Source organism: Anguilla rostrata, chromosome 15, assembly GCF_018555375.3.
Source record: "Anguilla rostrata isolate EN2019 chromosome 15, ASM1855537v3, whole genome shotgun sequence".
NCBI lineage: Eukaryota > Metazoa > Chordata > Actinopteri > Anguilliformes > Anguillidae > Anguilla > Anguilla rostrata.
In genome coordinates, this window is record NC_057947.1 from 22570202 (window position 1) to 22858559 (window position 288358).

At 40.3% G+C, this 288358-nt stretch overlaps 1 long non-coding RNA gene across 4 annotated transcripts; it reads right to left on the reverse strand.

Moving 5' to 3' along the window:
- Window positions 1–19705: 19705 nt before the first annotated feature.
- Window positions 19706–151834, reverse strand: LOC135241161 (uncharacterized). 4 transcript variants are annotated; one of them, XR_010325915.1, is made up of 3 exons: window positions 151623–151834; window positions 125613–125801; window positions 19706–19817 (listed from the first exon to the last, which is right to left on the reverse strand). It is a non-coding gene; the product is annotated as an uncharacterized LOC135241161 (long non-coding RNA). The 4 variants fall into 4 exon arrangements; XR_010325913.1 differs by lacking the exon at window positions 19706–19817 and adding an exon at window positions 70407–70970; XR_010325916.1 differs by lacking the exon at window positions 19706–19817 and adding an exon at window positions 102258–102915.
- Window positions 151835–288358: the final 136524 nt, after the last annotated feature.

Below are 288358 nucleotides of genomic sequence, written 5' to 3' on the forward strand. Positions count from 1 at the left end.
ATGGCATGAAAAAACAATATATGACTCTATGAAATTGTAGTGCAATAACATAAAATTAAATCTATTTTCATTATTTAAGAACTTATAAAAATTATTTACTATTTTAATACATAATTCATCTACTGATATTTTCTGTTACCAAACTAAATTCAAACATATTTTAATATCCATAAATCTTAACCTAATCTATTTTGTATGATATAGCAGTTAAATTACATGATTAAACTGTTAATCTGTGGACATTAACTGTTTTTTTTCACAAACAAAACACTCACTTTCACCCTCACAATTATTATATCTGTCTTGTAATGAAATTATTGTTGATTTCAGATAATTGACAGTTTAATTATGTACTAACATTGTAAGCAGCTTTATTCAAATAAAATTAAGCAGTTATACTTTCACATTGCCATACTACAATTTGATTGCAAAACTATATGCAATAATAGGGCTCATAAACAGATACAAGTTCATGAATCAATCCAATTAACAAGGATGTTTAGCACCATGATCAAAATCAAAGCAAATCCTTTCCATAAAGCTTCACTGTAAATTAAAATAAATGCTGAAGGCCATTCTCGAGCCACATGGACTGAAACATGATAGGGAGTTCACTGATCACCCCCAAATTAGCTTAGCTAGCGGGAAACATGTGAATCAACATTTCACTCAAATAAAACCCAGGTAACTCTTACTGTTACTGAGTTAAATGAACAAAAGGAATACAACTGTTGCAACCCTGGGTCAGTCATATCAGGTACACATCTCATGGGCAGATCAATGTTATTTGAGAATGGGGTAACTCAGTTTATTTGGAGATGGGGTGATGCCGACAGCATCCCCCTGCTATTGAGCTGACCTATCACAAGTCCCATACTTAGCTGATTATTGTTTTAGGCACACTTCCCAACCAAGTAAGCAATAAATCTGGCCTGTTGGCTGAAGGTCATTTGATGAGCTCGTAATCCTTCTAAGCAGCATAGCAACAGACCAGGGGCTCCCTGATGCTGATATATCACATCTCTTGTCATTACTGTGACAGGAGATACTATATATCATATCTATCATATATCATATACACTGCGTTTTAATGTATACCTATTTTGTTTTAATAGTCAGCTAATTTCAGGCCTGAATTGGAGTTTTTTTCCATGAACTTCCCCTTGTAAGACTACAAATACGTAGGCTAGGTATAGGCCTATAATCAATAAGAATGACAACCATTGTCATTAACATTTAATAGCCATTGTCTTTTTTCCATTGTCTTGCTGTTTCTCATTAAAGTGATTGTAAAGTGGCTGAAAATAGTTTAAAAGAAACCATAAAATATTACAGAGGGATATATCCATTACACATCAACTATTGTTATCAAACAGGGATGTCTTATGCATGTGATGCCTGCGTTTTACTTGAAATGGATCGATCAGTAGATATTTGGGTCAGAAGAAGGGCATTTTCCTTATAGGATAATATTGTGTCTGTGTTGTTTTTTGGACATAGGTAGGTTTCTGCACCTGCTGCATAAAACAGCTTCAGTTTATTCTCTTGCTCCATAGATGGATCTGAGTAGGAAGGGTTGTCAACAGATGTTGGAAAAAACAACATCAAATATAAAATATACTGGCAGGCATAAAAGCAAAATAGTTCCCCAAAATATTTTTAAAAAATCACAACATTTTGGATAAGCATAAGCTGTGAATTATTCATGCACGTTATTTCAAGATGGGTCTTTATTTTGTCTGCACATGAACAAAAGTCACCATCTGGATAGGGTTGTATTTTTGTCACACATTTACAATCCCGTTGGATTCTATTTCAAATGGATGGAATTTTTAAGCTTCTCATTATGCATCACGTCTTTTGCACCGATAGGTACACACATTAAATCAAGCACATTCACAACCACAATGACTGCTGGTATTAACAAATGGCCAGTTATCCCAGTCCAGTCAGTTCCATACTCTGTGCGCTGACACGTTCCACCATTTCCCACAATTCCCTTCCATGCAATCACTCGTAATGGTAAACCCTGAATTGCTATAATATTGCCTATGCCCTCCATTAGCATCTAGAAGCTGTTGTACTTGACCGGCCTCAGACGAAGCAAAATAATCATAATTCTGTAGAAGCTAATTGCTCATCCGAAAGGCCGACACGCTCAGCATGCTTCCCTGGCGTGGGAACTCTCCGGTGGGCATGCGGCGCCTGGGTGTCCAGGGTGGAACCCTCTGAGCTGGAAGCAGAGGCGCAGAACGTGCCCGAGCGCCCTGGAACCCGCGCCGCTGTCAGGAGGCATCTGAATGAACATGCCTGGCTCATTTCCAGCTGCCACGCGCCTCCGCGTCACGCGCTCAGAACGAAACGGGCCTGTTTCCTTTACTTACGGCCCATGGCCTACCACCAGCGGAGGAGGGGAGGGGAGGGGAGGGGGAAAGCAGGACGGCTTTAACGTGTGGTGCTTAAAGACTGCATGCATCATTGTCACGGGTGTCACCAGCCGTCTGGTGACAGAGATGGATCCCTCAGATCTGGTGAGGGGATTGTGTGGAGTCCCCACGCACCGCGGGTCGCAATGACACGAGGGCCGTGTTCACACCCGGCAGTTAATAAAGGAACGGATCTCAAAAGCGTGGGCTGCATGTTCTCTCATACAGAGAAAAAAAGGCCACGCGTGAACGAGGAAGTTTGACACTGGTGATGAGATCTTAAAACGTGCCGCCTTTCTTCCTATTCCATCCTGCTTTTTTCATAAGGGAATTTGGGTCGACACCCCTAATGTGAAGATCTGACTGACAGAGGGGATCAAAACGGCGGAGGGACTGGCGCCTGTTCAGCTTGGCTTCTAGGGGGCATCGCCCGCGCCTGTTAGGGGGTTACGTGGGCGAGAGGGCGAATGTGATATTCAGTGGATCGTGAAGTGAGACTCATAGACAGCATATCCCACTTCACTGACTGGAGAACAGAGGCACTTCCCCATCTAATTCCCCTCTCCATCAAAGCATGAAAGGCAGAACATTTCTCTCCTCTTCGCAATGTCACCATGAATAATATATCAAAATGACAATGACACCGTTGAAAAACCTATCCTCAATTTCCCAGCAGAGAGGGTTTCGTTTGCCGTCCGAGCTGGTGGAGATGAAAGACAGGGCTTTTCTTGCACGCCATCCTTATTTAGTCCTATTTAAATAATTCTTGATGAGCATCTTCTCATTGTCAAACAAGTGTGACTTGCAGTCTTTTGAAAAGATTATTTCAAAGTAATGGCTGGCAGCATAAGGCTCTGATGCAGGTGTTTCTACAAGGAGTCCTTGATTTTGACCGAACTCTTCAAAGTTTCAGTTCTTAGCACATTTCTGGGGGACAATCATAATTGAATGGTATTCGGTTCACACCACAGTGAACCATACACCACAGTAGGCTTCATTATATTTTTTAATGATGTGAAGATGTCATCTAGATGGCTGCTCCAAAGCACCGAGGCCACAATTACCCAGTCCAGATTTATAAAGTTAAATTAGTTTAGCTTTGATAAAAAATGACAAGAAATAAACAGCATATTGCCTTTGCCCATTGTAACCTGGGCAACTTCTCTGGTGATGGACCAGTGCTAATTCTTAAAACAGGCTGTGCTTTTCCAGGTGAGTCTTCAATACTTCCAAGGAAAATGCAAAAATTCTCATTAATATTTAAAGGGCTATTCTTTTTTATGTTCGTCCTAACTTAATGAGGTAGAAAGTAAGGGCAATTAAGCAGACTGCTCGGCACTCTGCTGACATATCTTTAATCATGGTGCTGTTTGGGGGGGTAGGGTGGGGGGGGGAGGGTGGGTTCATATCATCATTCTTCACCCAGTGTCCCCAAAACCCTGGGAACACAAAAAAAGATAAAAGGAGGACAACCAGAAGATGGATGTCCTGGGATGTCATCTTTGGGAGAATTCTCCCATCTCCCTGTGCTCTGAGCTAGTTTTCTGTGCTGTTTGTGGCATCGCTGGGAGGGAGGGGGGTTTGGAGGGGCTCTTGGAGGAGCCTCATTTATGAACAAAATGTCATCAGCAAATGGGTTTAGGAAAGAAGATGAGGCTGTCCTGGGACGTCCTCTCCCAAAAGGCTGTTGCACAACCATTCGCTCTCCTCCTGTGGCTTAGGAAGTATGAAAATCAATCAGAGAAAAGTGATGATTCAGGCAGGTTGTGCTTTACTGCCTAAATCTCTGTGCTTTCAGAAGCGTTGTCGCGGTGATGCTTTTTACACCGTCAGCACTGAAGGCAGAGGCCGGAGTGTGAAAAGTGAGTGTGAATCGACGTGTCAGAGACAGATGTGTGAGATGACCTTTGCTCTCTCTTGGCCCCTGGAGGCCACCCCTTCTCAGTAATGATTAACGTAATGGAGGTCAAATCCTTCAAAAAAAAAAAAAAAGAAGAAGAAAAACCTGATGTTTTGAGGATACAAATCAATAGTTTAAAAAAAAAAAAAAAACTTGTTCGCTTTAGTAATCCCTTTTATAAAAGGTCATGAAACTGGACTTCTTTTAAAGTGCATATACCCATGAATGAGCTTTTTGATCTACCCACCGTATTGACCTCTGTGCAATTAACTGTGTTGTTTCTCTTGAGGGTAAATTTGACTTTTTTTAATGAAATTAATTAAATGAATTATAACAGAATCAATGGGCTGCTAGGTGGCACATGTTGTTGAGGTAATTTTTGAGTGCATGAATGGGTCCCACAGTCTATAATCAAATCTGCTTTAGTAGTCATTTAGGGATTATAGGGCTTTAGACAACAATTTTTTGATGATGTCATTTTACATTGAATGTGATGTGTTTCAAGAGTATTAGAAAACTGATATTTGACTTTATTGTAGGAAGTACAATATTGTCTATTACACCGGCATGCAAACTAAATGTGTATGTTTACTTCCTTATCAGCAATCCTCCATTGTAGGGGCAGTCGGTTAGCTAACATTTCCAACATGTAATGCAGATGAGTGCTGATAGGTTCTGCTAGGTAGTAGTCAAATTTGCCACTGCAAAGTGAAAATTAATAGCTCATGCAACAATGTGAATGTACTCACAATGATAACAATTTTTTATAGTATGTATACGTATACATTTCAAGACTCACCTTTGACCTATAGCATTTATCATATGTATATTTCAAGGGTATGGCATGCTTTTAACCTGTTAAGTTTTTGTTTTTGCATTTTCTTCCTTGCATTTAATTCTGAACGATCAAAGCAATACAAAACTACATGGCTCCTGTTCACCTTTGACCTTTGCCCCAGCTTATCTCAAACATGATTTCCTTTGATAAGCCCCACTGAGGCAGTAGCTCATGCATCTCACTAACGAGTAAAAGTGCGAGTCTTTCAGCCTGTTAACACACTGCACACTTCCTGGGACCTGATTCTAGATTACATTTTTCAGATCCAGACCTTGGCTATCCATCACAGTACGGCACACCGTGACAGTGGAAACAGGGCCACTATGGCTGTGACCACCGGCCTGCATGCAGAGGTTTTGGGTCTCTGACTTCCTGTTCTTGCTCCACTGTGTGACCGACTCCACCCGGATGCTCTTCACCCCACTATTCCTGACAGCTAAGGCCATTTCTGACTACTGAGCACCCAGGAGAAAGTAGTCTTTCTCTTGTTTGAGGTAGGAAACACTGGGGTGTAAACTGGAATGGTCAACACTAAGAGTTCTGGAACTTTCAGCTAAAGAAAAAGAATTGCGGTTGTTTTCTGCTCCAGTGTACTAGAAGTGGCAGATCAGAATTCAACACCACTTCCATTACTTGCATAGGATTCATGAAGAAATGGTCAGTTAAAGGAAGTGTGTGTGTGTGTGTGTGTATGTATGTGTGTGTTTATGTATGGGTGAGTGTGTGAGCAAATAGGCACACATTGTGTACAAAGTATCACTTGAAGACTGCTGCTTTCACACCAGATGTTTGCCTCAATTCATGAAATGAAGTGTTCTGACCCTGACAGCTTGAAGAGTGGACACAAGGAGCCAAATGAATAGAGAGAAATGCCTATACAAGCACGAAGAGAAAGGACCCACTGAAGCATCAAACACCAAGAGATAACCAGTCTATGTTCATTCTATACCGTTACCTCACTGTGAATATTGTTAAACTTTCCTGGGTGCATGATTTTAAAAAATGTGTACTATGAATATGGTAGTGCATATAATGCATTTCCTAGAGCAAGGAAGGGGTGAATAAAATAGTGTCATAGACACAAGAAGGTAGCTGTGAATTGCTCCTATCAGTTTAATATTAAATGCAGATCAGGGGGGTATACAATTAAGGAAGCTTAACATACCCAGAGTTTCTTTGAATTAACTGACTTGACAAAACCTAGCAACCGCAATCGAGCTTAACCGGAATCACAGAGGTGGTTGTGAGCTTACTAAGTGAAAAAAGGCTTTGTTAATCCAGCCCTGTGTGCTTTACCATAAAAGGGGCAGTGTCTGCAACAATGAGTCTATAGCAGTACAGCATGGACTGTGCTCCAACAGCATATTTCACTGCTGATGAAAAAAGACTGATATGGACAGATATAATGGACGAACACAAAGAGCATAAAACAATCATAATGGCAGGGAGGAGCACTGGCAAAAAATTTCTAACTATGCAAATTCATTAGTTGATACCTTATTTCATTTATCACTCATAATAACAACTTAATCTACATTTTCACTAATTGTACTACTGTTTATTTCTAATGTGACAACTGCACATTCTCAAGCTCATAAACCTAAACTTGATACTGGCATTTAAAATCTTGCCTGTAATCATACACTGAAGAATAATGGGACTCAGGCCTATCACTGTCTCATAATTAAGGGATAAGTGGTTATGGACACGTACTGTACTCCCTCTGTAGAGAATCTATGAATATATAGTGTACAGAATCCATGGAGAAAGCCAGAGGATTCATTTGATCTCTGCTCTGCAAGATCAAACAGGATCCCCCCCCCCCTCTACAGGATCCTCCAGGAACGTAACAGCTTATGTCCAAGGATTTGATTCGTCAAAGGGAGGTGCGTTTCTATGTTTCAGTCCATTAGCCTTAACATAACTTGCCCTAGACCAGGGGTCTGCATCACAAAGGAGGATTACTGAGTTAGCTGGATAACTGCACTGAGTAAAACCTGGAACCCTCCCAAAACTGAAACATGAACTGAAGTAAAAAGAGCTGCTCTGGGTTTCACTCAGTACAGTTATCCAGCTAACTCACTAATCCAGATTTATGCAGGCACCAGGTTATCTGTGCAGCATAAGTTACCATTGCAATACACCTCGAATAAAATTGAATGAGCTTTGTGATGCAGAAAACCTAGTGTAAGGCTTAAACTAGCTCGCTAACCCGATGATCTCATTTTGGAGTACGCCCCCTGGTCCTAAATCCTTGGCTTTGTTGTTTTCAGCTCTTCACTTCACTTCAGGCTATGAGTACCTAACGCAGGGGTCCCCAGCTCAATATATATATATATATATAGTCAGCTCAATAAAGATCTGAGTAACAACCAAAAATCAACAAACTGTGTGGGTCGCCAGGACCTGTGTTGAGCATCCCTGATTTAAGGATTTGCGTTTGATGAAGAACAGGTTACAATTTTGCCATCCACCAAATTGCAAATTAGAGAATTTTTCATGAACACACCCTAACTAAACATAGGCACATCAAACTATTGTACTTGAATACAGCGGTTTACTCTCTTTAAAATAAAAAAAGGAAACCACTGATATCCACGGCAGATATGCATAAAAAATTTAAATATAGCTGTAGGCTGTACAATAGTTCAAAAGCATTATTTTTTTACTGCATGCTTCCATGTACTCCTTACCAGTCACTGTGATAGCAATCTATCATATAAGGACAGCAATAAATAAATAAAAAATAGGATGAATAGGAACCGACTTCCCTTCATTGTAGAGGGATAAATGGACAACAGAGTAGAGGGTTGTTTTTTATTCTTCCACTCACGGAAAGGAAGACTCCATTGTACTTGTGAGTGCAACTTACTCCTAATGAAAATTGAAAAGCACTTAACCTTGAGAAGAAATCATTTAACAAGCTGTAACCCTGGGAGCTCACAGGCCTGTGTCTGCCTCCACATGAGCGTTTGATCTTGAAAGAGCAACTTATCAGGGGAGCGCAATTGAGCTTGCCAAGCGAGCCACTCCGTCAGAGCTCGAAATTAACGTGTCAACAAAGGCCAGGTTTGAATACAGCTGTTTCAGAGCAGCCGGGCTTAATACGGAATAATAGCAGTGACTGTCATCAAGGATGCCTTCTCAGACATTTCAGCATTCTCTATAGATAACATGGACTGTTCTGCGCAGCACTACTGAAACCCACAATTAACCTCTTTCCAGGAGGGATGATGCTATTTCTAAATTGACAGCTCAACCTGTCGGGTAAATTGCTTCCAGTAATGATATATGTTATTGGTTAGTTTTCTAAAAAATACATTTCACCATTTTCAACAGGCTCGTGGGTTGCTATGTGGAGCCAGCTAAGTGACGAAGCCTTGAGACAACAGAACTGTTTTTACCGCTTTTTACCAGGCAATTTTTATTAGTGGATTGCTCTCTAATTAATTTTAAGACACAATAATGCAATGGCAATATTAAGCTTGCTGCATGGTCCAATTACATGTATTTATTTCCCCTCCCCCAACAATATATTTCTGATATATTACTGTTAGTATAACCCCTGTTAGTATGACTGTGTGGGATACATTATGTAATGCTGTGCAGTTTTTGTTGAACTTTCAGGTGTTAATAGATTAGCTACAAAACCAGAATCTCCCTTCCTTAGAATGCACGTTATTATTCAAACAGCATTCATATCCACATGCAGTCCGTTTGCACTGATACAATCCACTTTCGCTGCAATCATTTAGAATGGATATTGCATGTTAATACAGTATGTTGAGATGCACAGATTTCAATATCTGTGATTGAGTGCAGGGTGGATTAGGGCCCAGGGCCAGACAACAGGAGGGAAAGTGAGGTAAATAATTGATAATGCATTCACAGAGGTTATGAACTGTGCAATGATCATTTGTTAAAATGAATTATTCATCTCTCAGATGATAAGCCAGGACCATAAATGCAAAATGTAATTTGTGCGGTTGCGTATGAGGATTTACCAACAGCGATCATCGCAATGCTTTAATATAAGTCTGGTAATAGGGATCGGAGTTTCAAGGACCAGAGGAATGCATTAATAGTCCACCAGGTTTTGTGATCTGAAGAGCAACCTTTTAAGGAATTAAGGTGAATTGAAATAAAAACGAAAATTTGGAGTGCATTTTTTACTCTCCTTCCTACTTCAAGTTCATACACGGCAATGCCTGTCACTACCGTGCTAACTCCCCTACGTGAAATGGAATGTTCTTATCAGGAAGCCAGAGATCACTCAGCGAGGCAGCGGGTAAATAAGATCACAGAACTTAAATCAATTCAGCTGGCTCTGAAGCTAATGGTCATAATAACAGGGTCTCTCTGGGCGGGGGCGAAGATGGTGAGAAAATCAGTATGAAATCGGAATGAACGAACATGCTTCAACGGTCCCTTACGTTCAGAGGACCATGATTGGTGAGGACCATTAATGTTGTTGTTGTGAATTACCGCTCTCTTCTCCCGCGTGGCAGCGGTGAGAAATTTCACAGCTGTGCTGCTGGCGTTAGAGACGAGCCTGAGGAGTGTTTCCAGCAGTGGCTGGGGGTTGGGGGGTTGGGGGGTTGGGGGGGTGGGGCGGAAGGGGGGGCGGTGGGCATCGCGGTCCTCAGATCTTCAGCTCGGACCGGTTGAGGGCCCTTTCGTATGCTTTGCTCACGTGCGTCCCTCCCAACGACGCTCGCAGATATAATCAGGCTGAGAGGCTCCGCTCCTTCACTGGAGGAGGCCGGGCTGCACCGGTGCCACCCTTGTGCCAATTTAGCCCGTCTCCCCTACCCGGCTGCTCGCTTGGGCGGGCCCCCACAGCGCGCCGAACGGCCACGTATCAGCGCGCTCGAGCGGCCTGCTATCGCCTTCCCTCCCACGAGACGCTCTCTCGACTGCCCCACTTAATAATAATTTCATTAGCAGAAGACTTCACTCAGGGTGACTTTCACTGCTCGTCTTCATGCACTCGGCAGTCGGGGAAAAAAGGACGCTGTGATCTTCTAAAAAGCTTCAATTGTCATCGCGACCTATCTTTGAATTTTCTGTATTCGTCTGTAAAGCACGCCTGAAAAATTTTGTGCAGAGGTCATAAAAGCACCAACACGAACAACAGTGTGTGTGTGTGAGTGTGTGCACATTTCATTCTGCAGCCGACTGCAGCTAGCTCTTTTATTTCAAAATAAATTCTAGGCTGGCTGATATAATTTAATCACTTGTGTGCAGGACCAACTTAAGCTGATAGGAGACCCAGTTGTCTGGTGGGTGTGTGGGTGGAGATCAGCCCATGCCAGCCCTGGCGAGGTGAACTAAAGTGGGTTGGGATGGTGGGAGAGGCTGATATTAACTCAGCTGAAATCCATTCCCAAAACAGCTCACCTGGTGGAGAGAAAAAGATATAAAAAACCAAGTTTTTGGTTTATATTTCTAATAATATTCCAGGGGCAAGAGCAATGGCTTCTCTCTACTTGGTAGTTGACGTCATAGTCAAAAGAGAGAATAAAAAAATTGCTTACAATAATAAAATAAATAAGTTAATGGGAATATTTTTCTGAAAAGTGTTTTTCTTTCATAGTTTGATTGCAGAAACATCCATGGTAGTTGACCTATTAAGCTTTTCACTTAATTATTTTTTTTTGTTTTTAGTGAAAGCAGTGATTCAGCCCTAATTAGGATTATAAATGAATAAATAATGAATAAATGTGGCTATGATTACTGCAAATATGGGAGAGCTTAAGTGTATTCTCAAATAGCAACAGGGTGACAAATTAAAAGATGGATGCTAGCAACTACAGTTCATTTTGATATTTTCTCCAAAGAAATAAAATTATTCTCAAAAATTCCTTTGGACCGTACTGATGAGTTAAACCTTGGAATGGACACAGTGTTTACTGTCCCTAAAGTACATTTCCTCTCGCTTTCTCTTCCTCACTTGCACACTCCTCAGCAATTCATGGCCTCCATCTGGTGGAATGTTCATTTAATAGGAGACAAAGAAATAAAACGGAAATGGCAAATGGGAGTTTCATTAGCAAAGAAGACATTGCTCTAATGTCCAATTTAGCTACATGACTGGTCAACTCGTGGGGAAGAAATCAAACCATTTATTTGTCTCCAGTTACACTACAGGTTAGGGATCACAGGTTGTCTTATTTTTTCTATAGATTAGGACAAGACATGCTCATACTTTAGCTTTCCCTTCCAGGCGTGGATGATCCACCTGTAAATCCATGAGAGGGGTGATCAATGTTTGCTTCAAGAAAGCCATAGTAAAGAATTCAGCGTTAATTGCTTTTTATTGATTATTTAAAAATATGAAATACTTCCCATACTTTTATGGCTGGACTGCAACAGTGGGGCCAGCCCTACAAACGCGAATGTCTGTGACTGAGTGAGTGACTGAGTGAGTGAGTGATGAAGTTACACCATTGGTCGGCCGGATCACGTGTGTTAAGTCCAGCCATATACTAGGTTTTAACCTGGTCTTGTTTTTACTCAGGGTTTTATGTGTGCATAAGGCAAATAATGAGTAAAGCAGTCTCCAGCTATTCTAAGATGACTCCATTGTTTATCTTAATCTCCCACAATCGCTCCATCTCCAAAATAATAAAGGAAAAGCCAAACTGTTTTAAACGGTGGAAAACACCCCTGGAGACACAAGATAACTTTAAGAAAACCACAATTAACCACTTTGAAACCAACTCCAAAAGAAAACAACATGGCTTCCTTTTTAATTAACCTTAAAGGCATACTATGCAGGTTTTCTTTAGCCTTGCTGTGGTCCTGTTCACTCCTCCTTCGTCTGCAAACCAGCCCAGTCACCAACACGTTCCCGACTGAGTCACAGACACGCATGTTCATTAGTAACTACCAGTAAATTTCTCCCATCAATTACTTGGACCGGACATTACATAACAGAAAACAAGTCAACTGCGCGCCACTGTTCATCCCCTTTGGACGAGCTTCAGCTGATGCCACAGTACTGCCGGCTTGTCCTTTTTCTTCAATGTAACAACTCTTAACACATTCAATAACACTTTCAAATCGTGTGAGCAAATTTCACCATAAAATAAACTGCAAATAAACCCACTCTGGTCTGAATACGGGCAGAGGTTACAATGGGTTAACAGGGAGTGAAAACATTTTGAATGATTATTCATATATGACTCAGACGGTTGCTCAGGTAGACACGTCATTAGTCTATCTTCATTCATCATGATTTATGCATTCGTTTAAGTATTAGCAAATGCTTACTTGTGTACCAATATTGTAAAGTGTTAGCAAATATACGCATACAGAAAACAAATTACAAATGTATTCTGCTAATCTTTTTAAGTGGACTGCTTCAACTGATCTATATACAACACAAGATCCCTCTTAGAGATGAGGATGGGTGAAAGGAATATCATTTTGGCAGAACAGTTGGAGAAAATCATTTCATCAGTACAGTTGCAAAATGAGCAGTGAGGTTGGGGGGGGGGGGGTCAGTTTGGTTCCAGCACTCCAGTGGAGCTAGATCTTTTTCAAAAACATTTTTTCTCTTTTCTTTCTTCACCCAGCAGGGGAAAATTGTGATCGTGAAATTTGCTTTCTATACAGCAAGAGCCATTACACTTCCATTTCTAACACAAAGTAAAATGAATGTCATTTCTTGTGGGCATTCTTTTTAGATGATACAGAAGTTTAAAACTTGTTTCAATTTGTCTTCCTTCTTCCTGTGATGAAATTGATATTTTTGCATAAGCATTTTCAAAAATAATTATGTGAATTACAGCATGAATCATCCAACCAAAAGACCAGAGAAGGTTGCATTATTTTATTATGCTATTTTTATTTTCCAACTGATGAAAATTTTCAGATAAATTGTAATCAGGATGATTGGCAGTTTACTGTGATAAACTACAACTAAGCCACTGTATATTTATCAGCCAGCACCACTATAAAAAACACACAATTCAGCCTAAAATACATACACAGATTATATGGTCCCATTTTGCACCCATGTAGGCTCTAGCAGACATTATTTGAACACTGAGAATGTTGCTATGTAGATGCATGTGCATGAAACAGGGCATCTGCATATATATGGGTGCTCACCACATGTTTAAGCCAAAACATTTCCCAAAGCATTATTTGTTGACTTTAAAAACAGCTTTAAAAAAATCCATTTAGGGTCTTAAGATTCTTGAATGATCATGTGATTGCAGTGATTTTTCATTTCACCAATTATGTCAGTTTTATGAGAAAGTAAAATGATAATTTACCTGTACATTATGATTGCTATTACTGAGTCATTAAGGATGGAAATATGTATGAATATGCAAACCCCACCCCTACATCAGAGTGAAAGATGAATAAAGAAGCTTTTAATGAGTTGCATGATTAATAATAACATTAGAATCTATAATAACTTTGTGTCTGTAATCAAATGACAGATAATATTTTCTTTATGCTAGAGTTGGACATGCATAGAATTGACAATCCATATGAAAAAAAAGAATGTTGTTGAAGCTGATTTAGTTTAGTTTAGCAATAATAAGCTGTAACAAGCATTTGTCCTTTCAACAACTGCATACATAAATAAAATCAGATTTGCAATTTGCAAATATGGGAAAGGCTGAAACAAATTACCAAATGGTAACTGCCACCGAAAACAAAATCAACTCCTGGGCTTCAGCTCAATCAAAATTTTTAATTCGACCACAAATCAAAAATTTTGCCTCCTGAAATTACAGCTACTGATAACATCAAGTTTGTAATGGGTGATTAGGGGGCTATTAGCATTTTTGATTGAATCTCTCTCAATCGCCATCCATCATTTAATACAAATTACAAAGCACTGGTGATAATGATAAAAAATCACAGACACAAACACTTGCACAGAATGCATACACACCAGTGTATGCACTTGGATTTAACAAAGAAGCTGACTGTAGCCAAGGTAAGTCCCCTTGAGTAAAGGCTTCTTGCTGAACCAAAAGGACTCTTGCTCTTAATAGCATGTGGATGGGCCGACATGGTTAGCAGCTCAGATGGGAAAAGTGAATCTGCCCAGAATTGCACAGCATAGCATCCTCAAATGTACTGTAACCCAGGTGTTAGCTGAACAAGAAGTCTATTCCACTGGCATGTTTCTAAGGTGTGGGCGACAGGAAATGCACTGAGTGAGACATAGGAATGTGTGGTGATTTAGACTGAAGTACTGTTGTATAATGCCTGCTTCCATTCTCCGAACCTTTATTTAGTATAACTGTTATTTTTCTACAGTGCTACTGCAAACAAGGATGGATTCAGGGGTTCAAAGGACCCTCAAAAGTAAGAGATGGAGTTTCTCCTGCACCCTGAAAATAGCAAAAGTGCCCGTAGAGGATGAAGCGGATAAATCAATGTTAGTTCTTCTTTTCAGCATGCAACGCCACACCAGATATTGCACCGAGAATACTAAAATAGGAAAGAGAAAACGAATAGTAAACACTTAAATTTAGTAAAATTTTGTTTTGGGATTTAGTTATACTCCAGTCATTAAGGACATGTCAGTGACTTATTAGTAACGGTATATATCTTTCCTTCTCAAAACAATTCAGGAAAACTACACTTACAAATACAACTATTCGATACGATTTGATTCAGCTCAGATTCAGAAGTTCAGATGTGATACAATTCAGTATAATTTAACATATTGCCTATGAGGCCAGTAGAAAGTCTTTATTCTAGATCATGAAATCAAAGTCAAAATGTTAATCTTTCAATTAAGTCAATGTTAAAAAGCATTGTTAAAGTCAAAGGTTTTTCAACCATGGATTTAAAATTGTTTGGCACATTGAATGTGTGCTATCTTACCGACATGTTCATGAGACTGGTAAGAAAGATGTTTGTTTTATTTATTTATTTTCTTTTTTTAAGGAGTTCAAGTGACAAGGGTGATGGTCTATTTTCTCCATACAACCATAGTAGTTGCCATCTGCTTTTATGAGATTTTTTTTTTTTTTACCATTATGACTTATAGTAGCTACATTTATACATTCCTGAGAGAAAATGGAGACTTTTTTCCTTTGTGACTAGTTTGTATGAAACCAGTTCAAAGTTATTTTCTTGAGGGATGATTAAAAAATAAGGTGCTGAGGGCAATGGATTTTAATTTGGCTCTACAACATTGTGGTTTTTATCTTCTTTGGCAGACAGATCAGGTCACTTTGACTTGATTCAACCTGGCAGCCCTCATGCTCACTTCGCCTGAAGAAGGACCAAGCAATATTGTTCTGTAGTAGTGTACAAGAAACAGGAAACAATATTACTTTATTAAACTTTTTGTGTTCTGTAGAGCCGCCTGTTGGTTTGGAGTGATTAATTTGGCAGTCCATTTAAATATTGAATATCAACCTTCTGTCCTTTTGAGGACGCTTTTTAATTTAGCCAGTTACATTTTTTTCTCTCACTATTTCTTATCCACATTCATGATCTCTCTAAAGGCACAGTTCAAACTGTGCTGGGACAAAAAAGGTAACAAAAACAAGAACCAGTGCAAACTATTCATGCGCTTCCATGTAATTAATGTTATTTGCATTGCCTAGCTCACTTAGCTAATTAGCTCTAGCCAACACACCAATGCCATTCCCTTATAGATTATATAAGAGGAAAAAACATCACATACAGGGAAAGGGCAGTCATCAACTGTCATTTAAAAATTCTAGCTGATATGTCAAATAATGTAAATACTAGGTTTAATTCAATAATTATATAATTCAGATAGTGGATACAGTTGATGGAATGAAATCCAGAAATAAATAAAACCCTCTTCGCCCTTACCTGACATTGGGCAACGTTTCAGTCCTTACTCTTTGCCAGACCTAAAGCCACAATTTAGACAAACTGAGAAGTATTCACCAAACAAATATTTATAATGACTTGCATTGTCATTTCATTAGATTTCTATCCATGGAAAACAATCTTACCGCATTTGTTGAGTTTTGCCAAGATAATTAGTCTTAAATTAGCATGCTTAAACTTAAAGCATGCAATCAAAGAGAGAAATGGCTTGGGTGTGCTGTAAAATCGGTGGGACATAGAAGGGGAGATTTAGTTTTATGCAAATATCTTTCTTGTCCATGAAGGATATTCCCTGCTTTCATTCAATTTAAGATGGAAACATTATCACTCTGATTCATTAAGAGACAGGTTTTGTTGATTTCTGTTCTGCGGGCCATTTGTTTTGCAAGAAAATCACAAGTTTAGAACAGCAGTATAGCAAGCTTCAGCACATTATGTGGGGGTAAATACATTGTGTTTGTTTTTTCACTTATGCCCACTGATTATGATTGATTATTATTATGCTGAAACATACACACAGCAGTAATATGCATTTATTTGATTGTGATATATAATTGTCAAACATGAAATCTGAAGCCCTATTTTGTCTGTTTTTTTTAATTGGTGATTATTATCCATTCTGGTAATACATCCCTGAATTGTGTATTCTGCATATGTTTCCTCTATATTAAATTTCTTCTTCTTTACAGAACCTGAAAATGTATGCTATTCAACATTTTGCACTATAGAAATGTTGTCTTTTTTTCAGAGAAAGTCACTTGATGGTGACTTAATTTTCAGGTTACCTTGATTTCTTTTGTTAGGCAGTCCATTGTAACTGGAGAAAATGATTCATTTTCTGTGGTGCATGTTCCTATTCAGTGCTTGAATAATATACCTGAACACATCTTTCTGAAACTCCTCCTTGACTCAACAGTCTCTGTGCAGCAACCAAGGAGGACCTATCCTGTCTATGGGCCTCAACTACATTTATAGTGGTCCAGCCAGACAACATAACTGCCTCAGAATTAACTAGCTAACAAAACCACATTATGAGTGCAATATTAACTTTTTAGAGTCCAGTGAGCTTTCAAATACTGTATGTGTTGCACACAAAAGTTGCGCCAATGACTGCAGTGAATACAGTTGACTAAAGCAGTTGGGGAGTTGTTTTCGCTCGTGCCAAGTAAGGGCATAATGAAGTTTCAGCAATATTTGCGCTTAATATGGGACAAATGGCATTCCAGCACTTGTCAGCATCTTGCGGTAATTAATTAATGGATGGTATAACACGAGAGTGCCACAGTGCTCTCCCTGGGTGATGTTAATGCCAAGAACAAAGACATCAAATAAAAGCAGCACCTTGTCAACAAGCAGTTGCACATTGCTCATTAATCATGTCAGCCGTTACAGATCATTATATTGTAATTTCTGTTTATACAATCAGTTAATTAAAAGCAATAGAAAGGTATATGGCTTTCTCACATCGCCTGAATGATGGGTGGATGCTGCACATGTTGATAGATGAGCACCCCCTCCCAAGGGGTGGAGCTAGTCTGTCATACATATCGGTGAGCGAGGCATGAGCACTTTAAAGATACGGTACATTCCAATGTCAACTCCGATTTAAAATTTTTTATGATTTTTTTAACAATAACGATGCACAACGTTTTTTAAACAATGTTTTTCATGAATTAGGCCTAAGTTAGTGTCTATGTGTGGGTTTTCCGAGGGCCCCCCATGGCTGCTTATACGGGTGTACTACACTTACCACACCCACACTAATTCAGTTTCTGCCCCCAACCCATTGCTGTAAAGCTAAAAATCCTGAAAGATGTTACATACCCGTTATTATTATGTTTGTTATTGATTGAAATGCTAGCTTACGTGGTGGAGAAAGTTTGCTTTGCTTTAGCTTAACCTCAAAAGGATGCAATCATATTTTTTCTGCTTCTTACTGAATTAAAGTGTGATCAGAAAGGATTGAATTATGTGCAAATGTCATTCTGTGCAATGCTTTGGATCAGAGCAAAGTTCTGTGTTGTTTCCACAAAATATTCTATCATTATTTGCTCAAGGGAAGACAACTTTGATGTCAGTAACCTCAAAGATCAAATAGGCCTAAGTAATGGCAGTTCCTTTTGTTTCAAATGTCAACTGAAACAATAAGTTGAAGTTCTTATTATAATTCTAATTATTCTCATTCTAATGCAAATAATTGGAGATATAAGTGCAATGGGGCTAAAAGGACCGAAAAATATTGATTCGAAGACTTCATAAAATAAGCAAAGAAACGCACAGTATGCATGAATTGGTACACTTTGAGGTTGTGAAGTACTAAGATAAGATTGTTGTCATGTAAGGTACTGTTCTGAATGTTATTTATATGAGAACATGGTTAAAATTTGTGCTGTAATTCTGTGAGCTTTGAGTGTTGACCACCCTTTTTTTTATATGAACTAATATCTATGAATTACTGAGTGATCTCATATTTGTTGCATAGCATAGATTCCACATTTGAATGCTCAACCATGCCAGGGTCAGATGCAATTAAATGTAGTATCAAACACAGATCTGTCATAATCTTTGTCTCAACATTTCAGTGTAACTTTTCTTCACACACTACACAAGTCTGTAATAACCAATAAGGAGAAATAGATGCTTAAAACATCAGCAGTGACATACTTGCATTCAAGGAACATCAATTAATGAAGCATATGGTGATATAATTCTCCATATGAGTCTGACAGTACGTTTATCTACACTATACATATTTACTGGGTAAAATACATTATTAGTCTTACAGCACTCTTAGGTTTGTGGATGTAGTACAAGTTCTCACCATGCTATAAACAGCTGCAGCCTGCTGGCTCTAGAGGCAGTGGTATGTAACCAATCATGTCTGGCAGTGGATAGCTTGATGGCCAGTCAAAGCTGATCAACAATAGAGATGCTGTGAGGACCTGAATGAGCATTGTGTCAAACTATCATTGATATGGCGTTTACAAAGAAAGGTAATTTCCGCGAGAGAGTCTATGAAATTAAAGGAAGATTGCGTTTGATTGCAGTTATTTCTGTTATAGGTGGTGCAACCTGTTATCAAGTTTAAGTTTAATTACTTTTTCACATGGGTGATATGGGTGTTTGATATCTTTTTTCATTAAATAAATGAAAAAATAAAAAAATAAAAACGTGTTTCGTGTTTACTTAGGTTCCCTTTGTCTAATATTACATTTTGCCTAAAGATTGTCAGTGTCAGTGTGACAAATATGCAATAAAGGAGAACATCAGGTACTTTTTCACAGCGCTGTATACAGACTGAGATTGGAAGCTTTAGCATGGACCTTCTTCCAGCAATTAATTGCAAAGGGTGAAACATGAACCCCTGCAATAAACAGTTTCAAAACATGTAATGTTTCCAGCTCAATACACAAACTTTTTCAGAAGTTTTTAAAGATCATAACAACATAATTATATTTTTAAGAATGTCCATGAAGGAATTAGAATAAAGTTAATTACAAATAAAAACATTTTTATTAGATGATTTATGTATCTTTCTTTTTCTCCCGTACAAGCAGAATGATTGTGGCTTGTTAGCCTATGGGGGCTGGGCAGCTTTTGATGCATGACACGAGAAACAAACTAAAATAAATAAATAAATAAATAAATAAATAAATAAATAAATAAATAAATAAATAAATAAATAAATAAATACCTTCGATCCCCTGTTCCTCATACGGGTCTGATTCAAGGAAACACTCTTCTTTAAGCAGTGTGGCTTCTTCTCCCCCCAAAGCGGTCAGCCTCTCCGTGATCGTGATGGGACCTGGGAGAAGTCATACAGTTATACGATGTGCCAATCATTAATGTGCTAGGCGATAATACACTGTATTGTCTAATGTGATTAAACCACCACGCGCTTCAGGTTTTGGAGCGCATAGATAAAAATTCAATTATAAATTCCATGGATGCTAAGCCTGAGCTGTTGAATGTGTTCAGAATCGTTTTTGTGTTTTGATTTGAACTCCATTTGCTTCCCTGTTCCTTGGCTCTGCTGATGACTGTATTAATAGCATAGTTCTGGCAGAAACATTGATGCGTATTTTTGGGAAAGCTTTCATGTGGTACTTCAATGGCTTTATCACTGACACCTTACATGGTGTGCTGCCTTAGTGTTTCTAATCAGGCTGCAGCTTTAATGGAAAATATTTAACATTTGTGACAGAACGTAAAGAAAATGTGCCAGTATTTGTCAGTCCACTGGGGTCTTTTCATACAGTAAATCATTTTTATATTGTCTTTACCAAATTTTGGTGTGGGTCTGGGATTTTTAATATGCAATGAAAGTGGTCTCTCCTTGTAAATTTAAAAATGTGCTTATCTTACTTACTCATCATATCATCATCCAGAAGCTTTCATTTGATGTAGCATTTCATGCTAAATAGTGTGCTCAACAGCCAACCTAGGACTTAAAAATGCGAACTGTGTGACAAGTCATGATCTCTTAAATACCCGCCATCATTCAGAGGTGTTTGTGTGAGTGTGTATGTGCATGCTCACAATATTGGTGATATAAAGACCAATAACAACACAAGATTACATTAACAGCAATTAATACATTAATTGGCTCCATGAAATAAATTGGGTAGATAATTACAACAGACAAGGGTCCAATAATGCTTGGACCTCTGCTGTTCGTCATATTTGCAATGCAACACATAGGATTCATTTTGCAATACACTCATTCATATATTTATATAGCCCCCCCTTTGTAATGTTAACCCATTGAGGTAGTACTTTCAGTCGAGTCTGGTCACTCTGAGCACTGGAGTAAAGATGGGGTGAGAAAGATGGATGGAATCTTGGATAGAGGTAAGTGACCTTGGTTTTGACCAGTGGATGGTCGCTTTCTTGCATTCACCTTCCGAGCTTTGAGTGGATGCCTTAAAGCCCAGTCACGCCCTTGGTAGTGCTGGCGCAGTAGCCATGAATGGCCAGTCTGCTGGGGCCTTTTCGCTCACACTGGAGGGACTGCGTGATTGGTCGGCCAGTTTGTGTGTTCATCCCCATCGTTTACCTCTGACGGGTTGTTGCTGTGTTGTTTCGGGCACTGTGAGTTCCTCCACTGTGAGTGACAAGGGGTGGGGACTGTAGTGATACGTTTGGTGTATGTTGTGTGAGTTTTACTGCAGAGATTGGGAAGGCAATGTTTACACCTGCATCTTCCCACAGTGCCTGTGTAATCCACTTTAATAGAATAGCTTTATCCTATCTTCCTTTGACTCCTCTCTCATTGCAGAGTGCACACAGAAAGCTTGGTATTACAAGAGGGCTGGAAAGGATAGGTGAATTTAGAAGCACAAGGCAATAGGTTTGTCCGATTGTTTTTGGCCCGTGTTTATACAAAGGAAAAGCAGTGGGGGCGTTGAGGTATGGTGATGGTAGGGGGTGCAGGGAGCATGAGTTAGTGGGCCAATAACAGCTAATGCTGAAACTCTGAGAACTTTAATGTAGGACTACCTTTCTAGGTTGGGAGGGGCAGTTTGAGAGGGAAATGTCTGAATCTGGACCTCATCCTGAGGGGGCTGCCCCTCTGCCTTGGTGACCCAACAGGAACTAGCCTTCTGTTACCATGGCTGCAGAGCTTCAGTGACTAGAAGGAGGTGAGGGCAAGTTGAGGCAGGCACAGTCACATTCCCCTGGCACATTCCCCTTCTTCTCATTGGCTCCTGCCTGGCTGCCTCGCACCATGTGACAAAGAGTGTTTCTAAGCTCAACTGCTCTGGAGTCCCTGAATGTCGGCTAACGCCAGTCTCCGGCACATTAACAAGGTTACTTGCCAAAAACGGTAATGTCATATCAAGTACACCAGCTGTTTTTTTGTTCGTTAAATTAGTCATGGAATGTCACATTATATGCTCGTTTGTAACCGACTGAAATAACACAAGATGTGTCCCCTTTTGAGTTGAGTTCTGATTAATAAGGCCCATGAATGCTTTATCGCATGAATCGCACAGCAGTCAACCGACTAATGTGCAAGGATAAATGGGAGCTGGAGGGATAGATTTGCCCGCGTGGATCCTCCTGGCCATTAGTATAACTGAGGGGTTTTTTAAAAAGTCAATTTCATTCTGCACAATGGGGAGGGGATTTTTTTGGGAGATCCATCGCTGATGGTTTTGGATCAGTGGCAGCTGGTATCATGCCTCACAGAGCAGAATAGCCAGGGACTCACACTCACACTGTCCTATATCCTTTAAGCACTTGTTTGGTGTTCTGACTTTGGAGAGGACACAGAGTCTGCATTTTAGATTCAGACTGTAAACATGTGGTGAACATTGCGCATGCCATAAACCTCAGGCACATTCCATGGCCCTAACAGGATCAAATTAGCATGGATCATGCATCTTTGAACATTAGATATACATTACATAGTAAGGGTAAGATCAAATGATTAATTATGGCCATATTCATCCACAAGATTGATCAATAATAACAAAAAAAAATCATCAAAGGTTATACTCTTTCTCATCAATTTTCTTGGACAGCCCAAGGACACTGAATGGGGTAATTAACAATGCCACCCAATTAATTTTCGCAAATGAAAGTGCATGCATTTGCTGAAATGTGGACACAAATTTATTCGCTTTGCATCTCACTCAATTTCTCTCTTTCTCTGAGTGGTACCTCATAAGAGCTATATAACTATAATGTACACACTTAATAATCATTCATAAATGCTTAATAATGCCGATAATGTTAATGATGCAGCTATTCACAAGGTATGTACAATGTCACATTGAAGCAGCAAAAGGTACCAGGTAATACAAAGGGAAACATAACATGATTTGTATCTTAACTGACATATGCATTTTGGTAGTCTAACTATATAGTGCATATGAAGGAGTTATATAGCATTTATGAACGATCATTAATATAAAGTGTTACCATTTTGCATGGGGTTGATACATTGAGTATTATCTGGTCCCTTGCTCAAATTCTTAGGAATTATATAATATTTATTTATTTAGCCCATTATTTAAGTATGGTCAGTATAGTTAAGGTGTACAACAGAGGTTAACAATTCTACTCTGACAAGTGGCACATTATTTCTAGATGGTCATGTATATATATTTCTTCTCAACCATTCACATTGGTGTTTCATTTTCTTCAACTGCAGTAAGCCAATCAGATGCTACTGCAAAGGTCTAAGCAGAATTAGCCAGCCATATAGCCATTCAACAAACTGCAGCTGAAAATGGGATTCACATCACAGTGGTCCTGAGTGTTTTGTAGAATATCCTGGAACCTCCATTTCCCGCAGGATTTAAACAACTTGGCTGGTAGGAGAGTCTCACCTGAGTGTCTGTGACCCTGATCATGTTCATCTTTTCACAGCAGATGTTGGGAACAAGCAGGCTTGGAGTTTAAAAGCAGAGAGCGATTATCTAGAGGAAATGCTACTCATGCTGTACAAAGAGAACCCTCAAAGCACCAGAAGTGGAATGATAATGTGTCCGTAAGTAAAGACCGTATTCCATTTTCGGTTTTAGTGTAATGAGAAAGACCACTGGGGTTGATATGGAGGAGAGTTAAGATAGATGCCCTATTAGTATTTACAAGGTGCATTAACAGTTACTGTATTGCTAAAACAAACCATGTATACTGTACCATATTTTGTGGTGCTTGCCTACAGCTCTAACAGAACTGTATTATGATCCTTAAATACTGTAATTTCTAACATTTTTTTTTAATTGTTAATGGATTACTGCCATCCATATTAACAGTCTTGGCAGGAAATCTTTCTGAATGGATTGTACCAACAAATGAAAAAGTGATCAGACTGACAGGTGGACTCATAATTTTCAATCATGCGCAGATTGAAAATTGCATTTCGCCAGAGACTTTTCATTAGGAGTGCACATGCACCTCCCTCCCCCACACCCCGCTGCCAACCTCCCCGTACCCCCTGCATCCCCACCTGCCCAGAGAACCCCCAGACGTGACAAAACTCGTTATGCCCCTTTTTGACAAATTGAAGCTATTAATAACCTGCCACGACCCATCTATAAGTGTCATCCGCGGTCCGTGGAGGGGAGAAACCCCCTCCTTTCCCGGATTGTTGTGGGGGAGAGATAAAGCCGGGCCTCCCCTCCCTCCTTTGAGGACGGTTCATTGTTCCTCCCCCACCTGAGGCCTGCTCCCTTCGTGTCCGACATAAATCAGACCACGGCGTCGGGCTGACAGAGATGGAGTATCTTCTTCACGGGGATCGTCAGCAGCCCGCTGGGAAGACCAAACCGGAATAAAACGACGGTAATGATGGCGGAATCAAGGAAGGCAGCGGGAGGCGCTGCCTGAGAACGCACTTAACTCAAGTGTGCCTGTGGGGCTGGGGGGGGTTTCATTTTTGGGGCGGTGGCAGAGGAAGAGACCTCAAAGTTGCAAAGCTGCTTCCTGTCTAGCTATCTATATCTGTGTGTGTGTGTGTGTGTGTGAGGCAGGTGGGGGGGGGGGGGGGGTGTAGGGTTGGGGAGGTTGAGTCAGATAAAGAAGATGCATTTCCCCCAGGATATGCACTTGTTGCTAGTAAGACAGGAAAGTTATTCTTGAGTGCCCTCTGTTGCACACAAGGGCAATTTCAAAGTTCAGTGTGTGTGAACATGGATGTGTATTCATGTTTATGTGTTTCTGTGCATGCACATACAAGTGTAAGCGTGTATTTCTTATCTGTTACTTTCTACAGTGTCTTCCACACAGAGGGTACACTAGTAGTAGAAAACAACAGCACATTGCACAGCACGAAACACAGGGGGCGCTCTTCTCTTATTTACTGCCTGTTAATCTGCGCTTTAAACAGAGCTGTCTGGGATCATTACTGAAAAGGCCTTCCGTAAGTCCCCATCCAGCCCCTGAAGTCATCGCCTGACTTCTTAATTAGAAGCGTACGCCTGAAATGCCAGACCATTTCTTGCCCTTGGAGTTTTACTTTTTCAGCGTTTTATTGATTGTTGTCCTCCGTCTCGTCCCCCGCTGTTTCAGAGCGGAGACGTCAGGCACACGTGCGACACGTCTCTGCATGTCAGAGCGATCACTGTCTGGTCTGGGACCGCAGGTGGCAGACTGTGGACGGGTTGCACAAGCTACACACCACCACTCATCCCCTCTTTCCCTAGAATGGCTGGGAGCTTTGTGCCCCTCTGACCACTGGGACACAGACGCAGTTCCAGCCCTGCCCAAGCCCACCCCCCAACACCTTATTAAGTGTACATGTCTCTTGGCATAAGCCCTGAATGTCGCATGGCTATGATGTCAAATGATGTGTTTCATGTTGACTGAGCTCTCAGCAGAACAGTGCGAAGTTGGAAGCGACACGGTTAAATCACTGTCAGGCTGCGTACACATGGCCACGCAGTGTCAGGAGTGGACTAGCATTTCAGTGAAAACCAACAGGCTGGAATTGTTTGTCTTACTCATTATAGCAGCGCTGTAGTCAGGTCGCCTCGAGTGTCAAGTCACCAGGGCTAAAGTCTGAGGCCAAACCACCAGTACTCAGGGGTGGCCCTCAAGGATTTTTGGCACTGTCCAGCTGGGCTAGTGGCCAATTCCACAAGCCCTTCTTTTAACTCCATAAATACATGTTTTCTATGAATCCCTTCTCATTCACAGCATACATGGTACATTCGTGTTCTATGACTTGTAGTATCTCCACCAATGGTGCTACTCATAGAATGACAATTTATTTGTACACTAATGATCTAGGCTACACCGAGAGAACAATCTCGAGCGAAAGTGTTGAACCGGCACTATCCCAACAAGTTTAAAAGCTGCTGCAGGATATGCAAGAAGCAGCAAATGCAAAAAAGTTATGTTTATTTGGATTAATAATTCATACATGAAGTTTTTACTGCTGAAATTAAACAACTTAGACAATTTACAATTTAAACGATGTAAAATATGACATGTCACTATTTAGGAAGTTAATTCAATCAACTGATACTGCACCATTGTAAGACATGACCCAAAGCCTATACATAGTACACTTCCTGTTTGGTTATTTCTCAGCTGTTAATGATCAATAAAAATGAATTTCATTGCCTCTGCTAAATACCAAATGCAACAAGTGTAACAGAAAGGCGAGAGGGCATTCTAAGGGCAAAAATCACGGGACTGGTTAAAGAGATGTTCAGAAGATGTTCGCAGCAGGATATTTTAACTGTACATAAAGTTGACCTGTATTTGTTGCCATAGAAACTTGTTTCATAGCTAGAGATTGGATTAAGCAGGTGTCATTCAACTACCTTAACCCAACCCCCACCCATTTTTTAAGGTAAACTTTTCATCAATGGTTACAAATTTCAGTTATGTTGAATTTTAAACAATAGACTCCCTTCAAAATTTCTGCTCAAGAAATCTCATTCGCCTGACGGACTAGTGAGGTCAAAATTGGACTTGCTCAAAATATAAACTACTTGCTTCAAGCAAGCAGGTGAGCTTAATTTATAGCCCTGCCAGTACTCAAATCAAGTAGTCAAGTCTGAGTCATCAGTACTTAAGTCTGAGTCAAAATTCAAGCCACCAGTGCTGAAGATTGAGTCAAGATGTCAGGAATGGGGGGGGGATAAAATCACATTTCACAGCTCCCAGCTCCCTCTATCAATGATGTAAAATTCAATTGTGAGACTACAAAAGAAGAGAAAGAGGCTTCGAATCCAAATTCTATTCTTCTTTTTAATGACTGGGTTGGATGCCATCAACATGGAATATGCGGGATATGTGTGTAATTAAACATTAAACTAGTGGTTTTAGTTGCAAACATCCATGGGAAACTTTCATTATAGCAACATAACACAGAAAGGGGAAGTGGGGGCTTTAATAATACCTATTTTTTTTGTTGAATAATAAAAACAAATGGCATGAAAAAGGACGAACTAGGTCAATGACGTAGAGCATGCAGTTAAACTCACTGTATATTAATGCGTGGGTCTTCTGCAACAGCCAGAAATGAGCTATTGTTAACTTGCATGGGGACCAATGTTTCATAACCCGATAAGTCTAAATAACTGAATACACAGTAAAGGCTCTTTGCTTTTGGTTATTATTGTTTTTGTTATTATTGATGTAATGCTGGAGGGATACTGTTTTTAAAGGTGCAAATATACTTAGCGTATCAGATTAAAACTTTCGATTAAACTAAAAATTTTAATTTTTTCTCCACAGGATTTAAAGTGGCTAACATTAGCCAGGGGTTACGCGCCTTGTAACCCCTCCCAACCGCCCAAAGGGATCACAGAGCTTCTCCACCCTAGCTCCCCAGTGGTGGAACGAACTCCCCGTCCCTCTCCGAACCTCCCCCTCACTACCCATCTTCCGCCGTGGCCTGAAGACTCATCTCTTCAGACAATACCTAGACTAACCACCACCACGCTGTATATTTCACTCTTTTAAACCCCCCCCCCCCCCTTTTCATGACACTTGTTACATGTTGCCCCATCCCAGCACTTTTTGGTAATTTGTATTTGTCCTAATACCGTAGCTTATTCTTCTGCCTAGTTGGCTTTGTAGAGGTTAGGTCAGAATAGTGTTCACTGTGTGAACTGTCTTCTTGGCTAGAAACAGCTGTACAAAATAAGTATTGTACCTTACTGAACCTGTGTTTAGCAGTTGTCTATGACCATGAAATGCACTTTTTGTACGTCGCTTTGGATAAAAGCGTGTGCCAAATAAATGTAATGTAATGTTAAATCACAATTTATTCAGAGAAATGAGATTTTCCATTGCCCAGCTTACAATAGTTGAAACACTTTTGTGCTGCTGATTTTTCTATCTTTAGCGGCTTGAGCAGATGAATAAGCCAAGACTGACTGCATTAGCAAGCCCCTAATGATGAACTTGTGTGGCTGAGTCACACTTGTTCAATCCAAAGTGATTTAGCCTTCTGCTGCGGATGCACACAGAGCAGGCGGCTCACAAAATATAATGTTTTTCTGCATTTCACCTCAGTTTTACCTTTGTAGATGGTAAAGTTATATCAAAGTTATATCCGAAGAAAGTTATGTCTCCATCATGGACGGTATAATTTGCAAACTGAAATCGCGTTTTTCTTGGTATAGGCAAAGTGTGGACAAAATTCACACGGACAGTGACCATTATCAAATGTTCCACATCACTGACACGCGATGCATAATAACAGGTTGATTGGGGAGGATGCCATTGAAAATGAATCACTGTGAATCAAGTCCAAGTGAAAAACGGTATAGCCCACAGTAAGTCAAGTCAGGAGTCACAAAAATCCTGGACCTATTGCTTTTTTTTCAGATGACAGAGAATGTTACTATTTTTGGACAGGATGGAACATTGTGGGCTCAGTTTCAGATTTGTAACAAACAACATTTCATGAACAAGGAGGATTTTGTCTTTTTTTCATATTGATAGCAAAATCCTAATGCATAGCAGTAAAGCTACTTGTGATGTGCACATAAGAGGGTGTGTGTGTGTGTGTGTGTGTGTGTGTGTGTGTCCTTTAGGAAAGAGAAATTGAGATTTTCTAATGTCTGGCATTATATATTCGAAGGCCATAACTATTTTCTTTATTACCGTAAGGTATGAGCTAAGGCAGATATATGTTACTTATTTATTTCGATTTATGCATTAAATTAATTTGCCCTTTTATTCAGTGACCTACAAGGCTTATATGATGTGATCACAGGAGGAAAAATATCAACAATAATAAGTGGTGCGCAACAGCCATAACTGCAGTAATTGATCATCCAGCAGGAGAAATAAAAATATATAACAATAAGCAGTCGCAATGAAGGCATTGTAGAGCTCAGCATTGATTTGCCAAGGCACCATTACCCTACATCACAGTCCTAACGTAGTTCATAGCACCAAACAGTGATTCATAAAAGCTGTATTAACCCTGCATTGCACCACGTGGTGTGTAGCATGGATGCTTGTCACAGGAAATCCAGTCCCAGTTTCTGCAGGGAGAGAGAGAGCAGTTGCCCCAGCTAAGTGCAGATGAAATATGTCGCGAGACTCAAGCTTGGTCATGAACCACATGAACTACATGAGGTTGTACTGAATTTAGGGCCCTGGTGTTGAATGGATTCCATGATCTCTGTGCACCGAACTGCGACAAAACCTCAGGATCCTCTCTCCTCCCACTGTGGGTGAAGTCAGGGGCCGCCGGCCTGGCTCCTCCCCCTTCACACTTTCGCTGGGGCGGGGGGGTTGCTTCAGTCAAGCGTGGGATGGAACTGCCTCATTGAGTCGTTAGACGATGGTGTCCCGAGTCGCCTGCCTGTCTCCTTACCGCCGACCTCGCTCACGCATGGCAGCAAAACGGACAGATGTGAGGATGGCCCCTGGCCTTCTCTCCTGTTATCCCCCCCTACGCTCTGGAGCCAGGGCCGGTCTGCGGGCCGGGTGGAGAGAAGGGGACCGTGACTGTTCTCAGCCCCGTCTGCACATGCTCCATGCTGTGTGTGCCAGTTCTTCTCCACAGAGAAGGAGCTGGGCATGAGGGCAGGTGTGGAACTCAGGCTTCACACTATTCAGCCACCTCCACCTGCCAGTCACGCACAGCACACTCGTACAATTCCATCTGAGGTAAGCGTGCAATACATCTCTTCTACTGACCAGTAGAGGGTGCTGTAGCACTTTTTACTCGTTCTAACTATTGCCCTTTATGCCTGGGCTGTGGTCTAAATTACACCTTGATAAAGAGGCATAATATTTAGTGAAATAATATTGAGTACATTCTGGCATTAAAAAAAAAAAAAAAACAGGAAAGAGGGAGCCTAATTGGGCAGCCATTATGTAAGAACCATGGAAATAGGTGCAACATTAATTGGATGCTGGCAAGAGGTTTAATTTGCCCGGTAGGGGTATAAATTAAATTAGTTCAAGCAGATCAGCCTGTCGGGCGACCCCCTTGCTTTGTGCGGCTGGCATGCAAATGTAAACATGCGAAGAGGACACAGCACATGCACATTCGTTAATGCAGCACCTGACTATGGAGTGCGTAATGGCTTCTGCTTGTTCTTTTCAGATCATCATCTATCCAGTTCATGAATGTTTGATATAGTGAGTCAGAAAAAGAAAACATAACATCTTAAGACCAACATCATGTATATGTCGGTGTAGATGTAATCCAATAAGGTATGCTGATTTGATGCTACAATAGGACTCCAAAATGGCTAATTTTAGCAATACAAATGCTCAAAGACAGGTCCTCTTCTTTAAAACACAGAATTATAATTACACATTTTCAATAACTAATTTTATGAAATAACATGTTTGATTATGTTGGAATGTTCTTTTAGCATAGAACGCATAGGAGGGAAAACATCTCTGAATCACGCTAGCTATCAAGAATAGGGAAGACACACACACACACACTGTATAATGGATACAGTGATCCTCAGTGCTGCTTGACTGAGCGTGAGGACACCTGGGGTGTCGTTGGGTGCAGGATGTTTGGGGAAGACACGTCTCAGCTGACACTGCGCAGCATCTCATGGGAGCCGTTCATTAACCCCCCCCCAAAGCTGAACTCAGAAAATATTTCCAACGCATACAGCTTCACATGGATAAAATTTTGACTTAATTTTTTTAACTTTGTATTTATTCATATTTGTTGGGTATCCACATTTCATGTCTTAATTCAGGTCATCTTATCAAATGTTATTTTCGTGTTGAATGCTGCAGTTCATGCTGCATTGCGTTTTATACTGCTGCTAGGGCAATTTCCCAAAAGAACAATACAGATCTATTGAATTGAATCAAAGTGAAGTGAAAACAGGCGGTGGGCTGCCCTGTAGAGTCACATGGCTAGCTGTGGCCTCATGGGAGAACAGACGAGGTGGGAGTGACCTCTGACCCCACGGGCTCCTGTCCTGCCAGGCCTCAGCTCGAGCACCCCTGGCATTTCTCTGGGAGGAGCCACGTTGCCACTTGCAGGTCAGAGCACCATGATGTGCCTCTTTAGCCTGAAAGGGGTCCAACGAGGGAAAAGGGACACACGTAATCATTCACCTCCAGTGGTAAAATTCCAGCTCATTACAGCAATGACTTTGTTTTATTGTTCTGCCCACATTCCACTTCTTCGGACTCCTGTAGACCGGAAGCATGGAAAGCGTTTGGGTGAGAGTCAGATTATGGTGCTCTTTTGAAGGCGTCTAACTGAACAGAGCAGGGTTGCTGTCGTGGTGGTTTCCTTTCCCTGTAAAGATACCTCTGCCTGACGCACAGAGGTTCTTCGCTGTGCAAGCGAGCGATAAGAGAGGGGTGGCTGACAACATTTCTGTTTGTTTCAGGTTGAAACAAAACCTCCGTTCCCGCTCACCTCTTCCGCCGCCTCCTTCTCCCACACGCAGCACCTTTAAATGCATCTTATCACCTGCGCAGGCTTGCTGCGGTTGAACCTGTCGCAGTTATTGCTCTCTCTGTGGGTGGCGGAAAGTCGGCGCGTTGCACTGCGAGGGGTAATGGGAGTGGTGTGCAGCGGCCCCCACGCAGCCTTAAAAAGGAGTTTAACGACTCAGCCGGGGGGGACGGGGATGGGGGGGGGGAGCTTTGGCCCCGGCAAGGACGGCAAAATTGATGCGTTTTATTGCAGATTGACCCGGTGGGCTCCCAGAACACCTCGCAATAAAGGCAGGATTTCTGGGTTTAGAGTTAATGTACCGGTTTTAATAAAGCAGCTTCAGCTGGGTGGCCGTGTCCTCCTCTTCTTCCTCTTCCTCCAAGGGCCCCCGAGCTGGCAAAACTCCGGGACAGAGCGACGGAGAGGAGAGATACCAGTCCCCTGAGCCTGTGGTCTGTTTTTTTCCCCTTCTTCAAGGACTGTGCCTCAATGTCACTTTCAGGACGCTAGCGGGAAGTCTTGATTTTTTTTTTTTTTTTGCAGGCCGTGCGGCACGGAGCGTGTGATGTTCTTTCAGGAATCCCTGGCGAAAAGAGGACGCGGTTATTAAATATTACAGCCGTTCTCTTTCATTTCATCTCCTCATACGCGGGGCTCTCAATAATTGACGACGAGTCGCACAACTCCTGTCTTCGTGCTTCAGACTCCTTCATGTCTGTTTTAATGCCACACACTGGGTCCACGCTCATTTAATCATTCATTTTCAACACAGTCACCTGCATGTGCCACATGGTTTCCGTGTTCTACAAACCTTTCATTTGGTTCAGGAAAATAACTCAGTTCTGTGTGTGAGAATAAAGTTTTAAAAACAAATGGAAATATACATATTTGTGATATTTTTTGTTTTGATAGGATGTTCCATGCAAAAAAAAAAAGAGAAAAAAATGCTGTTGTCTAAAAATGATGCACCTAATGCAAGAAAACTGTTAGTATTTTATACTTCTGAAACTTCATATAATGATTACATGTACCATAAATTAGGCTGCCAAATTTTTTTCTTTCATAATCCTGGATAGGCAGCAATTGCTTGTAAGGGTGATATTCAATACTGAGCCTTCACTCCGTGTTTGTCTTCTGTCTGTTCACATTTCACTTAATCTTTCTGTTAAAGCACAGTAATGAAATACAACGACAGTCCTCCCAAGATACAAACAGAAAGCAGCAATAAAAACAGAGGCCTGGTTTCGGAATATGTATGAGCGAACCAAAGACATTTCATTAGGTTTCCCCTCACATTGCATTAAATCTCACTTTTGTCAAAACAGCCATCTGTACTTCCTGTCACTGTCTGACAGGATTTTGGAATGCAGACAAAATGCATTCATTATATGAAATGAACCCAATCCGTTCCTTTCCACAGGAAGCTGCTGAATCTGTAAATTGCACAGGTCCTTGGAAAAGAATGCATCGCAGTTACTACCGCAGCTGTTTACCAAATCAGTGATTTGGAGATATTAGTGTTAAAATGTCAGCCGGATAATCCACACATCATGTCCCAAATGAAACATAATCTGTGTTTTTGAAGCTGTAATTGCAGAAATTAGTTTGCCAAGACTTTTTCTTTCTTTCTTTCTTTGACACTTCTACTGACAACGCAGTGGCGGGACAGATATAATCAGGCTGCCCTGACTGTCACAGAAAGCACTGGGAGATGTTCATTAAAACAAAAAAAAAACGATTTCTTACAAAACAGATTAGAGAATGTTTTTGTTAAGTTTGTGCGCAGCGTTCTGTTAAGAGGAACAATAGCAGGGCATTTGCATTCACAGACACGCACAAAGACACGGGCAAATTGGACAAAATGGCAGACGCAGATGTTTAAAAGGAAATCTGGGAAGGAAGTAGATTGGTTTAAATAATCGAAAGTGGACTCATTTAAATGAATGGAACGACCGGGCAAAAGAACGTGCTGACTCAAATCACATGCTGGCCTCAAATATAAAGATGGCCCACAATGAGAGCTGCTGCAAAATGGGGAATGAATATATATTGTATAAGGATATTCCAACTAGGATTTATTATTTATTTTCTGGGGCCCATGAATGTGACTGGAAGGACTTTAGTTTGTTAGACAGCAAATTATTAAAATTCCAAGCACATCGATTCCCAATGTGCACACGATAGGCAGGCATGTTTAGTGATATGTAACAACGTATGCCTGTATTTTTGTACTTTGTAAACTATCTGATTACAAAAATGATCAAATGTGTATCCCTTGCACCGTAGGAATAAAAGGCAATTTACATCTGTGCGCGTTCGGCGTGTGTACGTAAACCTCCTCTCAACAAAAGAAGCTGTCATGATCTTACATCATTAGCTGTTTATTGTAAGATATTTTATTCTGAATAAAGAGGAATCATCTCTCACTGAATAAAGAAGAAGAAAAAAATCTTGTAATATAAGCAATTCCAGCTATTCAGCATGACGAGTAGGCCTATTTGGATAGCTGAAGATGCATTAATTGGCTTTAGCCTGCAGTGCAGAACACGGTACTTTGTGGCATGGCAGTGGGCAGTTGCTGATTTGAAACTGAATGTCTCATAAGTTTTGCTGCTTGAGATTCATGTTAGCCTTGTAACCTTCTCCTCCTGCAGGCAGCTTTTCTCTGCGTTTGATCCCGCTGTGCTGTTGCTGTGCTTTTAAGCCAAAAATAAGTGAAAAGCATGTCTGACATTGTAAGAGCCATTTTTTAGGCACTAGTCTATACATATTCATGCATTTATTTATATATTGCCAGCCAGAATGTCCATATGCATAAATGCATATGCACACATTTTAAACACACCTTGATTTAAAAAATACTAGCTTTTTCAAAGTATCCGTTTTTGAATATTAAAAATATTTATCTGAATTGCTCCCATACTGATTCACAATAACACACAGTTCGGAGGAGGGGGTAGTGATATTTGTTGGGGTTTTTGGGAACATTATTAAACAGCCAGAATGATGTAGGATAGAATTATTGGATGACTGCCCAGTTTAAATCTAGTTCCTCTCTTGGTCTTTCTTATGCCTTAGCAAAAAAAATGATCATCATTGGTTGACTGGCTTCTCAAAAAAAAATCACTCTCTTTCTTTCTCCGCTTTATGCACCATCTTTCAAGGTGGATTGCTCACACATCAGTGAGCTCTACAAACAAGACAAAACTTTCAAAACAAAACTGTCTTTAGCATCCTTGGGAGCCTTAGGAAAAATAATAGCAATGAATAATAAAAAAATAAAACAAAAACAACAAATATGAACAGATTCCATTTAAAACAGTGATTGCCTAGCATCTTTTGTGATGAATGCAATAACACAATTTACATTCTGCGATGGCCATGCTCTGATATCACCTGATCAAGAAAGGGGTGGTTGTTAGCCACTGTTTTTGTAAGCTGTCGTTGTAATGAAGAAGCGGAACGTGATGATTCAAAACAGATGAGAATTGTTTGAACTGAATGCTCTGGGGGACAAAAATGACAGGATACTGCTGTGTGTTTTTGTAGGACGTCTAAGACAGAACCAGGTGTGCCTTCATCAGCCAAAGTCAAAGTTTTCCTCTGTCTGCAATCAGACCAGATTTGGTTCAGAACTCAATGACAGTAAAAACACGATAAAGACGCAACACAGAAGAGGGTCTAAAATAAGCATCTCGTTACTTATTTATATATGTATCTCGAGACATACCATGTTCTGATCTGATTCTAAATGTGCTGCCAGAGATTTCCAGCTTGCCTGCGCTCATGGAAACATTAATTATTAATCACAATATGCACTCATCGGAAAGTCTCAAGGCGACTTTGTGACACTTCTCGTCAATACTGTTGACATGGCAGTGCTGCCGCATTAACACAGGACTCAGTGGTTAAAGTGGACATGTTAATGGATGTACAGTGCACAAGCGCATGGGGCACATTTCAATGATGGCAGTTTTTCCAAGTGACAAATCCACTGTTAACAACCGCTTCTGAAGTGTGCCCTCTGGTGTATACGGAAGACTCATCGTTTACAGTTACTCCATGTACATTATTTTTTTCATCCGTGGCTGCTGTTGCTGCCCAAGCAATCCTTGCTTTGGCCAGGATTCAGTTAACATTTGTCCTGAGATTTGGCTGATGATTAAACCAAGGGTTTGTAATTATTCTTCACAAGTGGACATGTGCCGAAAGCAGCAGTCACCGCGATTAACTCACCATTAATCATGTTTGAGAAGCAATAAAAACAGACACATACATTTATTAGTAAGTGAAAGTTGAGAAACAAACTTGGACTAAATTTAGACCTTCGTTTCTGAATGTAATCTGGTTTTTGAGATCGTAACGGCTGATTGACAGGCCCGCGCGGCCGTAGGGAGCTCCCTGTGACGTAACCGAGTCGCTACGTCAGGATCGTGTTCGACACTTCGCCAGTCCTCCGGGGGGAGGGCTCAGAAAGGGGCGAGGCGGGGGCCTGCCGTCGCCTCGCTGCTCGGGAAACGGAGAGCCACGGAGAGCCGCGAAAAGCCGGGCGGCCGGTTATCGCCGCGACCGCTACCGCACCATGTGCCACTCCAGTTTCAAAAGGGGCCCTTTTTAAAAGTGGCCAGATAAAGCATGGGCCCATGCAGCGTTCATGGCTCAGCCAAGGTCTGCCTCAGGCTCCCAGGAAGGAATTGCATTAATAATTCATCCAGAACTTTCTAGTGATCAATCAAACCCTTGTCGACAAATCAAGGTTGCGCTCCAGCACAACGCAGGCAAATGTGGAGCCCTACATAGTTTCTGAGGCGATAATAATAAGCTCTGGTGACTTTGATCATCTAAGACGCGGCAGATCAAGCTTGCTCCTAGCAGAGGCACTCTTTTTTTCCCCCTTGTTTTTTTTCCTGTTATCCATCAGTCACTGAACACCTTGACTTATTTTTGCAAAACCATCAATCTGAGCGTTGATAAAACACATTAAACATCATGTGCCAGCACCATGACAATGATTAACTGGCACTAAATTATGGGAACACTGCATTCATATCTGAGTGCTGAAAACCTGTGAAAATGTAGAAAATCTAAGCAAATGACAACTGCACGCCAAAGAAAATGTATCCATGCAAATGTATTCAAATGGTTTTTTCAAATGAGTAAATAATTGATTTGTTTAAAAGGAGGCTTAAAAAAACCAAGCAAATGACAGAGAAAGTAATGTATAATAAACTCCATTCAGCTCAATTTTATACCCTTGAATAGCTTTCCAGCATTGCTTTCAAACTGCTTTTTACCATAGTGGTGTAAAAAGTGTTACTTTACAGATTTAAACAACGCCACAATTCATCACATCTTCAAGTGCTTAGTCATTAGACACAAATGCATCAGCGTGTTCCTGAGTCCTGTGTGACATTAAAATATTCTGTCATTTTGATTTGATATTAATGAAAGCCTGCAGGTGTGGGAAGAATGCACATTGAATCTTCCTTGTGAGGCTTTTTTTCCCCGTTAGGGTGTGTTCAAACAATTCAGAGCACGATAAGCCCGAAACAAAGGAATACATATTTGTTTTTCATCTAAAAGAGAACATTTTTGATGAACCATGGAGTGTAAAGCTGTACTTCAAAAGAAAACAAATAGCTTTTAGTGTGAAGAGAGTGCTCATGAGTTTCAGGAAACCAAGTCTGGGGGAATGAGACATGGCAGCTTTTTTTAAATCCCAAAAATGCAAGAACTTACAACAGCTATAACCATCACTCTTTAACAATAAGCTAGTAGTAGTAATAGCAGCTTGCTACTACTATGATAGTACTACTTAACTCACTCATAATATTTACATTTACCTTTATTTTATCTATTTTTTAAAACTGATATAGGCTATAGCTCATTACATCCTAACTCCAAGTGTTTCTATATTCATTGAGCATACTTTCAACAGATCAGACTCCCAAGCCACATTAGCCACATAATAGATGTTATAACATAAACAGGTCTGCAGGTGTAAAGGGCATTCAAGCTAAATACGTATTGTTTCTGGGTTTCCACGGTGTTTGGTTATAATAGAGAAAAGTAGGCAGTGAGATTATAAGGGTCGTCTGGGGCCCAACAGGTCCTGACAGGGACAAATGTGCAAAGCAAACAAAAAACTAAAATGAAACAATAAAACTAATAAAACCATACGATTCATATTTGCTGCAGCACCGATCAAAAAGCATGCCCTCCTACAGGGCCCACACATAAGGGCATGACTAAAGGGGTGGCATGGGACCACCCTAACCCTAACCCTTTCAATATGACTGGCCACCCCCAGTGTTACTGGGCCAGAGAACTGCAAGTCTGAAAATGCCCAATGCCATTGGATCAGAGCGCTGTCAGTCTGTTGTCCTATCCATGCCAAACAGTTATTCAATAGAATAGATCATAAGCCCATTTTCAAGCTGTATTTATTTATGACAGAATTCTCTGATTTCCCATGGGCCATCACTGACCGGTTCTTGGTCCTCCTTGGGCTGTTGGGCTGCCCCATTGAAGAAATCCTCGAATTGCCACTGTATGCACATCTTGGTGCACCAGAACTTTCCCTGGGCAAATGGAGATATTACTTTTAAAAACTTTTTGAAAAATAAAAAAAAATAATTTGTCTCACTCAAACAAAATTGCCAGCACAAATGCAATATGATTGTTAATAACAACAAAGCCTTTCATGTGAAGAAATTGCTTGCTGAAGTATACTGAAAATACACTTTTATTCTTTATAATTTCATACTTGTGTAATTACACTCAAGTGTGCTGAAGTATGCTATTTTCTGCATAGCCTGTAAAATAAGGTGAACTGAGTTTGTCAGTAATTTAAAGTACATTTGGGTTCTAACATGATGGATAACCAAGATGTGTATATGTTCTGTTTAGGTACACAATGTCTTCATAGACAGTATATTTTCTTCTTTTTTGTTGTGTTACACTGTGGTTTACAACAATCAGACCATTATAATGAAGTAACCTGGGGTGATTTTCTCCATAAGTGTCTCCTATAAAAGTGTTTATATGAGTACAATAAAGAACCATACAAGTTACAAGTACTCTATGAGAGTGGATTTTACTAAACATATTGCTGTGCAGGGTTTTTGGTTTCCACATGCCTTCAGAGAAATATATGTGAGAAAATATGATGAAGACCTGGCTTAATATTCCATACCTGCCCAACCAGATTTATGCCAACTGGTTTAATATGCTATACCTTCCCAACTCCAGTTCTTCATCTGAATTCTTGTATGGCTGCTTAAAACAAATGCTGAAGCCTGTTTTATTTTTATTGTCTGAAACAGATCGAGAACCTGGGTACTGATAAACTGGGTAGCTCTTGGTAGATATCCATTTTCAACAAGGATAGTGAATTTTAATGTGAGGTATTTTTAGAGCCAAAATTTTCTGTCCTCCAAAGGGAGCTGTGTTGCAGCAGCCAAAGCTGACACATTCTGTGCTGTACATGCTAATGTTAGCCCAGTGGGACAATTCAGGCTGCAACGTTTCCATTACATTCTGGGGGTTATATGAGGATGGATCCCGCCTGAGTTTGGATCACTGAAAATATCTGTTAAAACTATATATATATGCATTTTGGGAAACTCTGGATGCAGTACATAGTTGTTTTGCATACAGTAAATACATACACACACACACACACACACACACACGGGCAGGCAGGCATGCGCACACACACACACACACACACACACACACACGCTGAGCTCCATAAAGACCTATTTTTTCCTGATTTGGCTCTGTACTCCACAATTTCAAATTTATAATCAAACAATTCATAATATTCTTAACCTTTATTCAAGGGCATTTTAGTACTTTGCTGCATATCCTTTTCATGCAACGACTGCTTGAAGTCTGTGACCCATAGACGTCACCAAGTGTTGAGTATCTTCTCAGGGGATGCCCTGCCAGGCCTGTACTGCTGCCATCTTCAGCTCCTGCTTGTTTTGGGAGCTGGCTGCCTTACATTTTCTCTTTGGCATATGAAATGTATGTTCAGTTGGATTCAGATCAGGTGAATTACTTTACCAGTCAAGAACTTTCCAGTTTTTGACCTTTGTTGCTTTAGCAGTATATTTGGGATCATTGTCTTGCTGTAGGATGAAGCACAGTCCAATGAGTTTGAAGGCTTTTAGTTGAACCTGAGCAGATAGATGTTTCTGTGTGCTTCAGAATTCATTCTGCTGCTGCTATCAGCAGTTACATAATCAAATAAGATACATGAGCTAGTACCTGAGGCAGCCATACATGCCCAAAGCATAACACCCCCACCAAACCATAGGCTTACCAAAATCAACTGTTTGGAACATCATTAAGAGGAAAGAGAGCCCTAGTTGGCTCAGTAATCGCAAAGGGCCTGGTAGGCTAAGGAAGACCTCTACAGAAACACTCTTCAGGACGCAGGCATAGATGTGTCAGTGACTACTGTCTGCAGAAGACTGTCCTAACCTTGATTTAACCCTGGAAGAAGCAGAGAAGCAAAGGAGAGCTGGGACATGTCTCTTAGCTAAGATAATCAGCTATCAAATAAGCTATTCAAAGACCACAGAGTACTGAAACGGCTTCCATGTCATTCTGTGAATCTCACAACAAAGTAACTGGTTGCCTGTGACTGTCTGTAAACCATATGGTAATTTTGTTCTAATTGTGTCTCTTTGGCTCCTTTGAATTGCGAGTTTGACAGCTCGCGGCCCTTTGAGAGTCCAAGTTAAAACAGCGAATACAATAAAATGAAAATGTTTCACGTGCAGCTTATTGCATGATAATGTGAAGTCAGTTGTGGTAAAACCACTGGTTAACACCACTGAGCACATAATGACAATGTGCTTGGTTGCGGGAGGATGACCGATTCGTCATTTGCACTAAATCTCTGGCTGTCCAAGTGGCAAATTGTCAGTGATAATTAGTGGCTGTAATTAACTGGCTTTTGATTGAGCAGAGATGGGGGTCACAATATTTGATCACAAGCAATTCATTTCCTGTGACAGGCAAGCAGAGGCACGTTTTTGCTTGCGGCTCAGGGACGCAACAGCACGTCTTCCTCCAGCTTTTCTGTGTCTCTTGGTTCTATCCACAGTGCAGAGAAAGCCTTGCCGATGGCGTGGGGGTATGTGAAAAATTGAAGTTATAAAAAAAAGACAGATGCTTTACAGTTTTATGGAATACAGTTGAAGCATTTTAATTCTACTGTCCTTTTCGTGCTGAGCCCAACTTTGTACCACGTGCCCTGCTAGGAGCATTAGGCAGTCTTATACCAGTAGGTAAATGATCAGTTATGTACACTAATAACTTACACTAATGTGACGGTGGCTATACTGGAAAACAAATTAACCTCTATCTTTTATCAGAAAGGTCCTCTTCACCTGCAGAAGAATAACAAGGAATAATAAAGAATATTTGGAAGGAGCTGACAATGGTGAGGGGTAGAAAAATGGCTTTCATTATTTGGCTTTTTTGCTGTGAAAATGGAAATTACCAGCTGTAGAAATTCCCTGATAGACATTTAATTAACTCACAGATGTAGAGGACAGCAGGGGTCCAATGTATGTCTTGTGCTGTGATATAGGCAGTGTCTAGCCTCCAACTGGATGATAATGAATATACATTTCTCAAATATCTCACTCATGTACTTACTGTACTTTCTCTGTGTACTTTATTTTATCACGGTATTTATTGTTTAGCAAAGGTCAGATGAATAGTCATCATCATCAGGGCACTGGTGGTCATATAAATAAATAAATAAATAAATAAATAAATAAATGTAGGTAATTGGAGAATGTAACTGCATGAACAGAAACATCATAGCAATCCAAGTTGAGTCAATATAGCTATCCAACCTGTGTGTGTGTGTGTGCGTGAGTAAGGGCGTGCATGTATGTATGTGTGACTGTGTGTGAGTGGAATAAGCAATTTTAATCACAAAGCAGCTTACATTTAACAAAACATGCGCTGCATGATTGTTTTCATTACAAAATCTGCAGATTGTAAATCTTTAACATGGACGTTCGTCAGTTATAGTTTATGCTCCTTTACTAAGCCATTGTTGTTTTTTATGTTTGGCGCGGCAATTTTAGTCACTCTCTGTTTTCCAATCACAATTACAGAATCTGAATCTACTGTGGTTGAATTTTGGCTGAGTTTGCTTTCTTATCGAGTGTACTCTTAAAAAACCGAGGAGGAAAGAGTGAGACAGAAAAATGGATGGGCCAGTGGCATGAGCACACAATATGCACCCAGTGTTCATGGGAGTTGCAGTGCCATGTAGTATCATTTTAAATTGACTTAATCATTTCTGATGCCTTTTGTAAACTACAAAGATTTTTTTTCATTGTTAATTCCACCAAAAAGTCATCTGCCCAAGTGGCTAGTAAGAGTGACGGAGTTACATGCCACAGCCAAATTCTACCCACAATGTCAAGCCCTGATAATCATTATCATCTTCATCGTAATAATCATCATCCTTTGCAACTGAGCTTTATTCTGTTTGTTTATGTGTATTTCAACATGTGCAGCCATTGACATTATTGAATAAGAATGAGTAACTATTTAACAGAAGCCATTTAATCGACATCAGTGCTAAATATTTACCCATTCACATGCGATCATGTCAATGCTGTTTCACAAGGTAATGCTTTAATGTTGAAATCTGCTTAATTAAAAACATAAGCAATTAATTAAAGTGTGAATTGAGACCATTTGTTACTGCAAACATTGATTTCTTTGCAGCACGTATCCTAAAGAAAACACTACTCACCTCTTATCAATAGCTTATAAATGAATGCTCATTGAACATCAGTTAATGCTATCAAATGTCAATTGAATTAATGTGTAGTGCCTAAGTTCACATGTAAAATGTGAAAAAACATCAGTCCATAAGGTTTATTTAAAAATAATTAAAACAATGGTTATAACAACTGATAAAGGCATTACTAATGTTTCATCAGACATACTTTAAGTGTGAATTGATGCCCATCTCAAACCATATAACATGTTTAGTTTATATTTGAATCATGAACACCTTAAAACTCAGGACTTTTTGTAAGAATCCCCATCTAAAATAAATCCAATTCAATCTTTGAAATTATTCACAGTACAGACATGGTTCAAAGCTTGAAATAAAGAGCACATTTGTTCTGAAATCTCCTTATCCTATGGGAGTCTCACTCAGTAAACATACAGCACATATTTATTCTGAAAAACAACAATGGTTTTGTTTTTTTTATTCTGTTGTGATTACTCCTGATAATGAAGAAAGCCAGATTTCTTTTTCCAGCCGTACCCCAAGGATGTATACAACACCAGGATAAAAGTTTGGAGTGGATTGAACAAAGCAGGGAAATCTGACATGTACTATCCCAAAGGTTGGCCCAAGTGTTACCAAAACCTCTTCAAACTCTCCACATTGGAATATTATATGTGTCTTTTTTCCCCAGCCATATTCTACTTCAGAACCTAATTCTATAGAGGGTTGTACCCTCTGAAATTCCACAAAATAAATATTCTTTATTTGCCCATTCTCTCTTTTTGGCTAAGCCCTGTATTTCAGGAAAATTTGGCCTTTTGAAGAGTTTGCGTATACAGAAGGTATTCCTAATGCTCACTCATCACACACACTAAATTCAGGCTGCTCTCTAAGTAGCCCTCTAATCTGGAAATGGAAACAGTGGCTGTATGAAATGAGGCAGAGCCTCCCAGCACACCCTTTATTAGTTATCAATTTCACAGGGAAGGGTAAAGTGAGGAAACTTATGTCTTGCACCAACAATAATTTCCCTTTCACATTCACACAGACACACTACACACTAGGGGTGGAGGGAAATAGCACTATTTGTATTTGTATATGTAGGTGTTCAACCAACAAAATTATTTGTATTTGGATAAAACTGGAAGTGAGTGTGGCTAAAACCGGAAGTATGCAGCGTTTAACTCAAAGCTGTACAAAATGCCAAAAATCCCTGATTTTACCATAATAATTACAGGCACTGCAATTGCTCATATATTAAGGCATTAAAGTCATGGTTTTACAATTTCATTAATAATAATCCAGTTTAACAGCAGGTTATTTGCTTTTGAAAGCTGTATTGAACAAACAATGACCTATATGTCATATACCCATAACAGTAAAACAGTTTCAATCTTAGGCAAAATGTTTTTTTAAAATATATTTAAAAACATAATTAAATATAAATCAAAACATAGCTACACATCCTAACTCAACCCACATGAACCACACCACCACCCCATGCCTGAGGGACAATCAAGTCAATTATAAACTGAAAAAAAAAAAAAACTTTTATAATTCAAAAAATTGTTCCTCATCTGCATTAATAACTACTGTATGCTATGAACTTCAGCTATTATGCTCTTACTCAATCTTCCCCAAGTTGTATTTTACGAAGACCAGCTCCAGCACAGGAGCTGGGAGCAGTCTAGTGTGATGGGGAGACACAATATCCCTTGCTATGCTAAAAAGTTGCTTGGAGGAAACACGCGTTATGGGGCAGGTCAGATATTTTAGAGCCACATGAGCCAGTGCTTTTTCATTAGCCAACACTCTGTGTTTACAATGTTTTAACTCAAGAAAGACTGCTGATTTTCACTAATGTCCAGCAGCGTCAGATGTATCCAGCATTACAGCATCTATTTCTGTATGAGCAACAACCTAATTTAGAAAAAATTACAAAATCAAATTTAGCAAAAACTATTTTCTTGAAATAAAGGACACAGCAGAATCAATTTCAGTATTTGTATTTCTAAAGAATAGTTGTTTTGTTATATAGGCTAAGGGAAAATGTATCGAGGCATATTACAGGAACTCTGAGAAAAGTACTAACGTGCATGACGAAAACACAAAATGGAAAAAGAAGTTAAAGAAATACAAAGTGCAATATTCTTTTTTTAAGTAATTTCTTATTTTTTTAAAAACACAGCACATTTCTCTCTCCCTTCTCCTGGGAGTGCGCTTTTACGCACTGTCGCTCTCCTCTTACCGATTCTATGTAGGAACCATCACCAGTGGTTTTACTGATTAATGTGGGGTTTATTGCATCACAGTGTGAAAGGTCTGTGATTTACAATGGTATATCGGTTATAGCACTGTTCCTTGAATCAATAACAGATAAATAATTTAAGAAAATGTTATTGTTATTGTTTGCCAGCGTATAATTTCATGGCCACTGGGCGTCATGGGTATAAATCTACTGCAAGTCTGTTCATTTCTGTAGTTATCTAGGTAACAATACATTGCAAACCAGTCATTAATTTGACTATAATGAACTCCTGTCCTGGGAAGATTTTGTGCATGTGTCCTTGTATAGTCAACAGCATGTCTTCTATAGTTACTTAGGATGATTGACCATAGCAGTATTCTTTGGAGACAAAGAAGACCACCAATATGATATTGATTTTATTTGTCGATGCCTTACACAGAGGAGGGGGTGAGGCCCGCTGCTCTTAAAACCCAGACGAAGATGACGAGGTCAGATCCAGTAAAGCCCAGATCAATCTTTGATTGGGGTATCAGTCAGAGTTAAGTATGGGGGACCATGATGGGGGAAACCTCTCTCTACGAGGCGTACTGGCAGAGAGAAAAAAAAAACATGTTGGAAGGAGATTAATGTAGGCCAGCCCCACGATGCGTACATCCTTTGAGAAACGTGCCGATAGAGCGTGGAACACGGAGGCAAGGCCTCAGAGGCCTTGGTGGAAAAAAAAAATAAAAATTTACCGAACAAATTTTTTTTTCTCTTCTTTCTTTTAAAAACAAGAATTCAGCCCCCTGACCCCGATAGGGAGAACCATACGCCAATGCAAACCACATTAACCTTTGAGAAGAATGAAGGATTGGAGGGGAGAGAGCTCTTTATTTACTGTCCAAAAGCCTTTACTTTTCTGCATTCCACCTCCTTTGGCATTCTTGGGCTATCAATCACCTGGAAGTTAAACATTGAGCAGGGTAATTCTCCATTTTTTCACCAAGGCCAAGTGAAGTGAGGGTGGGGAATGGCTTTCCCTTAACAAGATTCCTTATTAGACCTTGGTCAAAAGGAGTGTTACCCAATGAAGGAATGGAAAAAAAATGGGCTTCTGATCCATGTTTAGGAAATTATTTTTTTGTTTCCTGTTATTTGTTTTGTTGTTTTTAGTGTAGGAGGATGACCTTTTAACAATAGGCCTCTGTATTTAGCTGGCGGCAGTGATTCCTCCATTTCAGAGCTCGGAAGAAGGGTCAGCAGAATGCTTTATGCAGTTCGTAAGGGGGGCGGGGATTCTGGACAGTTTCTTGCATGAAAATGAAGTGCTGCCATGGGTGTTTAAAATTCCGGTGCGCCGGCGGCGGGTGGCGGCCTGGCGGCCACGGCGCGGTTTAACCTCCAGATTGGCCGGATTGGCAGCGTTTGTCTGGCGAATGAGAAATGAGGCTTGACCTTCAGAAGAGACCAGGGACGAGGAAGGCTGCAAGGAGCCTGAATCAACTACCCGGGTGGCCAGTCCCCTGTCCCATTTGCAATGCAGGAAGAGATACAAATACAGCAAATGAAGGCTTTATGATATACATATATGATAATATCTATCATATTGGTGGAGGTGAGTTTCCTCTTTTCACAATAGAGCACTTAGAGATCCTGAGACACAGTAAGGCGATAGCCTCTAATTAGATACATTTTTATAGAAGACATATGTATGTCAATATGTGATTACATTTATAATTTAAAAAGCACACAGTATGCATTTAATCACAATAAACATGCAATATTATTTTTAAAAAGTGATATTTTTTATTTACAATAATAGTGGCCATCATCTTGTCTATGTGATTCCCCCAAAAAACCCTTTGGGCTGGCAATGTAAAAGTAAAAATCTGAACTGTTCTTGCACAATTTAATTTGGACAGGCATTTGCCCTTCACAATGGACAAACACTAAAATAAATGAGAGGTGACACAAAGGAAAATCATATTCCAAAAAAAGCTGGGATGGATCGCCACATGTTCCCCAAACGGGGCATTAAAACATGCATTTTATCACGCCTGCAACACCTGTTTCCAATAGAAAACCGCATCCATGCCTTGGTAGCAGAGCAAACTATTTTCCTCAGTTTCTTCGGTTGCTGAAAGCGTGTGTACACGAGCCCTCTTAACAAAATCGATTATTTTTTTGCAAGGTTTTAAGTAAGTGCAGCCAATTTTGGAGAGCCAGTTGAAAAGTATTTGAGTCATAGACAGCTTATTGTCATCAGGGGGTATTCATGCCTGGGATGCCATGGTGAGATATTGTTATGTTGGCTTCCTGTGGTTTTGTTTTTGTTTGGCTGTGGTTTTTTCCCCACAAAAGCATTGTGACTTTTGATCGTGCTGTCTCAGCATGAAGAGACCCTGGAACACTTTATGGATTTACGCCCAGGGAAAGCAATTAATCTGTTATTGATCGGCCTTTTATTTAGCAAGACCAAGGAGGCCTGTAATAACTGTATCTTACCCCGCGTTCATGCGTGGCCACGGTTTGCTTTGTTTGTCGATATCCCATTAAAAACCATATTTCTCAGGTTGCATAGCGAGACAATTTTTTCGGGGGTAGGGGGGAATGCAGAATTTTGTGCGGTGGGGGGGAATGCAGAATTTTGTGCAGAGGGGGGGCGTGGGGGCGGGTGCAGATGGGGGCCACTGTCATGAGTGCCAGCATTACGCAGCACACAGGGGGACAGGATACAGAGGGACGGAGGGGAGTCACGCACCCCTCAGCAGACTGAAAGGAATGCGATGGCACAGGCGAGTCACGCGCCCAGCGATCGATCAGGATTATGGCTGTTCTATCGACACCCCGTTCCCCGCTTTTCTTTTTTTAACGGCAAGCCCCAGCATTTCTCATGGCTGACAATTAGAAGGCCTCCACACCAAAATCCATTTTTGTGTGGGTGGGGGGTGGGGGGTGGGGGGTTCAATTGGATTATGGTGTCATGTCTTCATGAAAAGTGTCATCGCATCTGTGAACCACATCAAAGTTGGGACAATGGAGGCCTGTGTAACTGCCATTAGACATGATCATTTCAAATATTTTTTCTACATGTTACTCATTCCTAAATTTGACCTTTTTATCACAACAGATGGGTGCACGTTGGCAATATTTTACAGAGATTACAGAAAAAAGAAAGAAAAAAAAACCAATTACTTATTTACTTAGCACAGTTTACTTCATCTGCAATGCTGTTATTTAACAATAGGTTTTCTTTTTTTTTTGTTTAACCAAAGTTCTTGCCCAGGTGGCTTACATTTTACATCCTGTGAATTTATAAAGGTGTTTATTTGCAGAAGCAATTAAATTAGATTGTCAGGCTCTGGTCTACCATTGCTGAAGTTTGAACCATGACACTTGTTGTTATTGTTCCCAGTTCCCTGATCACCACTTCACTACTTCAGTTCTAAGACCACCTCAGGGACTTGTTTATTCCTTCAAAATTACATTTTTGATTATTTGCTGTCTCACAAGCAAGAGGAGAGAATTTGCTTAGTGTATGCCCACAGATGAAAATGTATCACAGTTGTTTTTGCAGTATGTTATTGCTGGTTTGATTGATCACGTGATTCATGTGAAGTACATTTACCTGGGTTATTGAAAGTTACTGTACAAATAAAATGTATCATTCTGTCCACAACACTTACAATCCCGACTGGTACGCCTCCAAGTAACTACATAGAATTGACCATCAACCTACCCTGTAGCCATCTCAATTTTTAGAACCTGTCAGGAGTGTACATATATTGAGATATTAGAGTCTATGTAGGCACAAGTAATGATAGCTACTTTTCCCCAGTCTCTCTGGTGACCTGTCACTGGTGACATTCAAAGTCCAGGTTTTATTTCTCCTGTGTGAACTCTGTGACCCATCTGGCAGGACCGCTCTTAAATGTAACTTGAAAAATGAAATATCTGTACTCATACTTTTAGGGAAGCGTCTTGGGGGGTGGAGGAAAATGGAGAAGAAAAAAAAAGAGAAAGGGGTTGAAAAAAAGTGCAACTTTGTGCATTGAGGAAGCAGGCCGAGAGAGAGAGATGAGAAAAAGAGAGGCGTATGGTAGAGAAACGTATGAGAGACATGTACAATCTGCGGTAGCAGAAAAGCGTTGGGTAGCAGAAGACATTATTTTCTTGGTGGAACAGTAGAGGAAAATAATCATTCAGTGGTATGCCGCATGGCGGGATGGATGCTGTCACTGTCTGTCTGGAGATGCAATAGACACTCCTCGCTCCCCGCCCTGACCGTCTTTCTAATCACTCCATTTCATCTCCCTCACCGGCCACTGATTGGTAAAGAGATTGCTTTAGGATTTCGGGGTGGGGGTGGGGGGGTGGGGGTGCTGAAGGCCCCCATCTCCCACCTGCACGTCTCCCAGGAGGTGCCTGCCAGGGGAGAGGGTCGCTGTGGGAAAATGGAATATTGGCAACTGCAGGGGATGTCGTTATGACGATTGCATTAGCCAGTGTGACAGGTCTGAATTACTTCCATTCATCCTCAATAAGTCTCAGGACATGCTTCCAGTTGAAAGTGTGTCCATGTTTGTGTGTCACTTACATCAAAGTTAACTCCAGTATTCAAGTACAGCAAGCAGAGTCACGATCGTCCAGAATTTAAAAAAGCGACATGATATCACAAATAATTCTCAATATGAAATATTCCATGATTTGCAGAAATTAGCAGCCACCATGAGAACATTTATCAGTTGAATTACTCTTTTAATAAGACCTTTCAAGTAGCTATTGAAGCGATACAAGAACATGGCATTCCCCGCTGTCAGTTTATTTGCTTTTTTGCGTATAAATAGGTTTATTACAACCATTAAATATCTATAGCCACAAACACATCTATTAAAACATCACATTCACAGCCAACGTCATATAATACCACACATGACAGGTTCCTGGAAATCTTTAGAACAGATTAAATAAGTGACATTGCTTCTAATGTTGGCAATGACTGCAAACTCATAAGGAATATACAAAAGTAGAAAGATAGCTTACACCTTCATTATTCACCACATATTTTCTGGTTGTAGAAACTAAGGTTGTGTAGCAGAAGTATTGGATGCTGCCCAAGTATTGCTACAGTATCATTAAAACTTTTTTCCTCACAGAACATGAGACATGAACAAACTAAGTCTACTACAAATATGTACACACCCAGTTGGCAGGACGTCTCCTTTCTCTGCTGAGTATGTTGAAGAAGACGAGTTAGAGTACCAGATTGGGATTCTTTAAAGACATGCTGCAAAATCCGGAGCATCTGATGAATTTAACATGGAGCTTTGGGCTCTCTGGGGATTTCTGAGCACAGGAGACCTACAATGCATTCAAGAAGCTGCTCTGCCCTCAAGTTTCTTAGACTGGCAGGGCAAAAGATCAGATGAAAGGAATGTGGATGGACTCACTGAAGCATCGAAGGGCAAGCTGTAGAGCTGTGATGGCTAGGTTCTGTGTCTGAGTGATGCAAAAAAGCTTTTTTTTAAAGTAACTACATGTAAAAAGAACTTCTCCCATTGTTTTGTGATGCTCTGTGTCTATAATTACTTGTAAATGGACATGATTGGTTGTGGATTCTATAAAATTGTCTAGGTTTGTCATTATGGGCTCACCATTTTTAAAGAATGTAAATGAAACAAATCAGAAAATTAAACTAGTCCTTCAAAACTGGCAGTTAGTATTCTATATATTAATTACACAGACAAGGTACTGAAACAGACACGCTTGTGTAAACAGCAAAATGCTCATGTCGTACACAAAAAGCCTGATGTTGAGTTGTCGGAGGACCTGCGTCTGTACCTAACAATGCAAAGCTGGGGCCAGCAGAGGGGATGTTTGTACAACATGTCAACATGGGATGGATGGACTAATTAGAAAGACTGATAGCTTCTCTCCCCTGATGAGTCTTCTAATAAGCCCCTGACAAATTTACGCTCGTAAGCTCCCGCTAAGCAGGCACCCTGGGAGGAAACCAAATGACCATGCACCTCAGGCATGGCTCATTCTTGAGCAAGCAGCACACACCCACTCCTTCCCAGAATCCTTGGAGAGGCCCTGGTAGGCACTGATGAGGACCCCCTTGGATTGTCTCACCGTTATCATGCAGACATTGTTGCTGGTTCGATTTTTTTTTTGGAGAGAGCAGAACTGCTTTGCATCTGAATGAAGTGTGTAGGTCCGCTTCCTTTCTGAGTAGAACAATATAGCTATAGCTAAAGCTCATTGTTCTAAAGAAGGGTGTGTCCTGTTCTTTCACCCATGGTATGGAGGAATCCCTGGAGTGACTAAATACTGCATTCCAAACTCACCCACCGGTGCCCCACCCATACGTCTGCATGCCCCGGCCTCAGCAGAACCTCACAGGGAAAACAGAACATCGAGTTTGATATCCTGAAAGCAAAAAAAATTGAGACTTGGTCAATGAGTTGAGGCCGGGTCATAATCTTCTCCAAAAGGGAAAGTGAGATGTCTGCTACGGCTATACAATATTCTAATAGTGAGCGAAGCTGAATTACTTTGGTGCCCTTTTTCGGAAAAATCATGAACTTATTGGGGCTTGCTGACCCAAAGCACAAGCCAAAGCACAAAGCAAAGCTGCAAACGTCCCTCAAAAGGCAGTCCATTGCATCAGGGAAGTAGAGAGGAAGCATGGTGGGAAGGGTTGCTGGGTGGTGTGGGGGCAGTGGGCATAGAGACGTGTGGGATGGTGGGGAGGGGGTGTGTGCGTAGGGAGACTGGGTTTGTGTTTTCCCCTGTGAAGGTGCCAATTAGCTCTCTGAAGTGACAAGCTGAGCGTGGCTCAGGCAGCAGCGACGGCACGTCGGAATCCAAGCTGGAGCGACGACCGCTTCTCTCCCTCTCTTTGTGTGGGTAGCAGGCTGTCTCATTATCGCAAACAAGCGGCGTCGGTGAGGGCTTCCATTGCAGCAACAGTCACCCCCCACCCCCCTATCCAGCCCCCCCCCCCTTCCCACCCCGCTCCTCATGTCTATCAAAAGTTTATTTGCAGGTTGCTTCTCAGCAGATAGCACTCCCTTCACACCGTACCCTTGTCAGTTTTGATAAGAAGACGAGTAAAAAAAAAACCTCCTGGAAAAAAAGCTGTGTATAGAGTGCCCCTCTGTGGTCGCACTTCCTCGTGTTTGCATTTGCCCCTCATGTGGGAGCCACTTCATTAGACACAGATGGATATGGTGGTTGGATCGTCTATATGCTGAATACACTTAAAACATAAGGGTGGAATGATGTTCAAAATATCGGTTGGGGAGGCGGGGGGGATGTGAGAATATTGTTTCGCTTTTGCTCGACTCCAGGCAGCGGGGAAAAAAAGAAGCTGCGATGAGCCTGATGCTCTTCTGGAATTTTCTTTTTGAGGGAAATGAGGGGGGAAATCCTTAAGATGCTGTTTCATCCTTTGTGAATTCTCGCAGAGGGAATTGTTTCTGTCGACAAAAGAACTCGAGCTTGGAAATCCGTAAGTGGTCCGCAAGGTCTTGTTGCACTTCGCTTACAGATAGCGCAGTTCCACTGCATTAGTCTAATCTCTGGCTTGCAGTGGGGCACTTTGTTCTGCCTTTGAATTGTGAAAGTGATGGCGCGTATCACCTTAATGATGTCACACTGCCATTAACCCTTTGTCAAGGGACTTCTATATCATTCTGCTGGGATTCTAGACAACAGTGAACGGCATATCCTGTGTGTACTCCATAATAAACTAATCCTTTGATTTCTGCTTACTGGGGTGACCCCAGCCAATCACAGAATCTTTTCACATTCATATTCCCCCGCCATCTTAAAGGGTAAGGCTTGGCTGTGATATCGGTTCTCGCTGCAGACCTTGCCTGGGTCGCGATGTCCCCACCACACACCCCAGGGAGGCCCCAAATTCATGTTGAACACAGCAGAGAGGTTTCATATAGCCATGATTGGCAGCACTGCTTCTAACAAGCCTGTGTGAAAAATGTATATGTCAGCCATCTTGATCAGCATAAAGGACAGTGACATGCATTGAAAATCACAATGGGTTGCTCTCCCCCCCCTTTTTTTCTTTCTTCCTTCGCTCACATCATTACACAATTTCTCTTCAGGCTTCTATGATTTCATGGTTTACCTGATCCATAAGACTCATGAATTTGCTGTGATCTCCTGTTTTCAGGCTGAGATTGAAAAGAAAAAGAAAATTCTAAAATAGACTGCATGGGTGAGCTGGCGGTGTCAAACTGCGCGGTCAGACAGCTGATCCCCACACAGTGGAGACTGGCACACACACAAAGGTGACATATTTTGAAGCGGAAAGAGAGAGCGGCTGCTGCTTTTTGAAGGGTCTAATTAATTTTCACTGCTCTGTGTCTGTGTCATGCACACTGAGCTTTCTGGTTCTTAAAGAATATATACACCCAGAAATAAAATAAATGCTATTTTTACTATCTGCAAATGATAATGCACCCAGATCATAATACACATAATACCCTACATTATAAGATAGCACTCCTTAGAGTTATAGAAATTACTTGTAATTACATAGTTGGAAAGAACTTGGCACCTGTTTAACCTTCCCTTTCTATTTTTATTTTTTCTAACAGTATATTATCAGTCATTATGAAATCTGTGGTGTTATGGGTCAAAATTGCCCAATCTATACATACTGTAGCCTATATAAAAAAGTAAAGTAACAAAAGAGTCATTTTTAGGTCCTTAAACCCAAATTTTAATTTAGCTAAAAATAACAAATAACAAATTTATATTGAAAATATTTCTAACCAGGCAATACCACATACAGGATTTTCTCTTCCAAGAATATGTCTACCATTGAAAATGAAATGTATTTTTCTTTCTGTTTCTGTGTGTATACATGTGTTTCATGCATACATTGCCTGAAGGGACAGTAATCCGTGAAATGGACCAGGCATTCATCTACAGTGACATCAGACGCAGGGTTGCAAAATGTGGCAAGCGCTCCACCTATTTGTCTCAAATGGGAACAAGTTTGTCTTTCATGGCAAGCAGGATTTGTTTTTCAATTGCTGAATCAAATAAGACTTAGATGACATGAAAGGTTTGCAGTGACATAATATCTTGGGAAATAGTCCGGCCTGACTTGGCATCCCATAATCTGGCAGTAGCCCCATTACTGGATCCGTATAGTCCTGCAAGATGTAACAGCCCCATGGACAGCATTTTCAACTATTGCTAAATACATGTCTCCCTCCCCTTCCTTATCTCAAGCATAATTTTCTCAACAGACTGGGTGAAAATCTCAAAAGCAGATTTTATTTATGTGACATGTTACACCACATACAGTATCTGGTGGGCCCTGGGGTCATTCTGATTACACTCTCAGTTTGTACTCTGCTTTGCCTCTCATAAGTGGTTAATAATGTCATATTTTGACATGAAAATATCATGGCTTTGAGCTTCTGTCTCATTGGGACCCCTGTCCTCATCACAGCTCTTGTTTATCGTGGTCAGGATAATACTCAACATCTACTTGGGGGGCGGGCACAGTCCAAGGAGAAACTTGTCTCTAAAACTATATATAATAATAGATGGATTGGGAATGCTACTTGGTACAATGTGTGTGGCCATAATATTCAACAGGTGCTCTTCCAAACGGGCTGGACATCAATATAAGAATTTTTTAGAGACTTGTTCCAATACTTGCATAACATTGCAACAGGTTACAATACCAGGTTATAACAGTGGAAAGGGACTCTCCAATTTCAATGAAATAGTAAACAATGATTTATTCTTGTTTATATGATTATTCTTGAGGATATCATGAAGTGTGGTTCCATTAAAAACAAACTATATATTGAAAACGGGTCAAATTTGACCCTAACACAATAGGACTTTATATGGACGTTCACATTCATGATTTCAATGAATTGCCATCATTGTAATTTCAAAATTCCCATGTCAATAGGTCAAGTAACTTGTCAATATGGCATAATATTACCTTGAAAGACCGCTTCTTTGTCTGTTATGTCCATGAGATGTTGGCAAAATGTATTTTATGTAATGGGGTGTATTTTTCATTTAACCAGTAGAATGTGCGGTTTCAGGGGATTTGTCTTCCTATAACCACTGGCCTGACCCCCTGTGAAAGAGACAAATAGGAGGCCATCAGGAAGGACTGCTTCCATTCTGATGGGAACCAAAGGGAACAAATGACACCAGGAACATCAGAGACAATCTGGAGCAGAGGGGACAATTTGAGGACGCTCCACCTGAACTGACCCACGTGTCTGCATGCAATGCACATACACACAGGCACAAAGGTCTGCAATACCATTTAATTCCTTTTTTGGTATATATTTTTGTTGAAAACAGGACCTTCTGGGTAGTTTTTTGCTCTTGGGGACCGAACTGATGGCTACCATGAGTATCAGGAAATGCAGGAGTGTCACCAAGCAATAATCTCATTATTTATACATGCTGGCACCGAGTATTCTGAAACTCAATGACTGAAATTGTCTGTCAAAGTATGCCTGTACCTTTTTTTTACCAGTTCTAGTTAATTACTTATTTGTACAAAGAAAACATGGAAGGAAAAAAAATCATCATAGTGGGATTGGTAAAAAAAAAAAAAAAAAAAAAAAGATCCAAGAAAAAAAAAAGCAATTAATTAAAAATGGGATTATGGACTGTATCTGAAAAGATGTTTGAGGATTTGAATAAGGGACTTAAAAGATCGTCCAAATATGTTCACTAATCGCATAAAGCAGTTTAGAAGACCACTCAGTAGTGCTATTCTTGCAAAGGCAGGGTGCACTGAGTACTGAAAACAGGGGTGCCAACAATTTAGACGTGTTTTGTTTGGGAAATAAAATTATTACTCGTTAAAACTTTTCCTGAGCTATTTTATTCATAAGAAAGAATATCATTTCTCACTTTCTGATCATATAATATAGCTAATTAGCTCTGTTGCTTATTTTATATTGCCTCTTCTTTAGCAAGAATGGCAATTATTTTTGAGCACAATGCATTAGCATATTTTTGGAATACTGTTCCAAAGTGGCATACCCGAATATGTTTGGAATTGGTTGTGATTGCATTTCCCATGTACAGTAGGGTAGGATTATTTAGGTTACACTTTAATTCGTTTTGTATCCGGAGAAACTGGAACACCTTTCATTCGGTAGAGTGGGAAGATTTACCTTCTCATTTTAACAGTGTTATTTTCCCATATATATATATATATGTTTATATATTTATTTATTTATTCACACACACATACATACACACACACACAAACACAGTTTCTTATAAAATACATGAATCCTGCAATACGCTCCTAGAAAAAAGGTATCAAAAAGTGCCTATAAAGATACAAATGCTTGTCAGTGGGGTGGTACCCTATAGATACGTAAAATTGTACCCTTAGCCAACAACACAAGAAATTTGCACCTTTTTGCCATGTAAAAGGTGTTCAGTAGTACTCAAATAGAACACAATTGTACTTTCAGGGTACATTTGGCAAATGTGTTTCCTAAAGAACAAAAATGCACCTCAACTGTACCTTTATTTCAGCGTGTCTATTGGAGAGTTCAATTGCGAGCAGAAAGTTATAGGCTCAAATCTAAGGTGGACAGCACAAGCACACCCAACTTCTCCAAATCAAACTTTGCCAAAAACAAGTTTTGATAATAATGAAAATAACCATCTCAATCAAAAAGTAAGCCCTCTTATTGAGAAAAATTGATTTATTCCACGGAAAACAAACAAAAACCTTTTCTTATTTTGGTATAGTGACAGCAGCACTTATCTCCTCACTTTTTCAAAGCCTGAGTAGCTGAAAGGTCTCACTGAATTCAGTGTTAGACGCTGAGCTGTGGAACCTCGGTGTTAAGGGAGCCCCACTGTGCACAGCCTACCTGTTGACAGAGGACAAATTAGACCCCAAGCAAACATGGGCCGTAACGCAGCCACTGTGGACAAATGTGGGGGTGATTTGTGTGGGCAAGTATTGATTCGAGAGGTCAATTACATGCTTTCTGGGCAGAAGAAAGTCTCCAGGTGGGGGGTGCAGAAGGGTAAATTTAGAGCTGTTTACCAAGGTTTATTTTCTCTGTGGTTAACCTACAGTTACCTGTGCCTTTCCAATTACCTGTGCCATACCTGTGTTTTGTTTACTAATGGAAGTCAGATCACTGGATGGAAAATTGTCCTGTCAATACTTAGGGCTTTGCCCTCTCTGTATTAAACTTGATAAACTGCAGCACTTCAGTGCTCATATGGTAAAACCAACAATTGATATTTATAATAAAAAAATTAAAAAAATACACAGGAAACTCAAATTCTGAGGGTGTGTCTTAAAAATAACAGATGTGCATTATTTACAAATATATATCGGGGGAAGTGAACCACAACGGAAATGCAATTTTCACTTTGGGAAATCCCTGGGGGAATTAATTTTTTACTTAAAGGGATAATTCACTCTCTGGAGTTTTTCAATATTATTAGTTTTATTGGTTGTTTTTAACGGGCCCAGGCAGGTTTTGTGTGTTGAAGGATAGTTTAGATATTTAGAGAAGTTTATCTAAAAAAAAGATTTTAAAAAAAACACAGTTTAAAGAAACAACAACAAAAAAGTAACTCCGAAGCAGCTTTTATGATGATGTTATTCCTTCTGAGGGAGCACCTAAGTACATTACCAAATTATTATTATTATTATTATTATTATATACCTTTAATCTTATTTTCAGATGGAACAATTTCCTATTCTGTCTCAGACTGTTGCATTGGTTGAATGACGTGACGTGGCTTCCTATATCAACAGTGCTATGTGCGGGGAGAAGCAAATTACTTTATGAAAGAGAAGGCCTCAAAGCAACAACAAATTGACAGACCTGGAAATGGATTGTGCCTGTGCAATTCCAATTTGTGGGGGAAAACATCATGTCACTTTCACCAGCTACCTTTAGACAACCCAGATCTATTGAAAATGGGGCTTGTTGTCCTCAGATGGGATGTCAGCTTGCCAGTTCACCTTCCCTCTTCGACCTCTCAGCCTCTATCTGTTTCAATTCCTCATCCGTAAATTTGAGGAATCTTTGCCCAGGCCAGGTGCATCTAAAACACACCTTTCTGAAGTTTTGAAGTTTCCCCCCCCAATTTTGAACTGTGAGGGAAAGGAGTACTGGGAAGTACTGGGCATTTTTTAATGATTGTGAATAGAAGCTATAAAATTTACTCACTTATATTCAGTATATAGAATCTGGAGATATAATGCCACTGCATGATAGGCATTAGGATTATATGTAAGACATCTTCTCTGTACACCATAAACTTAAGAAAATGCGAAATACCAGCCTTTCTAAATCTGACAGGCCATCTGCGATATCCTTCATTGCACACAAAAACTGAATGGCCAAATTGAAACAGACACTACAACTGAAATTGCATAAAAACTCCAGAAAGTGATCTATCCCTTTAATAACTGAAGGGTGACTTTGAAGTGTGTAACTCAAGTGTTACTCTAATGATTGAATCACATTTCTATTGGATGTGAAGCCCCCATTCACCTGAAGGTTTTAAAGAGTGCTGTGTTGCATCTAGTATATGAATCTCTATTGGCATATTGTTTTGAGTTTTCTGGAAAATTGACTTATGGGTACACAACCACATGCCCCCCAACAAGGCAAAGTGCTGTGGGATTCATGTAAAGAACTCTATAAATGCCCCTGTATCAAGAGCTGCCATTTCAAAGTCTGAGGGACCCTTGACCTCTATTAATCATGCTGCCAGTACCTTATGATGACAGGTGTCACTGAATAATTAGTTTATTATTGAGGACCTAATGGGAAGATGAGGAAACCATAGCAATAGATGTCCTATATTTAAGACACTGGACACTACTGATATTCCAAGAGGGTTCAATAATGACAGGGCTTCCAAAATGAAACAAAAGATAGTGTTGTCATGGTTACCTCAAAATTCAAAGCCAGATTTGAGATTGACTACTTACTGTGTGTGTGTGTGTGTGTGTGTGTGTGTGTGAGGGGAGGGGGTTAACACATCATAATTTAATATGTGGTAATATGACATAATATACAAGTTATGTCATTCTTAATGACACTTGCATTACATCTCCATGGAAACACTGGTTTAAAAGACAAAAAGACTTCACGCCTGTTCACAGAATCCATAAAAATGCCATAAAATACTGTAATAAGTCCCAAATGGGGCAACACTTCTATATTCTTGGATGCCTTAATGTCATTTTGCCCTCTACACTGTTGCTTTATGAGGCAATTTATTCTCTGTAAGGAATATTCATCCACTTTAAATACAGAGACAGTGGCACTTCAGGGCCACATATGTATGTCTGTCGTGTTCCATGAGTGAAAATAATTCACAAATTGAATCTAAAATATTCTCCAATAAACTAAAAAGTGATCATTAAAATGATAGTATCTAATAACAACATACCACATTTAAACATTAATGATTACAGAGTTGATTATTTTAATCAATAGCAATAACAAAAAATCCCTCGGTCAGAAATAAATATAATTATTGTCCCAGAGCAATAACAATAAAAGACTGTTTACAACATAGACTAGTTAAGCCACAGAAGAGCAGAGTGGAAAACAATTCAGACTGCGGAAGCAGTCGTCCTTTATGCGTTTATTGCAGCGAGCCATCAATCTTGTGTGACTGATATTGTATCGAGTGGATACAATAACTAAAAATCAGACGATCAGCAAGCAATCTAACCACAGTGCACTGTTTTGCGATGCTTCTTACAACAGTAACACTTAAGATGATGCGAGTTTTCTCCTTCATCTTAATGTCTTCCATGATGTCTTCCACTTTTTAAAGGAGATGCGCAGCTCAATTTCACAATCTATCGATGAGAAATTCAACTCAGGGATTTATTTTCACCAGCGTGAAGCTTTATAAAATATTTTTAGACAAGTAACTAGAACATTCCATCTTAAGCTACATTAAGCTTTCAGTGTATCAGTCCGGTTATCATTATTGTTACTCATTTATAGAATAGAATGTGTGCATTATGACCCTTGCATGCAGCCAGAAGACAGGAGGATGAATATTTAATTGAATGGAAATTGTACGTCTTCCCTTGGAGCATTTGTTTCCTGCTCATCTTGTTGTTTGAGGTTAATTAATTGTGCGGCATTTCAGGTGCTTGAATTTCTCCATCACCAGCTCTGCTACGCCCTGTCAGTTCTGTACGGATAATGAGAGAAAAAAATAGCGCCTTCCCCCACAACGGAACTGGCGGAATCATGCAAAGATCGCAGCGTGTGGGAGGGAACGGTATGTGGTAGTCATACTATAAACGGGAGAAATAAGTGTGTTTGTGCATGTGTGTCTGTGTGCGTTGGGGGGAAGGGGGGGATCCGCCCATTCAGAAATGCCACCATCCATTTCAATGGCTTTCATAGGTCAGTGGAGAGCCAGGCAGAGTCCTTTGATTTGAGGACAAAGCTTTGATCATTCCAACATTACTCATTAATGCCTTTCACTGATGTTCCCAATATTTGTCATGCCTCCATTTTATTAAGTAGTTGAAACTAGTCTGTAGTTTTTGGCCTCTGTAGTTTCAGTACTGAGGACACAAGGTTAATGTGGGGATAGAGTGTATGGTGTGTGTATCACTTAAAGGACTGTTGACATCTTGTACTTCAAAGACACTTGCCAGAGTTGAGAGTGGTTGCCAAATGAATGCACAGAAACAATGCCAAAATAAAGCCACCCTGAACACAAATAATTTAAGCTGTTAACCCAAACAGAAATATACACATCTCAGAGTAAATGTATGCTGGTACAATACTGTATTTATGTTCTCCTGTTTGATATGGCCAAATTCCTGATTAGTCAACTCAAATCATCCATGAAACAGTGAGTGAGATTCTCTTTTTGGGAATGAGACCGGTCAAACCTCCTAAACTGAGAGATGCTCCAGTTTTGAGCTCTCAGTGAATGAAGTGTGCCCAGCTTTTGTGTGGTTTACAGCAGCACACCTGGGAAGCTGAATGCATGAAACAAATGCATTTGAAAGCATTCCAGTGCAACCCAGCAATCTTCACATTTTCAGCAATCTTTATATATTAATTGATTAAAAATGAAAACAGACAAATGCATAAATGTGCCTTTATGCTATAGTAATGTTCATGAAAAGCTAAACGATTGAAAATCCAGAGCACATTACTAGCTTGCAGACTGTACCTGGGTAACAGCAAACAGCTAGTTACCTAGCTAACTAGTCTCTTGTGAATGGTCTGTATTACGCTTGCTTGCAAACTGTACGATGATGCTAAGTAAATTACATTATCCAGAAAGCAGTAAATAGAACATAATGTTGTGGTTCATTTTCAGTGACTAGTCCCTGAGAGTCTACCATGCTGATTTAATTCTCAGAGCTCACAAACTGCACAGGAAAATGTCCCCCCTAATCTTTATACGGTTACTTTATAAGGTTACGCTCTTAATGAGAGCACAAGTGTTGTTCAGGTTCTTCAAAAAGTAATCTCTCCCCCTGACTTGTATCAGCATGCCAATTACTAACACATTGTTTTAACAACACAGACAATTGTTTCATTTTTTTCTTTGGCTATAGCCTAATTGCACCAGATTGTACAGTAACACAACATCTGCAACAGACCCAAAGGGCAAAGCTTATCCAGAGGAAAAAAAGGATGGGGGGTGGGAAGAAAATCTATGCAATATTCAGAGACGCCAAACCCACATCAAGCAGAGATTCATTTCTAGTGCTGTTCCTGTGTATCTGGTGCTCATTAATTTTTCATCAGTAAACAGGATATTTCAACTAACAGATTGCGTGACCGTGCGTTGTTTGGTTTATGTGAACAGAGATGCAAATGTTGAAGGATCTAACAGGGTTACAAAGCTGTGAGAGGTGCAAAAGTAATGAGCTGTTGACGTGGTGGTTGATATGGAGGGATGGGGAGGTTCTGTGGTAAAAAGGACCACAAACGTTCAGCCTTCCACAACAATGTTCATCCTAGAAAACCAACCAAATTATTCAAAATATGACAACATCAAATAATAATAAAAATACACAATTTATATCTCATTGCTTGATACAAGATTATTGTTTTATGTCATATGTCTACGTTAAACTTTGATTTTCTGGTAGCTCTTCCGGTTGCATAGCCCTGGGCTCCCATTAGCATTGCTGTACAAATATATTTTTAAATGGATATTACAACATTCTGTGAATGGTATTGAGTGTGTGTTTCACATTAATTAAATTGTGCTGCTGGCTTTAACACATTTCCGCAAAAATAGCTAATTAGCTAAAATAGCTAACAGCTAACTAATTCCAAACCTAAAGGTAATGTCTAGCTGCGTTTTCTAAATAAGAGTAATAGGGATATACACTGATCAACCAGAGGGGTGCTATTGCACAACTAGACTGGAAAAACCTAATTCTTCCAGGATGATTCTATGACCAATCATGCTCCACCCTGCCGGGCTGTACAATGCAGACATGGCCCAGATCGTGATGTGGGGGCATAGCTGCACAAAAAATTGGCACTTCCCAGGATTCGGCAGCCACTACAGTAATATTACTTGATAATGACCACGCAGAAGATTAGACCGGAATCACCCACTGTCCGTCAGCCTGACTAATCACACAGGGCCTGAGTGCAGATGTGAAGCATTGTCACTCATTGAAAGGCACGGATTAATCATTAAACAGGAAATGATAATTGCACCAGGCCTTTTCTGTAAAGTCACTACATGAATCATTGCTTGGATTCTGTTAATTCATTGCTAGAATTACGTTGGGAATGGAGCAGATGGAGACCTGTGTCTTTGTGTAAACAGGAGAGGTTTCTGTTCTCAGAATTTATGAATAGCTAGTGAAAAAACTTTTACTGGAAATGGAAATACTCGGAAAGAAATCAAAACACAATTAGTTGCAACAGAACTGCTTAACCACATAACCTCAGTGGACATTATCAGAATGAAATGAATATCAAGGGTGAGGAAAGCTTCTGAATGGGGGAAAAATGAAAGAAACAAACTTGCATGAAATTGAATGTATCGATCTCTGCATAGCATGAGTGAGGATGGCGGTCTTTAGGGATTCCTTTGAATAAAAGATGGTCTCAAAACACTGGAGGTGCTGGTAGAACTATACACGGACAGTAAGATTGTGAGATCATGCCACAGACCATATCCCAGTGCTTAGGACAGGTATGTATCAGTGCAGGGTCCAAGTAGGGGGAGACAGTTTTCTGAACTGGAGATTTGAACAACCCTAAACAGCAGCACACTTGCCACCAAACTATGGTCTTGCCTTCCTAAGCAAGATGGCCAACTTAACAGTTATACAGGGCACACACACCTTGGCTCTGCTCACTATAACCCATGGCTACGCTTCAGTTAGCGATGTACTGTATTTTGGATGACTAAGCCTTTGGGTCTGAGACCTTGTCATGCTTGAACTTCTCCCTCACCTTTGAGACAGACTCTGGCAGGTCCTGGTGAAGTTTAATTTGGTAACTGGGAGGCAGAGAGCTATCGATGGTGCACCAGCTTTGACTTTCCTCTGAATTTCTTCCTCTGAGCGTAGTGACAGCTCTCCTACATATTGAGAGAAAAAAGGTTATTGAAGAATCCTGTTTCCCACAATGGCTAGGTGCAATAGCAACAATAAACAAAACACGATGTCCTAAAGCGGCAGTCCATGCAGTAAAATCACTAGTGAAAGGTGGGGTAGACAAATGAGATTCTGCTGCAAAGTAATGTCCCAGCTATAACAACAAGGAGGGTCATCTTTACACCTACACACAGTTAAGCAACTGTGCTCATAAGCAGGAGCTTACTGATTCAAATCCACAACAAAACATTGTTATTGTACCCTTGAGCAATATACTTTATCAAAATTGATACAGTAAATATAAGGCTCTATTATCAGACACAAGTAATTAAATATACAAGCCATGCAAGCCACCCATGGCAAAGGAGACAGAGTGTGGAGAGACCTTCACCCACCAGAAAGATCTGGAAGAAATGTCGCTTTCCCACCATTGAAAGCAGACCCTACAATGGACATGTGTTCTTTAGTAAATCGAATGGCAGTCAAGAGTAAGAGATGGGCCACTCTGCCCTCCATAGGCTATGGATTTAGCAGTTTTTTTGTTGGTATCTCCACCCTCATTTACTTTTAATCACTGGCGATAGCTTGGGTGCAAACGTCACTTTTGCACTTTTCTTCAGTGCTCCTGTAACACATCCAAAAAAAGTCCTCTCTTTTTCTCCTGAGCGTCTGGCAGCATGTGGAACAGTTCCAGGCAATAGAAAGGAATGGACATCAGGAAAATGATTAAGAAAAGCCAGTGCTGATTGCACAAGTTTTTTTTTTTTTTGGGAAGCAGCCTGAATGGCGGAGTGAAGCAGTGGAGTTTTTATTGTTATTATATAATTTGTTGTTTGTATAAAGCATTTGCAGAACCTTGGTGACAGCCAGAAAAGCACGAGCAAATAAAGGGCAGGCAGAACTGGTTGTTGTTGCCCTTAAGCTTTATTTACATGACTGGATTTATATCCGTGATAAGGTAAAGCCGCCTGCGTGCTTTACAAAAACTAAAATATCACGCAACAGTTATCACTGCATTCAAAAGAACAATAAAACATGTACGACAGTTCTATTTTTAATCCATTGCTCTAGTATAGTGACCTGTGTACAAATAATTTTCTGCAAGCAGTGCTGTGATAAAATTTCCACAATCCACCTCTTATGTTTTAGCCTGTATCACACTTTTAACTTCAGAGGAGAAATGGAAGCCGGCCAAGCTGTCATTTATAACGATAGGATATCAAATTCATCATTGTCGTCTATCAGGGATTTTGGAAGGTGTATTTTTATTACGGGGGAGTTGTAATTTGCAGAACTATCACCTCACCTCACCTCATCCTACGCTTGGGCCCACTCTCTGAGGTGTGCCAGCCACTTTATACCAGGGAGCCCCCCCACACATCAGCCGAGGTGGAGAGGGAGGACTTTTAAGCTGGGGGATGATTAGCCAATTAACCTGAGGGATGATTAGATGGTCAGATTGAGCAAAATTCGGCAACTGGCCAGGAAATGGTAGGAATCTGAAAAATTAACCTCGGCCCCTAATTAGATCTGCTCGTGGAAAGATAATTGAGAAGTAAAATACTGATAACTGCTCAGTGAACATCTCTAGATGCCTTTTAAAGTTGACTGTGCTATAATTGACTCCACTTTTAATTAGGCACGAAGTTCATGCAAACTTTATTGTTCCTCGACTGACATTCCTCACTCCTATAGTTGTCAGCCTAAGAGCTCATAAAATCTGGAAGGTGTCACAGAATGTTTCACAAATGGAAGCTGTGCTTTTTCCCCCACTGAGCATTATGAAAGCTTTCTGGGTTTGAGGTTGATCCTTAAATGCTTCCTCACTGTGCGTGAACTCCCTCACACATGCCCCATCATGTAACTGAAAGTTATCATCGGTCACACACATATCACCGGCTGGACACAATGGCAAAGTGCTGCAAAGATGCTCACGAGTGACGTTACAACAGCCTGCATGGTTCTGGAACATTACTTTTTTTCCCCACTTTCCAAGCCACCTTACTGAATGGAAGGTGCCAGGACAGAAAATATCCACACACTAGATGTGCTGCAATTTATATTACATCTGTACAGTCCCACCTTACCACCTCTGTCAATTAGCCAATGTTCCTTTGTCACCTGGGTTTTAATCTTGAGTGTGCAGTTGTGCCAGCCGTTGATTCTAATGGATACGCGAGTCTGAGACAATGGTGCTAATGAAACGGAGGGCAGCGGGTGACTGTGCGCTCTCTCCCTCATGTCCACTGCTCAGCAGATGCTAATGAAGCAGAGAAAGAATTTGATTGGAAGCCATTTGATGTTCACCACATACAGACTTCTCAGATGACATGTCAGAAGCTCACCCCAGAGAGGTCTATTCCTGATGAGTATCACCTAGCAGCAGAACATATTTCTGAAGCCTCAGTACGCATATGCCCGTTTTGAATGCAAAGCTATTCCACTGATGAATAGTCTGCACAATTAGAGGCACTGCATTAACTGACTCTGACCTTTTCCTGCTAAAAAGCTAGAAAAAAGGTTGATATAATAAATACGTACCGGACAAAATACCACTAGAAAAAAAATATACATTTGTGTATGAGATAGTGAAAGAATTTGATTGGTTTGATTTGATTTTGATAGTGATAACGACACTGGGGTATGTTGCCTAATGTCTGATTATCTAGGTAGTTATCAATCTGTGGTCTTGGCTCGAGCCAGTACAAGCTTAGTACTGTATATGGCTCCGGTACAAACTACCAGATAGTTCATCCCAGTAAATAGCTGTAGCTGCTAGGTAGCAAGATGGCTATCATCATGTGGTAACAGTACCATAGGGGTTGCCACATAAATGTGGTACATTGGGGAAAACCAGATATTGAACATACTTTCATTTCAAATCAAAAACCCACTCCACCAGCCCACTCCACCGAGTGGTGAGCTCATTTATGCTGAAACAAAGCCACACACAGTAGCATTTTGAAAACAGTTTGTGCTGGAAATCACCATCATGACCGCCTAGGCGTTTTTAATTACCCTGCTTTTTCTGCCTCCTGAAATCTTACTTAAGACACAGTTTTTGAACGGAATATAGCATATACAGTATGACTTTCATAATCTCACACCCTCCTTTATGTACCACATCGCACACAAAGTGATCACACGGTGAACGTGTTTATTCATGATGCCACTTTTATCCTCCCAGAAGCTGGTCTTATTAAAAGACGAGGAAAGAAGGTGGACACACTCCCACAAAGTGTGTCCAAGTAAGGTGACGCAGAGTTAATATCAGTGTTATGGGAATGAGAATTTTGAAGCATATTTACTTCGGAGTCATACAAACCATTTAATTTACTTGTGTTCAAACCACCCCCCAAGCATATTGATGAAATGGCTCTTATTGTGGGGGAGAAACAGTGCTGTATTGCAATTTTTGCCACACATCAAATGGCTAGGGAGGACTGGAATGAAAATACATTTCTGCAAATAAATGCCCATTATAACCACATCCCTATACACACTGCAAACAGTTGAAGCACCTTCAAAAAGTGGATCCAAATACAAGTATTTCTGTCCATTGCATTTGTAAATGAAGGCCTCCATTTTTCCAAGTCCAAATAAGAAGAGTACACATTTTAAAAAATGGGAGCCAAATGAAAGATGTTCTTAATTTACCATTCTCTCTGAGCTCTTGTTTATTTCCAGTAGAGATTGCTTTCATGCAGCCAAGGCTTGGAGTAGGATCTGTGTAAATTGCAAGTTTGCATTTGCTTTTAGCCTCATTCCCAAAAGGGTCCAATTAAATAAAAATGCCAAATGAATGGACCACTGACAGTCGAAACTTGGAAGGGAAGCTTAATTAGTTTATTCAAGATTTTTTTGTTGAATCATAGTAAATACTAGTAAACATTATAGCTAATTTGTATTTTTTATATGAAGTTCTATAAAGCAGTTTATTCTCAGCAAAATATTAATGTTTATTAAGTAAATTGTGAGTAGACATTCTACAATTATGTAAATTAAAATTTATGGAAACACAGCTGATTAGTTGTGTGTTGGGTATCTAGTATTTACTTTATCCAATGCATAAACCTAATACGTGCCCATCCTGCTCCAAATATAGGCAAGTAGGTGTTGGTGTTGTTATGTTGAGCCAAGTGTCTTAGCAGGTTAAATCACCTGGCAGCCCCATGCATACATTCACAGAACATGCTTAGCCAATTAAGCTGTAATACCCTATATAGCAATCTGTGAAATAAAGCAATTAAGAGTCAATTACTCAGGGAAATATAGAGAAGAGCAATTATAAGCCAGCTCAGATCAAAATTCCATCAGCTGATGAGATAGTTTTGTAACATTTCCAGATGAAATTCTCAAGCAGCTCATGACCTGTTGTTATGGAAACCATAATTTAATTTGCAAACCATCATTTTGATGCAGCCATTGTTGTCTTCACTCAGTAGCATTATCAGATCTGGCACACACTGGTATGCTTGATTTGGTTTTAGTTTTGGAAATATTTTGAGAGGTTTTCACTTCTTTGACCTGTTGATATATATTACTTGAATGCATTCTGTGGTTTTTGAAACCTAGACGTTTCCTTGACAGGGGGATTGATCTTTTGTGTTTCTTGATAATCATAGTAATGCTTACAGTTGGAAAAAACAACTAAATGAACAACATGGATTAATTTGTTTACGGAGGTGCAAAGCATCAGGTCGCAGAGACAATGTCTTTTGGTGAGGGAAAAAAACCATTGAGACAAGTTCATCACCAATGAAACTATATCATTTATATATTATGCCAGGAAAATTATTTTACTGGTAGGTTTCGACAACCGATCCTGTACACATTCATAGCTAAAACCAGTTAAGGGTGCAACGTTTCTATTCATTGCTCTGAGGATTTTTAATTTAAATGTTTCTGCAACCCCTGAACAGTGTGGATTTTATTTTAAGGAACTGAAAAGATTTTTGAAATGTGTTTTAATGCTAGTTTATAAAAGAAGTAGGGCAGATCTCACAATCTGATTGGTTAATAGCATTGGTACAATAACCGTATACAATAGCTATGACGTAGAATGCTTCTTTGAGGTTCCATTGAAATGATCACACCATGGCTAAGCAGTCATTCAAGTCTAAATTTAAAAAAAAACTGTTACATGTAACAATCATAATCAGTCACAGAATGGAAACATTTGAAACTATCTGATACGGGTCTTGAGGCGAGAGAGATTATGTCCGTAAGCACAAGTGTGAGAGCTCTCTCCAGAGCTATTGATGGCTGAAACCGAAGAACGCGAAGCAGCATCCTTGCCATGCCGAGCAATGCGCCTCATCTAACAAAATGAGTAGACCCTCACTGACGTTGGATTGTTTTTCAGTGGTTGCACAATCAATGGCAACGTTAAAAAACATCAATAAGGCATAAACTCCTGTTATCTCGCTAATGCTAGATTTCTAGCAAGCTAGTTTGTCGGAACAAAAGAGAGTTTACAAACGTTGCATAGCCACTGCCTGGCACTATGTGTGGGCAGCCAGGAACTACTTTCTTGTAAATTATTCTTATAATTAAATCATTAATAAAAAACATTTTTAATTGGATTGTGTCTATAATATCTATATTATCAAATTTGATAACTGTTTTATAAAAGCAATAACTTACTCCAGGCTGTGGTATACTGCAAATAGCTTAGCTGTGATATAATCACAATACACCACCCACTGCATGCCGTGAGTTATTGCTTAAGGTTAAGGCCTAAGAGTTTTTGATTTAGACTTTTGAGTTGGGCTTAACAGAACCAAGGGGGACAAGTCAGAGGGAACATTTATTATTGTTGACTTAATAACAGAGGTTTGCTCGTTCACCATCAGCTGTTGCCAGGAAATGGTGCTACATTTTGGTTCGCCGGTCACTGAGTTTTACAGTAGAACTTCAGCTCATATATCCATATGACAGCAGCAATGCTGCACTCTTCACTGGGCATTTCCGAATGACAGTTAGAGCCCATGGGGATACTAAACAAGCAATACATACGAGCATTAAACCATGCTGGGGTTACCACCTCCCAACCTTTCTTCCACTCGTTTCCTCCATAAATAAGAAAAGGAGCAGCTTTTGTGCCTATTGCTGAGGCAACTAAATGCCTCTGCCCACCCTACCTCCCCATCCCATATTTTCCGCTCCCCCAGGAAGCAGTGCCACCCCTGGCTGGTTCTGCCTGTTGGTGCTTGATTTAAATTAAACATACAGCACATTTTCGTTCTGGGGGCCATTTCAATTTGGCAGTGGCCCTGGCAACGGGCAATTTCAAAAGCTGGTAAAGTAGAAAATAAGTGATATTGTCACAGCATGAGCAGAGGTCACACAGCATTGAATTTGGGGCCAAAGAATAGTCGGTCCCCCCATAAAATGTATTTGCTTATGCAGCTGAACCAGTGCTTTATTATTATTATCATTATTATTACTACTACTACGACTATTATTATTATTATTATTATTATTACTATTATTATTATTATTATTATTATTATTATTAATAATAATAATAATGGAAATTATGTTCATGATGATGACTGCAGCAGCTCAGAAATGCTCATTACTATCACTCGTTGTCAGCGTGCAGAACATTTCAGCAATGATAATGCATTCAGCGGGGGTCCTTATTAAAGTCATTACTTAAGCACATCCTGGAGACAGTTATTGGTTTAAAATGGATGCATATATAATATCAATTAATTATAAAATAAATTTTTAAAAAATACTGAGGACCTGCATGAGCATTTTATCATTGGGGTCCTAATACCAGCCCCACTTTGCACCCAAAGCCTCCTGTTTCCTGTCCCTACACGAGGAAATGATGCATTTAACATTCTACCTCAATGCCATCTGGAACAGACTAGCCTAATACTGTCACGCTACAGATGTCAAATGTGGATATTCTATTCGCTAGACACTGCCGCAGTTATGGGAAGCTTGTCATTATCACTGTGACAAAAAAGTCAGTGAGAACAGAAGGGCAGAATGCATACAACCACATATATACAGTACCATGGATGCATTGTGCATGTTTTTGTGCTGTTCATGTATTTCTGTTGCATTTGTATACATTGTACAGCTGACAATAAACACTGCCTTTTATATTCTTGTCTATTTGTATTCATGTATGCTGCTTTCTGTTCCAGCTCCCCCTTGAAAAAGATGTCTCATTGTTTTTTCTCTCTTTGATAAATAAAAGATAAATGATGTCCCTGTTCGTCTCGGTTGAAATGATATCCACAGAATGTGTAGGTGATGGCCTTGTCAAAGAATCTGGCAAATAATGACTACTTTTTTATATAGGCTAAATTTATTATTATTGTTATTATTATTATTATTATTAATATTATTATTATTAGAAAAAAGACACCATTCTGCTTCTCTAAGCCAAGTATTGTTTATTTCAATGATAATGTTACCATTATAATGACATATTATAATTAAATGACATTAACACAGTGTATGCAGCTGTTTATTAAGCCATGTGTGGGAGGTCCCCTTCAATGTCCTCTCCTTTTCCCAGTAGGCTGGTGGAATGTTTCCAGTGCCAATCTGTATTTCTGTGTTATGCAATTAATGCATTTTTCAGCTGATGTGGTCCTGCAGGAAATTATCAAATGGAATTTGCCAAGGTCTGTCAATTATTAAAATGAAATATGCTTCAACACCAGTGGCTTTGACACTTGTAAGCCCATGGTGAAATTTTTTTTTTTCTCACAAAATCGCACTGCCCAAAAAAAATGACCTGAGTTCAGAATGAAAGTATTTTCAGAATAAAATTTGGGTGGGAATGCAGCCTTCCTTGTGTGATGGCTTCAAAGACCATCGGGACCAATGTCCACACTTGTTTTTGTCAGAAAAGGCTATGTTTTCGTATACTTCAGCACCCAGCGCTGTCCTTTTTGTGACTGGCCACAGGGTCAACACCATGGCCTGTGAAAAAAAAAAATTAGAACTCACAGAGCCTTGTGTTCCAACAGAGAACAGGACAGGAAAACATATAGTTTAGTAAGAAGCCAGTAAGACTGCAGAGGCACTCCAATTTTCATCTGTTCCATTTGCTGGTGAGTGATGCATCAACAGCTCGGATTAGTTTTCTGCTGGTGTTATGGACCCTGAGGACACACTCAAAAGCTCTGAGACCAAAGGTGTCAACCCTGGGCCAGGCTAGGAGTCGGCGGCCCTGAGCTCAGAACCAATCAGAAACGGGCCTTGCCCTCGTCCGTTTGCTCCACATATTCCTTACAAGAAAGAAGCCTGCTGAAATGTTCTGCCCCTTCCCCTGTTCTGTCAAATGCCAACTTACTTCACAATAAAGCTTTGGATTTACTCATTCATTTTCATCATTATTTTCATTCTGTGCATTTTTCTGACAGCCTTTTATTATCTTTTTGTACGAGGACTGTATGAAAATTGCGGTGAGGTTACATTAATTTATGTTAGGCACATGGAATAGCCGGAGGCGTGTAGCTAAATGAATGCTGTTTTGGCTCACCGTAAGTTTCCCTCATCTCTATGGCTGTGTTTTGTTCATGTTCCCCCCCAGGAACATACTTATACACAAATATATGAATGTATAAATAGCCCCTGACAGGTCAGAATATGGCTGCATATCCCTGAGTCATGCAGCGTTGTGTTCCTCAATCAGCCAAATCAAGGTCCCATTTCATGTGGAGAGAGATGGTTAGGGGGGTGGGATAGATGGGAAAGAAAAGGGGAATAGATAGGCGGGATAGAAAAGTGAGATGTTCTGAGATGGATGAAATTGAAAAAAAGAAGGATGTGTCTTCAGAGAGAGAGAGAGAGAGAGAAAGAGAAGGACAGAGGAGAGGAGGCAGTGAAAACGTGTGGACTGATCCCTGACATGGCGCTCCCCTTTGTGCTGTCAGCTTCCCGGGTCTCTCTACATCTAGCCTATCATGTAGACCAATCCGGTGTGTGCTCATTATAAATGCCTGTGACCAGGTGGCTGTGTCTTTTCCATTACTCACTTGGGCCATCCAGGAGATGAGACTGTGTCAACGCAACAAGCAAATTAGCTGAACACATTAAACATTAAACACTGAACTAACTTAAAAAGTCAAACACGGTGATGAGGAAAATTCATTTCTTTAATAAATATTAAACAATATTTAATGCCTTAAAGTTCATGGCCATGAAATAAAATGCAGTCGTCTAAAAATAGCATTCTCTTAAATTATTGCTTTTATCGGTCACTGATTCAAGGTGCACCGTTGTGAAGCTTAGACTCTTCACACTTTGATGCATAAATCCAAATCTTGATTGGTAAAACCACTGGAGATAACCTAAGAATTAACAAGGCTTTCCCCATCCCCAAAGGAGGGCTGAAATTGACACCAGAGGTTGATGATTATGGTATTTTGTAATCCAATAACTACACAACAACTACTAATACTACAGTGATGGTACCGATATTTCTAAATTCCTCCTCTGAGCCCTAAGCATTCAATCTGCTGTTTGTACATAGGATAGCATAAGTCATTATTCATGATGCATTATTTCCATTGAGTTTTTGCCAAGAATGGGTTAGAAGAACTTGACTGCCCTGCACACAGCCCTGACCTCAACCCCATTCAACACCTTCGGGGTCAATTGGAAAGCCAACTGCAAGCCAGGCCTAATCGCCTAATCAGTGACCGACCTCACTAATGCTCTTCTGGCTGAATGGAAGCAAATCCCTGCAGCAATGCTCCTACATCTAGTATGAAGCCTTCCCAGAAGAGTGGAGGCTGTTATAGCGGACCATAATACCCATAATTTTGGATGATATGTTGGATGTCAGGTGTCCACATACGTTTGATCATGCAGTGTATATTTGTACTTTAACTTGAGGTCCCTTAGGTCAACATTATTTACCCAATGCTCTGACTTACATAATTCATCACTTTCTATTTCGGTGTATTGCTAGGGCTGAGCTAAGGAGACATATCCTTTGTAAGTAACTCTGGTTCTGAGTGTTGGCTACATATGATGTAAATTTAAAATGCTTCTTTGAAGGAAAGTAAAATTTTAATCCTGAATTTTAAATACAGGATCTTAAATCCTGAATCCTGCTTACATACATATAGGCCTATGCTTTACCATCATTTCTCAGCTCCATGTTCATAGCCTACACTGTGTTCCTGTCTGCTCTGTCCATTTTTTCTGATCCTGTGAAAAGCATTTGAGTTTATCTTTCCACCGTGGCCTTGTAAAACATAGATAATTCAACTTTGAAAAGCCATTTTGTCATTTCAAAAGGCAATTCTCCATCCACTATCTTAAATTTAGCAAATACCCTTCATGTTCCAGCTCTTTCAGAAAACACATTGCTCTTACTGGGTTAAGCATACATATTCTTTGCTGGGCAAGAGTGCAATTTCATTCATCAATTCCATTTTAAATCATGCGACCCAGCCAGGAAATAGGCCTATGTGGTTTGTAGTGCTGGTTTTGCCCTTTTGGATTAACACTCGCCCAGCTACTCGCCCAGGCTATGGTTTTCTCCTGTCTAGATTACTGCAACTTCTCGCAAGGCTACCAGCCTGTGCCATTCAGTCATTACAACTCACTCAGGACGCCGCTGCCCGATTTGTCTTCAATCTTTCAAAGTTCTCGCATGTCACTCTCCTTCTGAGATCCCTCCACTGGCTGTCGGCAGCCTCCAGGGTTAGGTTCAAAGTCCTGACCCTCGCCTACACTGCAGCCAACAGGACACCACCTTCCAACCTACAGGACATAACTCAACCCTACATGCAAGCTCGACCACTTGGATCTGCTGTCATCCATGTAAATGGTTCTCGCTCGTCCCTACCACAGAGCTTCTCCACTCTAGTTTACCAGTGGTGGAATAAACCCCCCATTCCTGTACAAACCACTCAGTCACTGCACATTTTCCGTGATGGTCCCAAGACACATCTAGCATCACTCTCATGTGTCATTTGTGTCTTGATCTTTAGCACTTTCATTTTGCACTTGTATCTTTATCTTGATGTTGTAGCTTTTATCGTATCTCTTGTAATCATGCCTCTAGTTTATGACTTGCCATAACTTTACTGACTATGCGTACAGCGTGAACTGGACAGACAGTAGGAAATAGACTAGACTTGATGTTCTTCTTAAATAGGCACAGCCCACAACATTGAGATTGTAGTCTTTGACTACAATCTGGTGGAAAGAATCTGTTATCCCACCTCAAGTGCAACATCCTTCTGTGTCATGTGCACCACAAACCCAGGACAGCATTAAAGAGTGTTAAATGCTCTTAATATGAGAGATGGGCTGCCACATTCCATAAACCTTATAATTTAGCTTCAATATAGAAAACAATAATGTCAGCAGAATGACCCCTTGTGGCACAAAATATTGGGGACCGTGCCCACAAACTCCTTCAGCTGGCTACTTTTCTTCATTCAGCTGTCTACTCTATGACCACACAGAGAACTCTGACAGACAATTTGCATACGCACTGGAATTTAAAACATCTGGATGGCTCATTCTTTTAACTGGGGGTTTTGTGCAGCTAGTGCACAAGCGGTAATGATCAAGTGAATCTGCTCTGAATTCATTCAAACAGCTCAGAGTGGCTGTGTAGGAGGCACAGCCCTGGATGTACAGACTGAGGGATGTCCATGGGCTTTGTTATTGCCACACCCTCATCTTTCAATAGGCTGGCAGTTTAAATAATTTTGCTAGGTTAATGGAACATCATCTGAAGCTAACTCACTTTTTCTGCACTTCACACAGAAATGTCAGATGCAAATCTGCACCCTAATGAGCAATAATTATTCATAATTTGCCCTCCAAGAGATGTATATTCAGAGACAATAATGAGCCATGTGCAAATGCATATAATTATTATCTTCGTGCATTGAAGTTCGAGTTGCATTGTGGGTTTTGTGCTAAAGTTTAGCTATTAAGCCCATCCATATTTAAGTTTAGACATGTTTCACATATATTCCCTTTTTCTGCAGACAAAACTGAGTAAAAATGAGATTCATTTCTCATTTGAAGTTTTATGACTTGATTTATGAACCTTTTAACATTTGAGATGAAAAATATGAAATGTGAAAAGTCTGGAACGGTACCTGGTGTACCAATTAAGCTCATAGGTGTTCCAAATAAGCCCACCTCATGAATTTTCTATCCATAGAAAATCTTTTCTTTCCCTTCACTTCAGCACATTACATGATTTTTTAAAAAACTATTTTATTTGATCAAATATAATGTCTACTCCCTTTTTTCTTGCATCTGTTATCAATTAACTGCATGCTACATAAATTAAAGCATGATTATCCTACCATGTACTTCAATGCATTATTATCAGTTGGGCTTAATAGGAGCATAGTGGGCTTAATGGAACAACTGCTTAATGGTGTGAATGATTCATAATGTATTTAAAAACAATAATTTGACCTACAATATTCAAATAAAATGCTAAATAACTATGCAGGGTTAGTATTATGTTTACAGATTGAGTGATTTCTTTTTTGTGGTATGCCAATCAAGCTCACCTGCAAGAAATTAGTTTTTTTTTAAACTCACATATGTATGAATATTGTAAATAAAACTGTAACACTGCATGAAAAATTATTTAAATGCTGTCATTTGTGTTTTTATGCTTTTACTAGGATGTGCTGTGTGATGTGTTGTGTGACTGCTAACTCAGAAAACCCATGCTTTTACTGGGTAATACATTTGTATTATAGGTAATCCGAGGTCAGATTTACCAGATCATTAGTCTCCATTTAAAGAAAAAACAGGATGTAAATGACTGGTAAAAAGCCAAAATTTGGTTTTAGCAAATGGTCTAACAAGTGCCCAGGACAAAGAAGAACTCCTCCACTACAAAGTATATTTTCCACTTTAACTGGTTGTGTTGTATAAATTATTAATAATGTTGCCACCTAACACCTATTCACCGGATTTCTTTACAAATCGCCTCATTGTTGAATTTTAATCGTTTTAATCTCGCCATGACTGTGAGGGTGGGACTGAGCAACTTTACTTCCAAAAGTGAGATTAATATCTTTGCCCAAGGTTGTGGTGAAAATGAATTTATTTGGATCTTTTATCATCTTTTGTGAGACATCCATGGAACTGCCTGGTATTACTACAGCCATGCTTTTTTCAGGTTTTCTGCCATCCCAGCACATACACCTACATTCGTGCAAATTACCAATATTGCTTCCAACAAGCATACAAATGTGTGATGTATAGGCAACAAATGCTTTAGAACACAGAATGTAACTACAATTTAATGCTGGCGTTGGTGGAAACAAGTAAAAAAGTATACGGGATGACAGTTGTGGAAAAGAGGATAAAAGACAAGTCTAGCAGCGAGGACCGAAGTAAGAAATAATGACAGATTGCCCTGAAGTGATGGCACAGTGTCATCCAGAGCCATGTTTGTTCATCCATAAACACTAGAACCTATTGATCTGTTCAAAAGAAACCACTCGTTACAACATGCTGAGATTTCAGCCAAGAAAGTAAATAAAGAAATAAAATGACAGAAAGCAAGCAGTAGACATCCAGCCATATGACCAAAATGTGATGCAATTGGTACAGAAGATTGTGCAATTCAGCTTCGCTGAAATTCAGCCATTTTATGTAGCCTACCACAGAAAACTGAAACAACAAGGTTTCAGCTCTGTCTTTTGCCTACATATTTGATCACCTTCTCTCCCTCCTCCACTGGCTCACCACTGCCTCATCCATTGCAGCCGAAACAAAAAAAAAGGGAATATAATAATATTATCGTCCACCTGATTAATTTGCATCATTAATCCCACGCGTAAGGATGGCGGACCCTGGTTCTCTCGGTGAAGGATCGCTTTGTTTTCCGAGAAGGGAGCAGGGAAATGGATGGTCAGGGTGTGGCCTCCACTGGCGAACGCAGAGGCATCGCCGCGCTCCGCGGCGCGTTCATTAATAACGTCCCCCTGCTCCTCCTCTCCCTCACCGGGTCCCGATCAGGAATAATAGGCCCCTTAATGGAGTCACTGTCCTGCTTCGGCTCCTTCGCAGCAGCGAGCGCCCGCCAGCTGCATCACGGGAACGTCAAATCAAGCAGGCGGTGGCCGAGTGCTCGATTTCAATATGAATGGGCGGGAATCTGTGCATGTGGGGTGGGTCACCGACACACGAGTACATCACAGAAAGCCATTAGCACTTATACTCATATCAATGCTGATTGTTGCTCTTGAGAAAATTGCCATTGTATTGCATTGCTTTGAAATAATATCACGGAGAAAACAGATGCCCTATAGAGGAACATTGTTCTTGGTAAAAGGCGGTACAGATGTGTTTCAATGATGATTGTGACATTGTGGCAGTGCTTTTGGAAGGCATACAGTTGATGTGCAAGCTGAGTGACACAAAATGACGGTCTCGAGAATGCATCTGTCTGAAAGAAGACACTGCATTTGTATGAAATTGTTTTTATAGAAGTAAAAGCACAACCAACTTGTGTGCCCACTTATCACTTATTTGTATTGTAAGTATTGACTTATAAGCCCATAATGTTCAGATGTACTAAATGCACATGACCGGATAAACATTTCATAGCCAGAATTGGCTGCATGCCAAACGGCGGGTATAAAATGTAAGTATACAGCGATAGTTAGGGCAAACTACCAACCTGCTTGCATCAAACTGACTTGCAGATTATTAAATACAAGGTCTTCATCAGTCGCTTTAAATAGCGCACTTTTATAGCCAACCTGATCACAGTGGTTGGCGTTTGTTTGATTGGCACTCTCAGCCAAGGTCCCCCCGGCTGCTGCCCAGGCGGCCTGCAGATGGTCTGGCCATCTGGGACAGCACAGAAGTCTCTGAAGTTTGGGACCATGTTGAGAACTGCTGGAGGACTTTAAATCCATCACCTAGTAAATGACACACACACACACACACACACACTCTTGCCATAACATCACAGGTTCCACTGTATTTGTTTGGCACATTTCGTACACTGTTCACACACAATAAGATATATCAATATCAGTAAAACTATAATTAAAACACACATGACAATACTGATCCTGATCATCTTAAACAAAAAAATCCAACACTAAAGGCTGCATGGCACTACAAGAGAGAGCTAGCACAGGTTGGAGGGGAGGGTTATCACTGGCAGTCTGTGGGAGCCTGAAGTGTGGCAGGGAGTAACTAAAAGCATAACCTGTGGAATCTTGGCCAATTTACCACATCCTCCCACTGGATGAACTTTATCATCACTGGCTGAAGACATGGGCCTTGCTGGAGCCTGCAATGACAATGGATAGCCTGAACCAAAGGATGAGTGTCCTGAGCGTTTGACATGTTCATTTATATTTACTGTTTTTTTTTTTAGGAGGTGGTTGGGATTTGAATGGTGTGCGGAAAGCATTTTGGTGGGTTGAATTCTATACATAGTCATGCCATGACAGTTTTTATTGTGCGGTTACTCCTAAACTGCTAAACTACTAAAGTGTATGACAGGTACACAAGGACAATCTGCCACTTACTTTAGAGATTCTAAAAGTTTTAAAGACTAAAAGATGTGCCAATATTGACTGGTGCAATTATTTTTAATGCCAAGCCCATATTTATGCACAGAAATGCGTTATGATATATTCAAAATACCATGCTGCTGGGAAAGGACGAATGCTGTAATCACTTATCAGGTCCTTATCTTCTCCAGCTCCATGTTCACTAAAGCAACTACAGCAATGCCCCTCTCAGTAATCAAACCTGTGATCTTGTGGTTTATAACTCCACGTATTTATCCAGTAAATCGCCCCTCACAAAATGCATCATCTCTGTTTCCTGTGTCTCATTATATTGCAGGGGATCCCAACACCAGTAGGAAGTTTGCCTGTTTTTTGTCATCACAGGAACCAATTCAGACCTAATAATCCAGATAGGGCAACCGTGTAATCTACTGTTTTAATTACGTGTGGAGAAACGATGAAAAGCAGGGTGGCTGTCCAGGTCCGGGAGTGGGGGGCCTGCCTCATTCCATCACGTTTGCAGGCCAGCCCGGCCAGTCCACCGGGTCCCATCCTGACTAACCAGTTTAGCCTGTGGCCTTCATTCTCCCAGGCACTCTGCTTCAGCCTGCACTGTGATCCAGGGGCCACCCTTTTCCATAACAAGACCAATGAAAATCACCCCCAGCTGAATATTGGATTTCTCCTCCTTATCACTCCTCTGGCTCTCAGTTTGTTTGTTTGTTTGGATGTAGGGTTGGGTGATATATGGTATTTTTTGGTATACCGGTATGGTTTCTCGCAATGGTATGTGGTTTTGCAATACCTCTGTCAATGGTATTTTATTGTTTTTAATCTGATGAATATTAAAAATCGCACATTGCAACAGCATGGTAAAGAACTTGCGGCGTAAACTGAAGGTGAATGTTTTGGTGTCTGTTTTGAATTTAAACTTGCAGCATTTCATAAAAATAAAAAAAACATTGGGACATTGCAAGCAAGACGCGCAGAGAAGTTTGAGGAGACACAAATTTGATTATTTACTACCACATCAGGTATAATTAAGATTAAAATGATTAAATGATTAAAATAAACAAATAAAATACAAAAAAACAAAAACATTTCACAATCGTTGATGGTTTATTTCCCAGCCCAGCCTGGCTTTTTCATTCGCGAGACCATACATTGGATTTTTTTTAAAAAGGGGACAGGTTTTGAACATAATACTTCTATATGTTGCTGTATCTCTGATCTAACGCTGACATTTCATCAATGCCACACAAATTGTGTCTCCAGTCCCCGTAGTTAGGCGCTGGTGATGGCCTGTTTGTCTCCTGACGGTAAACGCAGGCTTCTGCAAATGTTCTGCACTCTTAGCCCTACAGGTAAAGCATGTTCCGCAGATTCGGAAGCTGGTTTATTGGCCCCATTTGTATTCCAGCCCTGCACACTTTGCCTTTAGGCCCGCTGGGTAAAAACAGGTGCCTTTGAGAAGGGGAAGGGGTCACTTTCAACAAAAGTGAGCTGAAAGGGACGGCGCCGGCAATTACTAGCGGAGGCCATGGGCATGAATAAAGAGAATTCTGCAGATACCTGCTGCGCTCAAACCGCTCTGCTTCCTGCTGATAGCTAATCCCCCAAACCCCCACACCCCCCACCCCCCCAACCCCCCAGTCCCCCCTGCCCACATGCTGTTGAGGCAAGCGAGGGCACCTTAATCTTTGGCGCCAGGTGCTCTCAGTTTGGTCGGCTGCCACTCGTGGCGAGGCCCACAGCCGGGATACAGGCGCTCGTGGCAAAAGCGCAGCCTCGCAAACACTAATGGGTGGAGCCATCGCGCCTCTCATCTGGCCGCTCGCTGCCTCGAACCCGTCACTGTGTGGCGCTCCGGAGTGCGCAGTCAGCCTTCAGCTGTCGGCTATTGACAGCCAGAGGTAGCTTCCCCTATTACTTTTGTGAAACCCCACACTCCCATCTCCAGGCATCATGTGACTTTCCTGGAATTCACTGCACGCAGTCACACAGGCGCTCACACACGTACGCGCACATACACACCTTTAAATCACAACAGAACAGTAACACTATAACAGTGACTTTTCCATGACAGTGTTATCATTTTGTGGATGACTGAGTGACTAGAGAAGGCAGTAGCAGCACACCAACATCAGCAGTGATTGATTGGCATGTCACTTCGACAGAAAAAAAAAAGACCTCCAACTGACCTGCTCTCCAATACATCGCTTGAACACTGGTGTAAAGGTATAGCCCTCCCCCCCACACACATTAATGGAACGGAGAAATTACAGGGGGAGGCATAGACGGGTCCAAATCTTCTGCACCATTTAACCAGATAATGGGTTGATTTTATGATCTCTTAATTGCGTTCAACCTTCACAAGTCTTTTTGGAGTTTCCATCTGACAGGAGTGTAAAGCCAGTTATACAGGTCTCTGTGGCAGCAGTTTGGGAAAACACGGTTCTTGCACTTCTCCATCTCCAGTTCATTTGCCCTCTATCCTCGCAGTATTATTTCTCCCTCGTGTTTCACTGAGAGCTGAACCATGTTCCTAATATCAGTTGGCAGACCTAACACCATGTATCCCGCCTTACTTTAAAACCTACTTTATCAAACCCAGGCCGAAAACGGATCCAATCTCACCCTGTCCTGCCAAATGACATTGTCCATTATCTTTTATAACCTGTATTACAACAGTAAGAGATGCCAAAGTACAGTGCCGCCGGAACTGCGATCTCAAGCAGTTTGTGAGTGTCCGGTTTTAAGTACACATGAGTGTCAGACTGTCCCTTTTAGACTGTTAAAATATGGTGACCTCCATGCTAGCAGGCCTGGAGCTGTTGCGTCTTGATGCTGCTGGAATCACTAGGGATGCACAACTAGAAGCAGAAGCTATTTTACCGTGGTGCATTTATTTAGCATACGCTGATGTCAGTTGTGTCATACCTTTGGGGCTGAAGGTTTGGGTACGTGGGGGGTGGGCTGGGTAGCAAAAAGAAACTTTGATCAGCAATTGATTCTGAACATATTTCCCCCCTTCACCTCCCTATGCGCAAACTCATCTGCCCATGCTCTCTGTACCACATGCTCTGCTGAGTCATGCGAGCGGAGTACATAGCGCTCATGGTCCTTCTTTACTAAACCTGTGCAGTCTTTATTTTCAGCCCGCTTGCTCACTGCACCGGAGGCCTGTGCCACATAAATAACAGGCCCCGCCAGGCAGGGGAGTGGCCTACTGTCTCAAACCCCGTTTTTCTCAATGAAACGATGACTGCCTATATACTTCCCTGCAGGGCTGACTACCACAGCCGGCACTGCGACCGTCAGCATTTCTTTCAGATTATGTGGCATATCACAGTACAAAAATTGGTGTGTAAAAAAATACAATAAAAAGTATTGTACAAATACAAAGTTATTTATTTATTTACCTGTTTATTTGTTTAGGACGCTGCAATTGCCCCACCCAAATTCTGTTTTCAGCTTGCATCAAAGTAAAACGTCTCAGCATTTTTAAGCTAAGCTTTTGTGTATTTTGGCTATTTAGCAAGATGTGCCAGCAGACAACCCCATCTCATCACTCTTCCCACAAATCCATGAGGCTTCACAAACCCAAAGATACATGCGCCTACTGTGTGCTGTCAATCACCCGGTTATTCAAACCAATCAAAAGGCTTGACTTCCATAGGAAAATATGTATTGGTACAAACTGAGTGAGTCATTGACCACTGATGATTGCTCCTCATTGCTTTAGTGTTCGTGAAGCTTCACCATTATGGATTCCCAGAGCCTTGTTCTTACATCAGCTTTAGTCTCTTCAGGCTTACTTTTTCCTTTTTTTCCTCTTTTATTCACGTTTAATTTTGTGTTTTTTATGCAAGGGGCTCAATTAAAGAGCTGCTGCCGTGGATACAATGTTACTGACTTTACACTACCTTTCATAAATCATCCCCTTCACAGCGTTTTGTGAATACCAAAAGCCACATTAAAGGAGCAGACGGCTGGAGGTTGCACATGTAAATGGGAGCTCAGAGATTTGTTGTTGCCAATTATGGATATAATGCTGATCATTGTCTCGGTGTCTTCCAGATAAATGACTGAAAGAGACGATGAGAGAGGAGAAGGTTTTGGGAGGGGGGATTGAATGTGGACTGCGTGCCCAAACAGAATTACACACATTAAAAATAGAAATGCAATTTTCTATCGTGGGGGGAGTCCAGCATCAAGATGTAGATCATATAAGTAATTAATATACAGCGCATGATTTATTGATGCATTCATTTTGCTGCTGAAAAGAAACACTTCCACACAACAATAGTTTAATATATTCACACAGCAGTGATACATATTGTAATAATAGGGGGGCGGTGTCACAGTGCTCTACTGGCAGAGAATTCCCCTGCCGCCTTAGGATTTAGTGTACACGCAAGTGAAAAATATGGCTCCCTGATGAATAATGAATTAACACATTTTTGCTATATTGATCTCACAAGTTTTATTGCCAGGTTCAAACAAGAAGCGCATGCTTGTCATATGTGTGTACAGAGCGGAATTAATTCAGAGATTTGATTCTTTTTTTTCTCCTCCTTTCTTTCTGCCTGACTGTAGCTCACAGGCAGTGGCTTTGGAAATCCAAAGCTTATAATCTTCTGCTGAAGGCCGCGCATTCAGGCATGTCATAGACCCCCCCACACAGCCCCACACCCCCCCCCTCCACCCCCACTCACCCCTTTTTTTTGTCAGCTAATTTCCTGTAAGGAACCCAAGCTCAACTGAACTAACGTCAAACAACATGACTTCGAATGAAAACGGGAAAACACAGCCGTCTGAAAACCCGAAAACCCAAAAAAAGTCTGACCTTCAGAGAACATTTTGTGGCTAAAGGAAGGCATGAGCTCAACAGAGAGGGGCCATGAGCTACTCAAAAGATGGGGGTTCAGAGGTCATTTCAGCCAGTGGAGATGACCTGTATCAAATACTTTACGAAATGCTTTACGAAACCCCTGCAAAACTATTTTCACCAATATTCAGAGCAAACATCTTTCACATGATTGTGCATTTTGATTAGTACAATGGCTGTTGAAAATTCGCATTTGGCCCAGGTCTGACTTGTGAGGTAGAACATCCAAGCTGAGCACAGCTGTGACCTTGCTTCAATGGGGTAATCAGAAATCCCATCAAACATGCATGAATGAGATGCTACATAGAAGGCAGATTGCAGTATTAAGAATAATAGAGCCTTTTTGGACTTTTTCCACAGAGATACTGAACTCTAGTCCTGGAGGGTCACAGTGTACGCAGGTTTTTGCAGTTTATTTTCAGCAAGCAGCAAATTCATGCCTTGAAAACAAGGTGCTAACCAATGTCTGCAATAAAAGCTCCGAGAAGCAGAAGCACGCTGAACAGAAGCAGACGCTCTGGAGCTCCAGGAGCGCGAGATCCCGGGCGCAAGCCCGTTCTGCAGACGAGTGAAGCGTCTCAGAGTCTGGGAGCACAGGGGGCCAAGGGCCACCTCTGACTCTGAGTGAGTGGGCCTGTGGTGTCTGCACCTGTGCCTGAGCCTGCAGCTGAGCCAGGGGCAAGGGGCAGGGGGCTGGGGGCTGGGGGCTGGGGGCAGGGGGTGTCCTTAGAGGGCCACAGGACCTCAGACAGCAGGACAGTTTCTTAGTTCTCAGACTCATTGGAGAAGTGATGTGAGCAATACCTCAAATGTGTTATATCACATATTGTTATTACTAAACACCAAAAACAACATAATATATGGGCACTTCAAATATATAAGGTTAATTCCAAAATGCAGAGCCAGGTGTTTGTCAAAAGTTGAAGTTCACACTGGCAGACCGATTGACAGTGTAATGAAATAGGGGTCAGTGGTCAGTTAGTCCACCTGACTGAAATATGGAGATGAACACGCAATGAGTACCCTCCAAAGAAGCAGTGTGTAAGGGGGAGCTGGGCCTGGATACCTGGGATCCAGTTTGTTCGACAGGGGTGGGGCACACGTCTGCATGAGATGTCACTTTGGATGTAACCAAACCCACGTGCAGACCCATGACTGTTTAGATCACCTTGGAGGAGCCTAACCTTCCTTAGATTAGGGGGGGGGGGGGGTCTTTGTCAACGTGTGCACACGTCCAGCGCGACTCTCGCGTTTCCATTTCTGTCCATGGCCTGGGGGGGCTTCATTAAACCGGTGCTTGGAATTCCAGAGAAGGTAGGCAGGTACCTGTGTTTTGGGGGGGCTGGTACACTGGATCTCCCCCGGCGTAGGCAGAGGACACGGGGGCCGATGCAAGGGGAACAGCTGCCCGAGTGGGCGGCCTTGATACAGGCTGCTCTCTTTGCTTGTCCTCATTAGCTCTGACGGGAAGGCAGGCTGGCAGGATGCCTCATTATTCCCAGCGTCTCGCAGTCCCCACAGCTTTCCAGAAAACGGGGCAGAGCTGCCCTACTACCCACAGTCTCACGTATATATTTATCCATTTATTTATGGCCTCGTCCTGGGTGATTTACTAAGCTTCATTGAGGTCCTAAGTGCATGTGTTTTTACCAATGGGAAATGGCTTAGTTTAAAAGTGTGCGTGTGTGTGTGTGTGTGTCTGCAGGCTGGAGTCAAAACATGGTAGTAACGGTGTGGGAGTCCTGACAAATCTTGGATCCCGACTCAATAAATAAATAAATATTTTCTGTTATATTTTTTTTCTCATCTTCTGTACTGCACGCATTGTGCTTTTTGCAGGGCACCTGTACTGTGGCTACACCTGGAGTTTTAATGAATGCTCTCATGATGTCTTACATGTGATGTTTTTAATGGCTAATGTATTACTATTCAAACAGAAAATGTGCAAATTATGTGTTTTTGTGTTATGAAAATATTGTCTTAATCCCCACTATGTGTTATGCTGGGAAAAATGTTCTCTTCATCTATGGGTCAGGTACCAGTGATTCATCTTGTTAGATGTGTTTAAAAATAAACATAGTAAATCTCTACATACTTGGATACTACATGTTACATATAAAAAAGAGGTCATGGTGTTTTATAGAGCCCCCAGTTTGTGTAAATTACTTCTGTGTACAAGTCTGGCTTTGATGTCTTGAGTCTTCATGACTTAAAGTGCAATATTTCTGCAGTGACACAGAACACAAAGTCATTGTGACAGTTCTCATGGCACACAAGACCTCATTTTATCCCAATTTTCAGCATGAGCAGCTAGAATACAATTTACAAAAAATGTTTTGTTGATGATTATTCTTCTGAGTTTTTGAGAGAGAGAGCAGACTGTAGCAATAAAAATGACAATTTTGTGGTAATTATATTTGCATATGGTAGGTGACCTTCCAGCTGCAGCCGTAATTACCTTTAGAAAAGTAGCGCAGTCTATGTGTGCGGCCTTTGGATAAACCCTGAAGCACTTATGTCCAAATAAATAAATAAATTAATAAATAAATAAATATATAAAAAATGGTTGAAATCAGGACCCATATCTCATATCTCCGGAGAAAAACAAAAACAATATTCCTTTTTTACTTAATTGAATTCTTAAATTTGACATAATGGGGTAAAAACTCTATGGTCGAAGAGAGCAACTGTAAAATTAAGGAGATTGCTCTTTCTTTCTCTCTCTCTCTCTCTCTCTCTGCATCTGTGTGTGTGTGTGCACATCTCTTCATGTAAAAATGAATTGAGGAGAATAAAACCTATGCCTCCTTGTGTTACCATCTTGTGTGATTAGCTTATGCAATGTCATACAATAATCCTCCCAGATACGGACAATCTTTTAGCCCTGCCCCTGTGGTTGATTGTGTTAGAGATTATTGAAATCATTGTTGGCCTATTACTTTTCTTCCCACGTCTGCACAAACAGTTGCATGAAGGTATTTTAATATTGGCACAGGCCATCTCATATCCATGCATCATGCAGGTTCTTTAATGTAAGCACTGGTGTTCCCATGTTTGTGTAGGTACTTTTAATATCTGCACAGGGAGCCCCATATCGTATCTACTTTCATGCCTTTGCAGTTGATGCCATGTATATGAAAGTCCTTTTATGGACTGTGTAGGCATTCTCATATCTACAGTATGCAGAATTCCTCTACGTTTGTCCAGGTACTCTCATGTGGCTGTGCAGGCTGTCTCATGGCTGTACAGATACTTTAATATATTCATAGATTAATATATTATCCAGTCAACACAGCGTAGAGCATGTGCTACATCAGCTTCCAATTACAATCTGAATGCAACAGTGCTGGACTGAACGCTGCAGATTGTCTGCCCAACTAAATCAATGCAAATTTGTGAAACACTTAACCTCCAAGTTCACGTTTTTTATCATTTCCATTTTTTTTGCAAAGTTCACAAGCAGTCTGACTACTCAAACTGGAGTTAATAACCTGGCAAAGCAGCTGTGATAAACGGCTGTATTTTTGAGTCCTCGGTGGATGCCAGCCAGGATTTGGCTCCGACTTCAATTATACATGAACCTCTTATTCAGAACAACAGAACATGGCATTTGCCTTTAAAGTTTATGTGAAAGTTTTATGTGCGAATGAGTCATACTGCAGCTTTCTTCTTTCTTCGAGAGGAACCCTGGGATTTTTTTGGTATAAACTAATAAAACAGCAAAAACAACAAATATTCTACACAGCTAAAGCATACTGTGATATACAGAGCAGTCCCTAAGTATTTGGACAATGGTACAATTTTTGTTGTTTTGGCTCTGTACTCCAACACATTGGATTTGAAACGAAACAATGAATATGAGGTTAAAGTGCAGACAGTCAGCTTTAATTTGAGGGCGTTTACATATCATATTTGCATATTTATATACCGTGTAGGAATTACAGACATTTTTATACATAGTCCCTCATTTTAGGGGACCAAAAATAATTGGACAATTTGCTGTTACACTGTAATTGTTAACATACTTAGACTATATATTGAAATCTATATATACATAGTTTTTTTTTGCACACACACACACTAACAGACACACGCAAATACACACACACACACACACATGCACGCACGCACACACAAAATTTTATATATATAATTATAAATTTAGCATAAATTCTTGATTTAATGTTCACTATTTTAGACTAAGTCCAAAATGCTACTCATTAACACAGAACGTCTGTAGGCTAGTTGGCTAATGTATACAGAGCTCTGAATGATGGATGAATTATGTAACTGTTGACTATGCTTGTCTGAAAGATGACCTCACAACAATGTCCATCCATCAGTCTGTCACAAAAAGGTTAAAATACAACTGCGATTCAGTGAGCACTCAGAATTAAATGCAAGTCATTTGCTGGATCAGCTGCACCAACCTTGTCTGCATGGTCTTGTCTTGAGATTTCATCCACATTTAATTTGTAGAATAAAGCGATCGCTAAAGTTTCTATTGAGAAATGACTCAGCATATGTGCTGAAGGGCAGCATTTTGGTGCAAGGACAGAAGTATTTTTCCTTGATATTCTCATCAAAACAACGGCAAGAATGCAAGAATAAAAGAAGGATGGCATTTTTAAAATAAGGGGATCAATTTGTAACAATAATTTTCGCTGTCACTGGAGACCGCACAGCAGACATACAAAATTTTAAGTGGTGGAGAAAATGCAATGATGTGAAGGAGCATAAGAGCAGTGCCACTGTGAGAAATGATGTGGAGGAAAAAAAGAGAAAGAAATAGATTTTTAAAAAGATGGTGAAAAGGCCACTTGTTCTGCGGATGGAGGAACCTCCCGTCCCTCCAGCTTTCCCTACATCATTTATAAACAAACATGTCCGCTGGGCCTCTATCTCCCCATCGCACATTCAAGGCAGATGAATAAATGATATCACCGATAAGAGGTGAAAAAGCAAAAGTGGGGACAGGGGAGTCATGTGCTCCTGAAATGAATAGGACTCCCCTAGAAGAGCTTTCCCGTATTTGAACTCTTAAGTTTATCCTCTTTCCCACCCACAATTCCCCCACCCCAGCCCCTACCCATCATGACTACTTGCCACTAGAGAGAAAAGATCTGTTTGCTTCAGGTTTTGTCGTACATTCATACATACATACACGCGCACACACACACACACAATTATTATCTCTCATTTCGATTCCAGGCGTGACAAGACAATGAACAGAAATGCAATGATAAATGCACATTTTCAATGTACCGGATGAAGTTACTCAGTCCTATTTTGATCCCACTGACTTCACTCTTTAGTGTGTGTGTGTGTGTATGTGTGCATATGCGTGTCTGTGTTTGCACATGTGTGTGTGTGTGTGTGTGTGTATGAATGCCTGCTCGGATTGCCCCAGGCACACAGAGGACAAAGCAGGGAGGCAGCAATCCTGGGAGAGGCCATGTTGTTCTGTGTCACCTACTGGAGGCCCTGCTGTCACAGAGACATTAATGACCCTCAACAAGATGCTCTGGGCCAGCCTCCTATTTACATGTCCCTCATTCCTCATAATGCCACCGCGCCAGGTGACTGAGGATTGGCATGCAAGGATGCAGCTGCAACACTGACATCACAGACCGGGGAATGATGGCACAGCCACACACACACACAAGCACAAATGCACAGTGTAACCTGAAGACAAGTATGCATTCATTGTGGGGCACTGACATTATTATTATCCTCAAGCAGGGAACTGGAGCTGAATGTTTGTTCGTGTGTACGAAGAACAATAATGCATGCAAAGCTCACTGTAAACATAACTGCTCATGCCATGCAACTGATGCAAAGGCGTGACAGAGGCCACAGGTCACACGTTGAACCACTCATCCTTTCACAAGCCTTCATCAACCTACTATTTACAGTTTGAACATGTCAGGGTTTGAACCATTACAACACAAATTAGTGATGACATGGGCCATTTACTAAATTAATTTCTGTGTGACACACCATGGACGGAAGAGGAAAACTTACCAAAAAAAAAAAAAAAACCCAGCTGAGCCAAACAAGAGCATGTTTCACAAAATCAAGAGTTCCGCTACATTGCATTACATGCATTGAGCAGATGCTCTTATCCAGAACGACTTACACAACATACATACACAAGTCACGGCACAATGACGGGGGTACCCAAAAACCACTCCATCACAATGTTGCGTTCTTTTCACTTTCAAACCTCACCTACATTAAACACAGACTGTGCGGCAGATTTAAAAAAAAAATCTCCCAATATGTCAGTCTTTCTCGGGTTCACAGTCCAATCAGTGGCGGCTTCTGGGACGTTAGACAGCAAATGAGACAGCGCCTGACAGCCCATATGCTGCAGACACGCACTGCATGGAATGAGGCCTGGATGGCTAGCGGCAGCGCTAGTGATCCTCGGTCCCCGAGTGCTTCAGAATGACATTTCTGAATCCGTGCGGCACTCCTCCCTGTGCGCAAGCAGCAGTTTGACACCTACTCGCGTCGCCGGCATGCAGATAGCGCGCTTTCTCGCTTTGACCTCCTACACGAGCGGGCCTCCGGGTGTCTGAGAGCGTAGCCACACGCAGCGGCGGCGGCTGGCTCCCAGCCAGATCGCTTCCCAAACACGACAGGCTCGGCAATCGGCGAGCAGACATTTTAGAAGCAATAATTATATCAAAGCCTCGCTCCCCTCGAGTCCTCCTTCCAACCCGACGCACGTCGGCTTCCATTCGCCGCCCACAGAGACTCCAGTGGAGCGGCTCAGCACTGGCAGTCCCCTCTCCTACATTTCCAATGGAAATGTTAATCACGCAGACACCATCGGTTGTGAATCACACCAAACAGCTAATTGATCCTGGAATCTGGTTGTCTGAAAACATGCCAGTCAGTTATCTTGTATTCACTTTTACTTATAATTCGGCTCATGAGGCGGAATTAAGGAATAGAATTGTTTCTCGTTGAAAAAACAATGGTTGTGTGTGTGTGGGGGGGAATGATAAAGCACATAATAAAGTAGAGCAGACAAATGAATCAAAGTAGCATCTCGCGACCCAAATTGAGATCTTTTATAACTAATTCATGCATATCCACACAGAAGATTTCGATAATTATTATCAAAGTCTTTCATCTGCTGACATTGTCAGAGGCCCCTGGCAGTCAAAGACATCCTTTCATTTGAAGCTAAATACAGAACTGAGCCAACGCCGAGAAAAGGTGCAGAGAGGAAGCGCTCTTTTTAATCTGCCAATTTCCCCACAGATGGCAGACACAAGCCGCAATCTTTCATCTCAGTCAGAGCACACCTTTGGTCAGAACTTGCCGAAGAAGCGAGAGGAAATGAAGAGATCGCTAAGCGATCGCCGCCCGTCGTACTGCTCTCTCATCTATAATCGAACTTTGATCTGCCCTTAGAGGCGGAATGGACGCAGCCGCGGACAAGCTACGATCCCCGCTTCTGTTCCGAGTTTCCGCGTGTGCACCTCAGGCAAGCATTTGAGCCAACTGCAGAGGGCGACAGGACCCCCATGTAGGAAGCCTTCAGTTGGGGGTCACAAGGACCTCAGGCCATATAAGGCTGGGCCATGACATTAGAGCCCAAAAGCCCACAAGTGGGACATAATTACAATTACAGTTCAGCCATTGAACAGATGCTTTAGTCAAAGTTTCTTTCAAAAGTGCAATTTCGAAAGGTATGCAAAACCAAGAGTCACTATATTGGTTGCCTGAAAACCTGCAAGATAAAGAAAGGAAGGGTTACCTTTTTTGAAACAGTGAGTGAAATAGAATTGAGCTATATTTGGAAAAGGTGGGTTTTGAGACCTTCATAAGAAAGTTGTTCCAACATTGGAGAATGAGGACAGATTCTGGAACACTCTGTGGAATGGTGGCAGAGACCATTTAGGTGGCAGCAGAGCATTACAGAGGTCCAGATGACATTAGTGACCATAAGCCCTAATGAGTTGTGCCATGATTCCTCAGGTTATAACAAAATAAGCACCACCTATTTACATACAAAGCATTGCTTACCAGTCATCAGACAGAGGCACACCTCTCCTCACGCCAGTGCTATCTCTCCAGTGAAATAGCCTGTGGCTTTTAGTTTGCAAAACAGTCATTCACTAGCAGTCAAGAGCATCAAAATTCTGCAAGCACTTCAGCTTCAGTGCTCTTTGCCTTGGAAAATGATGAATAGTGTACAATTGGCACTAGCAAATATGGTTGAGAACAATGTCAGAAAATCCCCACTAAAAATGTGACAGAATTGCTGTGGCAGTCAAATTTTACTTGATATAAAGTTCTTTACGAGAAACTCACCTCATAAACACATACAATATGAATGGGGTCCCGCTGGCCCCATTCACTGGCATGTGCCGCTCCTTTCTGGAGAAGTTGCTGTTTCTGCCTTCCCTCCCAGGCTCTAAATGGCATAAACGTCTTCCCGCTCAAAATGGATGACTCGAGGGCAGGGAGCACTCAGACAGGCAGGGGGATGCTTTTAACACTTTCTCCCTGCAGTCAGCGCTGGCTGATCAAAAGCGCACAACTTCAAAAGGAAGTGGGGAAAAAGACATCTGCCCCCGAGACGACTTTGTGTGCTGTGTGTGCCATAAACCCCAGACATCGCCGGTTCATGGGGGTACGCGCCAATGTGCCAGGCACTTTCCTTTCAAGTGAGGCGGCCTACAGGTTTTACAGCCGACTCAGTCACTGCTCAGTCGTGATGCTGTATGCAAATAGCAAATGTATGTAAAGTGCATAAGTGAAGTAAGCAAGTACAGTCTGGAGACCATAAATGGGCCAGCTGCATGCTATGCAATAAAAGCGGAGTATGCAATTAGGCGTTATGCAGTTATGTCCGCGCAACTCATTGTAGGTAATTTCACACTGGTAATCTTAACGATCGTGTTGTGACATGTGCCACGCACTAGTTTTGTAATTACTCGACTGTGGAACTCATTTACAACACAAAATTAAATCCGGCAAAGGATTATCACAAACTCATTGCTATTTTATAACTTCTATAGTGCAGCCGTAGATTTCAAACAGTTGTGGGCTTCTTCGTTTGATACTAAATGCCTGCTTTCCTCTAAACTTATACTTAAAAAGTATTTGGTTGTTTCGGGCCACACCACACTGTTACATAATGGCAACACTGCATAACAAAAAACACACATTTGCATATTCCAAAATTCAGATGATTGCGTACAAACGCAGGCAGGCATAATGATATGCCATGACGCACCGCAGAAAGAAAAGGGATTTGAAAGCAACGGAAATCTCTCCACGTATTCTGTCTGCTGTTCTGTGTCTCTCCTGCTTTTGATGTCAGTCCTAGAGGAAAAAGAAAAACATCTCTCCAACATTTTACTCCATGTCCATTCATTTTAAATCCATCTGTGACTGTACGTGCATGCACTATCCCTCTGTTTTCTGTTTTCTAAGATACTTAAAGAAAAGAATAAAAGTATAAATTTTATACTTTTATTCTTTTTTTTCCAATTTTTCCTCATGGCAGGACCACTGCCTAGATCGCATGTGAAAGAATGGAGGGAAAAAACTAACAAAATGGAAAGGGCACGGAAAGAAGACCTCGGTGCCCATTATCATGTGGCACACGCTCTGTCTGTGTTAAATTTAGAAGCACTCTGAAAGACCCACAAGTCTCTCTCTCTCATAAACAACACGGCGCTAACGAAGGGAGCTTGGCACCGGCCGTCAGACATGGCAGCTCCCCGCGGGGAAATGCGGGCTAGCGTATTCGCTTTATGAAAGAGCTCCTCAGTAGGGGTTTTATTAGGCCATAAGTCCAGAAGGCCGGGCAGCGGGAAAGGCAGGAGAGGAGAGGCCGGCTACAAAGCTCTCCGACGCACGACCTCCTACTCCAAGAATAGTGGCGGTATTAAGGAGTCAATTACCCAAGCCTGCTGTCAGAGAACGCTTAAAGTGGGAGAGGGCACTATCTGCGGAACACTCACAGGGCCGCACACACTTATGCGCTCTCCTGTGTCCATAAATGACCACAGAAGATCAAAGTTAGAAATAAAACTTAAAGGTAAAAACAGGCCTGTTGTCATTTTCTGATAAAATACAAGTAAAAATTTACTATATTGTATACTGTCTTTACCTTATATAATTTCAATTGTTCGTCAAATGCTTTTCTACTTTTATGGCCATGCTTTCAGAAAAAAAACTTGAAAATTCCAAAATTAACGTATTAATATTCTGAGGAGAAATAATCAGCTTTAAGAGCTTATTATTCTGACAACATGAGGAAAGTGGCAAATCCTACACAGTATTCCGTGCACATTAAATCGGTAAACATTAGATTTTGTGTGACACGATCAATTCAAAAATAAGCTCTTTGAGGGAAGTTGAACATTTAAGCTTCACAGAAGGCTTGCCATGCTGTTAACACAAGACACACTCATCTGGCTGTAGAGAGGAAATGAGTTTCTGTAACTACCTCTAATGCAGAAATGGTTCACTCTGCTCTCTAAAGCTTGCTTCATGGGGGAAATTACAGACAATGGGCATTGTCAGTTCAGGACGTGGACTGCTGCTTCACCAGCGTATTTACTTATGGGCCAATCTCCTTCAATGCATATGAACGACTGCAGAGCCAAACAAAACATCTATTTAGCTGGTAATAATTCTCTGATGGCACTGCTGTTATCATGCATGCTGAATCTGGATCCTACAAGCACAAATGTGTCCCGCTTATTCAGTGGCTGACATTTTTTTGCCTAATATTATTTATAACATTTTGTATTCCCTTCCCCAGGGGTGAATGAGCTTTTGATTGCAAACACACATGAAGCGCCATCAACCAAAGGTCCCAGCAAATCACAGGGTCCATAAGGGGACATGGTGCAATTTGAAACTGAAAACTGGCAGGTTTTTACCTTAGCTCAGACAGCATCGGCGGCTGCACCAGGTTGTTAATTACCACGGGGTACCAAACGCCGCGGTGCTTTAAAAAAGCGCTGCTTATTTTCACGAGTCTCCTGTAAGTCCATGTGTTGTGAAATGGAGGTTCTCCGTCCCAAATTTCAGCAGCAGAGGTAGATGGCTGTGAGGGCTGTGATGCTCTGTTCAAGAACAGGGAGAAGATCCCAACAGTAAGACTGAAAGAGTACGTAGGCCAGAGATGAGCAGCAGCCTCCACCCTTTTACCCTCAGAGTGAATGCTTCAATAGTGGTCCTTTCAAGGCCTCCAGTCCAGCTGCTGCGCTCTGGCATACCACCTGACAGCTCGTCCTGCCGTTTCTGTCGAGCCGCAAAATAAAAGCTTCAGAACCTCCGAGGCACTCAAGGCTTTGTGCCTCCTCCTGCACCGCAAGCTTTGGCCGTTTTGGCATCATGAGTGACATAGCTCATCACTCCGGTGTCACTCTGGTCCTGTCTTAACTCCCTCTCAGCAGATTACCCACAACCTCTGGCCCCGTTCGGCCTCGCCAGAACCACAAAGCATCTAATGTCCAAAATGACTTATTCAATAACAAATGGGGACCTTATTCTACCACTGAAAGGAGAAGAGCTAGAGGGAAGGAAAACCCATTACTGAAACAATTAAAGGTGTACTTTAACTGTTAAGGTGACAGATATTCCATTAACTGAACAAATACCAAGCTCTCCACTTCCTCGTCTCCCTGGTAGGTCTAGAAAGTGTCTTGAAAGTTTGAGTCAGTAACAGGAAATTCTGCTGCTGCTGGTGTTGCTGCACTCGCTATTGATGTTCTATTTTTGATGCACACCCCTGCAGGAACACTCATAATAATTATATGAACATTCTGAAATGGCAGAGGCAGAATTTCCTAAATCAAGCACACAGAGCATCTCTCCTCTGCCTGCTAGTGAAAGCATTTAGCAAATATTTGCAAGAATGTACTGTATTTTTTCATTAATCGAGAAAAAAAATAAAACTCCTGCATATGAAATGGACATAATTTTGAAGCTGGTTTCCTTATATGATCTGTTGGAGCACAGCTATTGGAACTGGGTATGTAAGAATGACCCACCCCGCCATGTTGAATATATGATGATGTACATGGGTACTGAACCCAAGTTTCCAAAATAGTGAACATTGGAGAGCACAGCACTTGCATAATGATATATGTACAACTTTAATATTAGCCATAATGCATGAGCACAATAACAAATGATGCATATAAAGACAAAGAAAAAGGACAATGCCCAACACAGGTCCTCGCAATGTTGCATCAGTAATTCTGAAATCTCAAAGAGACTGACAGCAAGTGTGTCACAAAACATCTATGTTTCAAAATCCCTCAAACAACTGAAAAAGAATCAAATAATTATGAGCGTGCCATGATCATAAAATATTATCTCTGGTCCAAAATATTGTAGTGGTCTTTCCCTCCTCCTCTGCATATGCAGCTCCAACGCCATACGTAAGAGGGGAAATCAGGAATGCAGTAACCCTGAAACAGTGGCAATTACTTTTGCAAACTGAAAGTGAATATTTTGTGAAAGCATTCTGCTTTTTAAAAAAAATTATGATTTGCGAGAGAAAGCAGTCATACATCACTCGGGGGAAATGAGCACCTGGCTCACAGTGGGAGCTCTATCTATTTTCAGTGTAAAACTTATTGCAAAAGTTGATTTAAAGAGAAAAAAAGCTTTTAAAAAAACTCAGACACATTCTGAGAAAGAAACAGGGGGAAATTAGTGCCTAAAAAAAGTCACCAGTAGTAAAAGACACAACTAGCAAACGGTGGCATATGCAATTTACCTTTCACGAGTGACTATAGCCTATTTCTATAGTGATCCCAGCAATGAATGGAATGCGGAAAAAATGTATGCATTCGTATTTTTCACCAAAGAATATACAGTAGGCTAGCTATTTGCAGTGTATACATACATAATATAAGCATAATATACATACTCCATAATGTTTGGGACAAATACTTTTTTTTCTTGATTTGGCTCTGTACTTTGCAATTTTATCTTTTTAAACAAACAATTCACATGTGATTACAAATCTAAAATTGTGGAGAGCAGAGTCAAATGAAGGAAAAAAATGCCTTCGGCTCAAACATCAATGGAGCTCACTGTATAGTATATACTGTAGAAGAACATCTTTGAGAAAATTCAGAATGGCAAGCATAAAAAGATTCAAATAAAACATGGAAATGTCGTAACTAATTATTGTAATTCATTTGAAAGTATTTTTCGGGCTGTAAATGACTTGAAAGTCCTCCATAGAGCCATTTTCCTCTGCCATATCAGCCCAGCACTTCACTTCACTCTGCAAATGGACCTGACCCTACTTCTTACGCAATGACATGATTGCACATTGATCTCAGACCACATTAAAGAATTTCCATTACCAGCCAATTAAAAATCCCATGCCTGGGATCTACAGTATTTAGGGCAATCAAAGAAAAGCAGGGGCCATGCTTTGCATGCTCGCAGTCAGGCCTCACCCTCAGTCATGCTCGTCTTGAACAAATCAACTGATTTATAAGCAATACAGCAAGCAAGCCAAGAGATCAGACCACATTTTGAAGGAGAAGTGAAAATGAAAAATCTTGACTCAGTATGTGCATAATAGTAGGAGAGATATCATTTTCAAATGCAAATTGCGTGTTTAAAGGTAATCTCTTCCATGACATGTTTTCAAAAAGGCAAATTGCATGTGGTGAGCGAGTGTTTACAGTATGTGCACCGTAAAAAGGACTGAATTATATCAAAGCTAAATTGCTTTTCACAATAGAATATGAGAATGTGTGCACAGTGAACTGTTCTGTGTGTATTCAGTGCTAACAGTTTACTTGGCTCCAAAAGGAATCAAATGATCCTGATCAGTGTCAAACGGATTTCTCCATGTGCTATCTGACTGTGCGCATGCTTGCTGTTGGTTGCCAGACTTGGGTTAAATTCCTCTTGGAAAATAACTTTTCAGATAGTGGAAAAAACAGTCCTGCAAATTGTAGAAAATGTTCAATGTCATATGTTTTCTGTCCTCAACAGAAAATAATGTTAAAAACAAATTTCAAACTGAAAACTGCTAAATAGATATTTTTATTAAAAGTGTCCGTAATGTGTAGGAATTATACTGGTGTCTATAGGGCTAAAAGTTGTAAAATAACTATTTGATCAGGTCTGCTTCTGTGACTAGGCTGCTGCTGGATGGTCCCAGTTTAGATAAGGGTAAACAGGAGGAGTAGTCAACTCAAGAAAACAGGGACTACATACTTCAGTCTGGCTTCCCAGCCCTCCGTCAAGCTGGACAACATGGTGAAAAGTGAATGCTAAACTGCAGTAACGTATTCTTAAAAGACAAAATCAGATGGTATTTAATACGGGTAGCAATAAGGGATAAATTTGGGGAAAATAAACAAAACAAGAACGGCTCTTCTCAACAGTAGCCTTGCCATTGTTTGATAGCCCACCTCTCCTTTGCCTCATATTTCTCAGGGTCTGCACAGATATAAATGAAATCAAAGAAACTGGAACAAATCAATCAGGTAAAAACTCCCTCCTGCATGCTGCATCCCAGCAGTGGGGATCGAGTGCTGATCAGGCCAGTGCTGACTGTGGCCAGAGTCCAGTGGGGGGGGCGGAAGCCATATTAGCCACAGCCACATGCACCAGTCTCATTTAAGTGCCTGTGTTCACCAGCTGCGTGCCAGGCTGGCAGAATGAGGCAGGCTGCCTCACGGCTGTCAAGAAAGGCTAACATCAAATCAGCTAATGCCTTTGTGCAGTTTAAACTGCCTTTTTATACCTTTTGCTTTGTTTACCCATTCCCCTTTTTATTTCTTTGTTTTATGGAAATCACTGCAAGCGTTGTGCATGAAAAGAATCTTAGAAATGAAGTATTCATTCTCTTACTGTTGTTCTCATCATGCCCTGAAGGGACTTGTTTCAAGGTTGCTTTGCACGATAAGTTCTTCCTACTATGTCTTTATGAAGTTCCACACGTGCCAATAAGTGTTTTTTAATCTCACAAATTTCCCTCTTATGTTTAATTTCCACAGCATTATTTTAAATCTTGGGGATACAGCTTTGTTTACATCACATATGTCTGAGATTGCAGAACTGTGTCAATTACAAATTTTATTTTCTTTCAGTTTTTCTTTTGATATTTGAAAACATTCCTGCAGCGTTCTGAGAATTGTCAATGAACCATTGCTTTAAAACATTGTTTTATGAATAGTAGTGAAAATAATGGTTTGTTTAGAAATTGCCCTATTTTTCTTTCTTTTATTAATCTCCAGAACTGTCATCGTTATATTACAAATACCAAAGAGCAAAATCAAGGTCATAACACCAAGATAACCATCATGGGTTTGTCCACGAGACAGGAACAGTGTTGCGTCTCTCCATAACTGTCCATTCCGAGTATTCCGCATAGTTTGATCATCATCTCTTCCAAAAGCTACCCCTACCATCTCACTAATGAAGTTCATAATTCCCCAAATGATCCACCGGAGCAGAACTCAAGGGGACGAACATGGCAGAGGTCCAAATAAATACAGTGGCAAGACTGGCACTACCTTCAATATTGACTTACAGTAGTTCTCATAGGGGAATCCCATGCAAGCTAGCGCTTCATAAACCAGAAGTATAAATAAGTAAACAAGTCGACAGGCAAACAGGCGGTTGTGGCAGCTCCCGGGGACTCGAGGGGGGAAGGGGAGGGCACTGCCTCTCCTCTGATATTCATCCCCATGGTAACGCGCGGGTCACAGGGCTTGCTTAGCCTACACTGAAGGCAGGTTAAGGCCCTCCCTGATGCTCATCTGCGTGCTAAATGGTGTGCTGAGCTCCTCACGACAATTTTCCACGACTAATTGTGCTGAAGTTGAAGTGCTGATGAGCAAAATGTGTCATCATCACTCTGTGTTCTCTTTACATCTCATAAAGTCCGCTCTCACTGCTGGGCATTCAGCTTCAGCTTTGACCGTATGGTCACAGTCATTCGAGGGAGCCGGCAGGGGGATGCCAGGAAACAACCAGATCAACGCCAACAACATCGGCTCGAGCATCAGCTGAAAACAGCATTTGCTTTAAAAAAATATATTTATTTTCTTAGCAGATGCCCTTACCCAGAACAGCTTTCATAGATTGAGATTTTAAAGATTTCATCCCATACCCACTGGATATCTTTACTGAAGCAATTCAGGGTAAGTACATTTGCTCAAGGCTGCAATGGCAGTGTTCTGCCTGGGGTTTGAACCGGCAACCTCTGAGACTCTGGAGGAAAAGACCAGTTCCTGAACAGCTACCCCAGTGCTGCTGGAAAACTGGCAATGAGTGGAAAGACAGTGATGTATAGCGCAGGAGGTCAGGGTGACTGTTTTTAAAATCCTGCTGCGTGGGTGAAAGGTGCAGAGGTAGGGGAGTTTGAGTAACACATCAAGGCCCAAAACCTGTTTCGGTAAAATGAGAATCTATAATGGAATGCATTTATATTGCACCTTTCAGAGTTTTAAAAAGCACTTTACAGGGCAGCGGGGAGGTCTCCTCAGACCACAACCAATATTTCTGTGGTTATGAATAATGATGGGAATACGTATTGGAAGGGCCCTCCATAGGTGGTCTGACCTCCACGACTGACCGATTTTCTGCTCAATGGAAAAGGCCCCACAGAAGCAGGAAGCCTAATGTTTTTCCATGATGAACAGCTTGAACAAGCGTGAGTCAAACTGAATTCACATAAACACTGAAAAAATTGCTAATTTATTGCAACACAAGACAAGGTAAACCACTTAACCAATGCTGCAGCAGTGCTTTGCCTGAGTGTATGAGATTTTAAACCAAGGCTTTGCTTCACTGCAGTCATTAAAAGGTCCCATGGCACTTATTGCATTTCATATAGTAGCGTTCCCTAGACTACTGGTCAAAGTTCAAACCTGCCCTTCCATCATTCCCCAGTTTAATTGGCCACATAATGCCTTAACTCACTACCTCAACTAATGTGTGGGAATTTAGGCATAAAAAAGCTGACATCCATGGTCCATTTGTGCGCTACACAATGGAGACAGTCGATACGGGTGCTCCCTACCTCACTGAGGAATGAATGGCCCTACTGCGTTTAAGTAAAATTCTTTTCAATCAAATTCATGTTAGTCCAGTTTACTCTCATTTAATTCAGTTCATTTTTTTTCAGTTTGATGTTCGCAGGCATCACAGCAGCTGTGTCAGTGTCCCGCAGCGCTGGGAACGGTCACTGCGCTGAGCAGCGGGCTGGTAACACTCGCACGCTTCAGGAAAACAACACATTTTGAGCTTCATTGCTTCGCTGGGAGTGCCTTGATGAGCACGCATTGCCTTTATTTTTTTTCAATTTCGAAGAATGATAGTTTGCAACACCTGACTATGCAGACCACAGGCACTGGAGATGCGCCAAAGCCAAAATTAAAACAAAAACTCCACAACAATGCGTGACTAGCTTGAGCTTGCAATTTTATTGATTAAAAGTGCTCACATTTCCAAAACTAGATTTTGGTTTTTTTTCAGTTTCAGACATCAATTCTCTATTCCACGCATATCCATCATGTTGTGTCCAGGAGATCCACACATGTCTGATTTATGTTCCAAATCACTTGATGAATGAAAAACCTTCAGCAGCAGCTGAAACGCATCCTGAATCTCCACATATAGGACTGGACACCTCTGACATGAAGTACCATCACAAGGTAGTGGTAAATATCACCAGTGTCAATGATGTGCACATTTGCACAACCGTGGCAAAAGTCTGGTAGGTTCTTCCCCCCCCCCCAATCCTAGGAACATTTTCTGGGTTGCATGTGTTTACGGTAAATTTCACAAAGTACACTTTTGATTCATACACAAAATTGATTTTCGTGTGCTGTCCTATGGTCTGCCACGGCTCCCATTAAGACAGAAATTGTAATGTGCTCTGTATATTTTATAAAGGACACATCCATTGTGATTCAAGTGACCTAGTTTACAAAGCTTTCACTCATAAGTTATTTAAAGTGTGAACGTCAACTTCTTAAGAATAAAGTTGTCTCTCCGATCCATCAGTAGCTGGAGCTATTCTGTTCGGTGTTCTGCTTCTACCATCTCAAGAATAACCGTTCAGTCATTTATTTATAATGTGCATTTCTAAAGCCACTCTGTAGAGTTCTGCATATCTTAACATTTTTGGTGAAAAACAAAATGTGGTGACACTGTATTTTAACTGCCTGTTGCAGCTGAACATATTAAAATGCATCTTTGTTGTTTTTCCCTTTTAAAATGATTTTTTTTCAAATTGCAGTCATATAATCATCCTCCAAACCTAACATATACCTTCATTGTATTTCACAGTAACATAACTTGCTGGACATACAATCATTAGTGTACAGCAGTGGTAACCAACCTTGTTCCTGCAGGTCTACTATCATGAAGGTTTTCATTTCTGACCTAATTTGGCACACCTGACTCTGCTCATTAGCAGCTCAGCAAGATCGAAAGCTCTGGAATGAGGTGTGCTTTATTAAGGTTAGCGTGAAAACCGACAGGACTGCAGATCGCCAGGAACAGGGTTGGTTACCACTGGTATACAGCATGAAAATGGCAGGTGCTATGACACTACATAGAGAGACTAGTAATAGGGGTTCTGATAACATTAAATTTGACCTCACATGTAGTATATGACAAGTGAGAAATAACTTGGTCCTCAAAAAATCTGAGTTGATTTTACACTGCAGATTTTGCTGTCTATAAGCTGAGCATTTACACACATATCTGTTTGTTGACTAGGATTTTTGGCTGTGGAGCATGAAATGTGGATGAGAAATCTACAAAAATAATTCTTACATAGCTAAGTTCATTTATGTGAGATGAGTATTTTATGAAGAGCAAAAAGTAATGCATCTTCAACTGCTTCAACTCCTCAGCTAGCTTTAAACGCTAATTGGAGCAGATCTAGTAATTCCTCTGTGTCCTATGCGCTCCAAATATTTGATTACCACAGATGTCAAGGAAACTGGATGAAAGTAATTTATGGTCCTGGTCTTATTAAGTCTAGTTATAGGCATGACAGTAGGATTTTTCCATATTTTGGGGATACAAAATTCATCTAATGACACAACTGCCATTTGCTTTATTTAATTTCTCAGCCGGTTCGTCCATTACATTCTCCAGCTTTCCATAAAATAAATAGGGGTTTTTAGGGGTGTCATCCTGTGATCCAGGATGTCATTGGGGTTTTCCTCTAAGGGTTTGTCTCCAGGTTCCTGTAGATACACTGGCATGCTATTTTTCCTTCGCAAGCCCAACATTTGTTTTAAGCAGTTCCATGCTTTGTGGATTATGGTCCTTAAACACAGGTTCCATTCCTTGTTTTTATTCCAATGTATTTTCCCCAATCTGCCATGTAATGTCTTACTGTATATGTATCATTAATACAGTTTCCCCTGCTCCCCTCGCCATCTTGTTTCTTTCAGTAGATATCTTACCTCCTTGGTGATCCATGGCTTATTGTTTGGTCAATCTTTTTCTGAGAAGACAGAATAAATGGTGAAGTGAATGAGACCAGTTACCATCTTGTTTAATTCCTCAAGATTGCTGTATGAATCATAGAATTTGTCCTATATTGAAAATTGAAAACAATTTGGCTGTTCAACATAAGGTTTCGACCATATTCCCACCTGCTGAAGATTAGGTTTATCATTTTAACCTTTGCTTGTATAGTGGCATAAGCAGTGGCTGGGTCATGCAAATGGTGGTTTTGCATACAATTTTTAGGCGCCCCATTTTTAATAGTGGTGTAGCAATGGTCTATTGTCCTCAGTTGTGTGCTGCAGCACATTCATCTATGCAGAAAAGCATCAGTCTAATGACCTGCTATACAGCTGCAGATAAAAACAAATACATTTGACATCAACAGAATACAATAAAATGGCAGTAAATAGACCGGCGAAGTTTGAGTCGAGCAGCCTGGGGTCATTAAAGAATGAGGTGAAAATAACCGTGCACAATTTGTGCTTTAGAGCTTATCATGGAAACCTAAGCAGATCCAATATACATACCAGTGTACTGTGTGTAACAGCAGCCTATTCAAGGTCTGAAGTCATTTCTGTTTTGGGAGGGTGAAGCTGATTATATTTTATTTATCTAGGATGCACGGCTGCTGGCATTTAAATCAAAATGTAAATGAGAGGAAAGCTGCTTTCAATAAATATTCAAATTGTCTAACTGAAACCATAATCATAACAAAATTGCTGTCAGGGGTTGACAATATTTAATTTAAGAGTTGATTCAAGAATTACTAACAGCAAATATGTCATGATCCACAAAATCCATACTTTCCTTATGTTTTCTGCACTTTCTGGAATGAATACCAACCAGTTTTACAGATTTCATTAAAAAATATATATATTTAAGGTGTACTTAGTGGTCTCCTATACAAATTATGTTTTATTTACTCCTACATGCGGTGCAGTGAATTCAAAATAAGATTTGAGCAGAGGCTGGGTGGCTTGCCTAGAGGTTTGAGCTGAAAGATTCCAATATAGTCAATGACACGGCATGTAGGTTCTCATATCATCCTAAGCTTCAAATGAATACGATCAAAACATAAATCTCTTTGACTTAGAAACAGTTTCTGGGGGGGGGGGGGGGGTTGCCGGGTGTCTCCTTCCCTTAAGACGCGCACAACGAAAGCGACAGTGGCGAAGGCGGGGCAATTGGCCGGCGGGTTGCCGAAGCGCGGAGAGGTGTGTCCTGCTCTGCGGCCACAACTTCCTCTGGGCCCCTTGCAGCCTGCCTGCACCAATCGCACAGTAAATAGCTCCTCAGATGTGGCTCGACTGCCACGCTGCAAAGTGATAAGAAGAGGTGGTGTCCGTGCGGGCCAGTGCTCTCCACGCCACGGCGACACAGCGACCGGCTGAGACAGGCGTCTGTTTCCTCGGCCGTCCGTCCGCGCAGCCATGGCAACCAGCCATCCGTATGCAGGTCCCTAAACGATCGGACACACGGGTCCGGAGAGCAGGCCGTGCAGCACCCGCTCGGCGCATGCCAACAGACAGCTGGCCTCCTGCGCCACTTGGAACCAAAGGTGACGGCGCAGGTGGATCCTGGCTGGGTATTTTTAGCTGGCGACCAGGGGCAGGTCATTAGGTTGCCACCAAGCCTGGGTGACTCAAATGGGCACAGGATAGGACAGACTCGAAAGCTGCTATTTTCATGGGATTCAGCTTTATAATACATAATATTGTGGGATTTGAACGTTTTCTAGTAATTCAATTTCCATTTTCTTGGTCCTTTTTTTTTATCATAAAAGCAAAAATAAGGTTTATCTTGAGCTACCACAGGGAGAAGTTAGTAGTGAACAGATATGCTTATAAAGGTTATCTTGCAAAAAAATTTGAATTTGAGTCTAAACTAGAACTTAAGCTTCCCTTTCAATAAAGGCTTTTTATCATATGGATCCACAAGAGAAATTTGTCTTGGATTGCTTTCCAATTCCTTTACTTTGTCTTCTGAAATGTGCCAATACAAACAATCAAATTCATTTGTCAAAATGCTGACACAGCGATACGGTGTCATGTGACATGCTCAGCAGTTTCAAAATTCAATTCGTGTGGATGAACAGAGGGTGACACGGCCAGCTTATTTTGGTCAAAGTGTACCTCTCCCCATGGGCCAGTTCAGATCTGAAGTGTCGCTGTTTCCGCCAATTCACCAAGGAAGACAGCTGTGCCTGTAATGACACATACTTAATGTAATGTTCCCGAATGAGAGAATGGAGCTTTTTTTTGTTGAGATTTCAAACATGGCCGCCCCAGTAGACTCGGATGACCCTCTGCATCTCCACTGGCAGCGGAGCAGATGAGAAGCACCTGCTGGTGGCGGCAGAGAGGTGATCCAAAGCAGAGTGCACCTCAGGGCTGGCAAGCATGGGTGGACCACAATCTAATCTTACCCCTCTGCCAGCTGCGCCATCTGTGCCTCTCAGCCCGCCCCGCCCTCACACACTGGCGCAGGTGTGGCCTTTTCCCCACACAGCGGCGCTTACCACGAGCTGCGACAAATTAGCCTTGAAATATTGCATTAGGACTTCATTCATTTGCTATTTGCAGAAATGGCTTGGCGATGGCCCACTATAATGTTTTCCTACACGTGACCGGCATTGAGTCCCAAAGAAAATGGCGGTCACTCCCCTCTCCTTGTAGCAATGGTGGAACGAGGCTTCTGCACATGTTTCAACAGCTGACTAATTTAACAGTTTATATATTGCGTTTCAATAGGCATTTAGCAGACACACTTATGCAGAGCAATTTGCACAGCTTTACATTACTTACATAGAACGCATTCATTCAGCTTTACATTCACTCAATCTATACAGGTTAAATACCTTGCTAAAGTGTACAACCGTAGGGCCCCACCTGGCAATAGAACCTACAACCTCAAAGTTACAAGCTCAGTTTCCTAATCATTAGGTTACACATTCCTTTTGATGGAAATATTTGCCTTTTTCCTTTGCTTGGAAATCTGGTGATGTCTATGGGTCGCAGATTTCAGGCAGTCATCGAATGCAAAGGATTTGCAACCAAGTTTTAAATGACAACTTCATTTAAAATCATGTGACAGTCTGCAGCAGAAACAACACAATTTGTTCATTGTTCAATTACGTAAGGACAGCATTATTTATATATGTGTATAACCATGTCTATATATGGTGTGTACTGTGCATTGGTCTTTACAGCTGGAGTGCTTTCATTCACCGAAGACCTGTCATGGAGGGATTACGAGGGAACAGCCTTTAAGGCAAACCCAGGAGTGCAGTAGCCACAGCAGGCCGTGCTATTACCTTGAGCATGTTTCCCGAAACAGTCTCATACCGCTCCAGAGGAGCTGTTAAACATGCATCCGCTTGCATGGCGGTAAAATGGGAACTTCCTACCCCATGGGAATAAAAAAAAACTGAAACCCTATTTCAGTGTTTCCCAAACCACATCGTTGTCTTTGGCTGGGAAATGGTCTGACAGTGGTCCTGTTCCTTGTGATGCTGGAAAGAGCGCACCGCGTCCCATTGTCCCAGCATCACAAGTAATTCTGTCGAGACACAAGCCGCACATCTGCTGGCAAGGCAGGTGTTAATTGGTACACAAGGGGCCACTGCAAGATTATTAATTCATCCCCGTGGAACAATGATGTCCTGTTATGAAACGGGCCCGCACCGCTCACGACTGAAAAATGAGACCATGGCGGCCGCTGTAATTGTGACGGCGGGGGAAAAAAAAAAACCGTCCATCCATGAGCGGAATCACAAACAGGTGCCTAAGACAGGCACGGAGCTGAAGGACGATGAGAAAAGGCAGCAGCAAAGACAGAGCCGCTGGGGCCGGGGGGCACAGCTGCTAGATTTGTGCCGAGAGCTCGGGGTGGGAAAAACATAGTCCCCCCTCCCCAAAAAAAAAAAAAGCTATATTTTTAGACTCAAGTTTGTGACACTTTCTATTGGTGAAGCCCCAAGGAACAAGAGACAGGACTGGCACTTGGCTGGGCCTGCCGTTGACAGGTAATGGATACCGGAGGGGGCAATCCCCACATCCCCCACCCCTGGGTTAGGGCCACACACGCTGGTGAAGTCACTCTGTCCTCCACGTGCTCATCTCCTGAGACCCAGCTGATGTTCCCAAAAACTCCTCACTCATTAACGGACGGGTGATAGGGAAAGACGGCACTGCGTAATCCTCGCATAACTTATCTTGGCTCGCCACTGCAGACTCACCCCACAACCCCACACAGCTTTCCGAAGCTGTGACATGCGGCGCACATCCTAATTATGCTGCCATTAATTCTGAAGCCTCTTCTACCTGGTTGGGTGTGTTTGTGACCTGATCTTAGGCTAACCACTGGTAGACGTTGCAGATTTTGCCTGCTCAATCTAGATACTGAAAAATGTCTCGTTTCTGTTCTTGCTTTTACCTTTTCAGAAAGTCGCAGTCAGGTGATATTACTATGGTCTATTGTAATAGTTTATCTGGGCAGGTAAAGTACTATATGTTCTATATACAGTGTGTTCTATAAAATGACCAGGCAGTTTGCCCATTGTTCTCAACACTGAAAGGAGTCTTCATGATTGCTGAAACTGGCAGAAAGTATCTTAACCCCTTTTAACCAAACAGAACCTCCTTGTTAATAAATATCGGATGCTTAAGGATCACCATGATTGTACAATCTAGCAAGCATATACAACATCTTTGCAACAAAACAACAGGGCAATTTCCTGAAGAATCAACTAACACTATAAGCTTACCTTTAACCTCTGCAATAAAGAAACAGACCTCATCTTAATTTTTTTGTAAATATCAAGATGGAGAGCCCTATTTTGGCTAGCATGGCTTCATCCAAATCCGCTCTATTTACTGATTAAGGAACAACACAATACATTGAGCTATTAATATTCATATCACAAAATCATCTGTAAGGCATCCATTTTGGGATATTCCTATTTTTCTGATTGCATAAGGATCACATTTTCTTCTATATGTCCATTGAATCGCTGCCCTTCCCTGCCTATTTATCTGTCGAATATTTTTAGTGTCAAGCATGAGTTAAAACGCCTAAATCCCTAAAAAATGGTCAATCGATGTCCCTCTCCCACAATATCCATAACTCTTATCACCCTTTACAAGCTTTTCTTAGGTCGAAGAACACGCCAACCAACTGGCTACCTTTTGAAATTGGTTTGGGTGTTTGACAACTTTGATGTGGCATGACATACACAAGGACTCAATTGAGAAAATAAGAATGAAGCATTTTGATTGTGTCGGGGTTGGGGGTTTGGCAATATTCCACCAGGGATGTTAAAGTGACGTTTTGACAGCCATTTTAATGACGGACGATGTTAAATGACTAAAGTGACACATTTGAGTGATAGGATGTAGATGAGTACTGACAAAAAAAGACAGGAAAAGTCAAACAAATGAACATGGGAAAAAAATGACATGTACTACAGGGCTTTATGAGGGTCGATGCAGAATCGTATTGAACATGTATGTCAAAAAAAAATGGGACCATGCTTGAGATAACCTGGCACATCCATCTATGCCTTGCTAACCACCATAAAACACAATATTTAATAAAATATTATAAAAGCTTTATAAATGAGTAATGACATTCCCATGAAAGTTACATATGCTTTATTAAGGCCCTATGAAGTCTGAAATGGAGTGTGACTGATGGAGATGTTCCCTCGCTGTTGATGGTCTATACGAAGTGTGCAGCTCTGTGGTCTGTTATTACTCACACTCAGCATGACCCATTAAGCAGCAACACCTAAAGCTCAGCTTTATGCTGGCATAACACCCACAGTTGGACGATCATTAGCGCCAGTACATGAGACTACGCAGGTCTAAAGACCTTTGTTCCCCCTGCTACTCATTCTGTCAAAAAAGTTCAACTAAAAATAGATAAATTACGGTGGGCAGTTAAAAGGACATTTTCACCTTTTCATACTCTAGACGAGAAGAACATTTTCCGGTTGCCTTAGGTCTACTGTTATGCTCTGTATGGCAAGGTCCCATTGGGTCTGCGTCATGGTCTGTCATCGGTTTGTTATTGCAGTTATTTTCAATGTTCATTTGGATAAATTCAAGCACTGGCAATTGCTATTTGCATTTACAGAGCCCATAACTCAGTATCTGTGCCAGCAACAGGAAGCATGTAAAACGGGCAACTCCACGCATTTAGAGTTTAATATAATTTACACTCTATCGACATGCTGTAGTACCATACTCATCTGAGCGTGTCTTTCTGCTTCTTAAAAATACTCTAAAACTGACTGAAAACTATCGTTTTCATGAAGGCTGTTTTCAATTACTGCAAATCACTGAATGGAATAAAAACATTAGCTATAATAACTGTGTTCATATGTGGACACACATATTATCTGGAGCAATTGAGAAAAAAGTTAGAGAAAAAAAAGGCAGAGAACACAAGACACAAGACATATCCACACCATTACCGCCCACAGAAGGCAAAGCCATAGTGCATTCACACACGTGCTGCACAGTCCACCGATTGAAGTTCTTGAGCATAAAAACAATAATCTATCTATGCTTTGTGTGCATTTCACAATCCCATGACCCAAAGAAGGCAGCGGTTAACCTTGTTTTACCTTCAGCTCCTCTAAGATGGGGCTCAGCTGGATGGCCGTGAGGCAGAACACTCACCTAAGCACAGAAAATGTGCCTTGAAAAATGCACATTTTCACCTCTGAAATTGGTCACACTTCTCTAAAAGAAAGGGCGAAGGCGAATTTTAAAATCTAAAGAACTGAAAGCTTTGCAAAAAAAGGTCAATAACCCTTGGCAAAGTCAGGGCTCAGGAGGCAAGGTGGAAGCAGCGACAATGGCTTTGAGTTCCACTTTGCTAAAGGCCTAAAGAAGGAGAGGGTTATCCAAGAGCAGAGGCTATTGACGATCCAATTACAAAACTGATGCAATAAATATGGTCACAAAAACAAAGATAATAGGGCAAATTACAGGAGCTCATTATCATAGAAAGAAAAGATATTGATAGCTCATTATCTAAAGTAGCTATGATACCTACTATAGCTAGCAACAATAGAAATCTAGATTGTTGTAACAGTATGATACGTACTGTTTTCTTTGATGTGGCTAATGAAAACGTAAGCCAGTTCAGAGGTTATTTTTTCCATTTAAGACGAATGAGCACCACTGCCCCCAGTTCAGTTTGCGTTTACATGCGAGCAGTAGACTTGCAATAATGGTAGGGTGAGCCAAGTTTTCCATACCCGATATCTATTTTGTTTTGGCAGATAACAATGTATGCCATAACCAGGACAAGCAGCATCATCAAGGTACCGTTTAGCTTTAGCATTAGTGGAACAAACTGAAATAATGAGATTCAGCAGTGCACTGAAATGTCGTAAACTGCATTTCTTCACTGGATTGATGGATCATCTACACTCAGCATGTGTAGATGTTCTACAGAAATAGCAATAATTAGACCTATCTCTGTTATAGATCATGTCATTAAGACTTTTAAAAATAATTAATAGGTCTGGCAGAGTCTGTTGTCAATTTAGCATTACGGTATTTGAACTCAATGCATTATCTGTCATATTAATCTCTGATTTTTAGCTTCTTCTAGCATACTCTATCCATCAACCATGAGAAAATAAGAAGATAAATTATCATCAACATGCAGAATTAATCCTCCATGCTGCTGGCAGTACCCAGACACTTTTCAATCGCTCATCTTTTTTTAAATCCAACAAAAGGCATGCAAAGATCAGAGATGAACAATTTGTGCAAATTACATCATGCTTAGCCAGTTTCAGTATACCTCACCTTTATACTGCTAGCGATCTGTGCTGAATGCAATCATTTCCATATGTCACTAAGGATGCTCATTTTATGGGAACTAGCTATATAAATGCAGAAGCGTGTTTTGGAGAGATCTAATACCTCTAGATGCCAAGTAAAACCCTGGCCTATATTGTCACTGTCAACATAATAATATAACATAACTTTTGATTTAAGTGATGTGCTTTTTAATGTGACATAAAAACATAAATGCATTCAAACTCAACGGTAAGAAAATAGGAATAAAAAAGCTATTGCTAACATCTGGTAAACACTGAGTGCTCCCATTTAGTAATCTACATTTAGTAAACTGAATGACTACTCTGTGGAATGAAAGCACATTCTTCAGTGCTTCAACATTTCTCAGTAGTAGCCTACATTTCGAGAAAAATAATGATCTACCAAGCTGGAGTCAGCCATTTTATGCTATAGGCCTTAGCTTCGCTGCACATCCTCATTTTAAACCATGACAAGCGAAAGGACTGGTGGCCTTCTTAGTGCTCCACATACTGAAATGTGCTTCTAGCCAAATCCACTCTGCACATAATCACTTTCTAATTACCACCACTAATCTGGCATCAATTTGACATTGAGAGTTCCTGGTGGTTTAATAACATGCGTGAAGGAAGAGGCACTAATTGGAGTTGGCTTGTTTCACATGGCATTGCCTAAAAGTAAAAGGTTTTAATCCCAGGCCTCTATGCCAGTGAAACTGCTGACCCACAACTGAATTACAGCGAATCAAGAGCAACTGGCCTGTTCCCATGGAAGAAGAGCCTCTTCTTTGTGAGGGGCAGGATGATGGCTGCACGAGAGTCAGAATACTTTTAATTTTGGTCCTTCTTTGCAGTTCTCCGTGGCTAAACTGAGCAGAAGACAGACAGTAGCCGTCTTTACCTGTGCTGTCTCTCCAGTCCATAGTTTGATCCCTTGACATCTTGTACTGTGTACAGTAAATCAGTGAAGTTGTTTAGAAGGTTGCGAAACCTCAGATTTGATACATCTCCTTTGAAAGACTAGAAAGACTGTTCTCCTTTTCTGCTGTATTCTATATATTCTGAAAACTGCAGTGGAAAGCCACAACTGGCTTCACCTTACAAAGGGTGTGAATTGGCCATATTCCCTCAGTTTACCACTTCACTACTTCTTCCCAATGACAAACTAAGTGTCCACAGTCTACCAGTTAGCATCAGTGAGAGATATACCAGTCCTCCAGTTGAAGGAAACTCTCTCTTGCAGCACTTCTGAGGTGTGAAATAGACAGAGGCCTGCAGCAGAGGTGATGGAGGAGTGCATGCGCTTCATCTACAGTACTTCTGGCATTGAGCGTGAGTGGTAAAGCAGTAGCTCCAAACACATGATTGACAATTGGTGGAAAAAAAGGGAGTGGGGAATTGCAGTGCAACTCCTTCATGCCTAAACATGTCAGAAGAGTGAAGAAAAGAAAAGGATTAAATCTGAAAGTGTACCTCTCATTGTATCCGAGCAGAAATTAAGGTGCTGGTCAAATCACCATGACGTTAAGAACTTTATCCAGAGCAATGCTGGCAGGATATTATAGTAAGGCTGCACTGCACAAACCCCTCATTACAAAGATGAACACACACATTTGCACCACAAGTTCAGTGGTGCAAAAACCATACGCACTGGTCCACAGAGATGTGGAAAGTAGTGATATAGTCAAATGAGTCATCCTTCACCATATTCTCCACAAGTGGTAGAGTGCATGGGTGGTGTACACCAAGAGAATGGCACAGGCCTGAATGATTGACCCCTACAATGAGGGGGTCCAGTTTCCCTGTCATGCTGAGGGGGGCATTTTCGATATTCAGAAATGAGGTTTGATGGAGATTAAAGAGTGTGATTGCACAATTCTGCTTCAAATGGTTAAGTTACCTGTGGTTTCTGAGGGCTGGGAATTGCTACTTGCACTAAAGGGACTGTAGACTGAGGGCTAATCAGTGAGAACAAAAGGATATGGATGCCATTTTACGTAGTCTTTGGCAGTTCTGGGTCTCCAAAAAAAGCTTGACTGTTACAGTGTTGAAGAATGAAACCAGCAGTACTATTAGTCTGAAGGGCCAGACCTACAAACCCCACCCTCCAACCTTAACATCACATGTCTCAGCCGTGTCATTTGACAGTTATGACAGTATTAAGACACAATAGGCTTGGTCCAAACATAGCAGGACTGGGCTTAAAACATGTTCCTTGGGTCACTGCCATATTAGCGCCTCTTTCATTCTCAGCAGTCACCTGCAGGTTATTTGTCTTCAACAGCAGGGTGCTTCTCTCCCCTGGTTGCTCTTAGATCTAATCCAGTATGCTGTCTGCCCTGCACTGTGGGGAATATTCAGTGGCTCATGGGATATATTGGAGGAGTAAATTTGCTTCAGCGTAATGGTGACGTGAGAGAATTGCCACTTCCAAAGATTGTGGGAAAACAAAACCTATTTATCTGCACCATTGCTAAATAACAATCAAACACAGTTATTTTCAGTGATACAATAGACTCAAAATGGAAGCTTGACACCATTTATACCATTGATTTCAGATCTCTGTCACTGCATTGCACCACTCACTGGGGCAGTGTGGGGGGGATGTTAAGAATATTTTCCAGCTCATTATATTAGCGAATGGTAGAGATCCAGGATGTAGGCTGACCGTGAGGTAGCATGGATCTTTGTTGTGTGGGATTCAAATGTACGCCCACAGGCTTTTATTCTGGTTCTGCTGTACGTGTGGTGAGGAAATGCCAGCCCTATGGCAGAAGGCAGCCTGAATGGCAGCCACCACTGCGTTTCCACATTACCAGACATGATCTGTGGCACCACGCTTTGTTGGTTCTTCACCCAAGACGCTTTTTACTGTTTTTCCAAGCATCAACTCATGAGTCACAATGCTATAATGTGCAGAGATAAAGAACAATAGCACAAACATATCAGCCTAGAATGCCATGGTTTTCTAAACAAAGCATTATTGTTGTACCGACAAGTGTCAAAACCACATGATACGTCTTCATAAGTGAACTGCAGGGCTGAGATTATGCCTTTCACCATTATTTATGTTCTTGGCAGGAGTGCTCATCAAGGATGAATTCCTTTGCTCACATCTCTGCATGAAAATCATCCATCTCTATGGCTGTGTCTTCCTCAAGGCCATGCGGGCATAGTACCGTCCCTGAGATTTGAACCCACAACCCCCTGATAACAAGCCCAGGTTTAAAAAGTACAACATGCTTTTGCGCATGTAAAATTAAGCAGGTCAATCTTAATCAATTTAATGAAACAAAACCGAACTTGCCAATCTGTGAAAAAACCCATAAGCCACCTGTCTACTGGCTTTCTCCCATCTCCAGACTACAGTGCTTTGTGGACATGCAGCATTTATTGTGTGAGGACCACCTGATGCCAGTTAGGGAACCATTGCCCATTTTATTTTTCATTAAAACTTACGCTGCAAAACTAATGGATAGATTCACAAGGGGATGACACTGGATGAAGAGCCAACAGTGAAGCTAAGGACTGGTCTTTGATTACAAGCCAGAAACAGTCAGTATTTTAGTTTAGCAAGCACGGTTCAGTGCTCTATTGCAATTGCAGCTCAGTTGTCCATAAAAAAAAACATCCCCTTGGGACCCTACTGCTATATACTGCGAACATGGCAGCCAAAATAAAAGCAAATAACACAAATTAAGCAAGGGAAAAAGGGAAAGAAAAAACACATGCTTTGGCACTAACTTAAAGGTCATTGATGATTAATGTACATTCATCTACATTCATACTCAAAATGTGTCTAAACAAAGATTCTACCTCGTGCAAATGGTCTCATCAAGTCTTTCCTAGTCAGCAGTTTAATAACTTCAGGCTGGAAGTCATTTTGTTGAACAGTTTATTAATTTATGCCTGGAATTTTGTGTTGTAACACTAGCCACTCCTGTCCATGAGAAATTAATTAACTCAGAAACAATATCCAAACAATCTAATTTTGCTAACCTAACCCCCTTCACGGTTTGCTTAAAAGTTGTGAAATGCTTTTGAGGATTCTAAAAGCATAAGTCCACTCCTCAAAAACACACCGAATCCGTCTCTTTTTCAGTTTGCCTAGCTGAGCCCGAAAGGCCTTTCATAGTGATGGATCGCACATATAACGAGAGATCATGAAAGAAACACTTAAATTGATGAGGCCTTTGCCACCCCACATCATTTGTCTCTCCCCCCCATCCCCCTTGTTTCCAGGTCAATATGTTAGAGTCATCCTAGGGGTATTTACCCTCCTACCATCACAGCAAACCGATCCGTCTTCCTACTGTGCCCCTGATGAAGCTGTGAAACTCAAAGGCACCCTTCCTTAAAAGGAGGAGACGGACCGGGGTGACCTTGTGCTCTCCTTGCGTCACGCCCCTCGAACGCAAGCCGTCAGTGCAGCGTCTTAATTAAAACGGGTATCTTCAGACAAGAGAAGTGGGCACGGGTCTGGGCTACCTGCAACAACAGTGCTTGGAATTACCACAAATGAAAGGCTTCATTTGAAAGGTCAAATTACTGCAGGCTGTCTTGAGTTGTTTGAAACTTAAACACACCACAGTCCACTCTCTAGCTGCACGTCAGGCAATTTTAGAGCCGACACAATTACACAGTGTGACACTTGTTCAGTATTGACTCAGTGGCTTTGTCTGCTCATAGGGGCCAATGCTAAAGCACAGAAAAAAATCTCCCTTTCAAATATCACATATCAGTCTCTGTTCCTCCCAGGAGAATTGTGCAGCATGCCCACTGCCAGGTTACCTCACCCGCTAATTAGATCACCTGCCCCTGACTGCACTGCATATACCAGCAATGTCTGAGTACAAAAGAACAGGTGAGTCATAGAGGCTTCCAACCTGAGAAGATTTATGGAGCCACACGTCGACACACTTGCACCTGTCAGCCACCTCAGCCCGCCCACCCCCAGACAACTCCTCCCCCCACCCCGTCACAAATGGGAAGACATTACACTTTCCAAGCTCGGCTGAACCAAAGTAACAAAATGAGAAAGGGCTTTCTGCCTCTCCGAAAAGAAAAGTATCTAACTTAAATCTGGCCGGCTCGTGGACACACTTTCCTGACTGTTTAATAGTTGAGCAGACTCTTTTCTTTCCCTCCAGCATTTGATAATCCTTCTGCTGTCAGTTTAAATGGCAACATTGTCTTTGCTTCATCTGTATTTTGCTTTTCTCTTTGAAAGATCAATAGAGCCCTGTAGTGGGATTGGAGAGGGCAGATTAAGCATGCGGGCAGACAGCGTGAAGGTTTATAGAATTTCACTGTTTTCACACATAAAAAAATCCTGGCTCACTGACTTGATTAATGACCAGTTCAAATTGGATAATCTACTTAACCAGAATCGGTGCAGAAATATACAGTTTCAGTCTAGGCTATAGCCTATAATATTCTGAAATCCTAATTGTAAATATGTATGGTTTCTTTCTTACATGATATAATTTACAATACAGGGCACTCATTATTTTAAAAAAAGGAAAAAAGTCATAAAGCAGAAAAATACTGTATCTAGAATTTCAGACTGGCCCAGAGCTGTGAGCTGTAACCAGTTTATGACAACATCTGACTGTATATATTTGGGGGAAAATCGAGCAAATCAAAAGCAGCAAATACGTGGTTAAATCAGCCACTCTGCAGAACCCTTGGCGTCTGCAATACAGTAAAATTGTCATGTGGAATGCACATCTATAGTCCCAAAGGTGATTGGTTTTGTCATGGCGGCGTATCATACAGTGATGAAGGCTGTGTTTTCTTTCAGATCAACAGAGGAAATGAAGGGATTGACTGCATTCACAGCAGATGTTATTGGGTTTATTGCTGTCTTGCAGCAGAGTGTGTTCTCACAGGTGCGCTGTACACTGGCTCAGCCTTTCCCTGCTCCAGAATGTAAAGCTCAACTTATGCTGCAGGCATACACTATATGACCAAAAGTATCCGGACACCCCTTAGTCTGGAGCTGTTTTTCATGGTTTGGGCTAGGCCCCTTAGTTCCATTGAAGGAAAATCTTAATGCTACAGCATATAATCACATTCTAGATGATTCTGTGCTTCCACAACAGTTTGGGAAAAGGTGTTCTCCATATCAGAATGACAATGCCCCTGGGCACACAGCGAGGTCCATGTAGAAATGATTTTGTCAAGAACAGTGCGGAAGAACTTAACTGGCCTGCACACAGCCCTGACCTCAACCCCATCCAACACCTTTGGGATCAATTGGAAAGCCAACCGCAAGCCAGGCCTAATCGCCCAATCAGTGCCCAACCTCACTAATGCTCTTCTGGCTGAATGGAAGCACACCCCTGCTGCAATGCTCCAACATCCAGCATAAAGCCTTCCCAGAAGACTGGAGGTTGTTATAGCAGCAAAGGGTGGATCAACAATAATATTAATGCCTCCACCCACACCATCCCTTTTCAGATAGATTGGAAACCCCTGCTTTATATGGGTGCATTTTTATTTTTACTACAGCGATACTCAACCCTGGTCCTGGACAGCCACAGAGTCTGCTGGTGTTTATGTTTTCCTTAAGATCAGCAACCAATTCAGACCCGAGAAACCAGGTGACCTGACTTAACTGTGGAATCAAATGCTTTAATGGATCAATTGCTGTGCTACTCAACTGCTGAGTAACAAAGAAACCCAGTAGACCCTGCAGCTCTCCAGGACCAGGACTGAGGAGTGAGGAGACATGCTTTTCATTCGTGCAACTCAGTTGTATCAATAGTCACGTAACTGTGCTGTTGGAGTGCCCATTGAGACTCCTTAAAGAAAACCACTGAAATACAAGTTTAAATCCCAGCAGGTCACATGGCGGAGACAAACTGGAGGCCCTAGTCATAGTATGTATTGTATATCTGCTGGATATTTTTGATCCTGCTAACATATGGCTAACCCCATGCAGATGTGTTAAAAGGCTACATAATTTGTTAAACATGTTTATTCTTTATCCACCTTTGTGTGGAGAATGTACAGGATATGGCAGACAACCACAAAGAGACCCTAGGTGGGAGACACATCCTTGCAAAATTTTCCCAGAGCAGGCAATTTGAGAACAGATGACTACCTTAATCACACTTCTACTGTGCTTTGTGAGAGAACGGTTAGGCACTTCCTGTTAAACAAGGACAAATGACCATAGAGACCAGAGCACTAGACAGTAGCCAAAAACAAGAACAAGAGGGGAGGGAGAGAAAGAGAGAGTGAGGGAGAGAGTGTGTTTTTCTGTAATTTCACGCAAAATTGTTTTTCCAGTTTACTGGTTTGCATTTATTCTGACCAGTTAAGTAATAATAAAAAAACATATACTGTATATTCAGTTGCACATTACAGATATTAGCCAAAATATTATTGTAGGTGTACTTACTTTGATTATAAGGTAGATTTGTACTTCTGTGGTATATCACATGGTGCCTGTAGCATATCACATGGTACCTCAAAATCAATTTTATTTATTTATTTATTTATTTATTTAATAATTCATTTAAATTTGAGCTCACTTCAGAACAAACTAGCCCATGTGAAAGAAGTTCTACATGTAATCTAAAGTGTACTTAAAGTTTATACTTTAGAATACCTGAAGTATTATTAAAGTTTTTTAATTATACTTAGTGTGCTGAAGCATACTACATTTCATGTGGATAGTGAAAGCTTATTTTTTTGGGGAAAAAAATTATGCTTTCCTCCCCATTCTCAATAAATGAAAAGAAAAAAAAAGAAAAAATGTTTCAATCATAGTGTAAACATCTGTAAAATTCATCTGTATTTTGTCCATATGGAAGAGGCAAGAAGGCAATTAAAGAATAATTAAAGAACACACCTTGGTAGGTGGCACAAACTGTTTATTGTAAATTGCTCAGTTTTTACAACAGTAATGTGATGGGCAAGCTAAATATATGAATGGTGCATTTAAATTTTGGTAACTTCTGGAAAACATTTTGGTAAGTTTTTGTGTTAGGCTTTACTGAAATATGATGTATAATCTGTGTACTACATAAGAATAATGGAATCATTGAATCATGACAGCATTTGCCATTGAGGGAGTATAATTATCATAATCATTCAGAGTCTAATTAATATAATATCCTAATTATTCATATAATTATGCATTTAAGTGTGTTATTTTCATGTTAATGTTTATGTTGGTATTCAGAGTTTTCAGCAACTGATGTGCTCAGTTAAAATTATGTCCTTGATGAGCTCTACTTTTCAATGACTTTATATTGTTGTTTTTAAAAACAAGGGAATTAACCACATTGCATTCAATGTGTGAGTGTGTGTGTGTGGGGAGGGGGGATAATTATTGCAACAAAAATAACCAAAAATAAAATGGAAAAATGAAATAAAAATGCATTAATTATATCTGCTGTATCAGATTCATGGAGATTTTACAGTTTCATAAACAGCAGGGATCTAACAAATTCAGAATCTGCAGTTGGACAGTGATGAGTCAAGTGTGAATTCATGTGAAATTACACTAGATATTTTCTTAATATAGGTATTTGCTAATGCTAAAGATTTTTACCATGCGTGTTGTAAAGCATGGAAAGTTTAGAAAAGATGATGCCTTCTAAATATTTCAAGAGCCCTGGTAACATTTCCTGTGATTGTTTTACAACTGTCTTAGAGCTTCATGAATAAGTGTGCATGACGTCTTTCTTAACAGTTGTCATTGATCAAGAACAACACATCGCCTGCATTACATATTACCCCCTTGCTGAAACTACTGAAAAAAACACAACGTGTGTGAGCCCTTTATCTATTTTATCAGTCAAAGCTAGATGCAGGAGTTAGAGCTACTTCTGAGCACTGCCATATGATTGCGCCTGCTTCAAAATATAAATAGAAGTATGCATTAACAGTAATTATTCAAGATTTCCTTGACATGAACAAAAAGGGCCCAGCAGCAATTCTAGACTCTATAATGACTGCTTATTCATGTAAATATATAAATATATCTATCTATGGTAATTGTTTCTGCTGTGATTTTGCTGTCGCAGCTTAAAATGTGCCAGTGAGTTCCTTTTTCTTCTTAGCACAAAAGCCTTCCCTGCTACGTTTCACTCATTTATAATAATGGATGAACACATTCAAATTCTATTCAGGGATCTGTTGACAGGAGCAAAATTCAATTACAGTGCATTCAGTACTGTTCTCCCTTCTAAAGTTGCCGATAACCATTAGTGGTCTTTAAACTCAACTTATCACTTCTGCTACACCGTCTTCTCTCCACAAATACTCTTTCACAAAGTCCCATAGGAAAATTCCATTATCTTTGGATTTGGCCAGTGCATACCAAGATCGTATAATTAATAATACTGTCTCACAGGACTCCTTCTCTACTTTTGTAGTTTCTTTTTTTTTTAAATCACATTTTTCAATGCCACATATTCCTCCGTGCTGATGCCACTGATGTTTAAAAGGAAGCAATTGCCAGACAAGCCACAAGACACGGGGTTTAATAAACAGATTAACACGACGGACAGAGCCTTTGTTTCCGAGGTCTTACGCAAGCAATCAAGAAATCCGCTCCAGCTGCGCTCTGGGAAAAGCAAGCGGGCTCCGGTGAGCCCCCATGGACCCCCGCACATGCGGCCCCCCCACGCACACCTCCCCTGTCCCCCCCCCACCCCCCCCCCCACCCCGCCCGGTCCTCGAGTGAGACGCCTGTTTACTAACGCTTCGGCTTTCATTTCACTTCCTGCGGTTGGTTCCGTTTGGCTGTTTATTCCTGGCTTGGCTGGGTGGCAGCTTGAGCGCAGCTGCTCTGATGGAAAACCGCGAGGTGCTGGGACGGAGAGCTGCGAAATGCCTTCCCCCCCCCTCCCCCCCCCCGCCGCCGCTCCCGTCTCTGTCTGCAACGGGCAAAGTGCGGAGCTTATCCGGATCACATCAGAGCACTCTGGCAGCCTGCCTCGCCTCACCTGCAGTCACATCAAATCACGCGCAAAGACGCTCCCCACCGCCGGGACCTACGGGTACGCCACGCTCCTCCAAATAAAAGCGCCCAAAAATAATCCCGCTTTAATTGCTTCAGACTGTAGAAATGCTTCAGCTCATTTTGCCCACTGTAAATACGCGCAATGTGAATATTTGTACTGTAAAAGAAATTAAACATTCCTCCTAAAGTTGCTTTTAAGGGCTATGCGGACAGTTTCTACAAGGCTTAATTACACAGCAGCTCTACCAATGAAGTGTGCTGCTGACAGGCTTAATTACACCACTTATATCACTGCAAGCTTTCAATTATTCTTTAAAAATAGTTTTTGCAAAAATGTATTTGTTTGTTTATTATTATTATTATTATTATTATTATTAAAGCTATTTCTAAACTTGAAATCAAATTTTAGTTATGAAATCTTGATCTCTTTAAATGTATTTACTAAGCCTTCAGAGAACAAGCATAACATTACCACACAGTAACATTTTTCTCAATCAGTCATAGAGTTGTGTTCGGCAGGGTCAGATGATATTTTAGTTGAGAAAAGCAGCTTAGATTGCATGCATTATTTCACCACTTTCAAATAATTGGCTCTGCTGATGAATAATATATAAAGGCGTCGTTTCTTTTCTTGGTCACGGAGGCGTTATACGTTATCATGACCAAAGGAGTGGATGTATGGTGTAAAGCTTGCCAGCTGCCTCTCCCAGGGAGCAGGTGCAGGTTTTCATCAGCACCAGGTCCAATTACAAGGTAGCTGTGAGGTTGCCTGGATACCTGGAAAGAGGTTTCTTTCTCTAATGGTAAAATAGACACTTCACATTACCACAGGCAGGGCCTGCAGTGGATTAACTGGGCAAAAAGGAGGAAAGAAACCCAATAAATACTGATGAAGGGTATTTGATAGTTTATAAAAATAGTCCTTCTTCCTCTATGAAATAATTCATATAATAAAGTGGCTATATTTTTTTTTTCATGTATTCAGGTAATTATAGCTGTGAAAGAAAAATAAATAAAGAGTGGTCACAATAAGAATTGAAATAATGTCCCCAGTAGTTCATTGTAACATACATGAATCTGTGACTTTTAAAAAGCAATAACTATGCAAATGTTGTCAGAGATGTATAGCATAGATTGAGAACCAATTGTCACAGCATTTTATTCAGTGCTCTAGCTTCCCAAGATACCTTCACAGGTAAACTGGCAAATGGCACCAAACACGAGACGGTGTATCAGAGCTGATATTGATGTCAAAGCAACTGGATATACAGAGTTTACATGGAAAATCTCTCTGACAATATGGCAGTTTTGTAATATGAATTTAATTCTTTGTGTTTGGTTTGTTTGAATTTGTGCTTTGTTTATATGTCAAGGTAAATTTATGGCATACGTCCTCACTCCATTTGATGCGTAATTGTTAAGATTTTGTGCTTCTTTTCTGTGGTGCTCCCCGTTTTGATACCATTGTCAAAGCTGCAGAATTAAGTGTTAATGAGCTAAATTAATGATAATGAGCAAATGGCAAATCCACAGAAATCAGGAACAAAGTCAGATTAAAGATATACTTTATTTTATTATTTTAATATGAATGATTATTATTGCTTGTAGCAGGCTCCAAAGCATATAACGGGTCTTTCTAGGTTTCCTGGTAGATCTTTTCAAGTGTAACAGTGACAGCAGTCTTATTGACCTGCCATCTTATGGACTCATTTATTCTACCTTTTAAAGGTATCAAAAGGGTACACACAGAACAGTGAATCAAAAAACAAACAGAAAGGATGAGTGCTCACTCTGATACAGGCATACATCAGACAATCCCATGTGACACAGCAATCAGAAAGGCCAGCCACAGTGCCTAAACTGTGATGTGTTCATTCCTATTTTTCCTCAGAGCCTTGAGTGGTTTGGCCCAAGAATTGTACCATACAGAGAAAGACCCAGATCAAATCGAATCAAACTGTGCAGTTTGTTGTCAATAATGGATCTGAGCAAACAGTACGAGCCCCGGGAACTTGGGGGATGAGATGCTGAGATCTGACTGGTCAATAACTGTCAACCCTGCAGAATCTCATCTATGACTTTCACAGACAGAGTTGCAAGGGTAACATTTTGCAGAAAAATAAACCAATTTAAAGCAAATAAGAGCAGTCCAACACAGTGCCCTCCACAAGTATAGACACAGGAGAGTGAAATTTGTTATACTGAATATATACAACACACATGCACATGCACAATCACGCACGCACGCACGCACGCACGCACGCACAATATGGGGGACCAGAAGTGGTACTCTCTAAGTTCTGATAATGAATCTGTTCTCCTATGTTCCATGACCATGACAACAGTAACCTATAGCTACCACTTTTCATGCTTCACTGTATAGAAAAAACAATGTATGAGAAAACATATCATGCAATGTTGCTTTCCTTCAATTCTTACATTGCGTATAGTAACTAATCAACACTTGCTTAATGAAAATTGCAACAGATGTGTCTACATACTGTAACTTTGCAACTCACAAAGGCACATTCTCTGACGGAGCATGTATTATTCTTAGGGCAGAGGCACAGCTATTGATTCTATCAGCTGAGTTCAAATTGTCCACCTCAGCCTTCCATTAATCACCCACCCAGGGGATTGTACTGCTTTAGACACGGGGGGGAAATGGTCCCTTATAAATAGGAATTTTCATGTAAATGCTACTAGCTTCAACAGGGTCTCCAGTGCTTGAGGTTTGAATTATTGCTGGTAATTTTCTGCTGTAGAATATAGTTTTTTTTTTTTCCCCGTCATGCAATGAAGATGTTTTGGTGCTCTAAATATGGGGATCAAGCAAAAGCCAGGAATGTGGTCCTTGTACCCTTTGCACACACCCTCACAGATCTGTGCCAACAGTTAGAGAATTCAGTCCATACTTAATGGCTAACTGGACACATGCACCAGAATAAACAGCTTCATTTGACTTTTCTTGACAACATTTCTGTGCATTTGCTGGTGGCCATTATAGTCACATTCTCTTAAAATGGAGATTCAGAGCTGAAGGCGGACTACGTGATGATAACACAGAGTAGAGCCTATGAGGCCAAGCCTGAGAGGCCTCATTTCAGGATACTCCAGTAATCTGCCTTCAGGTAGACGGACAGGTGGAGGTAAGAGGTGCTCAAACTGTATACCACTGACCGTTTGTACCTTAGGCAGAAGAATCGTGTAACTCAATAATTGCCACTGCAGTAGTTGTCAGAAAATGTGCCATTAGGTAATGTACTGTCAATTAGAACAATTAGGTCAATATTAGGCTTAGATCATTGAAGCTTGTGCCCTCCTCATGAACTCAATTTCTTGATGTAATTGAAGTATGTACGGCAATTATTAACTGGGAGATATGACAAATGTAAAGAGTAATGCTTTTTGACAGTTACCTTTCCCATTCACTTCTTAATTACACTAAGGGATGAAAGCTCCTTAATACTTTTTTTTTTTTTTTTAACTCTGAGCTGCACGGCGAATCAGCTAGTTAATATTACATTTCCCAGCTGTAAGCTTAGTGCTTAGTGGTCTTCTAATGACACTTATCATTTGCACAAATAAATCCTTTTGCCAGCAAACTGTATATAAAGGTACCAAGCACAGAGAGATTCCACAAGGAGTCCCTCCTCAGTTTTATGAGATATTGCATTCAACAAGTTTTTTAAAAATATTTCTTTAGGGACAAAATGAATGGGTAAATTACACAATTATACACCTTTTAGATGTGCAATGGAACAATACGTAATATAATATTTTGTTGGCTTCATGAGTAAATTGGAAAGGCTCTAATGGTAATGATCCCTGTCCTTATCTTTGAATAACAAACTGATAAAATTTGCTGGCTTTGATTGGCAATCCCACAGTGGAGGGACGCTGAGCAGACATGGGTTACCAGCTGTTTTCAGTGAGGCTTGTGCTCTGACTGACTCCCTCTGTCTTATAGCGAGCAATCTGTGTGCTAGAAAGCGTACAACACAAACCAGCTAGTAGGAAAGTGCAATGCAAGAGCTGATGTACTTCAAGTGCAGTGCTACCAGTCTGGATGCACAGTAGTGGCTCCAGGGCCATGATCACCAATTCAATTTCCACAGCCAAATTTTTTTTCTTTAAAAAAGAGGGAAGAACATTATTCAAATTGTGGAAAAACGTTTCATCAAAGGCAAAGCCCATCGTAGTTCAGCTTTAAAGCGTCAGCTATGAGTGCAGAAACATCACACTGACCTGTTTGAATGCATATACAGTATGCAAATTTAGATTTCTCTTTTATTGCACATTTTGTGCCATCAAACCTGAGAATCACAGAGTGGGTAAGAATAGAATAATACCACTCTTTCACAAAATGTCTAATTTCAAAGGTGCTGTTGATTAAACCCAAGAGCTTGTGCTTTTGCTTATGGTATCACGTCAATGACATATGCTATATGAACTAAAAAACATTGCTCTGCTGTTTTTGAAGCTGCTGTGGTAGCACCTAAAAAGCTGTTAATTAGACATTAGCATCTTCTAACAGAACCTCAAAGCAGGTTTTTTTACTGATAGTATGGGGGGGGGAGTTTGCAACTTCACTGACAAGTCTGAGAATCTCAGAAGTTGCAGTTGACAGACACATGCTGAAAGAAATGCTACACCGCTGGAGATGAAGTCAACCAGAACACCTGCAACTGCAAATACCTCTTCGCACGGGCACAATATAGCACAGAAACCGCGGCGCAGTGAATCGCGTGTCACATATACGTGTTCCTGGTCTAATATAATTACACGATTCATTTTGATGCCTGAAATCTGAAAGGAGACATCGCAGAGCTCACACGCGGCGCTTCCCGTCACATTTTCCAACATTAGTCACCTGTCAGTTCCCCAGGGGCCCGGTGGCTTCAGACAGATCCCTCTGATTTCCTCTATCAGACGCATCGTGAGCAGGAGATGTAAGCTGACCCGAGACGTTCTGTTCTTTGTGCTGGGACAGCAGGCCTCGTCTGAACCTCCACAGATCAATAGCCACATCCTTTTCATGTGTTATGCAGGTCTCCAGGCACTGTGGAACAGAGAAGGTGGCAAATGATGACTGCAGGTACTTTCACACAATCACAGACTGTGGTCACTGTTTGAAACTGAAAGACTGTAATTTTTCATAAAAATAGTACATTAAAAAAAAACAATAGAAATAATGTTCAGTGAAATCATAGCTTCCCATACAATTTGTCTGATTAATGGTAAAAGAACTCCTCACCCCACTTTGAAATGATGATTGTAGTACTAAAAAATATTTGACATAGTAATTGTCTCCCTTTTGACAAATCCCAGTTTTGAGAAAATTATCAAGCAGTACTATTGCAAGATTGTAATATTCTTTTTAATAAAGACATCTTAGCTCTTTCAAAGGTTTCAGGGTCGAGGGTTGTCATGTAATGACAATCGGATTTCCATACATATTATGTCAAAGATACTTCAAAGATACTGGATATTTCATTGGCACAAACCCTGATGTCTATGTCAAAAACGCGTCATTCAATTTGAATGTGTGGTGTGCTGTGGACTTAACAATAACTCATTTTCCCAGAGATTCAATTGAAAAGATTAAATCACACATTAGTAGTGTATTTTTATTAAATTACCTTCTATTTTATTTTATTTTTATTTTATTTTTTTAAGATGGCATCATACCATTATTTTAAAAATCACACGTCTGATAGCATTTAGGCCAGGATAAATGAATGCTGAAAGGAGGGGGACTGAGCGGAGAGGCCCGGCGCGGGCAGCGGGCGAGGGGGCTTCGGGTCGCAGGTGCGGACCGGCGCGGTGCAGATGGCGGCGGAGATGAGACGGGGGGGAGAGTGATGAGACGGGACGTCTCCTGGCCGGGCGCGGGAGTCGGGAGGCTTTAATTAGGAAAGGTGCCGGCGGCGGCGGGGGAAAGACAAGCTCGCAAATTGCCCGGGAAGCCCCGATCACTCGGCGGCGCGACTCGTCCCGAAAACTCGGGTTGAAACCTGACAGCCCCGTGTCCCCGTTTTAATGGTCGCCGCCGCCTGACAGGTCCCATCGCGCTGAAGCGCTCCTCTGGGCCTGTCCCGGAATGAGAAAGCCGGCCCGCCGTTCTCCCGGCCTGAGATTATTCCTGATCTCTCTCTTTCATTATCCGCCTCCTCTTTCTTTCCCTCCTGCGCCCTACACTTGTTTCTCAGTCTCTTTTAGCTTCCTTTCCTTTTCTGTCAGTGGGAGCTTACAGCGCATTGATTCCATCTTGAATTCATCACAAACATCAAGGCCTTTTCCACATTCATTCCTGACTAATACAGTATTATGTTCTGGTAGTTTCTTGTTAAATAAAGAAATCAATCACCTTCTATTCTTCTGCTTTTTTGGATCTTTAAATAAAGATTACTAAGGCTTTTAAATGCAATCATGTATTAAGCATTTAATAAGCATGTTATAACCAATGCACTTTAGTTAAATTTAATGTACTTGTTAATGCTATAATAATAACTACATGCTAATGACTAAATGATGATTCTAAAGTGTTGCCTAAAGCTCAAAGGCTTGTTTGAAAGCAAGGGAAAAATGCCTGACATTTACAGGGGTTCATGCTGTCCGGTGAAAGCTCAGAGAGGGACCAGTTTAACAGAATATTTAAATGTGTGACATCAACACAACAGCCATCCATCAGTAGAGCATTTACGTATATATATATATATAAGAACTCCAAAATGTGATCTCAGTATCAGCACACATAGCATGAAGTGAAAGGGCCATGAATGACACTGCAGGTGAGAGCAGTCACCATTAGCACAGACGCATTGTGCAAAGGCCGAATGGAAATGGAACATGACAATGGCGCTTTCTAGCCCGACCGAAACGATGGCTTCCGACGCGGAGGAGCGTTCTGCGCCGAGAACGCGCCGCTCGGAGTCTGTAATAAAGGAAATCAAATTAAGCCGAGCGAGGGAACACACGCCAGATAACTTTGATTAACTTGGCTTTCAGGAATCCGTGTTTGCAAAATGGGCCGCTGATGAGGTGCCAAACAAGGACTCTGTTTTCTCTCGCCCTCCTTTTGTGTTCTGAGTGACTGCTGCAGGTTATTAAAAGCCTGGCGTCCCTAAACCACGCCAAGCGGCGTCTCGGCAGCCGCCTGGGGCTCCCGCGTGGCGTGGCATGGCATGGCGTGGCATGGCGTGGGCTCCCCGGCTCCACAGGTTCGCCAGGAGGGGGGGGGGGGGGGGGCGCGTCTGGTTTGATTGTGTTTTTCTCAATAAAACCGGGACGTCAGACCGCTGGGCTCGGGAACATACGGGGGCGGCTTCGCCCGTAGCCACACGGGCATAATTAAAAGCAGCGTTTTTCAGCAGGCTGCTGTCTGGATATTCACAAAAGCTTCTGATGACCTGCTGGCTTTACAATGGCTGGTGCAGGGGCATCATTACACTTCACGTAAATCCAAAGCAGCTTTTACAGCAGCATTATGCCTCAGGGTTTTCATTAGGCTATGCAATTATTTAAAAAATGAACACAGAATATTACTATTGATTGAAAGTAGGTCCAATGGCACCTGCAACTTAGAAGTGGGATGATATAAAAATGGATAGTTATGTTTATAATTGTGAATAAAGGCTACACAGTTAATGTCTTATTATGTACAGCTTTGTTGACGACTTGCACTCAATCACATATAAATTGTAATGAGATCTGACTCAATGATTTCTTATCATTGGACTTCAAACATGACTCGGACTCCTGATTAGGCACGAACAAAGAAAAATTGTAAGACAAAAACACTCCTTGAATAAAAAGTTGTATTCGGTGTAATTGCCCAGGAAAATCGGTATCACTTTTCTCCATTCTATTGTTGCATAGACCAGAACAGGCTGTGTGATCATTCTCTACCTTCAGAGTTTTGCGTGATGGAGCACATCTGTAGAGTGAGAAAGAAAACACATGCTGCATTGTAGGACCTAGGTTAAAATTACTCTCATTCTCCATCTTGCAGACTCAAAGGTCTGGCAGAGGAGGGCTTCATTTAAAATTCAGGGGAGACATTGTTTATGAACTCTTGTTTTTCTGTAGAAGGGACCAAGCTGATAAACAAATAATTTAGAATGCAATGGCAGATGGTCCAACTCCCAGACGATTAAAAAGGCGAAAGATAACACTTTAAAATTCACTGGTGCAAAGCAATAGCTTTTCCAAAAGGAAATTAAAGGCTTCGCGTTAAAAATGAATTGTAGGAGTTTCAAACCAGGCTTTGCTCTGAGCAAAAGGCAAGCCAGCAACTGCAGCCGCTACATCACACCGAGCCAAAGGCCTGTGAATCATTATTTAAATGAAATAAAATTAATGTAATTTAATACTGGCGAATCCTCTTGGCTTACAGTGTGCTATCTTTATGGGTACTATAAAAGACACATTTTAGCAATAAATGAATGATTTTGCATTGCAACCGTCATTATTAAGATTCACAGATGTTTACTCAAATTGCTTGAGGTTTAATGTTGCCGTACTACATTTCTGGTGACTGTGGAAAATGGTTTGCAGACTACTGATATTAACTACCAAAGACAATGACTGACCTCTTCCTGCATTCCCAACTTCAGTCACACAGTCACCTATTGATATTGCCCGGACTCAAACCTGCAACCTCTTGGACAGTCTGCACCTCCAGCTGATTATACACTTTTATCATTGTGGTTGTATTTTCCTATCATAAACACAGTTGTTCCTTCCTTTTCATACAGCTTTGCAGTTATAGTGTTCATGGGGGGCACTTTCATTTTCTGACTGAGCCTCTGCAAACCCCAAAGCATTTTCCTTTTTTTAAAAATGGACTAATCCTGGACTATCCTGAAACATCAGTGTCAACCATCACTCTGACCGTTCCAACTTTTAATGGTTGCAAGGAACATCAAATGTTTCTAATTTAGAAATTAGAAGACACATGCTTTGACTTATGAGCTAATCAGCTGCATGGCCAGCCTATCCTAATCAGGGATTGCCTGCCCTGTTAAAACCTACGTGCAACAGAAGGGCCGCATTTTGGGTTGTGGTCTAAGCACTTACTGTGTGGAAAGATGTCTGCATCTTGTATGTCTGTCGTGCATTGGAGTTCATTTCAGGATCATGCTGTTGTGCAAGAATTGATGCCAGTGACAAGCATCTCGTAAGTTATTGCTGAGGAAGCCTTTGTTATAAGTAGATTTCTGATGATTAAATCCGGATGATGAATAAATCGGCCAACGAAGCACAATCCATTTTTAATGCATAGTTTGGCATTGTCTGCTCCTTTATGAGCATGTCTTACATATCTCTCACAAAAACAAAGCTCTTCTCAAACAAGGCCATCCCGGGACTCAGTCAAATTGGGGCAATACGAAGCTTGTCAAAGAGAAGTACTATAATGATGAAGGTGCCCCCATCATTCATGAGTCGTGTCCCAGAAATCTTAATTGAATAATGCAGTAATGACGGCACTTAATAATAAGTGTCACATATTCAATAGTAATTCCGCATGGACAGACCAGACATTTAGCATGTGGTCCGTTTGCCATTTGGGGTCAAATTCATTACGGGTTTTGATTCATGTGTGTGCTCGCTGCAGAGCGAAGAATGTTTTCAGGCAGGTCTGCAAAGAAATCTAGTAATGACTCCTAAGGTGGACACTCAAGCATTGCAGGTAAAACAAGGAACTAGCTGAAGCCTGAACTGAGCACTCAAGTGTAACGAGTGCCGCATTACTAACAAAAATTCTGTCTGTTCTATGTTTTCAAGGAATTGTGTTATTGATTGTATGTAATGTTATGTTTAGATAACGTTTCTTGTTAGTTAGCTAGCATAGCTAACATATATACTCTATTACTAACATTAGCTTAATGTCCGCCTTCCTTTTAACAGAGATGTGTGAATGTGATCTCTCACGCACTAACATATACTCATTCAATATATGGTCTCGTCTATTTAGAATTCAGGTACACTGAAATTAGCAAGACATTCTAATTAGCTAAATTCAGTACCCTTTCATCCACGCCATTCCACTGATTTCCAGGCCAGGTTTAGCAGCACAAGCTAAAAGCTCACAGAGGACCTTTTGTTCCCTGCCCCACGTGTGCTGGTGAACACACAGGACTAGACATACACGCAGAACAGTCTACTCCCCCCTTTCATATCATCTTCTATTTAGCCTTTAATTAGAGTTTAGCCTTTAAATTTTAGTTTAGATGCTTGTTGTTTATTTAATAAATTCTATTTTATTAAACCTCGTCATCGGTCTGATTATTATTCGGATAAATGCTTGAGCCTACCATCTCAAAGAACTTACCCATGCGGTTACATCATTGATTATTATTTTAATACTTTTTACTATTAGTTTTTACTATAGTATTTCAATACTAATTTAATTTTAGTATTGAAATTCATAATCATGATTTAATAATTAATTTTATGAGACTGATTAATTATGAGGCTGATTATACTTTTGCACCATTTGATCTCCTGCATTCCTCGGTGCCTACTTGTGAGGATCATTAAAACAAACACATTTTAATTATTTATACTTACTATTCTACAATCCTTTGAGGTGTTTTCGCCTACATTATATTCAAGAGCACAGCATCAGGCAAGTCTGAAAATCTGCAACCATGTGGGCTCATGTCCTACATAAACAATCTTCAGTTCATAATACATCTCTGCACTGTGAGAACTGCAGTCATTCAGCTCTCTTTCCATAACTTGAATAATAGAAGAATTACAACAAATCATTCAGATAATTCTTCAATCCATTAGCTTCTGATGAACTGTTAAGCCCTCTAGTAAAGTCCTATGAGGCAGGGGCTAAGCTCATTAAAATGTTTTCATACTCTCTGTTGTGATACATCAGTACCTAACTAATTGGTTGTGGCTGAACAATAACGTAGCCAAGGCATACTCTGAATTAGTGAGTTTTCATTATAGCGAGGGAGTCTATAGCTTGCTTTGTAAATCTCTGAGCAATGTTTAATAAAACATGTAATGTTCCACTAAAAATGTGGAGGGTGGGTTTGTGGTTCAGGCGAAGAGAAAAAAGGGAAAAAGTGGTAGCCTGTAGGCATGTTATTTGGAGGAGAACTGCAATCCATGGAACTCAAAAGTTAAAACACAGGAACCTTGTCAGGATAAAGGCAATTCTGACTGGTCACCTCAGACTCCTGGCAACAGTCACCTAAGGACAGAGCCCACACTGGGGACTGTTACTATAGTTAAATCAAATACAAATGCATTTATATAGCACAAATTTCAGATAATTTGTCACAGTTTGCTTCACAGCATGCCTCGGACAAAAGCAGGCAAATTGCTGCAGTGGCCTAGAAGACATAAAGGAGAAACCATAGGAGGAACGTAACTCACCATCCCCCTCCGGCTGGAACAGGTTGTGGGTTTACAGGGATTAATGTGGTCAGGTCGATTTTTAGTCTGTCTATAGGCTCTTAAAACGCATCTCAGTCCCTTAGTTGATCTCTTGGTGAGCACCTTTACTGACTCAACCACTCAAGAGCCCTTCTGTCCTTTTCCCTAGAAATTGCTTTTTTGGAGACAAAAAAAAAAATCCTCACGAGCAATATCTCCTTCAGTAATTTCCCATCTGTAGCAGCAGGAATAGATGAAAGTATGACAAAACTTACTTTCACTTCAATGAAGCCACCAAAAAGTAGAGTGTAAAGTACAGGGTGGCAGAGAAAATTGGATGCGTATTGATATGCAAAGCAGCTGCCGCAATCATTTGTGGGCTGCAAATCCTCAGCATTCCAAATGAGTGCTCTGCATCCCGTGATTACATGCGAGCTAAATGTAAGGCAGACCTCCATTATGATTCACTGTTTCTATGCGCCGTGTAAATCTGGAATTTGAGCGTATCTTTGAAATGGCTTGACGCATTGGCCACAAAACGCTAAATTTTACCTGAAGTAATCCTGTGAAACGCCTTGCATCATTACCATCAGCTTCCCAGCTTCTGTGCGTCACAGCCCTTAACGGGAGCCCTACATCACATGATACTGTCCCTCCTCCTTTCACAGACCCGTCTTAGCGGAGGTCAGCCTGACTGAAAAGATGCTATTTTTGGGAATTTAAAGCATTTCAAGAGATGATGTTGTGCCAGCATGTGAGCTACTTCAATTTTACAAAACTAAAAAGCATAGTTCTTGTTCTGGGCTTCGTTAGCCACTGTTCTGTGTTTGGTTGTGTGGTAGCAGCACTAGGGCTGCACTTTCTTAAAAAAAAAAAAAAAACTGTGATTTGACATATTGTGTAGCTCTAGTGTATGGTAACCTTTCTTCTCAGTCTGTCTTGTCACACAGAAATAGTGCACAATGTTATGATAAGTTTAAACACTTCACAGCGGGAATGGCAGAGAGACACTGCAATGGCACTTGCAGGAACTCCATATTATATCCTTTTGTGGGCCAATCAGGGTACCTCTATCACCACATGCTCCACAGCTCCAATCAAAGTAATCAGATCCCTTTGAAATCAGGTTCTGATAACCAGCTATTTTCATCAGCCCCTCCCCTCGTGTTTCAATGAAAAATATTCTGTTTAATGAAAAGTTTCCATTTCAATTACTTGATCTAAATCTTTTTCTACCCCCACACCCCTATAATAGTGCTGACTGTATTACTCTGGATGTGCACATCCCTTTTTAAAAATCTAAATATAGTAAAAGTAAAAAATGAGAAGAAATAATTGTGATCATTGCTGTTTTGTTTATTTTAAACATTAATTTTCACAATGCAAGAATACACAGTAATAGAACTGAATTACCTGGGTGGGAGCATGGAAGAGGGCATATCTAAGGGATGAATATGTTAATTTATCCTCTAGATGAAAGACTTTTGACTTTTGATGAAAGCTATTGGATACCAGCCCTTCCACAACTACCAAACAACTGTGTCCTTCTCCATATTTGGAATGAATCCTTCACCAATATGCATGATATGCTAATGTGCAGATGGCTTTGGAATCATGCCAAATGTACAAATGTCTATTCTGGTTGTTCCACCTGCTTGGCATTATGCCAATATCATCCGGATAAATCCCATGAAGATGGAAGCATGCTGGGAAATGTAGTCTCGGATGCTTCAGGCATATTTTCTCTCACTGTGAAACCTGCAGAGGAAATGCACCATCTAACCTCTAGCCTGACCCCCACCCCCACAAGTTAGCAAGGCTGCACAAGCTTCAGGCCTATGCAGTCCTTACTGTTAACAAAGAACAAAGAAGTGTTAGGAAAAAGCAGCTTCATTTGTGTAAAAGCTGAGAATATGCAGCTTACTTCAAGGCACCTTTGTTGATGAGTGTGGCAGGGCTCGGTTTGTGGGAGAGCTTCGGGGCAGTCTGAAGACCACGCCTACTGGTTAAGTAGGCACACACACCTGGAGAGTATCCGTAATTAATCCAGGTACTTAAAGTGTGCTTTCTTCCCAGTAGGGGTCCGTGACCGTGAAAGCGAAGAGAGAGAGAGAGAGAGAGAGAGCAACAACCAGCACGGGTAAAGGCTGGAAAGAGTGCGTAGTTTCGTTATTTTGTCTTTATTATTTTAGTTTGTTGTGTTTCTTTATTATTTTTACCCCAGTCCCGTGAGGGTGAAGGGTGAAGCAGTTTTGTTTGTTTTATAGAGACTTGAGTCTCTCGCCCGTTAAAAAGTGTGAACTAAAGACCGGAAACTCCGGGATTCTTGTATCTCCTTGTGTCCAACTCTTCTGTTCAGAAAGGGGTGTGTCACGGTGTGTGACAATGAGAAACAGCAGTTTTAATGTTTTATTTAATGCTTTTACTGTGATGTACTGAACCCTCGCAAACACCCTCGCATCTTTTATGCAATAAGTGTGAAAAAAGTCTCTAATTTGCCAGCATTTCCTGAAGGAAACACAGCTGTTAACACAGCAGTTATCTGAAGCCTTCAGTTACCTTTTTGCTGCCGCTTTATTTAAGCTGAAATAATAGCCCGGCAGTCTTGGAGACCATGGCGGTGTTTCCTTATCTACCAACTGTCAAAATGGATTCATTACAAAAAAGGGGATTCCTGACTCCAGAGTGACTTAAGGTAGAGATGGTCATCACCAATGACTGGCAGATTGTTGAGGAAATTTTGTAAAACGCTACTCATCTCATTAATTGGCAGTCAAAGTGACCATAGAACCCAAAATAAACGACTTATTTTTGATGACTCTAGTTCAACCTACATCCAAATGATTTAACGCCCTAAACTCCACACCCAACTCATTTTATTGGAAACACAAGAAACCTGTCTTTTAGTCTTATTGTCACCTTCACTATCATTGCAGGCTGAATAAACTAAAAATTATGGGAAATGATCTGCAGTCGTCTCTGGGAACCCTCTGAACGCCCCCCCGAGATAGGTTATTCCCTACTTCCTCTTATGTCAGGCCTAAGAAGAACAACCGCATGCACTTGAGACATCAGGCTGGCCTGCATCAACAGCAACGTAGGCCTCGTTTCTATTTTCACGCCGCGCCATCGCTGCTGGCGGTGCAGCGAGCTCACTCGTCACTCTCTCTGGAGCTTTTCCAGCCTGCTAGTGGCTGGTGCGAGATAGCCCGTCGCGTCAAGGCTTCACAGACAACGCGGGCTCGCCCACGCCTGCGCGGCTGTTTTTCCATTCGCCGGCATTCCCGAGGAAGGCTTCCGCCGCGCCCGCCTCGCTAACCCCGTCAAGACTCCCGCGGCGAAGATCGCTCGCTCGGCGGAAACCTGCATTGTTTAATCTCCACCCAGGCTCCCGAGAGTGTGTGCACAAAAACACCTCGCTGCACAGAGATGTCCACTTTCAAATCGAGCACTTTGACGATGTTTGATGACCCAAGTGGAACCCTGTTCGATAACCCATCCACTTTGGGTGACTGGAATTAATGGCTCCCTCTCTATTGAAATTGTTTTCCAGCAGAGAAGATTTGAGTCCAGAGGCCACTGATTAACTCTTTCCTAGATCCCATCCACACAGGCATGTCATCATTTTCTTTTCTTTTTTTCTCCCTAAGTTAGAGAGAACACATTTTTTTAGATGTTATTGTAACAGAGAGGTTATTCATTTATCATTTTTTATTTCTGTTCATGAATTTAACTGCACAGCTGAATGGCTGGACCAGTCTGCAGCCAGCCAGACTTTGTGGTTGATTGAGCTATTTAGAGAAACCGCCTGTTTTATATTGACTGAACTGCACAATATACATAGGAATAAACAAGCCAAAAATGCAAAACTGAGGAAGTCCGTGGCTGGCTTGCTTTTACTCTGAAGGCATAGCGGCGTGGGCGATATCAGATAGAATTTATTAGGACAACGAATCACAGGCTTTTTGAGCGATCACATGGGCAGGTGAGGCCAGGAGAGCTCCATTAGGGAGGCCGGCAAGTATGCACAAGTATAAATTCAATTTCCAAAAGCTAATACGAGTGAGCCTCTGAGTCAATAATCTCCGTCTTACTGTTTTACATACCCAACTGGTTCTGGAATGGGAGACCGCTGGATGTAGAAATCTCATTAAAAGAAGTCTGACCTTGGTACATAGGCTGAATAGAAAATAATGGCTTCCTAATGTGCGTGCTTCAGGTACATCCTGTGCGGAGCCCGAGGCAGACTCTGGTGGAAATTGAGGGAAGCGATAAGGGATAAAACCTCCTTGTAATCTCGTCTGTGGCAGATTGGTATACAATGATCAATGTGTACACAGTGATGATTAGCCTGTTTTGTATCGTGGAACTATGAAAAATATGCAAAACCAAGGTACCCTATAGAGTAGAACCTTATCTGTCCACCCGAGACATCATTTCAGCCAATCAGATTAACTGGACAAAATCAACCCCCATCTCTGTGTACATGTGCTCAGCATAGCCAATCAGCGTATGCAGTGTGTCCTTATCTTTAGTGTCCAAACATGCCATAATCTCAAAGTTATGTACAATTCTGCAAATTCTGTCCAGCATCATTCTTTCTAGAAGGCCTTTTAACAATGAATGTGTAAATAAATAAATAAATAAAAACATTACTTTTAATCTCAAAGTTTTGTAAAAGTTTTGAATGTTTTTGTATAATATTTATTAGGATGTACAAACTCATCCAGCAATATAAGAGACAGTGCAAGATCATTGCTTTAGTTATTTGATATTTACCAAGCATTGCAGGTAGTTTGAGTGGAATCCATAGCCACAGAGTGATGGACTGTATTTATGAGAATAGGGGCCCTATTTTTACAGTCAATGTGCCATGGTACATGAATTAAGGCCTGCCCAATTCTGATAATTTGGTCGGAGTGCACGTAAAAAGCAGTTGATTTAAGAGGAATACTTGTGGGTGTGAAGGAGTTTTGGTTTCATTGTGGCTTTCTTTCCTTTTAATACCTCTTTCATTAAGTCATAATGCCACTTTTCACAGTTTCCTCATGTCTCATATACCTGTGTGGGAGATGCAGTTGTCCTGTGCATTTTCCAAAAAAAGTCACCAAGGGCAAATAATACTGTCAAGCCTGAGAACTGCGAGGCTTTTTATCTTAATATAAACCCAAGTATCAATTTATTTATTTTGTAGTAGTAAAACTTGTTTATAGAATGTACTGTTTGAGTTTACTAGACGGTTTTGGAGACACAATAGACATTTGATGTTCAACTGCCAATGGGTCCATCACAGCCAACTGAACCCAAAATAAATCTGAGGCAGCATATGAAACTATGCCTTATCAATATAAAGCTCATGAAGAAAGACCAGAATTAAACAGATATATTTTTTTTCTATGCATTAATATGCATTAATAACATAAACACTAATGTCTAAAGGAATACGTCTCAGAACTAGTTCTGTACAATACATATTTATATTTGTAAAAATAAAGTGACTGATTTCAAGAATTTAGTAGTCATGGAACACAAGATGCACTCAAAAAAGTGACTGTTTATTAGCGAAACCCATTTAATACGGGCACACAGTAGGTTAATTGTGTGCAACAGAAAAAGAACACACACAAATAATTACCCTGATGCTTATCAACAGATAAAACAGAGCTGGGGTAATGCACTCTGACCATTTTGGGCCTTCATCAACCACAGCTTTTAATGAGGAGGGTTAGGAAAACCTGCAATGATTGAAACGCCTTGCTTATACTCTGATCTATCATGTGTTTATACAAGGCTATTGTTCATTTGTGTTTTGTACTTTTGAGTGCATCACAGTAATTCTGTTAGGTAGTGGAACATAAGACTGGGTGCTAATAAACTGCCTTCTGATATAAAGAGTTAAAAAAAAAAAAAAACCTTTTTGCCCGATATTTTCAACATTCACGCACGTTCTTTTGCTAAGATGACCAAAATAGCACAATGTGCCAGTGTTAAAGTTAAAAGGTGGTCTGGGTCGGTCAAAACACAATGCATTATTCAAAACGAACTTGTACAGCACAGGTCATTTTTATTGGCACAGCCTCTATTGTGCTACCCTTCCCATGTTGACTCCCACGTACCAAACCCGCAGAGGCAGAAACATATAGTTTGCTCAGGACGGAATTAGCGATTCCACAAGCGCCCAGGCGTGCTTGCGCTGCGATTGTGATCTTAGTCACTGCGCCGCTCAGAATGTTCTTCCTGAGTTTTGAGAAAAGCACACATATCTCCTTCCACAGTTTTCATATTCGTCTCCTCAGAATCCGTCTCCTCTCCACATATATTTCTTGTTTATGTTATTGAGTAGCATGCTGAATAGGAAAATGACAGAAGAAACTTTTTTTTTATCAATCATCATCCTGGCTGTCTGGGGAACCAGGGGCCCCAGATCAAATGTTATGCGGTAAGCGTAGAACGAATGAGGCGGGGATTGATCGGAATATGAAAGCCTAATGCCGGCAGCGCACTCTCACGGAAGGCCTAAACTCGGATTCGCGGTAAACAACCGGCAGCTGGAATACAGATTGCTTCCGGGGGCTGAGCAGGGGAAGAAAGGATGCGGCTCTCTCGTCTCCGCGCTGCCCGTCTGCGGCTGCGCTGCGGCTCCAACCCATCTCTCCTCATCTAAAGGCCCGCTGATGAAGATGGGATTGAGCGCTTTGTAGCAATGCACACGCATTTCTCAGGTTGCACACTGTTCTGCTTTCAACTGTTTTCACACGCACAGAACATACAGAATGTTTGTGCTAAATGCATTGCACAAGCAAGCACCTTTTCCATGCCATAAATGTACTGTATATTCGGGTATGATCAGTATATTTTTGAAAAGTAAGGCTATCACCTCTATTAATAGCAGAACAATTAGCACCATGGAGTATTATACAAATTATTGTCAATTCATATCCTGGAGGCACAGATATAGTCACCATGACAACAATTTGTTGTATGCTTCACACAGAATAAATTTTGAAATGAATATGTTTAAAGAAATTTTGAGCATATGACATATGCATTCATCAGTGTTCTATGTATAATTTACATTACTTTTTTGCAGACACTTTACCAGAGCTAATTATATTGGAGGAGATTTTTCCTTGCCTTGGATGAACAACAGTGCCAGAGCAACATTATCGCTAAACAACAATGCAAGTTAAATATCCTATGTGTACCATGCCGCCCTGCTCCTTATCAGTAATTATCCCAGTTGCACCACCCCAGTAATCCAAGTTGATGAAGTAATTGCCAGTAATTAAGCACAGACGATGACTGACAACGATGTTTAAAAGCGGCACTCAGATGTTAAGTTCAGCTTGATTACTTACTATCATGGACATACAGGGGCATGTTAGCTAGCCTACATCTCGTTAGAAGCAGTGGGAAATGCCCAAATTAAACATGAGCAGTTGTATGACATTTAATCGCACAAAGAAGTTAAACAATAATAATAATAATAATAATAATAATAATAATACTTTATTTATAAAGCACCTTTCATGCATGAAAATGCAGCCCCAAAATTCAATATTAAAAATAAAGTTTAAGAAATAATAAATAAAAACGAAAAACAAATGGTTAACATTAAAAAATAATAAACATTATAAAAATTTAAATAAAATAAGTAAAGCAATATTTTTTGGAAGAGTGTTCTATAGTCGTGGTGCATGAAAACAGGAGGTAGTTTCTTCGCTCTTTTGTGCATTACCCTTGGGACCTTGCGAAGACTAGCAGTGGAGGATCTAAGAGCTCGAGTTGGGACATACAAGGACAGGAGATCAAAAATGCAGGTAGGTGCTAAGTCGTTAACTGCTTTTTAAACAAGTAAAATGACCTTAAAATCAATTCTAAAAGACACAGGGGGCCAAAGCAATGCAGACAGGACAGGACTAATACAGTATGCTCTCTCTTCTCGGTTTTAGTTTAGTGTAGCAATCTGAATAATTTGTAGTTTCTCAATCATTTTCTTGGGCAAACCAGCAAAGAGAGTAGGCAAACCAGCAAAGAGTGTATTACAATAGTACAGATGACTTTATGTAAGCATTTTTCAGCATTTTGTGGGTCTCACTTTACCTATATTCCTTAAATGAAAGGATGTAGTCTTGGTCACTGTGCCCATGCAAGGTTTAAAACTTGGGTCTAAATCTAAAATGACTCCCAGATTTTTAACTACTGATTTTGTCTGCAGAGTACGACTGGCCAGCCTAGTAAAAATATTTCATAAAATTTCATAATTTTGGCCATCCACTCACTGATGGCAGACAAGCAGACAGTCAATGCATTAAGAGCACTGGGGTCATTTGGCTCCACACATATGTACAGCTGCGTGTCATCTGCATATAAATGAAAAATAACAATGTTGACGGATGATATTACTCAGTGGGAGCATGTACAATGAGAACAGAAGTGGCCAAAGTATACTGTCGCTTTTGTACGTCATTTTGTACATTGCCTGCTAAATAAATAAATACATGTAAATGTACTGCCCTGTGGAGTTCCATAGGTAACATTCAGTTTCTTCCGATGAGATCACCTATACTGACAAAGAATCGTCTCCCTGTAATATAGGTACAGAACCTGTTTAGCCTGAAGCCATGCATGTCCTCCCTGTGAGTTCATTCTCTGCTCTACTCCACAGCTGCAGCTAGGCTGAACCTCCTCTGTCAATCATTGAGGATCATTACAGGGGAAAAAAATGTTTCGATATGATAATGGTATACTAAAAACAATACCTTATTTTTCAATAAAAAAATCTTTTTTATTGTAATTCACTAAACTGCATGTTAGCAGTAAACAACACAGGCTGAACCTCCTCTACATCATTCATTGATGAAAAATGAGCCATAGGTTGAGCAAATAGTAAATCACTTAACTTATTTGCAATGTGATGAAATCATAGTCTGGATAAAAAACTATAAATGCAAGAATATAAACTACAGGTAGCGAGAGGGGGTGCTGTAGGACAGGAAGGCAACTACATTAGCTAAATTTAGCTAATGAGGTAAGATCAGGCTATAGAAAAAATAGGGTGAGATCAACACATACGCTCTGAGTACCTGTTAATGATGACCTAATGTCAATTTCTATTTTCTTCCTTGTCATGGTTCTGCTGCACAAACCCAAAATCAGGTCCATTAACATTAAGTCAGAGTGTGCAAGTAACTATGAATTTGGGAACTTGGCTTACAAGCTAGCTAGCTAAAATTAACTGTTTAGTTAGCAAACATTCTCAAGCTTAGCTAATAACATTAGCTAAGTTAGCTAGCTATGATAGATGGTTAGTTAACAAAACACATGGGGTACAACTTCAATGTTTTCAACTAAAATAATTCTAATGCTAATTTATTTACTAATGTCGCTATCCAGGCTGTTTTTCAGCTTCTTCTACTGCAAGCTAATGTTAAACTGAATGAGTCTGTCATTGCGATCATGACAAATTTAAAGGCTTTTCAGAAGGATCCACTGCATCCTGTAAGATAGCTAGCTAGCGCAACATATGTAGCTACCTAGCATTCACTTCAGTCAGAAGCTCCCCTTTGGCGACTTGTAGTGGAAGGAAGTAACTAAACAAACCAACATGATCTGACATTCGACATTCAAATTTTTCCAGACCTCTTTGTCCACTCTGAGTCAATCAGATTACTCGGTTTTTGGAGCATAGCAAAATTATGTCATTGACAAGATCTTAACCCTTTACAGTGCAGATACAAATCACATAATTTTTCTCGGAAGGGACTAGAATTTGAGGGGGACAATTTAACGCTCTCTCTACATAATCATGAATTAATAGTTAATTTTATGAGACTGATTAATTATGAGACTGATTATACTGTTGCACTCTTTGATTACAGCATGAGGTAATATATATTTAAATCCCCTGCATTCCTTGGTGCCAATGTGTGAGGATTAAGATGGACACTGTTTTTATTGTTTTATTGTATTGTTTTATTGTATTCCCGGGATGGAAGGGAGTGGGGAGGAGTTTTATAAGAATCTATGTATGGCGTATCCCTGTTTTATCTTCTGTTATTCTTTTATTTTGTCTTCTCTTTCTGTAATGCACTTTGTATGATATATAATAAATAATTATTTTAAATAAATAAATAAATAAATAATCAGTCCTCACTCATCTTGCACTCTCTAGTTTACATTTCACTTTGCTGCAGTACTGAACATTTTTTTACACAGAGGAACTGCTGTATTTATACCAGTAATTACTATATTTATACCACAAACTGCTGTATCTATACTGTCTTTCATGTGGAAAGAGTGATTAATTAGGGTATTGACTATTTCATTGTTTGTGCACCTTTTTACAATATCATGAATTAAAGTTTTATTTTGCTAGCAGTATTGTCACAGCCTTTTGACTTGCTGCATTAAGCCTCCCATCTAAAGCTTTCATCTGCATTTTGTTCCTAGTTGACACTCCCAGCCCTACTGTCCTGCCCCCAATCACTCAGACGCCTCCCCACCAGTGGCTGATGGGCATGTAGGTGTCCTCCAGGTGAGAAACTGTCACCAGCTCTCACATAACTTTGAAGGCTGATTTCTCAAAGCCATTTTTCTCTGACACATACTTTAACAAATCATATCTCCAAAACGGATTGGTCAATCCCAACAAGTGATACCTCATTTTGTAGCTCTGATCTTATAGTTTCACAACAAATGAAAAACAAAAAATGTCAAGAATTTCAATGATCCACCCTTTTCCACATTCTGTCACAAATGACTGGCAACTTACAATAAAGCACTGCAGAATGTCATCAATTTACAGCATCTTATCATACATAATCATGTAGAAATTAACAGTTTAGCCAATATTACTGTTTACAGTAAACCTTTGTAAATGATTATATTTTGTAGAACTCATATCAGGAAATGACTATAAATTCTAGAAGAAACCCCCATATAGCTTTATGCTGTAAAACTACTGTATGATAATGGTTCATGAACATGTCCCTCATGTCCCAATATGGGGTAATTAATATTGCTACTGCTGCAGGATCCCTCCCAATGTTGATGACAGATCACCGCAGATCAGGAGATCGAGCTCCACATTTTACCTTCCACTGCCATGACTGGCCATGCTAAATCCAATGTACTCTTCCTTTTTTCTCTTTGTCGCTGGATATTTTAACATTGTTTTCATTTTGACATAATACATGCCATTTCCAAAAATGAGGCAGCAGAGGACCAATTACACCACTGATATATATGTCCCACACTTGCTATCCTGTCATTTGCATGGGAATGGGTTGAAGAGAACAAAAACAGATGCAGAAGAAAATGTTTTGTTTGTCATTGGAAAAAGCAATGGACAGTTTTGAATACTTCATGTTTCGTTCTTGTTTTAATTGTACCAGCATTAATTACATATACAAGGTTATTATACATGCAATAATCCATTGTTGTCACAGTTAGGTAAGAATGCACAACCATCAACATGCCAAGCCGAATATATCATGGTGTAAACATCACATTCGTAATATAGATTGACCGTCCAGATTTGGTGGACATTTTATATTTCCTTAACATGGTTTGTTACAGGTTAAAAGTTTTGTTGCAGGAGCCCAGTTCACTTCATTTGGGCCAGGGTTGAATCCTACTGTACTGTGCCTTTCTGGATGACTTTCAGCAATGTTGTGCGAACACTGCCCCAGAACTTACTATCTCACCGCCCAAATAAAAGCTAGTTTTGCCAAGTCAGGTTGCTGAGTCACATCTTTTTTATGGACAGAAGACCGTAAAGGAAGCTCAATAAATAATAAAAAGTGGCTGAAAAATGTCCCTCGTTCAAAAATGTCCTGGATCTTTTCTCCACATTCCTGCTTCACTGCCTGATTTTGATTCCAATGCAGAGGCTGAAGACATATGAACTGGGCCAGTCTACAGCCCCTGCCCGACAGGACTATTAGAGCAACCTATCAGATCAATTCCAGAGATCAGAACAAAGGAAGAAATGCATGTGAAAGTGGTTTCTTCTTCTGAGATTGTTATCTATTTGTTGGATTGCTGGTGGACTTTCTCTATTTCCAACCTAGGAAGTCTGTCAGATATCCCTTTAGACCGCCTGTGCGTGAGACCTGAAGTTAGATGCCTGCTTTCATTGTCTTTCTTAGCTGTCATCGTGGCCTGAACCCACAGGCCTAGAAACATAGGCTCTCGATCAACTGATCTGTATCCAAGTCTTCCAAATATGTATTTCACACACCGTGTGCACACACACACACACACGCACACATACACGCACACACATACAGTTGTAAGAAGTTAGTAAACCCTTTGGAATTATATGGATTTCTGCATTAATTACTCATCAGATGTGATCTGATCTTCATTTAAGTCACAATAATAGACACCCACACCTGTCAAGATAGCTCAGAAAACTCTTCAGGAGGCAGGCGTTGAGGTGCCAGTGATTGTCTGCCGAAGACTTCACAAACAGAACTACAGAGATCACACAGCAAGACGCAAACCACTAGTTAGCTGCAAAAAAAGGATGGTATGGTAGTTTGCTAAGATGTACTTAAAAGAGCCTGTAGAATTCTGGAAAAAGGTCTTGTGGACAGATGAGACTAAGTATCAGCTGTATCAGAGTGATGGCAAAAGCAAAGTGTGGAAGTCACAAGGAACTGCCGAAGATCAAAACTGCCGGGCTGCCATTCTTTTGATGGATAATGGGTCTTTTGGCTGAGTGAGAATTTTGGTGTTCTTTTGATGGTAATGGGTCTTTTGGCTGAGTGAGAATTTTGGTGTTCTTTTGATGGTAATGGGTCTTTTGGCAGAGGGAGATTTTTGGTGTAAAAAAAAAACCAATGAACATCTGTTCACTTAACAAATGTCTTTCAGTTACAAAATGCAGCATAACAGACTAATTCAAAGTTACTACACACAGTGTCGCACGTTCAGACAGAATCACAACTTTAATTAACAGGAGTTTAATTTGATAACTTCATTTAAATAGTCTTCCTTCACGCACCATCCAAAGTAATATGGTGCTGTTCTGGCTAACCACTCAAAACGGTAGGTTTCAAAGACATCATGTTCCCTGCCAGACTGCTGTAATCACTGTATGCACCACCTGCAAAGCCTCATCTGTTGGCTAAATCACAGCCACTGCTTTTTGTAGGGGGGGAGCAATCAGGTTTGAGCAATTTTAGCAATCAGCTGCTCAGCATTTATTTGACAAGGCCTTAATTTTTACTGTGCTGCCATGGCTCCAATTTAAGTTCACTGCCATTTTTCTGTCAGGATTTGTGAATATACAAGTTGGAGGGACTTTAGTTGTTTTTGAATTTGAGTGTACGGCCATGCACATGTGAGCGTACCTCTATTACCAAATGTCCCCTTTCATAGTCAACTTTGGTACATTGCGTTCCACATTATTCACAGGGCAGCATGCAGGGCACTGTGGCACAGCCCTACCAGAGATTTGAACCTGAAACCTCTGAGCGATGAGCACAGTTCCCTAACTGCTACGCTACACCCCCCATACCCGCTGTGAATACAAGTGCATGGGCAAATGATGTACATGGAGGGAAGGAGGGTGGCTATCATTTGTCACCTGCCAGCCCAGACACGCCTGATAGCAGGGACCATTAATAGATTGGCTATTAATGTTGCCAGATCCCATTCAGATGATGAAAAAGGCTGGCTGAAATTTCTCATACGCATCGTATGGGCTTGTTTTCTGTTAATTTCCTCTGCCTACATTTCCCCCCGCTCTCACTATCCCTCTATCTCCCTTTCCCTTTTACCGAGCGCCAGCTATCAAGGAAAACCCAATACACAGGGGCCGTCATTAATCAGCCCCACTGACACTAACAAAGCAGAGCCCCGCACTGAAAACTCGAGCCTCCCGGTGTTACCTTCTTCCTGTTTTCATTGCTCGCACCTTGGAGGGGGGGACAGGCCTGGCATGCCACCCATATTCTCTTGAAAAATTTTAAATGTGGTGATTTAGTTCATAAGATTATACAAATGAAAGCACTTTGCTCTCTACAAGAAAATACTCTGTTTGGTTGAAATCAATCGCGGAAAAACCAAGCCTTAACCTTGTACCACTTGGTTTTGTTTTAGCACGGTGCTGTGCTCTAAAGTCTCCCTCTACAGTAATCTCCATTACCTGTACAATATGATATTATCTGTGTGATGGGGGTAGGAGTGGGAGTATTTGCAGAAATAAAGATGCAAGAACACAGCATCTGAAATCAAGGGTTGCTAGAACACATCATCTGAAAGCAAGGAAAGTGGTGTTAATATTTGAAAACCCGGGGACACAGAATCAGAGGTCTGATTTATGGTTTATGGACTATTCAAGGCACAATTTATACACGCTTTGTGTAAGCCTTTATTTTAAAAGCATGCCTTCATCTGGGTCAAAGCTTGCCTGGATTAATGTGAGAGCAAACACTTTTCTCATTTTTTGAGATCAAACACCTGCCAAAAACACAGAGTTTGATAAGTTTCCGTGGGGAACTTGGATTGTCTGACACTTGAAGCTCACTGTTTATAACACACAGCATTAAATATGAGCATAGCAGGAGTGTTACACGTCAGCAAGTCCTCTCTCTTCACAGAGCAGTGTTTAGAACGTGCTGGAAGAACGAGGGCCAGATCAGAACGTATCGCTGGGCTCAGCAGGTCTGTGAAGGCCGGGCCCGCAGGGTCCGGGTCCCCAGCGGTACGGGATCGAGTGCGTACGCGTCTGCAGTTCTCGCTGTGCCGTGCTTTTATTTACTGTGATGACGGGAGGGGCGGGCTCCCCTCTCGTCCTCTTTGGCGGCTGTCAGCTGAGACTGTTCCCTCCCACAGCCAGGGAGGCCTACAGGACCTTGGGCAGCAGCAGCACCGCACACAGGCATGCTCTTTTGAGGCTGATTAGCAATCGACCCAGCCCAGGTGTTACCAACTGGCTCGGTTAGGCCTTTTATAATGGCACGGCCTTCAGGTTTTTTTTGGAACACAGCCACTGTACGTTTGTGCCCCCCGCCCCCAAAGCCCTTTGGGTTACCTAATTAACTACTCTTTTTCCACTGTAAGGTTATTCCCTTTCCTTTTTCACACTAGGGCAAATAAATTGCATTAGACTACTTCTTTTTTGCTGTTTTCTTGCTCAGTCCTCTAATCCATATACCTAGGCAATACGGCACTACAGAAATTTGCCAGGTTCAGAGGTCACATTAACAAGTTTTTCTTCCAGGGAAAAAAGAGAGTGCAGGAAAAAAAAGGTGCTGCCCTATGTAGACGCTGATACTATATGCTGATCATGCATTCAATTCAGTTTCGTGTTGAGAGATGTCAGTATTGATTTGGAAAACCTGTGCAGATTTGTAATATTCCGAGTGTACAAGCTGGATTGATGTGGCTCGCTTGAGCATAAATACAAAACACACACAAGCATGGCACCTCCAGCCACACACAATGACAGCAATGATGTTGATTGACAAGCAGATTTTATGTTGTGCAGTTTTTTGGCTGTGACTCAGTGTGTAGAGAAAAATGCACTGATCAGATGAATGTTGAACATCTGGGCTGTGCCTGCAGGATCGTGGTTTCTGCTCCAAGCAATTCCTGTGCGAGAATTGGCAAGCATCCTCATGACAGAATACTAGGGAAGCTCATCAACGTGACTATCCAAAATACAAGCTTCCACTTTACTACTGGTGAGTGTGACTGGGAAAGCTGTGACTGCTTGCTGCTGACATTAATAAACAGCATTAAAATGACAGCAGTGCTGTCCCAGTGCTGTCTTACAATAACTACAAAAAATGACTATGGCACAAAATGGCTTCCATGCATCACTTATGCTACACAGAGGTGGTGGTTTATGCAAGTTTTCTCCTCTATACTGCTCAGCACATGCAAGAATCCATAAAAATGCTATTATTATTATTATTATTATTATGGATAGCAACCAGTTTCTTGAAAGAGATATTAGCAGAGAAAATGACAGTAACTTTATAAAGAAGCCTGTTTTCCCTGAAATAAGTCCCCCAATACTGCCAGTTTTAAAATGTAAAAAGAAAAAAGAAAAAAAATGGCCATGCCCATTTGAGGGGTACAGGAAAGAGCTACACGCCTCCTGAACCTGTAGTGCACATTAAGCGGAACATGGTACTTTATTTCTTACCAACCACTGCAGACACAGTGGGCGGTTCAAATGCTGTGCTGCCATTTTTAAGGCAGGCCTAAAGATGTCAGTAGAAAGAGTTCTTTAAAGGAGCAGGATACAGAAAAATAATACAAAATTACAATTTTATCCTGTGAATGTGCAGTGGTGGAATAGGTACTGTGCTATTTTTAAGATTAAAAATTTTCCCTGAATGCTGACTGGATTTGAGACGAAACCTGTAATTATTGATACATTCTTATTAGATTTTTAAATTTATTTCTGAAACATTGCATTGAATGGCATTTTAGTAGTTCCAGGCTCCGAATTATTAACATGACAAAACTGAAATGGAGTAGCTTGCATTAGGCCATATTGTCGGTGCGGTCTGAACTGACACAATAACAATACTGCACATAGGTGCCTGCTTTGTGTCTTTGGTAGCTGTAAAAGCTATGCAGTAGAGGTCTTCACAGATCCCCTGAAACCTGAATACCTGGGACCCAGGCAGGTCCAGGTCGAAAATTTTGGTGTCCACTGCGATTGTCACGGGTCTCAGATATGCAAAAGCTGATATAGCAGAGAGGGCCTGTTTGGATCTGACCACTTTTCCTTTTATTTCATTGAGGAAAACTTTTGTGAATGCATGTAACTCTCTCTCAGTATTACAGCAAGTCTGAGCTGTACTGTGTTCATGTAAACTTTACATGTAGTGCATGTTGTTGTCCCTCAGTCGATCATAACTGCAAACTACCCCACAGCTCAGTTCACACAGTCCTTATTCGAGAGATTAAATGAGATCAAGATAGAACCTTTCACAAAATAAAATTAAAAATTAAAAAACGGTAACTACATGAGGGAGAGATTACCCTGAGTAAAAACCAGCAGGTAATGCATGTGTGGAGTAGTTTTGTGTTCATTGTTGACAAGGAGGCAGGAAAAAAAGGGCAGAAAAATGTAGCTACCGGTAACATTTACAAACTTTTGTTTTTATTTTATTTTTTTGGTTGCATGCCTTTGCTTTATTATTCAACACCTATTTATATGTTAATTTGAAATTATGCCTAGTTATTTGTTTACTAGTTACTGAAGCATTAAATTATTTGTGGATGCACACCACGTGCCATCTCTCTCGGTGCCGACCAGTTCAAGATATGGGAAAATCAACATAGGAACAAGTCTGGTTATTCAAGGGTCTGTTTGGGTTTGGGGTCGCAGTCATTTGAAAATCAATTTATTAACGTTGGGCTCGGTTAGGAAATCCATGGGTCCGATGCAGTTCGGGTACAATGCGCTGGACCGGTGAGGAAAGTATACAGACATCTTACACTGCTGAGAATTTCAGGCAGAGGACTGCAGAGTGGAAACAAATTGGTACTGGCTGGCTTTTTTTATTTTTTATTTATTTATAATATTTTTTTTTTTTTTGGAGCATGTGCATGCTTTCATCAGTGCTTACACTTACTGACTGGGCTTTACAAATTATGGGAAATAAAAACAAAAATAGGCACTCAAAATAGGTTAAATTGCAGTAATTTTCATGTTTTGTTTATGGAATGACGGGATATTACATGCATCATTTTCATGCATATAATTTTGCTTTAAGAAAATCACAATGATGTCTAAATAACCTTATCATAATCATTAGTTTTACTTTCAAATGTAAATGTCTATCATAGTGCAGTGGTATTTGATGTGACCTTTGCCTGCTCACTGAAGTATATTCTTCTCTTATAAAATTGGAATGGACTGCATGCCTTTCCAGTGAAGTCTAGCCGAAGCGGCATGATTTCCTGAGAGATGTGTGTCAGAAAATTTCATAATCTCATAAAAGCAGCTGATTCAAATGCATCAGCAGGTGCCCGGGGTAAATATTGGCCAGAAATGCTATGAACAGGTGTTTTTTTTTTTTCCCTCAACGTCTCTGTTATTTTTATTGATCGCTGCCTTTACCTTGAAAAGGCGAGTGGACGGTTTGGGGAGAGAAACGGAAGCGGTGGGTGGGCGGGCAGCAGAAGTCCGTCCAGTGGACTCTTCCTTCACTCTGAAATTTCGATCACAGAGTGATAACAGGCTGTGCTTGTTTGAGACTTCAGTATATTTTTACATTCATATGAAAACATCCTCACATGGGAAATCATGCACACTGCTAGGTGCTGTACCCTGCATACACTTACCATAAAACTGAGAGAATAAGTAAACCAACAACATGACCGCCTTTCCCGTCTATTCATGTCCTGCAGTGCAACTCACTTAATGTGATGTCGTTGTCATCGGTACCCGTACCTAAGATGCAATGAACTTTATTTAGAACTCCATTATAAAGGAGCACTTGATGTAGAGCCTTGGGCTTTCTGTCATGCCAGCTTTAAATCAGAATAATGTTGATTTTTATTTTCCGTACTAATGAATGCTCATTCAATTCCGCAGAGGCTTAACTCCCACGCGCTGGGGCTACTTGGAAATATTTCATTTATTAGTGCTAACGCTTCGGTTAGTAGCATCCAACAGACAGCATTCTGATGAAGGCTGCAGACCGATGCTGTCTGCTAGCACTCATAAATGTGAAATGTGCTAGTACTAACAGCATGCTGGGGCCATGTTGTCATAGAATGGCTGTAATTATAGATTATGTATATGCATGCATGGATTTCTGTGGTTTGCAGGTTTTTTTTCCCCCCTGAAATAACATGACAGCTAAAAGACATCGATTATGTTGCAAATTCTCTCACGAGCAACTGTTCCACAATGTGCACTCCTGCATAGCACAACGTCATTTGTAAATATATGTTGGCTACATTCAAACAAAAATATTAACCTTATTTTACGTCACAAAGGGCACTACCTGCTTTGCATTGCCCTCTACTGGTCACAGTACATGCAGCAAATACAGTATTTCAATCAATGAACTATATGAATTTCAATGCACAAATATTGCTGGTTTGGACAGACATTCTGGCAGGTCCTACACGGTACCGCTTTATCTTTGCTATTTCTTGGTTAAATAACTTAACTGTAAGCTGCAGGGTCTCATGTCTAGCTAGCAAGATAATTGTCCAGCTAATTGGATATAGCTTGCATAGGCAATGAGCATTAATTAATTGCCTTTCCACTCGGTCCTTCTTCCCTAACGGTACACACGTAGCCTACCTAATATCATATCCATAAAAAACTGAATGAACTAGCCGTCATTGTGTTTTATGTTTCTTGAATTTTAGAGCGTCTCAGAGGAGCACAGGCTGCCATTCCACTTGCGAGGAAGTACCCCGACCCCCAACTTCACTTATTTAGCTACCTAATTTACAAGCTAGCTGGATAGCTAGAGGTAACGTTACTTACATGTCAAACAGAAAACCAGCCAACTTCGGTTCGGTTTTCATCCCCTTGGCAAGAAAATGCAATTCCAACGTTAACTCTAGTTCTTAAAATAAGCCCTGTCGACTTGTCTTCTTGTTTTGCTGTATCTGGGCTTCTGTGTCTCGGCTATTGCAGCAGCTAGCGCGTTAACAACAAACAATCTGCTGATCCCAAACTACTGACTCCGTAACCACACCCACCCCTCGCCGCACGGAAAAGAGTGCCACGCCCAGAAACGTCCCAAACAGAATAGCAAATACAGGTAAAGGTGCAAGAATTCGGTAAAAGCCAGAGTTTGCCAGTGCATCAGAGATATGCCTCAGCATGGTTAATTTTTCACTATTTCATATTTTCAAGGTAAAAATCTTCCTACACTCTTCATGCCAATAAATCAGATTGAACTTGAACTAAAGATAGAGGGGGGACAGAGTGAGAGAAAGGTAGAAAGAGGGAGTGCAAGAAAAGGCAGAGCGAAAAGTAATTTAAAAAAGTGGATAGAGAGCAATGGAGAGAAAAAGAGAGGGAGAAAAAGAGTAGAAAGAGTTAGTGGAGGCTTTTTTCACAATCTCCACAGTCAGTGGCATGACAAAGGCATTGTATTCCTGGCACGCACATGGCAGGGGTGGCGGGATGAGGTGGAGATGGTGTCGGTGTCTGCGGCGATGATTGCGGCCACACTGCACAGGTGTTGACGGGCAGACGTGTGACAGCATGTCTAGGATCCGGCACCTAGCATGCAGAGGTGACAAGGAGGCAAATCTATACCTCAGTAATCACACCTGTTCCCACGACATCAATTCTGCAGAGAGAGGGAGAAAAGAAAAAAAGTGGCACAGATGTCTCCATAACCTCTTAGGTGGCTGTGAGACATATGGACATTTTTAAATGCCATACATAACATATATGCATGTAGTACACACACACACACACACACACATATATATAGCCTATATATATCTTATAGGTTGTTTTCTTACTTTGCATATTTCAAAGCACAATGACACCAGAAGCCATTTCCCAGGATCATTAATAATGAAGAAGTTTTATTTTTAGCAGAAGAGGTTAATGAAACCAGATATTCCAATGCTCTTCCCATAAAACCCTGAATGTGCACATAAATAAATAAGGAGGCTGGGCTGCTCTCACGTCTATTTGTGAGGGGTGAAAAAAAAACACACAAAGATGTAAATAGATATAGATCTATGTGGTATTTGGTATGTCTTGACTCAGTTCCTGGGTTCACACACACACACACACACACACACATATATATATGTATATATATTTGTATTGCAGGCTCAAGACCCCCATTATAAAGCTCCATCATAAAGTTTGGGAAAAAAACATTTTTTTTTCTTGATTTGACTCTGTACTCAACCATTTTAGATTTGTAACTAAACAAATGGCATGTGATTAAAGCACAAAAGCACAGGTTCACGGCTTTAATTAAAGGGTATTTTTAAAAATACATTTTGGTTTTCCCATGTGGAAATTATAGTACATATTTCAGGGCACCATAACATTTGGGACAAATGGCTTCAAAGGTGTTTCGGATTATTCCAGTGGTCGGGTTTCTGATTAGTCTGATTAGTCTTAGTTCTAGGCTTTTCATTGCCTTTGGAGTCTGCAAATGAAAGTCAAGGAAGCCATAATGAGGGTCAGAAATGTGGGGGAAAATTTGTCAGAGACATAGGCCAAACCTTAGAAATACCAAAATCAACTATTTGGAGCATCATTAAGAAGAAAGAGAGCACTGATTAATTCATTAATCGCAGAGGGCCTGGTAGGCCCCAATCCAAGCAAAATTTTGTAATGGTCTACTTTTTATTTTGTTGGCAGAAAAAAAAAACAAATTTCTGGCAATATCAAATACTCTGACATAAATGTTGGATAAGGATGATTAATGTCCATGGATTGTAGTGCAACTGATTTGTTGCTAAATTATATACACAGGGCCAAATCTTGTCTGGAGATGCACTTTTTACTCTGACCTCTGTGCAGGCTAATTGCCTTTCTCTTAAATTGGACACTTTGTACAAGACGGGGTGCCTGTGGACATAACAGGTGGGGTTTAAGTTCTCAAACTGCCCAAGTCATATAAAAATTTACAGTTGAACTCAGTAAAAACCAATGTAGTTGTTACAAAGACTATTTTAACTCCAGCCTGTATGTGTCACAATTGGCCACACAAACTTGGATCTGGAAATGTTTCTATTACTTCTTTTTTATGCCTATTCTTTTCTATGTCAATTCATTATCTCCAGCTAAAACCCTGATATTAGACGAGTGCATGTGTTTTTATAAGACACATTTTCATTTAGGTATTTGGACAACAATAAAATTTACTGAAATTGGACCATTTCATTTCCAGGTGACAGTTATCAACTGATTCCACTTATAAAATATAAAATTTAAATACAGTACAAAACATGGATATCTACATTGTGTATCTTCAGAAGGGTCTCTGGACCAGAACTTCATTAAAGCAAAAATAAAAATCTTTAAAATGTAATAATGTGTGTAGGAATTAGAGGCCATATTTACTAAACATGCCACAAGTTACTGTCAGGGCTGTCACTGCATGTTTTCAATTTAGCAGGATATTTACTAAGGCTGGTTATGTAAATGAGCACAGCCCCAGCAAGTTCATTTAAATGCACTGCCAGTATTTAAGATGCATCTTGCACATGGCAGGAAAGCAACATTGTTGTACCGCTCCATCTCTGATGAAGTCGGGTTTTGGACAGGTGTCAGGATCCATAGATGCAATGGATTGGCTCTGTGACTTTTAAATGTTAACACGTCTCATTAATAAAAACATCAGAACACAGTTTTAATATTTCAAGTTGTTTAATTCCGTACCCAATAGCCAACCATCTCCAGTGTTACAATATCTCAACCTCTCTAATAGGCAATTGTTGAAGGAGTCATTTGTTTTAAAGATTTGAAAAGATTCTCTCTTTTTGCAAATGTATGAGAGAGTCACCATAAATGTAAAACTTGATAAATGCAACACAGTCAATAACTTAATGTACAATGGGGCTACTGTAGCCATTTCAGGTTTGTACATGTGCAATCCCAAAGGTACAGAGCAATGTGATAACCTTTGTGGGAAATATATCCAAATAAACTGTTTTTGAGGAAGCTAACTGTTTTTTGAGCAAACTGTTCCAGACGTAATTTATCAGGTATAAGGCTTTATTTTTATTTGCAATAATCCAACTGTACATCATTTAAAAAAGTTATCTATCCTTGAAAAGTTAGTATGGTTTTCAGAGTGTATGCTATTCTAGCAGGAACTGGTTGCTAGGTGACAAAAAAACATGATGATGTCCCTGTCTGTATAAATGTAACAGCTGTTACAGTTATGCCACCACTGAGTTAATATAATTTTAAAAATGCACTTTTTTGCTGTTATATATTAAGAGAATGGCATCTAAATAGAAAATGAGATGGTTGGTACCTATGGAGGTCATGGAGAGGGCTTCAGATTTGGAGATCAGGGACACTGGACAGTGTTGAAAACCATCTACGTGTAGTGTCCTTTTGGGGAGAATTTAGGCATTTTAAATGGTCCGCAATATTTATTTAACAACTGAATTGTGTGACTTTTTCATTTAGTTTAGTGTTTAATGTTAAATGCTCAGCTAATTTGTTTGCTGTGTAGACAGAGCCTCATCCACTGGATGCTCCAAGTGATTAATGGAAAAGAAGCAGCTACCTGGTCACGGGCATTTATAATAAACACACACCAGATTGGTCTGTACAATCAACCTATTTGTTTTGTAAAAGCTTACCTGGATGTTAAGACACAAACAAAAGCAGCTTTCCTTATGTATTTGGATGTTACCACAACTCTCTTCGCAGTAAGTCACAAAGTTGTTTTTCATGAATAAAGTCCTATGCTTTATAATCTGAAGATGTGGCTGGTCTCATGTTACCATTCAAAATTTGTTTCCTTGATTAACATTAGTATGTGCAGAACAAACTACAGGCACATTATCGAGCATTTTCATTGACTGTTACAATTATTCCGCACCTCTGATACAATCATACAGACTAGGTGGTATGAATGTAACACTGCATGTTGGCTGCCTCGGTTTTAATTGTTGCCGACTCAATTAAGTTATGAATGTAATTGAAACGTGCCCTACGATATATTAGCAACTTGTCCAGGCTTATATTCCTGCCTCTCGCCCAATGCATGCTGGAATAGGGTCCAGCACCCCCCGTGACCCTGACCAGGATAAGCGAGTATAGGTAATGGATGGATGGATGTAACTGAAAAGACTAATGACTACTGACATGTAAAAACTATGTGAAGTGAAATTTCATAGTTGGCTAAATATTTTCTGAATAAATGAGTAAAATCCAAAAACGGTTATATTCATGGTGACTATGTTACATTTCCCCTACTCTAACATGTCTCCTCTTATGAATGGCCATGCTGATCTTGTGCTGGAAAGAAGTAAACACCCATTTTTTGCAGATGTTAAACAAGCACAAAGCCGTCCAGAGCCACGGCGTACCTGTAAAAAGTGTCATGAGTAAAACTTGGCTAACTATATAGCCAACTAGCTATGACATGTCCTCACTTCTGTAACATTATATGCTGTCCTCCGTGTATCCATACATCTGTATCGGTGGTACGCGCTAACTAGGTTAACTACAGTAGACGAAACGCTAACATGTTAGGTTTAGCTAAAGTAACGTTAGGCAATAAAGCTGTGCTTAAAAATCTCATGCCGTTCGAAGTGGTGATTTTGGGAGATGCACCTGCGCATGCGTCCTACTAAACGAAGCACCACCTGCGCATGCATCCTACCAAACGTCCCTCTCAGGTCGTCCATGAGTGAGTGAGTGAGTGAGTGACCACAATTTGCCACGCATAGCCCACGGCGGCAGGCAGTCCTGCGCACTGTGGGAAAAACAGATGCAATTATTTTGCTGCTTCAGCCATGATAAATCAGCTGTAGCAGGTCTTATGCATACATTTCCATTCTCACCAGTCTTATTTTTATGATTTAACATCAGAACACTGTAAAATACATGTGCATCAACCCAAACATGCAAATTTTAGGGATGCTGAATATGTTTTGTTTTACCAGCACAAACCTCCAATGCGACACCATAGTAAATATGGAAAGACGCCTTCGTTAAACACAGGGGTCTTCAGGACTGAGTTTGAGAACCATTACATTAGTTAAATTATCAATCAAATTTGTAAGACCTTATTTGAAATTAGCAAGCTAATGAGTTCACTCTCCATGGACAACTGCTATGATTGGTTCAAATCCATGAGTCATGATTATGATGCATTATGGCACCGCTGGTTCTCCCCCCTCCCATTTTACCACAATATTGTTTTGATCCCACAGGAAGACAGGTGTCACTTAATCCCTGCCGGATTGATTGACCCTGAAGAAAGGAACCTCAGAGGGAAATGACTCAGGCCTAACAAACAGTGGCCTGGCATTGGAAAAGGAATGCCTCTAATTTTACAATAGCACTACATAGTGCTGCAGACAATTATATGTGTGGATTTCAGTCTCCTTCAGCTTGCAGTTTGAGATGATATTTCCACATTAACTGAAACAGCTGGTGATAATTCTGTGCTACCCTCCCCCTGTGTTTGTTTATGAATATTTCAAGCATGGAAATTGTACATTATTTTTTACTTTAATGTCACCATGCTGAAGTAAACCACAATTTGCTGGCCACCTCTGCTCTACTTTCAACTTTATACGTGAGAATAAATCACAGAAAGGAGACAATGGCCCTCTTTAAATGTTATTTCCTCTCCTCCATTGATTTTCTTTAAGAAGGCAAATTACAATACATAAAAGGTTGACCTCTTTAATGCTGTTACAGCCAATATTGATTGTCAAGCTCGATGTAACTGTTAAATCACAAAACAAGCAATGCACAAAAATATAATTTAATGAAATGCAATGAAAACATGGCAGTGGATGCATATTAAAAGAAGCCTGGCCTTTTAAAAATAAACAAATGGCCTCTTTTAAACCATTCCTCAACTGTATTCATTGTAAGCCTACACATAACCAATTACGATGGAACAAACTGGGGATGCTGCTTTTTTGCTTTCTGCAACGGGGAGGGATGTATTTGCCACTGGGAATGACTGAAATACACCATTTCTTCTTTCTTTGCTTTTTCTCTCTCCACCCTCCCTGGGTCGGTGATAAGCCTGGCATCTGTGTATGGGATGCCTGTCAAAAAGGCTGTCTGCTCTTTACTCACCACATTTCTCTGCCTATATTTCATTGCCAACTTGATGGAATTTCAATAAAGGTTGCGCTAAGGAGGCATGGGGAACTAATTGCTGTCTGCTTGCTATCTGGACTGCCAAGGCGGTGGAAAAACTCCTAAAGAGTGATTTGTCTTGACATGAAATTCATGTCCTCCTTGGAGCAGGAAAGAAGTAGGATGCAGTTGCCTGGAAGACAGGAACCAAGCAGGTTTTTGAGTGTACCTTGTGGGGTGGGGTGGAACAGTCACCTGCAACATGCTATAATGTGATGACAGATTGTCAATACATAGAACAGTTTGCCAGGTCATGCAGTAGAACTAAAGACCCACTGGGTGTTCAAAGATTTCAAGTCTGTTTGATGCTCCCTGGACAGTTGGCAAAATAACAAGCGGGCAGAATGGCCCCTTCTTGTGTTCACACATCCTTGTGCTCTAGATGCTTTTACCTTAGTAGTCAGAGAACAGATTCCTGTCCGACCACTGGCACAGCCTGTGGATAGAGTGAAGGTCAGTGGTTGGCTCTGGATTCACATCTTTAAACCATACAGCTGAGAAGCAGCAATGGGATGAGCAGTCACACATCAGTCAAAATCACAGCTTCTATGGCTGTAGAAAATCTCTGTCTTAAACTTCATGGTGTAACCATTACTCTAAGTCTGTTTTACAAAGCAATGAGATATACAAGTTTCAATACCTGTCTAACAATAAACCTTAGATTCCATCTTTGCGATACCAAGTGTCAAGCAGTGAAGCAGTTGGAGGGAAATTGATTGGCGATCGAATTTACACCCAGCCAGGGTCAGAGCAGATGAGGTAGAGAGATTAAGACAATGGCTTAGCTGACTTGGCTTCATACCTGTGTTTATTTTTCATTCATTTGCAGTTCTTTTTGCCAAATTTCTGAACCACCCATGCTAAAACTGATCACTTTCCATAGTTTATCAGGGGAATTTGTAGTCTGTTGTTGCATATCTTTCCCACGCAGGGATAAGCTTTGGAGTCATAAAGAGTCATAATGCTTGCACATCGAATAAAAAAATAGGAACATTTATGTTCCTCCTATCGTTCTTTTGGTCCCACAGTCAAAAACGATTTACTTCTTGATACTTGTTTTATTCCTTTACTTTCTAAATGTAATTCTAGACTCAATTCAGAATTCAGTTGATACCATTTTTAACTCAAGAAAACAAATTCACCTCACTTCTGCTTGAAATTCTACATCCTATAGATAATGAATTAAGAACCTTGCAATTGACATGGTAAACCATGAACCAGTTTATAATAGTTAACATTGTATGATATAAAACAGCTAACAATATTTGTATTCTACAAGAGGTATACCACACATCAAATATCATAATAAAACCACTAAGACTAGAATAATCGAACCATGTGCAGAAAAGTCTACAGGAAAAATGACTGCATCCCACAAAGGAAATCCCTGCTGGGCTAAGTAATTGGAAGAGACTGGATTACATAGATGTGTTTGTTCCAGGCGATCTGGCTTCCATTAAGTAAATAAATATGGAATCGGAAAACCACTAAATTGCAGCCCAGAAGAGCATAAACCCTGGCCGTGACCCCAAGGGAGTTTACTGGAGACAAATTGAAAAGCTAAAGAGCACCTACCCCGATCTAGTTCCATACTTCACACATCCCAGTACACAGGATGACACAATACAGCAGCAAATCCTTAAAAGGGATAACTCAGGGAAAACATTTTACTGCAACAGTTGTTATAACTTTGACCCACCCAGTAGGCACAAAGACCGTACAATACTGCTTTACTGGAAGAAGGGCGGTACCTACATTATCCCCTTTTACTTTGGAATAAGGCTCAGATGTTGGTCATCATTGGAGAAATCGTGTTTGAAATATCAATTTTTTGAATTAGAACGCTAAAAGAAAACGAAAATGCAACATTTTAATATATTTTACTATCTTGTTACTAAGAAATCAAGTTGCAATTGGAACATATTCTTTTGACCTGACATGACATTCATTGGATAAGTCCAAAACAGCACATTGAACTTGATATAGCTGGCCCTCTACTTCTGAATGTGCTGCCTTGTCTTTCACAAGAACTGTATCATAGACATCCCTGAGGTGCTGCTCTAATTTTCTTGTCATGGGATGTGAGTTTTGTATTGCAAGTCACCATTTCATTACCTTCCAGAAAAAGCAAAGCAAGGCCTCCATTGTGAATTTGGCTCTCCATACCCCTCTTGACAAATACTTGCCTTGGATCAGTTGGAATAAATTAATACTTTCATATACTTTTTGCTTCTAGATACAGCCAATGCACTGGTGTACTGTCAGTCCAAATTCGAACCAAATCCAAGCAAGTGATTCATTTGATGACATTAAGTTGTCTACCACTAGTCTGTCATTCATCTGCTCTGTGTACTTAAAAGATAGGCCAATACATTCACAAATTGCATTGCTTTTGCAGTAACATATTTCACACAGCCACAAATTCCACAATTCCACAAATCAAAGTTATGAAATACAAGTTGAAAGTTGAGAATTTGCTGCCACACTCTTTGGATCTTGTTTAAAATGCATCAATTTCAAGTCTCAAAAGAAGGATAACACATTCCAGTTCCAGAGACTAACCAGCAAATATTATTTTTAGTGTAAGACAACAATGTGCAGGAAGATTGTTTCAATATTACATTTTCACTTTTCCCTCTTGCAGTTGAGTATTTGAAGGTTTCTAGCTCAAACATAAATCCAGAAGAAAAAAAAAGATTTTTATGTTGAGAAGGCATCTATATGAGCATTGTTCACGTAGCACATTCTCTACTCTGCTGGGGTATGTTAGATTAATGTTAAATATATTGTATTTGCATAAGAGTTCTTCATGGTTGCACATCCAAAAGTGCAATGTTTTTCCTTTCTTTTGTCTCCAGATTGATCGATGTTTTACTGGATCAGAGAGAACCACAGGAACCGATTTGTAATATTGTACTACTGATATGATTTTCACAATGGCATTAATGTATGCCGAGTACATATTTGTGCACATTTTTTAAAAACTTATTTTTAAGTAGGTTGTCGATTGCTTTCTAACATGTTGTCTGAGAAGTCCAGTTTTCAGTGGTTTCAATAAATCTGAAATAACATGGACCCTTTAGCTACAGCAGCCTATAGCATACAACTTAATCAATGGTATTCTACTCAGAAATACAATAACTACCCTGAAGCAAAATGGTTAACATAACATTCTTTTGGGCAGAACACCCGTAGACATAAATTTGCACTGGCATGTATGTATAGCACTTGTTTGAGGGGATATTTACCTTATGCAGCCCTGTATGTGCAAAACATCTTTTAGTTATTCAGTCTTCATGACCTCTACGTCAACCCTGCATCTTCATGACGCCAGCCGTAAGCTCTTGTTAGCACTTCTAAATGCCACAATTACTAATACCAGCTTGTAAAAGGATAATTAAGTGACAGTTTATGGGTGAGAAGGCTGTATTGGATGTGTTACCCCAATGTTACGTGTGCTGTTTAAACAAATATGACATCAGTGTCTTAAAGGAAAAAGTTGTCAGGTTATGAGAGAGTGAGGCTTCATTTATCTCATGCTAGGCAGGGCTGTCAAGTGGTATCAATAAATGTCTGCATAGCCCAAACTCATTTGTAAAAAATAAAAAGGCAGTGGAGTGTGTTAACTGTAGAAAAAAAATTAAAGGTAGCAGAATCAAAATCTAACCAATCAAAGGTGTGATATATTTGTAACGACCCAGTACTTTTATTGTACTGGTTGACTGGCATAGTATCTTAATGAAGAGTTTTGTCGCCTCATTATTTTGTGTGGCAGCTATTGAAGTGTGATTTGGTGATTTCCTAATGTCCATGTGGGCACAGTTTTCTAGGTGATCTAGATAAAGCAAGTTTGCATTGTCCTGCTGAACTCACAGCCCGCACTGGTATGGTTAGAATTTGATTCCAAGCTGTAGCGTGCATCACTAGGCATGTGCATCCAAGAGCCTCACGCAATTCAGAACATCAATTATGCAAAGATTTTAACTGCATCCTACTCAAACGGCCAGAAATGGTTTAGTTTTTCAGTTGAAGCTTTTGTGCAGAGAACATCTTCCACCTGTAAGGGGGCATGCTGAAAACGCCTTCCTGCTGTGTATGTGCGTAAGATTTCACAGAACTGAATGATAATCAGTTAAGATTTTAGGATTTAAAAAAAATAGTGCTGGGCAGTATCGCTGTTTGGTGAACGTAGGATGTGTCTGGCAACCCCGCAGCGCAGTGCCTAACTGACCTTAGCTTTGCCTGGGGGGTGGAGGGTTCTATTGGTTGGATATCCGTATATCATTACTTATCAAGGAACCCTCTCTGGTCAATCAGGCATCCATAGTAACCCAAGTAACACGCGCTCTGTGTCTGGAAAAATAAACAGCGGCTTGATGCCATGAACTACACTTTAATTTATTTACATATTCAGATATCCTTGGGAATTTTTTCTCTTTGGAGTTTAGAAATGCTAAATCTATGATATATAAGAGGAATGTTATGCATAGCATGTTAGTGCTTTCTGTGGGAGTAAGTGGCAGATACTACCAGATGTGAAATGCAAAATTACAACTAAAGATGAGGGAGTGAGGTGTCTGGAATCTCAGATAAGTTGGAGCTATCATACAATGTTGTTTGTCATTGACAAGTTTTAACCAATCAGAGTGTTTTGATGTGGAGAGCAGAATCTTGTAATTGGATCAAACAAGGCAGTGATCGACAGCACAAGGTTGCTCCACCCACTATGGGGTCTGAGAATCCCCACTCCTCCAACACTAATGGCAATGATAATTCAGGTGAGCTGAGTCTTAACCAGCAAAACCCATTAAGTTCTACCTCAGTTCTTTCTGTGTACAAGTGCGTATCACAGATATCACATTACCTATTTTATTTAATGTCACATGTGATATCATATCGGACATTAAACTTAAATATTTGCAACAACTGTCTTGATGTTTGTTCTAGTGATTAGCTTCTGGCATTTCAAGGTAAATTCAATAATATAATGGTGAACTTAACTTATTAGCAGAACCTGTTAAATGCAGAGACTGCACTGTGAGACCTTGATTTACTTGTATCAGAACATTTCATTTTAATTGATGCATTTGGAATCCTTGAACAGGGGGTGGGGCTAAGATGCATTTACAGATAAATGTATTCATTTGCAACGCTAGTGTTCAGAGTGAGCTTCAAAGTAATTGTATCAAACACCAAGTGTGCAAAAACAGGCTACCAGCCACCAGGAGAACAGTGCAGACAGTTACACTGTAGTTATAAAACCGATGAAACCAGCATCAAGTGTCAAGAGCAGCTAGTGTGTGACCTGGGCTAATCACCCTTCCTCCGCACTTTTAAGCTCCACTGATTTAGATCACAGGCCGTCTGAACAACAAGCCACTTTCCTCACCCGCTTCCCCCTCCTGCCGCTCACTTGGTTGCCCAGCACTCTCTCTGTCAGGCACAAAATCGCAATGCGCCATCGTGTGGCCCAGTGGGGTGTGAAGGCGGCCGGCGAGTGGGATGTTTCTAAAGGAGCCGTCCGGATATCCCCCTAATATCCATCACACCAGCAATCCCGCTCGGGGGAAATTTGTAGTACACCGCGCCTCGCACTGGGGGATATTATTTTATGGCGCCCCACTGAAGTGAAGTGATAGCGTCCAGTTTTTGTCGGGCGCTGGCATTTCCCTTCTCCACGGCAGAGTCGCTAAACCCTTCCGGCCAGCCGGCTCTTATCTCCCTCTGCAGAGACGAGGCTGGCCCGAGCTCACGGCTCCATGTACCGAGACAGCCCGTCCAAATAATCCAGTTCCGCCTGCAGGGCTAATGAAGGTGGGGCACTGCATGTAGAACTAGTGTCAATGGACAGTCATGTTTTATATTCTAAAATACCACATCTAAGCATAGCATAACAAGTCATCTTAAAGCCCATTTCTCTGTGAATACCCCTTTACACTCATACAGATGCATACACATACTGTATCTCCACATACACACACACACACACACGTGCACCTACGGCGTTATTGAGCCAATAAACACAAATCAAGGCAGATTTTATTGTTAATAGTTTAAAAAAGTAATCCCTGCAGTCATTTACAAGTGGAGGAAAAATGTTTAAAGGCAAATGTTTATTCAATCCAGCCTTCAAGCAACTTGTTGGATTTTCATCTCAGTGCATGAGTAGAACAGAGCTCATTATCTAGCTTGGGTGGAGTATTATAGAACACCAAATATATCAGTGCACTCGGTGTCCAGATGGACTCTGGACACTTGAGTGCTCATAGACATGTCATGACCCAGTTGTAGTCTGTCATGTAAAGTCTCCCACCCACATGAGAACAAACTGAGCCTGGAGCTCACATTTTATTACCCACTTGTGCGTACTTCAAAGAATCTGGAAATCATGATATCTGAAAATGTGTCAAGGTTGACGGATACTATTTGTGACCGAATAAGATATGATGTTGTGCTGCTCTGTTAGAATTATTTTGAGAGATTACAACTTACAAAAAAGCAACTGTCACAAAAATAGACTAATAGGTTTACTACTAAGTTACCGGACATACCCACTAAAGGGATGCAGCTTCTTGTAATATATATGCATCTCTTCAACTGCACTGGCATAGTTTAATTGCATGTAAGAGGCATGCAGAGGGCTCGTTGAAAAACACCAGAACTTAAATTAGAAAAAATAAATAATAAAAAGCAAATGAATTAAGATCTGGGGGTGGTTGTGGCTCCTTGGTTTGTACATCCCCTTTTCGCTTTTGGACAAGGCTGACTATTGAAGGAGAGCCCCCCCCCCTTGATGGACCATAACTTCCACTGTCTGGTGACCACAGGGCGTGGGGGATTGGGTTCCCATATGCGGCTTAAAGCGAAGCTAATTAGGAAAATACAACTCCAGAGTACAAGTACCTGATGTTCTATGAGCAAAGGAAAGACAGGGCCTGCAGATCTTAAAGCTTGCTAATAACGCAGAGAACAATGGGTAGATTAGAATGGGTTCTAGATTAGTTAATTGGGTTCTAGATTAGAATGGCTTCATTGAAGCCTTAGACACATAATTCTACAGTGTGATGAACAAGCAAAACGAACTGATGAAGACTGACCCACAGTTCGAACCCCATCCCCGCCCCCCCCCCCCCCATTTTCAGTGGGTGGAGGACAATAATAATAAAACCAGCTGGGTTTTTTTTCTCCTATGCCTCAGTAATAATAAAAACCTGTTAAACTCATTCACAGATGTTACTGTTAAACCTCTAATCTTTGCTTAAATCGCTCTTCCTTCCCCTTCTGCAGCCAAGCAAATGACGGTTGCACAGTAAGCAATCATTATGCTGCGTGCACAGAGGATCTCTCCATTGCTGTACTTACATACCACTCAGAGTCAGTTAACAGCTCGGTGAATAATGGCAGGATCTGCTGAAATAGGTGCCAGCAATGTGGAGAGTGCCACTATTTTGTTTGTGGTGCATAGGGGAGGTGCCATTTTCTCTCTGTATGAATCGCTTCAAAGTTCAATTCAAGACAGTTAAGTTTTTTTCTTGCTGAACAATCGCTGCCAATTTCATTTAAAATGCGGTATTTTATGTTATATTAACTGAAGGCATAATTGCAATGCGACAGGTTTTGTGTAAAAACATTGTTCAAGTGAGAAAGAATGTTGTCATAGCGAGCAGACATTCAGTTATGTATTGATATGGACATCTCATTCGGGGGACACAATTATAAGTGGGAGGAATCCTCACAGGATGCAAGCGGGGATGGGACAAAATCATCAGAGGGTGTGGGAATTAAGGAAATGGTTCACAGCAGACTTCCATTTCCAGCCAACAAGCTGTCCAAATGCTAAAGTGGCAACTTCACCGGGACCAGACAAGTGTTGGGAAGCCTTCTTCCCAAAAATTAAAGGCAGAATGACATTCTACCTTCTTCCCAGTATGGAGTGATGGGAAGGATCCCCTCTGAGTATAATCGAAAACATCAATTCTGCCACCGCCGCCACCGTCCCCCCCCCCCCCCCCCCCCCCCCCCCCCGCCCCAGGCATAACTGACAGGGTAAATCCATGTGGACAGGGGCCTCGGAAATATTTAGGTGACATAATCAATAATCGATGCAGCCTTGTGTAAATTATTTATGAGCTTCTGACAGTATCCCCAGGTGAGAAAGGAACATCGTTATGCTGTTCCTTCCTGTGCTCTTTCAAATGACAATGACTCAACTTCAAGCTTTTTTTTGACAAGTGATGGGTGCCAAAGATAAGGAGCACGTTCTTATAAAATGATAATAACTTATGAATTCATAATGCAGGATGGCTGTGTCCATACACAATGGATTTTTTTTTTTTTCAGTTGACTTCAATGGACACAGCCTTTATTTTAATTTAACAAGGATCCTTGTCATTTGACATCTGGGACTAACCTTCAGATAAACCTCCAGGAAGTGTGGTGGAAACACTGTTCTCAAACTAATAAAGCAATCCCAGTGTTTTCAAGGTCAGTTGCTGTCCTCATTTTTGATGACACAGAAACATGCTATGCCCTTTCTTGATTACAGACATTGAACTTTATGAATTTGCATGACCCAGTTTTTGTTCCATATATAGTTTGCCATCTGTTGTTCAGCCGTGCTCAATAATTACTTTGCTTTAATACTTTTGTGAGAATCTTTCATAATTTATTTCATTATTTATTTATTTATTTATTTATTTGTTTATTCATTCATTTATTGTGGGAGTGTGTACATTCATTTAATTCAAGGGTATCCATCATTCCATTATTAGTTTTCTTAAGACCTTGAATTTCAGGATTATAATAAAAGGCTTCAGTAGTACTGTATTATTAGTGATGCCATTAAGATGCTTTGGCTAAGCCAAAAGAGAGAGAGTTCCAGTTGGTAGTGTTCTCCCTATCTCAGTGCACAAGGCAGGTCTGTGATAAGATTGGAAAGAAAGGGATTAAAAATGCAGATAGGAAATTGGTTTTTTTAAAAGAAAACACAAGGATTCAAAGTGATTAAGGTTTCTATAAACTAAGCTATAAAACACCTGGTAAAAGAACTGCTATTTGGCAGACTTTGCATGGAAGAAAGGTATTACAAGTGCCAGTAGTTTTATTATCATGCTATACAAGAACTTCCTAAAACTCTATGCCCTGGGTCAACCTTGTTCTCAGGAAGCTGGGACTCGTTTTAGTGCTGAAGTTGGTCACAAAATCATGAAATCCTTTCATGGGCTCCACCCCTCACTTCTTATTGGTTATTAAACCCTAAAGCTGACAAACCAACCTCAAAAACATAGGTGTTTAAAAACTGGTGCAAATGGCTTGCTTTATCTGTTATTTCTTTCCCATGAACAAAGAGAATGATGTCTGTACAATTTATTATTTTCTTTTTACGTGCTTGCCTCCTTCGTCTTTGAGCTTCAGTCTGTATAATGAAGAGGAGGTGAGGAACTTGTGAGTTTAATTATTTTCCTTTGGATGCCTGCAAGGGGAGGGGTACAGATCCGTCTCCGTCCCTGACAGCCCGTTAATCCCCCCCGTGCTCCTTGCGCCCTCCGAGGACGGTAACGAGCGCCGCTTTCTCATTATCTCTCAGGGAAACCGCTCCCAACCAGCCAAAAATAAAACCCACATGCAGGAATGTGGAGGCAGACCGCCTCGATACGAGCCAGGAATCCGTCACTAGAAACTCGGGTTCCGCCTTTCGACCGCCCGGCATCTATGACAGACGGGGTGCCGGCTCGCTTTACGCTATTGTCAGACTGTTTTTTTTTTTCTTTTCTTTTTTTTTAGCATGCTTTCCTGTTCATTAGTGTTCTTCATGCATATTTGATTTCATGTGGAATATTTTGCATTTGAATGAGTGGATGAGTACTGAGGCATGTCAGGTTAAGTATTGCATTCAGTGCTGCAACAACAGGGTATTTGAAACAGAGACCCTCAGATATTCTCCAGATACACTCAGACAGGGTCCCATTCCTCTAACATTCCCCAGCTATTCACCCTTGTATACCCTCAGAATTAAATAGAACAAAAGTCAAGTCAAACTGGATAAGGTTACATTTTGAAATGTATTATACTGTATAGTGGTTTGTTGTTCAATAATAACTCTTAACAAGACCTAACTGTGAAGGCGAAAACCCAAATGAGTTAGAATGGCCCCTCCTCAAGGAGTATATGGAGAGAAATCCAAAGAAGTCATCACTAATGCACCCTACATCTTCAGCTTTGGGCTTTGTATTGAAGGAACTGTAAAACAGAAGGATAGCACAGGAGTGTGGACACGTTTAAAACCTGCTCTGAGCACAGTGCCTGACATAAGTGCATCTCTAAATGCATGGTCAGAACGAGGTTGCAAATCTGTGAGAGTTTGCAGACAGGCAAGGAAAAGACATTCTGTTTAAATAAACGCATTTTCAGTGTGCAGCACCGTCAGCCCAGGCTCTAATGAAGGGGGAGAGTGGAGCGTTATCCATCCAGTGGTTATTGTGTTTTCAGCATCATTCCGGCTACCCTGTCCCCACTCACCTCAAGTGTCCTTCATCCTCTTCTTATCTCTGTCAGCTCTTCAAGGAAGCAGAGCTGCTCTCTTACAAAATACTGAAACCCCCCACCCGCTTTTCTTCCACACAAAAAAAAAATGGACCGCACCAGCTCTAGCAGCCTGAAGGGGTAGGCCAGACTATTGTTATCAATATATTCACAGAACTGATTGTGCATTTCAACACTTTTCTGCTAAATGCATAATTATCAGTACTTTAGTCTTTGACAGAAATGTTTCTGTTTTTGAAATTGTTGAGTCTAAACATAAGCTTGTTTGTTCGCTTTTTTCCAGATCCAGCACTATTACCTGAATGGGCTGACAGAGGACAGCTCTGTAAAAGTCAATGGGAGAAAAAAAGGCCCTGTGAATGCAGAGACGGCTCCTTTTTATTTATTTATTTTTTATTTGTTTATTTATTTCTTGGAAGAGTGCACCCTGGTGACCACTCCAGGTACTGCGACTAGCACATCGCCGCCTCCTCCCGCCATCTGGCATGCATGCGCATTCTCAATGTTTACAAAGTTCAATATTCTCCATAATTAACGGAACAGTGATTCCCGGCAGCTTTACAACCAAAAGTTTCATGAAAAATTCACGTGCATTATGTTTATGATTAAAGTGCAATTTCCTCTCCTCTCCTCTCTCGTACCCACCCACCCTCCTCCCCTCACTCTTTCAAGCTCTTTATCTCTCTCCCGCATTCCTGCAGCTTTTTGAAAACAGTAAACTCTTGCTTAGCATCAAATATTGATGGGTAGCTGGCAGATCATTCCACGCTGATTGGCCCCAGCTGCATGAGGAGGTGAGAGATGAGGCTTCTCCAGTTAAACAGTAATAGCTCTGAACATGCTGCCTCTATTGCCCCATGGCAGGTAAAAGATTACGTTAAATCTCCATTATGCTAATGTACAGAATGCACACCGGAGCACTCGCACTCATTTAAGAACGACATGAGGACATGGGAAGAGACGATTTGCTATGTCCTGAAGCTCTGTCCATCCCCCACCCCTACCCCCCCACTCCTTGTCTCTTGTTCTAGCAATGAGCCTTTGATGGCTAGCCTGCTTGAAAACTTAATTATAAAGTGAAATGAAAGGTTGATGTGATCGCTGATACTAAACTGCAAAGCCGGATAGGGACCGCGATAAGGAACGATAGGGTAATAAAAACTACGACCTCAGTGTTTACTGTACGATAAGCCTAAGGTTGACAGCCTGAGAAACATGCAACATTTGGTAGCATGAACTAAAAAGTCTCTAATGTTATCTCACAGGAACACACACACACACACACTCACACACAAAATGCCATTGTAATCACACTGAGGAGAATTCCTATGGCAGAAAGCGGTAAAGACAAAAAATGTTCAGACATTTTTTGAGGTTCTTACAATTGTTTACAGCTAGTCTGTGCCATTGAGCACTTGTAGATGCAAATGGAGTTGTTAATTAATTGGAGCCTGACAAAAACTTTCTCTGAATTTTGCCTTATTCCCAAATGTTCAATTAGCAAAACAGTGCATTTTAAGTCAAGCCAGATACAGAACAATGCTAACACTGATTAAAGTATGGTAGTTCTGATTTCAGTTCTTACAGACTCCAAAAACACCCTTCAAAAATTGTATTTGACACCCCTCTACTACTTACTGGCCATAACTTTCACAGAATCAGATAAAATATTTAAAAAAAATGTATTTTTTTGAATTTGTATTTAGCACATTTGTCTTGTGTCTGATGGATGTTGAGGTCTTTGAAATTTTGATTGAAAAATAGTGAATTCCCTGTTATGAAACTGACACTGTCCAAAGCTCCCAGAAGATCATTTAATCTACACAGACATAAATTAAAGCGTAAATGGCAAACAGAGCACAGCCTGCTTGTCCTAACCGGATCACCTCTGCCTCTGCACAAAAAATCCTTGCCTTATAAAGAAATTCAAATCCCACACAAACCACAGCTCGCGTTGTGACCAAACGTCTCAGAAAATGGCTGGCGGACAGTGAACAGCCCGGTTTGAAATGTCCATTTTGCAGGTGGGTGGGTCAAAAGACCTGATGACTTCAGTGCAGACATTGTTGCAATGCACAGCGTGTGGGTGTGCTGAGCTCTACAAGGATCTATTGACTAACAGCACCTTGCTCTGCCATTAACTTTTGCCACTCCCACCCTGAATTGCCTGCCCCCACGTTCCTCTTCTCAGCCCCGCCAGCTTCCTCAAGCCTCCCCCTCCACCCCATATGACATATGTGACCTCCATCCCTCCCCGTCTGCCTCTGCGCCCGTGAGAGAAAGATCATTTCCTGCCCGCCTTCCTGAGAGAGACACAGAGAATGTACAGTAATAAAGGCTTTTATTACAAGAATGGGGAATGGCAAAGGGGTAATTTCAGTATACATTGCCTTGGTTTATGATGCAGAACTGACTTCAGAATCATTTGAATTCAAAGATGAGACTCAATAGGCACATGAGATCCAAGCCTTGAATTAAAGAGATGGAATGACAGCGGCAGATAACGCGTTTCCCATCTGCAGGGTTGGGTGTGGATTCCTTGTAAACCAGTTAGTCCCCAGTGAAAATCTGGCATCTTAAATCCACAACCCAAGCGCTGCTAGCTGCTGTGTGTAACTACAACTATGTTTCAATAAAATTATATCTATCAAAATACATAACGTAAAGGGAAAATATGGCATGTCAACTAAGAAATGACACGCGAGCAAATCAGGCGGTAAATAAGTTTTTTTGTGCAGTTCCGAATTCTGTCCAAACATTACATAACTGCATGGCAGTTCAAAGGAGTCAGATTATATAAGATATCCCCACAGTTTTGATACTGTTTGGGGAAAATAGTGTTTTCACTTGGAAAATGCAGGGTTTGTTTCCAGGAAAGAATGAGAAAACATGAAAGGGATGTGGAAATACAACACAAGCTAAATTTGTAGATAGAGAGCAAGCCAAGGCTCTCCTGACTATTTACACATAAAACAGATATGTCTCATTCCCACCCAACCAATAGCAGGAGCTGAGGGTCAAATAGTTATTTACTGCTAAATACACACACACACAAACATACACGTACAGATATGCACACACAAACACACTCACGCATACTGCACATAAACACAAATATCCCAGTTTCAAACATATATGCGCTCAGCTGTATGCAAAGTCTCACTCTCATGCAAACGTATGTTCACATGCGCGTACACACACACACACACACACACACACACACACACAAAATCGCTGAATGCACTCTTTAATACCAAGTAAGATGTAATCAAAGAGGGAGAGAATGCATATTTTCCCTTCAATATTCCTTCGATATTTCAGAAATATTAAAAGGGAGAGTTTAGTGCTTTTCAAGGGTAACTGATTGGTTGCACTGGGGTGTGAATCCCAGAAGTCCGGCCTTGGCTGGGGCAAAATAATGAGGAGAAACGTAGAGAAATATGGGGTAAGGGCCTGGTCCATGAATATTTATGTCCTTCTGATGGTTCTGCATGCCAATGAAGGGTCACGCTCCCCACCGACGTCCAGCCAAAGACTGAAAGGAAGTAATGGGGCTAGAAGGAAGTGACAGCACCCTACATCATTGCTCAGTTTAATGTTTCGCAGTCTTCTGTTGGATGATTGTATTGTATTCTGAATCTATTTGGTATTACTACAGCTGAAGTTCCTTCATTATATAACAAAGCGCCTATAAGTTGTAAGATATTTGAGTTGCACAGATTCATTATCCTACATATTGTGTACATTGGTTGAGATAATGGGTTCACTAAATGTGATGAGCCATCTGTGTTATTTAAAGTTCAGTGAATCTACAAAGCATTGATCCAGAAAGAACCCCAGTGTAACTACGGACAGATATAGTTATTTTCTAATATGACAAAGCATGATTTGACACTTGGAACTGGTTTTAGACTATAAGGCAATGTTTAACATGTTTAACATCCCTGTTTTAAATGTCTTCCCACAGTACAGGCATACTTTTTAGCCTGGAATGTGCCTTATGTTTCAATTTGATCTGTTAAAGGGGTTGAAAAGCAGCAAATTATGTGCTCTTCCTCCTTTCACTTTGAACAATCAGATACACCATGGCAGGAAATGGAACTGTTTCCCACTCCGAGGAGACTCAACAACTTTGCCCTAAAAAAAGATAGTGACAGCATCCACATCTCAGACTTTAGTTTCTGATAACAACCTGTCTTTCAGGAAAAACATAGCAACAGTTACCTGGAGCTTCTGTTATAATTATTTCGCCCTGAACAGTATTTGCGAAATCCATCAATCTTTTTTTCAGCATACCTATATATGCTCATAGCTCAGGCCTTTGTCTTTAAGTGGACTTACTGGAACTTTGCCCATTATTAACTCCCCGCCTGTGCCATCAGGCTCTTCTGGCTAACTCTAAATGCTGTTGCCTGCCCAATTTAAAACCAGATAAAATACATTCATGTCATGCCCCTCTTCATCACCCTCTGCCAGCTACCAGTTGTGACAGAAATAAAATCCGAAACGCTGGTCCTAGCCTATGTGACAGCCAGAGGAACTTCACCCTCTTACCTACAATCTGTCATCAAACCGTACTCTCCTGCCATGACCATTCCACTCCGCAACCTTTGGTCACCTTCCCCAAAGGGTCTGTCAGCTCAGTCACGTCCCTTCTGTGCTCCAGCCCTTCGGCAGTGGAATGAGCTCCCCAAAACAGTCAGGGGAGCTAAGTCACTAGGCAATCTTATGCCGCGAGCTGAAAACTCACCTGTTCAAACCGCGTCTTGGCTTGACAAGCACTGAGCATTTACTGTCAGAATACCTCTGGACGTGCTTATGCTACACATTATTATCATCAAATCCATTATCCTACTTGCAGCACTGTGTCCTGAAACTCCCTCTTGAACATACAATGACACTTGTTGTTGTATTGCTAGTTTGTGTAATGGTACTTACTATTGGTTGTAACTCTATATCATTACTGCTGTTGGCCTTGCCTTTTTATGTACTATTTAACAGTCGCTGTGGATAAGTGTCTGCTAAATAACTAAAGCAAGTATAAATGCAGGAGTACTGAATAGACCAAAAAAGTATCATGAATACACCCAATTTACTACTTAGATTGACTGAGGTTTTCTAACCAAATGATCTATTGCCTAGTTGCAGGGCCTGAAAGAGTGTGTTTCCTTCTGATGCTTTTGAAATGGAAAGGAGAGGCCAGTCGCAGCCTTATCAAGTGCCTGTAATTCTGCAACATGCATTTTGGTCTGGTCTGGTCTTCAGCCCCGTTGTCCTGCACCCTCCAGGCTAGGATCCACACGGCCTCAACCCCCCCTGAAAAACGGTCAATACCTGGTGGGCCTTGGGCAGAAGGCGTAAGAGGGACTAGTCCCATAGCAGAGAACTTATATTTCATCATTCTGAGAGGCCATTTCACCATATTTCCCTGTTTTTGGAAAAAAATAAAATAAACGGGTGTTTTCATGAGATATCAAGAGAGGCCCTGGGAAATTCATTCATGTCTGTCCTCAGTTGGCCCTAGGCTCCCTCCAAAGCAGGCGTAAGATTTCTTCCTCTTTTTTAAAGGTTTTCGTTCTTTTATATCTTGCAATCCTTCAGTACTTGACATTCCAAAAGGATGGGTCCACAGCACTCTCTGTATTGTCCTTAACAATCCTGTTTCACATTAGTGTCCACTCCTGTGGCAGCTGGAAAATTTCACTTTACTGCAAAACAGCTCCCCTACTACGCATTTACATCACTAAAAGCCCTGCTTAGAAGATGGCTTTATTGTGTGTGTGTGTGTGTGTGTGTGTGTGTGTAAACATATCATTATTTACAATCATTACAAATAATAATAATTTGTATATTTTGTTATTAAGAATATAGTGAACAAACAGAAATGCTACCACCGTTTCTACTTGCACTACTTCTATTATTATTATTATTATTATTATTATTATTATTATTATTATTATTATTAGGGCCAGATATAAATGTCAAAAAATGAGCAGATTGCCATAATATTTTCCAATTTTAGCAGGTGTTCGAATAATAATAATAACTGTCATTGTTCCACAAACCTGTGACCTGTGCCAACTACGGGAATAAAATAAAGGGCAGGGTCGCATATGAGAAGGGTTTCATGAGTTCCATCAGTAACTAAATATGACAGCGGAAAAAACGTCATTCTCCGTTTGATAAATGTATGTGTATAAAGGCTAAATATAATTCCCTTTGTTTTCACCTTCCATTGCGCTGATATTTTTATTGTAACCAGTAGCATCCATATTGTCAGTGAGGGAGAATAATTTTAACAATAGCTTCAGCTGGTGGTGACAGACACAATGAATGCCGGCGTGCTCCGCTGTTTGAGTTTGAGGCGGTGTGCATTCTCTCCGGAGCCTCGCGCTCACATCATCGCCTCTGAAATTGCCGGCGGACGCCTCCGTGGGAACCGATTGGACTGATTGGCGCCGAAATGGAAACTACGCTCTTTGTTTCCCTCTGAGAACGCGGCATTTGAAATGCATTTCCGTCGCGCGGTAACGGTTCGCGCTCGATGACGAAGGCTGCGCCCATCAGCACTCTGGAAGTGAGCAAAATAACCATCACCTTGATAGCAGGTGCTTTGTTCTCCACTGTCTTTTTTTTTTTTTTTTTTTTTACTGAAATCCACTTTACATCATTCTATATGTACAGGCTGTAAATTTGTTTGCACCTAAAAGCAGTCACTGCTCACAGTAATCATTTCATCTTTCATCAGTATTTTTCGAATGAAGGAAAAAAAAGATGCACAAAAAACTGCAGAAAGGATTTTACACATACAGCAAACATAACTTTGTAATTTTTAAAGTATCTCTCCAGATGTATTTTAAAACCTAAAGAAATATTCTGTTTTGAATAATTCGTTTAGTATGGTTTTTCCACTGAAAAATGTTCAATAAGCTACTGAAAATAGCTTAGTAGCATCTCTACCCCTTTACCCTCATTGAAAATGCCAGAATCGATGAATATGCAAATACGGTCCAGGGATATATTCAGATTAAAAATCAGCTTCTTCGCAAAACCCATGAGGTTCTGGTAGCAGTCATCTGTAAATTGTGTGCTACGAACACAGATTCCCTCTATGCTGTCAGGTACATCCATGTGATTTTTATAAACAAATTCCACCCATTTTTGTTTTAGAATGGGCTCCTTTGGTAAAGAGTGGGAGGAAGTTCCTACCTTGGGATTTCATTCTAAAACTGCACGGTCTGCCATGTTCAACAGCTGCCAGAAGAATGGGACTAATTAGTCAGCTTTGGTTTTGCTATGGTTTTACTTTTCCATATAGCTCTCCTGGAATGTGCATAGCGGACCATGATAGGTTTGACATATTTGTGACATCACAAATTCTGCTTGTATGTGCACATTTGCGACTCAGATTTCGGGAAAGTATGGAGAACCTCTCTGTCTATAGTGGAAGAATGTGAAAAAGGCACTCTGTTGACTGAAGTTCTGTATAAAGATCAATCTGTGTAGTGAAATTCATGCTTCCAAGAGGAGTTAAGCATTAAAAAAACATGTTTCTGAGTGGATGGGGTCTTTAAGATAACCTATTTTCTTTTAGTTCTTTTAGAGGAATTGTGGCATTGCAAAAAACCAACAAAACAGCAACAATACACACACAGTGACCCATTTTTCTAAATTCCACTGACAGCATACAGCGAGGAAAACAAAGATACCATTACGTGCATAATGCAATCAATCAACATGAAGTCGAATGACTGCTTCAGTCGTCTGCATCAGAGAAGTCAGCTAATGATAATTCAAATTTAAAATGACAGAAAAAAAAAACAAATCTACGTTCCAAAGCACCAAAGTCTCTTAAATCTCAGGCCAAATGGTAGATTTATACTGGATAGAAATGAAGCTTAAGCTGACAGATTGGATTTTTTGATTGGCAGTAGAAGAGAACATGAGCTTGTGATTATATGGGGTACTAAGTCCTGTATGAAGATCCTTTCTCTGTGTCTGGTGTAGATTCTGTAGAATTAGCTGCTGGGAAGGGGGACAATGGAGATAAGGAGGACTTGGCTGGCAGGAAGTGGGAAACCATAGAAACAGAGCAGTCAGACTGATGGGTAGGAAACAGTGATTGATGTGTTGATCCTGCATGGCGCATGGAGAGAGAACAGTTGTTAGGCAATGAACCAGGCCAAGGCCTGCCCAAACTTTCCAAGAAGATCAAACAAGTCACTTGACCTGAAGGCTCAGGCTCAATCATCCCAAGGTGTTTGTTTCCTTGTTCTTTGTAATTACTGTATTTGATTTATCGAAATTCAGAAAGATGGCATCAGCTTCAGGTTTAAAGTCTTGATGACATGCATGATGACATTCCAAAATTGACAAACTATTGACAAATTGAAACTGTATCAACTTAATAAAAGCCCAGAAATTAATGTAAAAAATATCACAGTATATTATTAGTCAATGAAATTATTAAATTACCCTCAGCCCCCCCCCCCTCCCCCCCCTATATTACAAGCCATGATATGCAGTTATAAAGTGTGTTTCAGCCCACTTTAAAAAGCCCTAGCTCTTCCAGGCAAAAGAAAAACATGTTACCACACAATCCAAGGCTTTCATAAAATGTAAGCACTTCTAGGAAACTGTATTATCAGTGCAGTAACAACCTTGTTATGAAGGTTCTCCATTCTCTTCATAGGCTTAATAAAAGTTGTGCTGAGAGATTGCGTACATACAAAACAAATGACTGCCAAGTGATAATATTGCTGTTTTTGTGGATTAATAAAACATAAAACCATAACAAAATTACATATAAAAACCTTGCATTCTTGATCAGATAATAAATATATATTTTTAATCCCATTTTGTTTAATGAATTAAAAGCACTACTCAATAGGAAAACAATCATGATGAGTCTGAGCATTTAATTATTTTTTCTATTTTTTTGACCTTTGACACATCTGTTCATCCATCCTTCTGATTACCCCTTTTGGAAATTGAAAGTTGAACCCCTCTTAATGTTGCTGTTGTCTGAGCCTGACCTTCGATGGCTCTGCAATCATTATTTTCCTGTTTGTTTTTATGATTTGGTCTCTTGAACAAATGCCTTGTACAGAAGAAAGAGTCCATAATTAAAGCAGTTAAGTGTGTATTTACAGGCTACACAGGATGGCTGCCCAGCATCTATAGCCTAATCCAATATTGCATGTAACTGTGAAGTCAAATGAAAATAGGTGTCATTATTATTATTATTATTATTATTGTTATTATGATTATTATTATTATTATTACAGTGATTATTGCATTAGATAACCTGACAGCCTGCAACAGCAGAAGACAAATGCATTTGGAATGTTACTGTGACGGCCGGTTAATAGTGTAGAGATAAAGAGGGCACACATGAGCACTACACTGTGGTCATAATGTTGCTGTTATTACAAAAATGCCCTTTTATCTCGCTCTGTATATCAGTTCAACACTATAGTCCTCAGCAGAATACATCTGGCAATGTGATCAGTATCTTTTGATGGGCTCTCTGAAAAACCAGCATCCCCGTTGAATATTAAACACCTGAAATCATGCATCGCTATTCGGCATGATGCTGGTATAGATAGAAAAATGCATACGATTAATTAATTCAGCCTTATTAAGGCTGGGGTATGCTGTGAAGTTTATCATGACAATTTATGTTGTTGTTGGTGTAAAATAACTAAACACATTTTGATTTAATTTGATTTGGTTAAAGGCAGGATGAGCCAATAAGGCTTCATGGCTTCTGGATCCCACATTAACTGTCAATCACTGATGCAATCCAAATGAGGGTCCTCCAAAAAAATAATAAAAGCTAGGTCCAATTTGTTCTAGCCAACATGTCATTGATGATGCATGAAAGCTGCAGCTACAGCAGGGTTCACACCACCTTGCCTCCCCCCACCCCGTCGCTAGCGGTAACACACAGCGACATCACCAGCGAGCAGACCACCTGTGAGCTGTCATCGTTTCACCGCCTCTCTCATAGCCCGCAGATTGTGCTTGAGGGGAGGCGCAACTGGTGGGGTCCAGCAGAACCCGGGAGCTAATTAAAACTCCAATGCAATCAACATCAGAAGCACAATTAAGAGATAAGCAATAAAAATCAGATGTAATGGGAACAGAGCACAGCTGCGATGTTCATTAAGCACTCTCGCTCACAGAATAATGGAGTCATGGTAGAATAATTGATTTAAGAGCAAGCCACTATTTTCCAGCTCATGTAATTACACCCTTGTTTAAAAAAAAACAGGACATATATCCAAGCTTGCTGTGGGGCAAAGTTGTTGTACTTTATGAATCTATGGATAGCTCATCTGCTTTCCCACTTTCTCAAGTTGCCCTTGTTGAATTCTCCCAATGGAGCCTCTTTCCAAACTCAACTGGATAAACCCGGGCTGTCCAACCCTGTTCCTGGAGATCTACCCTCCTGTAGGTTTTCACTCAAACCCTAACAAAGCACACCTCATTCAAAAGCATGAGATCTTGTTGAGCTGCTAATTAGTAGGCTCAGGTGTGCCAAATTATGGTTGAAATGAAAACCTACAGGACATTAGAGTTGGGCAGCTCTGCTGTAAACATTGATGAATCTTCCAAGATTGATGTCCAGCAAATCAAATATGGACCATTTGAATTGATTATGACTATTCAATGCATTCAAAGTTTATATATTTATGTATTTAACCTTATATATTTGTACTCAAATACACCCCCTGTTTACAGTGCAGGCCATAAGTATTTGGACATGATTGTCATGATTTTTGTTGTTTTGGCTCCTGTACTCCAGCACTTTGGATTTGAAATTTGAAAAAATGAATATGCGGTTAAAGTGCAGACTGTCATCTTCAATTTGAGAGTAATTACATCCATATCAGGTGATCCTTCTAAGAATTACAGCCCTGTTTATACAAAGTCCCCCACATTTTACAGATAGTGCGCGCCTAAGGTTTTGCAGCTGAAAAGTCTGGGTAAAGATTTTTCTTGGAGTGCAAACCACTTTTTTTGTCAATGAATTTAGATGTCAGAGCTTCAAATTTCTTTCTGGAATTTTTATCCGACCAATTAATATTAAAATCATCTTTCCAGCTTTATACATAATACATTTAAGTTAATCCTTCAATCCTTCATAAAATACATGATTATACACAGGGGGTTTTACACAGTCAGAATACAAATGTTCATCTGAGGAGATGAATAAACATTCAAACCTACACACTCACTAGACAAATTATCCAAATCGAGTTCGGTACACTTGAATTGGTCCCTAATATAAATTATTACTCCTCTTCCCATACCTGTTGTCCTATCTTTCTTCACATTTAAACCCAAGTACTTCACTTATACTTATCAAAATAATCCTGTGGAGCCAGGTCTCAGTAAAAAGACAATATTTGAATCAGTCCATGTTTTTTTCTTCTTTTTTCTAATTCAGTGCTTTATTTCTGTTAAGAGCTGAATAGACATTACCATTTCATCACTGAAGTAACTTCTGAAAACTCAATGATTTACCCTTATGAGTGTTGTATGACAGACTGTTTGAAGAAATATGTTTTGTTTTTGTTTGATTGTTGCAGCTCATTGCTATGGGGTATACAGTTCAATGCGCTGTCGATATTGCACAGCCAGGGTAAGGGGATGGGTAAGGTTAGGCATTGTTTGGTGAGACCTAATTGCTTCTGGCCCCATGGACATGCTCTGGTAACCTCCAGCTCCTAGAGAACCACCGGCAGCACAAACAACACAACTCCCTGCACAGTCAAATCAGTGTCTACACACCTAGTTTGATGTTTGATCTCCGCCAGGTTCTCTTGTACAAGTGCGCTAGGACCCAGGAATGCCCCCCTGCCGACCCAGCCTGTCTTTCCTTGCTAAAACCTCTCCCACTGTCAGTAAGCACACAAGGATCAGGAAGAGGTTGTTATTTATAATTCTTATGTGAGAAGTTGCACATCTCAGTATGACCTGGATTTTATTGAATACCACCTAGCTGGTAAACAAACAGCCATATCATTCCATCACTTGTATTTTTCACCATTTGCTTTGATGTCCTTCTATCCAGGATAAGAATGATCAAGGACCAAAAACATGATCCAGTAGTCTTGTTAAAAACTGAACAGTTCTCCCACTTCAATAAACAGTATATTTGACACACCCCTAAAGCAAAATGTTCAGCTTCATCTCAACATTAAGCTCCACGTGAATGTAATGGGAGTTGAAATATTGGATGCACTATCTGATGACAAATTTGGTGCATTTGACAGATCAAATATCAATAAAAAGCATCCATTACTTTGAAAAGTAATGTCTTGCCATTTCTCATGATAAACTTCACACTGAAGGGGAGAAATTGAGCTTATGATGCACAAAACTTATGAATCACAGTGTGAATACCTTCAGCATTAACAGTGATCTTACCACTGTGGTGGTTTTGCGAAACAAGGCCCATGTTATTGTAGCAGAGAAATTATTTGTTTATAACCTGTCTAAACTAAATAATATAGCTTTGAAAAAGACAATTTAGTAATTGGCACCTTCTCAGCCAGCCTTTTCAAATACCCAAACCTTGTATTTCTGTAATTGGTACTTTACAAGTAAAATGCAAATGTATGGAAAAATAAAGGGTGAATAATATACAATATATTCTCTTGTACACTCCCATTAACTAGTTCACCCACCTGAAATATTTAAATGTGTACTTATTGATTCTTCCAAATCCAAAACAAATGGAAAAATTCTGAGCAAAACATCTTAAACAAAAGCAAGAAGGAAAAAGCCAAGGATTTTGTGTTTTACAACAGCAAGGAATCCCAACTGTGCAATAGTGAGAAACAGCGGGACTGAGAACATTTAAGCTAGTTCCCGCAATAAATGTTTTTCCTCCAGGGAAATAAATTGGACCTGGTTCACAGTTTCCCCACTGAAGTATGCCCGTATTAACATACTTATTATCCTCATCTTAATGCATGCGTAATAAATGAGGGACGTATTGGGATCTTCAAAGGGAGCTCGGCTTTGAAGGTGTCTTCAAGGCATAGGCTTCAAAGACACACTTTGCAGGGAGCTGGTGTTCGGGCCAGGCTGTTCCTCACACGTTACAAGGTGTGGATTCTTCCGGGGTGCTGCTGGTGCTGAAAGAGACCTGTGTGATCCCCTGCCAGACTGAGCATCCTTCGCCTTCAACTCAGTGTCATGCACAAGTGTGACACTGGCCCATATGGTCCAATGTGTCAGTTTCTCAAAATCCTTGTTATTTATTTATTTATTTATTTATTTAATCTGGGTGAAATGTTACATTTCTTGTAGACATTACGCTTAACATGTATGCCAGACTAATCCGTGCAGTGCCTAGTTTACAATAATTAAGTGTGGGGGTTTGTCAGGAAGTGTGGGAGTTTTCCCTAAATTTTCACAGCATCTCACCTTCATGGTAAAATGAGAGATCATGTTGACAATTTAGAGCTGGGACCACAAGGAATTTCTGTGTACAATATAATATGTACAAAAAATTGTTAGCATTTCACAAAAAACAAGCATATTGTAAAGCTGACTCTGATTGGACCAAATGAGCCTATGTCACACCTGGGCACGATGCCCAGGAGATTTCTTGGTCAGATTACAATCCTCTTTTCAGTGTCTGTACATTTGGTAAACACTTTGTTTTTTGTCTTTAATCTGTGCTATTCAGTTCAGCGTGGCTCGCACTACCACTGTGATTGGACGCTGAATGCATTGGGTAAAAATGGGGAGTGGTGTGTTTTGTTCAGTGGTGCATGAGCCATTCGATGCCAGAATTATTTCCATTGTGATGCAAATGCGATGATTTTGAAAAAAAAAACATTGTCATTCTATTGCAATATTTTCTTTATTTTTATCCATTGCATCTCACCATTGCCATTTTCTCTTGGCAAGATAGAACACTGTCACCATGTCAACAATCAAGGTTTCATCCCTGTTTGTGTGTGTACTCTAGGTAGTCTGAATTCCCCTTTAAGTATGCACATACAGTATGGGCATGTGTGTGCAACATTATAGAACTTGCACCATTGCCAGTAATCTCAACAAATTCCACGTCAAATGCTGGTTCCTATTTCTCCACAAAGAAGGATTACTTTTTATTTGTAATAGTCAGGGTCTGTGTTGTGTATTGTGTAAAACAGGAATGAAAATATGTATTAGTTTCACCCGAGTAAATGTAAACACTCTATACAATGTAAATATTACAATAAGATAACCTATGCAATCAATAATTTGGATTTGTGTAGAACGTCTATTCATCTTACCCCCACATAAATCTATTGCTATGCGCTCCATCTAACAACCAACAGGGGAATCAATCAGTAGCAGCTGGCTTAGCATGTTTCCCAGCCGGAACAATGAAGTCCATTACTTACCTTTACCTCAGCACTTTTGAAGTTCCTGGTAACACGATGAATAGCATGATAGGGACTGAAAATTCAATTATTTGATCATTAGTAAAGCAGCCATAATTCTAGGTGCCGCACTTTTCCATGTTTATTGAGGTCATTAGTCGCATCCTTGCATTTCTGGCAGGCTTCCAGCCATAATCTTACACACGATAGGTGACATGGTATTGTAACAAATGCATGTGATTCGATATTCCACCAGTGAAGCTCACCCCATAGGGCTATTTATTACACTGCCTGTATTCATGTTTAAGTGTGCTGCTGTCACACATGCACAAACACACACATGCACACAAGTAAGGCTTTTTTTATGGTGACAAACCTTTCTGGTTAGAGAAAGCTCCTCCTACCAGAAACTGAGTCTGGGTGAACATAAATTATTCCCAGAGAAGCCTGTCCAAAACAGGAAGTGGAGTCGGAGAATGGTGTGGCCTGTAGATACAGGGTGCATTAGCATTTGAACTGCATTATAGGCAGTGTCTATAATTTTCTTGGCCACTTCTGTATAGAGAAAACAGTACAAGAAAATTGACAAGTGATAAGACCATTGCCTTGGTTAATCTGGCTGCCTGCCAGACATTTTTCTTTTTGCGTTAGTATACTAAGTGAGCATTAGCATGATAGCATGTTTTTCAGATGTATAGCAGGTGTGTAGGAGAGTGTACGTTGGCTTATAGATAAAAGCAGTTATGATAAAAGAAAAAAAAAATCTTAAAAATCCTCTCATGATTCCAACTGCAGCGCTGGAACATATAGAAAGTTTCCAGAACATTTGATCTATTCACAGCCTGGCAGTTTGTTGTGCCCATCATCAAGAGTAGATGAAAGAATGTTCTGGATGAAAGAGCAGTGATGCAGCGCTTTTGATCATCAGGGGACGCCGTGCCACACGCAGGACCTCCGGCGGGCTGAGAAACGCAATAGCATCTCACCATGAATCCATGCTCTGGAGCCGCCATTCTCCGAGGTGCTGCTAATGACACAGATTCCTGCCCTACATAGCAAAACCTTCTGGAATCTGCAATCCCTTTTACAGGCCGTGCACCCTCTCGCACCTGCTTATTTGTGTTGACATTTGTGTTATTAAATGGCCTTCGTATGTGATGAGGGGCTTCTTCTTTTGTCATTGTTGTTTTGTCATTTCTTTCCCCCTTGGCAAACAACTTTACCCAAGGATAACTATATAGCATTGCTTTATTTAAAATTTTCTCTTTTGTTTTTACACATTATCCATTCATAAAGCTGGATGTGTACCGTTGCAGGTTTGATAACATGCTTAAAGATGTGATGGCTGTATCCTGTAGGTGATGCTGGCTACAGCCTGTCAATCCGCGCTGCTAAATCACGAGGTTTCAGTGAGCGTGGCATCACAGTAACAGACAGGCAGCCCTGTCAATCGTCTGGGTCGTCCATCTCATCGCAGAAGCGCGACTCCTCCGGTGTACCCATGTGCCAGCTGCGCGTGGCACGCAGACCCTCAGTGCCATGACTGCGCGGGCGCGAAAATAAGCATTAGCCCATGACACGCGCCTCAGAGGACTGCAGAAAGGGTGGCTGTGGTGGGCTGCAGTGATGGACTGCGCCTGTGAATACAACCGGAGACAAAATGATTCTAAAAAAAAAACATTTACCAGGCACAGTCACTGATACATGACCCTGCCAGCTCTCTGGAAACTGTTTATTGATTTTATACTTTTCCTATAAGGATGAATATTGGTTAGGGATAATAATATCTGTGTTCCTCTTCTCTTGAATCTGTGTCCCTCAGGGTAGCGAAATTGTCGGCCATGGCTCCCTCACCCCCGCCATTCTGTCACAGGTTTTAATTCAATGCGGGCTCTCGACGGGACAGATGCCGGCTGCGTACAAGTGTTTACATAAACACTGGAAGTCATTAGCAAAGCAATATTGTGTTGCAGCTTTATTATACCACCTAGTGCTTATGGTTGATGATACATTAAACTCCCAGGTGAGACGAAGAGGGGGTACGGGGGGAGGGTGAGGGAGGGAGGTGATTGGATGCCTCTCTTGTGCTGGCTTACAGACCACAGTGTGAAAATGAGAACACCAGGAGCGCCAGACGATTCCTTAGAAGGTACCTGGGAAATACACAGCACAGCTTGTGGAAGCTGTGTTGCGCTTTCACACAGAAACTGTAATTCCATTTGAGAGCAGACAAAACAGTCAAAATGACCAAGAGAACACAGAAAGACGATATTTTCCAGTGACATTACCCGGCAACACACTCCAAATGCCGACTCCCAATTTTTCACCTTATGGGTTTTCCCTCATTCTTCAAACACACAGCCATTCAACAGGTAACAGTACATTAAAGTGTCAGTATCAGTATCTGTAACACAGATATCAGTAACACATCGGCATTCCTACAGTTTACACTTTGGTCATGTAGCAGGCGTTTTTGGCCAGAGTAACTTATAAAAGTGCATTTCATGTGGTGGTGAATCACTGCACATCTGTGTTGCACGCAGCTGTAACATCTGTGTTAAATTTAAATAGTACATCTGTTCTATGTATTGTATTTGTTGTTTATGTCAGAGAATTAGCATGACCTGTAATTATGTCCTGTGAACTAGGAAAGAAATAAAGAAAATGAATATAATGTTATTTGCTCACATAAATGAACGGAGCAGGTAATATAACAATCATAACTTTACACTAACAAATGACGCCAACAAATAACTAAAACTAAAAAACTAAAAAAAAATTTTTTTTAAAAACAAGCACTCAATAAACGTGTTTGTGACTTGATATCTCATATTTGTGGGTGTTTCATAATCTTGAAGTTTTTTATTGAAACATTTCCACCCGAGGGTGCAGTGTGTCAGACCTTGGCCCAAGCACAGCGGCAAGTGTGGACTGTGTGGTCTTTGCAACACGTCTGATATAATTCATATGTATCCACCAAACTGTTTGTCTGGTGAGGGCTTTTTATTTCATAAATGCAAAGACTTCAGAACAAAGAAGTGTGAGAAGTATTTTTAAAAATCTTATATGCATTTTATATGCATTACATTGTATTACATTACACTACATTACTGGCATTAAACACAATGGAAAAGCTGACATTAAACATCTAGGGAAATCAGAGGAAAGAATACAACACTGTGGCTCCAGCCCAAATGAGCCATCGTGGGCGGTGCTGTTAGATCTTGTGTGATTAGACACATCTGGTCTATGATGCTATCAAATTTTATAGGTACAGTGTTCCCTTTGATCGGCGAACGTGGTATTGTCCAGAGATTTCATTCTCACACAATTTATCAAGCAAAGCCGATGCGTACTAGCCAGAAATGCTAATGCATTGGCTCTCAATGCCATTCTCTCCCATTGTTTTACTTTGTATGGGAAAATGTGACATACAAAACATTTGTAACACCACATAATTAGCACAGAGGTTGCATGTTTTGCAGACAGTACAGTGTGTAGATATACTATGTGTAGGCTCAACAGTTAATAGGTCTGTCTTTTGTGTAGTGCCATTTACAAACAGTTTGTTACAGAGTGCTTTACAATGGATATTTTCATGAGGTAATAAAATACCATAATTGAGCTAATCTGTAAAAACTGGGAAATTATTCCCAGTTAAAACTCCTGGAAAATTCTGCAAATCAGAAGAGAATAGCTCAGTACTCTTAAAGGTGACAGGGAGACATTGGTCCTGCTTTGACCAGATCAATCTGTCCTGATTCGGGAAAGATTAGTCCACCCAAAGCAGGTAAAGCTCCGTGCCACATCTGTGTAGTGCTAATCCAAAAACCTGAATCTCCTGATTCAGATAAAAGGTCAGGTGCAAACAGCTGTGATTAAATACCAAAAGGCAACAGCTGTGATTAAATACCACCTGAATTTCAACACTGGCGCCGCTCAGATAAACTAACGCACCAAAGGGGCAGGAGCGAAAAATGCATAATCGCACTGCTGAGGAAAAACACTTAAAAGCAGCTACAGGTGTCAACTGGACCCATTTCCAAAAAGCAGAGCGGCGATCATCACTTGGCTGTTTTCTCCCAGTTGCTTTGGCAAAATTTCTGATAGCGATGATGAGAGAGGGAGGCTAGCCCAGAGAGCACCAGATGTCGATCAGGTGCAGAACACCACATGTATTGCCAGACCTTTCAAGAAGAAAGATTTCTACTGCGAAAATCAATCGGGCATTATTGACCAAGCAGCGCTTTGAATTTCATTTATTTCTCCCACCCATTTTTATTTACTCAGTTGCATTCTTCATTGTACAAAGGCATTAGATGCATCTTTGCTTGCAGCATTCTTTTCTTAATTATACTTTATAGAACCAAATTAATTAAGCGTGCACAACAAAAGAAAATGCTTCTATGGAATGTCTATGTAAATCAATTTATATTGACAAAATATAGCCTTTGTTATCATTTCTCAAAAATGATTTTCTTTTGATGTGGATTGATTAGCACTGTTCCTGCCATCAGCATATCCAACCAATTAGGTCTAAGTTAAAAATAACGAAGATATGAAATACCACTTTCCTGAAGCTATGTTTGCAAAAAAGGTGTAAGAGAGTTACATGGTGTCTGATTTTAAATATCATCTAGTTCTAATTGCACGCTGTAGGTGTTCTTAATAGATTATGTTATCAAGCACACAGAACTCCCACGTTGCAGCAACACATGGCTGGATTTCTCCATAAGGTGCATTTGTTCAGTTAACAGGTTTCCCTTTGAAGGCCTTTGTTTGCCTCTCAGTGCAGGGTGTGTGAGAGAAGATTCACGGCTGGGTTATGACAGAGCTAATCTACAGAGCAGCTGCAGCATTCACGTCGTCTTGCTGGACCTCTGCTGATTGATCAGAAGTGATCTGGGCTTTCAGTGGTTTCTTATCATACCTCCCCCCGCTTCCCTTCACAAACAGGCAATAACCCAGCATTCGCCATCTGTGACATCTGCCAGCATCAGGGCGCTGGTTTAAACCATGTTTTGTCTGCCAAGCCTGTGGAGACTGCTGCTGCTGTTCCAAACTGGTTTGATTAGCATGCATAGGTTTGAATACCCCAACTAATGCTACACTTACTATACAGTACTATATACCGTAACCGACACCCACTGTTATTGTGACCGATACCCCAAATGGTCCTTTTGCACATGCTTCAACTTAAATTTATGTCACAGATTTATGCAGTTACATCAACGTTTTCAGAACTGTCAGGACCTCACATTTCTGGAAACGTATCTCTGCTCTTTGCCTAACCTTTTTGTTTGGATCTTCATAGGTTCCTCTGAATTAGAATGCCTGCAAAAGGCTGAAACTAAAATGTTTATAGGAAAAGTAACACCAGCTATATTCATTTTTTTTTGCATGCCCTTGATCCCTTTGGGACTGTGTTTGCTGTAACCTTAGTCGATACACGTCGGAATATCACTGATTTAACAATGGGGCTGCAGGGATCTATCAGGACAGCCGGGGTCAGCCTCCATCAAGACCAGAGCAAGTGCTTTACTGGAACAGCTTGAAACCGAAGCCATCTGCATGTGGGAAGCCGTTTGTCTTTGACTCATAAATCCACACGGCTGAAACAGTCCTGTAAAGTGAGACTGTTGTAACTGCCACAGACTGGTGATTGGCCCCCCCGGACCTTCTTGCAGGAAGTAGGCTGGGGCCGGTGTTGTTCCACACGTACAGTATGATGGGCTATGTGCAAGGCCGGTGGTGGATATTTAAAACTGTTTACGTAGGAGGCATTAAGGGCCAAGGTGTGGGAGACCTGACCTTTCCCACCTTCCCACTTCCCCACTTCGCCTTGCCTGACCCTGACTGTTATATTCAGGTCTGATAAGTGCACCATAACAAGGCAGCAGGAACTATGTATAATGAAGAAGTGCTGAGGCCCATAATCATCTAAAAAGGATGAAACACAAGCCGCTTCTTTTTGTGGGTTTTTCCACAGTACAGAAAAGAAACATAAATGCAGTTATTTACAGACGTCAAATGCAAGCAAGCAAAACTTTGCCTTTAAACTCCTGAAACTTCAACTATTAATACCAAAGCCTGTTATCCTTCCAACCTTTGCAATACTTTTTTCTCCCAACTCTTTCTATTGCTTTTAAACTTGAATCTCCATATAGAGCTTTTTCTGCCCACAATTGGAATGTAACCAAGTATTCTAAATGGCAGTTCCATCTTTTACAAGTGTGTCTTCATGCAAGTGTATTGATGCCACACACTACCACCACCTCCAACTACACCGACCAACACCGCCGGCACCACTACCTCCTGCCCCCATCACCCCGGGCTCATGCCATGAAAGGTTTGAAAGTCGGAGCAAATTTTCTCTCTCAGACACTGAGATCAAAGAGCAATTTTGATGTGACGGCACAGCAGCTGCTCCTGTCTAGTCAAATGGGCCCGGGAGTGGGGGTGGGGGGTGAGGGGGCGAGAGGTTGTCTGAGTCACTCCCGTTCTCCTGTCTGACTTCTGAGAAGACTGGAGTCTGTTTTGTTCACCAACTTTTTGCAGTGGGGGCCAGCAGGATAGCACATTCAGCTTGGAGGGGGGGTTGCAGCAGACCCCGTGACCCTCCAGGACAGAAGTCTGACCCCCCTGTCATAATCAACGGGCTAAGCAATAGTAAAAGGCAGACCTTCTAAGAACAGCCCAAGCTGCTCTTAAAGTGACCAGCAGCATCTTTATGCTGCAAGGAAGTTTTCGTGGCTGAGATTTTGCAGAAAATGTGTGGCTCCTGTTGCAATTAAAAGGATCTCACACAAGAAACCAAATTCCTCAGGAGGGAAAAGGGCCCAAAAGGGATCTTTCCTGATGGTTCCCATGGACGGCTAATATGGAGAGCTCATAGACAGGGACTCACAGAGGAAGAGACACACAGCTGGACACAATGTATGAACTGCAAGAGTCGATTCTTTCAGTTGGCGTCATAAGCATAATTTTTGTATAGGAATTGATTCAGAGATTTAAAGCAAAAAATGTGATGAGCATCAGAATGAGATCAGGTCAGATCAGATATTCCCTGATGGTAGCCTGCACAGGGAGCGTGAGGGTGGAAAGAGTTTTGCTCACTCTTAAGGTGTAAGGACAGCCACAGAGGGAAGGGGTCTCTAAATTGGAATTTAATGATAATTGGTTGATCAATGAATTGGGTGTGAGCATCACTGAAAGAAGTGGGGTTGTGGTTGGCCATTTCAAAGACATCTAGGCAAAAGGACTTCACATTGACTGATTCCTTAGACTTGGGCAAATAGCCCAGTCTCAAAATGAAAAGCAAAACAGAAAAGCAAATACAGAATACCGGTGACCTGACATAGGGTATTCTTCACCCCCCACTCCAGTTTCACATTCTCGCTGGGCTTGTTCTTCACTGCTCCACCTTGCAAAACAAAAGTATTTTATTCACGCAGTTTAAAGATGTTATGGCACTCATGTATTGAATTGCTTTTGAGTACATGAATCACATCCATTCTCTGAGCTGGAACAGTTTTTCTACAAATGTTTCTCATAGACAGTGTAGCACTTGTTCGATAAAGAATTGATTGCTCTTGAAAATGAGATAGGTCATTTTAGTTTTGGAGGCTTCCCACAAGCATTTGAATGTTATTCTATAGAGGAGAGAAAGAAGGAAAATATTCCCTAGAAATGGTAGGCAGTATCTGCTGATTTTACAACTTCAGCAGCTAAACCTGGATTAATACTTCTCATATGGGAATAATACAGAATAAGGCAGACTTAATGGTATAAAGACTGTGTGTGTGCATGGTATTGGATGTTGTTGTTATATATATATCATGTAATTATCACAATCACTTGTTTTTTTCTGTGTAATTTCAGCAAATGGTGAATTTGCATTAAAGTATTAACAATTTTGGCCTCGTGCTCAATATTATTACCCATGTTATTTATTCATTTGTGTACTCCTGTATTTGTTCAGTGTTGTACATACTGAACCATCCGGGTTAACCGGTTTTAATTAAGAAGAAAAGCTTTAATAAATACAATTAGCTATTATTTGAGTTTGTCATTTGGATTTGTGAGCTAATGTTAAATTTGCATTTGTAAGTACACAGCCACTGCAGCTGATCATGTTTATCACTACTATGTTTTATTTAACATTTAGTCACAGTGTAATATAAGATCAAGCAGCATGCCAACCATACCAACTAAGTGATCATTCATAGCTATTCATAGTTTCTAATTATGATTATGTTAATTCCACTCTGTTTCTTGAACCACTCAAGAAGCTTCCAGTTCTTGCAGTTTTAAAGGGAAATGCCACCCTGGCTTTTTATTTTATTTGCAGGAGAGTAGCCATTCTCCTGCCTGATTAAAATGAGCTCTGAACCGACTCTCTACATGTAGCAACTGCAGAGGTGTAGACCCAAATGACTGTGCATGCTCCAGTTTCCTGCTTTACAACAGGACGTGCACTTACAGACTATGGCCGGGCTTCAGACAATAAAGTTAAAGCGAAATTGAATTGAATGCCAGTCACAGGTTGCTACTCCTGCTGAATACAGGGGCTGGAGGGGCTAGACATTACTATTTGGCCTGAAAGCCATTCTTCTATACCTCAACCGAATTCGTTCCTGCCACTATTTCTGTGCAGATATTGCTTTGGCTAGCCACTGTAAGAAAAAATAAGGTTCCGGACGAGAAAATCTTGGTCTTCGTAGAAACTGTCTTTATTGGCAAAATATGGCAGCAACAGAAAATACACGTAGCATGTACTCTGGGAGCATCGAAGTCAAAATGCACCCCGACTGTCTGTCTTGGCCTTCTTTTAAGCTGTTAGTTGTGATTTGATTAGTGGTACCAGTGATGATTGGTGAGTGAGATGATTAGTTTCTGTCAAGAGTCACACAATGCCTTAGCAACTCTGCTTTGTTAATCACTCCCGAGTCAGTTTCATTCACCTTTCTCCCTCTCCTGGCTGATTGTATCAATATGGCACTGTCAGTCTTTACAGTGATACTGAAGTCTTGTGAGCTGTGAACTAAGGCTTTCTTTCATCAGTGGGCCCAAGTATTGCGTTTTGGCACAACCTCTGTATTGAAGATTTGTAGTTGAACTAAAAATCTTACACCACTAAGATCTGTTACGCCTTGATATGTTAGATGAGATCAATGTTGTTTTGCTGTGGCACATTTCCCTCTAAAGCAATACATTGGAAATCAGGGTTTACCCCAGGTATTAATAGCAGAGGCACTGGACCTCCACTGAACTCATGAGCTCCTCCTCAAAGATCTGAGAAAAATCTATAAAAACCTTTTTTCAGACTCCATTGAATGGGGAAAGGCATGGTAGCGATGTTTAACATATATAATGCTTATAAACTCAACTAAAATCTATAGACCGCCAGGCTGATAATGTAATTTAATTACTGTTTTTCTTTATTTATCAATTTTACCACATTATTTCATTCAAGAGCTGAGATAGCCAACTTTGCATCCATCCACTTTGATTTCCCCAGATCTTTCTTTGAGTAATCCCAGATGCTGTTTGTGGGCTTCCAGATCATTCCTCGCTAGAGATCTGGCCATGGTGCAGCAGGCTGCTCAGCTCACAGCTGCCGTGGACCACTGCCCTCGGCCCCATCAGCAACACCAAGAGCCCAATGCAATAAAGCCCTGCAACACAGCCGTCGACCCCCTTACAGTACCCCCAGATCTTCAGAAACACTTCCACTCCCCCCATGTTCAATCATAGGAGTTTTTAATAAAGAGCATGGAGAGGAATTTTCAGACAACCCCTTTAGACATTATCTTACCAGCCAAAGCAGTTTTCCCTGCGTGTAAATCGACACGTACCTATACTCCCTTGCACCGGCTTCTTCTGTCATCCCACTTCTTCCCTACCTATATCTTTATTGTGAGTTTTCTTTTTTTTGTCTTCTCTCCCTTTGTCACTGATGTCCAAAAGGGGCGGTCAACAGCCTCATCCACATGGCCTAATGTTGTCTGTCCTCCAAGCCCAAGCCAAAGACCGCATTCAATGTTTCAGATTAAATGTACAGTACATGTACTTAATAAGACCCATTGAAATGGATGCATGAATATTGGTTGACTAATGTACTTATTTATTTTTTACTTTTTCCTCCACTGTTTTCTGTGACGTTCTGTGATATGACAGTTGTGTCCATGCATTAAAAGCAGATGCTTAAGTCAGTGACTAGATGAAAATCAATGTCCACATACAGTTTTTTTTTGTTTTTTTAGTGCAAACCTGCTGTTCATCTTAAAGACATCTGGTGTGAGGTGTCATGCCTTTGTTCTTTCACATCGTATTGTGAGTGCTGATGCCCCAGGTAGTTTGCCAGTTCTATTCTCCTACAACACCACTGCCTTGTTATTGTCTGTGACAATCAACACAGAGGATAACAACCACAACCACACTTCAAACACTACCGGACTCGTCTGGCACGTGCACAACCAGGGGGATCCTTGAAGGGCTTATTTTCTTTTCAATCTCACACATCCTGTTAGCAGGTAGTACATCCTGTCACACACATGGACCCCCCAGATACAAAGTGAAAAACCTCATCTTGGATTCCTGTTTCTCTACCTTCCACAATTACATTCACATCAACATTACAAGCCAAGGATGTTTGTTCATGTGCACAGAACATACTGATATACTGTATACATATTTATTCATTGATTTTTGGCGTCTTTCTCATCTCCAGACTGCATGAGTAACTCCTTCCTGGTATTCATTATATACCACCCCATCTCGAATCTAGCATGGTTTGATCCGTTTTCACCGGTCCTCACTTTTCCACCTCGCCTTACTTTTTCACTGCCTTGGCTTTAGGCACTTTCCTATCCTGTTGCCAAAACATCATCGCTCTTCCATTTCAGGTTATATCCACCTCAATCAGCATTGTTTCACTGAAACTCTCTCTGTGACTTACATCTGATGTAGAGCTTGCGGCAAGATAAAACTTGAATGAACTGGAAGATAGGATGGTAAGTGTCGTTCCATCAGAATTCCAGGGGCAGATAATGTGAATACCCTGAAAATCTAATTTAGTAATAAAAGAACTGAAATACAGTAAGCACTGTTTGATACCAGCAGTGCACTGCGGTGAGAAAAGGATGGGATTAACGAGTGTGTTTACTAGGTTCTTAAGAAATTAATGTTCTTTTTCTAAGTGGGTTTCCCAAACACAATCGTTCCACCTATTCATAACATACCACAATGCAACAGAGTGAAAGAGTGAAAAATGCAAAAACGTAAGGCCATAACATGGGTCTATACCGACTCTTCGCCCACATACTTAAAGGGTTCCACATTCAACCACATTTCTTCAATTTCTCTTCCCCACATTCATTGTATTACCCCCAATTACTAGATACATGTTTATAATACATTTCATTACAGTCCATGTTAATGTATGTCCCTGGGTCATGGCTAGGGCTCTTCCATGATCCTGTCTTGAGGTGATCTGACCCAGGGATGTGAAAGAGTGGTTTATTTCCCTGTCAGTGTCCAGTCTTGCCTCCAAACTCACAGGAAGGACACAGCACACATTTTGTAATGTTGAATATGAACTCCCTCTGAAATGGAGGTCTGTAAGTATTTGTCACTCTGACCTAAAAGGGCCCGCAATATTGAGATTCCTCCTAAAGAGCGATACAGGTCGGGAAAATTTCTAAGATTCTAATTATTTTATTTAGTCCTTCATTTTTATTAAGATTTATATTTGATTACCTGTTGTTATTTTTGGTTTTATCTGTATTATTTTACAGTACAAGTCTAAATGATACATTACCATTTGCTATTACACACACACATTTTTATAAAGTTTCTTTTTTTTCTGTTAAAATGTATGAATTATGAATATTAAAAAATAAGCCAAAGCTGATATATCCAACAGGTCCACCAAAGAGGGTAATTTTGGAAGACTCTTTGCATTATTACATTATAAAGATCCTACTGACATTTCCAAATCACAGCTATACCCTTCATATACTCAGCAGGTGTGACAGACAGTTAAATTCTTAATTTGTACACATTTCTTCATTAGGGATGAGAATGCTGCATTCTAGTAATACATTGTTATTTTTGTTTGTTTCAGTTGCACAGTCTTTCTCAATAACCATCCACCAAAAACTGACTGTGAAATCTGTAGAAATCACAACATTAGCTGTATCAGAAAGCTGACAATACTCATGTTAAGGGTTTAAAGAATTAATTTAGAATGTTCATGATAGAATGAGTTCAAAGGCAATATTTATAAATGTTTTTATCCTATTAGTTGGAAGAATATAACTAAATTCTCTCTAAAAAATTATTTAGAGTGCACTTAGAACATTAAGGGCCATATTTATTAAGGAATTGCAGGGCTTTTATAGACACTAACATGCCAAAAAGCATTTGTCCTTATTTACTAAGGGGCTGCACGAGAGGTTTGTGCTGGTAAAATGAGAGAAAAAGTGGCATCCCTGTGTGTTTTGAATAATGTATTGTATTCTAGGTAGTATTGATGTACTGCAAAAGTATGGGAGAAGATAATGGCAATGTTTGCATACGACCCACTATAGCTGATTTATCATGGCTGGTGGCCATTGCAGGCAAGGTAATTGTTTCTGTTTTTTAACTTCTGGGAAAAGCAGGTGTTAACTTCTACGAATAAAGCTCCTGAAACTATGTGTATGGGGGATCGGAGACAGAAGCATGCAGAAGCGATTCAGTATGGTTTTTTCATGAGCATCATTTGAGTTTTTCACTTTAGTTTTTCTTGTGCCAAACTAAGTCCAATTTAAAGGGATAGCTCACCCAAATTGCATACTTCTATAACAGTTGTCTACAGGCAGTAGTTTCCATGAACTAGCCTTTCTGCTTGTCCTACTATGCTACAGCGAATAATGGATTACAGAGTACAATTCCACTAGTAGCTGCAACAGAAGCAGCAGAAGGGCCAGTTTAATTAAGGAAGCTACTACCCATAGACCACTATTACATAGTTATGCAATTTGGGTAAACCATCCCTTTAATTAATCATCTTATTATATTTCATTTTTTATTTGGGGCTTTAGGGCTTTATTCATGAAAAAAGACTGCAAAAACATTGACGTGCAAGCAACCTCATAACTAATCTGAAGTTAATTGCAGTAAGGTCCAAATCAACGAGGAAATCTGTTTTTGTTTGTTTCTTCATATTTTTGAAAATGTGACTGGTCTCACGTTACCATTGCAAATGCATTTACTTGGTTTATATTAGTACATTATAAGCTATTCGCATTTATCGTGACAATTATTTTGTCATTTTGTTGTTGCTCCACTTTCACTACTGCTGCCATTTACCCTAATTTTTATCTTGATTTTAGTTTTGTCCTTAGGTCTTAAATGTTTTTTTCTTATATCCTTCAATCACCCTGTTTGTTTCTGTATTTTTATGTACAGCACATTGAGTTGCACCCACTGTCGGAAATGTGCTTTATATATAAAGTATGATTGATTGATTGATTGATTATTCCACACCTCTGGTTCAATCATATCAACTCGGTGGTATGAATGTAACATCAGACTACGTTGGTTTTAATTGCATCCGACGCAATTAAGCTATGCGTGTAATTGAAAAGGCTAATGATTGCTGACCTTTTCAAAGCTGTTTGAAGTAAAATTTCATAGTGCTAGGCTAAATATTTTACAAGTAAATGGACAAAATCCAAAAACTGTTATGGTGACTCTCCCCTGTTTAGCTGTGATTTCTTCCCATACCGTTTTTCTTCTCAGTGGAACAACATGCTTTTTAAATACCGGCAATGCATTCAAATTAACTCACTGCGGCTGTTTACATAACTAGTCTTAGTAAGTACCCTGCTAAAAAAAAAAACATGCGACGGAGGACAATTTTTCAGCTCATTGTGGCATGCTTAGTAAATATGGCCCTAACTATTAAGAACAATACACACACACACACCTATGTCACTGCCATTGTCAACTAAAATGACTTCCGTGTGGTGCGATCCGTAATTCACAGTTTCATTGCCTTATCGTCTCTCTGGGGAGTCCCTGCATATTAAACAGTAGCGAAGAACAGTAGGAAGGGGAGAGAAGGAGGGAGGGAGAGAGAGAGAGCAGGATAGTCTGACTGAAGGGACTGCCCTGGTAAGATGAATAATGTTTTGCCAGCAAAAGTTCAGAGAACAACTTAAGACATGTAGAAACATAACTTGGCTTGACACCAATAAATGTAAGAATCTGAGTTATTTTATGTTTTTCAAAAATATATGAGGAAAATTCAGCATTACAAGACAGAGGGCTGAGGCACCTGGTGGTAGCTGATTTGTGTAGTGAAAAAAACCTTTTGTTTTACTATTGCTTTCCAATTATAGAAAAGTCTTAATCCAAGGTTTTTGCTCAGTGCTTCCCATGTGTTCATAGCCGTCAGCCAATCACAGATGCACAATAAGTCAGTAAGTTTGATGTGATCACGAACTGTTCAAGTACAATTTCAACCAATGTTAGCATCGTCTATGTTACATTTGCAAAAATAAAAAATAACTGCATTGTTAAATGCATAAATTGTTTAATTGGCTATTAATAAATTCTGCTGCACCACACCCACTGATAATATATTCAGCATAACCCAGCTATGCATTTTGCGTAGTGCACTCCTCTGGTCCCGAAAATACAAACATTCGCTAGCCACGCCCAGTGCACCCACCTGCTGCGCCATTGACTGCACCCATCCACGTGCAACATTAATTAAGGAAAATAGTGTACTTAGTGTCAGAAAGCCTCAAAATGGTGTTACAGAGAAACATGATTAAAATAAACAAATATAAAACAAAAATGGCAGCCACGTGTGGATGCGCTCAAAGTGCTATGATTTTATACTTTTTATGATCTTGTGGTCAGGAGCAGGGTGATGTGTGGGAGATGTTGGGAACTGGAGGGACAATTGAAGGTGAGGGCATGAAGGTGGAGGAATTGTGTTCCTCTATTGTCATGTAAATGTTAAAATTGCACAAATTTGCACCTGCAAGCTGTGTGAAAAGCGAGGTGAAAGATTCGCTGACGCTAAACTGGGGCACTACTTTACATAAACTGAACACATCAAAGGCAGCTCACTGTGTAACTTGCCATGCGAGGTTTCATACACGCATTGATGGGATTACTGCAGTTGCCTGTTGTCAAGGCTTCCTCTGCCTTATACTGTGGGGGATACTTTAACCCTTTGTAGCGATGCAGCAATGTTTAGAATTTGAATTTCATTTCCCAGCATGGTAATTTCTCCTGTGCATACTGACCCCTCAGTGGTGAAATTAACTGCCCACAGTCGTCAGGAATCATTGGCCATCTTTTTATGCAGACTGAAGACCCTCCTATTCAGATGGCTATTGGTTCCCCTCCCATCCCCAACCCTAGAACTCCTGCATATACTGTTAGTTCAGTTTAGTATGTTTTCATAGTTTTAGGCCATCATTTTATGGTTTTATGCTTCTCTTCTTAGGGCTTCTATTGATGTAATCTGAATATGTTCAGAATTGTTACTTTGGTTCTTGTTTAACATATATAACTTGAGTAGTTCCTTAAATGATATATATATATATCATTATTCCTTATACTTTATTCACAGATTTCTCTGAAATTTGTCTTGCCTCTCAAGCCATACTCCCTTTCACATACAAGGACAGACACACGTTGCTAAAGTGAAATCAGACAAACAGTGCAAACAGTTGTGGCACATTTAATTAAAACTAGATCATTATGAAACATACAGTACACAGGCACTTATCTTAATTCCACTGACCCTCATTGCACCAGCTCCATAGACCATTGCCACAATTACTTTGCATTTCCCCAACCAATTGCGCTTGCCCACGGCCAATCTTTCTGCTCAGCAGCTTGATAGACTGAGGAATGAATTAGTTCCACAGCCTGTTAAATCTAACCTGTGGGACGTTGAACCATCCATTAGATGGCATAAGCGGATATTCTCCAAATAAAACATGGAATGGGTCTACCACCAGCTAGACTAAACATGGTTTATGTATGCAGCTGGAAATATTGGCTCAAGTGTTTGTCCCACAATTTTTGACTATTTTTGGTTTCAGTTGTACAGAAGGACAGTGACTCCATCCGGTAGCTCATATTAATCAGGTGAATGCATTTTTCTTTCTCCTGGTAAATTAATGAAATGAAAAGGCCCTCAAACTCATTACTGAAGTCTTTGAGCACAATCATCTTTAGAGACTCATGTCACATTTACGTATTTATATTTCACCGCCTCCGTGCTTTATCATTTACTGAATTATTTCTTGATTTTATCACCTCAACACTACTGCATTCAGTACAAGAAGGGAAGAATGCCTATAAAGCAGCTCAGCACCCTCTTATTTCCTATGGGTATTGTGTGGCATAAACACAGCAGTAATTAATGCAGCCTTACTCTGCATCAGTTCAAGACCGACACTGAGGGGACTCATCTTGAGCCTCAGACAAATAACTAATACGTGCTGGGACAGGTGTTGAGCCAAAATGGAGTCTGATCCTCCAATTCCTCAACTATGTACTGCAAAGCATCATTACCTTCTGCCTCATTTGTGCCTTTGGTAGCATGCAAAAACAAGACAAAAACAAATTACAAATAACTGTTAGGAGAGCAAACAAGATAATTGGCATGGCCTGAGTTACTGTGGCTGCACTATACCAAAAACTAATGTGCAATAAGGCAGTTAAATCCTCGTCAATGATTGCCACCCACTACATTCCAAGCTATGCAATGAAAATAGATGAGGGAATATTATATTCTTGCAACACAAAGCATAGACATGGAGATATGGAGACTCATTCAAACAGCCATAAGGTTTCACAGTGACAGTTAAATTTGTTGTTGTGTTGATGTGGTATTTTTATATGGTACATTGTGCAGTGTATTGTGATTGTTTTTCAAGGCATTGAAATTAAAAAATAAAATTCCCATAATGAGAAGTTAAAATATCACTTAAAACACTGTACCCAGACATGCCGGGGGAACTGCCCTTCCCACCCACATCACTGAGCCACTGAACTTTACTGAGAAAGTGGAAGAAAAGTATACTGACCTCCAAGCAAAGTCAAAGTTGTTTTTTAAGCACCTCGCCGGAGTAAATTCTGCAAATAAAGGAAGGCTTTAATGAATCTGTAAACAGCTAATGGAGGGCAGGGTGCTGAGTAAATGGAGAAGGCATGAATACCTGAGGAGCCCCTGGTGGGCCAGTGTGAGAGCCATTTAAATACTGATTGAAATTAAAGTTTAACAGCCAACTAATGGAAGACTATGCCACAATGCATCTGGTAGACAAGGGGACATCGTCGCCATACTCAGTGCCACCTAGCTTAAACTGTGTGTTAGATATAGATTCAAAACTATGTTCTTTTTTAACTTCTGTTTAAACTTAAGGGGGTTTGTCCTTAAGTTAAACTCATCAATAGAAAACAATGTCAAAATTGTGACTGCCTTCATCAGGGCTATTAATGTACAGCACTCGTGTTTCGCAGTCTTAGTACATTGTACCACTAATGTGCTCATAACTGGCGCGTAAAGAGATAGCTTTCTACTGTCAAAAATTTAGTTTGATAGTAGAAAGTATAATTAGGTGTGTTAGCGCCCAGGTGGGATGCAAACCCTACAGCCCTCCAGGAACACGTTTAGGCAGTGAAATGAAAAGGTTTTAAAATGGACAGAAGCCACCTCTGAATCACTTAAAAATGCCACTTTTTGATATCATATTTTGAGTGCTGAACAAACTGATTTTAGTCATTGTTTGGGAACTAAAATGGGGAAATTTAATAAATATCTACGTTACAATTGCCATATGAGTAAATGTCAGTCTGGACTCGAGTCAGAAAATTCACTTTAGCAACCTCACAGGAACCTTGACAATAGTTGAACTTTTCTTTTATTCTGCTCTGACAATCTCATCTCCCAAGAGGACAGGCAAAATCCTCACACAGAAAACTATTTCTACACACAGGACTCTGAAGTTCTGTTGAAAATGTTTAAATACTCTGGTTCTGAAACCAAACGATTAAAAAAAAAAAAAAAAAAAACTAATAAACAGAGGCAGTTTTGACAGCATTTATAGCAATCCTTCTGTGGCCTTGAACTAAATTAAAGCCAAGTTTGGAAGTACATGGGGGTTTAGGTGCTAACAGAACAAAGAATGTGTGCGTCACAGTATCAAATTGCCATGGGGAAAAGAATCTTTGGTGGAACGATTTGTCAGGCATGGCAGTGATAAGATTATGCTAGTAGATGTGATGTTACAATAAATGCAGCGAGTCACAAATTAAGCTGTTTGTTCTCCCACTGACACTACCTATATTAAACGTTACACATTCTGCAGATAATATTCATTAGCCAAAAGGCACGAAGAGCAGAATTACTCATGTGCTTGGTCCTCTAACACTGTGCATCACTGTTCTGTAATTGGTGGATTATGGAAAACTGGATTAATCTGCATCCTTGAGAAAGATGTGTGTGACTCCCTCATGATGAAAACACAGAAAGCATACCACATGGGGCAGTGCATGGAGCACCAGATCTGCTCACCAAACCGAGGTTTGGGGGGTTTTGATGTTGGCAGCTAAAATCGTATTATAGTTAAAAATGACTATTTTGATCTTGCTGTATCACTTCATCCATGTTATTCAGGTGGTCTTACATAATTTAAATTTGATAAATAATATGTCAAATATATAACTGATATCCACCTAAGACTGGTTTTAATGTTCAGGGCTTACCATAATACGAGTAGGTAATAGTGATGTTTATGTGTAATTCGTTCTGAATTTCCTATTGGCTGCACATGTTGGCTGTTTTGGGTGCTTATTCCCCACAGTTTTAAACCCCAGTAATAATAACCCCACAGCTGTAATTCACATAGCAAGCAGTGGGATATGTTTTTGTGATCAACACTGTAAGTGAATACGGCTTGTGTAAGCTATGTCTGACCCTTCCCATCTAATCTAATTCTTCCAGTGGAATTGTACAGTTATTTTCTGTACTTCCTCCTCAGAGTAAGTCTGCAAAGGTAACCTACGCAATCCAAAAACTTAGTTCTCACTAAAGTTATAAAAGTCCAGCGGAAATGTTCAGTCCAGTTTTAATTCCATTTGAACAACGAGTCAAGGCCGACTGCAGCTGGCAGGTACGATGCAACTAATAAAATGTGATTTCAAATCAAATTGTCTGTGGTTTAAACTGTTTGTCGTGGATTTAGACTATAAAAACCGCCTTTAACAAATTCAAGGATTATTTGGAAATGCAGGTCTTAGATGTTGCTGAAAATTACCTTTCTTGGAACAGGATTTTCCACCTAACAATTTGCATAAACTATTTGGAATTACCCACAAGGTGAAAAGCATGACTTATTCACAGTATAATATCCTGGTACCTTTTCTTTAGTATGTGGTTCAAGGCATTTCTATAAGCATCATCTTTAAATATTTAAATATTAAAACTGAACCCAGAAGCTCCACATGTAAACAATTGGATCAAGTGGTTCAAACCTTGAAAAAAACTTTTTTTATACTCAGGGTTCACCAATGTGCAAGGACATAAATATAAAACACATTCATGACATACAATTAGCAGTCATATAAAATGTTGTATATTTCAATATATTGTAAGATGTCCATTTTTTTTTTCAAAACATTTTACACTTTTTCCAAATCTACATGTAAAGATCCTTAAAAATGAGAACTGGAATACCAAAAACAGCTCTCCTATTGTGCATTAATTTTAAATCAAGGAATTAGTATAAGTGCATTCATATCAACAAAACTTACTACATAATAGATGTGTCAAACATGTAAGTCCAGAAATCCAAAGAAACCTAAAATCCACCTAAATGAAAAATATGAATTAAATCTAGTTCCACCCTGACCACATTTAAATATGATGTTGGAACCAAAAAGAATTCTATTGTGCAGTAGGTGATTATCATCTGTCAGTAAGGCCCTCAGAAATGTTTTAATAGGAAGTTCATTCAAATCTGTCTGCCAATAATTAAATGGTTGTGAGCGATGTTCTGGTTGATCTCCTACCAAAGACTCCAAATGGTGGAAAAAGAAACTGATGGAGCATCCATTTTCCAATATTTGTTCAGAGAGCTATACTCTCATTTCAGTGTCCATGAAACCTGACAGCGTTTCAGATTAAATGATCAGGCTTTAGGTGAGCGAAATGGATTTCTTTCATACTTAAGAAACCAAGTTGAAAGGCATCCTTGTTCGTTTGTCCATCTACCCCGCTGCACAGCATTGTAGACTGACAGGTATAAAATGGAAAGGAAGTAATCCTTTGAAATTAAATTTGGAATATGTGTACAGATGTCTCCATTCCCTGGCTGGACCTGCTGGCAGCTCCTGTGGGCTTTACATATTTTATTTTCAAAGCTTTTACATATGAGTTCTGTCTGTGGTGTCTCAAAAATGCAAAAAAAAAAAATTATTCTGCAGGAAATATGCCTCATGTCACCAAAAGGGTTATGTATATTCTTAGGGGCAAATAAAGTTCCTTTTATGGTGAGGCTGTCTCTCTAAAATGGAAGAGTGCTAAAGAACTAGAGCCAGAGCAAGAGCAAGATTAGAATATGAAGTTACTTGAGCTAACCTGTCCATTTTTATTATGCTTGGCCAACAGTGTGGAAGGAAGATCAAATCCTGCATACCCAATGAGTACTTGATGGAGTCCAGTACATTCACCATTTACCTAGAACCCTCCAGGATCCATTAAGAATCCTGGCAACACAGTCTCCACCTCTCAGGCTCATACCTGATGAGTCTTCAAGTCCAGCATTCAAATCCTGTGCCCATTCCTCACTGTTTATGCCACCCAATTTCTGGCCCAAGCCCTTGGTTAGACCATCACCGAGCTGGCTGTCAGTAGCACGCAACACCTCCAAATTATCCAGGGATTTGCTTCCCAGCTAATCCCTCCACCCACCTGCTCTCACACCTCTCCCCCTCTGCACCTGATCCACACCTGGCCGCCGTCCCAGTCCCAAACCCTGATCTGTCCTGGCGTCCTTGCCTCTCACCTCACCTCCTCTGATAATGTCCATCTGTCTCCTCTAGAAGGCCAATTAATTTTTAATCTCATCCCCTCAGTGGTCAAAGGAATTGTGCAAAAGTCAACTCTTTTACATCTCATTTAATTAATGGTGCATTTTATTGCAACGCAGTAGAGGTACAGAAGTGTGGTGTGGAGATTCTGATGGAAATTAACACTTAAGGTGGCTGTTTTGATTTTTCAGGCTGTTGTACCCTTAAGCAAAATTACCAACATTATTTCAGTAAACACCCTGCAGTAATTCGATAATATGTTAGATGTATACCTTCGAATCACCACGAATCATGCTGTATATCCTCAATCACACAGATCATAAAGGTAGGTTCATTCTAGGTCCAGTTTGAGTTTGGTTCTATGACTCAATCTCATGGATTGCAAGGTGTCTGTCGTATAAACCCCCATATCCAACTGATCCATCTATAAACTGTGAAAACAGTACCTTCAGTGAAGTTCATTTCATTTAATGAAGCTTCCTTCTCTATTGCCTCTTCTCTCACACCAGGCCCAAATGCCACCAATCATTTTCTATCTGTACCTCATTACTCACTCTTTCCTTTCTCTTTTTCTTCTTCGAGTCTTTCCTGTCTGTTACGTACTTCTTCTGCAGCAGTGCTGCCGCATTACTCGCCTGCCCCTGGGACTTGAAGACAGCATTGTCAGTGGGGTCGGACTTGCTAAGCAGTAGCTGGTTATTGGCAGTGTCAGGGACAGTTGCTTTCACCATCGTCAGAGCTACAGAGAGGCACCCACCTGCCAGCACTGGACAGCTTGACACTCAGCACCTCTTCCTGGTGCCCGTAATGAGCCTCCAGGAGCTCTCTGTCTCTGACACTGGCTTCCAGCCTCAGCCTGAAAATGGCATGCAGCCCTTTCCATTGACAAGTCCTAACTGTAATGTAGGAGAATGCAAAGAACACGCCTTAGGTGTCACACAAAAACTGTAATACCAACCAGGAAAGAAAAAAAAAAATTATAAAAATCTGCTCCCCAGAAACAGCTAGAATTTGTTTATTTATTTATTTTAATTTCCAGCACAGCATAAAAAGTGGTTCAGTCATACATGGAATTGAATATTGTTAGTATCTGAGGTATGAGACAGGATATGGAACTGAACTTTCAACTTGTGTAAACAAAAAAAAAAAAAAAATTAAATGGCAAAAAATAGAAATATAAGGTTTTTGCTGGAGACCAGTAATATGCATTTTCCCTTTTGTTTTCTTATATTGGGGAATGGGATGTACCATCCGGAAAATTGAAGGATTGGTACATCTGCAGGTTTGACTGTGCTGTCATGTTTCATTGAAAATTCACAAGAATCCTTATATTTTTATGCTTTGCCTCCTTTTGTAATAGAATTTCTTATATCTGCAGACATCCCCTACTCCCCCCACAACATGAAGCACCTCCACGCCCACCCCCATCTCTCTAAGGTGGCTGTACTGAGCACGCTCCTGGTATTGTGTATTCATTCCTGCCACTTGAGCCCTGCTGTGAAATAGTCAGGTCAGTTACTATTGGCCACAGGGCCGATCTGACAGCTACACCACAATTGGCCACTTGTCCTCTTGTTGGTGCTTGATCGTTCTTAGGGCATATTGTGTGTTCAGAAAATAAGAAATACATTTTTCATGCGTTTTTAATTTTGAAGCCCTAAAATAAAATTACAAATTGCATTGTTCTAATGCAGGGAGGGGTCTGTTCCCCTCTTCATGAGAAGCTTACTGTCATCCAGTTACAAAAGGCAGGATACATTTGCCAGAAAGTAACCATTAACCCACCCCCCCCCCCCCCCTCAACAGTCTTACCCTGGCCACAATTCATCAAACTACACCACCGTGGCCCCATTCCATTCTGTATATGTTTTTCAATTTAAAATGTGAAATTGATGGAATGCCCTGGCGAGCCTGGGTTTGAGTTCCACGAACCCATTCCCTGGACAGTAATATTTTAAAATGCTATTTTCATTATTACCCCCTTTGATTGATCAGTGTTATTCCGCACAATCAAGCAGTCTCCTTCGGTTTTTACACTCCTGCCCCGCACACCCTTCCCACCCCCCATGCATAATTGAGGCTTATTATCCTACATCCCCCCTCCCTTTATTTAATGCACCAGATGTTCCCGGAGTTTAGCCGCGGTGTTCTCTGACGGGAACACCTCGATCTATGGCAGATCTCTGTGAGCCCTAATAGTTCAATGAAAGCCCCAGTGAATTAGGTACTTTGGTACTTTGCTCCACATTTATCATTAAAAGCTGCGCTGTGAATGTAGTGAAATGTGTCCTGGGTAACCAGAGAATGCACTGCACTGCACATGTGTGGAGCAATTACACGATGCCGGTCACAGACTATTTCTGGCAATCAGATCTGTGGCCCCATTAGCAAGTGCTGGAAGACAAATTGAATGCAATGTAACACTTTGGGAGCAAAGAACAATGAAGTCAATGCATTAGGATCCATTCAGTTTACCTCACCAGTAAAGGATGTGGAAATTATTAGGAGATGTTTCCTGGTGGCCTTATGCCACATGACTGAATTTAGCAAGATCTAACAACTTATGCAGGCCAGCAAATGTCCATTTGCAGTTTTAAAATAAAAAATATGTATGACATGCTCGCATATGCTTTTGGAAGTTTTACCTAATGAAGACGGTTCAATGCAAACAACCTGTTTAGCAAAAACAACTTTTGTAGTTAAAAAAGGAGTGGAAAAACTCTAAAAAATATAAATATATAAATGCTAACAAAAATAAATGTGCAAGCTCTGACAAAGATTAAACTGCCCAATAAAACATCAAATTTTAAATTTAATCATAACAACCAGAAAATTTACAAATGAAGAGCAGTGAAAAAACTGAGAAAAGTCAATGAAAAGAGTATTATAAAAATCTAATTCTCTATACCATCAATTTTCAAACATTGCTATTTTCAAACATTGCTATTTTCAATTTGCCATTTTATTCCTTAACTATCACCATGTTTTTTTTTTTTGTATAATCCCATTGGACACTATTCACGTGTTTCTTTCTCATGTTCTTTTTTTAAATCTTTTTGAGGTGCTTGGATGAAGTGAGAGGAGAGAGACTTCATGACAGGGCAGTGATACTAATGAATCACAGCCAGTGAATGATCATTCCAATCAGTGTTCAACACAGGTCAAAGGAAAGCAATTTGATGGCCAAGGCAATTATCTGTAGTGATATCCTATTATACCAGCTTAGCTGGCTAGCTGCATGATCTCATTTTATGGAACTGCTGGTCTTTCAGCCTGAACAGCTTGCCTGTCATGCTGAAATCTGGTGATATGGATGTGTCAAAGTAAAAGTTTTTTTGTTGTTATTTTATTATTACGTATGTACTATTGATTTTCACAGCACATTTTGCATTGGATATCAATACAAACCAATATCAGTTAAGTGCATGTCATTAAAGTTTTATGTGCTTCATATAAAAATAAAATTAAATATTAAAATGTGAGAATGCCTCAACTAAGGCTCCTGCAAGTTTTTAGTTTTGGACTTTGCAAAGGTTGGCATGTCACAAAATTTTTAATCACAAGTGAATTATCTCAGAGTGTGTGACACTGAAGAAGAAATTAGGCAGATAGGCAACTCCCAATTAAAATGCTAATTATTTTTCATAATTAACCAGCTTTCATTGTAATTAAGGATCATCCATCAACAGTATATTGCTATAGCATGGTAAATAGAAATGGTGTAGTTGTTTTGTGCTATGGTATTCAATCACTGTCCTATTCTGTGAAATGCAATATTTCACCTTTCAGAGAACAATAGCACAAGATTTTTTCCTGGGCTTTGAACTAAAATAGTTCCTCTTTATTACACAGCTTTGTAGAATGCTCAATTCTGATAGGTCACTACAAGAATTCTCTGGTCAAATATTTCCAAATAACGACCGCTGCTATGAGTAACAAACCTAACTCTTTTCATATCACTCTGCAGAAAAAGTGCCGCAGAGGCCGACTTTACCATTGTCACTTTAAAAAAATTATTTTGATCACTGCATGTAATGTTGCAAAATGACAAGGCTGCCACTACCACACGTGCTTGTGTTGCCTAGTAAATACAATCGTTACATCGGTTACTACTGTATGACTTAGGCTAGACTTATGCAGTATATTCAGTTAGCTAATGTTAGCTACAGCCCTGTCATATAAAGTAGTACAAAATCATAGAAAACTGATGAAGTGAAAACCTACCACAAACAAAGTGCTAGTGATGTTACAAGAGGTGAATGTGGCTGAATCAGATGCCGGGGAGGAAATGAATGTGACAGTGAACCAACAATACAGATCCAGAGCAAAAAAAGTATTTCAGCTGTAAACACAGCGGTTCTGTGTACAGTTGTTCCAGTGTTATGCCATCAACGTCAATAGAGTCCGTTATTAAATGTTAAGTGAATAAATACAGCCTGTGCCAACACAACTGAAGTATTATTTTCACAATTCTGACATTAAATACAATGTTTTACACTTGGAATCTAGTCTGGAAGTATGGAATCTAGTGAGTTCTCGTTGTAACTTGCCTTGTATCTTACTCCAAAACTCACATTAGCCAATACTCCCAAATACGCCTATATTGTCTATGAGAACCAAATGGAAAATTTGAACATTATTAATTTCAATTTGTTTGAACTAATAAAATCACTTTAAATCAATATTTTTCTTGAAATTGATTTCTTTTGAAAGGTAATTAGCCATGTAATAAGTGGGATAATCCACTGATATCGAAAAGAACAATATTTGTGGAAGCAACCTTCATTCTTCGCCTCTGCATCGGTCATTACTTTTTGTTAGTAGACCACCTCATCGTGGATTATCCCTTACATAAGAGTACAACAGAGAAACAGGCTGTTCTGAAGCTTGAAAACTGCACAGAGTGGTTAGAATTGTGGACGTTTGTGGCTGTTGTATCAAGTACTACTCTTATTTCTTACCAGCATATGATAATAAAAGACATATATTCTTGTCAAAAAGATGTAAAGCTCTATGAATTTCCATCCCAATTTCCGCGCACAAATAGAGATTTGATGGATTCAGCCCATGAGTATAAGGCTAGGAAACCCTGTTAGGGTCAGGTATGGGGTGTTAATGGACCTTAAAAACCTTTTAAGGTGCCATTAAACTCTGCAGAGCACAAAGTGCAATTCAATGAGGAAGCAAACAATATTATAAGAGGTAATTAACATTAGCACAAAAATAGAAAATAAAATATGTTAAAGCATTTGTAAACCTTTACTTATCTTAATAAATTGGGGATAAAAATGTTGAATGGATATACAAAAGTTTATTTTTCAGTGCTGTTTCAGTGCTCTTTCACTTCAGATGCTTTATATTTGCACTTTACACAATTATGCCTTGTGTTATATGAATAATGAATCTACTGTGATCTCTTAAGAATACAATTCCACATGCTTAAAATGATGTGCAGGCAATTCAAGTTAAAATAGCAGTGCATCTAAAAAGCTATGTGGAGCTTTAATTTCCAGTCATTTCTTTCCTTTCACCCATAGGATTCTCAGTCACACAGACTTAAATTTGAGGATTTTAATTGCAATTTTAATCTCATAATAATTTAGTAAGTTAAAAGTTATTTGGTGGATTGAGAAAATGCTGGCCATGACCTTGGGGAATTGAGGGAATGCTGAAGATGGCTTACAGTTTAACAATACGGATTTGTTATGTGTGCATGCTGTGGCATTGTCCTGGTCCTGGCATTGTCCAGGTGTTTGCATGGTGAGTGTGAAAGTTTGCTGTTTCTAAATCGTCTTGCTTATATCAATTAACCAATCAGATGTACCTGTAACACCAAAACCAGCTCACTTGTGGAAGAGACCACAGTAAAATGCTTCAGATAAGCTGTCATCTGAGAAATGCAGCCGAAATCATATAAATGATTGCACTAACAAAATAATACAAGCAGCACTAGCATGAATGCCAGGAACAGATATGGCCTCTCCCCATCCCAGAGTCAAGGCAATCCCATGGCAAATTTATTAAATTAAAAAGCTAAATTTGCAAAGAGGAGAAAACATAATTTTATGCATTTGTGCCATTCTGTGCCGCTCCAAAACATCAATCTGCATTTGAGACTGCACTAACGCTGGGCTTTTTCATTTGTCAAAAATGAGGCTGTATCTAAAAAAAAGAAAGCATTCCCATTCTCTAGGTTTGAAATCTGTCCCTCACTATGGGGAAACAAAATGACATCTGCTCTTTGACAGATATGGCTACACTCAATAACTCTGGGGATAATTGCATAGAATTTCGTATCATTGATTTTCACTGCTGGAGTATGTAGGATGGGGACCGCCGTTATGGATGAGATATTTAATTCATCCCCCCAAGAAACCGGTGATTCAACTAGAACTATAGTAGTAAGCAGGACACGCCTTAGTTGCTGGGTCAAATTGAAGCAGTCCTCTATTTTAACTTTATAGCAGTGGCCTGACATGTCCCTTAATGACAAAATGCAAGGACTTTTAATATCAGCACACATGCTTTAGTTAGGCTCCAGGGCAGGCTGCAGCTGCCTGGATGGTGCCCTGAATCAGTTCTATTATCACAATGGCATCAAGACAAGGTGACTCTCTGTGACCTTGAAACTTGTTGAAAGCTTTCCTTTGTTCTTTCATGTTTCTTTTTTTTCTAACCCTTGCTGTTCCAACGTTTTGACATTATTTTCATCTGCGTTTCTGAGCTTTTACTTTAGCTGTTGCAAAATACATTTTTATGAAGAAAGTTTTTCATAAAGACAGATCATTTGAAATATGATTCCCATGATGTTCTGGAACAATCTACAAAGCTTGATGGCTTATGATTTACAGAGTACACTGGGGCCGAATTTAATTTAGCCGAAGCCAGTGATAATGAATGAGGTATTTCTCCCTTAAATCAGTTTTTTCGGTCTTAGGCCTCAATGGGCTGAACATATCCGGCCCTGCTGGAACTCCAGCTCAAGAAAATGTGGCAGATGTCTTCATAATTTTGAAATTCGAGTGAGATAAAGTACAACCAAACTTATATTTAAAAATTGGGTGCCTAAAAGGACTTACAAGTGTTCTTCCAGTTAATTTTCTAATGGGAAAAGTAATTCACTATCTGAGTTCATAAGGGGTTCCATAACCCTGTATTTTTATTTATTGTGCTTATTTCAGAAAGCACTTTGCTGAATATATATATATATATATATGTATACATTTGTTCTTTATTTATTTTTGCTAAGGTTTAAAAGTGAATGTGAAACCACTTTTAAAAAGTCCCATCCAGCTGAAAAAATTGTAATGATTTCTAAAATTTATTTTATTTTTCAGAACTGTACGTCAGTTAAAAAAAAACAACAAAAAAAATCAACAAGAATCATTTTCTGTCATATATCATGATTGAAAAAATCCCCTAAAGCATGCCCCAGAACTATAATTCTTTCTCAAGCCCAAACAAGCACCAACGAGTAGGCTACATTTCCTCCATTTCACCGTGACAGTAAATTTATTATCCTTGGTCAGTGCAGGTCTGTAATGATTGTCCCCAGAACATGCGGAATCCTGTCTAAATTATAGGTGACTTTATTAAGCACCTGGAATTTGCTGTTCTAAAGGTCTTGCCCTTTCTGCCATCATATCTTCTTTTTTCTCCCTGTCACAGTTAATAAAACCAGCTTAAGACATATGCATGCATTGTTCCCCAACCCAAAATAAGCAGCTATGTTTATTTACACAGGTAGTTCACTTGCTTGACACCATTAAGTAGAAGTCTGTCCAAACCTTGGCCTCTCTGGTAATATCAGTGAAAGATATAAGGCCCAATCAGAATCTCAGTCTGTCATGGGCTCAAACTGAACACAGGGACCAATGAAATGCCCAGTGAGAAACTTTCCAGATATACAAAGGTTGATGGTATGGTCACAAAATAGTCAATCTATATAATATAAATGTTCCGCACACACTCCTATGTATAACTAAGCTGAGTTTTGCATAGTTCCCTCTTACACAGGTGCAAATGTACTTAATATTTACAATGGAGGTTAAGTAACTTGTTCAAAGGTACAGGAGTACTCTGACAACTTCTCATCTGGGATTCAGACCTGCAATGTCTGAGCCCAGCTGCATAACAGTTCAACTGGATAAGTAAAAGCCAGTCGCTGTCTATGCACATATGCATGCAACGTAAAATTATTTTTTTTAAATGTAAAATTTTCTATTGATTTACTCCATAAATCTGTTTACTTCATGTCATATCATATAAGGTGTGGCTGTTATTTGTTGATTCAAAATTCTAAAGAGGTATTTTAATACCCTATGACTGGCATTTGCTGAGGCACTTTTAACTAGATTTTTTTTTAACCCAGTAAAAGGTGTCATCTCGGTTTTCCACAAATTCACATTCAATCAAGTGTGTGAACATTTCCTTCCCACTCCCATATTAAGCATGGCCACTCTGTCTTTGTTATAAGGAATGCGTTGGAGCGGCAAAGACTGCTAACCTGAAACTTTCTCTCCCCCACAAAACTAAGTTAATAAAACTTGCAATAATAACTTGCATTTGTTTCTAGGTAATTCATGTGAAATTCCCATGTGAGATATAGCATTGCTGCTGCCATCACTGTCGAAGATGAGAACAAACATTCTAAGGATGAGAACATACTGTACCATCCAGCCCGTCTTAGTTTGGTATCTACTCATAATCAAGAGTAAATCTATCGCCGTGTTTTGCTTTCGCTTGAAGGATCCCAAAGCTTCTGACTCCGGTGTGAATCCACACAAAATTATTCCATGCATTTCTAACACACTATGAGAAAGAGCAGTATTTACCAATCCTAGTGGCACACTCTGTACAGCATGCTTGTTTTCCTTCTGGTCCCCCTCTAACTAACTAATTTTGATTGAACTGGTTGTTAAATTCTGATATGGGTCAGCATATTTTTGTCTTTCCTTTTTTTTTTGTCTTGATGTAATATTGTGAACAACATTCCTTTCTATTTTGGTAGAGGCCATGAATAAGCCCCTTTGTGTTTATTGTCTCGCCCAGCACTATATACTGCTTACTACTTTACTTATGTCTTTTCACTATTTTTAAATAGTGCAAATAAATTAACTAAAACTAAACTTTGTACAGTATCTGCTGTCAGCCTTTTTTTAAAAGAAATTACGCACACATACACAAATCAAATTTTGTAACGTAGCTATAAATCAATCGTGGTTGGAACTATTATCCATCCATTATTTATACCTGCTTATCCTGGTCAGGGTCGCGGGGTTGCTAGTGCCTATCCCAGCGTCCATTGGGAGAGATGCAGGAATACACCCTGAACAGGTTGCCAATCTGTCACAAGGCACACACACCATTCACTCACACACTCATATCTATGGGTAATTTCAAGTCTCCGATCAGCCTACCTGCATGTCTTTCGACTGTGAGAGGAAACCCACGCAGACCCAGGGAGAACATGCAAACTCCACACAGAAAGACCCAGGCCGGGATTCTAACCCAAGACAGTGCTACCGTGCCACCCTTGAAACTACTAATTACGCATATTTTACGTAGTCTTGTCTTACTTAAGTGGCAGCTATTAAAGTTAAATTATTAATTATTTTTCCCATAGAACAAAAAAAATTTTTTTACAGACACACTTCTGAGGACACCTTTCCTTCTCATAGGACTCTACAAATATCAGTAAATGCAATTTAAGTGTTCAGTTACCGGTTCCAATGTTCCTTCTAAAATTTTAAGCAGATAGTACCTAAAAAGCTCCCTGGACCAAGTTCATCAAGAACTGTTCTAGGATTAATGTCAAAGTCACTCATCTGCTACATCACACACATATCTTAAAGATTTTGTAAAGTAAAAAAACAAAACAAACAAACAAAAAAAAAACTGATGTGATTTATGGACTGACCCCCATCTGCAGAATTAAAAAAAAAATATAACCTTTTATTTTTTCAGTAGGTGTGTGTTTGGGGAGGGGGGAGGGGTTGATATAGCCATTACACCATTCTCTCTCTTCAAAACCTGCATTATTAATGTAGATAGGGAATACATTTGTAATCCATCGGAAAGACAAATTAAAATCAGTGTGAGTGTAGATTAGGTTGAGTATAGCTGGCTATTACCACTATTACCTACTTTGTAGAAGCCTTTTACTGCATGAATAAAACATGACAAAAAATGTAACATTTTCCTGCAGAATAAATTCAACAGGTTTGACAGTATGTACTGCTTGAATCACAATGCATTGTCTGCTTCCCTGAAAGACCTGGATATATTACATGTCAGAAAATATAAATCATGAATATCATACAGGATTGTAGACTGCCCCTCAACCAAACTTCCTTTAGAATATTTCTTTTTTTCTTCCATTTTCCATCTACGGAAATGTTTGATTCAATTTACGTGTGCCTGAATGAAAAGAGAGCTGATTTAGCCTGGCATCATATGGCAAGGCGGAAGTGCATTATAATAAAATTATAATGTACTAAATAATATCTGTAGATATATACAGTACATATGGCATTTGACACTTACTATCATGTTACAAAGCGTATTTGTGGTTGGTTAAAAGTTTAACTATCTGTGATGTAAGTGCTATAATTATTCCAAATATTGTCCATAAAAAATTTACCGCTGTCTGATATTGCTCTCCATTAGTACACACACACACACACACACATACACACACATGCACGCAGGGAGGTTAATACAGCAGGTTTAGTTTGTTGCCACTTGCTGTCGGTAATCTCATTTAATTTTACACATGGTTTCAGGTTTCTGCACTCCGCAAATAGGAACCAACTTATTTCACCAGTTAGTTTGTAATTGAATCATTAAAAATAATAACGTTAGTTAGAGAATAACGTTAGAGGCTCGATGCACCAGGTGTAAATAAACAGCACTCGTGGTGGTAATTTTTTTTACGCTTGGTAATGTTTTATTCACTGCTTTTTTATGTCTAGTGGTGTTTTAATAACGGCGTCCAATGTATTCTCAGAATTGCGATGCTGTGGAAAATCATCTGCATTCTGACCCTTTTGGCTTTCCATAAGCAAACACACATGGCTAGCGTGGCTACATTTATCTATCGAGAATGGCATAGGGTTTCAGGGTTGCAAGTACAATGAAACGGGCAGTAAGCTCAGTATCAGATGACAAAAAGACATTTAGATTGCTAAAATAGCTAGCTAGCATAATAGCTACCAGGCTAACAGATTTACTGGGCCTGGAGATATTGTATGCCTTCTACAGTAACCAACCCGTAATTTCACTTCACTCAGCTTGACATGGCAATATCAATATCAGCCTGTCATCAAGCACTGACAAACTACCATGTTGATCACCCATCTCAGATCCTCACTGCCCCAGCATAAACTCCCATGCCCGTCTGCCAAAACTGAGCTAGCTATAAGGCAGGTCATGTTGTCCATAAAAATCTGATGAAACAAAATACAGTACAGTGCCAGCTACATCAAACATATACAGTGGAATCCACTTAATTGCATAATTTAAAATACACAAATATAATTTGTGTATTTTAATAGAATTGCTAAATCCCAAACAATTTTCCATTCCTCCCATTGAAAAGAGTTAACACATTTGCATAAACCATAACCCATATCTTGGATATTTGTATCAAATCATGTGCAATTATATTGCATAAAGTTTAAGAAATATACGTTGAACATTTCTAATGTTTGGTCAAACAACTAAACCTCTTCATCTTGTCTGCATGCTTTATATATTGAGTTGCTGCTATGATTCAGTGCTTGAAGGAGCAGGCTATTTGCATTAATGAGTAGGTGTACCTGATACATAGGCCTATATATATATATATATATATATATATATATATATATATATATATATAATTGGATCCTCTATATAATCTACTCCTCTTAGCTGGGTAATCACATAAAATTAGCTGACAAATGGGTTATGCAATTAAGCGTACTCTACCATATTACAGAAGCATTCTAATCTATTATATATTGAGAAGATAATTAGCTAACATATAGGCAGACCACATTCAGTAAATTAGCAGTCCAGGCTAAAGCTAGCTTCTAGCTTGTTAGCTAAACAACTTTCATGTTTCAGCAGGCTCATTAAGCTCAACTATGATTACTGATGTCATCAGGGAATAAAGAGGATGATCCTGGACAGGGGGTAAAGAGGGAACAGTCCCAGCAACAAGTTTGAGGAATTTCACCATAGCTGTATAGCTTTTTCAAAACACCACCCATTTTTCCTCTATGTTTGTTCATTCAGAGAGAGCACATACATGGGGTAAATTCAACACGCTTGCAATGCAAACGGAGGCTTGATAATTAAATGGAATAATGATAAAACAAAATCTTGCTCTAGGGGTAACACAACTAGCATGGCCAAAAGGGATGGAGAAAGAGCTGGTTGGAGGAGGAGGAAACCTGGGAGAGGTATAAGATTGGTAGAGGCATTAAGAGCAGGAAATAGCAAAATAACTAATCTTTCACCAATCTCAATTGATAGAGCGAATAACACAATTCTCCATATCAAAGGAGTGTTTCGCTCAAACTCAAGAACATTTTAGCTGGACAGAATACTTTTATTTGCCTCAAACTAAGGGAGGAGATATGCAACGACACCATAACAAGCCGATGTGACACCCCTTTGTTGAGAGATGCAGCAGTTCTGAGAAACACCCTCATTTTCCATATGGAGAGAGAGAGCGCACCCACCCCCCTCATGGGTTCTGGGTGAAAACAATTAAAATGACAAATTAAAATAAAAGACAAAAGAAAGCAAAACTGAATAACAGGTCTTCAGCTTGCTGCTCATAGCTTGCCTCGTAGCCTTCAGCAACAAGTTATCATTATTTTTGTGCTGTGACAAACAAAACTCAAAAACTTGCTCTTTCAGTGTGTGGTCTCAGTCTTGGCCCTGAACTGTGGAGAGGAGCACACCTTTAAGCACCTGGGCTGATTAATTAATGCAACCCAGGTGCAGGGGGCTGGCCTCGTTCCACATGCGTTCCATTTTACCTATGTTGGAGTTACTCAGTAATTACCTCGTTACCAAATTAGTAACAATTTAACTGCACAGGTGTAGCTGCAAATTAATGTAAAGTGTTACCTTTTTTGTTCTTAATTCAGTCTAATTGAATTGAAATTGAAACTCGTTGAGTTGGTGAAATGGGCTATGGCTATCTGCAGCTCTGCCAGCTTCTCTTTGAGTGTCTCTGTTTATTCACATCTACACGGCCCTTGAAGTCTGTATCTGAGGGGCCCCCACCATCTTGGAAAGGTCTCCCGAGTGACCATCGCACATCAGGAGGGCACAACAGTGGAAACCCCATCTCCCTATTTAGGAATGCTCTCCTAAAAGCACAGCCTTGTGCCTCATTCAATTATCACACCATTACTTCCATGTGCAGCCATTACCTGTTTCCGAGCTTGGTGTGTAGCATGGCAACTGGCTACACTTCAGATGCTGTTAGCGGGTACAGATGCAGATATAGAGACGACAGGTTCCAGAGAGCCTTTCGCCTCTAATGGTGGGCTTCACATTCGAGTCCCTCGCGCTGCATCCTGTGGGGAGTGCCGATGGATACGGCGGTACTGTGGCACTTCACCCATCAGAGCCTCGTAATGACAGATATAGGAACTTGACATCACGCACCATTTAGTTTTATGGGGATAGAAGGCCTTTATCTGAAGCGAAGGCCAGTTGTGTTCTTGAAAGAATGTGCTGAGTGGGCCTTTTGTGAGAAAAAAATTGAAATTTACTGGATTTAAAAACCAAACCACATAAAAAGATGTCAACAAGATTACACCACTTACATAAAAATAAATATTGAAATTTTACTGGATTATCTTTATTTAGTACTACTATTATTTATTAACTAATACACCCTATATGACATTATCAGTTAAATTCAGCATTCATTCAATAAAGAAAAATGAACAACTGTTATCTGTAGTTCTTTAGCAGAAAAATATGTTAAAAACAAATGCGAAACAATAATATTTCATTCAACAATTCATTAAAAGCAACGTGTGAAGTGTCCTGATTGGCCAATGACAGTGCCAAATGGTTCCACCTTAGTGACCCATTCAACTCATTACTGTTTTCCCTAACATCTGCTGTCTGCCTTCTAAGTAATAGAGCCCTGCATGTACGGTGATGCCACAGGCTGAGAACAGGCATGTCCACAAGTACAATTCATGATAGATGAGGAATGTTTCTCCTGGGTAGGTGGAACAACGCTTCACCTGAAGCCAACAGTGGTAAATGTCTTAAGAAAACCAGTCACTGACATTCAGATGTACTAACAGTTTATTCATTCTACACATCTGTTAATATACCTCACGGTTGAGGAAACAAAAACTGAGAGTGTTTTTTAGGCTAAGAAACTTCTGCAATCCTACACCTTTCTCCCCCTTTCGACTTATCTTCCCCCTAGACCCTTGGACCAGGTTATTGACACATAGTAAATGAATACAACGTGATATTAAAGTTCTTGAATCATGTGTCCCACGGGTCAGCTACAACCTTACATGTACTGAACACCGGGCCCTAAAAGAATTTCTGAGGGATACCACTGTTGTCATAAAGCCAGAGGATGAGGGTTGTCCTGCAGTCATTCGGGACAGTGCATCATGTGGGGATGTCACTTTATAGCATTTAGGCGACTCTACAACATACAAAAAAACTCCTGCCAAACCCACAAAAGATAAACAGTCTCAAATAAGAGAGGCAGCCAGACAGGCTTCCTGGGGGCTCTATAAAAAAAGACCACAGTTTCCTCATTAGATACCACAATAGCATCCATGTATTGTATACTTTACCAAAGATTAATGAAACCAAGTCCCCTGTTTGAGAGTAACCGATGGTATGGTGCAAAAACTCCATTCTCACATTTTTGTACTTCTGAATATAACCCAACATACATCTCCTGTCTTCATACACTGGAGACTTGGCAGACCTCACACATAAATTGCATGATTTGGAATGTGACATTGACACCCATTGTTTGTTTGTTTTTTTGTTTTGTTTTTTTTCTCCCAGCTAATTTGCCCTCACTAGTAATTGATAGTGAGTTCTACTTACAGACTAAGGGGACAGCTATGGGAGAAATGATGGCTCCAAATGTTGTCTACAAGGGTGACTTTGATAAATGGTGTTTTTTAACAGCAGATGTAACCCATTTTTACCTAATATTTGAACACAGTATTGGTACACAGACAGTGTTCTGCTCCTATAGCGAGGGGACAATGACTTCAATATGCTCCACCACCATCTCAACACCCACTTGGATGTACCTCCCTAACACACAGCCCACATTGTGTTCATTTTTGTATCTTCTCATCTATATGACAAGCAACACATTTCCCAACACTATCAAGAGAAAACCCGCCAACTGCAATACACTTTTGCTGGCCAGTAGATACCACCCCAGAATTTCAAAACAGAACTTGCCTGTCGGACAGATCCTGTGCCTCTGGAGGCTGTGTTCAGACAGACACGAGTACATGTCTGTATCTTCCAATGTGTAGCAGAAGTTCAAGGAGAGAGGCTACAGCTCCAAGGTAATACATATTCAGGCAACAAAATAGTCATTTTCTTGACATGTGAGACATTGCTAGAGGCAATTATAAAGACATACACAACTAGAATATTATGTAGCTTGAAAAACATGTCATGTTCCAATAGAATAAATGGATTATAATCAAATATTTGCCTGTGATGCAGCTACATTCAGACACAGACCCCTGATTGCTTTGAAATCCAGCAGGAACCTCAAGGATTGGTTAATTTTTGGTTCTACGACTACATGCTTGCATCAACAGTCCACTATTGACAGATTTTCATTGTTATTCTTGTTCATGCATTGCTCCTGTTGCTCACGAATGAAGAAAGCTACCTGAACAATATCTTAGTACAACTGAAATACACCATGGACTGTGTATCTGAGGGAGTTAGGGTATACAGTATACAGTATACAGTGTCCCTGTTCCATTCTTCTGTACTTCAGAAAAGATGCTCTACATACAGGTATAACAGAAGACTGAAGCACTATCAGATGGTGAAACCGTAGTCACCCACTCGCTGTATGATTTAAAAAGAAAAATTAAACTTCTCACTGTTTTCTCATTCCACAATCTTCCAATGGGTTATTCTTTTGAATCATTTTTAAAAGAAAAAAATATGCATAAGCATGAATAGAGCAAATTTTAACACGGCAAATATAAACCATCTTTAGCAACCTAATTTAATGGAACCATTTTATTAGCACCTATTTTAGCACCAGGAATATGGTATTATTCCTTCTTTACTAAGCACATTTTTTCCTTACCATCAAATATGTTTGAACTCATATTTCATATTACTTGTTGCTTTATCCCTACATTCTGCTCCTACTGGAGATTTTGGATGACTTATAGCAGAGAAATGTGGATCCTTTGTGTTAGAAATTATTCATTAATAATCATACATTATTAATTGGGTGTTCATTGATAAATCTGCAGCAATTTTGTTGCAAACATTTATGTTTTACACAAATTGATATTCCTTGTAAATTTGCAGCAAATATTAATGGAGTGCTCTCATGATTCACTTTCAAATGATCTTCTTAAGTGCTCTAAATCAATATTTATGAGAATAAATGCAGTGATCCCAACCAGTTGTTTTCCATCCTTGCTCCCCTGTGTGTCTAGCTAAAGTGGTTTCATGTGACTTAAGTCCATGGGGCTACAGGCTCATTGGCCTTGTGTTTAGTGCCTTCCCTTGTAAGGCTATGGCATCTACCCCTTTCCCTAATGTAGAATGATCCAAAAAACATTTTGCTTTACTGCTTTTTTTGAATTTGTCCCTTTATTAAATTATTAAATTGCCTCTCAGCCCTGTGTCACCCATATCCAAGCAAAGGACATTTGGCTGAGCACCACTGACTAGTTCTCACTATAAGCCACACAGTGCTACAGGAAAGCTGGTGGCAATCAGAGCAAAGGCTAATATCTCAATGATGACACCTGGTAGCTGGGGTAGCTATGTGGATGGGAGGAGCTGATGGAACTGTAAACAAGCATACAAGCCCTGGCTCAATTAAACCTTTAGGCCCTCACCCTTAGTGGGGTAACTGTTGAACCTGCAATGCCTGTGGCAAGCACTCAACTCAGCAAGAAAGCTTGTTAGTGATTCAGATATATAGATAAGCACTATATTCCCTGTGATAGAGTAGCTGGACCACTACAAGGGACAAGTTTGCCTAGATTTCAAGGAAATCCTGATATGATTTCACCCTATTAGCCACCCAGTGATGTGTTTTTGTTGTTCAAGGAGCTCTATTAGGTTTCAAATCCCACAAAAGGTTGTAAACATTACTGTAGTAATTATATTGGTGTCGTTTGTATGTGCTTGGTCAAATAAGTATTGACACTTAGGGATTATCTCATTTTTTTAGAGTCCATATGACTTTTTTGGAGTCCATATCCTGCTTATTCTTTGGCTTCCTAATTTATTCCTGTTCCAAACAGGAAAGGTTAGACTTGTATCTACTTATGTGTCTAAAATGGGCCTGATCCATGATAAATAATTAATGCACTGATGGTCCCCCCCTCCCCACAAAAAAAGCCATATCCATATCTCTCACCCTCTATCCATATCTCTCTCTCTTTCACACACAGACACACGCACACACACACATATTTTAATGCTGTGACCAATTACCGGCCAGCGCCGCAGATGAGCCAACAAATAAACTGCTTAAGAAAATGATTTTCCATTAGACCGGCACTTTGGCAAAGTGGTGGAGCTCCAAAAAGGCCTCGCCTCCCTCCAGGGGCCCGAGCGGACTCGCAGTAAGAGCGGGCCATTAGTGGCCCCAGCCAGGAATTTCCACCCAACACCCCCCACCCCCCCCACCCCCACCGCCCCCATCCACCCCTGAGTGCTGGACTAGGTGACAAGTGAGTGAGCGGAGATCGAAACCCGGGGCAGAGGGCTGGCGGGCAGGGCGGGGGCCCCAGCTGCCCAGCCCGCTCCTCTAATGCACCTTTAATGGTAATGGGTCCATCCAGCTGACTGCAAGTGGGAAGCGGCGGGCCGCTCCTAGGTCCGCCGTAGGTAATAAAGGACCTAATAGCGGAGGGCGCGTTTCTGATTTATCATTACCATAAATCTAGCCTCCTTCCCAGCCCGGCCAAGGGATAGCTCTGTTGAGTCTGGCTTGTACTTTTCTTTTTTTTTTAGGAAAAGGAACCTGGGAGATGATGCATCTTGCACTGATTCCTTGGCCGTCATCTTCCATGGTTTATGAACAATCTCCTGAGAGCGTTTGGCAAAACTTGATCAAATGTTGTTTTGTTTGTTTGTTTTTTTGGCATAGATAGAGAGATTGAGTTGTCTTTTTTTTTTATTTCTTGAATAAAATCTCACTCTCACCAAAAGTCACTCTGCAGTACGTAAGAGGAGGCCATCTTGCCATAGTAACTTAAGTTGAAATCTATGTCGTATTGGTAGATTTTATGATCACCGGGTGAGCTGTACATCATTTGTTCATTTTGGGGGCCCTTTGCTCTAAAAATGAGCACACAAAGTTAAAGAATATGACCATTTTACAAATGTTGTTTTCATACCAAAACAAAACAATGTAACTCCCTGAATGTGCCATGACCATAATAATAATAATAATAATAATAATAATAATAATAATAATAATAATATTATTATTATTATTATTATTATTATTATTTATTTATTTTTTAAATGTAATTATTAAATGACAGTTGTCATGTGTATCTGCATTCTGAACAGTCATACACAAACTGGAAACGTTTAAAAATACAATGATAGCACCATTTATTCATATTTTAAAATAGTTTTCTCGTTCAAAACACAATGTTGGATCATATATATTTTGATGGATATTGCAATGTAAAAACTGGCAGGAAGATTGATGCACTCAGAGTGACATTCACTGCCATTTTGGCGTCATACTAAATAAGGGGTGTTGATGGTACCTGGCTTTTAATTAACTTTGGTGAGATATGGTGAGTCAGCAAAAAGAACTGTGTAACATAGAATATTGTTGTGCAAGTTGCAACAAACATCCAGACATTTGGCCAAACATTTAAAATTTTAAAAGAATGAGCCTTCTATAAACATAGCCATGAAACTCACTAAGATGTTTTATAAGAAAAAGTATTGATTGATAAAAAATTATTAATATATAAAAGGTAGGCAGAACATTTGCTCAATCAGTCAAAACAGGCTTAAAAGCAACAATGACTCAACAGAGAACGAACCATCACAATTTTGAGGTATGGGGAGATAAAAAAGAAAACATCTGCGATTGCAAATGGAAACAGCAGAAAGAGGAGGACAGTAGACTTTTCTCTGGTATAAGGATACAGACTGACCTCCAGCCAGTCAAGAAAAAGACGTTTTTATGGCAGTTCATCCTGTTGTTTCCAGTGAAGGCTTTATAGTTTGGCCTTTAGATCTCTGATCTCCAGTGTGAATTCAGGAAGGCCGGGGGAGAGTGGAGAGCTAGGTGATTCATGAGCTCCTGTGAGGGCAGAATGCACATCCTGAACAAGCACACAGCACTGTAGCAGACCTGCTCACCCCGGCACCATCATAAAGCACCCTTTAACAGCTCTGCTAAATAATCCCACTGCAGTAATTACCCTCGCCATGTGCTATCTGTGCTAGGTCTGTAGGTACACAGGGTCACCTTCCCTGTTCGAGCCCTTCCTACTAACACACATGCACACACATGCATGCACACACCCTTACACCCACGCACACACATACATACATAAAAGCACACACAGGCACAAACAAACATGCTTACACCCATACAATCCCAGGCATACACACACACACACACACACACATTTAACCATACATGCTGCAACATGACCGAACGCACATGTCTACAAATAGGCTTTTTACATATGTGCTTTTACACGCAAACATACTTATGCACACACACACACATTTGCACAAATGCAAGCTGTATACATACACCATAGCACAAAAAATAGGCCCATGCACACACACACACACACACATATAATGTATTTCACACAATGATGAAAAGGCAAACACAATCGCACAAAAACATGCACACATTGTGTCACGTTTACACTTATCAGCTGTTTACAACTGTTATTAGCTGTCTTTATCATCAATTTATAGCTTGTCCATTTATAGTTCAGACTCCTGACCCATAGTAGAATCTGTGACAAGATCTGCAATTGGCCATATTTCTTTCTATTTGGGGTCAATCGGAGTGTTCCCTGAAATTGAATGAATGCATCTACACACTGGCTACTTTGACAGAAAAAAAGAAAAGAAAAACAAAACTGTTTTTTCTCTTTGAAAACCATGCCTCTCTTTGAACGCCCCCTATGATTAATGCCCCCCCATCGTCTCCCTGTGTGCGTAATTCCCTCCTTTATTTCTTTTAATATAAAGAGGGAGAATGGAAGGAGCGATCAAGGGAAGGAAGAGGAAGATAATGCTATTTCAGCAGAGGCCTTTATTTAATTTACTGCAGGTCGATGGAGGTTCTCCCGTTGCCTTCCTCTGATTAATAAGTAACCCACACCAGCTGTCCATCACTGTCCATCTCCCATTACCCAGCCCAAATGGGCTGCAGATTGGCCGCCCGGTCTCAGGCTGATGGAAAGCCCAGTGCTTTGGCTGAGTGTGGAGTGTTTTTGACCTTCTGCCCTCGCTCAACTGTATGCACCTGACCCTAAATAACGCAAGAACAATGGCCGCACCTTAAAAACATGCCGGTCTCTGTGTTGGGGGTGCAGAGAATTGCCTGCAACCAGTCCGAGTTATGTTTGTGACTGAAACCGTGATACGGACCATGATTCAACCTTTTGCCATCCTTCCAGCTGTTAAAGGATCTCCCTGTTTTTGTCCACTGTCACTCAGTTTTTCATCCATGAAGTAACCCCCCAATCCACACTCATCTCAACCACACACCTGGAAGTGTTATGTTGATGAAGGTCTGCCTGGTCTGCAAAAAGCACAACAGAGGGCGCTAGCTCGCAGAGAGTTCAGTTTTGCTTTCGCCTTGGTGCTTTTCCCTTCGGAGCTTCGACCTCAAAAGCCTAGACGGTCAGGTCCTCGATACCTTGCTTTGACGTGACCCAGTACTGTCAGAGAAACCGCTGGCCATGTCGTCTCCCTTTAAGAAATATTTATGAGGTGCACTGCGGCTGGGGTCAATGGGGGAATTCAATTAAATCCCAACATTAAGGCATCGTCTTTCAAGCTGGCGACCCATTCTGTCGGCTTCATGTTCGTGAACAATAATTATCTTCTGCAGGATGCTCTCATTAACAAATGTCTATGTCATTCAACAATCATTAGTTTTGTGTGAGTGGTGTGTGTCGCTCAAGGAATAACATTTAAGTGAATGAGTGTGTGTGTGTGTGTGTGTGTATATATGCGCGCGCGTGTGTACACATCAGCTTCTGGAATTTTTCAGTCATTACTTAATGATACAAGAGTGCTGGAGGTCTGGGGATTGGTTATTCATATCTGCAGTGGATGCGTATAATTAGTAGGCCTCTTACTTACAATGGCTAGTAGGTAAGGGTAGGGGGAAGCTCCCTGCTTATCTGGGCTGGGGCTTGAAGTAAATCAAATTAAGCTAGCCATAATGTTCCCTTGGCTAATTTATAAACCATTTAGCTTTTTACCTTCGACCCTTTTCATCATTGTCATTATTTGCATCATAAAACCAGTCCATTGAGTGAAGTTGCACATCTGTGTGCGAGTGTGAGTGTGTGTGTGTGTGTGTGTGTATGTGTTTGTGGTACAAGGTAATAACATTTTTCGTATAAAATATACTTTCATTCCCCCCAAAACAAAGATACTCTGACATTTAATGGTGAGGTAATGTATTCATGAGCCAATTACTCAGGATAACAACACATTTTAATTAGTAAAATATACTTGAAGGGCCTTATTTATCCATTCATATTCAAATTTCTGTTCACAAAACCATTTTAAAAATTAAAATATCCATCTTGTTTTTTTTTTGACATACAAAGTTATGACTATTGTGCTGTGAAAGACAGTTTGCCCCCTTCCTGATTTCCTCTATTATTGCGTATTTGTCACACTGAATGGTTTCAGCTCTTCAGACAAAACATAATATTAGACAAAGAGAGCCTGACTAAACACAAAACACATTTAAAAAATTATTTTTTAAAAATTATATTTAGTTAATGAAAAAAGTTATCAAACACCCATATCACCCATGTAAAAAAGTAATAACTTAAAATTAATAACTGCTTGCACCAACTTAAGCAGCAATAACTGCAACTAAAAGCTGGATATTAGTCTTTCTCATTGTTATGGAAGAATGTTAGCCCACTTTTCTTCACAGAACTGCTTTAATGCAGGCAAATGGTTGATGTTTTAGCATGAACTGCACATTTCAACTCTAGCCACAGCATCTTCATTGAGTTCAAGTCGGAACTTTGACTAGGCTACTCCAAAACTTTATTTTGTTTCTTTTCAGCCATTCGGATGTGTGTTCGCTTAAGTATTTTCTGTTACAGTCATCCAGGTCCTGAAACAGCAAAGCATCTCTACACCAGAGGGGCGCGCACTTCTTTGGATGTTCTACTGGGATCTTCTGTGACTTCCTGGATGATTTGTCGCTGCACCCCTTTTGACTCGCCAACCACTGTTTGAAGTGTTCTCCATTTGAAATGATGGTTTTCACTGTGTCCCAGAGCTTCAGAAATGGCTTTCTAACTCTTTTCTCACCTCTTCTGAAATGTCCTTTCATCGTGGCATAGTGCGCTTGTAGAAACTTTGTGTTGCCTAATTCATTCTGATGATAAGGTTCAATATTAGTGAGGTTTATATTCAACAGGGCTGAATGCAATTAAGCCTGGCTGTGTTCAATCAGCAGAATTTAATTATCAATTAAATTTAGGTAATTGGTTGATTGAGTAACTAAGGGTAAATTACTTTTTCACATGGGTGTTATGGGTGTTTGATAGCTTTTTTCATTGAATTAATGAAATAATCATTTAAAAAATCTGTAGTGTTTACTCCGTTTTCCTTTGTCTAATGTTACATTTTGGCTAAACATCTGAAACCATTTAGCGTGACAAATATGCCGTAATAGAGGAACCCTGGAAGGGCACTGTACACGTGTAGACTTTAAATAGAATAGATAAAAAATGTATAATCAAATCCAGAATGTATATATGAAGTTTTGTGAAATCTGAATTTTATTAACTATTTATTTAAGTTTGGCTCTTTCTGTCATGACATTGTGTCAAAAGAAGTAATGAAAAATACACACAGACAAAAATAAATTGATATTCTGATGTGAATATACTGTAAGTAATTCAGATTGTTTAATGAAAACTCAAAGATAATAATGCAATTTTACTTTGGAATTTTTTTCTTGTTTGCAAAAATACCTGGCACACACTGTCCATGTTCTTCATTCTTAACTATTCAGAGAAATGTTAGTGTGCGCATGCTATAGTTAGTATGTAACTATACGGAGGACCTCTGGCTTCCTGATTACGAGACTGACTCTTTTCTGAGTCACGTTCGCAATTAACATCTCTGGTCAACCAAGGCATAATGAAGTGCCTGTACCCATCCTCTTGTGACCCTGCAATAAACTCACTGCTTGATCGATTAGGCACCAGTTTGGGACAGAAAATGGAGAATCCAATTTAATACGCTTTAAACATTAAAGCAGTAGTAAATGTTTGATTGGCAGCCCGAATACAATGAGCCAATCAAATGTCTGGGTGACCAAAATCATCTGCCAATGTGGTTTCAGGGAATGTACATGGAGTTTTGGTGTGCCAGTGACTGAGCACAAAAACACCACAAAAAAAGTAAATTTGCTCTGAGGGTAATGACAATCAGCTGACCGACCAGACGCACTAATTGCGTGCCCCAACCCGCACCTCGCTTGATCAATGGCAATGAGTCAGCCTGCTACCATCCTAAATAAACCAAGCTGGTTTATTTCCTTTCGACAGCTGTTTTGAGGAACACATATCATCAGACCTTTTCTCCAGTATCTCCCTTATAGCCAGGCCCCTGTGCACTTTCAAGTCATTTTGACTCAAACCCCATCACAACCCCAACTTCAAAGAAGTTTCCCAGGAGTCCACACACTTGTTGTGACCTTGATCCAGCTGACGAGCTGATGGATCACCAAACGGAATTGAGGACCAGCCTCCCGTTTTATTCGTCGTTCAGTATTGAAATGCGTTTTATTGAAAACTGACATCAAACATCTGATAGCGTAAAACATGTAATACCCAATTGAGTCATTTTACTGCTGTTTGTTCTTGTGCTTTGTTTTACTATGTGTGTTTTGGTCTGGAATAGCAAATTCCCTGAATTTGTTGTTTTACCTTGCTAGAACTTCATTTTATGAGACCGATTAAACAAATTAACCTCATAATATAGAGTAGCATGTCACTAACCCATAACACAAATTAACCTTTGTTAAATGGTAGTACTGTTAGTACTTGCAAAATTACCATTTCTTCTGACTAAGAATTGTCATAATATCATTCCTCATATATGAAATTACTGTTATCAATTAGTCTACTCATATATTCATTATCATAGCCAATACAGAATTATGGTTGGTTATTGAACTTCTGAATAATACCTCCCTACAAGTTGCACACTCTTTTTCATGTTTTTATAAGCAAATGTGTCTATTAATTGCTGATGTCGTGCCATGATTCTGCAAACATATTTCACAGATATTTCTCTTTGAATAGAAATACTAGAGTTAATATTGCTAATACACTGGCCAGTCAACTTATTTTATTAAAGACTGGAGAAATGTTCATTCCACGTAGCGAAGACTTTTCTGCATAACTGTAATGTGTTCTCCAGAGTGTTCTCCACCAGGAAAAAATAAATAATTAAACAGAATTTGAATGAGGTATTTTAACTAATTTGTTTCACTAGATATACAATGTTATCCCAAAGCAACAGACTATTGTGTCCCATGGGGCTAAATAACCAATACGATGTGATAATGGACAGGGCTTGTACAGCAAGGAGCCATGATTAAGTAGGACGGTCCTCATCACAAAATCTCATGGGGTACAATGCATGTGCTTTCACTGTCCTGGCCAAATTCACTAGTGGCCTCTCTTTATCTGGCCACCAAATCATTCCCCTGCTTTTATTGACTAGTTAAATCCTTGCCTCTCCTCTTTGGCTGATCCAATGCAGCCAGTGGGTAACAAAATGGCTGCCATGCATCGCATTGGTGTCACACTTTAGTGGATACAAGTGGATCAGCTGTTGAGCTGATAACGGCCCAGAGTACTGCTGCACATCGAAGCTGCCATGTTTCTGAATTTTGTGTAAACACCCCTAGACTGCATTTCTAGCCAGTTAGGTGGCTATTTTTAATAATAGCTAGCTACAGTGCTATCCAAACTGTTTGCTCTCCAGGTAACTATTTTTAGTAGTAATATCTAGATTGGCTAAGCATTATTCTATATAATTCTAGCTACACTGCTAGTTACTAAGGGCATAGGCTTCCACATAAAAGAGGATTTCATGGGTTAGCAGCATACAGGGAGCTGTAAAGCCAGTGGATATATAACAAGGCATTTGACTTTTTGAAAAAGAGTGAGCATTTTAGTTTAAGCAGTTAATCCCTTGTGTTAGTGTGCTCTTTAGCCTAAATCTGTAGTATGGGGTATTGTTATTCATTTTACTATAACACTGCCCATGAAATACTATTGGAGCCCCAGAGGAAATAATTGGTTTCTTATCTTTTCATGTATAAGTTTTGTTGTGCTGCACACGGCCATTTTTTGCATACACTGAACATAGGGATTTTTAAAATATTATATTTCTGGGAAAAATACATTTTGAACTGCATAGTATGAGAGTAATATTTTCTCAGTGGAGGCAGTGTGGTAATTACACAGTCCTTGTATTTCATTTCATTTTTAAGACCACTTATGGTCAAAAGGAGACACAGCCAACTCATTATCAACTGCTGGGAACCAGGAATTCTGTTAAATATCAACACCTGTACACCCTAGGTTGGCATCAAGCCTACTGGAGAACATTCACATTCTAGGTATTGCTCACTTAACACTGCTACCCGGAGACATTGGCATTAAAAAGGAGATACATAAGCATCCTTCTTTTAATGCCAAACCTACCACTGGTTCTGTTTTAATCTCATCTGACCACAGCACTCAATTCCATTCCAAGACCCATGCCATTTAATGAACTCCAGGTGCTGAGATTTGTGGATTGCTCACAATAAAGGCTTTTTTCCTTCCAAGTAGCCTATTGGCATGGAGGTGGCATCTAATTGTAGATTTGGAAACTCTGTGGCCTCAAGATGAAGTTCTGTAATTCTCTAACTGCGACCTTTGTATTTTTCATTTCCCACCAGAACCATCGTCCTCGCTATGTGTAGGGGCAAGGTACACTTGCATTCTCGACCAGGCAAATTTACAACTGTTCCACTGTTTATGTAGGTCAACAAACATGTGTCTCTTCACTTGTGAGTTCCTTGTCTTTCGCGATGGTTCTTTTCTAGCCGCTGCCAAGACGAAAATAGCTAGCACCATAGAACTGTATGTACTTCTTTAAAAATTACCGCCAAACCAAACTTTTTTAAAGTAATGGGGGGCCATGGAGTCTCAATAGTTCCAAACATTGCAGCAGTGCCATAGGGTAGCAGTGTTTTCACCATCTGTGGTGCTATTTGAAAGCTAAAATAATTTTCATGCTAAATCATCCTAAAATATTTTTGATATGTATCTTATTAGCAAAATTGAATCAAATTAACAATGTGGGCTAAAACGTGTTAGCTCATTATTTTCCTCGAAGTTAGTAGATTTAGCTAAAATGAACAGATAACATTAGCTAGGATAATGGATAAAGTTAGTAACACATAATAATAAATATTGGTTGTAACTTGTTACGTTCTCTTACTGTCATTTCACATTGTTACTAACTTAGAGACAAAGGCCTCTAAACATGTTTAGGAGAAAAGGTGTTAGTCAAATATAACTTTGACATGTGTGCTTGAAGTCTGGTGGTTCTCCCCCACATGGGAGATTCAATACATATTCCCAACATTCATCTCCAATATATTTCAATAAATTATCGGACAAAAATATCACGTTTGTCTCTGTTTCATTCACTGCCATCCTGAAGGACACAGAAACAGTAAAATATACCACCTGTTTGACTTGTGGGTCTGATAAATAATTGTGCTGTATTACCAGTTCTACTGGCAGTGAAAAATGTTTTCAATGTTAGAAAATATTAGTCAGGGAGCTTTGTGATATGCTATACAGCATTGGGGTCAAATTGCATCAATTTACACTGCACGCATGAGCTTAAAAGTGAACAGAAAACAGCGCTGTCCTTGGAATCAAATTTCCCTTGCTCTTAAGCTTACAGCATCTGTGTGAGACCCTTAAGTAGTTAAGTAGACCCTTAAGTAGTTACCAAATGCAATTAATAATACTATCATTGAGAGTACATGACTTCAGCCAGCTGGAGATACAACTTGTGTAATTATAAGATCATTTACTAATGGGAGTAATGTTGACAGTTGCCTACATGTGGCTATGAGTGTACAGTAGATAGCATAATGGTTATATGATGGAACAGCCAGCTAGCTGTTTTTGCTAATCCTCTAATTTGAGGTAGTTCTACGATATTTTTTTTAACCATATTCACATCCTGTTACTACACACACATCCAATATGTGTTGGCTTACAATGTATATACAGTATATTGTAAATCAATGCATAAATTGTTTACTAGATCCCATAAATCACTGCGCTATGCTCCTATTGAGAAACATGTATTCAAATTGGCCGCAAGGCTCTGTTTGACCCTCCATTGACACATCTCTCTCCTTCTAGGGCTCTGGCAAGGCTATCTGTAAAACTACAGGTGAACTACCTATCACAAAGCTCCCTGACTATTATTTTCTATCGAGAAACTGCTAAGGAAAAATCCTGATAAGAGCACAGCAGGGTATTTTTTCTCATCCATATTAACGCATTGTTTTCCAACACAAACGGAACAGGGTGGGAAGGTTCATTTTGACTTGAAAATATTTTAGGTTTTCTTTAAGAAAATGAATTAATATCAAATTAAATGAATGAATGAATATAAATTTGGAATTTTAAAAAATTTATTTGAAAATATCTTTGGCCTAGAGGACCCTGACAGTTCATAGATAGTATAGAATGAGAGACTGAGAGAAAAAGAGCGAGAGAAAGATATGCCAGGGCTTAGAAGTGGACAGTAGCTGCTGAGAAGAGGAAGACTGAAGTCATTTCCTGTTCTCTGCGGTTAACATTCTCGGCCAGGGATCTGCTTCTGTCCGAGGGCACTGCTGCCTGCTCGCCCGGGCTCTGGCTGGGGATATTGAACACAAAAGCAAAAAAGGCTCAGCCAGCTCAAATGTCACCGTCCTTAACAGAGCCCCATCAATACTTCCTCTCTGACCTTTCAAATATTTACCTTTGCGGGATATCAGCGCCGCACACAGACAGTGGGACGTGCGTTTTCACAAAGGAGCCGGGGCCTGGCGCGCCATGACGTTGCCTTTTGTTGTGGGACCCTGGACGGTGCAGTGTTTTGTAAAAGGGTCCAACAATGGCGCTGGTCTACCCGCTGATCGGCTGAATGCCCTCCTCCCAAACGTCCTTTGAGTCTGGAGCCGCACTGTGCCATTTCCCCTACCTCCGCTGTTTGTTTGCTCAATGGACGCTCGCATTCAGGACTAATTACACAAGCCCACACAATACATACTGGGGTTTTACTGAAGCAGGCTGTGAACCCATTCATTTAGGAAAGTGTCTCCCGCACTCCAGGACTGGAACCCACTGCTTTATGGTGATACATTGTACGATCATGGTGATGCTTTGCAGTTGTTGTGACAGGGATATATGCATAAATTTTGTTTATTAGTACCTATGCTGTGAGAATATCAGGCTGGAAATGTTATATAAAGGCAACATTTAAAAACACCTTTGAATCTCTCCTGATCTATACCAACTAAACCTTCCTGTCCTTTTAAAGACTGACACACTCGTTTGATGAAAAGTACTTCATATATCACTTATAAGGCTAATTTCAGCTATTAGAATTCCATCCTGTTTAAATGACTGATCTCAAAAGCTACAACTATCACCTTTCTTCTACAGGGACAGAGCATTGAAAGTCTAACTAAAAAGAGAGACTACAAACATATAGCCGCCTGTCAGCTCCAAACCATAATTACCTTATCATTTCAACTTCAGGTCCTAGCTGAATGGATAATTGGACATTCTCAGGCACCACAGAGATAGAGGCTGTGCAATTATCATGTTCTCCAATACAGTTAGAAATATATCCTTTAATTTTCTCAAAGTTAGATCAGTGCCATTCAGATACTCGAACAGCCGAACTCTGAGTCTTCCCTCACCCCAAAAACCCTTTGGCCTTGTGCAAAATTGATAGGCGACCATTCATAGTCACTGTCTGAAGCAAAAAAGGAATAACTGACCTGCAGTACATCGTTAATAACACCCGTTTCATATCATTCTAAGAAAAGAACTCTCACCCACCCCAATCAATTAGAATGGGAACAAAACCTTACACTATTCACACACACACACACACAGTATATATATATATATATATATATATATATATATATATATATACTGTATATATAGTCCTATTCATAGTCCTCTGCATGAATTAGTACATAAAACAGAATCAGGCATACTGAAGCAATCCATCTATATGATATATCAGTATCAACCTTCTGTTGAAAATCCTATACTCGTATCCACTGATAAATGGTCTACAGATCTTGCTATCAGTTCATCTGCTGACAACCACTGGTAAAAAATTTGCAACAAATGTTTTCTCCTTCACTATAAACTCATAACTCCATTAAGTTGTAAATACTACAGAGAAAAAACTGTACACTGCGACAATTATACTAGATGGAAACAGGGATGCAGGGTGAAGTTCCTTTTGCTTATCCTGGGCAGGGTCGCAGGGAGTGCTGGGGCCTATCCCAGCCTGCATTGGGCGAGAGGCAGGAATACACCCTGGACAGGGCGCCAATCCATTGCAGGGCACATATACCATGGCCAATTTAAAATCTCCAATTAGCCTACCTGCCTGTCTTCGGACGGTGGGAGGAAACCCATGCGGACAGAGGGAGAACATGCAAATGCCACACAGAAAGACCCAGGCTAGATTCGAACCCAGGACAGTGCTACCCACTTCACCAGCCTGCCGCCCTTGGAACTGCTAATTAAGCAGTCTTCTTTTCTTGCTGTGAGGCGACAGTGCTACCCACTGCACCACCCTGCCAGCCTGAAATTCCTGGGTCCAGGACAATAATATTTGCCCCAAATTCACAGACCATTGCAACCCCCCCCTCCTCCCCTCCTTCTCCAGTGTGCAGGACAATGCACCCGGTTGTCCCCCCACCCTGACAGTGGCCCAGGATGGAAATCTCTGGTACACAAATTCGTAACCAATGTCCAGAGCTAGTCAAGTCAGTTGACACTTACATCAATTCCAATTGCCATTGTACCCCAGTCCATTCAGTCAGCATGTAATGACTGCCCTATGCCAAAATCCTGAGCAGTGGAACCCTTCTTTCTCCTAACATTTTTACAGCCTTGGTAACTTCAGCTATGCCCATATTAAACTAATAATTACTTCTTGTCGGTGGAGGTGGGGGAAGCACTCTACAGAACTCAACAATAAAAATAACATGACCCTAAACCAATTGCATAATTTAATGACTACCATTCTACACTGGCACTCAAGGGCCTACTTTTACTGTCTGTACTATTTGTATTGTACTCTCTGTACTCTCTGCTCTTGCTGAATGAATATGCATCTGCCCTTCTGAAGATGTGGCCACTTATCTGCCTGTATAGTATAGTGCCATGAACTCATGTATATTTAATCTGGGAACCTTGTGGTCAGGAGGTTGAGGGATGGGGATTAAAACTGAGGATGCGATGAGTGGGATGGCATGCATAAACAGAGAGTGAGGTTGGGCTATCAGAGTGGGGGCTCAGCTGAAGACACAAAAAGAAGCTATTGTTAATCTCTGTTTATGGACAGTTATAACTGAGCTATGAATGTTGCCCTCCAGCTTGAACTGGTTGACCATACATGCACACTTTTCTGAGAAAACCATTGGCACTTCCAGAGGCCAGAGCCAGGATCATTATGGAGTTGCATGTGGAATCGTGCAATGATAAAAAGAAGATTCTATGTCTTGCAAGCAGCCAGGCAATGGAAAGGGAGGGAGAACATTGGAGCCCTCCAGGCCTGTTGCTTTACATCAAGGGAAGGGAAATATTCCCTTTTGCTCTTTTTGAGGACAGTTCCGGTACAGAGCTCAACAAGTGGCTTTACCCAAACGGCGTTCGGTTACCTTATCTTGATTTCTCGGAGATAAACCATTGTTTTGTTAGCTTACCAAATGTTTCCAAGCTGTGACATTTAAGAAGCCTTGTGCAGTCTAATTGCATCAAATGTCACTGCAGTAACCATGCATATCAAATTCCTTGTAAGGATCTCATTACCCATCTCTTTCTATGACTCGCTGCTCAATGAAAGTGAAATTTCAGATTGTATCTTTATTAATGTAGCCATAAGATGAGAGGCATGATAAATTAGTGGCTCAACCTATTTTAGGTTCTCTGCAAGTCATGTGGTATCCACATTATTCTGGCAAGCACAACAGATATAGCTAGTAATCTATCTTTTCCCTCCTGTACAAGACCTCTTCTTTCAATATACAAGACTGTTCCATCACTTTGTGTATGTGTATGTGCGCATGTGTGTGGGCATGTGTGCGTGTGTGTTGAATGTGTATGTTCTATTTAAATTCTACATGTAGATGTGACATCCATGCGACATGGGGATAGACTTACTGTTTTTTTGATTAGCAATATCTATGAGTAATACAAGTCAAACCTATGCTGATTTGAAACCAGGAGATAAATGATCAAAATGCATATATTTAACACATGACGAAACTCATCCAATCCCACTCAGTTCAGTTAAGCCAGGTCACTGTCATGAATTAATGATGGACTCGTGTTATAATTTTTATTTCAATTGAAAAAAAAAAGTCATACAAATACTAGAAAACTACAGGGAAGCCAAAAGACGATGGCAAGTAAAAGACTGTGGAGATCGTGGAGATTCTCACACTTGCTGACAACCCCCAAGGATGGAGGAGTAAATGGCGTAGTAATAACTCTGACTCCCCCTCGTATCAGTCAGAGGACATCTCTGGCTCACTCACTCCAACCTCCCTCACCACAACCTCAGAACAGCAGGTAAAAACTAAAGGGAGATGAGATTTGTTTGTGAGTCACAGAAAGGGGTGATTCACTCAGTTGCAAGCTGAGTTACAAACAGCTTTTGTGTAAACCCCTGCGGCGAATAAGATATGGCTAGGGAGAACAGCTTCCAACACCTGTTGTAGGCATTGACTGACAGGATTTGTTTAATCGTTCATTCTTAGCACAGTTTAGGAAAGACAGCAGAGTCAGGGTTTATCTGATGCGTGTCAGCCTGGCTCTGTCAATACAGCTAACCTAAACCATTGCATGTGTCAGATGCCTCCAGAACACTGGGGACTATTATTCTCCCTTGAGGTGTCGGGTTTCTGAACCTTGAGGTGAGACCCGTTTAAGAACAAAAGGTAACCAAAAAATCCAGGCTTCTTCGCTTTTGTATTTTTTCCCCCATTTACTTTCTGCGTTCATTGGAAGCCTGGAAAAGCCGACAAAACTTTTAGCTCTGCTTCCAAGTTCCGCCAGCAAGGAGGGTGTAGACGGATGCTCTGTGTATCCATGGCAACCGGGCCCTACCGGAGCTCCTCTCTTTCGTGCAATGGCTCCCTCCCCCGGACCTCCCAAAGGCCCTGTTAATTCTGTGAAGCCGGCAAACTTCCAGCAAGCGCTATCACGGGATGATATCGGACAGGTGGAGCAGTGACGGTGATCCCAGGTGGCGGTACAGCAGAAAGAAAAAAAACAGGAAACCGCGGTAATCCTCCAAGTATGTCTGAGGAGCTGCACTCCCCCCCCCCCCACCCCCCACTCCTCCCCAGGGCACCGTTCCTGTTCACGCTGGGTCCAATGACATGGCCTCCCTCATGGAGAAACATAGAAAATTTAAAAAGAGCAATCCGTCAGAGACATAAAGCAATTTCAGCGCCTTGCCTTATGATGCCTGTTGTTAATTGACGGAGCCCATGGCCGTGGCGGCCTCCCTGCATACCTGAATGGCAGAGCCTCGGCATGGGCATCAGCCCCAGAAGAATGCGTCTCGGGGGAGCCGGCTTTGAGGAGCACAGCCGACAGGTGACACCCCGGCTTCCCAGCAGACTGACAGAGAGGAAGAGTGTGCTGTGTGAGGATCTTATCTGGAGCCAATTCTACCGTGATCCCCTTGCGAGTTCTTTTCCCTCCCTGCCTGTGGCAGAGCTTGCTGCAGTCTCTAACGGAATGGAGAGATCAATACGGTAACAATTTATTGAAAATTTGTATCCAATTATTTGATTTTGTGTGTATTTTACCCTTATTTTTATTAGTATTTACACTCTTGTATTCTATTTTATACACCCTGGACACTTCACTACTTTGTAGTTTTTATGTTGATAATAATAAAAAATAAAAAAATAATAATAATAATAATAGTTTTACTCTAGTCATATGCGACAGTTAAGGATATTGCAAGAGAAAAGCCCAAAGCTGCAGTTCGCTTTCTGTGTGAATGTGATGAAATGACACTTGTGTTTACCTAGTATGGTCATGTACACAAAGAAAGAGTGCATGTGATATATATGAAAAAAATGTTCATATGTATGCACACTGTCATGTGACAAGACTGTTGAGTTTTTTTGTCTGTGTGTTTGTGTGTGTGTGTGCTTTGTGAGTTTGGATTGCATTTGGATTGCATTTGAGTTTTTACACAAATGTTTTCATGAACAGATTAGCAGTAAACAAAATCCAGACAGAATTCGCAGATCCAATTAGCTTATGTTGTTTAAACTTTTTTTAAATTCAAAATCAAAATAATTGATTAAAATGCCGCTTTCTTTCTCTCTCTCTCTCTCTCTCTCTCTCTCTCTCTCTCTCTCACACACACACACACACACACACACACACACCCTTCCCTCCCTACCTCTTGTTTATTTGTCTTCCCTGTAATCTCTCACTGTCTCCACACTTGACAGTTGTCACTGTCAGAGCCATCAAGCGTTAACTTCAGGAATGCCAAGCGATGCATTAGTCACATTTCCCCTGATGGGAGATAAACCCCTAATACACAGACGGTAACCATGGGGTGGAACAGACGCAGGAGATAATGCCTTCTTCACAGCACTAGTCCGATTCAGTCTCAACAAAACAGTATCTATTCTGCTCTTCTCCAGACCTTGAGGAGCCAATAAAGGGTCAAAGAGCTGCATTTGTCTGTGATGTTAACCTTTTCTGTTCAATTAGTGTGGACTCTTGTTCACCTTACACACATTTCACGGTCAAAGGGGGAAAGAGAATTGCTATTTTATGATGGATGTCTTTGTGAGTTATTTGGTCGAGGAGGAAAAATGAAATGTAAAAAGAAAAAACTGTGTAATGAGCCATATAGTTTGTTTTTGTCAGCTTGATTGTACCCTGGGCCAAGTTTATTCCTTTGGACGAAACCTTCCTTGGGCATTGCAGGGATTTTACATTAGGATGTAAATCTATACTCTTGACTTTCCCCCTGTTTGTGTGCATAATTTACCAAGTCGCCTCCTTTCCTTTAATTATATTACAGTAAATGGCACCTAGGGGCTGTTCCCTGCAAAACTATTAGTCGTTTACATTGTAAGTGGCTTTTAACATGCGTTTCTGATTTGAGATTGGAAGTAATTTTAAGCTTAATTTAGAAGTCAATAAGTGTTTTTAAAAGGAATCCTGGAGAAAAACATTACTTACTAATGGACTTACTAAGAATTTGTGTGAGTTGAGAGACATAATGGGTGATTTCATATGGAAATAATTTCCCCCCCAAAAAAATGACCCAATTAAATATCAATGAGGGCGAGGTGGGCATGTCATGTCTATGGCACATCGAAAAAGGAACATATTCTCGTTGGATATGATTCAGATACATTTACCCTGTGTTGTGATGATACCTGGTTAAATAGGTTCAGCATTCTAAAGCACTTCTTTATCTGACACTCAGAAGAGGACAGAGAGGTTTTGACAGAAACCTTTGACTCATACATTACCGAGTATAAATGGTTAAGAGCCACCTTTTTATTTTGTAACAAAAGTTCTGTAGGTTTCTCTTTCAATAAACAGGCCCTGTCCTGTCAGTGACTTGACTTTGCGGCCAGTAATTCAGTTCAAATCCACTACTTGTCTCTGGGGCCCCGTACTGTCAAAGCGAGCAAGGAATGAAAGTAATCCCCAAAAATGATCATAAATATCTTTGTCGATTATGCGCCTTCATGCACGTAATACCAATTCCTGCTTGCCCGCAAATATGGCCCAACCGCTCAAGTCAGACACTTTGAGGGAAAGGATCAATGAGATTGGGCCCATTTGTTGACAAACTAATGGGACATTGATTTGTTTGTCAGCATCTATAAATACTGCAAAGCTCATGGTCAAAGCCAAGCTTTGGCGCTCTTTATTTTCATTATAATGCAAGGTGCACTCATGACAGAGAAAACCTCTGTATCCCATTGCTTTTGCTACCATTTCAAACCAACTTGTCCCATTCTTTGTTTTTCTTTTATGGCTTAAACTTTTTTGTTATTCAACAGCGATATCTCATTGAGCTGCTAATTAGGAGAATCACGTGTGCCAAATTAGGGTTGAAATGAAAACCCTCAGGATGGTAGATATCCAGGAACGAGGTTTAACAGCCCTGACAGATTTTATTATGTGGGATGTTCTATGTAACATTTTTATTGAAAATAAAACAATCTGTAATGATATATTCATATATAATTTTGTAAATCATACTGATTATGATTATGAAGAATTATGAGAAAACATAAACATAAAATGTATCAGTCTACTCTACTGTGTGTTCATATATATAGTTCTGTGTTTTTTGCTAAGTGAATTTCCTCCAAAATCACTGATACATTAATATAAATACAGATCTCAAGCCACAAGTGATGTATAAAAGCAAACAATGGATTCTGACTATCCAATTAATTTTCTTCAAAAATCAAAATGCGTCAGTATAAACCTCTGCAGAGATGTCATTAAATCAGACCTTGCACATTGTGAAGCTAAAATTGATCAAGTGAGTCCTACACAAGTATTTACCAGTAAAACATTCCAGTTAGAGGTCATAGTTCTGATTTACAAAGCTTATTTTAATAATAAGTTGTAAAAAATGAAATGGATTATTGAACAAATAAGTATAAAGAAGTCCAGATATTAAACACCCACCACAGGCATCCCCTTGCCTTTTATTTATTTTTGAAGTTTCAGCACCATAAAAAAAGAAGAAAATACTGTGAAGCTGGATTGCATACCCTGATCTCAATTACCACTAAATAATGCCAGTATGTGAGTAATATTAATTTTATTTTAATAAAAGAATACGTCGCTTTCGTTAAAAGTGGGAGTATGGGAGTAGGGGTGGGGGCAGGCTGGTAAATGTAGGTCACAGTTTACTGAATGAAAAGGCTTGAAATTGGCATTTAAAGTGGCTGCTTAGCCTAACCTTTGGTCCATGGTATTCGGGAGTGACTGATTTATTATTCCATTAGGAAGTTTTGCTGTGAAATCTGCGGGGAAATGAAGCATAGCGATCAAAAGGACATCATTCACTAAGACCAGCCCACACCTGCCATTTCCGCACTTCAACCTGGAAGCAGCCACTTCCTCTTCTTTCCCACTTATGTTCAATATAGAAGCCCTATACTAAATAACTATAGTGCTTTTAGCTTTTTAAAATAGCATATTATGGAACTTATGGTTTCTTATTTTTATCCTTTCTAAATTAAGGTTGTGTAATTTTTTGAATGAGAAGCACTTAGGTTTTTAAAAGGTTGTACAAAAATTGGTGTATAAAGTAATAGATACATACATCATTTATCAGAGCGGCAAATTTTTGATCGGTTCAAGTCTGAAGACTTAAGATGGTCATTGCAAAACAGCTATTTTGTTCAGGTGAATGGAATCATGAACTCCAGTGTGAGGACCTTATATTTGGACAATAAGTACATATAATAATATAATAAAGTGATAAAAAAAACTATAAGGATCAGAGAGCACTATAATGTTCCCCTTTCAGGTTGGTCTTGAGACTGCATCATAGCATGAGATTATGGAATATTCCACTCTCAGGCAATGACACTGAAGCCCATATAGAACTGCCCCAAGAATTTGCCCTGGTATAGTATTTGTCAGTCATATCCTGCCCTGAGCTAATACACTGACATACCTGACAAGGTACGTTCTCTTTTCCTTAGCTAGCAAGCTGCATTGCAGGTAGTGGAGTGGGTGGGTCTGTTTGACAACACAAAGATTTTGCTGCACAACACCTGTTCCTATTTTTGTGTATTATATATATATATATATATATATATATATATGTATGTATATGACTGCCTTTCGGAGATGCGCGTCCCTATGTCAGCGCTGCATCACCAACACAACCGCTGTGCTGAATGCCTGTAGCCTGATCACGTAAAGCAGTACTTCCAGATGGGAACTGCCCCGATTGTAAGATGATGAAGGTAAAAACTTCAAGCGAAGAGCATCCCACTTTACGAGGGCCTGGTAGGAGGCCTTCTCTGCGGACGTGGAGAAGCAGGAAATTGGGCATGACTGGGCCCACGTGAAGTCCGCGCCGGCAGAATTCTGACTCAAACTCCGCATGTTAAAGTAGGCTAAAGCAACCTGGCTGAAAATCTGAGTGCAGCTGAAAAGCTTTTGCTTCGTTTTTTCCACTTGTTCTTTTAGTTTATTATTTTTTCCTGGAACCTGTGAGGGGGGGAGAGTGAAGATGTTTGCTGTGGTCTCTCTCTATAGGCAATAACTAGAACAATCGTCTGCATGCTTGTATTGGCTAAATATGACCCTGAGGGATCGCTGATTATTAAAAATAATGTATTTGTGAATAACATGTATAAATGGTGTCATAATTGTATTGGCCCATGATAAATAATGGAAACAATCATTGTTGATAGTTTCTTCAGACTTTTGGTCCCCATGCACTGCATATTGCTGCTTAGTTTTAAATAAAAACTTATTAGACTTATTGTACTTTGTTCGGCAGATGATATTATCATGGGCAAAGTGATTCATTTATTATATGTTTACACATAGCCTACCCTAGAAAGACATTGAATTTGTCACCCTCATCCACGTAAGCTTGTTTACATGGCTCAAAGCTAGTGTTAAATTATCAGTTGGCCAGCTAGTTTATGTTTATTCATACCATATTTGATAGGAGGCTTTCAGCCATTTGTTCACAAAAGTTCATAGATAGTGCCAGTTGATGTAGACTTGTGCCAGCTTTCGTTTGTGATAATACGCAATAGGTAGCGTTTAGCCTACTAGTCTAAATAGGCTAGTTAATTATTTTTTAGTTAAAAATACTGTCATTGTGCTGAATTTGATGGAGGAACGCGTGTTCCGGTTCAATTATTCCAGTCAATCTGGAAATAACACATACAGAGCAACCTCTTTGCTAAGTCGTAACATTGTTAAGTCACAAACCATGTTCATAAGTATAAACTTGTGTGGTTTTGAATGCACACCAGCCCACTCAGGCAATGATTAATAAGCAATATTGTTTGCTAATTACATTTTTAGTCTTACATTGTTATCTAAATTAGACAGAGGAACAAACAAGTTTTTATTTTTCACTTGAAAAATGTAGTGCAAATAATCTTAGGTGAACATGGTGCAAGATGGTGCCACTTTTAGATATGGTCTATTATTTAATGAGGTGGTCTGCCCCTTTGAGTGCCAGCGGCAACGAGTGAACCAGTAGAGATTGCAGATCCTTTGATGTATCATCAATCGGCACAACCCTAGTAATAACTGGCATCTCACTTCCAGGGGTGTCACATGGTATGTGACATGTCTTTTTAAAAATATTTTTTGGGTGGGTAGGTGTTAGCTGCAGGGAGAGGGGTTGTACAGAGGTTGAGCAATGTAACTGCCAATGAGAAATTATTACTTGAAAAGTGTGTGTGTTTGGGGTGGAGGGAAATGCCACTATTTGTATTTGTATCTGTATTTGTTCAAGTAAAAACTTTTTTGTATTTGTATTCGGATAAAACCGGAAGGGTGTGTAACTTAAAATCCCAGATTTTTACCATTATAATCACTGGCACTGATATTGTTGAGATATGGTTTTACAATGACATCAATAATGACGCAGTTTAACAACAGGTAATTTGTAACATTCAATTTTTAAAGCTATGTTTAACAAACGATGAACTATACGTTATATAGCCATAACAGGCTTTTATAACACTGTCGGTAGAGTTCTCAGCAGTGGCGTAGCCCAAACTGGATTTGTGGTTGGGCCTGTGCAAAAAATGGGTGGGCGTATCAGCACACACTGCTATTGACCAGGCTGAGGAAATGGGCTACACGACAGCCACCCTCTTGAAGAGACGGTGGCAGCGTATCTTTGTCCCTTGTTTGAATCTTGCTCCTGATGCCACCATCTAAACCTTGTAGGATTACAGCTTCTCTAATTCCAAAGTCGTATGTAACAGCAGACCAAGTGGGTTGCTCCTTGCGCTCTGTGGCAGTGCTGCAGGGCTAGCAGGCTGACCTGTTAAAGGAAAAGGACTGTGAACTACACATATGGTTCTACAGATATGGTTCTGAGAGTCACTAAGTGCACAGCGCAGGCACAGGTTTCCCCCCCCAGTTCCTCCTGAGTTACAGAAGAACTGTTCAGTTTTCTTTCAAATTGCCATTGGGCTAACACTGGTTAGTAAACCTAATAAAGACCGAGTCTATGATTCACAATCATGACCAGTTAGGCTTAGCGCTCTGTCCTCTGCCTTACATAGCATGGGATAAACCCTTTACTCCCCCCACCGAGATAAATTATTTCGTATCACCTGGTGTCTTTCCTGCTATAACAGATGCACAGAGCACAAAGACATTCACACACCACGTAGTAGAAATTCATGCACCACATGGGTGGCTGTGTAGTATAATGGGTAAGGAACTGGTTTTGTACCCTAAAGGTCACTGGTTCGATTCGCTCTGGATAAGAGCGTCTGCTAAATGCCTGTTTTGTAATGTAGTTGTGCCGCCACAACATTGCAACCCTCCCCCCTGAATTCACTATCTTGGGGCGATGTAGTAAACACAAACACAGTATGCTGTCAGCTCCCATTAAAAGGACCTGCAGCACAGTCAGACACTTATGGCCACAGCTTGGGGTGTTTTTCATATGAAACAGGCTTCTCACTCGCTCCACTCTCTATGCAGTGCAGTGGGCTCCCTGTGGGTGCTGAGCTCTGTAGAAAAGGGCTATACCCTACAGTTTTCCCACCGTCCACCATTTCCACAGCGTCCAGTGGCAAAGCGGAGTCACTGTCTCGTAAGACTGTTTTCCTGCTTGCGCTAGCATCAGCAAAGCATGTAAGCCATCTGCACGTGCTGCATCGTGGATCTAATCACTATGGCTTATGCTACGGTGGGCTTTGAGCCCGCTCAACTAGGGGAGTGATAGCCTGTTGGGCTCTTTTTCAATGGGTGTCTATGGAAGATATTTGTGCTGTGGCTAGCTGTGCCTCACCGCACACTTTTTTTGTTATTAAAATATGGATGTTCGGGCAGTGTTGACTGCTACAGGAACTCCTCTGGGTCCTTGTCTGGCTGAGCACCATGTTCAATGTCTGATCCATGAACAAGATTGGGGCTTGAGTGTACAAAAGAGACCTGTGTGGGGTGGTGCCCGGGGGTCTGGATTACCTATGGGATCTGAAGCTACTGGCCCAGCTTATGGCTGATCTGACATTTCTCTAGATATGGCCAGTTAAGTGCCGTCGAGCCATTTGGACTCTCAGGGTTGTCCTTGATTCCTGTGGATCTCCCTAGGTGGATCGGTAAACTCATGGGTAGTCAGTGCTGTATGGTGGTATAACATTTGCAGAGAGTGATTTACATTTACATTACATTGACATTACATTTATTTGGCTGACGCTTTTATCCAAAGTGACGTACAATAAGTGCAATGATATAATGATGCAGCATCTCATTCCCTTCTTCAGGGAACCAAGGTTACATTTTCATTGTTCCTTTTCTAAGTAAAACAATTGTAGTTTGTGCTCCGAGAACTACAACACCTATGAGCATTTAAACGAGGTCAGTAAATGAAAGCTCCAAGGAGTCAATTAGCTGATCATTCACAAGCAGCAGTTAAGCCACAGGCAATTTTAAAGTAGGATGAATACCCAATAAGGAGGCCTTTCCCCAGGGGTTAAAGAAAGGCTTAAATAATTCAGGCCGATTGAGATGTTCCTAAATTTTGTTACTATATGAAGATATGAAAGTCACAGAAAAAAATAGTGGATTAGTTATACATAAAGAGCGTGAAGTCATTTTAGTCTGTGCTCAGTTTAAAAATGAATAGTTGTATTTTTTATTTATTTATTTATTTTTTTAAATTAATTTAAAAAAGATTTTCCCCTTAAAATTATGCTCCTCCAGTTGCAAGTCTAAGTACATGGGGGTAAGTACAGTCAAAACTTTGACTAGTTCACTTCAAAACTTTCATTTTGTTTCTTTTCAGCTATGCAGGTGTGGACTTGCTTTTCTGTTTTGGATCATTGTCTTGCGTTACGTTTCTGCTTCAGCTCACAGATAGATGTCCTGGCATTGTCCTTAAGAATTTTCTGGTACAGAGCTGAATTCATGGTTCCTCCAATTATGGCTAGTTGTCCAGGTCCTGAGGCAGCAAAGCATCTCCACAACATCACACTACCACCACCATGTTTGTCTGTTGGTATGGTGTTCTTACTGTGAATTGCTGTATTTACTTAATGCCAGACATAATGGAACTTGTGTCATCAGAAAAGTTCCTTCTTGGATGAGGTATCACTGTGCCCTTGGATAAATTTTGGCAAGCTGGCCACTCCTGGGAAGATCTACCACTGTTCCTAGTGTTCTCCATTTGGAGATAATGGCTCTCATTGTGGTTTAGAGGAGTCCCAGCCCTTAGAAATGGCTTTGTAACTCGTTCCAGACTGATATACTGTATTTCAACAACTTTTTTATTATCTATTATGAATTTCTTTTGATTGTGGCATAGTGTGCATGTACCAACTTTGTGGTGACTACTTCACTCTGATGGTAAGGTGCAATATGAGTGAGGTTTTCATAAGAAAATGAAATATAAATTTTACATTTTGTCTAACGATCTGAAACATTCAGTGTGAAAAATATGCAATAATAGAGGCAATCAGGGAGGGCAAAATACTTTTTCACCACACTGTACAATTACATCTGAGGTTCCCAGCAATTCCTGTTCAGATAATCCAGAATGTTTAGAATTGATCCAGAATTGATAGTTTTTTTTTTTTGTTTTGTTTTTTCTTTCGCACAGAAGACCACAGTGAACAGTACTCTCTACAGTCAGCATGTCTTTCAGATGGTGAGTTATGATTTCAGAGGGCCTGTGCTACAGAATGATCCCTCACCTTAAAAGGCACCAGAACATTTTCAAAAGGAGGTCATATGAGCTTCATCTGCAGTTCCTTAAATCAAATTAACTTGGTGAAATTTCGGCCAGACATTAAAACATCACATGCAACGGCTTAAATGTCAAATCCTAGGGACCAAACTGACAAAGTATGTCCCTTGTTTGTTTGCAAGTGCAAAATAATGACCCTCAGCTTTCCCAGGTTGTTAATAGTTCATGTCAATATGACATATCTGGACAGCCATATGAGCCATTTTTGTTTTTTTCTCCACATTCATTTTCTGATTTTTCTTTTAGTCATATATAGACACTCTTTTAATTACTCTCTTCTCCCATGGAATAGTTTGTTCACTTGGATAGCAATGACTCCTCCTATCACCAGGGGGCAGCACTTATCCTTGTCTTTCTGTTCTTTCACAGGACTACATTTTGATAAGTTCATTCGGTTTAATGTGTTAATTTGTTTTGTTAGTGTCCCACGTCAATTCTGGTTATGGTGATATTTAAATGTAAATGTTGGTTTATGCTGGATATTTAACTGCAGTGGATTAAAACTTCATAGATGAAGCTTGATGCACTAGACCATGTTGAATTTTGTCCTATTCCTATTTACAGATTATCAAAACATGTCTAATAATGAATCAGAAAGCTCTTATTTCTTTTAATACATTGTGTTTGCACCCATTTTTATTTATAGGAAATCATATTCAACTTACCATGTCCAAGTGGCAGAGATCCTAACTGTGGCTTGTAATTATTTCTGACATCATCACAAATGGCCAAGGCTAATGGGTACATCTGAATAACTTAAACAACCAGTTCTGTTATGTCACTTATTTGAAAAAAGGTATATTTAGAAAATAATAATAATTAAATTACACACATGTGGACAAAAATTAATTGCTGGGTCTAGGGAGGATATATGACTGTTTCTCTTCATTTTGTTATTGTGGTCAATGACATGCTGTAAAACACGTGAAATCTACTTTATTTTATGCCCTATCGTGAATTGATTGGAGCTGTGAGCTCAGACTACTATATTATGTAACTAGTGATTAAAAGAGATCATCAGAAACCAGGGGGGTCTAACCCCATTGCAAGACTCCTGCAGTTACTGCCTGTTATTTTCCACTAGAAAGGCTGTTCCTTGGCTGGAGATTATATAATGGGTGCCAGGTAAATGGCAACTGTCACTGCATGAGGCAGATAGAGATGTCCAACAGGGTCTTATTTAATTACCACCAACCTCGGTCAAGAAGGGAGGTGTGCCGGGTAAGTCCCCATCAGACAAGCACAAGCTCCAAGCATGAGATTTTATTGGTTGCCTGAAGTGAAAATATTTATGATTGGGCTATGTATTTCTCAGCGCAGAGGTATGAAACAGTGCCTAGAAACTAGTGCTGAGAGAACAAGGCTTTGCCATTTTTCTCATCTTGGAACAACAAAAAAAACTGGTGCTTGGACTGAGCTATAAGAGCTTTTTTCCAATAGTTGCATTTTGCTCCTGAGAGCAATATGTTTTGATTGGTTCAAGCAAGGAAATGATTGACAGCTCATTGAAACCACATGTTATGTGATTAATGGAACACTCCTGCATTTCTACCTTAAAGGCTCAGTGCAACATTGTGTGATCCATGTTGAATAATGTTCCTTCTGGAATGCCATGTGTTTACTCTATTTGATAAGCATGAGATTGCATCAGAGCTATTTCTGTGGCATAAATCCACAGGGGGACAGACTGCCCTAAACTTTATTGCGCTCCTCAAATTGAGTCAATTATTAGTTTTGACTGAATCCCAAGGCAGTCTTTGGTGTGCCTCCAACAATTAAAAGCTGCAATCAGCATAAGGGAATTATGCGATTAAGCTAATTGCTATCATTTTCTCTAAGATATTATGTATGTGCTTTGTTTAATGTAGTAATATCATGTGTCTTGGCCAAAGGCGGTCGATGGTAATTTGTTACGTTGTATAATTATAACTTATGCAAGAATGCTAAATGTTACATGGCAAGCAGAGGATTTAACATTTATTTTGGACCAACAGTTACAGGACCCACAGTAAAAGCTATAACGTTTTAAGTGTGTGTTTTTTTTCCACCAGGTGTTACAATGTTATTTACCACAGCTGTGCTTTAGTTCATTTTCCAGGTTCTTCCTCTTGCATGCATTCACCCCCCCCCCCCCCCCCCATGAGGCACTCAGGATTTTCATGTTTTCACTAAGTGCATTGTACTTTCCACTGCCCCGCATCTATGTTTTTGCTGATTTATCCCTCTCATTTGTCAGCCTGATCATCCGCGTATATTTGTCTGTCTACATTCCTACTTTTTCTAGATTCTCTCTTTTTTTTTTGCTTGTTTCAAATTGGTTTATAGCACACAAAATGTGGTATTTTCATGTAAAGTAAAAATGGTCTTGATTTCAATGGACTTCATTTGTATTATGTGATAAAGGTTCATTAAACACCTCTCAAGGGAAAGTAAAGGGAAAAGCAAACATGCTTTTGTTAAATACATTATCACACATCCCTTTTGTGGCATGTAAGTACAAAATATGTCATTTCATATATAAGTCCGTCCTGTTTCAGAATCACAATATGAAATCATTGATTACCTCAATGACTGCAAAGATTCATTCATTTATTATAAAATGAATCACAGCATTCCGAGAATGCAGTACAAGTTTAAAAAGCAGTGTGGCAGGGCCCTTGTGTTGCTTAGGCCCTGCAAAACTGCAGACTGGGCCCTACAGCCTGAACATCTCTGGTACAGGTCAGCAGCTGTTAGCCTTAGGATGTTTGGTACCTCCCTGGCATTGTATTACCAAGCTGTAACTGAGTATGTGCATTCTCACAAAATACCCAGAGCATTGCGCATGTTTGCAGGAACTGGCCTTTAATCAATCAAAGTTTTTCATAAATAAATGAATTCATTAAATTATTTTGCTGCCTGCTCATGTATACCCTGCTAAACAGTCAGAGGGTGATGGGACTGGCCTACCCTTATGATGTGGCATTTAACAGTGAAAAAACAAATTCACTGAATTTAAATTGTTTTTTCTTACTATGTGCGGACAATAGCACATACAGAGCACAGTTATATATGACACAATGCACATGCACAATGAAAGATCCTAAGATATAGACAAATTATTCCTGATGATGTAGGCGGGAAGAACTTGGTTTTTTCATACAAAATTACATCAGCATTCATACTCTCAGCTACTTGTCAGTGTCTTTGTGATTTCAAGTATGTGTATGTGTGTAGGCTCTTGTCCTCTGTCACTCGAAAAATTTAGTGCATCATTGCAACACTTCCTGTCATTTAAATTATCTCAAAAGAGAGTTTACACAGCCACTTTTGTGTTTCCGAGCATGATAGTGTAACTTATGCTGTGCATAAGAAACAACACGGATTCAACTGAGAACAGGGAACCTTTCCTCTTCTAAAAAAGTGGGGAATAAAACCAGAAAAAAATAGAAAGAATAAGGGAAACAAATCAGCATGTGGTCTTTCCCATGTGACTGATCTCTCTGAGAAAACTATTGGAGAATTCTGTGTCAGGATCACATTAACCCTGCAGAAAATGATTCATACTTATTGCAGCATACAGTATGTACCTTGAAGAAATAACTAAACATTACACACAAAACACTGCTGAGTTAAACACAAAAAGCACCCCATAAATATCTCTCAGAGTTGTAAGTTGTTGCCGTGGAAACTGGATGACAAGTATTCTCCTCTCTCTGTTTGGACCCAAGTATTAGAGTAAGTATTCTCACAATACCAATTAGGCTTGGTTGGCTGGGCTGTGAAATTCCAAAATTGTGGAGAAATAAATCTCCGTGCAGACTGATATTTAGAGGAGTGCTATAAACCTGTTTAATGGTGACAGCGTTTGGCTCCTGGGCTGTGTTTTAGCAGTTAAATTCACTTTGTTTTTTCTCTTGCTTTTTCATCAGCACTGAATCACATTACAGTATATATAACCTTGAGACATTCCAGGATGGTTCACTAACGACAAAGTTAACAAGACCCTTGGTACATTGATAAATAAATAAATAAATAAACTCACCATTTTGTGACTGATTAAAATAAGCTGATGCCCCCCAAGGTAAGGACATAAAAAAGGAAAGAAAGCAAATTCCCTTTTTCGGAAATAAAGTAAACGGAGTAAGAGAGGAGGATGAAGAAAATGGTGAGTGCAGGGGAGGAAGGAACACAAGCCGTGCACCTTAAAGAGGGACTGGAGCTCACACCCCCACACTGTGGTCCTGCTGTACTTAAGGGTCAGAAAACTATGACCTGTTCCACACTCACACCAGCAAATAAATGAGTAAAATAAGTTAAAAATTACTACGTAAATGCATCTGTAATTTGTGGCTTGCTTGGATGAGGTCAGAATCATTTTTGCTCCTTGGAAGACCCTCCTCTTCTTTCATGACCAAATTAACAATCCATTACCTATTGTCTGCAAAGTGGACAAACATCTTACCGTTATTTATGTATCATCAATGAGGGTGTGGCATCTTATGCAGTGAGTAAAGTTATGTTCAGACTGGGGGAAAAAAACTACCTGGGGTGTTACAATGTCAGCACCAAACACTCACAGCACATAGAAAGCATTTCATTGAAATGATAAAGTCAATACAAAATAAAACTGTCAGTTACATAATAATTAATTTACACCCATCTGTTTACACCTATTATGTTTTAATGGCGGTGCACCATACGTGTAGTGATGGTTGTCAAGGGAAACTGATAAGTGGGTGGATGATGAGAATGCATTTGCATAAAGTGCAAAGGATGTTTTGTATTCACTGGCACATGAAGGAATAATTTAAGGGATTTTTCTAGATGTAGCATGGCAATAGAAACAGTGATGGTGAAAATAGAAAAGTTGGCCAGTATTTGAAGTATAAGTGGTAGATTAGTATTAATAATCTAATAATAATAATAATAATAATAATAATAATAATAGTGATGATGTACAATACTCAACATGTTTCATACCTTTTGATATTTATCTTTACTCTTCCTCCAGAAAAATGTTCTCCTACATATACAATAATAGAGTATTCAGGCTTTACAATTCTCTGTGATGCCAAAAAATGAATCTAGTGTAGAGTCTGGTTATTTGAAGACAGTTTTTTGTGTTTGAGTGGACTGAGCTGGGAGCTGCTTGCACGTTGTTCGTTAGTGGAGAAGTAGACCCGCCGTCGAAGGGCTGGTGGAGACCTGGTCCCCCGGTCACCTGCGGCAGCTTTCCTATGAGCAGATCAAACAAGCCATTGCGGCCCCCACCGCAGAACGCACACACCAGCACCCACCTTTTCGCAGCCCTCCCCACCGGCGCTTTTACACAGGTCAGAGGCTGTAACCTCGACAAGCCACTGATTGGCCCCCCGCTCCCCGCGAGGAGACGGGGTGGAACCGAGCGTCGCGGGTGAAAGTTTGTCACTGGATAACTGCCTCCTGACATGAGCCCGGAGGGAACGAAACATTGCCCCCTGTTTCCTGTGTGCGTGTGTGTGTATGTGTGTGTGTGTGTGTGTGGGTGGGCGGGTGGATGTGTGAGTGTGTACGTGTGTGTGTCTGTGTGTGTGGAGTGTGGGTGGGGGGATGTGTGTGTGTGCATGTGCATGTGTGTGTGTGTGTTTGTGTGTCTGCATGCGTGTGTGGGACTCTGTGTCTATGTACACATACATACATGTTAAGTAGGTGCAATTCTGATCATCTGTGTGGGTGTCAGCACACATAAATATTTATCCGTCTGTGTGCGCGCGTGTGGCATTCAGCAATATTGTTCTAGTAAAGGAAACTGACATTCATCTCCTCCTAGAGGATAACAGAATAAATCAGACGGAACAGCCTGGTCTTATATGTTCTGTTGATCTTCCTCAGAATGTAAACCGTGTATCCGCAGCCATTAAACCATAAAATCCCTCCAGTCACCGCGGACGCCTTCTGAGCTATTGTTCTGCGGGAACTTTGCACTCAGTATATACTCTTCACATAAATCTACTTTCTCTACTTTTTTTTATTTATTTTTATTTTATTTTGTGGACAGGATAAGACTTGGTTCTGTTCCCAGCTCTCAGGCAGAGTATAAAAAGAAGGGGAGCTCTATCTGCTGCTAGCTATTGCCAATTGTGTGGGACTTCATTTACCACACGATAATCAAATTCATCTGTTAAAGACTGTTGTGTCTGAAAGGTTGAAAGAGGCTGAACAACTGTCATAAAGTTGACTACATAAAAGCACCAACCATTGCCATATGAATAGATATTATTAAATATTATTGCCAGCTCATAATGATTGCTTTTCATATAATGTGGCATTTGATGCACATCACTAGTGTCATAATGCTTAACATTACATGTTTTGTAACCATCTGATTTAAGCTGGATGTTTATTGCACACTTAAGACAAGATTTATGGCCATGATTTAGAGCTCATAATGGCATAATGAAGTCTTCATAATCCTGAGTTCAAGTCCTTGACACATTCCTCAGCAATGGGCGTGAATTTGTACTCAGAAATTTGTACGCAGAATTGCAGCATACCAAGGGCTCGTTTTTTCCTCCTGAGCCGGAGGGAAATGTTTGACAGTATCCAACTCCGATCTGCCCCCACGTGTCCCAAAAATGGGCCCAAACCCAAAAGACACGCACCTTAGGGCGAGAGCAGCATGCATCATGCACGCATTCATTTCCGTTTACCTAGCCATCATTTCAGGCCTGAAATGATATGAATCAGTATCTCCATAGCCTTCACCATCACACACATAAACATTTTCATTTCTAAAGACAACCTATATAACAACCTACATAACTGTGACACAGCAGAAAAGAACTCTAAGGAGTCTGAAGAGAGTCGGAATTTGAAGAAAAATGAAAACAAAAAAACTGGGAACAGTAGGTGGTTGATTTGGTTGATTAGCAAATTAAATGATATGGTAAAATAAATAGGATACCCTCTTTCATTTCATCCACATTCATATGTGTCATAAAATACTGTGATGTGGTGTGAGGTAATCAGATCACATTTTGATTAGCATCAGAATTACTTATACTGTCAGAGGCCTATAACCCACTGTATGCAGGCATGTTTCTGGGCTCCTTTTCTTTAACGCTGTGTAACCAGATCAATTCAGGAGCAATTTAGGCTTGCTGGATGCCAATTTAATTCCCTTTGTCAAGACTTGAGTGGTTCCCACTGCTAAATGAAATAAGTGGAATTAATTCTTTCTGAAGAGACTCCCTGATTCCAAGCTAAGAGTAGAAATCAGAGGGCAGTGGGGATTAGGAAATATGTACTTACAGCTGTAAAAAAATTGGTTCAGAAATATAACAAGATCACTATTGAAAGGCAGCCTGAGAATAATAATAATAATAATAATAATAATAATAATAATAATTTATGCAGATATGGTCTTTACTGACCCCCAGATAATCTGCCATATTGAAGACCTTTCGAAGTGCCAGCACTTCCCATCACAAAACCTTCACCTAGCACCTGTGCTGGCCGCCCTCCCCTCATCTGCTGCATTCCATTTCTACAACGTTGTAGATGTGTGAGTTAGCGCATTAAAGATAAAGACATGAAACAGAACATAGTGTAACCCTTCAAGAAGCAGTAACAGAAGAGTTGGCTGAGGGCTTTGGTGAGGGCCTTGGTTCAAAACCTGAAGCAAACCCTACCAACTTTACGCCAGCACCATGCCCAGTGCACTGCAAAGCTCTCCGCTGGCAAAATTCAAGCCTGGCCAAAACTCGACGGGGGAGAGACGTGGGGTGTCCTCGCACCAGGTGCAGCTTGCTCGACGGGAAATTAGTGCCACAGCTTCATCTCTGCGATGGATTTGTAGAGGTCACAAGCTCTAGGGAACTGAATAATAATTCCACCTGGCGAGGTCCAGTGTTTGACCAATCAAATTACAGCAGTGTTCATTACTGTGTGTCCCCCCCCCCTTTAGAATAATGTCTGATTCCTCTTTATTTAGCATCATTGCGTTGCTGTATAATTACTCCCTGTCTCTTTTATCGTTCGTTGATTGTCTCTGTGACACAACATGTGTCACCATTGTTAATAATGCACTGCTGATCTGTATTATGTACTTTATTATATGTTCAATTTGTATGCCTGTTTTGTGGTGTGGTATTAAATAGTCAGAGAGTGCCAATGACAGTAGTAGCATAATAGCAGTAGTAGCAGCTGTATTAGTAGAGGTAGTAATAGCACCAGTAGTTCTTGTAGCAGTAGCAGCTGTATTTTTCGAGGTAGTAACAGCATTAGTATTCGCGGTAGCTCTGGTAGTCGCAGTATTATGTGTATTAATACCAGAAGCAGAGGCAGCAGTAGTAGTTGTAGCTTGTGTATGAGAGTGAATGAGGACATGCTTATTTCATTCTGAGGGAAAATGTATGCAGAAGTACAGAACTTTAAGTTTTATGCCTTTCATTTGCTTGGTGGAATTGCTGCGTTGGCAATACTGACAGCATCTCTTTCCCTCTGAAGACTTATTTTACATTTGCAGGCATTTACATTACAATGGACTCGATTGAGAGGTGAATTTGTATCCGTTTGCTAAAATGTGCTTTCACTGGATTGTATAGAGAAAACGGAACAGTGCAGAAGACGGGAACGAAGGAGCAGAGGAGAGAACGAGTAAAAGAAGTGAAAGAGAAAGAGAAGTGGGAAAGTCAGCCGAGCTTTAGAAACCAAACCAGGACCCTGAAGCTTTTCCATTCTAAGCATAGATGGCTTTTTAACTTAACTACGGATTGTCACAACTGCCGGATATTTCTGTCCCAGATGACACAGCCCAATTTTCAGCCTTCTGCATGTCTGTGGAGTGTCATCGTATTGGGTGTGGGGGGAGAGTGTTCTCTGGGGATTTTGCCTTTCTGCCCCATCCCTTGGCCCAACCTCCTTGCCTGCCTCTCTGCTTCGTGCTTAGAAATGCTTATACGAGGAAATGCTGTCCTCTTGTGTAAAGCAAGGAACCCGTGCACAGCATTTCCTCCTTCAGACTTACATTTATGACTTATTTATTGTTGTTTTCAATGCGTTTCATTGAGTGAATGTTCCCCCTGTGCAAGGGCTATAATCTGTTTGACTGATAACAGCAGTGTCAGTGTGTTAAGTACAGCAAGAGGCGAGAGAGAGAAGAGCGCCGCTTTTGCAGCGCCCCGCGAGATTTACGGCTGCACGTCTTCCCTCTTCTGAGTGTTGCCATCTAGAGGCAGGGCATGTGCATGACTGGAAGCGGGATGAATTACTGCTTTGTTAGGCTTCTGTCTCTAGTTATTTGCAGCCTCGCAGAAGGCGGCCTCCCTCATCACCGCGGTGACTTTATAGCATTCCCGTATCATCAGACGTGCAAGAGCATGCAAAACAGAGGCAGCCACCAGCTGGAGACAGCAGTGTATTTATTTTAGTATGACCTTTATTGTGATTATTATTAGAAATTTAAACAAAAAAAAATCAGCCCAGTTGACTTTCACTGCCATAGAATTTGTGCATGTTAATTGCCTAATTACTGAAAATGGGAAAGGTCAAATCATTTTCAATTCCGTGTGCGATTATCAGCATGCAAGCAGCACTGCTGCCCACATAACTTTTCCCACAGCTCCTTCCTAAAACTTACAAAACAGCTGACAGGCACTCAACATGATGTACGCACTCGGTTATCATAAACAGCCAATGATGCCATGTAAGCTTATCACGTATTATAATTAATTATGTAGGTTAGCACAGGTAGAGCAGGGCAACGAATGACCCAAATGGACACTACATCCTATTGGCAGTTTGGGTCACAGCCAGCCACCCTTGTGCGGTTTAAGTGGTAATATTAGATCCGACAGGTAAGAATCAATAAAGTCCCTAAGACCAGTGCAAAAAAATAGATTGTAAGGTGAGGTTATGTAATTTCAACGCATTTTCCTTGAGTTAGTGTGAGGTAATGACATTGATATGTCCTTTCACAGCTCCTTGTGTGGTCATGTGGACAGACATGATTGTCACCTGCAGTTTGGCACTCACCTGTTTGGCCCTCATTTTATTTCTTTTCATCCTCCTATTCAAAAAGAGCAGCATTTTTCCGTGGAAGCTTTTGTGTGTCAGGCAACACTCTACCTTCCCAAGCGAGTTGCATGTTCATATCTATAATAAGGACCAGTTATTTCCCCAGTGACACTGTTCTGCATATATGAATCTTATGAGTATTAAATTAAATAAGCATAAGAATTCAGTTTTAGCAGCACTAGCTTGTTTTGTTTTATTATAGACTTGGTGAGTTTGTGTGGTGTGCCTCTTGGTTTGATCACATCTTGGTTTTGGCTTTTAACCGTTCTGGAAAAGTATGCCAGACATCCAGGCTTGAGGAGATAAATTGGATATTTTGTTATCTTGCATGTGTAGTGTGACCCAGAATTCAAGAAATGAATATCCATAGATAGCAAGTTACATTTATTTAGCAGATGCTTTTACCCAGAGCAACTTACACAGATTACATTTTTACATTCAATCCATTTATACAGCTGGATAGTTTTACTGAAGCAATTCAGGCTAAGTACTTTGCTCAAGGGTACAACTGCAGAGCCTCAGCTGGGAATCGATCCTACTGCCTCTGAGTTACAAGCCCAGATCCCTAACCATTATACTACAATGCCATCCTTTCTTCTTCTTCTTCTTCTTCTTCTCCTCCTTATTATAATAACAATAATAATAATGATAGTGTTAATGACAATTATAATAATAATAATAATGAGAAGAAGAAGAAGAAGAAACAGAAAGACAATTTCCTTCAACATTTAGGATTCTGTGATCACAAATACTGAATTATATTAGTTCTGGTAACTATTATGATTGAGTTACAGAAGGCTGCAATAGGGCTTTCACACTTAATTATAATTGTAATTCAGCGCCTCGAAGTGGACAGAGTTGAGCATAAAAGCTGGAAATGTACAAAGATCTTCCGTCAGTAGCTCCTGCCCCATCCCCCATCCCCTGGTTAATAGACCCTGCATCCCTCCCTTTTCAACAGGAGTCACCTGTTCTGTTCCATGCCCTGGTTTGGCTGCTCGGTGGTGCCTGTCTTCACTAAGTAGGTCTGCTTCCATTGTCCTTTGCCTCCTAAAGCAAGGTGCTCTCTGTGAGTAATGGCTTTTTCTGGCTCTCTCATCTTCTTAGTAGCCCGCAGGATCCAAAAAAGGGGACATGGACAAGGTGGGTGGAGGGGAAGGTTGGGAAAAAACTCTCAGTAAAATTCTCCCAAACTTATTTTTAGGCTCAAAGGAGGATAAGTTCTTCTGAGACTGGAAAAAAACTACCATTGTGAATGATGCCATTGTCATTTAAGCCACTTCTCACACAAATAAGCTGCTCACTGGTGTAGAAGAGTGTTCTAGAAAGGTCGTGTCAGGTTCCCTCTGAGTGTGTCGTTTCCACGGACCTCTCGCCATTCATTGAGAACCCCCCCCCCCCAAACCCCCCACCTGCGCTGCCTATTAAAGGAAGAAGAATGAGGTACTGAGCTAGTTTAGCCTCCCTGAACGAGCGTGGCCAAAATTCATCATCGCATTGACCACCGCTCCACAGGCATCCGGTTTATTGTGCTTTTATTGAGACATCCCATTTCGGTCTTATCTCTCTCCTTCCCTTTCACACCCTCACCCCTTTCTCTCCCTCTATCTCTCTCTGTGTGACTCAGCATCACCAGGACTGATAGCACCCGCTTCCTGGAAATGTATTCTCAAATACCCTCCGTAAGCATTTCAGTAAATTTACGGAGGGTATGTGGTGACAAGAGAGGCAGCGGCCCTGGGGTAAGCGGTACTGTCACCCGCGGGTCGCCCGCGCTTCTGTCTGCGGAGTTGGGCCACAACCCAAGACTCACTGGGCAGGTAAACAACGTGTGTACCTGCCGGCATACAAAAATAATAAGTGAAATACTGTTGTCTGTATTGAAATTATGCATCTTATCATCCCCCAGTTTAATTAGCTGAATAATTTCCTCCCACTCCACGTCAGCTGGTGTGTGGTGAGCATCTTAGCACAAAAGGGTATTATCTGGATGGATGCTACCAACTGCCAATGGTTGCAGGAACCTGCCAGCCCTTAGCTATAAAGCACTTTGAAACTGTGAAAGGCACTATATTAATGTGATCCCCTATCAAGATCTGCCGCTTTTCACACTGCCTATACGTTTTTCTCTATCATCTCGATAAGCTGGGTTCTATCTCCAACCCCCGATCTGTAGTTTCTGTCTTGCTGGACAGGCGTCCTGCAGCATCCCTCACTGTATTTGTCCGGGCGTGCAATAATCGCAGGTGTGGTGAATAAATTGCCGCAGGCTAAATTTGGTGTAGAGAGAGAGGACCGCAAAGCCTGTGTCAGCCTCATCTATCGGACGGTTTCAGGGTTCGCGAGACATCAGCGCTGTAGCAGCAGGTGTTGCACTCTCAGTAGCCTTGATAATGAATAGGTTTCACTCATGAGATGACTGCCAGGCGTGCGGTAAATGCAAGGCAGAGCACAGCTGAAAACGGAAGTCATAATGGCTCACCTTAGATACATTCATTCATATTCGCCCTTTAATTTGATCACCGTTCAGAGCACGCTCTTCCGTAAAAGAAGGAACAAAAGAACGATTCAGATCATAGCACTTTACGATTATTCTTGTTAGTCTAGGTTTATAGGTTGTGCTCACAACTGCGGGAGCAATAGGGAGAATGACACCACATGAAACTCGATATTAATGCATGAGCTGGATTTGTGTTGCTAAGCTACAGGCTTGTCAGTCTAGCTGCCCATACACATTCTATCCATGATAATATTATAATGAAAGAACAGAAAGAACAAAAGTGCATACGTCGAAAATGGTTGTGTATTTATTGAATTAAATAGTCTTTCTTCTATTGTTAATGTAAAGTTGAACCTGCTACATCTGTCTCATAGGGAGGGCGGTTAATGTTTAAGGGCGTGGGTAATGAATGACGCACTGCATGGCTTCCCGCCCGTGCAGACTGTGAAAACAGCGTGATGCTCGTCTCACAGAGCTCTTCCTGTCTGTGGGAGGGCTGCCGGGAGACGGAATGAACAATGGAGATGTGCCCTTTCACTGGATGATGAAACAAACCACAAATGCTGAGTGCACAAATACAGTTCAGTGCTGAGCAACTGTAACTGTGTAATAATAATAATCGTCATCATCATCATTACAATCTTCATCATCATAGCTGATTGAGTATTTGAGCATCATGTCCAGCATGCCACTCTGAAGTCATGACAACTGCTCACTGGGGTTACTCTGAGATGGAGGGGTCAACATCTGTAGCAATCCCCCACCCCCCCACACCTGCACGGCTCCCTGGGTGTTCCAGGTGTGTTGTGATTCAGAAACACTGAACTGCACTCTTCCAAATTCCCTCTTGTGCCAGACTTCTGGTAGCAAGAAAGGCAGAAACAGCGTAGCCAATCTGTTCTGGAGCTGTCAAGTGGCCCAACCTGAAGCAACCGCTAAAGTACAGCACAATAGACAAGACCATTCTCACAGACATGTCCTTTCAGACATGCATGATGACATGTAACTGTAGACAATATTAAAAGAGCAAACTTTTTAGTCAAATGAGCTAACCATGTTTGTCGGATCTGTATCCGGAAAGCCAAGTCCCAGTAGTCGTGGTCGACATCAGAATCAGAGAAAAAAAACAGAATGCAGGCTGCCCTGTGTGGCTGACAGTGGTTATTTTTGGCATGTGTGGCTGTAAAACAGCACATGAACATTGTTGTAATGATGCCAGATTAAAGAAGAGGAAACAATGAATTCACCGTTTTGCAAGTGCTTAGATAGACGTGTAATTTTCTTCACAAAACTGCTATTTCAAGAAACAGAATGTACATCGGTCAAACTGAGCCAACATAAAAATTATACAGTAAGACTTTTTTGTGACTCTTGATTTATTTATTTTTAATCTGTGTGCTTGAGGCAAAGTGTTGAAATACTGCTCTAATGCATGTTAAATTGAAATGTCCAAATACATTTAATTTATAATAAGTATTCCACCAGATTTTGATGCATAGGTATAGTAATATATGTTAAATTAGACACCAGGGGGAAATCAGGTTTCTGTTGTCATCATTGATGTGATACAAAGACAATTTCTTCTGATGTACAGTCAAGAAGTGGCAAAACCCCTGAAATCAACACAGCTTGTATTTTATTAAACTTTGTATTATTCTGACAGTATTTTTCAGTGATAGTCACATAGTCACATAGTCCACAAGTGGTGTTCTCACTGTCTCTTGTTCTTTCCAACCGACCAATGTCGACCACCTATAAGGATTGAGGGTTGGAGTCATATCCTCCTTAATAGAAGTTATCTTAAAACAGAGACTTCTAGTCTTAGAGGGCTTGCTGTACGTGTTGATATTTGGTGTGTTACAGCACTTATGTGATGAATGTTAGTCACTGATTGGCTGAAGGGTTCACACACCATGTTTCTAAGGCTTAAATCAACTGGGGAAAGTAAACCAAAGAAACTAGAGCTGGGCTTCAAGATTTGTGTCTTAAAACAAAATGTCCTGAAGCCCTTTGACCCCTTGTGTATTTCCCCCTTTTTAACACAAGCCTGAAAATGACATACCCAAAAAAAAATAAAAATAAATAAAAAATTTGATGGTTCAAATTTTATGACAATACCACCAAAACTGAGCATTTTACATTGTTTTTTTCTGCACTATGTCTAGGCAGGTTTCCAAAAAGTTATTTGGAGACTCCAAATAAACCAAATGATTGTATGGTGTGAAATTCCATATACTATATGCTCATGGAAGTAGTAGTGGCTTGCTTTCCCCCTACTTGTCACCCGCCCCCTCCATGCTCCAAGCTTGTTTTGTCACCCCACATTGCAAAATAAGGAACTGTTGTCACTAAAACATTGGCATCATAACATAGTTTGTAGATATAGATCTGTTTTAACATGTTCAAACGCTGTGTGACCAGATTGATTCACCATAGAAAAAACAGAATGAATGCAAATAAACACACTCTGGCCCGAATATCAGCTGGTGCGACTTGAATGGTTAAATTGTGAAAATTGAGCTGATGTATATTTATGAGATTGTTTCATGCTTACTGAAATACCACTTGTACTGGAATGTCATCTGGGATGTTTTAACACTAAGCCTTACCCACATTCTAGATCAAAAGCTATATCATCCAAATCATCAGCTATTGCCCTCCTTCATTTTACAGTGAATATGTGAAGCCTGCTTTCCCTTTGTTTTTGCCTTTAAATGAAAATCTCTAGTTTGACAGTGCATGTCTCATAAGATTTTAAATTGAAATTGGTTCATGATGAAAGAACGTTTGCTGTCAGCACACTGTTTATAAAAATGGGACAAAGCCAAAATTCACTTAGGCAGCCATTTAAGAGCAAAAAACATCACAGGGTGTTAGTGAAAAGAAACATTTCAGCCCAGAGGCCTGTTCAGTTATGTCTCAACTCTCATAACACAGTTGCTTTTCAAGGGGAATGCACTGGTTCATAGGTATATCTGATGAGCAATTGAGGTGATTGTATTCAGACAATAGGCAGTTATGCAAATCTCATTGGTTTATGCAGGAACAGTTTTTTTCACTGCTAACTTGAGCCTGTGGTTGTGATGGAAGGCTGAATCATACTCTAACGGCTGTGTCCAATACCATGTTGTCAGCACTTCAGTGATTTCAACCAATAAGAGTATTTTTCCGTGGACTGTCGAATGTTTTGAATAGTCGATGCAGTAGGTAATGGAGTTTTGAAGTTCTGAACTGACCCATAAACCCTCTGTAGAACATTTAGAATTGCACATTTATGTGCAACACTGTCAAATTTCAATTGCAATCGCCTGCAGAGGATGAGGGGCTGTTATGCTGGCTTGGGAGTGAGATGATGTCCTAATGTCCTTTTCTTCATGTATAGCACCTGTTGGAAAAGAAAAGATTGGGCATGAAATCTGAATGTATTTGTAACAGCAGAGGAAAGTGCTGAATTGAGCTGAACGTCTGAGGGAATGCTCAACTCCATGCTTTTCTTCTTTTCTAGCCTTCACAATGTTTTGAGGAGAATGCAGCTGAAGAGAGAGAGGAGGTAACAAAAGTGTTTTTTTTTTGTTTTGTTTTTTTTCAGGGAAATACTTTCTGTTGACATTTCATTTATTAAAACGAAGAGCATTTAGTTCGGCATCTTTTATAGCCTCTTCATTGGGACTGGCCATGGTTTTGATTTCAGAATAATATGACGTGAAGTGCTCCGCCTCTCAGTGGCTAGGTTATAGGGGAGGGTTTAACGAGCCAATTCACAACTCAACATAACTTCAGTTGGTAAATATTCTTTATTTAAAGAATATGTCTTATCTGAACCAAACTGTCACTGTTGACTAAACATCATCAGTGCCCAGATATTAGTACATGCATTCTGAGGTTGTATATTCATTGGGATTAGTACAGAACATGTAACAACATCCATCATTCCTGAACATATTTAAAACAAAATGAGCATACACACAACATTTTAAATGCACAGGCAAAGTAGTATTTATCAAACCTGCATATGCATATTTCTATGCAGTAATTTTAGATAAATGCAGAATGCTCTATTTGTGCACAACTTCTGGTTTGATAAGCTGTGCACGTAGCAAGGGAATGTGAACATGCGGCATTTAGAATGCAATTGCTAAATGAAGCCAAGGACTGCTGTTAGTGATGTGACTTTTTCAGTGTTTGTTGAGAAGCTGAGAGGGAGAGCTGTGAGCTTTCCTGGCACTCTTTCCTTTACCTTTCGGGGCTTTTATGCTCTCTCTCTCTCTCTTTCTCTCTCTCTGCATAGCACAAATATGTAGATACATTCCCTGACACACACACACACACACAAACGCACGCAAATTCATTGCTCAGAACCACGTGCACACACAACCTCACAGCTCACAGCCTGAATCTTCAGTCTCTGACTCAAGGGATGAGTTTTAAATCAGCCAAACTAAGTAACAAAGTAAAACACAAAGAAAAAAAGCTGTCCCTTACAGTTTAAATTCAATCCATGAAGTCGCCTACAGGGGAAGGAAAGAACGTGTGATGAAATTGACAAGATTTGCATTGAAAATTGACCAGCTTCATATCCTGACTTAACAGAGAGATGGGCAGAATCCGATAAATGGCGAGAAAAGGGAGAAGAGGGAAAGGAACACTGAGTTTTGATAAAATAAATAAAATATTTATAGCCCACAGGAAAGGCAATCTTATGCTTAATTGCAATGCATTTTGTACTAATTAGGACAAATAGCCGTAAGTGGGGAGGCAGAGTGCAATTTAGCACCTCATTTAACACTAAAATGATCAAACAAAGCAAAAAAAAAAAAATCTGATGGAATTGAAGTGGGCTTATATTACTGTGGTCAATAACGAACCCCTTCCTTGTGCTCGTCTCCTCAGTAAAGCCACAGTAAAAACAGAGCATAAAATAATTAACAGAGAAAAAGAGTGGTCAGTAGCATTAATGACTAATATCCTGTCCTTGATTTAACATTTCTCTACATATTTCAGCATAGAATCATCTCATTTAGTGAATACTCATAGAATATTCAGTATGCTGTATTGTCCGCTCTTGAATATGAATTGTTTCATGCTTTGCTATCAGCAAACAGTATCCATCACTTACCCAGATAGACACAATACAGCAGCTGAATAGAAGATTTTTTCCATTATATTGAAAAGTGTTCCTATGGGGTACTCTTTGTAAAAAGTGTCACACTCAGTAACCTAACATGTATATTTCAATATAATATATAATATTTCATTCTTACTTTAATGTATTACTTTGAAGAAAAAAAATTAGATGTGTTAGATGAATTTCATTTAAATGTTTAAAGAAATCACTTTTGGAAAGTGTAGCGCATTTTTAAAAATTTTATCCCTGGCAGTGTCAAATCTGCAAAATTGAGCAGGGTTACAGTGTGAAACTTTGTACAAACGGCAACCCATATTTTCCATTGAATCCATTTGCCCCTTCGAAAACTAAGGGAGAACATGCCCATATAATAAAAATAAAGTGAAAACTGCCACAAAGTCGCTTTACAGAGTAGCAGAAAAAGAACGAACAAAAGAGCAAAAACCAGGCCTGAACCCCAAAATATAGCAAGCACGTGACAAAAAAAAAAAAAACTCCCAAGTGGGAAGAAAAAAACCATCAAAGAGCAGCGAGGGGGGGAAAAAACCCCAATGGGAAGAAATCTCAGCAGGAACCGGACTATAGAGGGAGAGCCCATCCTCTGCTACCAGCCTGATGTAAAGTAGCGGTGGAATGTTTTTTAAATTTTTTTATATAGTTTTTAACCACTTGATGCCTGAAATAAAAAATAGCCAACTTCACTGATATAATGAAACGGACACAAAGTACCAGGCACAAAGACTAATTCATGATTAGCTGATAGTTAGCATTTAGCATTTCAATGGAACTTCAGTTAATGAATTTCTCTCTTCTCAAGCCAAGTGTCATTTCGCAACCCTGGAAAAAACCGAAACCCTTTTCATATGAACTCCTCTGTGCCTCCTCACACAGTGAGTGCCTCACCCAGGGCTGTCATTTCATTGACGTCGTCTTGGAGCACAGCGAGCGGTGGAGGACAGAGGCCCACAAGGGAAAGGTGTCTGTGGCATCCTGTTTCACAACACAATGGCAGACCCCCTGTGCCGCAGTTTCCACTACACCTCCCAGCCGAACGCCAGCAAGCCTGTGACAAACAGCTGGAAGCTGTCCACTGGGAACAAGCCAATTGTCTTTGGGCTGTCTTCAAAAAAAAAAGCTGCATGTTTCTCTCACCATCTGTTTGTGGGTGAATATCGCAGTGTTTTGGTGATGCTGCCCTACAGAAGATTTTTACTTTTTCAGAGTGAATTAATTAATCCCTGTGTTATCAGTCTAATTAAATTGATGCCATTGTCGCAAGCATCTGTACATTTGATTAATTTCATCATTTCTATGGTCATTTATATTTTAATGACCACAGGCAGTGTTAGATTTGGAAATCTTTTTTTTGCCTTTCTAAATGATTATACAGTTATTTACACTGTGTCATATTTTTGATATTGTTATATTCGCATTGGTCGTATGAGACAACTGTTAGCCTTTGCTAATGATGCTCAGAACTTTTGAATTAGGGGATGACTAACAGACCTAGCTGTTTGTATGGGGCATGAAACATTGCCAACATTTTTCTGATGGTGGAATATTATTTTATTGTAATCTTCTTGTACATACTGTGGGGTATTCATATCTCCATGGGCTATACTTGTCTCTTGGGGCATGGAAAATACTCATTTATATTTACTGTGTGCTGATGAGCGTAAAATTCTCTTGGAGTGATCATAAATAGTAAAATCTGTAAAATTCCATCCCATCTTGGTGCAACAAAAGATTGCATCCTATAGGATACAGAAACACATACAATTGTGAATCATTTCATATTTAGGTATGTGTACCAGGGTGTGTCACAATGTTTTTGCATTATTTTTAAATATGATGCTAATGTTTCATCTTAAACCATGATAAGGGGCAAATGCATACGCTTTATAATGGACAAAAAACATTTTATTCATTTTGGGGAGGTTCTGGATGTTTCTGGACCCCTAGATATCTTAAACCCCTATACTGATGAAAAGATAGTAATTCCCACTTGAAAATGGTGCAAAAAATTTGTCAAAAGAATTGATTTGTTGTTAAATATATGATTGTGTTATGATTTACAGCAATGCTGAATTTAGATTTGGAGACACTAAGAGGCACCGGGGTATATTGGTTTACTTTTTGCTTAATAGGTCTTTAGTAGTTCTGCATATCACCCTCAGATTTTGCACACTTGTGGTCAAGTTTATGACCCAGGACATAGTATAGTATCGTTTTACATGTTACATATTCATGATCTCTCTGTATTTCATTTCAAACTGAAGAATGAAAATATATTCCTCAAGATAATTGCATTTGGGGGACTTCATTTCTACCTACATTATAAATATAATCTAATCCAAGTTAATATTGCAAATGCTGCAAGTGTCTTGCATCATTAAATACATTTTCCAAGTCTCTTTGATTTGCACATCTGGAATAAAGCCTTAAATAGAACATCCCCTTAATGTTTGAGGATTGCCCACATTTGGCTAATTTGCTAGTTGAGCATAACACTACACTACAAACCTAGAAGCTTTGTGCCATTGTTGTCAATTGTTGATAACAGCTGGTGGAAGTGTTCCTCACCCTGTTCTGCATTCACAAGCACCCCAACTGGCAGCTTTCCTGTGGGAAACACTGAGTTATTTTCTATGGTATTACTGGCTTCTTATTTCAGTGATTGGTTTCTATTGGGTTTAGGCTTAAAATTTGACTAGAGCTTGTTCAGCTGGTTTGAGTGGGGCTGTAAAATATTGGACTTGGGCTTCATTTCTAGCCCAATGGAGACCTCTACCCTAAATGAACACAGCTAACAGAAATAATTTGCTGATTTGATCCAACAGATATTTTGCTGTCTTGTAACTGCTTCAAACACAGTGCTGATTGACAGCACAGAGATTAAGCATCCATTTTATTTTCCATGTCCCCTGATTGTGTGCTTCACACCTTGCACTTGGCTGGAAATGGTTCCACTGACATTGGACACTTGAAGTCTTGGAAGGGAGACGTTCTGAATCCCAATCTACTTATCCATCACCCACCACAGTGACGTGAGTCATAATTGGATGATTTTGATGGAACAGAATGATAATAATAAACACCCCTCCAATCTCATGCTCCTGCCTCCACCTCACCTCCCTGCACCACCCCTCCATCTCTGCACTGTTAACCACTGCTGCCTGCCCTGTGTTATTGCTGTCAAGCCCATGATGGCTGTCTTATTATGCTATCACATTGCCTTGCCTATGCAGATCTCTGCTATTCTACAGAGAGGATCTCATTTCATAGCAGCCATTAAATGTTAATGTGGTGGGGGAGGGGGTGGGGGGTGAAAGGCGGTCAGGTCAGGGTTGTTGGGGGCAGGGGCAGCTGACTGATGGTTGAAGGTGGAGGGTTATACACCATCATGCTGCTGACAAAAAAAGCAGCACTGCGGTGGAGGTTGATCTGAAGCTAACCTTCTCTGCCTTATCAAACTCAGTTTCAGCTCTCAGCCCCTACACAAGAGGGCACTGGAGAGATTACAGAAATTACATGCATCTGGAACAATATTGTAATATATTTCTCACAATATCTGAAACAACTGAAACATGTAAATATGACCCAGCTAAGTTAAAAGAAATAGCAATAGCAATTTTATTGCAATGTACATGCCCCAACTTTTTTGAGGGAATTAATTTTGTCCCTTTGCATTGGTGGGGCTTCTTTGCAAAAAATGTTTGTGTGTGTGCGTGTGTGTGAGCATGCATGTGTGTGGCTGTGCACTTTTTTTTTGTTGTTGTTGCACGTATACGCATTTGAGTCTATGTGCATGTGTGTATGTATTTTAATGTATCCAATTATATATTTATAACCTTTCAGTTACTAGCACAGATATGTGTTCTGCTTGCAGTTCCTTGGGCTCTGACACATGTGTCTGCAGGCGCACATGCTAGTGCTGAAAGTGTAGCGCTAATGGTGTTGACGCTCACGAGCCAAAAAACAATCCATCACACCCGCAAAAGAAGAAGAAAAAAGAAAACAAAGCACTTCATAGTTTTAAAAGGCTATTCATCACAATAGCATTCCCTGTCAGCCTGCGTTCGGATATTTCCAGAGGAAAAGCGCAGCCCCGGCCAAACTGGCTTACCGCCGCCAAGCGAGAGGAAGGGGCACATCACGACTCTGCTCACAGTGAGGGGCAGTTCTGCTTCTGCTCAACGTGCATGGAGGTCATTTTGCGAAGGAGAGGCATTATAACTATCAGAACCTTCTCTTTCCACCATCTTTTTGAAAAAATCTTAATTCTTTTCTCCCCAATTTTGGAAAACCAAATCATATTTATATACAACAGCAATCATTATTGTGACCTCTGCTATCATTTTAAATCAGTGCTGAAAATGATGTGCTGTCTTCAGAAGCACGCAGAGTCACCGCTGCTCCTTATCACACCACAGTTTGTAAATTAGGCTTGGGCAGACATGCCTTGTAGGAAGAAACTTCATGTGCAGCTCAACAAGTGGACATGTAGGCACCCAGTTGAACATCCCAGCCAACTGAAGCCATTCTATTCAGAATAGTGGTACTAGTAGGGTCCGGGTCCAATACCAGACTGTGGGACCCATCTATTCAAAAAAGCAGCCACCAAGCCACCCTTCATACTGTATTGGACTGTGTTAACAGACTATAATTGTGGGCTTGGAGTGTTACTGAGGTGTTAATAATAATAATAATAATAATAATAAACAGAACAAAAAAAATAGGGAAAAACAATAGGGTTCCTTTACCTTCAATGCTTGGACCCCTAATAATAATAATAATTTAATCTTATACCTGAGATCAAAATGCATGCATGAAAGAAGAGTGGACTTGAATTAATACCCTTCAATATCATTCAAAATTTCTAGGTGAATATTCATATCAGAGAAAGTTATTTTACTAACATATTTATAAGTAGGGCTAGGATGTCACACATCAACCCATCCCTGATTATGGGGCCTTACCTCCCCTGCTGAGAAAATGGTGATAGAGCTCTGGAGGTGGAGACCTGACTGTCTGCCAATCCCTACTTGTCCCTTTTGCAAGGATGATGTTGATTAGTCTCAGGAGCTTTCTGTGTGGTATTGGCAAAGGGTACCCAAGCAGGAGAGCAGGCACGGTGGATACAAGAAGAATGCCACAGAATGACAGCATGGTGTTGATGGAGATGGTGTGTGCATCATGGTACAGACACTGTTGTTAGACGCATTGAATAAGGTTTGTTTGAAAGATAGTAGGCACAACATTTTTTCAACAGTTTCATTAACTTCATTTTTCTCTTAGACACATTAAAAAGGTTGAAGGATTCTGGAATGTTCTCCCCACTTATGGATTCTTGATATGATTGGCAACACAGCCATTCTATCAGTATCTATCTATCTTGTATATATAGGGGCCTTCAAAATACAAAACATTTTAGGACCTTGCCACATCATACAACCGCATAAAAGATTACAAGGTTATTGCATGATGTGTGAGTGAGAGTTCTCCAGAGTAGAAAATTCACACAGTTGAAAAGGAAGTCCAAATCAGCAGCCAGATGTTCCAAACCAGAAGGAGTACAGAATGAAACTTTGAGCCAAAAAAGTGAACCAATAATCTACTGCATGACTGCAATTGCAGAGCATGAAGCCCACTCAAAAGGACAGAAGGTTTTTTTGAAAAGAAAACCAAAAGAGGAGGCAGGAGCACAACCAACAGTCAGGACAATAACACTATGAGGCACAAAACACCAAAGCTACAGTAAGGCACAGGTGAGTGACTTTTCATGCAGGACACGTCTATTGGCTGCAAGTAGTTAGGATTGTCCAAGAAGTCTCCTTGGTAGATTGGGTACGAAAGCTCCCATTCTATAATGTTGAGTCTTGCCTGGCACATTATACAACACAGAAATGCCAGCAAAAATGCAAAGAAGGACAACAACACTAGCCCCAGGACTTAAAGTGGTCACACTGAGAGACTTGAGGCACTTCAAAGATTACTGGAATAATTTAGATGATTTAACAGAAGCGTGGTCTACAAATTAGTCAGAGTACTCAGAACATGGATTAATTACCTGTACGACTAAAGAAGTTATTTTGAGCTCTCTCCATTCAACAAAACCTGGGGGCCTAGCTACAAATTAGTTCAAAGCATATTTCATGCTGACATTTGAAAGTTTTACTTCACGTAGAGAGTTATCAATGCAAGAGATAACTTGGAATTGATGAGCTAAGATTATCCAAGCCATCTCTTTTTATTATCATCTATTCCTTCATTCATCTGCCTCGCCAAAGTTTTGGTTGTCTAATGATGTTCCTTACAGCTGCATTTCAATGTAACCGGAGATCAGTCATTTGATTCATAAAAATGGAGTGCAATCAGAGTTGCACAGTGCACCAAAAGCAAAAAAAAATGGCCATCCTATTTTATTGTTTTATTTTAAAATGTGCGATGACAAGTCGTGTGGTCCCCTGAGGAGAATTCAAAGCACCATCCATACTCTTCTTAATTCCCCAGGATAGAAAAGTAATTGCAATCAGGCATGCACAAGGATGCCCTAAAATGTTTCTCATGGCTAGTCGTACTAACAGGCCTACAACTAGCATCACTAGCACAACCAGGGCCCAGACCTTCTCCACTGCAGTCACCTCCTCCTCCTTGTTATTACAAAAAAGCAAACCACTACCAGTGCACCAATTACAATTGCAATTATTTTTGTTTTCAGATGAAACATATATTATGATCTCACTGATTGAATGTTTGATTTATTGATTGATAACTTTATTAATCCCCATAGGGGAAACTCATTTAGCCACTTCACAATCCCAAACACACAATAAAAGCAATCATTACATGATTTCCATCAGTAAACATTACAGTACATAACAATAGAGCCCGTCATGTCAGTACATAAAAGGTAAACTACCTACCCTAATCGAAAGCAGCATATAATCATAAAAACACCATGATAAATATTAGTATCAATTTAACCTACACTACCTACCAGATGTTCAAGTGTTCATTAAAAACTGGAACAAAAGACTGCTTAGTCTCTCACTGGAACAATTAGGCATTGCCAGACACTCACTGAATGAACTTCTAAGACCACTAAAAATAGCACATAAAGGATGGCCTTCATAATGCAGTCAGTATCTTAGACTTGGTTCTCTTTTCTAGAGTAATTTCTAGCAAATCTGGGGTAAGGCCAATAACAGAACCTGTCTTTTTGATCAGCTTTTTTATCCAGTTTCCATCATCTCCTGTGATGCTTACCCCCCTACCAGCAAAGCAGAGTGTAAAGGAAAACATTTGCTAAAATATCTTGTTAGAAAACATGCAAGAGTGTCCTACTCACATCAAATGATCTAAGCTTCCTAAGGAAAAATAGTCTGGACTGGGCTTTCTTGAGTAAGGCATTAGTGTTCCCCTTCCAGTTCAGTTTACTATCCAAATGAACACAAACATATTTTTAAGACAATCTGCACTTTTTCACCCTTAATTACCACAGGGGTAACCTCATTCTTCTTTCTCCTAAAATCAATAACTAACTCCTTGGTTTTACCAAATTCTAGTTAAAATAATAGGTATTACACCAGCAAACAAAGGATTCAATCTCTCTTTCATAGGCAAAATCTTCACCAAGATCAAGTAAGCCATCTAAGACAGAATCGTCAGAAAATTATTTTGTGACAGTGCACCTGACCATGCTTACAGTCAACTATATACAGCAGGGGTGCCCAATACATTGATCGCGATCAACCAGTCAATCATAGAGGCCATGCTGGTAGATTGCATGTCATTTAAAAAAATATATCACTTAAAATTTTAATTCTTCCCTTTTTCATCCCTCTTCAGTACAGCTTCTGTCTGACAGACAGGTACACTTGATTGATGTGAAATGTGGCTGATCTGTTGCTGTTGAGAACTCTGTTACATTAAGCATGCTCATTCATGATGTAGACATGATTGTGCACTCAAGATTTTGTGGTATGTGCAAACCTTAATTTATTAAACAAATTACAGCTAGGTTATGTTTTATTTTATGCATAGCTGGTGCAGTCAACCACTGGAAACTGGAACTGCTGGCTCCATAACCAGTAATACATTTCATACCATTCCAAAGGACCCTTGTCCTTTAGACAGCAGTTCTCATTACAGTCTCCCTGTGCCAGACTAATAATTATTTTCGGCTCTTTTGAGCAGCTTGTTATTTTGTCTTTGTCACCACTGACAAAGCACATAAGTCAAAGTCCATGTGCAAAATAAAAACCCTACAGTGACTCATGCATTAACAGCAGTGTTGGCCGGGGGCCCCTGGTGGTTGGAGGCGCCCTGGGCACGTGTCCTTTGTGCACGTTCGATAATCCGGCCACAACCATATCAGCCCCATGAAGCCAGATTGCGCCATGCAATGTCTCCACAGTGAGTTTTAGATATAAACTGGAGTAACATGCAGTTCCAGAGGACAAATATGGAATGTGTCCCTTTGGGAAATCCATATCAGGATTCATTATCAGCCATGTTGGATTTGCATGCCTGTTACATAAAGGGGTGGGTGGCGGTCAGGTGATCAGGGAGAGCAAAATGGCTGTGGTGTGACAGCATGTTGGAAAAAGTTTAAGGAAGTAACAAAGCCTTGCTGTACATGATGTCTTTATCCTTACTCTTCAATGACATTTGTTCAGAAAGGGTGAATGTTTTACCCAGCTACCTTCAGAGTATCCAATGCATACTAAATAGATTTTATCAGTGCCCATTAATAAGATATGACACACAACAGCATAAAGTATTGTGACTCTTAAACCCTTGTATACAACAGGCACCAATCCTCTGCATATACCAAAGAGAATATTCCGATTGCAATTTCTCTGTTGCTTCCTGGAGGGAAAACACACATCAATTATTGAACTTATAAATGAGTTCAATGAGCAATATCCCAGTAGAGTGTGGTTCAAATACCAGTGCCCTGAAGAAAAAGAACGTACTTTGATAAATAAATAAATAAATAAAATAGTACAACTCTCCATTTATACTATAAAGAAACACTGGGCCTCATTTAAAATAAATAAACTTTATTATTAACACATGTAAAAGTCACATGGAAAGAGTGTTGGGCTGCTAATTCTTTTGTCTATAAACAATAGTTGGTGTCCTCTTGAACTGTAGCAACTAACACCAGTGGCAAACCCTAATTCATTTCCACAGTGCACGCATACAGCAATTTGACACTCACTGAAATGCTGAGCAGTCCACTGGATTGCTAAAGGGTCTTTGACTTCAAATGCAGAAGGTGGTATCTTCCACCACATGCTGGAGAAAGTGTGCAGCATGCTAATGGCCCACTGCCATTCTTCATGACATGACCCTGAAGCGTGAGGGTTCCTCGAGCACCTGAGGCTGAGAGGTATGGAAATCCAATGACAGAGGAAATTGGCCACATTTGGAAGATATTCAGAGGAGACAGGAGCTGCAGCTAAGAATGTGAAATTTGTCATCGTAATGCCTAGTGGAGTAGAAATTAATCTTCTCACCCGCTTCACGTCTCATTTGCCTTTAGCGTTGGATAAATTAACCAGCTTCATATTGACCAATCCCTAATCAACAGCAATAAGCACAAGTGCAGGGCTTACACATTTTATTCATCCTTCAAATCTGTAAAACATTCCCTCTGGGTGGCATGTATACCAATCAGTGCTAATTTCATTGGGAAAATGATGACTTTTTGCCCTAGAACATACTTGGTGCTACTTTGAGTCTGTCTCTGATGACAATTATGCTCTGTCTCTGTTCATGGTCTAAATGATTATTATTATTATCAACAACTACAATGTTGTTGTTGTCGATGATGATGATGATACAATAATAATGGCTTCTATTATATGATAGCTACCACTGTACTGTCTAGGCTTGATTCAATGTAGTTCAGTTCAGTTTCAGGTTTTTTTTCCCATACCATACCCTGTCATGCAGGCAGGTTTGTTCCTGTAAATTAGATCTTAAGTCATTGTAGGACCTTCAAAGGAGTGATATAGCACATACTGCAAAGAGCATTTAGAAATCTGAATTGTCACATTTACAGTCTAACTGTAGTGGGGCGCAACAGTACAAGCTGGGGGAGGGGTGAAATGAGAAACAGAACGTGGCTTACCAGCTCAGTACTCAGCTGGTGACTACAAGTTTTTGCTGGGATGAATCAGATTGCAGGAATTCTCAGGATCTTAGAAACTATGTATTCCCTTTCCAGATGTTCCTGATGGGTCAGGAAAGCAGTTGATTAAACACTGAACTCACCTCACCTGGTTTTTTGGTCCTGAAGGTGTAAAAAAAAAAAAAGAACTGCTCTCCTTGAGACTCTCCAAAACAACTGCTCTAAATAGCTCCAATCAAGTAAAATGCCTTTAGCTCAAAACAGCAGGATTCCACTGATTTGAACCTGCAGCTTTCCGCTTACGAGATTATTTCCTCTCACAGCAGTCTCAGAGTGATGACCCCCTGTTGCCAGGCGCTGTGCGCACTGGTGTCAGGGGAGTCTGTTGGTCCCCCCCGTCATGCGTATCTGTACCGTAGCAACAGGGCTAATGCTGCAGCTGTACACAATCTGCTGCCAATCAAGTCTGATGTCTGCTGTCAATACTGCCACTATGGACCATGTGTCCCATTCCCCCTGATAGCATGGGGGACCTACAGCCAGGGAAGATAAGAACAGCTATGGCTACGTTGTTTTTGTCAGCAGGATCTCCAGAGAAGCCACCCACTCGGACTGGGGTCAAACATTTACCATTTAGACGGCAGCACAGCTAGATAGCTTTATACTAACCTCAGCTGTAACAGTAGTCAATATGAATCATCGAAAGCCATGATCAAGGTCACAATAACTGTAAACGACAGTTGAACCGACACCTTCTGAGTTACAAGCAAGCTCTTTATACTGTGAATATGGCCACAAGAGACAATTTTCACACTACTGCATGTCAAATGCAGACATTCACAAAAGCCTCAAGTGTAAAGACCTCATTCACTGCTCACTTAGTCCCTTATACAGACTAGTGTATATATTGTCTGCATCAGCCTGTATGGAGATGCAGGTGACAAATAAGAACTCTCCATATTGCACTCCAAGCATAAAGATAACATATCTTGGCAAAGGAGGTTTCACATCAGCTGAAACATGCATACAAATAAGACGTTGTCCTGAAAAAGTGTTACACCACTATATGTTCTTAAGTACATAAGCAGTTGGTTCATAATATTAATTTCCACACTGAATTCACAGTCTAGCTTTATGTTACAAATGACTAATTTTTTCCTCAGTGTCAGACACAATAAATCTTATATAATTATTTTATATACATTTTTAATGACTATATAATTTTTGGTTCTCTCTGTCTTGATCCCTCTTTCTCTCTCCCTCTGCCTCTCCTGCAATTTCAAATCCTGTTTATATTTCCAGAGGCTCGTAACCTTAGAAACGGCACTTACGGCACTGTTGACCTTCCAGGCAGGCTTCTCCCTCCCTCCCTCCCTTCCCCCCCCCCCGGCCCCCCTCGCCCCTCGCCCCCCGCTCTTCCTCCTCCCTCCTACCCTCCTGTGGCCAAAGCAGTGCGGTCTCCATTTCAGCCCGCGTTGTTGTTTGTGATTAAAGGGAGAGGGAGGACTGTCGGCAGGCATCAGGCCATGCGCACGGCTGACGGGGAGCCGAGGGGAGCGCAAGCCCTACGCCACCAGACATTCGCACTTTTGCCGGCGCTGCCTGCCAGTTTCTGTGTCTGGAAACATTTCAGCCCGCCGCTTCGTGCTCTGGAGACCGTCAGCATAATATTAGCACATCCGGGGGCTGCGGATGGCTAGGGTGTCCACGTTTCTTTGGGCAAAAACAAGGGTGTGAAATGAGTTGGGGGGGGGGTTAAATGGTGGAACCGGATGAGCTTCGTCCTGCCTCGCAATTCAGATCCTGTTCCTTTGTGCGCCGTGGATAGGCACACGGCCTCGGCACCGATTCTCTCCTTCCAGAAAATTAAGTGACTGAACACGACGTTAATGGGCCTACGTGACAGTGCAGCTCCTCGCCCTGTCAGATATAATCTCAGCAGAGCACCTGGTCACAGGGTCTCCGTCAATACAGCTCGATACTTTCCCCGCTTAGCATAGGCACATGGCTGTCGATAAGACGGCCAGCCATAAAAACCCTCTTTGCAGTGCAAAAGCAAACAGCAGATTTAAGCAAAGGTCACCATCTCAGTTACACAATAAAACACAGCAAAACATTCCCTGTTTCGTTTTTTACCCACCACACTATATATGGTATCGTAATTTTAGTTTAGCATGTACAGTATTCACAAAAAATCCGAGAGCAGCATCCAAAAACCTAAACAATGATCCAGAACAATTAAAGTTTTGAAGTGACCTAGTAAAGGTCCTGACTTGAACCCAATAGAGAATGATATAAAATTATAGGAAACAATTGGTTTCAGTTCCTGCTAAAGGTGGTGCACCCAGGAATTAATTTTAAGGGGGCAATTACTTTTTCACATGGGTGATATGGTTGTTTGATAAGTTTTTTCATTATTTATGAAATACAGATTTTTTAAAATGCGTTTTGTGATTATTCGGGTTCCCTTGATCTAATATTACATTTGTCCAAAGATCTGAAACCATTCAGTGTGACAACTATGCAATAATAGAGAAAATCAGGCAAACAGTTTTGCAAGTGTGTCACTGGTGGCAGACAAAAAATTTGATAAATACTGTGCAATTGCTATATCTTTACTTACAGAAAAAAAATAAATTAAACTTTCAAAAGAGATAAAATCAAATAATGTCCATGACAAGGTGAAAGCGTGTAAGAAAAGCACAATATATTACACAAAATATGGCTTGAGGCTATGCGAATGACATTTTTCATGTCCAGCAAGGGAGCCCACATGTTTGATGACTGAGCGCTGCACACAGTGGGCTGAACTGGGAAGATTAGCATGGCAAATGCCACCATTTTGACTTTTCTCCAGGAAATCTGTTCTGGCCACGTAATCACAATCTCTACTGAGCAGATTTTCACAAAATGGAAAAAAAAAAAAAACTGACTATGGGCAAAATGTTGTGCGCCACATTCCACACACACAGATGGGCCATATCCAGAACAGATAGCCATGTTTTTATGTTGTCATCAACAATGGCTGTAGTGAAATGTTTTATTTATTTATTTTTGCGAACCGAAACAAAACAAAGTGTCAATTTGTTACTGAGCTTTGGTTTACCATGGATGATCTTTCTGTTGGGATTCAATCAGCTGCTATGTGCCTAATATATATGTTCTGATGATGGTTTTGTTCCATTTTGTAAACCGTTTGCACGTACAATTTTATAGCGCATTGTTAACACCTGAACTGATTCTGCTTTACCTCCCCACCGTGCGGGTTATCTGCCGTAATTCCAATATTACCCCAGGCAGGCGTTACACAATAGCACATCAATCTCCCACGCAATCTCCAGATTACGCCACCCTGCGCGGTCATCTCCCGTTTCCTGAAACCCGAGATTGCATCTAATTGACACGTTGCAATAAGCAACAAGATATGAACACACGATCCAGGGCGGGAATGTCATTTTTACCATAAGTTAATGAGATTTCCGGAGGCCGATACGGATTCAAAAATCCGCCGCGTGGCTGAGTGCTCCTCTTAGGTGTATTTATTTTTTTCCTGGAAATGATTCACAGTGAAACTGCATGGTAGCCGTTCAGCGCAGGTATGGCAGTAGTGCCTTACCTCTCTATTGCCTTCAGAGGTGGAGTTTTAGAGCAGTGAGGCTGGTAATCTCCTGAACAGATATGGGCACTTGTTATAGAATCTCACGTACCTTGCTCTGTTGCTGTAAGCAAACATAAATGAGACTGAGGAACCCCAATTACCCCCAGATAGATACATGTACAATCATTAATATGTACTATAGGGAGCAATAGATGCAATACTCATCTTAAAAAAGCATTCAAATAATTCTTAACAACAGTGACTGGACAGGCGGCTTGTGTAATTCAGCGAATCATTTTAGGACAATGTGTATGGCACAGAACACTGGATTCAGCTTCTCAGCAGGACTATAAATAAACCAATGAGGAATAAATGAATTCATGTTTCATGTTACAATATCATATTGCAGATCCTAGATCTTCAGTACAGCAGCACCACAATCGGCATTAGTGTATGTTTGACATAAGCAATGGTAGATCAAAGATCTTATGATGTCATCAAGTTTGTGTGGTGCCAAGTAGCAAAGCCTTAAAGCAATGTTACCTTCATTTTGCCTTGGGTATCATGGCTATTAATGGAAGAACAAGAACCTACAATTAATTAAATAAGCATTACTTTGAGGAGTTCTCTCTTGACAAGTAACATAATCATATGCAAACAAATGTGGACAAATTGATAAAATATTTCTATTTTTTGAAGTAGAAAGTCTACGCCAGTGAAGAACGGCCCTCTGAGGAGACTAACTTTGGAATGTGGCCTCAACCAAGAACATGATAAAAGAACTGGGCTGCGGGTGGAAATGACAGCTCCACACATGTGTAAATGATACTGTCCCAAGACTCTGTTGGAGAATAATAAGTGTCAAACAATACATGATCAATCATATCAATGCTTTCAGAATAGAAAACATATTTAAACATGTTTACATTACATACTAAAGTCACGTCACCATGGCATAACGGTAGTTGGATTGCTCCACGCATGGGTCTCTTTCAACTGAAAGGGATGAGCCAATGTGACAATGTATTGTGGCATGAGTTTTAATCATTTTGAGCAGAAACATTGTCAAACTTTTGGGATAATAACTATAAAAACAGTCTTCCATTCACATAAGTGTAATATCATAGCAACATGCTGTGTATTCAATTAGTTTTCTTACATTGTTTTTGTGTACTCTGATTAGGATTTGCTGTGTAATGGGGGCCGGGGTACTTGTTTGGGGAACAAATTGCTCCAAACATATGGCAGAGTAGCATTTTAACAATCCTACCAAGCTTCCATAAAAATTGCAGTTTTCACATGCCCATTGTGTATGACAAAGGTACCAAAATATTCCATTGGGAGCAGTTATGAGAAAAATAAAAATGTGTTGAAGATGTTTGGGAAGTATCTACACACAGAAATGACTTTGTTGTGATAATATTAAATCCATTAAACCAAAACAAATAACCACAATTGAATAGTTCTCTGTTTCTGTTTGCATTGTACATCATTGTTGCAGCTATGGGTGGAATGTAATCTGAGACTTCAAATGGAGCTTGTGAAAAACATGGGAAAATGGAAAATCAAATGTGTTTTCTCACAAACTAATTAATTCTTCCAGGGTTTCCATGCTCCTTGAAACTGCTTGAAAGGAGTTTTTCACTAGAAGACTTCAGACTGATTCAATCACATAGTGGCTCAATAGTCAGACATGGTACAACTAAGTAGATCAATACAATTGACAGCAAGCTTTTGAATGCCAGTAATGAGAGGCGAGTTGTGTAATAGCTTGAAGATGCGGAATGCTTGTAATCATTGCACATGACTTGATAGGCAAGTCAGGACAAGAGCACAATGCAGGTTATCCTTGATTCAGACTGAATGCCCAACATGCCTGCTGCTGACACAACATGAACAATAGGGGGAAATAACTATGTGCCAAGGCACTGGTTAAAGTGCTCACTTAAATGGAATTTGGAAAACATTGTGATTAACCAGTGCTGAACCAAAGTTAGTTTGTTAGTTATTGCCATCAAATTTGTGTTTATTGGCAATACTGTATTGATTTAGCTAGGTTTTTTTGTTGTTGTTGTTGTTTTTTTGTGTTACCTGCTTGTACTGTGTCCATGCCAAATATACATGTATCCTCAAAACTCTTCCCAGTTATTTCTATCTATGCTTGAACAAATGTGGAAGGTTCAGAGAGAGAGAGAGAGATCAAGTGTATATGTGCATGCAAGAGAGACTGTCAGTGTGTGTTACAGTGAGAGTGAAGTAGGAAAGAGTGTGTGTGTGTGTGTGAGAGAGAGAGAGAGAGAGAGAGAGAGAGAATACATTACAACCAGTTTCAATGTTGTTAAAAGATCAAATGAGTGATGTCTGCACTTCTCCATTTCGCTGACTGGCATAATGGCACAGTTACATTTCTAAATCACAGCTGAGAGTGTCTCGCTCTGTGGTATCCCCTAATACTGACTGACTGCAATCAATGGTTGACTGTAGCAAACATGACATACTTTAAGTCTGTGGGACTCTATAAAGACTAATGACTGTAAGTAATGACTCCCATTAGTCATACTAAATATGTGTCAAGTTCATAAAATCGCAAGTGTAATAAAAAGGCTTTTCTTCTTTAGTATTGTTTTACTTTTATTAAAATGCTGGACCTCATTCTTGTATATTCGATTATACCATATCCTGTACATTCATTTCTACTAGTGTGCAGGGAATGAAATGGTTCACAACATTGTCATGTACAGTTGGAAATGGCGTCTTCTTAAATGTGTGTTGCTGAAGCAAAACTGCCCTCAGGTGTGTTCCTGAGGTGTTCTTAATGTAAGCGTGTTCTCATTTTGTTGCCCCTCCTTCATTCGATCTATCTTTGTTTTCCTTCTGACGCGGCAGCTATCAGGGGGCAGATGTGATTTTTGAAGTGCTGGACCAGCACCGATGAATTGGGGGCAGCACCGTCATCACAATATGCAGTGCAGTACGTAAGTATTTGGACAGTGACACAAATTTGTGTTGTTTTGGCCCTGTATTTCAGCACATTGGATTTGAAATGAAATGTTGACCATGAGGTTGCTATAGTCAGGTTCAATTTGAGGGCAACATCCATATTGGGTGATCCTTGTAGTAAGTACAGCCGTTTTTATACAAAGTTTCATAGTTTCCCCATTGTAGGCACTTTCTACAGTATAGGCTTATATTTTACATATTGGTACATCAACAGTATGAACAGTGCACTATGCCATAACCATAACACTCTATTTAATGTCAGCAACAAGCCGGAAGACTTTTAAAAAAGCTGTAAAAATAAACACACAAAATAATGCCCTACAATCACAGCTTACACTTTACAAAATGCATTGCCCTAAAACCTCCCTGAACAAAGAAACACCTTCAGTAATACATCATAATGATTAGCAAATGCTTGAATTAAGAAATATTATCAAACACTTATAATACTACTGTAAGCAAGAACAGGTTGCACATTTCATGAAGTCTTCATGACTAGTAGTTTCAATAGTCAAACTGAAACTAATGTACGCCTCCATTATACATTTCCAAATATACACTTCCATTATCTCCCGTATATACTTTAATAATTGACCCAATTACCCATACAAGCAACATACATACACCATACTATGCAGCCTGTACATCATGTTTAACAGTTATTGGTGAGAACAATATTAGTTTATATTATGTTTTCAATGGTATGAAATAATGACTGTTAAGAGCAACTTTACCTGGTGTCATAACAATGTACTCAAAGTGCCTAACTGTAATGAATAGTTTAGAAGCATTACTCTGGATCAGTTATCCAAACTAGTGGTCTTGGAGAGCCACAAGACTTGCTGGTTTTAATTTTCACCTTAAAATCAGTATCTAGCTCATACCCAAGAAACCAGAATAGGCGAGTTAACAGTGTAATTAATTTCTATAACTGTCAATTTCTCAATAGTCTTCTGACATATTTTCCAAAGCGTGTTTCCCTCTGCAATTATAAAATGGTTTTCCCAGTATAACTGTACTCAGTGTGGGCCTAACAAAGTTGATAGTGACGTGTTCTCATTCACTATGAAGTTGAGCTGCAGTATGCTATTCACATCCTGTTTATTGGCTGCCATATGATCTGCGATTGTATGAAGAGATTGCCAAAAGACAGTTAGAACTGGTATCACTGATTGCTGCTATTGGAACACATCCAAATGACGAGAAACAGAAAATTCACCTTTCCTGTTACCTTTAATGTTTGGCATCCAACAGATTTAGTTACAGATTGAACGGATTAGTTCAGCGGCAGTGATACCAACATAATTGTGTTTGAAATCACATTTGGGTTTAGGGAGATGTGGCGTCCAGGGAAACACGTTTTAAAGAGTGGAGGTGATGGGGCTAAAATGAAATGAATGTGAAAATTAATTGAAGCTGTAATATCTGAGACATTATTTAAAGTGTTTTAAGTCTGAGAGTCAGAAGGAATAAAACTGTCCGTAGGGGCTTTTTGTTGGCTTCATTATTGCCAATGTTGGAAAGTTCCATGAGTGAAATTTAATTTGCTACCTTTATGCTCTGCCTTCCTTTGGTGTTATTTTCTCTTGATTTTTCTTTTTAATGTGTTTATGACATTTTCTCAAATTATAATTTTGGACAAGAGGCTCTGCTTTTTTTTTTTTTAGATCTGTGGATTTTTCACTTCATTTGGTTCTCTAATTATACTGCTCTTACTCCAAGAATCCCCACTTTAACTAATTGATATTTTACCAGACAAACTGAAATCAAACTGAATGACAATGCCGCTTAATTTTCCAAAGCCAGAACTTCTCTCACTATTTTTTTTTCTTCTCCATGTGCCGTCTGGAAGGCCCATAAACAACTTGCTTGTCCCACTGCAGTGACATCCTCCATTGGCAATCGATAGGATGCGCTAGGGTGCTCAGTTTGAGGCATGCAAGGTTAGCAGCCCCTTCTTCTCACTCTGCTGTTACTGCACTGGGAGACTGCAGAACTGACACAGCTGGCACGCGCAACTGTTCTAGCAGGGCAGCTGCTGTGGAGCAATGAGGAAATCAACTATTATCCTGTTGATCTTCCAGCTGAAACCTCTCTCGCTGGTATGGCTGATCACTTGTCCCTAAGGGCCTCCAGGTCACAGTCAGCACTGGTACAGCCTAGATTCAATCTGGGCCATGGACCCAAGTTCCTTTTATTTATTTACTTACTTACTTATCCTTTTATTTTTACACACTGTAACAAATCACACAAGTCAGACATATGCAAGATATCTAGTGTGGGGGAGTATGTGAAATATATATATATTTTTTACAGTTTTGTAAATTTAAGAAAGGTTCTCAACTTGAAATAGACCCTGTACTGTGTCTATTCAAGTTGAAATATAGTCATTCTCTGCTTCCTTTATATTCAAACCCAAGCTTACCCAACCCTAACCTCAAAGCATTCTTATCTGCTTTCTTTTATTATAATATACTTAATAATATAAGTATTAAAGGTAGTGGGTCACTTCCCAAAGGTTCTATGATGTGATGAAACCAAACAGGAAATTGCCATTTATAAAGAAGAATTATGTCCTACTTTTCACAGTCCTACATTTCATTCATGCTTCTTTGAAATTCCAATACAATTAAACTACTCCACTTTTCATGGCCCACATTATATTTTCCACATCCTTTCTATGTATCTCTTAGTTCAGGTAAAAATAAATAAATAAATAAAAAACTGATGAATGCCAGTTTTCTAAAGATACAGCAACACATAGCATTAGCTCAGAGCTGGCCGCTGGCATAAACACTCTGTGCAGTCATTTAAGGCCACAACTATCCCAGGTCCACACAATTCATGTTTAAGTGGTGGGTGTGATTTATGTTGAGGCACTTTGGGGCCACGACAACATTCTTGTTTATGGCCACCAAACCCTAGGGTCAGCTCTGCATTAGCTTAAATCCAGGATCACCTTGAGAGGATCCAAATTCGATCAAAAACACCCAAGTATTACTAGCCAGAGACAGATATTTTCTGGAGGCTGATGACAGGGTGACATGCATCATCAAGTGGCACACTTTGGCCACACCCTCTCTGGATAGTAATATGAGTTTTCATTGCTTTTACTGTCACTATTACTGCACTCTAATTGGAATGATTACACATGTTTAAGTGATACTTAATTGTAGTGTGACTAAGAAACTCACAGAGCACACCTCTATCAATCAGACCAATCCACCTCAGGAATACATTTGGTAGTTTGGCCTATTTAAGAGGCACCATCCCAGTGATGCTAAAGAAATAAATAAAAAATCACTTCTTGCTCTGTGAGGAGGTGCTGCATTTCTCAATTACAAAAGGGAACAGAGAGCTCACCTGCTCCCTACATTGCAAACACCATAGATGTCGCGCTGTGCCGTCTCCATGGTTACACTGTTCTCTCCGGTTGCCGATTTCCTTTCATATTTATTTATTTTTAATTTTTTTTCTCTTTTTGCCGCAACTGCAGAAGAATCTGTCTGAATCTTTACTTTCAAAAAGTGTGATGTGTGTGGTGGTGGTGGGGGGGATTACATTCACCCAAACAGCTGAAAGCTGCTTGGTTGCCATCAAACAGTTTCTGTAGGAAAAAAACAGAACACATGTGGATTAATATTTAGTGCAGAGGCACTGTGCTTTTGAGAATACTGCATGCCTCTGCAGAGAGGCTGAATTATGTGTAGCAGACGGTCAACTGGGTGGCCCAGCAGCCTGCGGACACAGAGACGCTGGGCCGCAGGGGCGGGGATGATGAATTCATTACAGCGGAGTGTGTGTCCGCACACGAGAACGCACAGGGTACCTGTCCCGCTGCGAGAACCTCGGGCCATTTGCCAGTAAGTTTGCGGTGTTTCAGTCGAACGGCAATCGGGATCACGTTCAACATTGCGCTTCGGCGGGAGGTCAAAGCCTGGAGCGAAATAAAAGCTGGCCTCAGGTTACTCTTGCACATAAATAAAAACCTTAACCTTAGCTTAACCTTGCTGCGGTTTTTAAATGTATTCCATTTCAGCGCAAAGCCTACTGTACATAAATAAAAGTGCGTTTCCCCCCCACCAAGAGCTGGGCTTAATGGAGTGTTCAGGGGAGATAGACTGGTTTTGAGTTCTTTTAGATTACAATGGGATGAATGTGTTCAAATGATGGTTTGGATCTGTTTACAGCCATAAAAATAAATGAAAAAAAATTGTCGTGGAATAATATTCCTTACACTGTCTTTTGGGAGGGATTTTAGAGGGACAGTATAAATATCAGTTTAATATTTAAGTATTAATATCACATTAATAAATAGGTTCATGGATTGTCAATGAGAAGCCATATTTGTAGAATGGATTCAACAGGGTGACATGCAAAAGAAACGCGAGTCTCTTAGAAAACCTGCACAATAAAGACAACCTGTAAAGGTACAATTTAGTCTTGCAAATCTACAGTAATACAGTTGCTTATCTTTCAAGTTCAACTACAGACTCAAGCAAATTTTTATTGTGCACATCTGTGGTGAACACCGTCCCCTTTGCACACTTATTCACACATTTTTTTTATATAAAAAATGCCCCAAGAATAATAATTCTCCCAACTATAAATGTATATTCTAGGTCCTCATGGATAGGAAGATCTTTCTCCCAACCTCAAAGATTAGAGGGAGGAATCCGATCAAAGTGCTGCTTACATCACTGAAATAATGGAGATGTTTTCAGGCGACTGGGCTAGGAATGTGCTTATCAACAACAACAAATACAACCCCCAACCCCCCTTGCGTCATTTGCATATAATTAGAATCCTTCTGGGACCTAATGAGCATGTGTTGCAGGCTATTTAGCACATGTGGCTGATGAAACTGCAGAGAATTAGAAGAGAGACTGTCTTGCTCTGAATGGCTTGGGTTCAGCTGTTAGGGGGCTATACAAGGTCATGGCAGGAACTTACAGCCACAGCCAGCCATGCATCACTCACAAGGATAGACAGCTTTCTCTTGCCACTCACTTTCTCTCACTTTCTCTTACCTGGCATTTAATGAGCAACGTGTACTGTGAATCACAAATAATAGTTTTTAAGACCACCCAATATTAAAATCTCTAGTACTAGTACTCACGTGGAGATTAAGATGTTATATTTGCATTTCAATTGAATGTAAGTTTACTCTAAGTTTATTATAAATTCAGGGCTTTCAGCTTTAACTCCTAATGGTGATTATACTCCTGTGGTGTTATGTAGTCACACTGGGCCCTCCTTATCTGATTGGTTTGTTTCCTGGTGCTTCTTTAAGGAGGTGACATCACTTTCCAGTAATGGTGACAACCAGGATATCTGACACATTTATTAATGTATGAGGAGGCATGTCTAAATTGCCGAAGATGTTCCTTTTGATCTTTGGTGAGGGGAAAGAGAGAGAAACTCTGAGGGGCCTTTCAGGATAAACAGAACAAGTCGATTTTTAACGTGGATTTGTTATTAGTTACCCATATCAAAGCATACTGTCCCTCGTACTGTAATCGTAAACTTCTTCTTGGAGGAAAAGGTGAATGCACTTGCTAAAAGCCTATTCCTCTACCACCATACCTGACAGGCTATTATAAATAACGGTCCTCTTGTCTCCCAGAATTGCCAGCGCACATTACAGCATGATGGAGGATGATGTAATTGCAATGTAATTACGCAGGAGCGCTGTCTGTCTAACTTGAATTGTAACCGGTATTTCATTGGCCGATAACCTTTTTTGGAGAAGAACATATTTTATAAAAAGTTTGTGTCAGAATTGCAATGGGAGATGATTCGTAGCTCTCTGACACGCAAGAGCTGCCATCGATAATAATACCTGTGTTATCTATTCCATACACAGCAGCTTATTGGCACATAAATTCACTTAATCTCTCAAATTAAAATCATAACTCAAGCCATTGCTAAACTGAATGCTGTATCGCTTCCCATATTGCACGTGGCAGATTGACAGTTTTATTGCACACTGAGATGTAGTGCAGTGAACAAATATGTTTCCTTTTATCGGGTCGAAGGAGAGGTAATTTGGAGGGCTATAATCAGAAGGGTTTTTCTCCCACCATTGAGAGGAATAGCTGATATTCGGAACCTCTTCTGATGTAGAAGGTGAGAAATTTGTATTACTGAAGATGTCTGCCTGGCAAAATTCACTGCCTTGTACCTGACGTGTGTCTGGCAAATATCTGAGTGTTTCTGGGGAGCTTTCCTAATGTGAGTATTGTTCTTCTGGAGAAAAATCAAAGCAAAAACCATGACTACTACCAGACAGAGAGCAACAAGGAAACAGACAGAGCATTTTGCAAGTACATTTTCAAAGATCTTTTAGCATTAGAATAAAGGGGCATATTTGGGTAAATTAGGTAAATTCAAATTTTTATGCAATGTTTTCATCAATGTATGGAAGAGTTTGCTATGTCATGTAGGAGAGACACAGAATCCTGGGCTGCTCAAGTCTGGCCTTGATGCATTGCTGGATACTTTGTAGACTGCAGGTAAATGACAACACTGGTGGGCTGAATGACATCTGCTTGCCATTGCGTATTTTAACGTTCTTATGAACAGCTCTAACTTAGCCCTTTAGAATTACTTTGTGTTAGGTGTATTAAGTCACTTAGGAAAATGATATTGGTGTCCTGATACTCTATTCTACTTTTGCAATTATGAGCGTTACGAGTTCACAGAATGTGGTTACTTGCAGTACACTAAAATGGATCTTACAAGATGTGTGCTGATGGTATCCATTCCTGTCATACAATGCAGATGAAATGACATTTTTAGAAGAGTTCAGTCTGAATTAAAAGCACAGCATACACAGACATGACTTTAGGGAGGTCAGCTGCATATTGTCTGGGGTTGAATAGCCTGCTTAATGTCTCACCCAGTGGAATTTACCAAAAAGCTGTTTTAAACAGACAATTCTTATCATTGTGGTGTCAAAAGGCAATGTGCTGAGAGTTCTTCATAAATCCTCCATAAGCAAGTTGTTACAGTACTAGTTTAGAAACAAATTATCAGAATAAATGCATTACTTGGCGTGCAGGGCATAGCTTGTGAGGGCTGACAGAGTGATATTTATTATGCCAGTGTCCCTCCATATCAGCCCCCAC